Here is a 288,358-nt window from a genome sequence, read left to right as displayed (position 1 = left end):
AATGACCACTGCAAGCAGTGCTCTAACTGTTTGCTATTTTCCTGACCTTGAAACTTGTTTTGCGCATCTGTGTGGTATTTTGGTGAGCAGAGCACACATTGCACAGGTGGGAGGAGAGGTGCAGACAGGTGGGAGGTTCATTCAAATGAAGCAGCACCAAGACAATTGTGTTTTGGTTGAAATTTGGTCCTAGACTTTGACCTGAAAACAGACGTCTCAGAATCATGTCTGTTTCTTGTGCAATGTCAAGCTGCTGCTGCTCTGCTGCGATTTTATCAACAAGATCAAACTAAATACTTGCTGCAACAACAGATTAATGCTTGAAATATAAATAATTTATTTCAATTAAACACTCTGCAACCAAAAATCTCAAAAAATGACACCACCTGAAAATGACGCCAGGCTGCTACAGAATAACCTTACACACTTCTACACACATTAGACTGGTCGGTTGTAACTCAATATTCTGCTTTTTTATGAGGGAGACGTCGGATTAAAGGGGCTCATCGCAGCCTCTTTTCCAACTTTCTTTTTTAGCAAAAGTAGCATCTCGTTTTATTCTTGAAACAAATTGCAGTGCAAATGCTGTTGTGTAAGACTATTTACTAAACTATGTGGCAATTTACGAGGTGAGATACATTAGAATTATTGCTGAAATAGCATCAGTCCAGTATAAACACAGCTATGAGAACAGTGATGTAATTGGCTGAGGAAGTATTTGATAACTTATGATCTATATTCACCTTCATCCAGCCCTTTTTTTTGACATAAACATGATAAACTAACTGCCATGGCAGAATATGGAAGAAATACTGTTGGCAGTAGACCTTAAATGGAGCAGAAGGACCAGTAAAGATAAAAATTATGACAAAATGTTAGTTTACCAGTGGGTATGCCAATAAAATATCAAAACCTGCTGGCTAACTCATCACCAAACTCCTTTGAAATAAACTATATCAAATGGGCTATAGTATGTTATACCATAAATAATGCAGTAATAATTGCATCTCTGCCTCCTCTAGATCCAAACCAGTACAGCTGGGGTGAGAATTATGCAGGAAGCTCGGGCCTGATGAGCGTTTCTCCAGATATGAATCCCATGCAACGTGCACGTAGTGGAACGGTGAGTCTACAGGAATCAAAGAGTGATCAGAAGGCGCAACTTCAAACCTCATGACCTATTTTCCCTCTGTTAACTGTTCGCTGGTTTCTTCTCCTCCCACTTTCAAATATCTCAGACTTTTACTTTTGAGCTTTATTTGATATTTTTATGCCTCCGTGCTGGTGACAGCCATGGCCAGAGGCATTATGTTTCTGGGTTGTCTGTTTGTCCAGTTATCCTTCCATCTGTCCATCCGTCCATCCGTTCCACTCTTGTGAACGCAATATCTCAGTAACGCCTTGAGGGAATTTCTTCAAATTTGGCACAAACGTCCACTTGGACTCGAAGATGAACTGATTAGATTTTCGGTGGTCAAAGGTCAAGGTCACTGTGACCTCACAAAACCTGTTTTTGGCCATGACTCAAGAATTAATACACAAAAGATTTTGGTGGTCAAAGTCATAGCACCTTAAGTTCATCTCATTCTCTCATGAATGCGATATCTCAGGAAAACCTTGAGGGAATTTCTTCAAATTTGGCCCAAACGTTCACTTGGACTCAAGGATGAACTGATTAGATTTTGGTGGTCAAAGGTCAAGGTCTCTGTGACCTCACGTCTGTCCCATTTTCATATATGCGATATCTCAGGAACGCCTGGAGGGAATTTCATTACATCTGGCGCCAATGTCCACTTGGACTCAAGGATGAACTGCTTAAAGTTTGGTGGTCAAAGGTTAAACTTAATACCTTTTTATTAAATTCCTTCAAAGTCTTCACCACAAATATTGTGAGTCTGGACAGACGTGGATGTAAACTACAACTTGACTGGTCGGTGGAGGCATACAACCGCGAGGCAGTATTTCTAGTTTATTTTTGATCTCTTTTACGGAAATGTCAATCACCACTGTCCTTTCTGAATCCATAAACATCATACAAAGACATTCATTAATCTCTGTCTTTTCATTTCCCTTCCACACATTCTTCTGTCTAACCTCTCCTTCAGTTTCCCGTAAGTACCTAAACCTGCTTTACTTGTGTGCGCTGGTTTGATGACATGACGCTCCTGCTCATGATGCCTTGTTCTGTAGTTCTAAACACTCAACTGAGCATTTAGTTATGAGAGGCATTCACATGTGTGTTCACTTGCGTAAGGGCAACCTGCTGTGGAATTTTCTCCAGCTTTTTTTGAGAGCAGGATTTTCAGCACAGCTTTCATTTTGCAAGAGATTGTGCTATTGTTTTGTCTGGAATAATTTCACATGATATGATGATGGAAGATGACAGGATTTGATGCTCATGACAGCCAATAATAGTGTGAACTTTGCTTTTTGATTCTTTTGTGTGACAGTTTGAGCATGCGGGCCTCTGTACAACATCCAGAGCTGTTAACCTACAGCATTAGTTGTCCTGGGATCCATCTTACCACCGAAAGTCCCTGCTCCCCCTGCTTTGAGAAACTAGTTTTCAGTAGTGCCCAATGGCAAAGTGTGACACAGGACTCAAAACACTGACTGTATATAAATATGGACGACGCATCAATTGCTACGCAAAAGTGAAGCTAAAATATCTCCTCTGTGGGAGCTGCCATCTTGCTGGTGTGTTGTCATTTGGAGCCATAGTCTGTGCAGTAGAGTCAGGCGGGATGGCGACCTTTGGGACACACCCTCTCAGCCGTCCTGCCACCTGACTGAGGTTTCACATCGGCTGTCACAACTATCAATAATGACGTCACACCCCCTTTTTATATATTCAAACAACTAATTAAAAACAAACTTATCAGAAAAATGAGCACTTGGAAAAACATCAGCGTGATAAGAACTACCTAAAGTGACAGAAACCATCTATGGGAAAAATTTATTTGACATGAACTTTGATTTTTTTAGTATGGCTCATGTCCCATCTGTTAACATGGAGGCAGCGGGACTTATGAGCTATACTGCAGCCAGCCACCAGGGGGCGATCGAGATGTTTTGGCGTCACTTTTGGGGAGCTGTCATGACGTCCATATTTATATAAATTCGGTGACTTAAAATAGATATTAGGTCATTCTTGTTGACATACCGCTCAAGAAACCTCTATAGATGCAATTTGTTCTTTTAAAACAAATGACTTCCTCTAATGCACTATTGATCGTGCCCCTAATTAATGAATCCACTTGCTCCCACTGGCTTTTAGGATTAATCTTGTTTCTTCCTTGCTGTGTCTCCCTCTCAGCTTTCTTGTTATCTAAAGAAAAAATACTAACAAGAGTAAAGCCTCTCACGTTATTGCTAAGACAGAAGTGGTTTAGTAAATAGAAATAATATGGAGTGGACTCTGCAAGCTGGAAGAAGCGAGTTTATGGACAAGACAGACAGTATGTATCTTCTCTCTCTTTGTTGCATCTAGTTTGACATGCTGGAGATGGACCGTCTGGAGAGGCAGCTGGTGAACCTGCCCCTGCTGCAGGACCCTTCCTCTTACATTCCCGACACCGTGGACCTGACAGAGGACGCTCTGGCCCGTGAATACTGGCTGTATTGCTTCGAGGAGGCCCTGGACGGGGTAAGACACCAGATTATGTTTTAGATGGAAAACTTTGTTAAAACTGAGTAAAATTACAAAAAAAGCTTTTTCTCCAGTTCATAAGTTTAAATCAAAATCTGCACTGCAAAATTTTGTCTTTGTGTGTTGTAAAACTGTTTACCTCTGCCTCCTCTACTACTAGATTTTTGTCTATGTGATTGTTGAAATTTTATGGTTTGGTTTATGGTTGTAGATGTTTTTTTTATGCTGTTTTAGAAGTTTTGCAATCAAGCCTCATTGCATTTGCACTGGAACAAATCACAATATGTAGTGGTGACCAGGTGCTCTGATACCTCATATGGTAAATTATAGTAGTAATTTATTCATATGATTGGTGCATCATATAGTATGTTAAATGAATAATTGCACACTTATGCATTGGTTTTGAATTCTTTATTGAACATTTTAAGCATTCTTGGTACTGTTTGGAGATTTGCAGAGGGGGACAGGCCATCCTGCCTGTGTGAAAAGAAACCTCAATCAGTAGTATTCAGAATTTAAATGTAGTATTTTGTGTTGTGGACTACAGTCTATTTTTTCTGCAATGTTGCCAACAGTTAACATAAGTGTGTTAAGCTAATGAAAATCAAATATAGTGTACGTATGAATGAAAGCGCTTGGATAAAAGTGCCAAAATAGGCCCAGAAATCCGCAATACATTTGGCCTACCTGGTCCGCTTTACATGTGAGATGCATTGGTTTGATTTTTGGAAACTCAGTGCTGGTGAGCCACAAAGGTTATGAACATGGCTGATTACTGTTCTTGTTTCCTTGAGCAGGTGGTTAAGAGAGCCGTAGCGAGTCAGCCTGACATGCCGGAGGCAGCCGAGCGAGCGGAGAAGTTCCGTCAGAAATACAGACACAAGCTTCAGACCCTCCGTCACCAACCTTTGTAAGTAACTGTCTCTGCTTTCGCACTCATCTGCCTTTTAGTGGACTAAAACTCAACTCTCTTCTTCATCGTCTGCATTAGTTTCACATCTTCATGCCTACTCTAACTGCCTACATGTGTTGTTAATGAAAAAGGGAAATCTTGATGTTAATTCTCATGACTGTTTCAGTTTTTAGGAATGGGGTGCATTGCGTAAGTGTGTATCAGCTGTATTGGTTGTGTTAATGACTGAGCAGAATGAACTGTGCTGATATCAGAATGATGATGGACATGATGTGAGATATTTTTGCAAAAAAAAAAAAAAAACCCTAAATGCCAGATTTTTAAAAACCAGGAAAACTGTCACACATTTCAATAATTATGAGTCTTGAAATGTTCAGTTTGGCATAGTTTTGATACAGTTATGTCAGGCTACGATACAGTCTCTTCCAACACAGAGCAAAAACATGAAAGCATCAACCGCCCCAGCCCCGTTGTGTGTGTGTGCGCGCGCGCGTGTGTGTGTGTGTGTGTGTGTGTGTGTGTGTGTGTGTGTGTGTGTGTGTGTTTTTCTCTCTGGCTAATGTAGAGTGCTTCTCTTCTCACCTAGTGCTTATGGATCCCTCACTGTCAGAAGTCTGTTAGACACGAGGGAACACTGTTTAAACGAGTTCAACTTTCCTGATCCCTACTCTAAGGTCTGAGTGAAATCTATCAACCTATTTTGTTTTCTGTTTGTGTTCTTTTTGTGTGCTACACAGCTGGTTTGGCCCTCTCTGATCGGTTTTATGAATTTTATACCATTTATGTTTTCATACAGTCTCATGGTGTTACACAGGTGATTTCTTTCCACCCACTATACAATTTAGTCTCTACATGAGTAACTTGTTACCTATTTTTTTTTATTTATGAATGCAGCTAGATAAACAATTTTTTATTCCATTTGAACTGGAAACTGTATCATATCTCTGTTGTGTTGCAGATTAAACAGAGGGAGAATGACATCGCTCTCAAATACTATCAGAAGGCAGTGAAGTCCCTGGAGGAGCTGAGCTGGGAGGAGAGACAGTTTGCCCTGGTCAGGGGCGTCCTGGCTGGTAATGTCTTCGACTGGGGAGCCAAAGCCGTTTCAGAGTGAGTGGAGTTAACAGCTTTTAAAGCCTCTGAGCTGCAAGGTTGATGGGTTGCTCTGTTCTGGCTGATTATGGGTTGTGGCAGAGGAGGGTAGTCCATGAATATACAGATTTGAATAGGCAAACAGGCAGTTTTTTTCCTGCTTTGGTGAAGTGCCTTTGTGTTACATTGCTTTGATAAGTTAAGCTACCCAGAGTTAGCCAGCCTGTAAACAGTTGGCAGCATGGATAGAAAATAAATTTCATATAAATCAGTTAAATAATTACTTAAGCACTTACCATAGATTTTTATGCCTCCATGCCAGCGACAGCCGTGGCCGGAGGCATCGTGTTTTCAGGTTGTACATCTGTCCATCCATCCCATTCTTGTGAACGTGATATCTCAGGAACGCCTTGAGGGAATTTCTTCAAATTTGGCACAAACATCCACTTGGACTCAAAGATGAACTGATTAGAATTTGGTGGTCAAAGGTCAAGGTCACTGTGACCTCACAAAAGACGTTATTGGCCATAACTCGAGAATTCATAAGATAATTATGACAAAGTTTCACATATATGTCTAATAGGATAAAATGATAAAGTGATGACATTTTATATCCAAAAGGTCAAAGGTCACCTTCACTGTGACATCATAATGTTCTGCATAAACACTTTTCTGGACATAACTCAATGCCATAACTCAGGAACAGAAGGGGAGATTGTGACCATATTTCACATTTGGTCTGATACTGAATTGGTGACGCTAATCTCGGTTCCCACCTTGAAACTGTGGTGATTGTATAGATCTTCTGTGCTGCCGGGTTGAAGATGTGCGTGAAACATCCAAGTTTTAGAATTTGTAGCTTCGCTGCATTTTGCTTTCCCAAGGTATTTGTATGAATCCACCCTCTTCATTTCCTCTTCCTGGATGACCACCAGGACAGGGGTCCTCCTGTTCCTCTGGTAGCCCACCACGACCTCATTGGTTTTACTGATATTGAGCTTTAGGTGATTATCTTTGCACCATGTGATGAAGCTCTTTATCATTCCTCTGTACTCCTCTGTAAAAATAGTCTAAGTGTAGACAGCACATTTCTCACTGGAGTCATGCATGTCAATATAGTGATACCTCCCAATTCCGCAAAAAATACACTTAATACCTTTTTATTAAATCCCTTCAAAGTCTTCACTACAAATATTATGATTCTGGATAGACATGGAAGTAAACTGCAACTCGGCTGTTTGGTGGAGGCATACAACTGCAAGGTGTTATTTCTAGTTTAAATATGTGTTGCCTTTTGAAGCTTTGAGTGATCACAGGGAATTACAGTAATCCTCCCTTTTTGACAGCTATAGCCAACTTTTCTTGGTTATATCTGTCAACAGAGTTTTTCACTGTTTAAAAAAGAATTGATTGAATTCATATTGTTGATCATATTGCTCAGCCTGAGAACATATTATTAGTGATGCTTTGAGGACAGACAGCAGCCTTTTTTTGTTTGCTGGCCAGGCTGCAGTGGCTGCTAAACTCTTTCATTTTATCTCAAGGTTTGGAACGTGTGGTTTCTCTGTTTTGCAAACTGTGACTCAGATATCTGCCTTATAATTGCACTGTTGCATATTTTGTCTTGATGTCATGCAGTGTCCTGGAATCTGATCCTGAGTTTGGGTTTGAGGAAGCTAAACGACAGTTGGAAGGTATCAGAGCTTATTTTTACACCAGTTTACCTTCTAATTTCTGCAATCAAGCCATTTGACAAACTCTCTCCATTTACACTAAAAAACACACGCTAATGCAAGATGTAAATGCACACAGAACACATTGTGATTGAGACCACACCAGACCACATCCAGAGCTCAGCCAATCACATATTAATAGCTATCACTATCACACCTTCTTCATTCTTTTCACATTTCTTAATTACTTTTTTAAGCAAAATTAGTTACAGAAAAATTGTGAAATTGAGGGATATTTAGAATAACTCTTGGTTTTTGTGTTTTTCTTTTTCCCATCAGAGCGGCCATGGCTTGTTGATTCATTTGACCAGTGGCTCGAGAGACAAAAGGTCAGGCTCTTTCTCTGCTTTTTTATTTCAAAACCAATTTTAGCATTTTTGGTGGGAGGTTAGAGGTTTTATCAGAGGCGCTACACTGTCAGTACCAGGCACTACCGTGTTTTGACTTAGCACCAAGTGGAAACAGATAACAGCGCTCATTAGTAATATTTCACATACTTGTGATAGTGTTTCTGTGTTGTGTGCTCCTGATGATTAGTGCTTGAATACAATCCATCCTGGTTTTCTCTTGCAGGGTCCTCCTCATAAGTGTGCCTTGTTTTTCGTAGATAATAGCGGAGTAGACATCATTCTAGGAGTGATGCCTTTTGTCAGAGAGCTTCTCTCTCGAGGAACAGAGGTAAGAGACCCCAACAACATAATTAAAAGGCACTTTATTTGATAAAATCTTACCACAACTCTTCTATCCGTCCGCCTTTAGGTTGTGTTGGCCAGCAACTCAGGCCCAGCTTTAAATGACGTAACAAACGGTGAACTGCAAATACTGACCGAAAGAATCGCTGCCATGGATTCAGTGATTCAGTGAGTATTGATGAAGGTTTTTGAAAACAATGAATACAATCTTTTTACCGAACAAGACAGACAGAAAAATTGTTCCAAGTTTAAAAAAATGCAAAATATATACACTGCAGCTATTGATCTGTTATTTACACAGATAACAATAAAGAGCCAACTGACACTGCTTCCTTTTACATAGTAAAACGTATGAGTAACATCTAGGTAGGCCATGAGATTTGGCTGAAAGCTGTGGAAACAAGAATTTTTCTATCAAAGTAATTCTCAGTGTCTGATCTTGCAATATCATACCCAAAAAGATTTTTAGATAATTGAGCAACACCAGCTGTGAACTTTGATCTCTTTGATGCGCAGGGCTGGACTGAGGGAGGACAGATTGATGTTGATCCAGAGCGGTTCCAGTTCTCCCTGCTTGGATCTGAGGTTGGTTATTTGGCATTTTTACATCTGACATTTTTAATGCGTTGGCTGTTAGGCCGGCCAAGATAACCATATTATCACAATACTGTGGTAATATGACACATATAACACGGTTCAGCTCTTTACCACCACCTTTTTATTCTTTACACAGGCATCTGGTTCTGCTATTATATACATATATAGAAATACTGTATATCATGGTACAAATTTACAGATTTTTGTAATAATAGCATATTTCTCCTTCCAGTTTCTCAAATGTGAATATTTTCTGGTTTCTTCAGTCCTCTTTGAGAAACAATGATCAACATTTTTCACCATTTTCTGACATTTTATAGACAACTTATAGATTCATCGAGAAAATAATCAACAGATTAATCAATGAAAATAATCATTAGTTGCAGCTATAGCAGAGTACAGGCTGGACCTGCTGTAGAAACCATTAGATGTACTGTATTATGGTTACCTACTATAATACAGTACATCAGATAAAATGTTAACGTGATCTAAAGTGTTTGATACTGGGACATCTTGAAAACAAGATGGTACCTCTCAAGAAGTTTATATATGATATATAATAAATTCAAACAAATTCTCCGTCTCCCCAGCCGTCTGGACAAAGTGTTGGCCTCGGTGGTGCGGGAGCGGCAAACCGACCTGGTGATCATCGAGGGCATGGGCCGAGCCATCCACACCAACTACTACGCCATGCTCAGCTGCGAGAGTCTCAAGATGGCCGTCATCAAGAACTCGTGGCTGGCAGACCGGCTGGGAGGGAAGCTGTTCAGCGTGGTCTTCAAGTACGAGGTACCGACCGGAAAACCCAGCCAGGACTCTGCAGCGCCGACACCCTCATGAGCGCAGCAAACGTCACGTTCGAGCGGGACAGAACGTCGAAATCAAGCCGGAGCTCCGAATGTAAGGATGGAGATCGTACACTGCCACCGAGTGAATGACTGACTGTAAAAGCTGATTGTAAAAATTTAGGCGGGATTTAAAGGTGATCATTAACAGATTTATTTTAAAACATTATTGATTTTCGTGCTGGTTTCAAAAAGATGATTTGCATCGCTTTTATGCAGGTCTCCGTTCGATATCCTGTACAATCACTTAGTTCGCTGCCGTCATTACTGTTGATTTCATGCAGCACCTGGAGTATGTTTTCATGTGAAGGGAAGTCATCACTGTCTGTGTTCGGTAAACACGCTGTTATGACAGATGAGATCTTCAGCTTGTAGAAAAATGAAAAGTTTTTATTTTAAAAGTCATTGACATGCTGCCAACGACGCACAACAACCATGTACCCAAACGGGGAAAATGAGATTCTTTGGCTGGTGTTTGTGTGTGTTAGAGAGAGACAGACATAAGGGTAATTACAGCTTTCAGCGGTAACACTTTTCACAGAAAAAGTGTATTTAATGTGCCTTGAGGCTGATGTGATAAAAGCATCATTCGCTCTGAATTCAACTAGATTGCTTTTAATTCCTGTTGAAAGCTACAAACACTATACAAATATCTGCTTTTTTTCTCCTCTGCAATCTCTCACTGTTAACTAGGAAGAATCCATTTCCTGTTTTTCATTACTGCCAGTAGATGAATTGAGATTAAGAAATGAATCGTTGTCACTTTGTGTAGCTGTTAAAGTGGCATCAGGGAAAATGTCTGACCAGAGAGAGAGAATCATCACTTTATCATTAGAGTGAAGAAATTGGGGCGTGTTTCCTCCACAAGGTGGCAGTATTCTACTGTGAAGTAGGTTTTTTTTATAATTTCTCAAATCTTTCCCAAGGTGCTTGGTGTCAAAATTAACACTGCATATTCAGGTTCAAATATTCAGTCTCTTATAACGGTTTCTGATCAAAGCATCACATGGAACTTTTTGTCATCGAGCTGGCCGTGGCATGAGTCCATGGATTCACTGTAATTTAACTGGCATGTGTAAGTTTGAGCTGTGATCCATCCCTGATTACAAATTACAAAAAAAATGCAATCGTTTGAAGGCAATAATACTGCAGCACCTAGTTGTAACAAACATCAAAACACTGTGTGATTGTGAAGTGGCTGACTGTATTGGTGACTTCATCCCTAAATATCTGAATTCAAGGCAGGATCAGATTTGTATCGGTGTGAAAACATTTCCCAAAGTTACAGTTGCTTGACATGTGGACTCACATTGCAATATTGTATTTGACATTTGTACATATATGTGATATACAAGTGTGTATGTATATACATTTCATTTGCATCATTTCAGTTAAGCACACCAAGCACAATTTTATGTATTATTCTCCTGACAATCAATTTTAATTAAATGGTGAAAAACCTTTTATTTTATTCCTCTTTATGTGCATGTTTCTTTCTCTTTCTTGATGTGTCGGGAGAGGTTGACTGCATGCGGTTGAGAGTTGAGAGTTGCCCCATATTAAAAAACTGATCCCGCCCCTGGCGGTAGAGAAGCTTGACACCCTGGTATGTACTGGGTGATGCCTGCTGGGAAGCTGTGAGCTGATAATGTATGAGGAGGCCTGGCAGGGGGTCCTCCTGCTTTTCCTCTCGCTCATCACTCCTTTACCCCCCCTCCAAACACACACACACACCAGTTCTGCAAGACAGTGACATCTAAGGTCTTCTCTGTTGTGTTTTACTTACAGTTTTGCTTTTTCTTAAAATACAATATCAAGTATCGACAGCAATGTTTTCCTGCAGGCGCACTCTGAGATGGATTATGAGACAATGGGCTGCTGGGCATACATGTAAGTGGACCCCAACTCCTCCTCCTACATGGGAGCGAGACCCTCAGACAGCATCATCTGTAGTCATTTTGCATCTGAGTCTGATATTCTGCAGGTGAACCGGAACTCTCAGGTGCTGCTGCTGCTGCTGCTGGTTCAAAAACTGCAGCTGAATTTTAGTATTTAGTTCACACTGGAGATAAAGAGAGGCTGTCTGACTCCCACCCGGAGCTTCCTGCCACAGCAGATTCACACCCTCCGCACAGATGTACGAAATTCTATTTAAATTCTACATATATAAAAATATTAAAGGAAACCATTAAAGAAAGTCTGAAATATTATATTTTATTAAAATAAGAGCTGAAGCTGCTGTTCTGCTGTTGTGATTTAAATTGCTTTACTATTTTAAAATAGATAACGGTTATAATTTTCAAGGCGACATCTTCAAATGTCTTGTTTGGTCTGCCCAAACATAATCAGTTTACCATTGTGTATGGCAAAAAAAGCATCACATCCTCACATTTGAGAGGCTGAAACAGGCAAATATTTGGCATTCTTGCTTAAAAAAATGAATCAAACTATCAAAATAGTTGCCAACTAATCGATCAACTAATCGATTAATCGAGTAATCGCTGCAGCTCTAAAAATAAGTCATTTTAAGTAATCCAAAATATAATAACAAGGCTCTCAGGTCAAAGTTGTTCTGTCAGAAGGTAAACTGACATTGAAAAATTTCACATAATAGAATAAAACAGTTATATATAACAGTTGGCATGGACAGTATTTTATTTTTTGAAAGCACCAAGTACATTTTCAATCGAAGTGTTTCTGCAGCTGCTTTTTCCACTGTGTAACTTTCCATTTATAGGCAAGGCTCATAACACACACAGGCCTTGAGAAAAAAAGGGCCGTATTGACTGCAACTGTTTGCATAACACTAATTAATGTAGTTACAGTAAACAGAGATTTCAATAGAAGTATTTTCTTGAGCTTTGAATTCAACACACTGCAGCTGTAGCTTTTGTGGCGTTTGAGGAACAATAACATCAATTTGGTCTGGTGACCTGAAACGTACAACAAACTAACAAACAGTTAGTTTGTCTTGTGTCTCCTGAGTAATTTGTTATAACTTTTCTTCTTACAGATCTTTGGTTAAATGTTATTTTCAAGTGATACCGTGATTTAGGGAGAGCCTTGTTGTACCAGGACATTCAAATAATGTCATAAACAAATACTCAACCACCTATCAAAGGTGTTCATTTGAATCAATTTTAAACTTGTTAACATTATAAGCTAAAGTTCATAGTTATACAGTGATAAAGACACAGGGAATTGTTGATGTTTAATGGCTTAATTTCTTATGTAAAGCTGCACATTATAACCATTAATCCATTATTTTATTGCTGTCTCAGTCTCATCATGTGATGTTCAGGTGCTACAACTGACTCAGCTCAGTGTCGTGTGCAGTTGAGCTGGTCGTAGCTGGTAATTTATTGGTTATTGTGACAATAAAGATCAGCCTCATATCAAGATGTAATCCTTACTGTGTGTTTATTTTCCTCCCGAACACAGATAATATGTGGATTTATTGCTTTTTTTAATAATTTAAAGTTTTTCAAATGAGCCGAGCGGATCCACAATCTTTCCACGTACCCTTTCGCAACTCCGAAAGTACACCCTGTGGCACAAGTACCACCCCTGAATGGGAATGACTGATCTATTATAACCAACTCTACCCGTCAGCATTTCCAGTGGAGAAAACCTGGATTGCCAGCAATTTCTGTATACCTGACAGTTTGGAACAAAGTTTTGATCCTGGTATGTGTGCTACTGACATTGACTCCCATTATGATCTCTAAAAAAGCTTTTCCGGTGTAACAGAAGTCATGCAGAAGCTACAGGGGTCCCATTCAAACACCATCCGGTACTTGCACTTTACAGCACTGCTGATATATTGCTCAAAGACGCCCGACACAGACTGAGAGCATGAAGCAATATGTGGAAATCTCAATTTAAGATGGAAGGCAAAAAAAAAAAAAAAACCCAACTAGTTAATATGTTTTAATTTAGGATCAGTGTGAAAACTAGTGTCCTTAGAGGTGTTTTATCCAGTAAACAGACTATAGACACATAAGTAAAAATGCATCAAATACATATAAACCCGTAGACTAGTGTCATAATTGGACCCTTTACAAAGTAAGATGTTTGAGCTCTTAATACATATTTCTAAAGGCATTTTGAATTTCAGTCTGTTATCTTCCTTCAGCAGACTCAGTCCCACCGTATTACACTCACACTCCACTAAGTGGCTTGTCAGCATTGTTTGCATTCAAACTAAATAAGAATAAAGCTTGTTCATTGGTTTCAATAATACTAACAAGCAATTTTTCAGGCGGACAGACAAAACAAAATAAAATTTGAAATGTCAACCAATTCCCCCGAGTGATTTATACATAATCATTCTCCAAATATACAGCATTAAATCTGCCTCCACACAACAGGCTCACAGTGTAGAGTCTTGCTGGCACTCTGCAGTCAACTGACTTAGTAAGATTGAGGATGAACAATGTATGAAAAATTCAGTAACAGGGATTCACAGAGGATATCCATATAAAAATTAAACTCACTGCTAGTTAGTGAAGGTGTTACTGGAGGTTTCTTAAGCAAGAAAATATATAATTTAATGCATGATGCAGTTGTCTGTTTTGCATACATCGAGCCATAAACACTCTGGTACATTTATTATTCCTCTCAAAGGGCAAAGAATTGATTTAGATTTCAGAAATGAAACCCTTCAGTTCTGGTCTGACATGATACACTGCATGGCCAAAAGTATGTGGACATCCATTACATTAGTATGTGTACATACTCATTCCAAAACCATCAGCATCGATATAACAGCCTTTACTCTTCTTTTAACCCTTTCCACCAGATGCTGGAGCCTGGAGAAGTCCAACACTGATGTTGGGCAATGAGGTCTGACTGAGGACACTTATTTCTTGATTTTGTGAATTTTGTTGCAACCTGGATTTTTTTTCCTGGTAATGTGGAGAAGGCTTTTAAACACAATTCAGACAGAATTCAGAAAAAAAAAACTTACAGAAAGTAACAGAAAATATTGAGGGGGAAAAAAAAGAAAATACAAATGCAAGTAATTCAGTGACCTTCTTGATTTTTGGTCAGAATCTTTTGAGTGTGTGAGAGTGGGGTTTGGGAGCACATGACCTCAGTCCAGTATTTCTAAAATCCTTCCTATGGCCAGTTTGATTGGGTTGAGGTCAGGGCATCGGTTGCCCAGATTCGGCGAAGCCATTTCTCAGTTAATCACATTCATGAATTATTATAATGTTGAAAAAGGAAAGGGCCTTCCTCAAATTGTCACACATTACATACACACTACTGTCTAAAATATTATTGTATACTGAAACAAAGGACCAAACCACAAGAAACGCCCCCAGATTAAATCTACATAAAAGTATGTGGAGTTTGTCCATTGAGGGTATTTTGGAGCAAATCATTTATGATTTGAAACACATTTTGTAAAGTTCAACTTGAGGAGTTTTTGGACTTTCAAACACTGTGGATGTCTGAGGTGACAATCACGAGGAACACTTTTTAAGCTGTGAAAAAAGTAAAACCTTATGATGAAAAATCTCTTATCTCGGTCTGACTGTCAAGAAAATGGCAAACGCGCTGATACTAATGTCAATACTACTGTCGATACTTTCTCCCTCTGTCCTTGTCTCACCTGCTGGCCCCGCCGACAGACCACCAGGCAGCCAGACTGACGCGGACGCGCACTCGGGAGCGCGCAGCCGGAGCCGGTGACTCTCCTCCTCATAAGAAGCAGAAGACAGTCCGGATGCACGGCACATCCCGGGGTGCACGGAGAGCGGACTACAGAGGTGCTGCTGCCGCTGCTGTTGCTGCTGCTGCTGCTGCGCTGTGTTTCGGTCCTGTCCGCTGTCAGCCTGCAGCCATATGACTGAGCTGTTACTCAAACCTTAAACAACATCAAAGGAAAACAACAACAACCACAAACAAACGCGGGTATGGCTTTCTCTTTATCTACTAATTGGATTATTCTCAAGTGATTGGTTCTGTGGGTTTCTTCTTAATTCACAACGGAAAATGCTGCACAAATCACTTTACAGTGACTTTATCTTGTTGTGCGGTATTTTATACCCCCCGTGTGCCGCAGGCTATTTTAATGCTATCAATAGACTACAATAGATTATCTATAGTTCTCAGTTCTGTAGCTGTAATTGACTAGAATCATTATTTAAAAAAATGTAGGTTTACTACAAATAATTCAATTAGCCTCCTGTTACATCTGATTATCCACCTGTGCGGAAAAATGCACCGCTGTTTCATCCTAATAATGTTCCAAAAGTTAATAACTTAATTAATGCAGATGTATCCTTCCCTATTTCTCTGATAAAAAAAAATGCCATTTGACTTGCAGAGAGATAGTGTCGCTCAACACAGATGGCTGATAGCAACGAGGACTGTTTGCAAACAGCAAATTAGATTTGGTTTGAACCGGAAAAACAGATTTAACCCCGATAATCAATTTAACTTTTGTGATGGCGGTGTCTCCTGCTGTCATGCTCTGAAATCAGATCGACATCACAAAGGAATGTATCGGATGAATGGTGAGGAGAATCAGAAATGATTGCAGCGATTATCTCTTCTTGACAGCACATTGTTGCCCACTGCACAACAAAGGGGGAGCGAACGCGCGCGCGTGCGTGCGTGTGTGTATGCGTGTGGTTGTGTGTGTGTGTGTGTGTGTGTGTGTGAGAGAGAGAGAGAGAGAGAGGGAGAGAGAGAGAGAGAGATAAAGGTAGGGAGGCAGGAGATTAAAGTTGGGATTCTCAGTGTGACACCATGCAATTAAAAGTGAAACACACTGCAAAGGAGCAATATTTGTGGACTCACATTAACGAGCTGATGTTAATTAATTGCAAGTCAATCAGCAGGGAGGCATTAGACGTGATCAGAAGGAGTGGGGAGATACCCCACAGTGAGTAGACCTCAGGCCAAAACAAAGCTCAGATTCACTAATAAGTGAATCATATGAAAATAAAAAGATAACCTAAGGACACGCTGACATCATTTGATGTTCACAGGGAAATAGTATTCTCCAAAAAAACCTCAAACTATCAATTTTGTAGGGAAATCTTCTGAATTTTCATCATTCATCTCAAAGATACAGAGGATCCAGTCTAAAAATGGCCCAAAAAAGAGGATTTAAACAATCTTGAAAGTGCCACAATTTTGTCCTTTCAGTCATTACACATGCAAGTCTCTTTATTTCTTTTGCCCAGATTTTGATTTTCAGCCAAAAAAAAGGGCTACATTGCTAAACATCCATCCAGTCTCCTCACCACGGTGTGAAACTCGCCTTGAACGTCACTGCCAAGCGTGGCTGCATCTGTTTGATCAAGTCTCTTTCAACATTGGCAGGCAGTCAACGCCATCCGTTTCTATCAAAAGGAGGGAGAAACTTTGGGGGTTCATATAATGCGTTTGCATGCTTCACTTGATCATTTCTAAACAGGAGCACTTCCCCCCCGCTGACCGGTCAAACTGTTCCCAGGCGGAACGTCCAGATACAGACCCAGGTGTCCAGATTTCACGGGTTAGCAACGTTTAGCAAGTTTTGTTGTCGCTTTCAAAAGCCAAACGCTTTTGTCATTTTCTGTGTTAGAGGGGATTCAGATGGTGTCCTTATCTGCCACGAAATGAAAGATGCCACCGACACTTTGTTCTAATTAAGACAGGATAAATCCTCCCTCTGTTTTCCTCTCTCTCCTGCTTTGATTTCAGTTTCTCTCCTCTCCTCTCCTCTCCCTCCCTCACATCTCACTCCTTTCTTTCCCTCCCTCTCCTCTCCTCTCTCACAGAATTACATCTTATTTTCTCCTTTCCTCTCAGTTTCTCCCCCCTTCCTCCTCCTCACTCCTCCTCCTCCTCCTCCTCCTCCCTTTTGTCTCTCTCATTCTCTTTCCTCTCTGTGGGATGCCTCTTGCTGTGCTTCTGGTGCTGTTTGTGTCTCACAGCATTTTTGGAACATGCCTCTATGTGGGTGTCTGGAGGAGGTTCCCCCCCGCTGTGAGTGTGTATTTGTGTGCGTGCGTTGATTGTTATAGAGGGAAAGTCTATGAGAGTGTGGATGTGTGTGTGTGTGTGTATGTGTGTGAGCGCATTCAAAAGGGAGATAAGGACCACGTCGCAGGATGATGCTGATGTTACCATGCATCAGTGACAATGTTCTGGTCTCACCCCACATCTGTTGGTACCTGCGACCAAATTACCACTGAATCATTTTGTGTCTCCCCGCTCTCTGCTCCGGCTCACTTGCTGACAGATGGACCTTCCTTATGGCTCTTGTTTTTTATCACCCTGTGTTGCTTCCAGGGGCCTTCACCATCCAATACACACCTAAAAGCTGCAAAAAACCTCCCAGTCGATGTGTGAATCCCACTGATATTGTCTGCGGCGGATTTTGGGAGACAAAGCAATTTTTATATTGCTGAAGTCAGTAGTATTGGCCCTCAAGGAAATGAAGTTTTACGGTGTTAACTGCGTCTTGGCAGAGGTGTTTATTATGCAGAGGCATTAACTGGAGCTGTAATTTGGGTGCCTGTTATTAAGCTGATTTTTATGATGATTTGGTGCTGTAAATTAGACTTATTTTTACCAGAGATGAGAGATATAAAAGTAAGTGTTCATGCATCAAATATTCTGCATTATTACTTGACGACAAAGAGGACTGGCTCTGTTTCAAGCAAAGCTGAATTGTATCTGTGCCAGACGAAAAAAAGATACCGTTTATTTCTCTTTGTCATATATCATATTTAATCATGCATTTTTCTTATTATCTGCCATGCTTGTTTAAGGCAGATACTTACTCTGCTGCTCAGTGAGCCATGCAACTAAAAGGACAGATTTAGCTTATTCCTGCGCAGCCACACGCTACTACAGTAACCTGTAGGTCCTGTTTGACAGCTTATAGTAAATGTGCAAATTTAGTATGTGCTCATAAGCCTTGATTAATACGTAGTTGACGACTCTCTGCTCCAGTAGATAACATCTCCTCTGATCTCTGTATGTGGCCAGGAGAAGAGAGGAGTCTTGAAGGTGGCCTCTGGCTGACATGACAGCCCTGCTTCAACAGCCTGTTTCTGGAGTCTTTGTTTGCTGGATCCTTATGGCCCCGCTGGTTGCTATGAAAGATAAAACAACAGGAGCAGATGGCTCCTGGAGGTTTGGTGTCACAGCAGGTGAAGCTTAAAGATACAGCAGTTTAATAGCAGTGTTTTTCCTGCTCACCTTCCTCATCTCTGCTACAGATCCGGATGCGCTCGCTGTTAAGTATATTTTTATAATAAGTGTGTTGCAGAAGCGCTGCCATGCTTAAGGGACTGACCAGTGGATCGCAGACCGGAGAGAGGTCTCTGATCTCATCAGAGCTTAATCATCCAGCCCTTCAGTAGTGCCCCCCTTTGTAATTTCTTGCAAGATTACCTATCACTTCATACTTATCTCACTCTCTTTATGATTCATGTCTCCCTGGTGGCCGTCTCACAGCGTAAGGTTATAAAAGCTTCTGGCACACACATTTATTGTGTTTTCAACGAAATGTAAACCGTTTTAGCTTCCCTGCTCTGGCTTCCTAAAAATATAGGATTGATTTTATGATTTCATTATATTTTATACCGCAGTAGATGCTATCTCTGCTGAGTTTAGATATCCATCAACTTAACAATACAACCTCAAGATCTGAGGTTCGGAACAAAAACGCAGACCAAGGTCAAAAGTCAGATATAAAGGTGTCCACGATGTGTAATGCGTCTTTTAAAAAGTTGTAATTGTTGGTTTTTAGGCAGTTATACTTTTGCACTGTAAATTCCTCTCCACTTCATAGAGGATGTCCTGATTCAAGACACACCTAAACAGCCAACTGTAAAAGTGTGTATGCTGAACTTGTGTTAGTGCAACGACACATACAGACCATGTGACACACACATATTTTTTTATTGAATAGTGCTGTATTCAATTCTGTTAACAACATTACCACCATTTTTTTGGCTGCTTCCTTTCTCCTGTTGCTCTATTTGGTTGTAAGTAGCTTTGATCATTGGTGCTATTTTAAAGTTGTGAATGGAGTTAAATAATTACATAACAACATACTAGGACTAGGACAAACTAGGAGCAACAAAGTCATTTTAAAAGCTGAAGCACATTATTATTCGATAAAGAAAATGAAATCTGTTGTCAAGTTGGAGAATGTTTTCATAAAAACATTATCATTAGCTGCAAGTGTCCAGTTTTTGAAGTTATTTCAAACTTGTTTCAGTATGTGGATTTTAAAGAATTAAAGAATAGGTTAAATTGAAAAGGGACCCTCAGAGTGCATCACATGATCCAGTGCTCTGCAGTCTTTGCAATTATAGTAAATTCCTTTCCTTGAAGTCCAACATTCATATTTGAAAAGGCTCTGTATTGATTTTTTTGGAAGGTAAAACAATGTGTGAACTTTGCTGGTCAGTGCGTCAAAAGGAAAAGGATCCAATGTTCAGTATGTTGTTAAACTTACTTCTGACTTTCAGGGAGCATTTCCACATGCATTAAACTCAAGTTTTGGAACTTTGACCATGTTCTCATCTGACATCATAACAGTATATAAATAATATAAAACCAGAATAAGCATTAAATGTCCCCTTTAAGAGTTTAACACACACACAAAAAAATGAAGCTAATCTTCTTCTTGAGAACTGTGTTGGTGTACTTTTATCACATTTAAATGACAACATTAGTCAAACTCCACGGCTGTCACCAAATTTTGATTAAAAATATTGATAAATCAAAATCTGATTCTGCACGGAAATATGCCCATATCACATTTTACTAACAGAGCCTCACCCTTTTTGGACCAGTGAGAAAGATTTCAGATAAAAACAGCACAGACAGAAATATCCTCTGTGTCAGAAAATGTCGCAATCATTTAAGACACCATCAAAATATGTTTTCAGGGTCTTTAACATGTTTTTATTCTGTAAATTAAGAACTATTCCGACACCCTTAAAGCTTAAGTCTGAACGTAATTTGTTTCAGCTCTGCCGTACAGTATCAGTCTGTTTAAATTTGCTGTTCAGTGGTGGATTATCTCATTTGAGAATGAAACTCGTCAGTTCCAGGCCACTCGTTTGGCCTCCCATCGCCTCAGTAGCAGATGCTCACCCTGCTGTGCCCTACCTACAACACACAGCCATGTATAATACAGGCTCTGGCAGGAGGCTGTGTTGTTTGCGGAGATTGTTTATCACACATGAGAGACTGTGCTTAAAACCCAGAATGCCACCCAGAGTGCTCCATTATCGCCCCCATCCTATGTTCCTCAAAGGACCACCTGTTAGCGGCACATGAAAGTCTGCGAGAGGAAAACAGGGTACTGCTGTGAGGAGATACTTAGTCCCCCTCCATCACCGCTTGCCTTGACAGGTCTATTCAGGCCTGAGGTTTGATGGGGTTGATGCAGGGTGCATTCTGTTTCTAAGGAGGCGTCACAGCTTTCTTTTAAGTTGCGGAAATTAATTTTTTGTAGGGTCATATCACTTTGGCGTTTTCAGCTCCTGCTATCATCTTGGTTCTTTTTCTGTACACATTTGGAATATTAATCCTAAATGAGATAAGCAGTTATAGACAAGGAATGAATGGATCAACCATTTGAATCACTATCACTGAAGAAAAAAAATCTCCTGAATCTTGTTCTACATCAAAGGAGTTGGAAATCTATATTATTAATATCTAATATTTGAAAGAAACCCAGTTTTTACTTATTCATTGTAAAAAAAGCTATAAAAAGTGTAAAAATTACACATTTACATAAAATAATCTGCTGATGAATCAACAATGAATTGTTAGTTGCAGCTTTAGACACATTGTAGTTTTAACAAGATCAAAGGAAATGACTGTGCCAGGAAATAGTCATGCACTTAACCAACGGTAAACTTGTCATTTTCACATTTCTGTTTTTTGTTCAGGTTAAATTGACGATTTATAATCTATTAATTAGTGAGCTTCAGAGGTGCTGGTTAGCAAATTTTATTACATTCGGACAGAGCTTGTTTCCAGTCTTTGTGCTAAGCTAAGCTAACCAGCTGCTGTCTGTTGTCTCATAATTAAAGTTCCTCTCTAGTTAAAAATGTGTTTTTCTACTTATTCCTTCAGTTGGATGTTCGAACTTCACTGTTTTCACATTCATCTGCTGAAAGTGGAAAGTTCAGCAGATGAGCTCATTGAAAATCCAATTTTAAGGAGTGGACCTATGAGCATGATTTGTGACATCACAAGTAGTTTGGAGCTAATCCTGGACCAATATGCAATTTAAACAAGTGTGATGTGGAAACCCGAAGCCTCCAGTGCACAGACGCTGAGAACAGACTTTACAGTGAAGCAGGAGACGTCTTGTGTCTTTTTAAATGAAAAATATTTACACGTTCATAGATTCTGGATTTTTATTGAGGAAGAAGGTGTAATTTTAATCATTTCTATATAGGTAATTGTACTTTTTTGTGGAAAACCATACTATTCAAAGTATTTTTATATGTCTCATAAGAGTGGTGTCTTCTCATCTAAATCTCAGCCAGAAAGTGACTGAGCATATTTCCCAACATGTCAAGCTATTCCTGTAATATACTGTACAATATATTGAGGACTCTGGAGATGTGATCACGCAGACTGTCCTCCATAAGTTTGAATGTTTTCTTTCTAAATCACCCTTTTGGCTGCACAGTGTCCAGGCCGCTTGACACCAGCAGCACCTCATGTGTCAAACAGACAGAGTGTAATCCCAGCTAAACACTTTGTGCGTGACACGGCCGACTGCCCTCCCCCCCTGACACCCTGAAGGCCTGTGTGGAGATAAAGGTCTCACCTCAGCAGCCATCCTCACGCTCTCTTGTTTGCAAACTGCACAGCTGGTCGAACTCCCAGAGGCCAACCGACGCAGTCTGCCTCTAAATCCTCCAGGGAGCTGCCCGCACTAGCACTGTAAATTTCCCCTGACATCGCCAGCATCCTCTCCATGCCACACACACACACACACACACACACATATACACACAACCTGCCACCTCTGTCCCATTCTTAGAAATAACTAAATAACCCACTGTAAACCCATGGGTGTGTGTTTTCAACTTGGTGTATATCAGTGTGATGAAAGAGCAGAGACCTTATCAACCCCCCTGACTCTACCTCCTCACAGATGTGTACACATGAGCACACACACACAAACACACACACACAAACCATCACCAGCAGCTCAATACTTCTCCCTCATTGATTTTCTGTATGCCCAGCACCGCCGTTTGTCTTTTAACACAAAGGAGTCGCCTGCCACAGCACCATAATGGCTTTGTGTGTCTCTGGCAATGGATTGTCTCAGCCTATTAAAGTGGCCTTATCATATTAAGAAACAACCATCTTCCTGTCATCTTACATGAAAAGACAGAGTTTTTAAAATGAGAAGAACTGGTGTTGCCTTATCTGATATTATGAATTAAAAAAAGGCAGAAAATTGGGTAGAAAATTGGACAGAAAATTGGACATGGCAGTAATTAAATATTTTCTAACTTTGAGGACACACGCACAGCGAGACCAGTGCGGCTTCAATGCAAATTAAAAAACATGTCACACAACTCCTCTTCAGTACACTCTGCTTTATTCATGTCACCAAACATTTTTGCAATATAACATCAGTGCTGTGCGACAGTAAAATTATGCAGTCTATCTCAAACCAGAGCATCCCCTTCCCATCCCACCCGAATGGAAAACAAGAAGAGTCCACCAACATATAAAGTGGCTCGCTTACAAATAAGCAAAGGAGAAAATACAATTCTGAACAAATAAAAAAATAAATAAATTCTTCCTCCATCCTTTCATATGCAGCCACCTTTCCTAACTCAGTCACCCTGTCCTTAAAAGGAGGCGCTAATATGGTATTTTGTTTTTAAAAGATGATGATATTGTTGTTTTGTACATTATGGTGCTCTACAAGTCACATGATTGCTCAGTGGATTGTATATAAGGAAACCAGAGACCACCTCAGACACCTTGATGAAGGCTGAGGTGAATAAAGCATAGTGGTGTATATATAAAATATAGAGATTTAGTGGAAAAGTATTATATCGATATAATCATCATATCATGGTATCATCTATCAGTTAAATTTGGATATTTTCTTACTATATCTCCCTTTTGAGCATATAAAATTACTTAACTTACTATTTCTGTATGAATGATTTCTTAATATAAATGATTTCAAGCAAATTAGAATAAAAAAACACAAAAATAGTTATTTAGGTTTTTGTTTAACATGAGTCTTGTTAATGTAATGCACAACAAGTTCACTGCATTAAACATCAATTTTTTATACATTTTACATATTGTGACATTAGAAAAATAGTCTCATACTGTAAATACTGTAGTATTTCAAATAACATTTGTATCACCCATGCAAGATATATAACTTTCTGTGCTTTCCTCATGTCAACATAACTCAAAATACAAGGAAATGTCATTATGAAAGTAAATAAACTACAATTTAAACAGGACCAGGGCTACCATGCGATTCGGTATGGTGGTCGATTGAGCTGAGAATAAAAAAGAAAAAATTCCTTCCTCCCCAGCGCCTTGGTTTTCGGATTCACCGCTATCATTTTATTCATGTTTGGACAAGGCGCGGGGCTTTTAATGCAGATATACTGAACCTCATATTTCAGTTCAGTCACACCTTGCAGATATGTTGACTTTTGTAATGAAAGGAACGGTTGGAGGGCCTTTGAATAGGCAGTGATGAAAGATGTGCACGGTGCAGTATCTCATTGTGAGTAAGGCGTGAAGGTACAGGAATGATAGCTCGGAAGTCATTTCTAGAAAGACGCACAAGTGTTTGTCCATCTCTTATCACCTCCTCAAACCTACCAAGTCCAGATAAATGGGCTCGCTCAAGAGGCCGAGAGATGCAATCTGAAATGGAAGGATGGGGTTGTAGAAGAATGAATACAGAAGAGTAGAGAACACATCTACAGTACAATACTCGGTACTACTACAATACATTAGTGGTTTCAGATAGACGTTCTGCATAAAACAGCTTTGAAGCTAACTGAGGGTTGTCTCCTAGAGGGAGGTTACATCAATTTATGTGACTTATTTTTACAGAAGAAATGTCATGTATTTATTTTTTATTACTACTTCAATGTTATTATTTAATTCAGGGGAGAGACAGATAATCACAAGCTAATTTGTAGTTCTAATTTGTTGTTAATCTGTGGGCCAAAATACCCCAAAGCTGTAGTAGAGAAGCTAACACTAATACTGGACTCCTAAGTAGTGGCAATTCACTCCATAGCCATCAATACTGCCTTGAAGGAATACTCCGCTAAAAATATATTGTTTGAGTATCAAACCTCTGAAAAGTTTGTAGTTTTCTTGGATTTAATAAACTATAGCTGCTAGCTGTTAGCCTAATGGACCTCAAAATTCACAGCAAGAAAAAAAAAACGTTTCAAAATGTCCATAAAGCTTTCTCAGACAGCTCCTGCAATGTAATCCAATTCTCTACCATTGATAAGATAAAGATGTTCAATATGTCCCAACGAATTGTTTTCTTTCTTGTTTTCACCAATAGCCAATGTTACTTCTGCATGTTACTACTGCAGGAAATTAGGGAGTACTTTAATACTCAAAAAAACAGATTTTTTAGTGGAGTCTATCTTTCTTTTTAAGAGAGCAACAGAAGGTTTTAACCATAGATTTTACCAAAAGTAAATTCTGCTTGTTGTGTCTGTGATGATGTGTTGTAAAATTCCTATACTGTACATGAACTTCAACAAGTCATCGGATGTACTAGATATAATCCTTCTAAACTAGTTTGCTCAGGAGAAACTTACCAGAGTTTTCTAAATAATCACCATTGCTGATGAAATCTATCTTTTGTTTCAGTACCTGTTATCTGAATCTAATTACACAGTACATATGTGCAGTATTAAGATGCATTTTCTCTTCCCAGCAGGTGGCGTTGTACTTTACAAACAATGGCTCTCTCCTGGAGTCTGTTCCTGGTGTTCCTGTTTGCCATCCTGGCACCATCACACAGCGCTGAGCCCGGAGCTCCTCACAGCAAGAGGAGACAGGCGCAGACCTCAGCAGGTGGCAGCAATGCCCTACAGCACCCTCTGCAAGGTCTACAGGCCCACGGTTACAGCAGGGGCCGTGGAGGGCACGGGAGCCAGGGGACACGCGGTGCCCAGGGCGGAGCCGGGCTGCTCTCTCACAGGCCCCTGCATCCCCTGGCCAGGCCTGAGGATGATGGGACAGGCCTGGAGGGTCTGAGCCCAGTGAGACTGGAGATGGGCCCAGGCAGGGACAGAGACAGAGTTCGCATGGGCATGAAGACTCCATCGCAGGCCCGGGATAACCAACTTCTGGGGACACGCAAGGGGAGGGGGCATGGACATGGGTCTGGACATGGACACCACTTTGAGCACAGGAGACAAGGGAGTCGACGTGACAAGGGGCGACATGGAAAAGGTGAGCTGTCAGCAGATCCAGACATACAAAAAGTAGATCCTCTCTCTAACAAATTCTCCACAGCTGCTTCCAGTGTTGGACAAACAAGAGGGAGCTGTAGGTATTTTTCACAGAGGACATTTTGACCTGTCACAGTAGGAAAACCACAGGTGTAAATAATCAATTTCAGGGTCCGGGTTTGTGTATGCCAGTGTGTCAGATACTGTCATGGCTTACTGGGACACTTGAATCCGAACGTTAATGTTATTAGTAACACCTGTGCTTTTCCTACTATGACAAGTCAAAATGTCTGCTGTTGAAAAAAGTAAGACAAACAGGGATGGACCCAGATTAGTTTCAAAAAAGGCATTTTCTAACTCGACTTAATACAACTGAGGTGAATTGAATTGTATTTGTGGTGCACAGACTTTACTGTGAACAGTTGTTTTGGGACTACTTTCTACAGAATTTATAGTTTCAGTGAAAACTGTTGACAGCAAGGCCATGGATTATCCAGGATAACAGGGACACTGTTTCTTTGCTTCTGCTTTTTTTTTTAATGTGACTTTTCAGTCCTGTGAGGATCACAAATGTAATTCTATTGATCTCCGCTGTATTGTGGTGGTGGCAGAAAACTCAGAGACAGATACCTCAAAACATGGCCAAATACAAAGCAAAAGTTCATTCTAGCCCTTGGAAACAGCAGCTTTAGCTTCTGTCAGCGGGTGAAACTTGACCGCTTTTCAAAGGAAATGTTGAAACTTCCTCCGAGCACTTTAAATACTAATTGTCCATGTCGGACAATAGAGGTTTCAATGGAATTTTGAACATCTACAATTCTGTGAAACCTGGTCTGCTGAGGTAGATTGTGTGATACAAGCAAAAGCTCCAGAGCAGCAACTGAATGGACTTTGTGTTGAGATTGTTTGCAGGGAGAATACATGTTTTTTGTAATTTGGGTGAATTGACCCAATAAGTCATTTAGGAATGATAGACCATATACATCTTCCAATATTTAGACTGGACACATCATTGCCTTTATTAACTAAGTAAAGATTTTTGAGGTTTGGAAACATTTACCCCCCCCCCCAAAATTTTGTGGTTATTTTAGGTGCAATATTTTCTCTTTCCCCCCGTCCAGGGTTTCTTCCGGAGCCTGAGCTGAGCTCCGCGTTGAAGGACAGAGATCTGTTCGACGAGCCTCTCTCCACCTCCTCTGCCGCCTCCTCCGCCGCCTCCCCCTCCCTCATTGTGACCCCGCCCAGTGACTCCCCCTCCCCCATCGCCGCCGTCTTTGGCTCCGGCTCCTCTATGGTTACCACGGTGATGAACGAGCATCCCCCAACGCTGCCCCCGGCCTCCACCAAACCCCAGGTAACCCCAGTGAAACCCAAATGCTTATTAAAGGCTGCGTCTGTTCTGCCTCAGTGTGATTCCAGTGTGCAGGGGAAATAGAGTGAAAATGGGCCCCATTACTGCCGTTATGCCGCCGCAAACCTCATAGCTCATCTTGGAAATGACACTCTCTACAGTGAGAACCTGAGAGTGCTGCTTATGAAAAATATCCTCAAGCAGGCCAAACTCGCTGGCTCTTGGTCACCGTGATAGATATGACCGTGTTCTGTATAATAAAACGATGCCTTTGGGATCAAAATCACACAGTTGAGTCTAGCAGCACAATTTCTATAACCACCTTCCTGTTCCTGTATTAGAAACCATGGCAGGACGAAATGCATGTGTTGAACACACAGCTCCGAGTCCTTTTTGTGTCCGACTGTGGGCACACGCACAGAAAAATCTGCACGGGGCACCACTCGCCACCTGTCACATTCACCCAGCACGATGCTTATGTGTGGGGGGAAAAATCACACGTTTTCTTGTGGCTTCTTCAAGTTGGAACTGTCACAAATGAGACTCTTTAAGACAAGAAGATACCTCATGTCAACAGATACTGAACCAGTGCCCACGTCAGGAAAGCTTTTATATTTGTCACAGCTGCTGTGAAAAACACCCAACAGCTTGTAGAGCGTTCTTAGAGAAAATCTGCCATAGTTACAGAATTGCCAATACGGTCTGATTGACAGTTGTTTTGTTGAGGAGTGGTCTTCAAGAAAACACACTTCTAAAGATGTTTCTGGAAACAGGAGATGTTTATCCAGTGGAAGCAGACTGAGGAGAGTTTGTCTGAAGACAGCTGGGCTGGAGTTTTGATTGAAGATTGTTTGCTCCTTTAGAAGAATTCATACCTCGCTATTTATCTTTATAAAATGACTTCACCCACCACTAGCACAGGTCCACCTATTACTAAAACCAGTATTATTTCTACAACTGTTAAAGCTGAAGAAACTCTAGAAAAACACTGAAACGTCTTCAATCAACACTCCAGTCCAGTGATTCAGAATCAGCTTTTTAGACATCATACCACCTGGATGACTGAGATGAGCCTTCACAGACTTAAAGCTGGTGTTTTTCTTAACTCTTACATGCTGTTCAGGTCAAATTTGACCCATATTTATGTTTGAGAGCAGTAAAAACATCCTAAACACCATTTAACCTGGTGTTTTCCTAAAGTGACCCAGAATACACAAAAAAGGAAATATTTCAAAAATGTGTGCAGATGATACACATTTATGCAGATAGCGGGTGTTAATTAAAACATCATCATTCAGAAATGGTGTTGCATTCTTCACATACACTAACATTCATTTAAAACATGATGGCTGTCTCCTGTTTTATGTAACATAGAATAATAACATAACATAAAAAACTAAAGAATACACTCTCTTTGTTCTCTGAAAGCTTGATTAAGAATTAATCATCCATTTATTAATGACTGATGAGGCATTTATTAAATGAAAAATAGATTTGTAGTTCAGAAGTTCGGTACAGAGACTAATTATGAGGGGAGACTGTGAAGGGTCAGGATATGAACAATATGTAATTAATCCTGTAGTGATGTGCAATGATGGTACAGCAAGAGTAAAGATATGAATTATGATCCTTATGATTCCAGGAGCCCTTCCTGCCCTACTCTGAAAAATATGTTTAAAAACTTTAAACTCACCTTTAAACATTATATTTAATGTAGTGTTGGATTTAATGTTGGGCGCTGCTAGGCACTGCCTGTCATAACTACATCCACCAGTTGTCCAATTAGGGGAACAGTTTTTTTTAAACATCTTATAGTTACTTAATCCTCATTTTCAGCAAGTTTTATTGATTTTCACTTTTGCTGATTTCATTCAATTAAACTGTAAACTAAGTCTGAATCTAGACCTTTAAACATTCAGAAAGTATGTACCCCTACCTGCTCAGGACTACAATCCACCACAAAATAATGGACTATTTTAACATTCAGCAAGATAGTGAGTGAGTGATATTTAACATATAACACTCAAATTTGAAGCCCTTGGTCGAGACATTACAAACTGAGTCTTAGTAAGTCTGTGTGACTTCCCTGGTCAGTCAACATGTTTGATGACTGTAGACTGGACTGTTTGTCTGCTTGGTTTCCAAAACATCTGAGAGCCCAGGAGACTGTTTCATGTCTTTACAGTGAAATAATTCAAGTATTATTGGACTGGTGCAGAAGAAAAAATTCCTTTCCTGCCTTTCCTGAACCGAGGTTCAGTGGCACGAGCGCTCAGCAAGCCTTCGTAATTAATGTTCGATCTTCTGTTGATGGTTTAATGAGCAGCTGAACACTAGCTGGTTGGCCTCTGCAATTAATCTAATTGATATCTCCATACAGGGCTATATCCTAAGGGTGAAAGGAAACAAGTATGGATCTCTTTTCATGAAGAGCGTATTTTATGATGGATGTCTTTCAGGAACCAAATATTCCCCATGAAACTGACTTAATTATACTGTCTAACATTTCTACTTAGTTTCCTCTCTATGAGGGAAATGACAGTGTAACTTGTTTATGGCTTCTATTGCAGAAGCTTAAGGCAGAGCGATACACAAAAGTGTTTTGTTTTACAGCAATGTCATCAGACAGTCATCTGAATAATAATATTTTAGTGAGGTAGAATATTTGAAATTATGACACTTCATCCTTTATGTGGATTTATGTCTGAGTCCAACTTCAACTTCAAGGAGAAAGCATCCATTTTTCCATCCATGTAGTATTTGAAAACTACACACAGGAAAACTGCATCTTGAAATGTAAAACAACACATAAAAATATGTAAATAATAGTATGACTACTACAAAATGACATGGGGTGATTACACATCAGTGCTGGGTGTTTAGGTGTTAGAGCAGTTAGATTATTTTAAGACCTTCTAAAATGTATTAGTCAAGTTTGTTGTTCCATATTTCTTTATGACGTATTAAAGTCTAAAACCTGGACCCTGGACTGTAATTTTTATTATATGAAACAGGATGAAAGTGGAGAAAGTTGGAGAGAAAGTCCTGTACTGATGGCAGAATTACAACCATATTTGAAGAACAGCGTCTGGAGAAATCATTATTGTTGGGATTTTCATAGCGACAATACCCATAGATAAAGAGATCTTCCTCATTGAACTTTCGTCAAAGCTTCATTAGACAAAACTAAATGTAAATAGGTTAGATTAAAATGAGATTAATTCACTGTTAAGTAAATGGAGCAACTGTCTTACATTGCCTTCCTATATTCCTGGCACCATCAGTGAATAATGGACAAAATCCTCAGAGACTCCTCACAAAGACTACATTAACTGTCTGAACTACTTTCTTTTAGAAAAGACTAAAGTCACAAATTAAAGTAAAGTTCCCTAAAAACACTACAAATGCAGTAGCAGGTGTTAGCAAAATATTAGTGGGACTGTATGAGCGATGTATTTGTATGATTTACAAAACTAAAATCATTAAAATCATACAATACAGGAACAAAAAGCTTAATGTCAACGTCTACCTCAGGTCTGCTGATCACCTGCAGGCTGCATTATTTGCCAGCTGCCCTCATCAACAAGAAATACAGCCTGCAGTTGTGTGTAATGACCCGTATGTTTCAATCAATATTTCTGTATACTGTATATGTATTAACAATACAAATGCTGTAATATATTTGTATTCCTCGCTGCGGGCAGTCATATTCTCTGTTACCAATCGATTGGTTTTTTAGCTCTCTGCTTTCTCTTGTTGTCTCAGTGAGAGCGTTTTACGAATCAATGAAGCATCGCTGCTGCTCATCGCAATGTGTTTCATAAAGAAAACACCCCGAACATGTTTACCTGCAATACAAATGGAAAACACAGTCAGCAAATCAAACCATAGCCATCCACTGCTGCTGTGGTTTAATTGAAGTAACTCAACATTCATCTGAGAAGACTGAATTGATCTCTCCAATGAATTCCCTACAGTGGCTCATATGCTGGATAGTGTCAAATTTAGGATTAGTTTTTAATGCATATCTTCATATTCTGATCACAATTGTCTTTGAATACATAAATAAATAAGATATTTTAAATGTTACCATGGAGGCAGAACTTACGCAGCACGCTAAAACTAATTGAAGATGGGATTAGGTGTTTGTTTGAGCTGTCCTGTGTGGATTTATCATACAGAACAAGAGTGTAATTTGCCTCAATGCAAATGTCCCCATAACAGTTATGAAGCGTAAGGTGTTTCCTTTTTCAGAGGTCTGGACGAGGAAAAGGGCAAGGAGAGGTGATGCCAACGTTGGACATGGCGCTCTTTGATTGGACAGACTATGAGGACATGAAACCTGTGGATACCTGGCCGTCTTCCAGGAAGAAAGGTCTGTATCTAGCCTTAACTGTGAAGGTGGCGTCATAAAAGGTCCAGGATTAGTGGAAATAAGACGACTCAAATTATTCTTATTATAACTGATTATTTTATATATGGAAGTAAAATATTACATTATTGATAATTTGTTCAACCAAAACCCAGATGTCATGGTTTTGTAATAGCACTTTAATATCACTTTGTGGCATGCAAAGTAGCCAGTAACCACTAGCGACTACCACTTTCCTCTTGCACGGTTTCATAATTTCATTTCACCAATTTCTCAAAGCAAATGAAACACTCAATATATTTAGTGTTCACTTCTCCTTAACACTTGGCCAATTTTTCCAATTAGCTCTTTGATCATTTTAACTACGTAGTTTTGTAATGCAGGATTAGGCTATTTAGCTAGGTTGCTGCACAAGCTTAGAAGTCCTTATTCTCATGAGATTTTCAAAGTTTATATCTTTATTTAGTTTTCTAAATAAATACAGAGATACATTTTTAAAATAACACTTTAATTTAGTTTTTTTTCTTCACAGAAATGAATTCAATACTGAGACATGTATCAAAAAAAAAAGTTTTCTCACAGCCCTTAAAATCAAAAAGGCCTCGTGATCCCCTGTGACGCTTTGGTGACCCCTAATGTGGGGACTTAACTGTGTGACCAGTTTGAGTTATAGGAAATTAAACTCTGTCCCTGAAATGTTTAATCCATACTACTTTACATGTGAAACATTAATTCTGTTTTACTTTTTGGGGATAACAACAGATATATGTGATCTGAACTGTGATAAACATGTGTTTACCAGAATTATGCAAAAAGTATTTGACTGTGGCTTAAATATAAACAGCTTCCTCTTTCAAACATGAGTTTAGATGACTTTACACGTCTTCACAAATGATGTCATCCACTTAAAACATTATCTCAGCTCACACCAAAAATAGCAGAATGTCTCTTTCTTGCTGCAGACAAGAGGCGGAGTAAGAATCTCAGCAGTGGAAATGTGACTGCAGACGCTGATGCGATCGAGCCATGTGACCACCACCTGGACTGCCTCCCAGGTCAGTCTGCATCACACATGTCGTTCTTGATCACAGAAAAAACTCTGTGATGCTCCAAATAAAGATTGAAAATCTGGATTTTGGTAAATTATTTTTAATTATTTTTTTTAAATGTTGTAGCTGCACTGGGTAACTTTGCAAATCCACAAATAGCAGCAACTTCAACATGCAGAAATCGTGTAATGGCATCAGTGAATCATTCTCTATACAAATGAAACAAAGAAAACAAAAACATATTCATTTATTCACAGCTAAGTGTCCATACTTGGGCAGAATATACTGTCCTTGAGGGTTTGCAGTTGTCTTTGTGATTTTAGATAATAAGAAGAATGGGTTTTTCAGTGTTTAATATGAATTTTGTACATGAGAATGTCACGTGTTCGGTTGTAACGATGTTATTTGTTGTTCCATTGAAGGCTCTTGTTGTGACCTGAGACAACATGAGTGTAAACCTCACAACAGAGGCCTCAACAACAAGTGCTATGATGACTGCATGTGTGAGGAAGGTGAGTGAGGGGAACGTGGTCATAGTCATGTGATGTTTTAACAGTGTCATGTGAAACAAGCCACCGCTAGTTCTCATATTGGTAGAAGGTTTAGCAAGAAAAATAATTCTTTTCACGTGCAGTTGTGCATTTCAATCATTCTCCCAAGTCTCATTGTTTATTATTAAGATTTTAAAAAGTGATGATGAGCAGAGGTCCCCCTAGTGACCTAAATTAGTGGCTAAGTGATGTAGTGGTACACAGAAAATGTCCTAGTGTAGCTGATATCACTCTGGGGTCAGGCTTCATCAATATTTAAAGGTGGTTGATTAACTCAGATGGGTTTATATCACTGCAGATTCTGCTGTTTATGTGAACTGAAACAGGAAATATTTTACTCAAGGAAAGTGTTTGCGCTTCTACATTTAAAGCACCTATAATCGATTTTTTTTTATAAGAACAGTCAAATGACAGTGTGTAATGCCAGAGGCGTCGCTTGTAGTGATTAACCTAGAGAATTATCAGTGATTCTGCAGCTCCCCTCGGCTTTATGGAGCTTTATAGTGAGTTTTAGCCCATTGTTTAGCTATCCGGCTGCAACTTTACTGTTTTGATTCACTCTCACTGCTCTCATAGCGTTGTTTTTGGCTGCGGCAGGCAGCTGTTTTTAGAGAAAAAGCTCTAAAAACTCACTGTACACTACCTGCTCAGCACCAAACGGCAAACAGACAAAGTTAGCAACTAGCTGGTGAACATAGTGGAGCATTTTGCAGCTAAAGAGCCAGATATTTCCCTCAGGAGTTGGTAGAGATGCTGCTGGGTGTGTAAATAAGCAACTGTTTGCTATTAAGTTCAACATATCAACTTAAAAGTTGATCATATGTCAGTGTTGTGTTTACAACCTGTTTTCACTGCCCCCAAGTGGCCAAAAAGTCACTTAATGCAGGTTTGAAGCCCTGCGGTTCATCCGATGTATTCATGTTAACTTCCAGTACAGCAAATCCATCTGTTTAATCTATTCAGGTAACATGTTATTTATGATCTTTCAGGGTTTCGTTGTTATGCTAAATTCCACCGTAAGCGGCGTGTGACCAGGAGGAGGGGTCGCTGTGTGGTGCCAGAGTCGGTCAGCAGTGACCAAGGAGGCTTCATCACCATCTGAGGAAGAGGTGGGAGACAAGAATGAGAAGCTTCAAGGAGGAGGAACGGGAAAAATGGCCCTATTACCACAGAAGACAGAGCAGCCAACACACATCACACAACACTGCTAACGGACCAAGTGCTTAAAGGTGACGGCTTGCTGGTTTTTCAAATCGATCCCATAATGTAAAGCCTCCAAATGCCATAAAATAGAAATGCTGTCAACAGGTAAGATTGTGGGATGAGTCACACATCCTAATCCAACAAGTCGCCATCTTTAAGCGTTTTATTTTTTTCATTTAGAATCCATAAATCAGTTTTAATTTGTTTTTTTTCACTGAAAAAAAACATTGTGTACACGTGTTGAAGTAAAACAGAAAGAGGGGCTTTCCAAAACTCACTCAGTCCATATTAACCTTCTTTTTTTTTGCAATTTTGTTTGTTTTTTAATTTTAAATTGGTAGAAAAGATTCACTTGGCTGGTGACACATCACTGAGTAAAATTTGTAAACAACACCTTGTTAATACATGTATTAATACTCACTGCAACTATGGTTAGTATGGATTTTGTTTCATTTTGAGCACTCCGTGTGTGTGAGGTTTGGAAAACTTTTCTTCAAATGTCTCTCACAGTCTCTCCTGCATCTAAGTGTCTCTGTCTTGCTGACCTGAATCAAACAATGTTTGCAAAGGTTTTTTAGTATTGGTTCAATGTGCTCGGAGTCCCAGACAGGTGACGTTTACTGCTTCAGGATTATTCAGATTGAGTGAAGTAAGTCGTCACTCACAGAAATGACATAAAAATACTTTCTGTGACTGTATGAACCTTTCTGCTGTGTTTTGTTTCCTAGCACCCTGTTCATCGGGCTCTCTAAACAAATGCTAAAAACCGTCTGTGAATGCAGTTTGAACCAGTCTGCTCTCCTCATTTGTAAATATGAATGTGTTTAAATTGCCAACAGCTTTTTTAAAAAATTGATACCACTACTCTTCAAAATGTACTTAACAGTAGTATGATAAACAAAGATGCTTGTTTGACCGTCCTTTTACATGTCTTAATATATGTTTTATTTATACTGTACTTAAACACATGTTTGTCTATATATTGTGTTTTTCTGCCTTTTTTCGTTTTCATGATTAAACACTTACTAGGATAAACATTTTGCTGTGTAAACCTGCCTATATTTGTAACACTGACCTTCATCTTTATTAGGCATTAGCATGAATTACATACAATACATTACAATTACATCGCACTATATATACATTTTTGTCCCAAAAGCTCATGTTCAGCCCTTAAAAAGGCCACTTTCACAGATGTCATTGCATCAGAAGAATATATTATATGTCAATATAGTATATTGACAAATTATCACACTATTGTAATATATAATAGTAATGAGGACATGACTTTGGTGGGGAGTAAACCTGCAACTTTATTTTGTCCCGTCATCACTGTGTAGTCTGAAGGCTGTGTTGTGAGCCTTCATGCAGCATGTCAGATTGGACAGATCTTGCAAGATTTGGCTAAAACAAATTTGTCACTGTCATTTTGTTTTGTTTGAGCTGTCTGATGGGATCACAGCCTAGCTCAGGGACATGACCATTTGAAGGCAGTGTCGGAAGAGGTATTCAGATCCTTTACTTAAGTAAAAATATACCAGTACAACCATGTAAAAATACTCCATTACAAGTGCAGCATTCCAAATCCTAAGTAATCCTACTTAAGTAAAAGCATTACCAGCAAAATGTACCAAAAGTGTTAAAATTACAAGCAGACATTGTACAAAGAAAATGATTGATTGCTTCTGTTATGAAATACCTATTTCGGCCTGAACAGAACACAGAGCATGTGGCTGGAGGTAAATGAGCTGCTGTTTTGACGAAGGGCAAGCGCTTTAATGGCTTGTTTCACACATCTGTTAAAATGTCCCTGCCTTCGTTATCTTACAATTCAGTTGATGTTTTGGGGAAGAGAGAAATTCTTCAGAATGATGCAAAGAAATACAAATTATGATATTGGTATTAGAAAGATCCATGTGACCTTTTCTCAGAACTGATTTTGTCACATAAACCTTTTCAGTTGTCTAAGGCGCCATCTGTCTCCATGAAATGGACGCTGCAAATTTGAAGCTTATTATCTCCCGACTGATCTGAACTGTGTGAGAACCTTTTAATGCAAAGCTTACGACACATTAGAGTAAGTGCAAGCAATAACATTCACCGTGTCTATGATCCGAACACACGAGCCTCTGAAAATCTATCCATATCAATATTTGATTAGCTGGAGAAAGTACCACTCATTTTTCTTCCCTAACCAGCAGCTCAGTTGGACTGTGATTGTGCCATCCTGATTTACGGCCGCAGAATAAAAGCAGCAGTGATGTATTTTTAATACTTACCTCTGACAGAGTGCTCTAGTGGAGTACCCTGTTGGCCAGCAGCCAGCAGAGTGATAGATTACGCGCAGCCACATCCCGGCAGAGCTGCAGCTTCACATCAACAGCACCATGAAGGCACTTCTACCTTTCTTGTGGCCTCCTTTAAGTAATTAATTACCAAAGTTTCTATCCTAACTTTTTAAGATTAGGGCACTCTCTAAAGGACACAGGTACAACAGTGAGAACAATTTACATACGAGTGAACAAAGCTGAGAGAAATGCTGCAGTCTCTTTACAGTGTCAGAGACAATAAAAATAAACCCATAAACCATTTAATGAGAAGGAAATTGGGTATTGAAAATAGATACAATGTGTACAAATGACGTGTGGAAGATGGATATTGAACACAATCTGTGTAGCATTACATTTATGAGTCTGCCAGTCACTTGTGACATCTGTCACTGCAGGTTAGGACATAAAAAGGATCATTTATTTGCAATTACATTAGTTGCTCCTGGAATTGCTTTTCCTCCGGTGGTTAAAGACATTACAACTCAAATTAAATAATGTCCATCTGTCACACCACAATCTCATTTTGAAACACATACATACAAACACAGAATATTAAGGCTGCTAAATTAATCTCTGATGTGTTTGAAAGGATAAATACTTCAGAGAGAGAGAGAAAGGTCTTGAATCATGGGCTGTCACGGGGATCAGAGGTCACCAGGAGGTCAGGGTTCACATCAGCTATGTGAGTGTAAGAGCCATCTGCCATGCTTGAGGCATACATACAATGGATCATCTCCTTTAAGAAATAAGTGGACAGAAAGTGCAAAGGGATGAATCAGAGTGTGTCTGATTGTAGAGAGAAAAAAATCACCAAGGGTGCATTTCACATTAGCATTTTAAAGACGTGGTTGTTGCCCGTTTCCACGGTGACTTACAGTGAGTTCAAGAGCTAAATGTGCTTAAATCTCATGACTGACACCATTTTGAATAAGCAATCGTGAGGAGGGCAAATGTCATTCACAGTACTCAGAAGTGACTAATATTTCATGATTTTGTGCATTTAGCAAAGTGAGCTGTGAAGCCCCAAAACAAAGAGAAAGTAGGAAAATTATACAATATTGGGCAAAAGTTTTAGGCACGTTATATGTTTAGATTCCTATCCATTATGCAATACCATGAAGGAGGCATCTGATTGGCAGGGGTGTGCCCAAATACAAATATATTTTTTGGCAAAGCACAAATAGTGTTTTGTTTTGGGTTTTTTTTACGAATATTTGTTTCATACAAATATTTTAAAAATGATTTGTTTTCAGGATGAAATACCAGATCGCATGTCGGTTACATCGCTATGTCAGTCTCTCTCCTCTGCTCTGTTGTTACGTCGATCAGCAGGTCTCAACGAGGGGAGTCACATCCACCTGCTACATGACGCTCATTTCCTAATATGGACATCACTCCCAGAGTTGGGGGTGTTCAACGGTGATAAAGCTGAGCTACTGACATACACGAAATGCTCCCAAGGGTCTCTCCATAACCTGTTGTTCCCCTTCTCCTTTCCACAAAGTTAGGTTGTAAAAATAGGCAATACATGAAAAGTGCAAAGCAATAATCGCCTCAAAATGACAGTGCAATAAAAACAAAAACAGGATTTTTAAGCCTCTTTCCACTTTTATTCGAATACAAATACAAATACAAATAATTTTGTTGCCTCAACAAATACAGATACAAATACAAATACTGGGCTTTCTGCACATCCCTACTGATTGTGTAACAGTTGGTATGGCCCCCACAGAGCCCTGATCTCAACATCATGCAGTCAGTCTCTGTTACATGAAGAGACAGAAGCAACTGAGACACCTAAATCCACAGAAGAACTATGGCAAATTCTCCAAAATGCTTGGAAAAACCTACCTACCAAGTACGAAAAACTGTGTGCAAGTATACTTAGGAGAACTGGTGCTGTTTTAAAGGTAAAGCATGGTTACAGCAAATATTTATTTCTGTTTTTGTTTATTGCAATTTGAAAGCATCCTCACTTTACTTTTAGTGCCTAAAACCTTGGCACAGTACTGTATATAGATATAAAGGTATAGGTATAGTATATATAGAGACATATCTGTATAGTATATGTTAACATAAACAGGAGTATGAACATTGATTCTTCACCTTGGGAATAGAAGTTTTACATACAGTATAATCATAATTCAAGGTCCACCTACTAGCTTTTTCCAGTGCTCTCAACCAGGAGTTTGTTTAGTTGTCAAGGAGATGATTCAGTTGCTAAGATGTGACCTTAGGAAAAACTTTGGCCATATGATAACAGGTGGGAGTATAATCAGGTGAGAGGAAGATGGAGTGATACACTGAGTTTTCAGATCATTTTTATTTTATTTGTATTTATTTATTATTTATTTCATTTTATTTCATATTTCATAAGGTGAAGTATTTACTCTCTCTGCACTATTGGAAAGGAGTGAATAAGTGTGTTTTGAAATCTGGAGGGGGAACAATGAAGGTGAAAATCCCATATCCACCAGCCCTGAGCCTTTTCAAACATAAAAAAGGATTGCAAGTCTGTGAACACTTGCCATACAATTTCTATTAAAAGATAATTCTGTTTCATTACAACTTAGATCTTATTTTTATAGTTTTGAGGTGCTGAGATCTGTCTGATTGTCTAACTGAATTGTTACAATGTTGCTGTGTTTCCAGATCCAAGCAATTTCTTTGGTGAGTGCAATGTTATCATATCCAATAGAAATGATAGCTGATACCATAAAAATAAGACCCAAGTTGTTACAAACTGGAATCGTGTGTTAATGGGCATCTATCACACAACTCTTATTGATTTCTTCCTCTTGTAAGTGTGCTGCTGCAGTTGTATGTCTTCCTTAGAAAAGAGATAATGATTCTAACGAGATACAATGAGATAAGATAAAACACACTCCCCAGGAGGAGAGTGACTGTTAAAGGTAAAACAATAATGCATTTGATTGATCACTAGAAATCAATAGGAGTCATCCTCTGACGACCATGAATCCATACTAAATTTCATGGTAATCTGAGCTGTGGTTGTTGAAATACAGTATATTGCATGAAATAAACAAAGCATTGAAATGTTGAGAAAATCTTCAGTCTTTGAAAAACTTTACCAGCCAAAGCCAACAAAATGCGCCATCAGCCTGAAAATGGTAAGATTTGGTTTGAAATCTGAGTCAGTCACATGTCAATCTGTATGTGTTACCAACCAATTTACTAACCTTAACCTAAACTAGCCTTAATGTTGCTCAAAATAGACCAACTTCTTCTCCAGAAACACTCATCTGTCCAGGAAAGGCTGCAGTCCATGTATGTTGAGGCTGCTGTTGGCGGAGATATTTTAATCGATTTGGTATCTGGTCGGTTAGTCTGTTGATTGGTGCGACACTTTGGTCCAGGCCGAAATATCTCAACAACTATTAGATGGATTGTCATGAAATTTTACAGATCCCCAGAGAATGAATCCTACTTACTGTGGTGATCCTCTGACTTTTTATTTAGCATCACCATGAGGTTGACATTTGTGGATTTGAGAGATATGTCTTGATAGTTATTAGTTACCATTAAAATTTAGCACAGACATTCATGTTCACTTCAAGATTAATTTAAAAACTTTGGTGATTCCAACTTTTCATCTAGCGCAGGTTAATATTTTTATTTGTCCAATACTTTTATAGTTTATGGCACGACATTCCCGTCAGCCACAGCTGCACTTTGTGTTTAGCACTACTTTGCAAATGTTAGCATGCTAATATGCTAAAGAACATGGTAAACATTATACCTGCTAAACATCAACATGTTAGTATTGTCATTGTGAGCATGTTGCATGCTGAGATTAGGATAAGTTCAAAGCACCGCTGTGCCTGAGTACAGCCTTACAGTGCTGCTAGTCGCTGCTGATGAAAACATGATGTCTGTGTTTAAAATCTAAAATGTTTTAGGGTTTAAGTTTTCCTTTATGGAGCTGGTTACCATTTTGATTAGTATTAGAGATGGAGTGCTGCTAGAAATGATTCTGACTGAAATTGTTCAAAAACTACAGCCTACATCATTAATTTAAACATATTGGTGCTTGTGTCAAACTTCAAAAGCCTCTTCTAGTGAAATTCTTCTCTTCAGTCACATTTTAAATCAATCTGCTGCAGGCACAAAGCTACGGCCATTACAACCGTCACAAAATGTGTTGCATGCCATGTTATTTTATTTGAGTGACAAGTAAAAATAGTAATAGTAAAATACTGAATTTAAATCATATGAATATCTTTTTTACATTTTATATGTTTTTTTTTATTATTTTATCTGTGAGTTTAACTGAGCAGATTTTTATCTTTTAATGTTCAATCAGACATGCTACATTCCTGATCATTCATAGTGAACCACTGGAGGGACACCGCACTCACTGAACGCTGCAAATTAAAAAAAAAAAAAAAAGAAACTGTGACCAATGTTGATGCTCATGTGGTTTCCTTTTTCTGAGGGGGTGAAGGCATGGGTGGAGGGTGGAGGGTGGGGGTTGGGGGGGAGGGAGGGAGGGAGAGGTGAGGGTAGGAGTCACATGGGAAAGAGTCAGGCTGCTGTCACATGGTTTGTGTTTGCAGGCTGAGCTCTGAGGGGAGGAGGAGTCTTGCAGAGAAGTTTGTGCAAGAGAAAACCTACAGTGTTTGTTCATGTGGCCCTCAACAAGTTGAAGCACTGAATCGGATCAAGGTAGAGCTGCTTTGACCAAACAGCCTTATTATGGAAATCCCTGCCATAAATCTAAAGGTGAGGTTGCTGTTTACTTCATTTTAATGCTGGAAGTCTTTATGATAGCCTGTTTTTGTAAAGTGTTTAACAAAGACTGGTGTTAACATTGATGTTGATGTAAACTTTGTTGCTCAATTCTCCTTGGAATTTCTTCTGTGAGTAATACCTACCTCAGCTTGAGACACACATGACATCTGTGCTTGTGTTTTTGTTAAGTGGTAAAAAAGTTATTCAGGGAAGTGTGAAACTGTACAGACTTTTTTTCGGCGATTTCAGCAGAACTGTGGACAGAGTGTAACATTGTGAGAAACAGCAACATAGTGATGAATCTGCTATAAGAAATTAATTATGAAACAAAAACTGATATAGAGTCTACTCGGTGCTAGAAGCGGAAAGAAGTGGCTCTATTACTCATTACATTACCCAATATCTTGTCAGTTATTGACAATTGCGTCACTTGTTATGTTTAGGCATACAAGGGTGAATTGATGCCTTTAATGAATGATTCTCACGCACGTCATGTTGCAACCATTAAAGGAAACATCATTTAATTAAATAATGCAATTTGTTGCTACTTTTAAAGACAATTGAAATTGTTCAAAACCACTTGTATTCAAAACTTAAACTTGTGATTTTAAAAGAAGAAAAGGAAGAAATGTAAATGTACCTCAGGCTGTGATATTCTGTGCAAGATGGTGCAATTTCTAATTCATAATTTGGGTACAAAAAATTCAAACCAGCAATCTGTGGAGCCATGATATCAGCCATCCTGATGCAGCTTTATATTTTATATCAGATGAAAATTAATCATTAACGCTTCATGAGGTTTCTTGATTTGTCATTTGAGGATGTAACTATTGATTATTGACATTATTTCCCAGAATGATGTGTGACAGATTCAAATGTGTTGTTTTGTCCAACCAACTTCCAAAACTCAGAAGACATTCAATTAACAATGATATAAAACAGAGAAAAGCAGGAAATCTGCACAGTGAAGAAGCTGGAACCAGGGAATGTTTGGAGTTTTTGGTCTGCAAATGATTATTTTTCTGTCAATTGAATAATCATCCCAGCTTAAAAGGTCCTTAACGATTCTCAATGTCTTTTCAACACTTGTCTTTTGTTCTCTGTCATAGGCCATAGTACTGGTACACTGGCTGCTTACAGTATGGTGAGTGTGAGTGCAAGCACATCTCTTTTTCTTCACAAACTTGAGGAATTTCTCTCCTCTTCTGGCACCTTACACACAAACACATGCTCACACAGAGACTGACTCACAATTTTGATTCAGGCCTACAGTACTTTTTAACATCCACTTCCTGTACTTCATGTAATCAAACATTATTCCTGGAGTGTGTAAAGTATATGTTTGCTGCAGGGGATGCATGGCGTGGCTGCCCAGCTCCTTCGCTTGGGGGAACTTCAGTGTTTTTGCCATCGGGGTCTGGGCGATCGCACAGAGGGACTCGATCGACGCCGTGCTCATGGTGAGTCCTTGCCTTTATTCCTTCACACATGCTGTAATCTTACCATCATGTGACACGTACAGGAGTCTAAATCACAGCACTGCGTATCCGTGCTAAACTATTTGTCTGTGGAATCTAGGCCAATCTGTGAGCATCGCTTTGAGAAAGATAGCCCTCTCTTAATTCAGCACAGAGTACAGTAGCTGTGCCTTTCAGAGTGTGTCAGATCGCCACACTGGCTGTGAAGGCGTGTCACATGCCAGACAAATGCACCACAGTGAGAGTTTGGAGTGAGGACATAGCCACAGTTTCTTGCTCAATGACACATTTGACATTAATAGATTTGGAGTGTCACTGGATTGAAGCTATGACACCTATTGCCATCAGGAAGCCTTTTGCCTTTTGTGATTTAAAGTCCAGTGTTACTTTTTCTTACAGCCAAGGTCCCCGAGGGAAGATTCTTGTGGACTGAGTTGGCAATAAAGAGAAAAGAAAATTGACAAAATAACTAATAAACAGGGTTCTTTGTGGTTCATAATGCATCCATCTTCAAAGTCAAATCATCCATTCTCTCATTCACTGGATCTGGGAGATAGTCCTGCTTCTTCATGTGCTGTGAAACCTACTGCATGTGTTTTTTGTCTTTTTTTAGCATTAACTCCAATATCTGTAAAGTGTTTAAAGTGAGTTCAGTGTATCTTTTCAAGTGTCAACTAGTCACATATTTAAGTTACATTTCTGGCTTTTGAAGAATTATTTCTGATGCTAATGACTGTCCTAGATGATATGATAATGATGATGATACACATACAGTACACTTCAAAGAGTTGATCTTCATCAAAAAGCCAAAGGTGTTTTCTATTCCTTCTTTCTTCTTCACTGCCTGCAATCGTCAGTATGACATTCTGGCATCACTACAGTGTGTGTACAGTTAGATTTTTCTCTCTTTTCCCCTCACAAAGCTGTTTTCTTCAGCATTAGAGTTACTTTATTTTCCACACATAGTACTGTATGTTGCAAGGAATCTTTTCCATGCAGCATAATGTTCCATCGCTGACATATACAATAAGTCGAAAAAACTGATATACCATGTGTGTCCATTAAAACAAGACATCTGTCTCTGTCTTTTGTCCTTTCCTCTTGCAGTTTCTGATGGGGATGACCGTGACGATATTGACTGACATCATCCATTTTGGGATCTATTACCCATTGAATGACTTCGCTGCAGAAAGGGGACGTGACGTGTTTCGCTTCAGCGCAGGGATGGCCATCCTCAGTCTGCTACTCAAACCTGCGTCCTGCTTCTTCGTCTACCAAATGTACCGGGAACGTGGAGGAGATTACAACGTCAACTTTGGTGAGTGGCCCCAGATGTTTCTCACTCATTCAAGTATAGTAACATAAGGAGATTCTGGGCCTCTGAAGATGTTGTCATGTGCCACTGAGGATGGTTATGAAGAAGAGTTCATGCAATGCAGATTTTAGCTCTGGCTGCTTCCAAAAATTAGATTTTTACAGTGGAAAATGATTGTATCTTCCAATAATTTGGAAATCAACTGAGCATGATCTAATTCCATTTCCAGAAGCAGATGACCCAAAAAAAAATGACTGAACTCAGGGTTTCATCTTGCAAGATCACAGTCTAGTTTAATTTGGAACCAGTGAAGAAAATAATCTAAAATATCTCAGGTTTCCCACTCCATACAAAATAAACATGAGTATGACCAAAGCTGGAGGTACAGTGTGATGCATGTGTCCAGGGGGTGCTTTGAGATTCCCCTCCATGTTGTTTTATGCTGTTTGTCATGAAAGGCTTGCCAAGTGCAGCACAAACTGGGAAGACTCTGTGCTAAACCACTGGCAGATGATTCCACAGTCAAAGTAATTAGTTACAGTCACAAGACTTTAAATGCAGTGAAATATCTGAGCTGCAGTTTGGCCGGGGCAAGGAAATCATTTATCCACGAGTTGTTTATAACATTTATGTCCCATCCCGGCCACCAATTTGACTCAGGTTTATTCTGCATGAAGGAACATTATAGATCCATGCAATGTGAAAAACTTATGATCTGGCATGAGAGCAAAATAGCTCAGAAGTGATGTGAAAATAGACACAGATAGAATTTGTACTGGAGCAACATGTTTGTCCACAGAAATAGAGATTTTGTGATGTTATTGACCGTTGAGTGTATAGCTCTCTCCTTGTGGGCAAACAGATGATAAATACACTTCTTCCATTGACTAGTCAGGAGATACTGAAGATGTGTTCTTTGATTAGCCGTGTGTGGTCATTGATTTGTGGACTTGGACTCACTACGCTGAGAGCGGCTCCATCAGAAATCCCACCGAGCTGTGACGTCTGCTGGACTCGTAAATCCTACGAAATGTTACTCATCTATTTGGATTAAACAGAGGTGGTTGTATTCATCGTTTGTTGTGTTTGATTTGATGGTAGCAGTGAGGAGAATGGCTCCACGTAGGGACAGTCAGTTTTTCTTGTCCTCTTGCCCAGATGTGCTCAGTGTTTGGCTTTGCAAAAGGTGCACCAAATAGAATGATGAAAGCAAACATGGAGATGGGGGGTATAATGCTAAAAAGACTTATTTTTAGCTTTCAGCTTAAATAGTAATTTACACACTGGGGAAAGTAATGCAATTTCTCCTGCACTGCCATGAAGCACTGCCGTTGACAAAATCTCGTGATTTGTATGTTTGAGAGTAATTGAATATTGATGAATCGTCACATACACACAGCAGGTGTATCCATTAGACTGTGTAGCGACGTGTAGTGACAGATGAATGTAGCTAATGTTGATTTCACACAATGCTTGTTTTAATTGCTGTCTGATTGCGTAGCTGGCATTAACATGGTTCCCTGCTGCACTCAGCACTCTGGGAAGCAGAGGCAATCAGGTGCATCTGAGTGAATTGTTGATTCAGGTATTCAGGGCTCCCTGTGTTTTAATTGCCGGCCCTGTTCTGTCATTTAAATCATTTTGTGGTTGTGTATTTGGTTTTACTCGTATGTTTGCTTGATACAATAAAGGCTGCAAGACCGAGAAATCGCATATTTTAGTAATCGTAACTAGGCGTGGCAGTTTCTGTCAAGCGTTGGATTTCGCAGCATGCTGAAGCAGTGAGCATGGGGCTGTAGTGAGAACGATAGTCGATATACAAGTTTAAGGTTCTTTTGTCTTTTTGAGGCTTTTAGCAAAAAACACAACAGCAGAACTGTGAGGAATGGATTAAACTGTGTGTTTGTCTGCTGTACAAGAAGCAGCAAACTAGCTTACTACCTCCAGTGGCAACATGAACCACTTCTAAAGCTAAGATTTAGCTTATCTAGGGTTGCAACTAATGATTATTTTCATTATCAATTAATCTGTCAGTTATTTTGTCGATTAATTGGTTGGTCATATGGTCTATAAAATGTCAGAAAATGATGAAAATTGTCAATCGTTTTCAATACCCAAGATGAAATCTCAAATGTCTTGTTTTGTCCCAACAGCCAACAACCCAAAGATATTTAGTTTATTATCATAGAAGACTAATTAAACCAGGAAATATTCACATCTAAGAAGCTGGAATAAGAGATTTTTAGTATTTGTTTTCTTTAAAAATGGCTCAAACCCATAAATCAATTATCAAAATAGTTAATCGACTAATTGTTGCAACTCTTAGCTTATCATCATCAAACTACAAACAAGTGACATTAGGAAAAGCTCTGTTCATGACTGTCACATCCACTGTGAGATGCTAAAATCTGCCAGCGATGGTTGTTATTTCAGCAAAATCAACAGTCACCAGCCATGAATGAGAAGTCTGATTTTTGTCTCCTTCTGCCTGAAATGGTGCACCCCATTGTTTCAAGAATTACCACTAATTTCGAGTGCCCTAATCTTCCACCATTATCACTGTAAACACAAACATGAAATGTGCTACATCAGAAAGCTTGATATGCATAGCAACAGTAACTAAGGGGGGGCGGGCCTTAGCAATTGAACATTCTCAGTCAATTATTGTGAAATTCTCATGTGTAAGAATTTATCAAAATTTAATAAATTTCGCTGTTCTTTTCTTGCATGCCATTATCTGTAACAGTCTGTCCTGCTGTTTGTCACACTGAACTGTCATGTTTTTTCTAAGTGAACTCTCGTGATGTCTTGTTATTCCTGTCATGATTTCATCATTTGTCTCTTTTCTTTTCTTTTCTTTTCTTTTCTTTTCTTTTCTTTTCTTTTCTCTTCTTCTTCTTCTTCTTCTTCTTCTTCTTCTTCTTCTTCTTCTTCTTCTTCTTCTTCTTCTTCTTCCTCTTCTTCCTCTTCTTCTTCTTCCTCTTCTTCTTCTTCTTCTTCTTCTTCTTCTTCTTCTTATCTGCTGCCCTCTCAGACCTAGAGACATCTGTGGACAGTCGATGCACTACGGATAGTGCTGACAGTGCCTTTATTGGCCGCCGCTATTGATTCCTGGCCTCTTCCTTTTTACCGTTTCTGTCCTCCAATCATCCTCTTCCATCCTCTTCCATCCTCTTCCATGCAGGAAGTAAGATTACCAATCAGGCTGCAGGACAAAAAGACTTTTTTTTTCTTGACATTTCTTTCCCAATTGTTATTTTGTTCATGTGTTTTTGTCCATCTTCCTTTTTGTATTTATGTATGTGCATCTTTCTTCTCATCCGTCTGTTGCATCAGTCCTTATTACCTTCCAATATCTACCTGCATAGATCTGTTTGTCAGCACTGTCTGTTTGTATTCATATCTATTGTATTATATGTGTTTATATGTTTTTGCAAGTTTGCATCTATGTATTATTCATATCTTTACTCTCCAGACACCTCATTTGTGCTTGTGTCTTCTTGTTTGCATATATTTAAGGAAGAGCTGCCTGATAGTGCACATCCTCAAATGAGCCTAATTAAAGTCAACATAATGTTGACTCATAATAGACAATGATTGTAACATGTTTGTTTGCTTAGGCTGCATTTTATACATAGGAAAAAGACATGTGATTTAAGATTTGTTGAGCTCAGCATAATGCAGTCCTTTAGAGTTATTTGTATATTTTTATGCTTTAAAATAAAATGTCATAAAGATCACACTTGCATGAGTAAAAATAATATATTTCTTTCAAATAATCAAAACCCTCCGCAATGAGATTAGCAACATTACTTAACATAACATGTTTATCACAATAATGGGACTCTGGACCATGCAGAGGTAAGAGTGTGTGCCATTTGTATTCTGGCCATGACAGAGTTGGGGCTGTTTGCTGTAGAGCATCATGGGGAGTCCTATAAGACATTTCAGATGGATTATGTCAGTATACTGCCTTCATAGAATTAACTATAATGTAAATGTGAAGTATAATGCACCCAGGAACTTGTATGAACAGGTTTTCAGTGTAAACAGTTCCAAAGATTATGGATTACTTGTTTGTTTAAACTCACATCAGGGTCACACTCCAATCTCAAATCATGCATGATGGTCTGTTCCTGGGGTCAAACTGTCCTCAAAGTAGCCACAGTACAATCAGTTCATCAGACTTCACTGTCAGAATGATGAAATGGGAGGAATTTCAGCACCACTCAGAGAGCCGGCTTGAACGTAATTTTCTGTTTTCTCAGTCCAGCATTCATCAGAGGCAGTGTGTCCTTTACTTAATATGGGCAAAGACAGTTTCCAAAAGTATAATCATTATTTATCCAGAGGGGGCCGGATGCTTGAGTCAAGATAACAAATCTGCTCAAATGTGTCATAAATTTATGTAGGAGAGTGTGAAAACAGTGTGAAAACCATTTGAGGAAGGTTTTTAGAAGCTTCTTAAGTATTACTTCTTTGCATGAGCAAGTTTAATATGTATATCAACAATAGTTGGTACTTCAAAACAGGGGCCCTGATTAGATATGATTATAAATCATACATTTGCATGGCAGGGGTTGTGTTTGTTGAAGACTTCTGGCTTGTCTCTGCAGGTTTCCCCTCTGTATCACGAAACAGAGATGCCTACCAGTCCATTGATCAACAGGATGAGTCTTCCAGCCCAGCAAATCCCTTCAACCAGGCCCAGGACAGCAAACCAGCCCGCACATACTGAGAGAGCCAGGCGGTGAAAAATGCAGTGTTTTCCTCTGACTTTTTATGCAGCAGTACAGTGCTTAGGGGCAATTTTAAAATCAATTCCACATCGCTCCCTGTGTTTTGTACAGTTGGTCTGCTGCAGATTGCAGCACTGAAAACAAATTGAATACTATTATAATGGTAAATCAAGAACTCTGTTTGGGATTTTAGAGTGAAATGTGGTGTAATCAAATCCATTTTAATGTCATATTTGCTCCAAAGGTGGTAATGTTTTTTTTGCTGAGCAGGCACATCACTGCTGAATAAATACAGAGGAAATACTGTTCTACCACTCCATGCTGTGTTACTGTTGTTGCCTCCTACTATTTTTAGTAGAGAGGTGTTGAATGGAACTGTTGTTTGTACGACAGTTTTGTCAGTTTGTATTTTTCCAAGTAAGTCATTTTTACAAATGTGGCACTTACAGACATTAAGAGTCTTGTCTGTTTCTCTTCGTGTTCTGTAAAACTACTTGCTCCTTGTATGTAATTATTAGTTTTCAATTAGTTTTTGCTGTATGGCACCGTAATGGTTAAAGCACAGGTCAGTTTTTTACGCAAGAGAACTGAGATGAATGTCAGTGTCATGCTGTACATGCTACTTTGTGCCTTTGTACTTTTTCATCTTATTAGAGCTGTGAAATCTTTTGACTGAGTTGAAAAGATGATGACCAAAATCGAGCAAGACCTTCATGGGACCTTGTAGCTTGATGTTGATCAATGCAAAGTCATGATTAAGACTACTGTCACATCTAGCACTGTTACTATAAAATACAAATACAAACATGAGGATTTTTGAAAAAAAAAAAAAAAATTGTACTGATCAAGAGCAATCCACTGTATAGATAAAGTTTTCTCTCAATTAAAACCATTTTAAATTGGTCATTTTTATACTTATTTTCAATACAAGTGAAGGGCCTCTAGGCTGTCATAAATACTCTTTTGCCTACTGTAAAACCTCTGTTTAAATAAAATACAGACCACATGCTGTAGCTGTTGATCTGCTCCTACTGTATAAAGCCAGGAGACATAAGCATGGCAGTTTTTTCACATAAAAAATGTTAAATGAAGGATTTTAAACCCTGAAATGTTCTTATTTCATATTAGCAGCAACACATTGTTCATTCAGATCTGAAGGAAGTATGAACTTTCAGTTTTAATGTGCAAATTACGTAACCGTTATAGTGGTTAAAGTGCAAGGAAAGAGGATGTTGTACCTGCAGACTTATTATTGCATCATTTGGATCTTTTACAGTCAGTTCTCTTTTGAAAATGTTACAAGTTTGAAGTTCCTGTTTTGATATCACAGTGACCAACGTGACAAATGGGAGGTGTGGTAACTACGTAGGTCACATGATGGTTATGTGAAATGATCACCATTGTAGTACCTTGGTTCTTTAGTCATATAGATCATACGAGGCACCTTATTTGCTTATATACCTCATGTATTTTTACTTCATTCAGTTAATGCACATGAGACACAGTAGTCAAGAGGACGTAACACTTCTAGCTCCACACCCAGTCAGCCTTCAAGAGCCCCCTGCTAAATCACTGCAATATCACATAATGTCCATTTAACATTATGTCAATTTAATTGATAGAAGGGTCAGAATTCGCAACTGCAGTTTGTTGCACTTTGTATGACATTAGACAATAACCAAGCATGTGCTGCTTGTTGTTTGCAGATTATTGTGAATTGAAAAATACCTGCAAAAAGGTAACAAATTTGTTTTGTTAATGGAAAATAATGGTAACACGCACAGGTCCCCTAATTTTCTACTTATCTCCTGGAAATTTTCAGAGCAGTTTGCAGGTACTTAATGGTTAATTTTAAGGACATTTTACAGAAAGGGTGGTGCAATTTGGTACAAATTATGAAAAGGGGAAAAAAGGTTACTTTAGTTGAGTTGTAGTTTCATATGTAGTTTTCAAAATTTTTTCAACAATTCCTAAAAGTCATTTCTGTGTAACTGTCCATTCTTATGTAATTTGGGAAATACGGTCATTGAGGAGTTTCTAAGAAAGAATCTAATGTAACAATACTAACACAAACTAAGTATTTTCAGTCATTTATTAAAAAATTGTGCAAATTAACAACTAGGAACCTAAATATAATAAGTTTGTACTTATCAACTAAACCAACCTAACACTTTTTAACATTTTTTCTCATAATTTGTACCAAATTGCACCACCTTTTCAGTAAAATGTCCTACAAATTCTGTTAAATACCTGCAAATTACATAAAATTCCAGGAATCTGTTATAAAATTAAAGGACCTGTAAAATAAAGCATTACTAAAATAATTTTTTAAAAAATAAAATTTTGCACTAGGAACACTGTAGGTATGAATAGGCAATTCACAGGGGTCTAATTAAGCTAAATGATGTCCTGTAATAGACTACTACAAAATAACACTGTACTGTGAAAAGTCATCATGTAGAGTTTAAACAAGTCTTATTATCTTGATATCTGTATTAAATATTATTTTTCTTGGAAACTGTAAAAATATCTACTAACGTGACAAGAAAATGTATCTCTTTTCTCATATTGTTCAACAATCCTCGTCATGAGGTGGGCATATCCTAAAATAAGACAGACATTGTAGCTGTAGTTGCTTCAGTTAAATGTTATTTATGCTCTGAGAACACAGCACAAGGCGAAATGATTTCTGAAAGATATTAACACTGTTACGACTACTATTGAAATCCAGTTTTCACTGAGTCAAGACTGTAAAAGAAAAATGAAAGATGTGGGCTGCATGTTTTCATGCTCTGCCTTTTTGGTTCTGATTTTTCAAAATTTTCTTTTTTCAGACTGATCATATTTGTCACAATTTGTTTTGGTTGTTGTGAGGCTTTTTCTTTTCAAGGTTGCTTCTGATTTGGAATTTTATGAGGCAAGTTTTACCTCTTCAAAATAAAGAAAAATGATGAAGAACATTTGTTGAATGAAACTTTATAGCTATAAAACCATATGCACAGCTTTACATTAAAACAGCATCTGAATGCTTGGTAATATGAAACATTTTGAGACTGACATGTCACACTCTGGTCCATGCAAGCTGCCATACAGTATTTTTCTTTCCCTATTCTTTTATGTATTTTTTCTTCTTTTTCTGCCACACACTCCTCTTGCCCTGCTTTGAAATGTCCTCTTGCCCTGCTTTTATTCATCTAACCAGACAAGACATTTATCTTCTTGCTTTTCTCACCCTCTACCTTATTTTGCAACCCACTGCTCATATTCCCACAGACATTTCACCTTCAGTTTGAACGCATTTTCAATGAGTCCTAAAATTTGTCAAAACTCAGTTTAACCAGTAGGTACAATTCACACCACAACTGCACCTGTGTACTTGATTTAAAATGTTAAAAATATGGAAAAAAGTCTCATAAAAGTGAAAGATTTATATTCTGTCTGCTGCCTCCCGCATTGCAAATATAACAAGAGTAATTAGAGTGATAATAATGTATGCACCTGGAATAAAACACACCTGATTTTCATATTTCATCCATACCCCGGGTGAGAACAAGTGCTCCCCAATAAATTATATAAAATATCAAAGTAGTACACACAGCTTGTGAATTTGCAGTCAAGGTCTCTGTCCCTGATGGCTTTCATTATTGCAAGGTGGTAACTCTGGTTGGTTTGAATGGTTTATTGTCCTCGAGTGTGTTGGGCTGTGGAGCTGTAAGCCCTTGAGGCAAGAGCCTTGTCATCTGTTTGTACAGTATATCGTGCCCCTTGGGCCTCTTAAAAAAACATAAATGGAAATTCTATTACTGCAATAGCAACAACAATCTCGTACACATCCATAAGCATAAACACATACTAACATTTCCCTGTACCAGGAAGACTGCACAGCAGAAACCAGTCATTTTAACTTATTTAAATTTTAGCAGCTTTTGAATTTTAGTTTTGACATCAGTCCCTTTGGATTAAAAAAAAAAACAAGGAAAAAAGGTACACATCCACCTTTTCTGTAAGCAACAAGTGTATGCTTATTGTCTGGCAGGCTGTCAAAAAGTGTTGAAGGAAAAACAGTTATAATTATAATAAAGTGGATGCATATTAATGTACTTCTTTTTTTTTTAAAAAATGTTTCAGATGTAGGCTGCAGAGGCGTTGAGATAAAACTTAATTTGTCAAAAACTATTTCATTAAAAACTGGAATGCATCACAAACTGACTCAATATACTTTCATTTAAAGATAATGTTTTATTTTAGGGGTCCGTAATTACAGAATAATATCCTAACTTTACTAGGAAGTTTAAAAGAAGTAATTATAGGAAAAACAGAGACAGTGTTCAATTAGTACACTTATAATTAATTAATTCTGATTAATTACTAGCTTAAACTCTTTTTGTCAGTGTGCAGCAGGTCAGCTGAACATGCAAAAAATGTCTAAAATGTATGAAAGCATATACTTCAATTTTATATGGAAAATAAAATATAATTAGCATCAAATACATAGTACTACCCAGGAAAATTATAGAAAATTATTTGTAAATTATTCAAAAATTACAGACCCAAATAAATTGTTACCCTGTAATAATCAGACTTTATATAAGTTATAGTGAACAGTAGCACTAAACATAACTAAACTAACTTTTGTCAGCTATAAAATATAGTTGACAGTGTTGAATTATCCACTTGACTCCTCTCTTTAAAAGAAATAATTCCAGTAAGTAACAATAAGAAAGATACAGTAACTCTTGCATCCATAAATAACTTAACACAAGCAAACTCCAGGCCATAAAAAAGAACACAGAGCCTCTAGAGCCAGTTTGCATTGATGTTTGCACATTTACAGTATATTGGTTTTCATACTGTGGGTCAGCCAATAAACCTGCAAGGCAATGCACAGACCTGCAAAAAACAAGATGTAAAAGGAGAAACACATTTATTGGTCAAAATCTTAAAGATGACCTATTATGCTCATTATGCTTATTTTTGGACTCCACTACAGTAACTTTGCATGATTCATAGTTTAAAAAAAACTCCATATTTATCTTGTACTGGCCCTTTATGTAGCCCTCAGTTCAGCCTCTGTCTCTAACACACAAGGCCCCCCTCCCAATGAACCCACTCTGTTCTGATTGGCCAGGTTTCTGGAAACTGCCGAGGGGCAGTATGTATCAGACTTGTGTTAAGTTACTACTGATGCAGACCCAACATTTCCTGCTCTAATACTTCAAATTAAAGCTTTCAAATGACTAAATAACCAAAGACTTTTATTGTGAAGAATTTACAGGAAGTGAAACATGTAATTCACTGAATTAGTAGAGCTTCATCGAAACAACAACATATGGACATATTTGGAGCTATTTGTTCAGCAGATCAGTTAAAATAATGCAGGGAGGACTAGTACAAGCAAAAACAGCCACAGTGATGATGATGTCTGATGAAGAGCTGCAGACGACCAGCACACATCCAACAGATAAACAACTTATTTTACTTTGCCGGGCTGCCATAATGTTGGCGGAGTGGAGCAGTGAACTTGTGCACTGTGCATGGAGCGGATAACCATGTAAAGAAATCCTTCACGAGTTGACGTCAAGCTGAAAGTAGAAAAAAACTTTGGAAACCAAGCCTTCAGAGCAGTCTGAAGCCGGTGTTTTTTAATCACAGGGATTACTTCTACATTTACTTCATTATCTGACATGTAGGCCACTTTTAACATGAATATCCAACATTGTAACATCATATATATATACATATATATATATGTATATATATATATATATGACTGAAAATAAGGAAAAACATAATAGTTCCCCTTTAAGCGGGTTTTGCATAACTGGAATTTAAGTTAAGACTCTGACTAGGCAAGACATTTCAGGCATTTGAAAAGCAGGAACAGTATTATATGTTAAAAATGTTGACAATAATCAATGTGTAGTCTTATTTTTCCGCAATTTTCTTTTAACATCCTTTTGTGTTTTGTGCCTTTCTTTACACTTGAGAAAGCATCTCAGAGAGGTCTTAATTAACAGAGTAGGTAACCTGTTAATGATTAATTTGTGCCGAGCTTCTGTCTGACCAGCATGGAACGCTGTGGCTGTAAAAAAAAAAAAAAAAAAAAAGGAAGGAAAAAGGAAGAGGATGAGGAGGAGGGGAGTAGAGATGGAGGAAGAGGATGGTGGGGGTGAAGGTGGATTGGGAAAAGAAAGAAGGAGATGGGGGAGGAGAGGAACAGGAGTACATGGCCAGCAGCCCAACAAGCTGTTGATTAATAAGGAGCTGCTGGGCTGCCTCTCCTGAGTCTTGCATGCATGCAGGTTTGACACATCCTCAGATTCACACCTGTGATTCCTCCGAGTCAAGGACACACTTGCTCGCTGCCATTGTTGTTCGATGCAATAAAAGGAACTCAATTTGTCAGCTCTGTTATTGCATTAGTGACAATCCCTGGAGAGGTTTTGAAGGAATGAATGTGTGCAGCTTCAGGACTGCAGACGTCCAACACAATAAGAAATGTTTTATTTACAGCATCTTGAGGAGACCAATATTTCTGAGATAAAATTGGCCAATAGATTTTTTTAAAAGGAATTCATGTTGTTTACTCTTGACACAGTGAAACTATCAATTTTTACTTCTTTATAATTGTGATATAGAAAATTCACCGCACATATGACAAGTGTCCGAGGTGCCTGAAATAAATCATTTAGCTGCAGGTTTCTTGTAATATTCTGCCACTTTATCAAGTCATGATCAAAATCATTATCACACTCATATCCCCACAACTTTAATTCCTAATATTTATTGAACAAAGACTATTATACTTATAGTTACAGAGGATTTATGTATACCTTTTGTCTTATTTTTTTCTAAGTGCTGTCTGCTATTTCTCCCCCATCTCCTCTCATAAATCCTTTCTGTTTCCCTTTTTGATTCTCAGAAAACAAGACCTCAGTGTAAACTAAATTGTCAGACTGAGCTCAGCCTCCTAAGATATAATATTCAAATGTTTTTAAATAAATAAATGCAAAGAAAATGCAAATATCCTGTTTTCTCCTTGACACACTTCACCAAGAGGATGGGAGGAAAAATATGACCCTCAGAGCTGTTGGGGTTAAATTGAAACCCTTGGCTATGACTCCTGGGTTAATTATACAGCACGGTAGCAGTGAGTGATAAAGAATATTGACATGCTTGACCTACATGTCTCTAATTGAGTTTAGGTGCACAGAGGAGAGAATCAGAGAGGTTTTCAGCAGGAATCCCTAGATGGGAAGATCTCTGTGGAAAAAGTAATCGTCTCCATATCTTGAACATCTTGCTGAACCTTCCCCTGCTGTCTGGAGCTGCTCAGTACCCAGCGGTAAGAAAACTACAACAGTCATGCTCAAAACACCTCAGAGATTAAACCAGTGTTCACATGTGGAATTGATTCAGGGATGACATTTTTATGCCTCAAGCATCTAAAGTCTCTTGGGAGGGCTCTCTCAACCCTTGACCTTTTCACACTGCGGCCTTGTGCATCTGTCACCGGCGATAACGCCATCAAAATTGATTCCAATTACCCTCTAGTCCACAGCAGCCAGTGGAGAAGGGGGCCAACAAATCCCCCACCATTAGGCGAGGGACAGATTTTTTTGTACAAAATGAAACGAAATAACCTCTAAAAAGTGCTTGTTGCTTTCAGGAAGGCATTTCTGAAAGGAGGTTAAGAAAAGCTGGACTTTGCTAGAGTTTAAATCATTCCACAAAAACAATTTAGAGCTTATCAGGTAGATTAAAACAATGAGTGTATCCACATGTGCATGATTTTAAACCACAGACCTCAGTGTCAAGCACAGATCACAGCGATTTGTAATGAAGAAGATGAATATTTGAAGAGTCATATAAAACATATGGTATGAAGACTGAACATTTTGTAAAGAAAACAGCAGAAAACATCACCACAAACTTAACCAAAAATAATATTATTATATTCCAGATGCAACAGTGTACTCTAAACTAAGCTAATATCTAATCTAATCATCATTGGTTCAAGAGGAACTCTTAGCAACGCTCCATATGGCAATCTCAACAACTATGATATGAAGTGTCATAAATGTTATACCGAGGTTCATAGTTGGTAGACGATGTGTCTTAATGGCATCAGTGATCCCCTGAGCCTGACCTCCAGGGTTGACATTATGAGGTTGACACAGAGGTTGATACATTCTATTCATCAATTTTTTGCAGGTGCTGGGCAACAAAAATCTGCACAAAAGAAAAAAAATATTGTCTCATTTAATTCCACATGGACATGACAATGTTTTGACCACTGTAGGTCTGGGCTTTGGGTATCTCTGAGTGGCCTCTACCACGTCTACTACTACTGTACATCTCCTTAAAATATTTTGTACATTTCTTTATAAAAAAATTAAGTGTGTTTTTGAAATGTACGTCCTTTTAATGATAGCGCATCTGAACATATATTTTGCATTTTAATTTTCTCAATGAACATAGCATTCTAAGAAATATTTCCACATATATCCTATAAACATATACACACAGATATCTTCCTGTTTTGTGTGAGCATGTATGGATGTAATCTAGTACTTGAAATGCAATCTTGATATGAGTATTGTGTGACCACCTAGTAATGTAATGTATGTCTTTTTTTATGATAATGCATCTGAATATATATTTAGCACTTTTGCTTGATTTAGCATTTATTTTCTTATTGAGCATCCTAAGAAATATTTGTATATAACCTTTTTTTATTTGAGTGTGTATGCATTTAATATTATTGAAATATTATTGTCCTCACATGTGTATTCTTAATTATTCAGTTTACAAATGACATATGATATGTCTTCATTATCTCATCTACAAGTGTGTTCACACCCTCAGCCTTACCTGAAGTCATGTATAGGTTGTCACAGCCATGTGGAGTTAAACATCTGGGAATAATATAGCTGTGCGCAGGTACTCTTTTACACACATTTTATTCCCCCCAGGGTGAATTATTATGACTTTGGAGATTCCCTTGATTTTACCTCCAGCACCACCATCAGGTCAAAGTTTAAATGGTCCTATATTTAGGTTTATGACCAAATACTTGAAAAACATTCCCATCATCCTCAGCTGTACTTTGTCTTAAGTGCTAACTAGCAAATGTTAGCATGCTAACACACCACACCAAGATGTGACCAACATGGTAAAAGCAAGTTTGTCATTGTGATCATATTAGCATGCTTCACAGAGCTCCTAGTGTTGCTGTGAAGTCCTTGTGTTATATATCACAAGTGATAAAAATAACACTGCAGGTATATGACTCATTCGTTTGCCAAATAGTTATTTTCTAGAAACTAAAAAGAAATGCCTCTCAAACATGGTTGAGAGATGGAGCCTGAAAACTGTCCAGGGACCAGGTGTTAAGATCAAGTTAACCTGCAATATAGAAAGTCTGGACTACTCCCTTATGCTCTCATCGGGTTTTAAAAGCACGATCAATAATCCCAATATAAAAATCTATAAAAATATATGAACCTGTAAATCTGTTTTAGGTCATTAAGAATTTTTAGGGCCGTTTGGAGTTCTGTATCATTACTGCACACAACGACTGAAGGTCTATATGTAACATTTTCATCCTCATTATACCATTTGTGGGTTTTTGTTTTTTTACTTCATCTGCTGTATTTGCTCTAATTGTATTCTTTTAAATGAAAATCTTCTTTTATTTTTTCAGTGACCCAATTTTTCCATGGAGATCATTAAACTTTCATTTTATCTTATCTTTCTCTTTCTCTTCTATCTTTAATGGTATTTTTCTCAATTATGTGATGAAGACTTAAGAGTTTAAAAAAAATGGAGCCTTGGAGGCAGCATTCTTCCTTCAGTGTCGACTCTGGCACCTGCTCTAAAGTGAATGGAGCAAAGATGTATCCTGTCTTAATTGTTAAAGAAATGAGAGCCATATCTCTGTGAACTTTACCTCCGATTGTGCCATGAATGCCTCTAAAAAAGAACTTTTATTTCTTGGAGTGAAATAACCTTCTGAGTTTTATTTTCCCCCCCTCAGGCAATAGGTGAGGGAGCACAGTAGAGGCTGAGAGAGAGAGAATAATGAACAGTGGTGGTTCGATGAGTGCAGATGATGAATGACCACGGGGAGGGAGTACAGGACCAGAGCAGAGGCACAGCCATTTGTTACTCTGCTGTCACAAATGTATTTTTAATGAATCTGCACCTCTGACTCCTCTGCAGAGCAGGACTGTTCCTTAAGGCCAACATGACCCCAATATTTTCTGTGCAGCGGTGTCTCTGAACAAACCCACTTTAGCTCCGTCTATATAATGTAAATAACCTTCTCCTTCTGTTTGCCGAAGCCATCAGTCTAGGTCCTCATTATTATCCGTAGCTGTGCCAAGAATTTGGGCCGTCCCTGTCTGTGTGCTGGTAGCAGGTGGGGAGGTTTCACCTTGAATCACTCCAGTGTGTTTCTCAAAAATGTTGTTTTTCTCAGCAGCATAAAAAGTCCTTCAAAAAAAAGCTTTTACTCGTAGCAACACTATCTCCTGAAATCAATTCAAATTCAATTTTTTTCTGGTGATACATGGCAGCTCCTCCAGATCAGCCTGCCTTTGCAGCAGTAGGGTAAATGCCTCTACGTTCCGCTTCTTGTCAGTTTCAACATGGGATCTGTTTAAAATACCAACCAGATTAATTAAGCAGAATATACTGTATAAGGGTAGGAGAAAGTAAGAGAGGTGGACAGTTACCTGCTGATTTTCATGCAAGGCAAACTCCTTAAAGCATGCTGCTGACACCGACGTGATGAAGTCGAGGGGCAGACTAAGAGGAATATATTTCTTACAGCAGTACACTGTGCCTTGGTAGGCTGGCATATTGAGTATGAGTGTGGAGTCTGAAAAACTATCAGGAGATCAGGGTTAAGGCGAGGCCATTTACATTCACACACCTCTGTAATTCCAGCTTTTGCACTTTTTGCATGTAGATGTAGAAACTGCAGGAAACTGCAGACTCCTGTAAAAGACTGCCTCATTTTGAAGGGGGCTGATGCATGGGGCTGATACACATGACACACACAACATGTGACCTACACTGACAACCAGAATGACACACACATCATTGCATTTGCTGTGTTCCATCTGTGCTGTCACACCGGTTCAACAATCTTCTAGGGAATCGGACCTGGGCAGTCATCCATCATAAGCCCCTAGCCTCCAAAAAATGTTTTATGCAAAGAATAGATACTGCAAAAAGCAATTCCAGCAGACACACTGTAGAAAAAAAAAAAAAAAAAAAGACACAGCGATAAGTCACACTCCTAGCATATTTATCATTTTAACAGCCAAAGCACAAACAGAACAACAAAAAGACAAATATATTCACTCCACTCCATATCTCTCATTAAGGCAGTTCATGGCTCTTAAATAATAACAAAGCAATTCTTTATGGTGTCGGTATCTTGAACAATGAAGCTGTCGTATGTCTGTGACCTCCATGTATCCATGTCTAGTTAGTGCTGGCAGAGTCTGTCAAAGGTTTCCACCTTGGAGCTGTTGACAGGTCCCTGCTGCTGAGAAGATGTTATGTACAGTATCTGGACAGACGGCGAAGCCACATACCATCCTGGGCTTGTTATAGTTGAATTAAGGCATTGTAGCACAGAGGCAAAGAGGGGAGAGGGGGACAGAAATCAAATGACAGGTGTTTATGAAGGCATCTCATTGAGGCTGGACGTCTCCGCGGGGCCCCTCTGCCTGCCTGACCGATTGGTCTTGACAGAGCTCTCCCCCGCCTCGAGAAGCAGCGTGCGGTTGTTCTTGTCTCTGTCTTGGTCTGTGACACAGGTCTGGTTGTCACTGTCAAGCAAAATAAATTAGGTGCTTCACTTCAAAATCCACCACGTAGACACATAGTCAATAAATGTTACTATTTTAAAGAGTTTAGTTATACACTGTTACTGTTATTAAACCTAGGCCTATTGCTCCATGTAACATTTTGGGTGTTTACAAGATGATTGGTTGATTATTTTTTTCTGTCATTCATACAAGGTTGTTCAGCCCACATGGGTTCATAAGATTGCAGACATATAATGCAATGTTTAAATAGTCATATAAAGTCATACAAACAATGTGAAATATTAAAATTGACACTTTTCAGTCTTTCCTGCACTGGGGCAGCTTTTAAACCTACCTGTTTCTATGGCTGAATGTATGGCTGGATGTTTCTATACCTAAATGTAATGGAGCTGCGTGTGCAACTAGAAATCTTTTACTTTTTGTTAAATTTTGCATTACACGAGGCTTTACATGTAGAAAAACTACAGTTGTGCTCAATAAAAGTTCATACCTGTCTTGACTTTCTTTGGTCATCGTGCTGTCTTCATAGATTTTCAGCATTGTTTCTGTGCGGTCATCATGGTGCTCTTTAGGCTCCTGAAACCTAGAAAATACATTTTGAAATATGATAATTTTTTAGAGGACAAAGCTAGGGTTATTCTATATTTTTCTTACTGTCAACAAAACCCATTAAAATAACAAACCAACAATGTAACCATCTCTCAGTAATCTCCTAAAACAGCTGTCCACTGTAGTAATTACTTACTCAAACAGGAGTTATTAGTGCATTTGTGCACTATTTTCTGCTGTGGATTAATATAAAATTGGAGCTATAGTGAGTTTACACTACCAGGACAGTGTATGTGGGATTTACAAGTATATAATACAGTGCACATCTTCATGGTGAAGGAATAAATGAACATCCATGGCTCAGAGAAATAGCCTACACACAGAGAAAATGTGTTAAAAGGTACAACTCACTGTTGGTTTTTCATGAGGTTTGTTGACATTAAGACCAACATAGAATATCACAGATTCATCATTAAACTCCGCTTAAAAGAAAAGCTGACAACAGAAAACACAACTACAACTGTTTACAAGACAAACTAGGATTTTTGTCATAATTTTCTTTATCCATCCCAATACATAGCCCCTCCCCATGCTGCAAGCAGTGGTACTTTATATCAAAGCCCCTTCGGAGGCATGAAGAGTTTCCATTTGCTCCCATTCACTGTCATCAGTCAAATAATATGGCAGCAGATGGAGTACAGTATGAAGGTAATACATCCTCTGAATACAACACCTGGGCTCGAGCCTCTCTTTGACCTTAGCGATGGACAGGATGTAGGGGCTGATCTGCCTGGCGATAGTGGTTAGGTAAGAGTTCTCCTGCTTCAACTGCATCAGATCATGAAGCTGGGCTAAAAGCAATAAACAAAGAAAATGTGAGTAAAATAAGAGTAAAAAGTTTGAGCAATAAATTAAAATTTTTGCTGTCACTGTTGAAGACGAACCCTCATAGATCTCCTGCTCGTTAGTGACCCTCTGAAAAGTCTCATCCCACATCTGTGAAGAAAATGAGATAAGTAGGCTCATTCTCATGAAGTAAAATATTAAGGTAACTGCAGTCAGTTGACTCAGGGGATAACTTGACATTTGCTACTTTTCTTTTCCCTCTGTTTGCATTCCTAGCAGTCTCAATTCATGACAATGTTTAACAATGACTTTTTAGTATGCAGCTAGGGGCACTGACTGAGGACAAATGTAGAAACCTTTTTTTTTTTCAGAAGATCCCTGGCAAAGACCAGTATATATTATAAAGGTCAAAACATCAAGGTATCACTCGGCGTACCTCTTCAAACATGACTCTCATAGTTTCCACAGTGGAGTACTGGGAAGCTATCTGGCTGTCAATGTGCAGCGATCTGTCCAGGATCTCGCCCATTTGATCTGTGTTGATGATGGAGTGGTGCTTGGTCAGGTCTCGGTGCAGCTCCTGCACCTGGTCCTTCAGATTCTGAACCTCTGTCTGGAGAGTCTAGAAACACCAGATACAGTATACGACATGACACTTGTGTTACAATGTCTTTAAAACAGCAGAGATTTGATGGGTGTATAGATGCCAGGTGAAGTGCATCTGAGCGTGAAAACCTTTCTTCCCCACTCGACAGGTCGAGGATGAGTTCCCAGAGGAATTTATGCTGCTGACTTTTCACCGCTTTGCTTTGAGGATCAGAGATGTCTCCTCAGGAAGAAATATTGCTGCAATTGTACTAAATAACCTGAATCCAAATTGATTTATAAACTAGCTATGGACTCATCTTTTAAAATATAAAGCACTTCTAGTCAACTCTTCCCAATGAATGTCTGTTCTACTGTCTCCATTTGGTCACAGTAACAAAATGTCCTAATCTGTGACTTTGCTCTGAGGCAAAGATTCTACAATAACAGGGAAATAAAGATTTTTGCATACTTAACTACACTTGCAATCAATTTTAAATGTTCTGGATAAAAGCATCAGGTAATTGCCAAAAAATGTTAATGTACAAATACAGCACTCACCCTGTAGGTGTTCTCATAGTTGTGGCAGTGCTCGGTGAAGGGCGTCTCCCTCCCCTCAGCCAGGAGGACCTTGGTGCAGATGTTGCGGTGAGACGTGGGCCTTCGCCCGAACACAGAACCCAGCGGCATCTCACTGAGAGACGGAGAGTGGCAAGACATGGAGAGAGGGGACTGGAGCCTGAGGTGAGGTGAAAATAAATATTATAACTGCCTTTTTTTCTCTCTTTAAATAGCTGTAATAACATTAATAACTGTGACATCATTCTCCATCAATCCTTTATAGAAACAAAACATTACCTCTATCTGATATCTGTCTCTTAAACACAGGAGGGTTAAATTCATGTTCAATAAATTGAACCCCGTTATTGACCATATTGGTCAATACACTGGCTCTGTTCTTACACTTAGCTCTGTTCCCACTGTACAGATATTACTGTATATAATTACAGTAAAGCTTTGCTCAAATCACCCAGAACACAATGCAATTTTCTTATTATCTTGAACCTTTTCTCTTTTTTCAGTTTATGGCTCCCAGAGCTTTCTGTCACTGCTATTATTTGGGAATTGTGTGCATACTGTACGTAAAACATGCTGATCCTGAATTACTGTTTTACATTATTTTTATTACATTTTACTGTATAAATGACTAATATATACCTTTTTATAATTTGCATATCAAATCTTGATTTTTGTGTTTACCGTGTTTAATATAAACCCAAAAAAGCAACTTCTGATTGTTTCCTCAGTCAACAAAACTGCTGATATGGTACTTCTTCTACCTGACCCATTGCTGCAGCTCCACTACAGCAAAGTGCTTCATTCAAGCAGTTTCCATCTCTCTATCAAAAGGTGGATAAACAGATAAAATGTTTGCACTTCACAAAATGAAAATTTTCTGTCAAATGAAATAAACATTCACTTATCGCCTTTGAGTGTTGCGTTCTGCCTCACAATAAATACACTGTTCATGTTTCAAACTAACCACACAAAGCAAATCAATCGGTTCTGAAACACAGTAAACACACAAAGACACCGCTCAGTCCCTGCTCTTTGTATCATGTGTCTGAAGTGAATCAACACACTTGACAGTGAGGAGACCTTGTGCTGTCACTCATAGCACTCAAATCTCTTCACCATCACCTTCACCAAGAGTCCTGGCTTCATGCCTCACACAGCATAAATGCCCTGAAGCCATTCTGCAATAGCCTAGGTGTGAATACATCCCTCTCACGTTGCCATACAAATATTGTCCTCTGAGCTTCCAAACTATGTCCCTACACAACCAATTAAAGAGTTTGCCAGTATTAAAGCAGCAGTATCAGTTGCATGAAAGAACATGGCTGTACTTGCTCTGTTCTGTGAAATTATGATAAAAATAGGGCCAGCTGGCCATCCACCAATCCCTTCCCGGGTTTGCATCCTGCATTATCGGCTGACTAGTGGGGTAAGGCACTCTCAGACTGCAATTCAGGATGTATCAGACACAACAACACAACAGACATACTGAGCAACAGGCTACACAGTGTGGGTGGCATTCTGAAGTACCATATGGTAAGCAAAAGCCCATTTCCTCCTCCGTCTGTGAAGCGAAGTATGGAGTGGACAAGTCAAGCACCTTGTGTTACCACTGCCATCTTCTCATCAACAGCATCAACAGAAATTCACAAAAGAGAGTAGAAAGCCCGGCAGATCTGAGATCTCTTGGTTTATAAAACAAATTCACTTGAATCTCCACTACAGTCATAACTATTCAAAGATGTACTTCTGGAAAAGACAAATGCATCGGGAGATTACACCGCGAGTTAAGATGCACATCACATACTCATGATATGTTTGAATCAGACACATGCATGTTTCTGGTCTGCTCTATACAGGAGAACAAAACTTCAATGACTCAAAAATGATAAAATATACAGAAATTTACCTGGAGTCTGTAGGCTCTTACTCCTGACTTCTTCCCTAGAGTGAATGCATCAGAAGATCTGTCTAAAGCATGTATCCTTCTCTCTCTGCCATACACATGTCATCCTCTGCACATCTAGCCTCTGTCCTCCCACCAGTAGTGACGCCAATTAAAGACTTTGCACGTGCTAAAGCAGTGACATCAGTGGCCAAGAACAAAGCGGACCGGCCGCTCCTGTGTGCCAACTTCCAGATGAATCCCGGAGAGTTCTGTGAAATTACGATAAAAATAGTGCCAGTCGGCCGGCCACCAATCCCTGCCCACTTTGCATCTTGCACTGGCAAGGCACTGAACAAGTTGGAAAGCAGAGTTGTCAGTATGTTGGCATTAGTGGGTGGGCTTAAGGACCTGTGAACAGTTGGGAGACACTGATGTGGAAAAAAATCGGATGGGGTGTTTGTGTGTGTATGTGGACAAGATGGTGTTGTCATATAGCTAGTTCTTTCTTTGCATTGTTGAAGAATTCTCTCTTTTTTTGTGGTATTCAGCTAAATCTAATCTAAGTTAACATCTGACCTCTAAGAAAAACAAAACATCACACTGGAAAAACTGATATGTACGGTGACCGTGAAGCACAACACTCATCCATCCATCTCCTGAATGTTATCTGGTATGTTTTATGGCCTGGCCACAGCAGGAGCAGAGCTTTCTAAAACAGGACCAGCACCCATGTAACAAGGTGAGTTACGTAAAACATATCAGTGTACAGAGCTTACAGACAGAATAATTGCCATAGCGGGACTCAGCATGGCGCCTCCTTTCCTCTCCCTGCAGTCATCGCTGTCTACCATCTGTACTTGGAAACCATTGGGGATTTTGAGTTTGGATTCCTCACAAGTGTGAAATTTTCTGCCTAGACTTTTTGCTTTCTTGGAAGGATCCAAAAGATGCCATGGTGATATTCAGACAACAAAAGCACATTGCTAACTAAAACCTTACAGGAAGTGATCATTTAATGATTACACTTAAAAGATATTTGGCTGCAGGGACACTGATATTGAAAGAGATGATCTTACCTCGTTCCAACACTTGTGGATCCGATGACAGAAGGAGGGCAGCGCTGTCCTAGCAGCAGTAGGGGTTCTAGACAGCGAGCAAACTCACTGCGGTAGTCTGTGTTGATCTAATGCATCACAGAGAGATTTAATCTTACAATGGGAGAAAAGAGAGTGCTAAAAAGACACCTTTTCCAATGCGAATAAATATATTAAAGTCTCCCTCTACTCATGAAATACGTTTTTATTGTTCCTAAGGTTGAATGAGCAGAATGATGTATATGTGCAGAGTTTGATACTAGAAGGCTGTTTTCACATCCATCTGCTGAAGAAGGAAAGTTTCTATGTGCTCATATCTGATTTAAAGGGGCGGGCCTACGAGCATTATTTTGACTGGGCCAATATTCAACTCACACTAGTGTGATGTGGAAACTTGAAGCCTCCAGTGCACAAACACTGGGAACGGACTTTATGAAGTAGGAGACGTGTTGTGTCCAACAGTTGAAATATATTTGCATATTCATAGATTGTGGAATTTTTAATAAGGGAGAGGGAGCAGATGCCATTTTAAATATTTTAACAACATAATTGAACTTTTTGGTGGAAAAACCATATCAGACACAAATGATATTCAGAGTAGCGTACTTTATATACATCTCCAGGCATGTCTGGAGGGGATCTTTTTTTTGTTAGATCAAGTTGTACCCTAAAGGATTTGGCTGGTGATTTGCAGTGCAGAGCCAAACCAACAATGAACTCCTCCTACTCATAAGTATTGTGAGTGTATCCAAAGTCTGATATCTTATTTCCTCCTTTATGCTACACTGTACATTGTAAATTTCTCAACTTCAGTACAAAGTAAAGAGATCGTGATATGTAGCACAACAAGCTGGCGAAGCTCTGTAAACAGAGCCTCTTTCCCCCCACGCAGGTGCATTGGCATCTGCCTTACACAGAACTATTCTTCAGAGACTGAAAATGTGATTGCTGTTATTAGTCCAGTTCTAAACAAACTACCCTTCTTCATGGTGAAGGAATATGTCACCCAGTGCAACGGTGTGGCTCACTGACGTGTATTTAATCGTTTTTGGACAACAACGGAGGTCTAAAGCACAGAGGAATATGATATATGATATATCAGGCTTTGGATATATACTCAAGATATTGCTGGTTTGGCTCTGATTTGTTGACAATAAGAAACAAATAGAAAATCGCAGGCTATATCCCTCAATAGTAGCAAAATGTCAATTCAGTGTATCAGTATATTCTGACTAAATCTGTGACATTTTCATCACAAACAGGTGTCAAATTAATCAGGTGTCAGTTTAATGATTATGAAGATTATATGAATCATATTAATTGGATTGCACAGTCACTATATCTCAAACCAAAGACCTATAGGATGGGAGATTTTGGAGGTAAGTGTCAGACAACACTTTCAACCACCATCATCAAAACACCAAATGAGGAAAAAAATCTTTAGTGACTTGTAGGGTTTTGCCAAGGAGGATGGAAGCTTCTCTGGTGGCTCGTGGTGGTCTAACACCTCAATAACTGACACTTTTTGTGTGTTTTTCCTTTAACTTGTCACCAACCTGCATGTTTCTGCTTCACCACTGTTTATCACTGATAAAATAATAGTAATAAGTACTGATTCAACTTATAGCTTTGCAGATCATGAAATCTTTTACATTCACTAAATTTGGTGTTATCAGCAGCAGCAACACTGCAGCAGTCCACACTCAGCACCAGAAATACATTGCCATATTTTTTAAAATAAAATATTGGTAACTCAAGGCCCAATTACTATCTTTCTGCTGGAGATTGAACTGTGAACCATCATAACTCAAAAATAAACATTTGTAAAACCATTGTGTCATTTTTTTCATTACATTTTGCTGGCTGTTTTGGATTTTTGTCCCATTAGAACTCACTGCACTCATTTATCTTTAAAGAAAAGTTGACACTAGGCTTTAAGGCCATAAAAGAGGTGAAACTGCATTATTTTTCAAGAGAAACACTTTAAACATAACCTTTTCCATCTCTGCATCAGGACCGTTCATACTCACTTTGCTGCTCTGCACTGGTCTCAGTCGATGAGGGAGCTTTACAATCCTCTTCAGCCTCTCCATGAGTTGCTGTGTAAGCAAGAACATCCTGGTGTGATTCAGTGACCTGTTTCAACCTCACTGAGACATTATAGACATCCTCCATTTAAAGCCCAATTCAGTCCTGCTAATACTGTAACTTCTTTCTTGCCAGACAACTTCTTTCTTGCCAAGACAACTTCCTCATAATAAACGTAGAGTTCTTTTTGACTTACGGTTGGTACTGATAATTAAAAGTGTCATCCATAGTCTTTAAATCAAAGTATACACAGTATGTCATCACTATTTTCTCACTTTTTTTTTTTAATCCAACTGATAACAGCATGCTTATATTTTATGTTTTATATTTTCACATGTCCTCTTCCCTACCCACCCCATCTCTTTTACCAACTTGTATTGCAGTGCTGTGACGCCGTATTAATATTTCATAAAATACTCATGAAATGCAATAATATTGGAAAAATAGTTCACAGTTTATGTGCTCCGTTTGAGACTGTACTCACGTAGCCCATATCCAAAAACTCAAACTTGTTGGCTGAGCTGAGGAAGGCTGAACAGGTGACGAGATGTACCTAAAAACATCAGAGGTTAAAGGTGACTGAATGTCATTTAAATGGCATTAAATGAATCCCACAACCAACTATAAAAGTATAGAAGTATCGGTGGAAGCATTACAATGGTTTGTGACTAGAAATATATCATTATTATTTATTATCAGGTATCTATTGTGTCCTACAGTACCTGGAGGGTTGGGAGGAGAGCAGTAAGGTGTGAAAGTTGTTCCTTTAGTGCCTTCTCCTTCTCCTCATGTTGACTGCAAACACACACACACAAACATGTAACATTACACCTTCAAATCTATGCCTGGCAAGATACACAGAGGATTCAGCTTAGGGAGGTGCAACCACAAACAACATACTCCATATTTCCAGAAGCTAATCTATCTGTCTTCTCCTGTAACAACACACAGGCGCAGGACACACAAAGCCTGACATAAATAGCCTTTAACACCTTTCCGGGAAGCCAGCCACTGGATGGCTTCCAGGCAAAGGAGAAAGACAGAGAGAGAGAGAGAGAGAGAGGGAGATGGAGGACACTGGGCACAAAAAATATCATTAAAGATCCCCACAGAGTGCAACCTGATAGACTCACTCACATACACAAAATTGTTCTTATTCAATTGTGCACACGTATACATAGAGCATACACTCAAAAAGGAAATGGTTCTCATTCAGATTCTTTTTGCATCTTGAATTGTTGCTGAGTCTGTTTGTCTTCAGATAATATACATTTCACAGATTAGTCATCAATCTTTAGTGTAATTTAACTGATGTGCAATAATTGTTTTTGAGACTAATTAGTGAGAAAACCTCAAGTGACATTAAATCAAACTTAAATGATTCCTGTACGGATGTTGTAAGATTATTAATTATTAATTATTTCATTAATGTAGAGGAAGTTTTGTACAGGCATGTGGGGATACTTGTGCATTAATGCTAAATTAGTGGTTTGGGAGGTCAACATTAGCATGTTATTGCAAAATAATTTGTTATTTTTTTAAAATCTCTTTACAGTCTTGTGTCTGCACACAAGCAGCTACCTAGTGAGTAACTGAGTGGCAGGCTGCTATCAATGGAAAAGGAAAGTTCAGATCTTATTCTCAGGACAGTATACTGTGCTGAAAACAGCTTCACGCGACATTAATGGTGCATTAGGCCCTATAGTAGGTGCTAAATGTGCTTCAATTGAAAGTGGAGGAAATCAGCAGACTGCATCCAGGCTTTCCTGCAGCAGCTGCCATTGTTTATTATGGACTTGAAAAAGTATATAATTTACATACTGTATGTTTGCATACCGATACTTTTCAGTTGGCTTCATTTTCATTGATTGGATCCAGGCACAAGCTGCAGCCACTGGCTGCGATCTGTAATCCTACTGAAGTGGTTTTAATTCAGTATACCATGCTTTGTTAAAATGAAAATCACCCAAGAAAATGTGTTTGGTGAGGAGAGAGATTATTCCAGAGCAAACAGGGCGCTGCTATTCATCACCCAGAGTACAATGCAGCATGATACAATGGAAAAAAACGTATCAAATGACCTAGTGACAGCAGCATAATAACATTCAGTTTGGTAAATAATGTGACGTGAGCTTTATGGCAACACAGGAGCATTTTTATATAAGAACTGTAAATCTTTATTTTATTTTACCTCTGAGCTGCTTTCAGCAGAATCTTCTTCCTCTCTGCTAGTTTTTCCTGTCAGATGAGAACAGATGAAAACAGCCCCCTTTTATTCCTTACACTACTGTGAAAATGGCCTTAAGCTCTTTAATACCTAATGAATTTTCAAGATTGTGGAAAGAAATTGGTGTTAATTCCACATTGTGGAGTCTGTTCCTTTGGATTACTCATTATGCAAAGAGAACACAGTCTTTTCTCACAATTAGATCAACAGAGACATCCAGTGGCCAGGCAATGCTAATGGAGTCAGATGGAGGGGATGGTAATTTACTGTGAATACTACTTCAGAGAAAATATTTTTGAATATTATATTTAACTAGAATTACACAGTGAACACTAGAATGCTCTGACAATCAAAGAGAAGTAAAAACTGAAAACTGAAAGTCATTTTTGTCCACTTTGGTTAAATTTTCTGCAGGTGACAATTTAATTTAACTCTTTATAAACAGACTTAATGTGTTTTAATCCACCTGGCGTGCAAAGGGACAGTCAGAACAAAGTGATAATGTTATTTATTATAACATTATAAAGCAACAGTTGAGAGATATATACCACATCAGTATCATTATACAACCTGCAAACTGTTGAACAGGGTACAGATTGCACTCTCCTCTTCTTCCACATTCAGACACACTTCCCCTATCATTGCTCTCAGCAGAACGATTGCCTCTCGAGTTGAAGTTTGCAGCTCCTTCACCACCTGAAAGGCCACTGTGGGTTACTAAACTGACATTAACTTATCATTAGAAGTTTTATCAGAAGTTAATGATCAGAGAATGATGAAATATAATCATAGTTGAGGCTACTCTTCTGTACAACTATACCAGTTAACATGCTTTGATGCAGTGCTGCCTATTTACTTGTTAAATGTTTTTGTATGGTTTTAAGCAGAGTACTCTTTGTACATTTAGATACAGGCGTTGTCCAAGGACCAAAACTAACACAAGCACTGAATTTTAAGTAAGTTTGATCCTACTTCATTTAGAAACGTTCAAAATATTGTTTAGTTATTTATATGTTTATGTATTCAAGGTCCATTGTAATTAGCTAAACAAATTTCAAGCATACCTGCGCTGCATCTCACAATATCATCACCACTGCTGAGTGCTTGAATTATTTATAATGCCACTTTTTTTTTTTTTTTTTGTCATGAATGTCATAAATATGTAGAGGAACAGACAGGATTCTCTCACCAGCACAGCCTGGTCCAACATCTCACATCCTTGCACATAAGCTGTTTCGATATCAATGCAGTGCGTACGACTCTCCCTGTGGTAAACAAACAACACCTAATTTAAGAGGAGAAGAGAAGAGAAGAGAAGAGAAGAGAAGAGAAGAGAAGAGAAGAGAAGAGAAGAGAAGAGAAGAGAAGAGAAGAGAAGAGAAGAACTTCTGACAGTCATAAATTTTGTTGTGGATTCACTCACACTTGCATGTCTCTGAAGCACCTGATGCAAAGCATCGACTTATTCTCTGTTGAGAACAGGATGTAGGGCTCCTCATGAAGAGCTGCGGAGACACAGACACCTTTTAACTTCAGCCCACAGGAACATCAGAGGATTCTGTTATTCTATTGAGCAGATTTGTCACAAACAGACTTTAAAGAAGCTTCAGAATACAAAAATAGGTTCACTCACATTGGTCAAAATTTACCACCAAGTATTAATATCATGCTTTTCATGCTACTTTCCATATTTACTTCTAGTTTGAGAATTTGATTAATATGTAGCCCAAGAGGTTCAAGCAGAGCACAGGAGGGATTTCACCTCTCATGTGCAACACACTATTTCTCTGCTGTAATATGTCTGGAGTGAGTAAAGTACAGGTGGCACTCACAGCACTTCCTGTGTTTGGCTTTGGTGCGTTTGGCCAGGGATACGATCTCATGATGGGAAAACATTCTGGCCTTGTGTGTCAGCTCCCTGCAGGCGCCACACAGTGGCTGGCTACAAGTGTTACAGTAGTACATCACCCCAGTGTCCTATACAAAAAACAAACAAACAAACACACAAACAAACAAAAACTATTTAAAGACAAAGTGAAGATATAGTTTTGGCATTTTTCATTGCTTAAAGCCAGAGACTATATTTGATGAAAAATACACCTGTGTTAAAGCTACTATGTGTTTAATTTTTAAAATTCTGACTTTGGCGCACCCTACTGGTACTATAAAAAAGGTGCAACTTGCAGAAATTGAAATAGATTAATTAATAAACTGCACCAATTTCCACCAGGATATTTCTACAAACAAAACCTTATGCCATCATAATACTTTGAATGCTGCTATTCTTGACATATTGGCTTTAATATCCTAAATTACAAAACTGAGTTGCAAAAGTCACTGCCCTTTAAAGTCACCGTTGCACACTTCACTGCCTAAAGTGGAAAAATGGAGAGTCAAATACAAAGTCTGTCTACAATAATAAGGGAGCATTCTGCCAACAAAAAAACATGGACTCGTTGAACGTTTTGTTTATCTTCTATATCTTTTGGCATTAAGCAGTTAATGAACCATATTTTTTGCAATACTTTTGTCTGGTTTTCAATGATTTTTGGGACTTGAAGTTCAATACTTGAGTCATAACATTTCCTGGAGAAAACCTCATATGAGATATGGATTGATGTGAGTTTGTCTGTCACTTTGTACCTTTTTGTTACTTTCCTGGTCACAGTTGGCACACTGCACTATCTCCTCAGCTTCTGCATTGTTGTCGACCAGGAACTTCAGCAAACGGTCCTCTGGTGGGAGGGCATTACTCCCTTTAACTATGGATGGGTATCTGTGGGAAAAGCTCAGACAGGTTGAGTGATATGTTAACAGAAAATTATGACATTTATCTTCAGATTAGTAATATTGGCAATTGTCTGTTTATTAATTAAAATAGTCTGATTTAATCAAATTAAGTGAAGTGAAAAGAAGAACAGATACATATTTTTTCTTTCTCCATGTGTCAAGAACTGCAACATCACAAGTAGATAGCAGCATGTGCACACACAAAAAAAGACATTGTAGACCACCCTAAAAGATATTATAATAACAATACAATAAGAAAAAAAAAATAAAACAAGGGAGTAACACATCACCAACATACATCTAGTCCACTAAAAAAAACAATCGTAAGCCCTCCAGACTTGATATACTTAAATTTTACTACGTTTAGGCCAACAAAAAATAACTTAATAAATAACTAGGACTGGGTATCAACATTAGCGCCAAACGAAACCTTACTTTGGGGGATGTAGTCATGTGTTGACCCCTTTTTTTAATTTAATAAAATCAAAATGCTCAATGCTAAATAAAAACCTGAACCTAAGTTAAATAAAATATTGTTCAAAGTTAGAAAAGTTTCATGATTTAAATCAGGAAATATCTAATCAAATCATATGTAAAAAAGTCCTATGATTCTGACTAAGCATGCACTACTTCAATAAATTGTACAGTCAATTACTAGACCACCTGATCCTCTTGTACTACTGCACTCTGTCTATTCTGTATTTCTGTATTGTAGAACATTAGATATATACTTATATCTTTCTGCACAATCCATTTTCATGAACATAATTTTTTTTCAATGCCTGTACCAACTCAACCTTGCTCACTATATCCCTTATATTCTCTACATTCTCCATTCTTTATTCTCATTTCTTCATAGCAACTGAAACTGAAAAGTATAAATGTAACTGTGGTGAGATGATAATAAAGGTCCTTGAATCCTTGAACAAAAACCAAGCCAACTGAATCAGAATCATCTTTATTGGCCAAGTATGTTACCATATGTACCATATTTCAATGTACTTACACAAAAATAACAACTTAAAAATCTTCAGAAATAAGTAAAACGAAATGAAGTATAATTTTTTAACTAATGTATATATGTATATATATACATTAATTAAAAAATTATAATTAATCTTATTAATATTATAATTAATATAATATCATTAATGTAAAATTGTATAAATCTACAAGTCCTCACAGCTGAAACATTTCTAAATATGAAAAAAGGCCCAAAATGTTTTTAAAAAATTACTATTAAACAGTTTTAAACCTGTACCATGTTTTTGGTGCAGTACCATAGATAACCTGTGGGGGGCAGCAGTGACGTCAGGACGCCGCCGCCGTAGAAGAAGAGGGTGCGGAAGAGGATGCGGAAGAGGATGCGGAAGAGGCTGTAAGACACGCTGAAACAGACGTGTGCTGCGGGAGCAGGTTCGACGGGCTGTAATCTAGAAAGTTCCAGTAAGTCACTGAAGGAGCAGCGACAGTGTATGTAAACAGTTTGTCCATAAAGGGAAACATATTCGACGTGGGAACATGTCGGTCATCTCTGAGGACAATGTGCGCGGTGGGAGCGTTTTCAAGGATATCAGCGCCGACGACGAGGACTGGCAGCCCACTGAGATAGAGAGCCTGTGTATGAACTGCTACCAAAACGGTATGACACGTTTGCTTCTCACCAGAATACCTTTCTTCAAGGAAATCATCGTCAGCTCTTTCAGCTGCGGCAACTGCAGCTGGTCAAACACTGAAATCCAGTCAGCCGGCCGGATTCAGGAGCAAGGCGTTTGTTACACATTGAAAGTCAAAACAAAACAAGACTTGAACCGGGAGGTGGTGAAAGCAGACAGTGCGACCACCAGGATCCCTGAGCTGGATTTTGAAATCCCTCCCTTCACCCAGAAAGGCTCCCTTTCTACCATTGAGGGCCTTTTAGATCGAGCAGTTGCGGGGTTGGAGCAGGATCAAGCTGTCAGACGGGCAACTCACCCTGAGGTGGCCGAGAAGATAGACGAATTCATCCAGAAGCTGAGAAAGCTAAAAGAGGTCGAGAATGAGTTCACTCTTGTGATTGAGGATCCATCTGGCAACAGTTTTGTGGAAAATCCACTTGCCCCTCAGAAAGATGAGGCTCTCACTGTGTCTTCGTTCAAGCGGACCGCACAGCAGGACATGCAGCTGGGAATAAGAGCTGATGATGACTTGGATGAGGAGGAGCCGCCCAGCAACGACCTGGAGGCCATGAGAAATGAGGTTTTAGTATTCAACACCAACTGCCCAGAATGCAACGCTCCAGCCTCGACCAACATGAAGCTCGTCCAGATCCCTCACTTCAAGGAAGTCATCATCATGGCCACAAACTGCGACAGCTGTGGCCATCGGACCAATGAGGTGAAATCAGGTGGAGCCACAGAGGAGCTGGGCACCAAGATCACCCTGCACATCACAGACCCGTCAGACATGACCCGAGACGTGCTTAAGTCGGAGACGTGTTCCGTCCTCATCCCCGAGCTGGAGTTTGAGCTGGGGATGGCGGCTCTGGGTGGAAAGTTCACCACCCTGGAGGGGCTGCTGAAAGACATCAAAGACCTGATCGTCTCCAAAAACCCCTTCATCTGCGGCGACAGCAGCACCACAGATCGGGTGCAGAAGCTGAATGAGTTCGGAGAGAAGTTGGAAAAGATTATCACCGGAGAGTTGGACGTCCACATCATCCTGGATGACCCAGCAGGGAACAGCTATCTGCAGAACGTGTACGCCCCGGAGCCAGATCCTGAGATGACTGTTGAGAAATACACCCGCTCGGTGGAGCAGAACGATGACCTCGGTCTGAATGACATGAAGACTGAGGGATATCAGGAGGAAGATTGATCTGCCAGCACCAGCTCAAAGGACTATATACATATATATATATATAATAATGTCATAAACCAGTGTAATTATATCACTCTGTTTTCTGCCATTTTCATACATTTTGAGTTAAACACTGGCTGAATGTTGGTTTCCATCAGTATGTTGATCAGCGAAATAAATTCTAAGTTGTCTAAATTTACAGTGAGGAAAAAAACTAAACATAAAAACACAGAAGTAACCTAATTTGTATCATGCAAGGATGCTGCCATGATTAAAGTTAAACCCTTGAACTCTGTGTTGACTGTATTCTTGTGACATCCCAGAAGATGGCGCTCTGTTAAAAGAAATATTTCTCTCAGAGGACCACAAACAGTGTTACAAATTAATCTTTTTATACACCTGTAAGCGTGACATCATCTAAAGTCATATCTAAATTGAAACTTTGGCTGTGCTCTCTTATTTGGAAGATGTTAAAAGACAGCATGTAATGTTTGCTGTTGTATTGTAGATTCAAACACTAATTTTCTGCGCTAATCTGCATAATTAGTCTTGAGGAACAGGCAGAATTTATACTGTAGTACGAGCACGTATGTGTTGATTAAGATGCTTCTAAAGTCAAGGTGCTTTTTAACACAACTACACGACAGTTTCTACAGGATAATTGTGTTTTAATTAAATATTAGACCTGCCACTAACAATTATTTCCAATATCAAACTGTCACTTACTTTCTCAATCAATCATTTTGTCAACAAAATGTAAGAAAATTGTGATGAATGCCCATTATAATTTGGGATTTTCATGTGTTATTTTATCCAACCGTCTGTCCGAAGAAAATCTGCATATCTTCACATTTGAGCGACTAGAACCAGAGAATGTTTGGCTTTTTTGCTTGAAACTCGAACTGCTTGACTGAAATAATTAAGCGATTAATCGAAATGAAAATATGTGGTGATTCATTTTCTGTTCATCAACTAATAATTTCACCTCTGTTAAATATCGGATTAAAGAAAAACTGACTTATTTATAGAGTTGAACAATCATGCACAACAAACATTTAATCTCAGGTAGAAAAATGGATACACCACATTCTCACAGGCCTGTTTGATTTAAACATGCTGTTTGCTTCAATTTGAGTCATTTGCACTGATGCGAATGTTCCTCCCCTTCTGCTGTGCGTGTTTTATCTAGTTTTCATAGCAACAGGGATCTATTGTGTTCCACTAATAGCAGAGAAGTGAATTCCTAGATTACATGGTTCTTGAGTGAGCAGCTGTTAGCAGGCTGCTGCTTCTGGAAATAGTAGCTGCCAGGCAGCAGGCCCCTGTAGCCTGAGCCCAGACAGCAGAGCACAGCGGCTCTGTGCCCACTGGGTTATTTCCACAGAAAACCAATGATTGTCTGGATTTTTTTCTTCTCTCATTTCTCAGTACTGTGTGCCATGAATAAAATCACAACTGTTGGTTTTACTCTGATTTATAATGCTGACTAGCATACATGAATTACAGGTGAAACATCAAATAGCTGTAAGGTAAGATAACTATGGAAGTCTCCTGAGGTTCAGCCATAGTTTGTCTAAATCATTTTATTATAACTAAATCACAATACTTACCTCACAGTATAGTGTGGACACATGGAAAGAATCAGGGTTATTGTGATTTCAAATATATCTATATCTAATGTAGTCAAAACTCAATATCAATATTGTATTTCCTGATCGCTTCATCCACACAAAAGATGAATGAAACATTTAGATCAAATTGTTTCTGACAATGTAGGACAGACTCATGTTATAATTACCATACAATCCTTTTCTATCCATCCATGTGTCCTTTGATGAGGGAAACCAACACTGCAGACCTGAAGGTCACTGTAAACCACGAGTCATTCCTTAATAGGGGATGAAATGGATTGCTATCATGTGACTGCTTTTGATTGCTGTAAGCTACTGGCTCCGGTGCCAAATGCCACTATGCTTTGTTTGCTGTGTGACTGATCTTAGCGGAACTTGCCGGCCCCGCTGACTGTTGTGGCCAAGGGCTAAATCAGAGACTGGGATGACCCTGCAGCTGCTCCAGCCACTCAGGCCTGCCCTACCCCACACCGGGCCAGCAATGGGTCACTGAGCAGCTCCCTAAACAAAACAGAGAGACTGCTCTCTAAAACCAATAGGATTCTCCTCAATATTCCTGCAGGAACCAAACCAATCTACTAATCGACTTATGTGGAACGAATCCCTTTCAGCAACGCTGCCCGAAAATGGGGCCTGTGGGAAAAATTTGGCACTTCACACAAAATCCTCTGAGGGGTTTCAAGAAGCAACATGATATTTCACTCCAAGCTTAATCATATTTGAGCAGTTTGAGATCACCTGCTCATTACATAGTATTATCAATTGTTATTATGATACAAGCTGTGAGAGGTTGTAATTCAAATTGAATGTATGTGTAATCCACCAAAACAGTCCTTGACCTTTGGCCTTCTATATTTTCTGTTTGTTTGGGGATTTATGGCACAATAGGTGTGAAATCCAGCCTCTAATATCTAATGCAGACACCAAAACATTGTGTTCAACATTTATTTCTAGTTCAAATACAAAAGAACTCGAGGGTTTATTTCCATTATTATGAACCCATAAGAAAACATCTTCCTGTGCTAGGGCTGAACCTAATGATTACTCTCATTATCGATTAATCTGATGATTATTTCCTCAATTAATCAATTATTCTAAAAATTGTCTGAAAACAATCAAAAATGCCGACTATAATTTCCCACAGCTCAAGGAGAACGTCTTGTCAACCTCAAACTCAAATATATACAGTTAACCATCATATACGAAAAAGAAAATGAGCAAATTCTCATATTTGAGTCATATTTGGGCATTTTGCTTGAAAAGTGACTTAAACAATGAATCAATTATCAGAATAGTTGCAGATTAATTTTCTATTGATCAACTAATCGTTGCAAAGCGCAGAGTGTCAGTGCAGAGTGTCAGTGTCTGTAATGCAGTTTGCATGTGGAAATAAAGAACATAAACTACTTGCTTGTGTTCATATTGTTCAGAAATTACAGACATTTCCAGTGCCAACACAACATTGATAACGTAGATGCAACCCAATTTGTTCCAGATCAACCTCACAGTGCTATCTCTTACCCACAGAGGGGGCAGTTGAGACGGCTGTCGTTGGTCCGGCCTCGTAAGCAGCGGGCACAGAAGATGTGGTAACAGTCCAACAGACATGGGGACTGGTACTGCTCATGGCACAGGTGACACACCAGGGGGTGGACATTGGTACAATCCACATTGCATATGTTGTCCAAATTGGTGAAGATTACTCCTGCCATCTGTAAACAGAGCGTGTGAATAATGACGAGCATGTCAGTGTATAACTGGAGTAAAACTTATTAAAATGTTACATCATCGCATTGTCAGCACACAAACAAATAAGCTGTGGCATGTGTTATAGTAAAGGATTACAGTACAAATGCTCTGGTCTCCGTAAGGCTGGCTGATAGATGACAGATATGAATCACTTCATTTAATACTGATATGAATCAAAGTAAACAAAGTGAACTTTTTCTCTTACCTTGTCAGGCATGTAATAACTACCCGGAGCATCAGTGACAACAAACAATCCACAGATGTCAAATAAACAATACCAGAGACAGTGTCAAGACCAACATTATATTCATCTAACAAAACCTACTGTAAATGCAGCAGGCCAGCCTACAGAGAGCACAGACAGCCACTGTCTTACCTTTCAGTGCTGCTATCAGCTACCCCCAGCTGGAATGACAACAATGCAGAAACTCTTCAATAGTAGGCCGGCGGGGTCCCTCCGCCAGGCAGCTGACAGCATACACCTCATGCACGCCCCCAAGTGTTGCCAGAGTGCAAAAGGGACATTCAATATTGCTGTCCAACACAGATTAAAATACAGTTGTCCTATCTCTAATGTCATATTGCAATGTGTCTCGGACCCCGAGCCAGGGTGAGTGGAGGGAATGGTGTGAAAATGACAGGATTGCAAATCTTCCATAACACTTTAAGAGGAATACTTCCAACTTGTCATACAAAACATTGTTTTTTAAAGCGTTCTAGGCCTTTTGTAAACTCTGGTTTTTAGAAAAGTGGTACATAAATTAAACTTGATAATGTACTTAACAAATAATTGCAATATGATAAAAAAATAGAGGTGTTATATCCTCCTAATACAGTGAAAGGTTTACATGTAGTGTTGGTTTGATTCATTTGACAACATGATAGTGTCTGAAGGTCCACTTACTTCCAACCATCATAAAGTCTTGTGATTTTTCTCAGTTGCCATGGAGATTTCTCAGTTGTTTAATATGTAGTATATTATCTGTTTGTTTGATACAGGGTCTCTGTTCTGACAGTTTCAATATTTCTACTTAAAGGATAGGTTCACAATTTTTCAAGTCTGTCTTAAAACAACAGTCAGGTGTCCAAATGAACATTGAGAGAGGTTTTCCTCGCTGTAATCATTCCTCCTGTTCATACTGGCTATTAAAAGATTCCTTTCAAATGTGCTTTCAATATAAGCGATTGGAGCCAAAACAGTGTTTCCACACAGTCATATTGTGCAAAAATGCATTTAAAAGTGTATCTGAAGCTTATATGAGGCTTCAGCAGTCTGAGGTAGTCATATCAAGTGGATATCTGCCACATTTACAGTCTTTTTAGCATCAAATTCCCTCTTTGTGTTTCCTCAGTGTTTCCCTGTTGAGCTGCAGTGGGAGTATAGTAACAAAGAGAGGGACCTTGGCACTAAAAAGACTGTAACAATGAAAGATAACTTGATTTGACTCATTTGCATGGCTGAAGCTTCATATTAGCTTCACATAAACTTTTTAATACATTTTTGCACAGAAGGAGGACCGTGGATTTTGGCCCCCATCATTTACATTTAAGTGCATTATGATTATATTATGGCCAGTATGAACAGGAGGAATAATTACAGCAAGAAAAACCTATCTCAATGTTCATTTGGGCACCTGACTGTTGTTTTAAGACAGACTTGAAAAATTGTGAACCTGACCTTTAAAAAACTAGCTACACATTTGCTAATTATTGTTCACAGAGCAGCTAATTTTTGTGAAAGAGACAAATTAGCACACTGATTGGACTATTATCTGAACTCTTCTAATAGATGTTTTCCCATTTAAACTGATGTTAGTAGTTTAACAAAAAAGATATCTGGTTGCACGTAGGCTAATTAGCGTTAAAGAAGCTAATTTTTTTATAAATGAGTTTGAAAGCCACTCTTTGCTTAATCAACTCCAGATAAATCGATGCGATCGATTGCGCAGCCAGGTATTATACTTCCTGCGCAGCCGTCCCTCCTTCCTTTTTGCTGAGTGTGTCAGCCATGGCCCCGATTGTGAGTAGTAAAATCATCAAATAAACTGCATATAGACTATATATTTTAGCTTGTCTTCTTCACGAGCAGAAGTGTATATTATCAGTGTACGTTAGTAAATGTGATACGAACGTTTTGAGCCTTTTCTTTGGCTTAATTTACTGTGTCGGCTGAAACCACGTTGGGCTAATCTGTTATTGCTAACGCTAGCTAGCAGCAGTTAACGTGACATCGGTAGCAAAGTTTTATGGATGATAAAAAGATGATTTTTTTTTTTTACTGAACACGATGGCTGTCAGTGTAGCTGTCGACATCAACATCTGAACGCTTTTTTTTTTTTACTTTATTGTCTTAAATTTACAAATGCATGTGTAATCGCGTGAGTTTGAGTAACCTTTTCAATATCTCTGCCAGAAGAAGCAGGTGGTCAGGAAACAAGGTGGGAAGAGGAAGAAGCAGATCCTGAAGTTCACCCTGGACTGCACTCACCCTGTTGAAGATGGGATCATGGATGCTGCCAACTTTGTGAGTGTAACAGTCCATCTGTTAGCTCAGTGACATATGCAGTGTTGCAGCAGCTGTCAAACAAGACCCCTGAGTGTTTTAAATACTGCTGTCATATCAGAGGGATCAATCCTTAGTCATTGGATATGATAGTTACAGACAGGCCACTATAATCCAGTGTGGTTTTGAATGGAAACTAACAAGATGTCAACCACAATATGTCTCCTGTCATTGCTTGTAAGAAACTCTTATCTGTGTATCGCTGACCTGACACGCCAGATGGTTTGTTACACAGAGAGAAATTGAGAAATTGTCCTTGGAAATTGTTTGGAAAGGGCAGACACATTCGAAAATGACTTGGCAGGTGATTGGTCGAACCATCTGTCTACAACCGTCTATCACTGTCTTACCTTGCGAGGCAGCTGGGTTTTGCGAGATCAGGTGAGAATCCTCATAGGACGCTGATTGGTCTGAAACACTAGTGGTTCAGGCACAAGTGCATAACTTGGAGCCTGACGAGATGGATTCTTGCATGATCTCACAAATCCAGCTGCCTTGCAAGATAAGTGCATCACACCGTCTGATGTAAAATTTCTTAATCCAGCAGCTTGTCTCTTTTCAGGGTTATGCGTACCAACCCTTTGCTGTGTGTGACTTTTTGTGTGTTCTCCACACTTACAGGAGCAGTTCCTGCAGGAGCGCATCAAGGTCAACGGCAAAGCTGGAAACCTTGGTGGTGGAGTGGTGTCCATCGAGAGGAGCAAGAGCAAAATCGCAGTGAACTCTGAAGTTCCCTTCTCAAAGAGGTAAATTCGATGCAACTCATATCAGTCATGTTTTATCTGTTGACTGGAGTTTGTGTATTTGCATCTCATGAAATGCCAGTGATTTTCAACAACTGATCTGGACGGTGCTTGCTGTAGGGTCGCAAAGACACTGTGTGACAAATGTGACATGTCTAATTTGAAAAGGTGTTTGTACAACCGTCTATGAACTTGCTAACAGCAGTAACTTAGTGTGGAATGTAATATGTAGGGATTTTTTTTTATTGGAGTTGAAATAAGGAGTTCTTGTAAATTTAGAGACACCAAACAAATCTAGCTTCACTTGGTGCTCAAAGAGTAGAAATGTGGATGTGAAAGGTTTGTAGTTTACTACTTCACAGAAAATCGAGGAGGTGTTCAGCTATTTTCTCGATCAACATGCACCACTTGCATGACCTTGTCTAGCTGGTGTGTTAGCACCTTTTGTTTGCTTAGCTAATAGCATATGTTTTTTGGGTTGTTGTTTTTTTTCGGCCGTGTTCCACCAGCAGGTTTCATGCAGGTTTAGGAATCAATGGTTTTGGATGATTGGCCTCCTTGGAGTTTGTTGCTTTTGCACTTGTGTGTGAGAATTTGAGAATTAAGCCTTAAATGTTTGACTAAAAAAAGAATACTATTCACAACTGAGTGTGTTACGGTTTTGCTTTTACCACAAATGTGAATAAGATGAAAAGAACCAGAGCGTAAGTCAGCTTGAAGTGCTTCAAGGTTTGTCCATAAAACCAGTGAGCACCAATTATAAACAATATTGTTAGAGTATTACAAATGATGGAATAAATGTGGTTTTGACTGAATCTTTGTATATGTTAGAGCTGTGAAGTAAGAACATCCCAAAACTGAAGCACGTAGTTGTAAACAGACTGATGTGGTCAACAGCATGAGTAAACGGAAGAATCAGGCCAGTGTTGTATTTTCATGTAGTACTTGTAGTTATTCACAAATTTTCACAACATAATGAGATTACATTAATTGGTTGGGTGGAAAGTATTTCAAAGATTTTCAATAACATCTTTGTCAATAAACCTTTTACATTTAGCCTTTTTGAAAATAGGAAGTTAAAGGTCAGTTCAACCAAATCACAAAACAATAATTTCCCCACTTACCATCATAGTGGTATCTAACCATGAGGTAAGCTGTGACAATGTGATGGTGAGCCAGTATGCAGAAAACCAGGATTCTGAAACCAAAGTAAAATAAAAATGTGATGTTGCAAATTTATCTTCTGTGGAAAAAGGCCTGTTTGCAGCAAAGTCTGTGGATTGTTTTGAGTTATCTGGACATTTTTGGTGGAAAGACATGTTTCTGTTGAGCAACTTTTTCAATGTTTGGAATGCCTCAAACATAATTCCTTTAAACTCTTGACTGCAATTAAGTTTGGTTTTTTTGTACCTAATGATCATCTCAGTTTCTGCTACTTTGACAGTCAACTATTTTCTGGGTAAATGACATGATGCTTTAATACAGCGGGGGTAGACAAACTCTGGTATGATGGAGGTCACCAAAATAACTTAAACTCAATTCAAAGACTGGAAGTATAAACAGTTGCATGCAACAACTGCATGAAGATTTCAAGCTACGTATTCGGTCTCAGTTGGGAACACCACCAGCAGAGGGTGACTCTTGGAGAATTTGATGTAACCAGTGGAAATAGTCACTGGCAGATGTTGGTATTAACCTCGGTGTAAGTGCGATCTGTCATCAAATTGCTAATATTTTGTGACCTACAATATGTTTATCTGTGGGTCAAAACATTTTTTTTTTAATTACCTTATTTGAGATCAACATAGTTTAACTGGATTAAATTGTCATGTTTGTCATTTACTACACCTGACTGTTTATTTAAGCATATTTAAAAGGAACGGTGAGATTGAGCAGGTTGAATAGATTTATGAAAATCACATATTGATATTTTCACTAAAAAAAAGTTTATGATTTTCCCTTCCACTCACCTCTTCCAGGTACTTGAAGTATCTCACCAAGAAGTATCTGAAAAAGAACAACCTCAGGGACTGGTTGAGGGTGGTGGCCAACACCAAGGAGAGCTACGAGCTCCGCTACTTCCAGATCAACCAGGACGAAGAGGAGGAAGAGGACGAAGATTAAAGCCGACACCACTTTTAATAAAATTTCAAAAGAGAGAGGAAAGAAAAAACCTGTGTTGTTGTTTTTTTTTTTGTTTGTTTGTTTTTTTAATTTAGTTTTATAATCTTCTGGTATCACACACAGCACATCTGCTTAACTACGCACCACAGCTATGAACATAACACACATGCTTTTCTCTGTTGTAATTGTAATTTTGAATGCTTATTACTTAGATAAAGAATTAAAATAATCCAAAGGAGCAATTCTTCTACTAGTACATTTAAACAAGATATCTTTGGAATATTTCTTTTTCTTCTTTGGTACCTTTTTAGTCATTATTTTAAAACTTTTAATAGAAATTTCCAATGAGAAAACTCTTAACGCCTTAGCCTTGCTTGTTCAAGATGATAAGAGTTAAAAGTAGATAAGTGAATTTTGTAAATGGACTGCAATGCATAAAATGTGCACAACTGCAATTTATAAACAGAACACTAAAAACTCAGCATGTGCAGCCAGGACAGTTCCAGCTCTTGATTTATGTGTTTTGATAGATTAAGTGAAGTTGAACCTCATGTGCTCTCTCTGGTGAGCTCTGTGGGGCATCCTGTGTTACAGCTGTGGTAACCTTGACAACAGTTAGACCACTGGCGGTCAGGACTCCTCTCACAGCATGCAGCCATCAGGCTCCACTTTAGTGCATTGGCTTTGTCAGGGGGAGAGAGAGAAAAAAAAAAAAAAACTGTGAAAGTTGGCAAAATGAAGAAACTGATTTTGAGTCGTGTTATGTCCACCTGAGGGTTTTGGGCGTGAATAAAAAAAAACTGCAAATTAGATAAAAGAATGTTAATTGGCATAAACATCTTGCCCTCAGAGGCTATAATTGCGTTTGTCCCCCCCCCCCCAGCAGTCTGACTTTATATCTAGAGGAAAGGTTGTGTGTGTGTGTGGATCGTGAGGCAGCTGTGCGAGAAAGAGAAGTTTCTGTGTCAATTCTCCGGACTTCCAAAAGGAAATGGGCAGGCGACAGGCGCGGGGAGTGTATCCTCCTATTAGTGGCACACGGCGTTGTCGCACGCTGTGTTTTTTTTGCACACTACTAGTTCAAGTGGTAACTAGGAGAGCATGACTAACTAGTTGTGGGTGAAATTATGGGATGCATCGTCATGGCAACAGACCAGACGTCACAATCTGGGCATGTGTGTTCCATTTTTGTCTTTCTTATTTTTCAGACTGGAAGACCTGGATAGAGATCAGTGGAAAAAAAAATGTAAATGTTTTTTTTTTTAATTTTTATTTTTTTAATCCTGGAGAGAAAAGCCCCCAGATCCACTGCAAAAAAAAAAAATTAAAATAAAAAAAAAAATTAACTGAGCGACGAATAGATTTCTTTTGGGTGAAGAAAGAAACGGGGCTGCGGCGTCTGGAGGGTTAACTTTCTGTATTCTCAACCTAAAAGGGGTTTGGGGGCTATGAGATAAAGATGCCGGGGTCGCTGAGTAATGAAGACGAGGGACAAGACGACATGGATTTTGAAGACGATATGCCAGGTGAGGGAAAGGGGGGAGGCGGGGTGTCCTTCAGATTATTTTGCGCCGCTACGCCTTGAATGCGGGGAAAAGGGCTTGTCCTGCGTTCCTGAGACCAGAGAGGAGGAGGAGGGGTGGGGTGCAATAAGCAGAGTCATGCTATTATTTTTTGCACGACCTAGTGTCTTAAAGGTGGGAACGTGTTTTTTTTTTTCCTTGTATTTGCCCGGCTGTCCTGACATCCAAGCCTGATTTTTTGGCGAATGATGAAAAGCCTGCTGCATGGTTTCTGAAGGCTGATTTTTCTTTCACAGGCTGCATGCGTGTACGAGCTTTACCTTGCGAGCAAGTCCTAAAAACACCAAGTTTGTTTCAGAGAGCTGTTTAAAAACCATGGCAGTTTAATTCGGTGCAGTGTCAGTGTGTGCTGTGATGATTGCTGTCCTTCTCAGTTAATGTGTGCATATGCTTTTAAGTAGAAATGGGCTACAGTGACAGCATCCGTGTTCATTTTGTTATAGGCTGGAAGATGCGCTGCTGTTTCCACTTGTGATCAGGAGGCTGCTCCAACTTTAATTTTTTTTTTTTTCCCCTTGCACTGCATGGCCGCAGAGGTGTGAAAGCCACGTGTAGGCTACAGTAAACAGTGCTTATCTAATGTGCTCTTTTCTGTCAAACCTGTGCCCTGTTGATGACCGTGGTCAGGCCATCCACAACCCCTTCAGCTGTAGCTTGAGCACCAACTCAAATTAACTGTAACCCACATTCTCGACATGCAGCTCATTCAGTTTACATGGTGGCTTTGTGGCTGGGAAATTAATCTGTCAACCACTCTGGCGATGAACCAACTGTACCACACATGCCATTTTTTTTCTCTCCTTAAAAGTGACCTTAATCAACTTAATCAACACCAACATCAACATAAGAATCCATTTTCCAAATTATGGCCACTTTCTTTTCTTTCGGTAAGTTTGTCTACCACCAACCTTTCTGGTGACTGTCTGTGCGACTCTGTGAAAATAGATGACACATCCAATCAGTTGGGGATGTCCCAGTCATAGTGTTGAGTTAAAATGATGCTTTGTTGATAGTATGAAATTAAAAATTTCCTTTGACTTCTGTGATTAGTAAACCAGCTGTGGGATGTCTTAGCTATAGGCTATGCAGCTATGCCTATTAATTATTATAATAATGATAATAAACTTTATTTATATAGCAGTTTTCAAAACAAGGGTACAAAAGTAGTCAGGTTAAATAATTCAGAATAACTTATAGTACAAAAAACAAACAACCAAACAAACATCATTTTAATGTAGATTCATTAAAATCTCCATCAGACTCAGTTAAACCAGGTCTGTTTCCTGGTTCCAGTGTGTCAGGGGCTGCTCCACTGTTGCATCCTACTGGGCGCAAAAGCAAGGCAATATTTATGCCATGGTGTCAGTTTAACCACTGCAGTCAACAGATTCACAGATATTCATCTTTTTTTTCTTCCTCCAGTTTGCTCTGAGCATCAGATGATTTGATGGTATAATGTCAAGGGCACGACTTAAAAGATGCTGCCTCTGCTTGCCTTTCACGTCACGATGTGGAAAACTTTCCTGGTTATAACAATAGATTGTGTATAAAAGAAAGGTTGAGAGTGTTAAAAACCAATATAATGTTGTCTCCAGCAGTAGGCCTACCTCTATGCAATATACAGTATATACTGTATTTCGTAAGTGTTGCTTATAGATACTGTGTTACACAGACACATTAGAGAGAAAGTGGTCTTGATTTTTCTCAAAATGAAGGTGTGTTTGTGACAAAATGATGAAAAATCCTGTACTGGCATTGGTTTGGTTTTGTCATATGGTGGCTTGGCATTGTTGTTTAACTGTCCCAAAATGTAATGAGTGATTGTCACACAACTGAGTTGCCATGGTGCGATTTTTGCTCATTTTGCATGTGTTTTATAAAGGTCTTGAACCTCTAAAGCTGGTATATTTTGTACCACTGTCACAAAAAAGGGGTTATGTTAATTGCAGTATAGCCTATATAATTGCTAAATCATTATTTACCATTTCATAAATGTGATTTCTATCCAGAGACTGCTTTTAGAAATTACCTAAGCATTATTCTCGACAATACCATGCATATAAACCAGCACAGCATTTTGCTCTTCTGTGAGGATAACATATGGAATATTTTTGATGAGCCACATTAATACCAGCAGGTGTGCATGTGAGGGTTTGCAATATGGAGAGAAAAAGACAGAGACAGAGAGAAGGAAGGTAGGAAACAGAGAAGAGCGTTGAGCGGTTGAGGCATCATCTATGACTGCCAGCCGTAGCCTGAGGGAGAACACAAGCACTGATGCGTGTCCCCAATAACCCAGTAGTTGGTTAAACATGCATGAGAGAGGAAAGGTGCAATTGATAATGGCAGGCGAGTGAAGATATGTGGGTAATCCAGTTTGAAAAGTCAAAACATTTTCATGTGTGAGTTTAAACTGCTTTATGTCTGCCTCAATATGATTTTGCTTTTTTGTGTTGTTGGCTATAAAGGGACTCTATAACTCTGCACTGCTTTAAGATGACACCCTTATAACAGATACGCTGTAGAGAAAGGTAAACATGTTGAAAATCAGTTGACCTACCTTTCTGAAACTACCATAAGGCAATAAAGAGCAGCTGTTTTGACATTATGATTGGTTTTTTAGTAACAATGGTTAATATCTTTGCTATCTTCTGTTTTTCCTTTCTTCTCATCACATCACTGACCACATATAAAGTGTTGCAAATCCATTGTTATGCTGCTGATATAGAAGTAGTTTTCAGACAGTTTTACAATCTCCGTCAACAGGCATCAAAGTGACAGTCAAGGTCAGGAATCCAGGTCAGATTTTTCCCTTCATCAAGATGCGTGCATGCAATTAAGACACAACAATGTCAAAGTACATCCTAGGGGAACTTTAGACCCCCAAAAGCTGTCCAATCATAGCCTTTATTTGTTGTGGCATATAAAGTGTCCTAATTCCCTTTGTTTCACTCTGGGTTCTTACATTGTCACAGATTGTTCCATTGTGTTTTCTGTTTTAATTGTTTTGTTCTTCCCTAAAATTGAAAGATTATCACAGGCTTTTGTGTGCCTACAAATGTTATCCCCAATTGGAAAGGGGTCTATTTTTGGATCCCTCACTGTGAAAGTTGACACCATTTTATTCCTGCTGCGCGTGCATGTTGCCTGTGCATGAACGATGCTTTTTTAATGTGTATTTGCAGTTGAGTTGTGCTGCGTTCCAGAGTGTTTTATATCTGCATAATATTGCGCATATAATGATCTTGTGCATAACATTGTCTATAATGGATATGATTTCAATGGTGATGTTTGGGCTTTATTCTTTCAGCACTTTGATGATTGCATTTTCTAATAATAGTCTGTGGATGTCTTTGTCTTAAGGAGTTTGAGCTGTAAGCACTTAATCAATGAAGAGGAGAAAACCTTTGGCTCTTTCTTTCCCCTCCTCGTTCATGGCAAACAATGCAGGGCAACATTAAGTGGGTATTTCCACATAGCGGCCAACAGAGAAACGGCTAATGTGTTTTCCAGTAAACTCAAGCCTCCGCGCTTGGGAGTCGCTCATGAATCTCCCTCATAATGGGTCAGTCCGGTGGCCAAGCCCTTGCAGGAAGGTCAGGACTGTGTCTCTGCCATCCGTCTGCACTTTACACAAGGCTTGTGTGCCAAGTGGCGCTTTGGTCCTTTTTCTAACAGAATCTGGTGCCAGACCTCCCTTTGCCACATGACTGGGCGACCTCCCCCTCTCCTGGCACAGCCTGGTCCACTCACCAAGAAGAAAGATTATCATTCCCCTGATGGCATTCCCTCTGGGGAATTCACAAGCCATTTACTGTAGGAAGGGTTCAGATTATAAAGCAATGCAGGTGTTAAAGACAGACATCTTTTATTTGTTGTTTCTTCAATGAATGAATTTCATTGCTGTCATCTCTGCCTATAAATGAGATACATCACTGAGAGACCATTTGTTTTGCAGGTATTTGGTCATAAGCCAAAGTATTTGACATATTAAAGATCTGATTGGATGATGGTGCTGACGTTAAAGTCAGGGGACCACCAGAGTCATTACAATTCATCCTCTGGAGGAAATTAATGTCTGTACCAAATTTCATGGCAATCCATCTGCTGGTATTTCACTCAAAACTACAAATTTCAGTCTGGTGATGGCACTAGCGGGAAGTCAGGGGATATTCAAAGTCATTAGGATACATCATCTGGGAACCACGATCTATTTACGATTTTGTGCCAATCCATCTTGTAGATGTTGAGATATTTTCACAAGATAAGTGAAAACTTTGACCAGCTGATAGTGCTAGAAATGTCAGACAATCACCTAAATCAGTAGGATTAATCCTCTGGGGATCACGGATGTCTGTACAAAATTTCATGGCAATCCATCATATAGCTGTTAAGATATTTCAGTCTGGACCAAAGTGGTAGTTGACAGGCCGACAGATTGACATTGCATCCCTAGAGCCACACTGCTACCATATGACCAAATGAATCAAACTTTTAAACCCTACATCAGTAACACTGCACCACCGCTACGAAGTTTGAGCGATTTATTGTACAGAAAGGGACACACACTTTGGCATCATCTGGTGTATCTAATCAGTGATGTGTGGTCAACCTGTAAGTCATAGTTTGCTCGTGAAAAAAAAAGAGGTGTGGAGTGATGGACTGTGTGTGCTTTGTCTAATCCAGGCTCATCTCCATCTGCATCTGATCCATGTCATCATCTGTGTGTCTAAGAGAGATGTAAGGCTTGCTGTGCTCCCATCATGACATACAGCAGCTAACATACATCTGAGACATAAAAGAGCTCCCTGTTTAAGATGGTGAATACATAAACTGAAGGCTTTATTTAGAAAGAGAGACATAAATTGGAGAGAAATATGTGATTCTGTGATTGAGGGAAAAATAAAGGATGTGTTGACAGACAGACAGACAGACAGACAGATAGAAAGATAGATGGATAGATAGATAGATAAACTACCTGCATTTTAACATAACCATTGTCAAATTTTAAGGTAATATCAGTAAAAAAAATGTCATCAGTAAGCAGATTCACTACAAAAATAATGGGCACATAAGGCACGTTACCCCCAATTAACACTAAAGTAGGGGTGACACAGTTCATCTGGTGGTCAGAAGAAACACAATGAGCCTGTCATTGCCTCTGATTAAAGCTTCCAAGCCACTGGTGTGCATGTGTGTGCGTGTGGGGGGTACCTCCCGCTAGCTTTGCTAAATAGAAGATAAGTGGTTGGTGAGGTTTGTGTGTCTACTACACAGGAATCCCTCCTCCCCAATCTCTCACTCCTGCTACCCAGGGGAGTGGTAGACTGCGGGGCTAGTGTTGGCTGATTGACTCTGATACATGTGCTGCATATTTCATGCCCTTCAGTCTGTCTGCGTGAGACGCAGAGAGCAAGGGAAACACGCAGATGGATAGACTGAAAGAGACAGAAAGACAGTCGGAGACATGGAGGGAGAAGGAGAAGGGGTTCAGCCTTTTACAGGGCGGTTTCATCCTGTGTGTATTTCTCTGTGTGTCTCCTTATAGTGATGTATTGTTTGGGACTGTCTCTCTCCCTTACTTACTCTTCTGTGACCCACTATGGCATCACTGAAGTCTGCTGCGCTCAGCAGTCAGCACGTTTGTACACAGCAGCTTTGAGACAGTACAGCTGACAACCAGCAGCAGGTCGCTTTAGTCCCGGCAAGCATTAAAGGCAGAAGATATGCTCAGTATACCTCAGTGGTCCTCAGGGAGTTCCCATTTAGCGGCAGGGCAGACACTCCATCTATTTGTGCTTTGACGGGTAAAGTTGATCCACACTCAATGATGTGCGATTATGAGGTTTATTTTGTCAAGTGCTCCTGCTGCTCTGACACTGATTGACTTTTCACTTTGTTATATTTTCACAGTGTACCAGGTCTGCAACTAATGCTTAATCTCTTTTGATCTTTGTTCATAAAATGTCAGAAAATAGCCGTAGTCAAAAATTGCGATCAAAATTTCTTGGAGCCCAAGGTGATGTCTTCAAATCAACGTGTTGTCCAACCAACAGTCCAGATGATATTCAATTTACAGTGATATAAAACAGAAACAAAGCAACGAACCTCATATTTGATAAGCAGAGACCAGAAAATGTTTGGCATTTTTTACTCAATCAATAACTTACATGATTAATCGATCATCAGAATTCTCGTCAATTAATTTTCTGTTAATCAATTGCATTTGCATTTAATCAAATTGCATGCTCCGCCTCCTTAAAAGCCAGATTGGCTATGGACTAAACAAACTCAACGGCAGCCAGCCTCTCTAGACTCTTTGCTGTGAGTGTTAATTTCTCATCTTACTTTGGGTTTCTAAGCTGATAATGTTTTGTCTCTGTGTGTCCAGACGAGGATGACGAAGGTGAACGCAACACCGTTCCCCTCACACCGCTCGACAGCTTCTTCTCTGATGATGAGTCCCTCAAACAACAAAAGAAGAAGAAGCCCAAAAAGATGAAAGAAGGGAAAATGCCCAAAGTTAAGAAGAGGAAAAAGGAGGTAAGGTGTAATTCACACTCAATATCATCTGACATGACCCCGGACACAACAGCTTGGCAGGCCTCTTTGGCTCAAGCTGTACCCTGCATTCTCTATTTCTCAAGCCATCGCTCTTTTGATGTCTCTGCAATTGGATCAAAGGTGTGTTTTGGCTGCTGGACTGCTTCTGTAATCTAAATGAGAGGCAGTGGACTGTCTCAGGCTTAGGGAGGTTGGCAGCATTGTCACCGTCATTGCCAGTGTAAGCTGTGGACACCAAGTGCCAGTTTAGACTGTAGATTTGTGCCTGTGGTGTTGATGCTGATGGCAGGGACTGCAGGTCAGAAGTACAGTGTCTGTGCCAAGCTAGCAGTGGGAGTCAGAGCTGTGACAGAGTTGTTTTGACAACCTAGCTTTTCTAGCCTTTATTTTCCAACATTTATACAACAGGTCGGCGGTTTGAACTGCTTCCAGCATTAATAGTTGTGTTTTTTAAAACCAGTTATGTTACGATTAGTGTTGCTTGCCTTTAAACCGAGCATACTTTTGCCACTGTGGCCACAAGTGATGAATACAGAATGATGGAAATGCTAAGTAGAGAAGACTCATCACTGACCCAGTAATGTGTTCTACAGGAATAGCTATCTAAACGTTGCCAACATTAGCTAACATTAGCTAAAAGTAGCTTACGTTACCAGCAAGCAGCAACCTCTGGGGCAAAAAAAAATGAAGCCAACATGTAAATGCCAAAAAGTGCAGTTCCACAAATGGCCACTTGCAGTTGGCTCCAAAAGTGAGTCAATCCCCATAGACCCCCTGTTAAAATGCCCAAATTAGCAGAAATAAATGTTTACAGCCTTTTACAAAAAAACAGTTTTGGTTTATATAGCTAATTTCCCCGTTCATGCAACTGTATGGGGGGTGAATTTTTATATAACGCACCCATTTAAATTTTATTAAGGCTGAAAGTTATTCATAACTAAGGGCGTGGCTGCTTTGACTGACATGTGGGTTCTGTCACGGGCAAGTCGCTACCACAGAGACAACATTGGTTAGGTAACATAACCATGGCGTAACCCCAGATTCAGAGTATAGGCATAGCTGTAGTCGTTGCTGTATCAGTGTGTTTTCAGTACATGAAAGTTAATTGTAACATTTTGGTCACCTAAAAATCGTGTTCAGCATTTGATGTACTAAAAGACCGTCTAAAGAGTCGGGTGTTCAGTATTTTACATTAAGTACATTTTGTTTTAATGGTTTCAAGTCTGTTTTTCTTTAGTGAAAATTAGCATTAGCATTAACTTTATTACAGTTAACTATAGCCTGTAAATTCACTGTGCTAACCCAGCTAGCGGCTAGCGTTAAGGTCAGCTCCATCCTTGTTCAAATATGGTCACTTCTGGCACCAAAATCCAAGGTGGTGATGATCAAAATGCAAATTTGAGGCTTCAAAACAGGAGTCCACAAACCAATGGGTGACGTCATGGTGGCTATGTCCATTATTTTTTAGTCTATCGTTACCAGTCAAAGAAGGCAAAGGCCATTGCAGTAAAAACTCCAAAGTGCATTGAATTGCGCAAGGGTGTGTTTTATTGCTTATGAATTATTTTTTTATTCATAAGAGGCAGTTATTTCTCCTTTCAAATAATTTTCTATAGTCTTTAAAGCTACATTAATTTATTTTTGGCCATTCGGGGGCAGTAGATCAAGCAGAAAACACAACATCTGAAATATTATCACCTTACAAAGTTGTTATGGCAACCATGTTAGCAATTATGCATAAAACAAAGTTAGCATTCGGCAAAATTAGCATTCCATTGGAGTCGTATTTCTGGCCACTTAACCAATGTAAGTCCAGCGTTAGCAGCTAAATATAAGTCTCTTTAGCGGCTAAATGCTCCCCTATGTTCATCAGCTAGTCACTAACTTTGGATGTCTGCCATTTGGTGCTGGACAGGTAGCGCACAGCGGATTTATCAGAGCTTTTTCACTGAAAACAGTTGACTGCTGCAACTGGAAATTACGCTGATGAGAGCTTTTTCAGTCTTTTCTTGTCTTTAAATCTTGTCCCCGTCTGTTTTTCATCATACCCTCATCTGAACTCAACCCTAACCGTAATCAGGCATCTCTGAAATGCCTAACCATAAACTAAATGAGGTTCTCACTCCAAGGGGAACTGGACTTCTACACAAAACATCTTGAAGACTACATTTCTTAATTAGGTCACAGAATCTGACAAGTTACAGAATACAACCAAAAAAATCTAAAAAATTAACTAAAAGAGGATTCATAGACCTGAGGTGAACTACAGTCAGGTGATAATTAGGCTACATGTGAGTTTGTCACTATGAACAACACCTTTAACATAACACACAGTCCTTTGTTGCACTGAATAGACAGAATAGAAGCCAACTCTCAAGCCTCATCCATTTCTACTTTTCCTGGAAATTTAGCCAAACCTAGAAGCTATAATAATTTTTTATTCGATGATTACAGGAATTCACTGAACTGTATTCCCAGTGTGATTCCCGCCTGTGTTGGCAATGGCTTTAACAGTGTCAGTGACATAGCCAGGATGTTCCCCTCTGCTGGCTAGAGATGCCAGCAGTGCTGTGAGGAGCTTGGCTGGCCAGGCTGCCACCCGGCCCTTTGGCTGCTTGTGGTAAACACTGAGCTCTGGGTCTCACCGAGCTAATGAGGGGGGGGACTCCCTCTGACACTCTCCTCTCCCCTCTCCCACACAGACTCTGCTCTGTATTCTCCTCTCCCTTCCCTCTCTCCTCTTGTCTCTTACACGCATCACCTCACTTTGCCTTGATCGTGATGCCGCTGCTTTTGTTACTGCCTTTGCGTCATAGGAATTGCAGTTCTCTTTCTTTCTTTCTTTTTCTTTCTTTCTTTCTTACTTTCTTTTTTCTTTCTTTCTTTCTTGCGTATTTTGTTCTCTCTTGCCCTCCCACTGAGGAAACACTGCTGCTGTAATTCACTTCCAATCACTCCCCAAAGGTTGGTGTCAGACAAGGGCCAAAAGTCAATTGGGGTCAGAGACTGTCAGTGGCACATCCCAGTCTTAGGTCAGAGCTGCTGGTGGGAAGAATGGTAGCCAGGGAGAGACTGCCTTTTTCTTTCTCTCATCTGCAGCGAAACAAAGGAGCTATGTAGACATGAACAGATATCCTGTGTCCTTTTTGAGAAAAAAAAAATCTACTAAATCAACGGAATTTGAGTTTATAGAAAGCAGTTAATTTTATTGGGAAAAGACGACGCTGTGGTTTCGCCACAATAAAACCTCTATGAAGCTGTGAAGAGCTGCTCGTAGCTTTAGCAGCTTGCTGAAATACAGTCAGGCTGGGATGAGCCTGTATCTTGTTTTTATAAGTTCAATATCCTCTCTGGGATTGTGAGTCAACAAAGAGCTGTTGCTGATTTCTGGGAAAAAGAAGAGGCAATTGTTTAGGAGCCATAGTGTTTTTACAGCAGTATTTTTAGTGAACTACATTTTATTGAATATCCACGTCTTGGCTCATTTGATATTTTCTGTGGCATGCTCTGCAATCTCCCTAAGGCAGAGCCATTATGAGGAAGAATCTAATTTGATTGCATTATCAGCACTTATCTGATTTTCTTCCCTCTGAAAGTAGAAGCACCCTCTTTGTTGCTGCCAGTGTCCTCTTTGGCCCTATGTTGTGTGTGTAACATTGAACTCTGGGCCACGGTGAGGTTGTTGCACAGTTCCACCTTGTCTATGCAGTTGCTCTCAAGTCAACAGTGGTTCTGCTTCCTTGCTTCTCCCTCCTCCATCCCCACCCCCACTCCCATCCCCCATCCACAATCTTCAATTTACTCTCTCTCTCTCCTCTTCTTCTTATGCATAAATGAGATTTGTCTAGACGGGTGCTAGAGCACCGGCTCTGCAACCACAGGCCTCTGCATAACAAGCTCGTTATGCAAACGTGTCTGATTGGATGGCGCCGTTCCATTGGCTGCCACTGTTATAGAGTGTGTGTGCATGGAAGGGGGGGGGAGTGAGGGTGGGGGGGGCTGAGTTGCAGGATAGAAAGAAAGAGTGAGAGAGAAAAAGAAAGGGGGGGCTGTTGAGAGAGAGAGAGAGTGAGAGAGAAAATAATGTGAGGGGGGGCTATGAGTTGTGAAGGAGAGAAAGTGAGAGAAAATGAAGGCGTGCGGGGGGGGGGGGGGTGAGCTATGAGAAAGAGAGAGAAAACTAGGAAGACAGAGAGAGAGAGAGAGAGCGAGAGAGAGAGCTAGAGCCAGACACTGCTCAAATTTGGTCGCCATGGCAACACAGCCAGGCTGCTGGTAGGGTTGGCGGGCGCTGCGGCAACGTGAGCCTTTCCACTGCGCTACAGAGCAAAACGCCTGCAAGTCTCTCCATGGATCCACACAGGCCTGCTGAGCAACAGGCAGCGAGCAGAGCACAAAGCCGCTGTGCACTAATTCACTCCGTAGCATGTGCAAAAACATGCACACTCACGGATACGTACGTACTGTATATAAACATACACAAAGACACGCAAACACACATGTGGAAAGAAAATGAGAGATTATAAAATAACCAAAACACACACACACACACACACCCAGACACGCATGCATGCAAACAAAAAATGCATTCGTAGATTAAAGGAAAAGAAACACGAATTCAGAAATACACAAATAAATACGCTCACAAACAAATACGAACATGCACGCTTGCACACACGCACGCAAGCACACAAGTAATTAGGCGAGAGGTGCGTAACGAAAGATACACCAGATACTTCTTCCTCTCTCTCTCTCTCACACACACACACACACACACACTATCATGAGCACGCACCAGTGAATTTGCTCATATGCAACTCTCTTGATCACACAAACAACACCTGTTAACCGTTAAATCCATATAGCCCTCCAGATGTCTCATATTAAACAGGCAGGATGCAGCTCAGGCTACAGATCAACTCTGTGCTGTGATTGGCTACGCCGCCTGAGGTGTACTGTTTCTCGGTTTAGTTTGTTGTCGAAGCACGTGTAAAAGGTGAACGTGTCTCTGACTTGACTCCTCATCACTTTCGCCTCTGACAATACGTAACAGCAATAATATCTATATTTTCTCACAGGAAGAAGAATTATCATATTAGTTAGGCAGTGACACTTTGGAATGATGTAATTTAATTTATGCAAATGCCGTCGAGTAGGAGCTTTTATCCAAAGTGCTTTATAGTACGGCAGCATATGTTTTTAGCGTGGGTGGGCTCTGCGGGAGCTCTAATCCCTAACCCTGGCAAAATTAATGCCATGCTTATTTGCCCTATCATTGAGTTTCATATTTTAATTATTCCCCTCTTTTTATCGCTAGATTTGAAATTCTGTCTCCGAAGATATCTCCTAAATGGAGACAGATTGCCTCTATCGTGCCAATAATAAAATTCAGACTTGAAATTCAGTTGTGACGCTGGAATCTGGCTTTGATGCTAGCTTTTGTCAGTCACAGTCATGTCCTGAGGTGGAGAGCGAAAGGAAGATTCAAATCCAGATTCTGCCTGTTTACATTTATAAATAATAGCTGTTTGGCAGCAGCTGTTGACTAAATCAAAGCCAGACTGCTTAGGTGACTGCTTCATTCAACAAAAACATAGTCGGAGTTTTTGCGAAGATGTAAGTTAGACACATACGGTGTTTATGTGCTGGAGACTGAGAAAGATCAGGGAATGAAGCATGAACCTGACACATGCTCATGCCCTGCCACTGCTTATACCAACTATAGCAACAGCGGGCATTTATTTGTACATGTGCATGTTGTTTGTGTGTCCCTATGCACGTGCCTCAGGGAGGAATCCAGGCAAGAATCGACAGCGACCTGGAGGAGACCTCAGAGGTGGAAGAGGAACGGGAACATCCAGAAATAGGCTCCGAGAGCGAGAGTAGCATGTACGGCCCCACCAAGAAGAAGAAGAAGAAACCGAAGGAGAAGAAAGAGAAAAAACCCCGGAAGAAGAAGAGAGACGAGGAAGATGATGACGACGACGATGATGATGGGAACATGAAAGTAAGTCTGTGATTTAAAGCGCTTTTCACACACAGCAAAGTGACAAAAGAAACTAAATTTATATAAAGCTGGGCTAAAAAAGACGAAAAGTCTTCAGTGTAGATTAAAAAAAGATGGACTCTGCATTGCAGATTGAGGCAGTGAGGGGGATCCAGTGGGTAGAGGCAGCAAATTTTTTATTCACATCTTTTCAGATTTAATGCAGTTTTTTTTGACTTAACCTTTTACCACTGACTGTCCTGCCCACAAGACTCTAACATCCATGAACACAAGCATACAACTGAAACCTTAAAATACTGTGTTTCCCTACCTCCTAAGCATCATGGCAGTCAAACAGTGTCATCAATCCTTGAAACTTTTATTTCAGAATGTATTGCAAGGATCTAACAATTACAATTTGTGCATTTCTTTTATTAATTAGGCCGACTGTCAGGTTTCTTATTTATTTAACATCAATATTTTATTTATTAAACATATGTAGATAAACATATGAATGTTGATCTCTCTCTCATCTGTATTTCCTGAGGAACCCAAATCATCCAGCCAGTTGATGCAAGAGTGGGGTCTCGAAGACGTCCAGTATGGCTTCACCGAGGACGACTATAAAACCATCACCAACTACAAGGCTTTCAGCCAGTTCCTCAGGCAAGCATCTAATTTCTTGTCTGGATTATCATCTTATGTTAAACTCCTCTGTTCTGTCTCTGTTTCTGCGGATTGTCAGAGTCCCTCACTGAGAGGCTTCCAACAAAAACTCCACAGTAGAGAGTAGAGTGTGGTGTGACGGGCAAACACTGCTCTTTTTGTTTGAGCTAGAAAGCTCGGGTGTTGGTATAAAGAGTCTGTCTCACCTGGGGCTGTCTGGCTCGGCTAAGCCTCTGCTCCGACAAAGTGGAGCATGAGCTCCTGCAGTGCCCCCTGTGAGTAGTCAGCTGCTTACTGGATGCCTGTGACAGCCGGGAGGCTCTGGGACTCGGTGCTCTGACCCACTGTCTTTCACAGGCCAATGTGCCAAACCTCAAGCTGTTGCCTGACAAATCACAAACATGACATATACACAGCAAAGCAGGGAGAACAAAACTTAAGGGCCAGCGGGGTGTCAGCAAATCAAGACCCAGATCCCTCCAGTGCTGAGGGAAGTAGAAATTACATCAACGGGAATGAAGTGTGAAATATTAAAGCTGCTGCTGTTGTCTCCTCTCCCTCTGGTTTTACTCAGGCCTCTCATTGCCAAGAAGAACCCGAAAATTCCCATGTCAAAGATGATGACAGTGTTAGGGGCCAAGTGGCGAGAGTTTAGTGCCAACAACCCGTTCAAAGGCGCATCTGCAACCGCTGTGGCCGCCGCTGTGGCTGCCGCTGTGGAAACGGTTACCGTGGCACAGCCAACGTCTGTCAGCAGCAGCCAGCCGGGCTCTCAGCTGGGGCCAATCAAAAAAGCCAAAACCAAAGAGGGAAAGGGTAAGGCCTAGTGAACTGTGACAGGACGCATATTTTTAGAAATAATAGTAGAATACCACTCAGTTAACCCATCTGTGGCCTAAATCTGTGTGTCTCAGGACCAGGAGTTAGAAAGAGAAGCAAGAGTGTAAAAGAGGTAAAGAAGAAACCGAAGCCGAAGAAGACCAAATCAAAGTCGGGCCAAAGTGGGAAGAAGAAGAAAGCGTCTTCGGTATGTCTTGTTTTTTTTGCAGCAACACTTTCAGCTCATTCTTCCTCTCAGTTTCTCTACTACTATATATTTTCAATGACATCAAAGTGGCCGCAGACTGTTTACAGTGCTTACTGTGAAAGTCGTTTTTTTCGTGTATCTTTCAGCTCTTTGGTTTCTGTGTATGCTTTTCCAGAGCGAGGAGGACTTCCTGGAGGAGTCAGACTTTGATGACATCAGCATCCACAGTGCCTCTGTGCTTTCTGATACCTCGGGGGCCGCCACCAAGAAAAGGGCCCGACGTGGGCGGAAAAAAAGGAAAAGTATGTTTACTCTCTACAATCACCATGCTCTGTGGTGTTTTTTCCCTCCAAAATCCCATTGAAAGACCTTCAGAACCAGACTGTTTGGTTTGATTATGAGTAATGGAATTAAAATGTATTTCCTAAGCTTTACTTATTATGGTAATGTTTTCTGAAGGCACATCACCCTCACACTATCATCGCAATGTGTAGTTGAAATACTGTATTTGGAAATTGCCCATGTTTGCCTCTTCCTTTTCCCTTCTCCAGAGGAGGATGGGGATGGCTATGAGACAGACCACCAGGACTACTGTGAGGTTTGCCAGCAAGGTGGAGAGATCATCCTGTGTGACACCTGTCCCAGAGCGTACCACCTGGTCTGCCTGGACCCTGAGCTGGAGAAGGCCCCTGAGGGCAAATGGAGCTGTCCACACTGTGTGAGTTGATTAATTTAATCAGATACTGTATATTTATGAAGTTTTATGGAGTTGTCATGTTACAAGACGCACTTAAGTGGTGTTTCATGGGACAGTGCAGCTGGTACATCGAGTGGGGAGAATCTGTATGTGTTCATTGACTTCCATTAGCATGAACATAGGGTTTTAACTTAAACATTTTAGATCCTATAGTAGTTATTTCATAAATGTGTTTCTTGTAAATATGCTGAAGCTACTATACGGACAAGCCTGGTTCTAAACTGCCATAACACAAGATATCTTCCCTCATGTATGTCAGTGTCTTCCAATCTGTGCAGGTTTGATTTCTGTGGTAACTACTTCTGAATGCACAGCACATGCACAGAGATATTTTGGAGCGAAATGTAAAGAGTAAGACCTTCTGACAACCCCACATAACAGATTATATTGTATGTCTACCAATTTTGAACTATTGAGCCAAAGAGTGATTTTACTCGTCTCGGATTCTTTCATTTAATATATTTTAAAGGCCTTTAAAGGAGATAAAATGATTCCGTATTTCACAGGAAAAAAGCACAGATTTGAGCAGAAACGTTTTTTTTTCTCCTTGGATTTACTGATCAAGGATATTGTTTGCATAAAGCTGTGGTTAATGCTGTTTGTGAAGATGGACTCTGTGTTGTGAAAAAAACAGCCATCATTATGTATAAATGGAAATCAGTCATGTATGTTCTTCAAAGTTAGTTGTATTTTTTTTTACATAAATCATAAATAAAAATAATCATAAAACATATACACATCCTTGAAAGAATGTCAGGTCAAAAAAGTGGATGAACTTCATTTAGCAATTTTCTTACCCTCTGCTGCACACCTGATCATATTTATTTAACTGTGTCTCTCAGGAGAAGGAGGGAATCCAGTGGGAGGCCAAAGACGAGGAGGAGGAAGAGGAGGAGGCAGCAGGTGAGGAAGAGGATGACCATATGGAGTTTTGCAGAGTGTGTAAAGATGGAGGAGAGCTGCTGTGTTGTGACACCTGCCCATCTTCCTACCACATCCACTGTCTCAACCCACCTCTGCCCGAGATACCCAACGGGGAGTGGTTGTGTCCACGCTGCATGGTGAGCTGACTTTTCAATCCAAAATCCTGAATTACAAATTTAATACAGTCTATCAGTTTGCATTTGGTGTTTTTTTTAAAAAAAAGTTTTAAAATACTGTATGTAACAGAAACATAATACACATAACGTTTTCACTGAGTAATTGTATGTGAATTTTATATATATTTTCACCAATATCTAAGCTAGTTTGTGCATCGTTGCTGTGACATAATGTATAGATAACTGCATGCATGATATCACACCTCTCTTTTTTCTCTTAGTGCCCTCCTCTAAAAGGCAAAGTACAAAAGATTCTGCACTGGACATGGGGAGAACCGCCGCTGCCAGCTGAACTGCCTGCAGGCCCTGATGGCAAACCAACAGACCCACTGACCAAGCCTCCGCTCAAGGGCCACCCAGAGAGGGAGTTCTTCGTAAAGTGGGCTGGCCTTTCGTACTGGCATTGCTCCTGGGTCAGCGAGCTGCAGGTGAGATACCAGAAGTAGGTCCAATCTCAAATTAACATTTCTGCTCTCTTTGGCCACAGGAACTATGTGTTCTCTCTGCAAGATTTTGGAACACACAGAACGAGCCAAGAGACTGAGATTTTTAATGAATCATCTTTTGCGGTTTAATGTACAATGTTAGCTGTTTTGCTGTCGGTCTTTTAATAAGTATACACATAAGTTCTCATTGTTTCATTTGTCAAACCGTCCAAACTACAATCACAATTAGTAGGGAATTCAGAGTACTCAAACCGAGGTGACATTTAATTTAGTGATGAAAAAAAACCAATTGGTTGTTTTCAGACTTGGTCCTGCAGACGTTTCGCCTCCTTTCTCGAGAGACAAGATAGCTTCCTTAATTTATTTTGTAGCCGTCTTCCCCTCATTAAATCCATTCTGGAACTTTGAGTAGCTAATCAAATTAGTCTCAATCCTGTGAATAGATTATACATTGCATTCTTTGCCAGAGGTGATGCTGAATGGTACTAAGCAGAATCTGTTGTTGGGGTTTTTGTCTGCGGTTGTGCAGTTGGAGCTGTACCACACTGTCATGTATCGGAACTACCAGCGTAAGAACGACATGGACGAGCCTCCGCCATATGACTACGGCTCCGGAGAGGAGGAGCTCAACAACGAGAAGAGGAAGAGCAAAGACCCCCAGTATGCTGTGATGGAGGAGCGCTTCTACCGCTATGGCATTAAACCAGAGTGGATGGTCATCCACCGGATACTCAACCACAGGTGGCTGCACACAGTTACACAAATTCTCATATTGGGGTTCCTACACTGCTTCATTTTTAGGAGTCTACGCCTGCTTTTTAAATTATTATTATTAATTGGTATTTAATGTCATTTAGAGATAGTGACAGTAGAGAGATGACAGGAAAAGAGGTCCTGGCTGGATACAAACGGGGGAAAGTTGCATGGCATGGCCAGTCCTAAAGTTCTTGATGTGAAAATGCAGTTCTGTGTTCAGTTTGCTAGCTGTCATTTGCAATACAATTTTATAGATGACAGAGGACATTTTCTACAGCAAATTTCAGAGTATGCTAAAGATGCTAGGTTTTCAAAACCACAGAGAATGCACATTTGTTACATATCCAAATGAACCCCGGTATTATCTTTCCACATTTTTCCAGACGTCCCAGCCCTGTTTTGGAGCCTGTAACTTCAGGATCAGATGTACTGACATGCATTTTTATATGAATTTGGTTTTACTTTAGTAGATTTGCTCTTGAGTTAAATGATATATCTAAAAGTATTCCTCGACACATCTGCCTCCAGCTGTAAGAACATGTCATGTGATTTTGAACATGCTGGTGTTAAATGCCGTTAACAAACACCAATTAATTAAAAAAAAATCTTAATTCCCCAATAGAGACATCCCTCTAAAAACCATGAGCTTGATGGTTTTGTTTATGTTTGTCCTTCCCTGTAGTTTTGATAAGGATGGGGATGTGCATTACCTGATCAAGTGGAGAGACCTGCCCTACGACCAGTGCACCTGGGAGGTGGACGATTTCGACGTCCCCGAATATGACAGCCATAAAGCTTGTTACTGGGACCACAGGTAGGTTAACAACATCTTACAAATTATTTAAACCTTACTCCATGCCTGTTTGCATAGCTTACAATAGGTCCCTGGCACACAGAAATAAACAAAGGAATTTGCCCACATCTGCTGTTGTTTCTCTTCTGCCCTGCCCTCTATCTGTGATGCCCCCTTTTTTAGTTGTTGGGCTCATCATGTAAATGTGTTGCTGCAATTATTTGCCAGGGAGCAAATTCTAGGGGAGGACCAACGCCCCCTGGTGGTGAGGAAAGGAAAAAAACTCAAAGATGACCATCAAAAGAGGGAGGTCCCTCCTGATGCTCCCATCATAGATGTAAGTTGGGATATTTAGATGCACTTGGGTCACATCACAGGAAACATTGTTTTGAGCAACAGAGCTCTAGAAAACTTGTTTCTTTTTTTTATTGAGAATTGAGAATTATGTTGTGATTTAGCCTGATAAAGGTATGTAGTTCTTCTACAAGATACTTCTGTGTTCTCATTTCACCAGCCAACAATCAAGTTTGAGCACCAGCCGTGGTACATTAATGCCACTGGAGGAACGCTGCACCCATACCAGCTGGAGGGCCTGAACTGGTTGAGGTTCTCCTGGGCTCAGGGCACAGACACCATCCTGGCTGATGAGATGGGCCTAGGAAAGACGGTGCAGACAATAGTGTTTCTGTACTCCCTTTATAAGGAGGTGAGGGTGGAAGAATGTTTTATTATGTCCATATTACATAGCATACTGAATATCACAGTGTGGTGTAAAAAGCATGCTCTATTAATACAAATTCTAATCATATAAATCTTGTAATAAATCATATAGTGTATCTTCTAGGGATGTAAGAGTCTGTACTTTTCTCTCTCTCTCTCTCAGGGTCATTCTAAGGGGCCCTTCTTGGTGAGTGCGCCCCTCTCCACTATCATCAACTGGGAGAGGGAATTTGAGATGTGGGCTCCAGATTTTTATGTGGTTACATACACTGGAGACAAAGACAGCAGGGCGATCATCAGGGAGAATGAGTTCACCTTTGAAGACAGCGCAGTAAAATCAGGACGAAAAGTGTTCCGCATGAAGGTACTTCATGTTCATCCACACAACACCCGGGTCTGGTTTTCAGATACTTTGCTTTGGTTTGTTTGAACCTCTTCAGCTTCCAGATGTGGTTCGGGGTGGTTGACATCCTATGTGACACTAATATTTGAATTTTCAGTTGTAGAGTTTTTTTTACTGAGCATAAAGAATTAGTAAACCTTAGTAAATAATGCAGTAGACAGAGAAATAAATCATTTCCTTCCACTATATGATTCCACACCAAATTGGTCAACATTAGATATATTTTGTTCACGTTTTTCCCCTTTCCCCTTTCAGAAGGACACTCCTATCAAGTTCCATGTGCTGCTGACATCGTATGAGCTGATCACAATAGATCAAGCCATTCTGGGGTCCATCACCTGGGCCTGTCTGGTGGTAGATGAGGCCCACAGACTGAAGAACAACCAATCAAAGGTAAAACAGCATCTCTGGCAATGGTTGCAGCCTGTTCCGGAAACAGCATGGATGTTATCAGAAAAAGAAAAAAAAAATCAGGAAAATAACAGGAAAACACAAAGATATGAGAAGGAAATGTTTGTCCACAAACATTATCCGAGAAAAAAATTCTGGTAGAACATGAGTTTTGGTTGGAGTTTACATCCGGGACGTTTTACATGTATCATATCTCATAAAAATGTGTCCTATCCAGTTTTTCAGAATTCTCAACGGGTATAAGATCTACTACAAGCTGCTGCTGACTGGGACTCCTCTTCAGAACAACCTGGAAGAGCTGTTCCACCTGCTTAACTTCCTCACCCCAGAGCGTTTCAAGTAAGTTTCCCCTCTCTTCATTCTATCTTTTTCATGCCCCTGCTTTTCTATCCCTCTCCATCTCGCCTGTAGCTTCTAGTTGCCGCATCAGATAGATTGATTGATCCTTTATTAGACAGACAGATGGATGCATCGATAGACAATTAGATAGTCATATAATTATTTTATTGTTTATGTGTGATCTGTAATCTGTGCAGTAACCTGGAAGGCTTTCTGGAGGAGTTTGCTGATATATCTAAAGAGGACCAGATCAAGAAACTCCACGACCTGCTCGGGCCTCACATGCTCAGGAGGCTGAAAGCTGACGTCTTCAAGAACATGCCTGCAAAGACAGAGCTGATTGTCAGAGTGGAGCTCAGCCCCATGCAGAAGTATGCCCTGGGATAAAAGAAATGTTAATGGGAGGATAGCTGTAGTAGACATCGATAGTGTGTACAGCTGGCTAGCTCCTACATACAGTATATTTTAAGTTACATGGTGGGGGTTTCAAGTGTCCAGATGGCACTTACTGAAGACGATAGAACTAAGATTTCAGAGCTAACAAGAAAATGGAAAAAAAAGCTAAAATATTTGTCTGGTTTGGAGAAGCTGATATCAGTAGATGTGACAGCAGGTGTTAGTGACATTTTGGCAAATAATATTTTAAATCTGTTTACGATTGCACAGTGTGAACGCCAGTTGTCTTGCGACTTAATATGTGATATGGTGCATAAACAATGAGTTTTTAATTTATGCTAAAATAGATTGTTGTCTCCGCTCTCCAAGATCATGTTTTTAGCCTAAGGGATGATGTGTTTATTTTAATAAGTGGAAGTAAATGAGAATGATGTGAATTTGTGCCTCATTTTTTTCGCTCCTCCTGATTCAGAACCATTTGTGTCCCCTGACCTGTAGAAAATATTACAAGTTTATCTTGACGCGAAATTTTGAGGCTCTGAACTCCAAGGGCGGAGGGAACCAAGTGTCCCTGCTCAACATTATGATGGACCTGAAGAAGTGCTGCAACCACCCCTACCTGTTCCCCGTGGCTGCTGTGGTAAGACAGCAAATCTATTTGTATACGAACATTGTTTCTTAATACTGAGTCAAATTTTGTCTAATGAAATCAAATGTTGCATGAAAGGAATGCCTGTGCAGAGCTGATGTAACTCTTGTCTGCCGATTGGGAAATATGTGTCCTAAATTGTCCTTCAAAACAACAGTCTTAAAGCAACACAACACATTATTTTTTATCATTAGTATTCAGGTATTTCTCCAGTTGATGTCTGGAATTGATTTTTGTTTTTGCAGGAGGCTCCTGTATTGCCCAACGGTTCTTATGACGGCAACCTACTGGTGAAGTCCTCAGGAAAACTGACTCTGCTTCAGAAAATGCTGAAGAAACTCAAAGATGAAGGACACAGGGTTCTCATTTTCTCTCAGGTAACAGTTGAATAAATGTTGTGTCTGGGCTGGAATCCATAGCTTTCATTGATCGGTGGCCGTGAAATCCTGAAAATCCAGCCATCCACATCTAGGCCGTTCCGCTACCAATGTCAGTTATTTGTGGTAAATCAGCTGATATTCTGGATATCTTATTAAATATCATTTTGAGTGGAGATGCAGTTTTACTAATTTAATAATGTCAACTCCAATTAATTACTTAATCTTGTAATATCATTATTTTTTATAGATGACAAAGATGCTGGATCTGCTTGAGGATTTTCTTGAGTATGAGGGTTATAAATATGAACGTATTGATGGAGGGATTACTGGAGGCCTAAGGCAGGAAGCCATTGACCGTTTCAATGGTGAGTTTGTTAATCCACAATCTATCTGGGTGTGTTCGTGTGGATGCACACCTGGCTTTCACTCTTTTCACATGCTCTGACACACTCTGCTTTGGTTTCTGTCACAGCGCCGGGCGCTCAGCAGTTCTGCTTCTTGCTTTCCACACGAGCCGGAGGTCTCGGCATCAACCTGGCGAGTGCAGACACTGTCATTATCTACGACTCTGACTGGAATCCTCACAATGACATCCAAGTAATGATTTCTTACCTAATCTCTGATGGACATGCATGCTTTTGTTGTAGCTTTTAACCAGCAGATCTTTGTATTATATGGCTTGTGAGAATGCTTTAATAATCTTCTTATACTGTTATTTTCAGCTATTCGCTTCTTTGCCGTCTCCTGTAACTACCTCTTTCTTCTCTCCTCTTTTTGATTCTCCCAGGCTTTTAGCAGAGCTCACCGCATAGGCCAAAACAGGAAGGTGATGATCTATCGCTTTGTGACAAGAGGCTCAGTGGAGGAGCGGATCACTCAGGTGGCAAAAAGGAAGATGATGCTGACCCATCTGGTGGTGCGGCCTGGCCTGGGCTCCAAAACCGGCTCCATGTCCAAACAAGAACTGGATGACATCCTCAAGTTTGGCACAGAGGAGCTTTTCAAGGATGAAATGGAAGCAGCACGAACCATGGGTATGTCTTCGCACCAGGAAACAGTATAGATTCTGGTCTGTTTACAGCCCTTGACATATTTTGGTTGTTTTCATAATTCCACACATAATGCAGAAAGATGTTTTTGCACTTACACTTGATCTTCAAAGTGTTATAGCATTATTAAACATCACAATTAACTGATGATATTTTAAACAAACGAGACCTTGGAGAAACCTTGTTATTCTTGCTTTTCTCATCAATGACTTTCCGTTCACCACGCCACTTTCTAAAGTAAAAAGCACATTTCTGCTTGCTCTGTTTATGCTGAAATTGGTGGAAGAAGAACGGCTTCTTTTTTTAAACAGCACTCTCCTTTTATGCTGCGAAGTAGTCCTGCAGATCCACATTTCCACAAAAGTCAGTGACTCACAAAGCAAACCTCAGTGTGGAGACCGGTCAAAGATGCTAGTCATAGAAAAGGCATCGAAGGGTTTGAAAACAAGAGACAAAAATCCAAAATACCAGTGTATCCACATAACTCTGAGTTAGTCTAGTCATTCAAAAGTTCTTTTCTTAGGTTCTGAACCGCTTTTTGTAGGCCAAAGCTTTACACATGAACAAAGTGCTTCTCATCAACAGGTGACAACAAGGATGGTGAGGAGGGCAATGTGATTCACTATGACGATGACGCCATCTCTAAGCTGTTAGACCGCAGCCAGGATGCCACTGAAGACACAGAGATTCAGAACATGAACGAGTACCTGAGCTCCTTCAAGGTGGCTCAGTATGTGGTGAAAGAAGAGGACGGAGAGGTGAGTATATACCCATGTTCCTCTGTCTGAGAGTTAGAGTATTTGACTCTGCGCTAGATTCTACTTCAAAGAACAAAATAACACAACTTAAAATCAGCATTTCTGTAAAGATACCCTGTGGCGGACTTGTGGTGCTAAAGAGTAATGTTTTGATGAGTAGACCCTATATTGTTTTTGGCGGATTCATGAGGATACACAGGGGTGATGTGATACACATTTTTGCTGATTGTAGAGGGTCGTGACATTGTTGAAGGTTGTTAGTGCATTAGTAAAAGAATAAGCTTTTGGCAAACCTTTAAAAAAAAACATTTTCTTTAATGAGAAATGCTTTCAACATGTTTATAAGGCCTTAAGGATACACAAATTGTGTTTAATGTTGAATGTGAAAAACAGTTTACAATGAAAAAACTCACAGTGTCCATTTAACGTTAAAGTTCAGAAGTCCAATTTTATCCACTAGGAATTTGAGACACACAGAGAAATTCAACATTTATCTACTGAAGGGGAATTGTTTGAAGCATCAGCGTAATAACAGATATGCATAGCACAACCAATGTGAAATCAGTAGTTTACATAGTATCTTTCTTCATTTGTGTGTGTGTCTGTTTATGTGCAGGAGGAGGTGGAGCGGGAGATAATCAAGCAGGAGGAGAATGTGGACCCTGACTACTGGGAAAAACTCCTCCGCCACCACTATGAGCAGCAGCAAGAGGATCTGGCTCGCAACCTAGGCAAGGGCAAACGCATCCGAAAGCAGGTCAACTACAACGATACGACCCAGGAGGACCAAGGTAGGCCCATCCAACAGACACACTGCTCTTTTCTCAGGACACACATGCCAGACTTTCTATTATGTCCTCACCAAGAGATTATTATACAAAAATAATCATAGTAACATCGATGATCTATAATTGCAACTCTAGTTTTAAATGTTGGTGCCAGGGTTTGGCATTCCTGGCTTATATTTACATATGAGTAGAAATACATAACACACACACACACAGAATGCACAATATAGAAAAGAAGAGGTTTCCGGTTGACTACCTGGCTTGTAGACAGGATACAGAAACGTCAGTAGCATTTTTGAAAGTAATAAGAGGCAATGGTTTCTCCTCTGTTCTATTATCTTCAAAAGGAAACACTCAATGTGCCCTGATTTGACGTTTATTATACGGATTAGTCTCTTGTCTTCTTCAAAATGATTTTCCAGCAGTTTAGTTGCTGCATGGTGTATTACTGCCTCCAACAGTCAATACTAAATGTTTTGTTTTGAATAGCATTCTGGGAGCTGTTGCCCAATTACCACCAAACAGATCATTTTAAAGATTAACACTTCATTTGTTCTATTTAGGATATTTCTCTGAGCCGAACATGAAAGTAAACCTGCGTAATATTTTGAGCAGTTTGGGTTTTAAAGTGAGACATTTGTATTGAAGTTTTGGATAATATGATACAATATTGTATAGACCAGCGTAACACTCTCTCTCTCTGCTGGTTTTAGTGCAAGTAAACAGCTCTAAACCTTTTGATATCTAGCTGATGACCCAATGACAGAACATTGCTACTCAAGCTGCTGCCTGCTTGGCTTCATCACTGACTTAACAAGGTGACATTATCTTAACACAGAATAATTTGGATCTATCACTTCAGGCAAGAACAGCACAGAAATTAATCACCATGTTTATTGAATCCTCTTAGGTTATAAGTCTCAACAGGAGTTTTTGACCTCCATTCAATCCGCCACAGAGGGTGTTATACTGGTCTTGGATCTCATGCGTTTATAAAGTCTCTCTCAATGGGGGTTTTAAAGCACCTCTTTTTAATAGTGCATAGTGCAGTTACTGTGGCTATTGCAGTTATATATCCTGTAGTTGTACTTTAAAGAGTGGCCTCAAGGTTCCGATTGGCACGGTTCAACAGCAGTTGAATGTTAGAGTATAAAGATTTCAAAGCCCATCACAGCTTAGAGTACTCTCTAAGTTTAAAGTGATTGTCTGCCAGAGTAGTCAACTCTCACCTCACTTCCAGAGGACAGGAGTGCTTGTGTGCATGCCCAGCAGTAGTGGTCTGTAGTAATCTGCAGTGCCATGGCGCCCTCAGGTGGCCACCAACAGAAGCGACCGCAATGTACTGTTTCTCTTTGATGTGTGGCTCAGAATGGCAGGATGATCTTTCAGACAATCAGTCGGAGTACTCCGTGGGGTCCGAGGACGAGGACGAAGATTTCGAGGAGAGGCCTGAAGGTAGGCAGCAAAAATACATCATTATATTTATACAACTTTACACAACATTCAGTGGTAACACTACACCAGACAAATGATTCCATAAAAAATATTCATTACATCATTGTGCTCATAGGGAGACAATAAAGAGAGATCCCTCTAATATCAGAATTGTTTCATTTTCGTAGGTGGGCGCAGACAGTCTCGTCGACAGCTGAAGAGTGAGAAAGACAAACCTCTGCCTCCCCTGCTGGCACGTGTTGGGGGCAGTATTGAGGTATGAATGACAGTAGATTTTTTTAGTCTCCTGTACAGGATATTCATATGCATCTTAAAGTGGATGTTTATACCCTGTCTGCAGCAGCTTTCAGCCTTTTTGACATCATGGCATACTGTTGTTAGCAAGAGATCGTTGGGGCCACCGTTAGGCCAATAACAAACTCAGGGAGTGTATCTTTAGGCCCAAAATGTCTGCAAGCATCAGCTGATTATTTGCCCTGCCTAACTACTCTGTGGGATCAGGGGTAAACAAGGACAACAGTAGAATTGCCATTACACCAATAGATAACAAAAAGCTGAAAGTCCTGTACCATATTACATTGTGTTTTAATGTATTTATGAGTGAGTATAACCCACCAGAATGTGTGTTTGTCAACCTGTACAAGCTGCTCAGTTTGTTATTTTTTTTCTGCTCATTTCTGACTTTTTGACTTTACAGAGTACATTTCTATTTCCTCTCATTACAAGGTCCTGGGCTTCAACGCTCGCCAGAGGAAAGCCTTTCTCAATGCCATCATGCGTTGGGGCATGCCTCCTCAGGACGCTTTCAACTCACATTGGCTGGTGAGGGACTTGAGAGGGAAGAGTGAGCGTGAGTTCAGGTAAATGCCCCCGTTTATTTATTTATACTTTAACTCGGATATACCAAGTCATGGTATTTGATGAAACTATAATTCGGTTTTCACGAAGTACATTTGTAGTCAAACACTGCCCACCATTAAGTAAAGAGGTAGCTCTGGGCTATTTTACTCACTCCTCACATGTCATCGGTTTGCCCAAGGCAAAGCTGCACGGTGCTCATGTCAACTTTGCAAAGGTTGGCCTTGCCAATTTCAGGGTTATCCCCACTTTAGAACGTTACATAAATACCCTACATAAATATTCAGAATGCAAGTAGCCCAGAGGTGTGTTTGTGATTTCTTTACTTTTCAAGTGCACTCAATTACTGTCACTATGACACTACTACCACTGCAATTACCACAGCGATTGCTCCTATGACTATTAGTGCCAATATTACAAATACAACTGATACTACCACTGGTGCCACTTCTACTACTTCGACTGCTACGACCATTGTTATAGACGGGAGTTTAGGGAGTTTTTTATTCTATTTATTCAGTTTAACTGAATTAAATTAAATTCTGTAAAATTGTATGTTCAGTCAATTTTATTCCCCAACATGAAGGTCTTGATTTTGTTTCAAATTCAACTTCAGTCTGTTAGGAAAAAAATTGATACAAAATATTATGTTGGACTGAAAGTGGTTAAATTTCAATATATCAAAATAACCCATCATGTGGAATTGACCATTGCCTACTAATACTACTACTATTACTTCACTTGAAAATTTAAAACTACCAATACTATAGTACAACAATTACTATTGCCAACAACACCCCTGCAACTCATACTAGTGTTACTGTTATAGCGTTTACCAGTATTACTGCCTCTCCAGTTGCTCACAGCAGTTTGAAATAGTAATAGGAATCTCTTGTCACATGTACTATTGTTTTTTTTTTTTTTTCATCAGGGCCTATGTGTCTCTGTTCATGAGACATCTATGTGAGCCGGGGGCAGATGGAGCAGAGACCTTTGCTGATGGAGTCCCACGTGAGGGACTATCTCGTCAGCATGTTCTCACCCGGATCGGAGTCATGTCCCTTGTCAGGAAAAAGGTACAGGGTATTCAACCAAAGACATCTTTAACACAGAATACCAAATGTTCTGCGGGAACACTGTGAGATAAGACAAAGTAGGTCACACTGTCTAGCGGAGGCAAATGCAGACGAGAGGAGAAGCACTCTTCTTTTCATTATTCAAGACATCATACAAACCAGCTTTTAGATGATACATGTTTTGTTGGCTTTGTTATGTATACACCCGCTGAAGACTTTTTTTTTTATTATATTGTAATTTAACTTTTTTTGTAGGTTCAAGAGTTCGAGCATGTAAATGGAAAGCTCAGTTCTCCAGATCTGATTCCCATTGGAATGGAGTTAAAGAAACTGACTGAGAGCGTGTCTTCTGATCCCAACACCCCTGTGCCAGCCAGCCCCATCGCTACACAGCCCGGCACCCCCATCCCTCCAGGTCAGAACAAAGTGTCTGCATGGATCAGGATTTATTTTCCTATAAGTGCAAAGAAAAGTTCATGCTCAGAAAAAAAGTCTTTGAAAAAGTTTGACTTGTTGTTTTTGTGTTCTTGACTGTAGAGAAGACCGAAGTTCTCTTGTGTACCGCTGAGGACAAGGAGACCTCGGAGCAAGATAGCAAGAAACTGTCAGAACAGGAAGTGAGTCCTTTTTAATTCCATTACCGATCACTTTCATTCTATTCTCTTTTATTGTCTTGTCCATCATCTTATGGACACCTTTTATCTTGTCTCTCTGCCCTCTACCAAATCTCTTCTTTCTCCTCCTGTTCTCTCTATTTTTCCCTCCCTCTGCAGACTTCCAGTGCAGAGGCAGCATCTGTATCTGAGAAGGCAGCTGACAGTGAAGAGAGCAAGGCCAGCTCAGAGGAGAAAACTGGAGATGAGAGGGACAGAACTGAGTCACCCTCCAAAAAGACAGAGCCATCTGCCAACCCAAAAGAGCTTGCTTTGAAACAGACAGAGCTTTCATCCAGTCAAACCTCACCTAAAGGTGAGCGGTGAATGACTCATGTTGAAAATTTAACTTTTCTGCAGGGTTGTTCTTTGTTTAATTTGATCTTTTTTGTTCCTGTTGCTCTCAGTGGAGCACTGCAAAGAAACAGAGAAGTCTTCAGACAAAGGAGATACCGATTTTCCTCCGGCAAAAACTGAGGACAAGGAAAATAAACCAGGTATACATGCTTTGAATCTTTTAATGAAACCAATATGAATGGTACAATAACTGTGGTTTTTAAGGGAAAACAATCAACAATCTTTAGTCCTTTATTATTATGTATTTTTTTTATTTCTCAAAGATATTTCTTTAAAGAGATCTTACTGTTGTTGATTTAGCTGTTGCAGATGATGTGAAAAATGAAGATGCATTAGAGGGACGATTAAATGGAGACAAAGACACTCTGGATGAGATGGATGAGAGCAGGAAGGAGGACAAAAATGGATTCAAAGCCAAGTTCATGTTTAATATCGCTGATGGCGGTTTTACAGGTAAGAACAAAGCTAATTTCGCTGAAAGCACTGACAAAAAAAACCTTTAACTTGCAGTAACATAGTGAGTGTGTGTATGGGGGTTCAAAAGGTCACTTAATGGCATATCAAAAGAGGTTGAGTGATATCTAAAATGAGTACTCCAAAGGCAGAGAAGTTTCAAAGTTTTCATAGGCAATCCAAGCACATTATGTCACAGTCAATGAACACTATAGAGCTACAGTATGTGTCTTATTTTTTGTTTTAAAACTGATACATTTAGAAACAAACTTGAATCTAGCGTATTGTTTTTTGTCAGCAGAATACATTTTCAGACCAAAAGACTTATTTCTATAAAACATCACCACTCATTTCCATAATATTGGTCTGTAATATCATGCAGCTCATTTTTAATTGTTGAATTTGAATTCTTTTATTAAACTGAAAAGCAGAGAGACGAGACTGTCGTGATGTTATCTAGAGACAATGAATAGACAGCGAGTAATGAAAGAACTGCCAGGACAGTGTGACGGCACATGTGATGATTTGACGGGGAAAAAAATTGGTATATTTTTGTCTCACAGCGAGAAGCCCTACATTTAACTTTCAAATGTCATGAGTTTAACGAGTCACTACATAAGTGATTACGTCATGAAGTGATTTTTTTTTGTTTCTGCTTGTCGAATGCCCAAATTAATTTGAATAAATAATGGACACTGTAGAACTCACTCACATCTGCATGTTTTATGACTGTTTACCCTCCTTCTTTAATACATTGTTAGGTAAACTACCTACTTATACCTCCAGCCTTTTATCCTATCATAAAAGCAACTATAGCACTAGATCTACTAATTGGCTTCTTTTAAAGAGGTCATATTATGCCCCTTTCCCAGTTTAATATTTTAATTTTCGTGGTCTATTTACAAACATTTGCATGTTTTTATGACCAAAAAGCACCTAATTACAGCTAGGCATGGATGCAGCGCCTCTGTCTCGCTCAGCCTGAAATGGGTCTTTTTGTGTGTGCTCAATGCCCCCCTTTTCTGATTGGCTTACTGTTTTCTGACTAACTCACACCCAGGCCAACCACAGGTAATGGCTCGTAGCCTACTGTAGCTAGGAAAAACCAGGGATCAGGGTAAAACTCATCAGTAAATTGTGATGGCCAGCGATGAGGATAATGTTATTCAACCTTTGGGAGGCTGTACAACGACAAATTTGCTTCCTGACATCCAACAACTGCGCAGCTTTTCCTCCACTACTGTCACTACACTACTGTAAGGCAGTAGAGACTCCAAACAGCTTGTTTAAAGGACCAGTGTGTAGGATTTAGTGGCATCTAGTGGTGAGGTTGCAGAATGCAGCCAAGTGTAGAAACATGGCGGTGCCACATGGCAGGCTCCATGGAAGGTGACCCGCTCCTTATGGATACATAAAGGGCTCATTCTAATCTTATTTTCAGGTGATAATACACTAATTAAAACATATTTGTGAATATTATATTCCATTTCTGCCGAGTCCATTCTGCTAGATGCCTATAAAATCTACTCACTGCACCTTTAAAAGGCACAGTTTCTTAATATGGGCTGTCTGTATTTCTCTGTGGACTGAGCGTTTTGATACTTTCACAGTATTTATATAGCACCTAGACCTGCTTTACAATCAAAAAAGAAATGGTGTTTCCATTTCTACAATATGTCTCCCCTGAAGGAAACATGTTGCTGTTTTATATAACCTTGACTTGAGGTGGACTGTGTTATGGATATCGATGGTATGGCCTGTATGCCTCTTTTACTCTGTCCCTTGTGTAGCTTTTATGTTTTGTATGTGTTCTATAATGTGAAATTGTTTTTTTTTTTTTACATGAAACAGCTTTCATGTCAAGTTCTCCATGGAAGAAGAGATCCTGTATTTCTGGCTGGCTGCTGAATGAATGAATGAATGAATGAATACATAAATAAATACACCCCAACTTTGTGATCCAGTGTCTTACTTAAGGTTGTCTATTTCAGGTGCTAATGAAATTGCTTTGTTTTGTAATTAATCTTCTATGTATTTTGTTAATGAGCCGTTATTTGTCTTTGCATGCCGGAAATATCTTGAAATATTACTTTGTATTTTTGTAAAAACTGTCTGTCTTTATCACCCCGTCAGAGTTGCACACCCTTTGGCAAACTGAAGAGCGAGCAGCACTGTCTTCTGGAAAGATGCATGACATCTGGCATCGTCGCCATGACTACTGGCTGTTGGCTGGCATCGTAACGTATCCTTTCCCAGATGTAGGAGCGAGAAGCTCAGCATCTGGCAAACTAAAGTAATCACTTATGACCGGGGGGAGCTGCAGTCTAGACTGATATTTAGAAAATGTGAGGAGTGATATAAAATGATGCTTTCCACAAACCTATCTTGCTGTTTAATTTGAATAATTTTATGAAGTTGTGTGCTTCCATTTGTTTTCCTTGACTGGGACTCTATCTCAGACACGGCTATGCTCGCTGGCAGGACATTCAGAATGACCCACGTTACGCTATTCTGAACGAGCCCTTTAAGACGGAGATGCATAAGGGCAACTACCTAGAGATGAAGAACAAGTTCCTGGCTCGCCGGTTTAAGGCAATTGTGAAGTTTTTATAATTAAAAGTAACAGCTGAAGGCTGAAATAATTCAAGGATTAACGGATTTGTTATATCTGAATGAACTGAAACAAATTGTCTCTCAAACTGTGTCTTTCTCCGCCTGTCATATCTGTGTTTCATTCTGTTGCTTTCCTTTCCCTCTTGGTTACTTTCTCTTTCTCTCTCTCTGTCTCTGCAGTTGTTGGAGCAGGCTCTGGTGATTGAGGAACAGCTGAGGCGGGCAGCTTACCTGAATATGACCCAGGACCCCAGTCACCCAGCCATGGCTCTCAACACACGCTTCGCTGAGGTGGAATGTCTGGCAGAGTCCCACCAGCACCTGTCCAAAGAGTCTCTGGCAGGGAACAAGCCTGCCAATGCCGTGCTGCACAAAGGTCTGCGGTCCAATTTCAAAAATAGCCACAGTTGTAATTGTCATTATTTCTGCCTCACCTGCCAAAGGCTGGTAAATAAGAGAAATAAACCTCCTCAAAGGGCAAAATTACTGGTATATATTTCTCTTAAGACATCTGTCAGCCTACAGGAAATTTGTATTGTGTTTTTTTTTAATCATCTGTGAATTGTGAGACATGGGACACATAATATTTACTATTTTTTATTTTTTTATTTTAATGTATTTTATTGAATAATTGATAATTTCCCGTATTCCCTTTTCACATTCTGCATTTTCAGCTGGTGCTAGAAGATACACCATGTAGAAATTCCTTAAAAATTATTTCAACTGGAAACAGACTGGTCCATCCATCTAAACAGTGAATTGAGTGCAGAAATGTATACAGACCACTGATATTTCTAGGGCGTCTGGCAGGCAGGCACTTAAGATCCTGTTTGACACAGCGGCTTCATTTTGAGTTAATTTGACTCACAATCAAAACATGCTTACAGTGATTAGTAGGATGAAGGTTTGGGAAGAGGCCAAGACCAATGAAGTATTAAACTGAGAAATATTAGCATTTCAAAATGTTGTTCCCTGTGACCCTTATTGATTTATCTTCCAGTGAAAAAATTCATGGCATTTAGTTCTTGGCAGTCGTTAATTTCAGGCCCTGGATCACACAATTAATGAGCTTTTTTAAAAATGATTTGTGGTTACTCACATTCATTTTTAATAGGATTTTTCAAAACTTCTCCATGCATTTGCCCTGCTTTTTTATCTCACTGGCATTTGCCTCACTAATTGATACTTCAGTATTCGTGTGGGCTTCAAATGACAAGTAAAATCCTTCTGTCTGATATATTGAGTGTGTGTTTTCGTAACCTGTACACAGTGCTGAACCAGCTGGAGGAACTTCTGAGTGACATGAAAGCAGATGTGACACGACTGCCCAACATGCTGTCCAGGATCCCGCCGGTGTCGGCTCGCCTACAGATGTCTGAGAGGAGCATCCTGAGCCGCCTCACCAGCCGAGGCAGCGAACCTCCACCGCAACAGGTGAGAGGAGACGGGGTCAGACGGCATTAGCAAACCCTCGAGTCACATACAAGCTGGCCTTCTGTTTGATTCCTTTTATGAAAAAGTGAAACGATCTGAAGTAATTTATTTTAAAACAGACTATAAGATGGAGATTTTATGTTTTTGCACTGGTGGCTTGCTAAGAATAACTTCACTCTTTCCATAATGGTTTGGACTCCGCTGGTTGTTACTAGGCAATGAAGGCTGGTGAGTCATCATAGTGAGGAAACAAAGCTCACTAAAATATGCTGCATGGCTCAGTGAATTTGAGAAATAAAAAAGCAAAAGCCATTAAATAGCCGCAAAACTTTGAAGTACTCTGTAGATTATAGTCATGACTCAGCAACCACATTATTCCTTCAAAAACCTGTGGAGACTCAAACTCACTATCCCCCATGGAAGAGTTTCCCCAGGTGTAAAGAAAAAAAGGATGTCCCTTAAGCTGTTTACTTTCACCAATGAGCTCCACATTTTATTCCCAAAGGATTTAACAAAGACTGTATTAATAATTTCTTTCATCTCTGCTGCACCTGTTCACCAGCGCTGTGAACGTGTGTGTTTTATTCCATTATACAACAGATCGTGTCAGCCGAGCAGTGTGATTGATCATGAGCTCTGACTGCTTTTTTGTTGCTATGCCAACTCGTCGTAACCAGGGAGACAGTTAGCAATCCGACTTGCTTTCCATAACGTTCTATAAAAGCAACATTGCTGTTTGGATCAACTTCTCTTTAATTATGAATAATATTTTCTCTGTGTTCCTCAGCCTTTTAGCCAGGGTGGGTTTGGCTGCTCCCAGATGTACAGCAGCAGCTTTGGTGGAGGATTCAGAGGGCCAGGTGGACAGCCGATGGTCAACTACAGCCAGATGCCTCTGGGACCCTACGTTAGTGGTACGGATCAACTCTGTCTGTTTAACATTTACAGTAGATCATATATATGTAAAACAGGTGATACCAAAGGTTTTTTATATGTCTGTGATTGTACAAATTGATGGCTGAATTTCAGCTGTCAGTAGTTAGAGTTGATGTTCATATTCTGACCCTTCATAGTATGGAAGGGAAATTTGAGCCGGGTCATTTTTTATAATTAGTCCCTATACCAAATTTTGAACCACAAATGTATTTTGCATCCATGTATATCTTATCAGTCATTAATAAATGGGTGATTTATCCTTCGTTAATGTTTCAGAGAGCAGAGAGAGTGTTTTCTTTAGGTTTGACACCGTTCGTTTATAGAGAGAATACATTCATCATCACACTATATTATGATCTCATGTTATCTAAATCAGGAGAACAAACAAGCCATAATTATTTCTATGAATGTTATTGAAAGTGAAGGATGCAACAACATTTTTTAATGGTAGGTTTCATTATAACCATTAAAACCATCAATCAACACTTTTCTGTCAATTATACTTAATCAACTTTGCATTGAGTGTATTAGTCATAAAACAAAACAAACAAACAAACTGGTTTGTTCAAAAAATTGTTAGTTTGAAATCAAAATTTCAAACTAACAAAACTGCAAAAACATTACTTTTGCAGTCCTTTTTTGTTGTGCAGAAGTTGCATTTCCCTCTCTTTTGTCCCCCCTTGGCAATTGACTGTGGGACTGCAGGCTGATCAGGGCAAGATTTTTACTACTGTACTGCTGCGGCTGGCATGTGGGGAAGGTGGCGTCGCCTTTGCATGAGAGAAGTCACAAAGACCTTTCCTCCATTTTCTCTATGTTGTCCTCATCTTCTAATACTTTTTCTTCAACTCACTGTCTCCTTCCACTCCACCAAATCAGTAATCAGGGGCTCAGGTACTTTTTATAGTCCTATGAAAGCCGCCCTCCACTACAGGGAGGTGTATGTTGGGCAAACACTATGTTGGTTGCCTGGGAATTGATGGGTTTGATTTGTTACTTTGTATAGGCTTGTTTGCGGGTCCAGATACCCACCTGGGTGGGAACCCTTGCAAATGTAGCAATATGGTGGGAACACAGGTAGTTTTCATGACAGTATCAAGGTCCCTCTTGAGCTCTGTCCCCACTGTCCCAATGACAAAAATACACAGATATGCCAATTTATGGTTTCACTGTTTCAAGATTCTACATAACTACCCCTCACTTTGATTCGACCCGCTTTAGTGACTTTAAAATCCCTTTGAATAAATACGGATCAAATTTGACCCAGATATTTATACCAGCTGCACAAAAATACATAATTTTGAGACATTTTTGTATATTCTGGGCCACTTTAGGGAAAGTCATAAAATTTCAGCTCACAGAATGTCTTTTTGGGTATTTTTACTGCTTTCATGTCAAAATGGGTCAAATTTGACCTGAGCAGTATGTAAGGGCTAAAGGGGCACTCCAGCGATTTAATATTGCACTTCAGTTAAGTTGAGGGACTTAAAAATGAAATAGAGTCTTCAAAACTGAAGCAGCACAGCTTGAGATATCCTGAATTTCAGTCTCAGGTATAGGTCAAGCCCCAAAAACAATGTATTCTGCTTCCCCGTAATGCAAGTCTTTATAATCTTCATTAAATGTAATAATATTTGGTGCAAAAGATTTTGGATTGATGTTTCGTAGGATGGATGTGAAGTGCTAGGTAATGTATAAAGAACTTTTTTAACAGTTGTGTCAGGTAACCTGGTGAATAAGGTGAAGAATAAGCTGAATGGCAATGAAATGCTTGGTCTAGTTCCCACTCTAGTATGTTGGTAAAAATTAGATATGTTTTGTTAAAATTAACCACTAAAATATTACATCCTTTCCCTCTTTAGTGTCTTCTAATGGCCCCCCACCCCCCACAAGCCATTTGGACAAGAAGTCACTTGACTCCTTGAGAGACGTGGCCACTCCTGACCTCAAGTCAGGAAAACCTAGTGATGTCATCTGCATTGAGGACTAGACCAGCTCTGTAACACTGACCTGAGGTCAGCAACTCCCAGGGATGGAATCTGCACAGATGACAGCTGCCCATCTATTCCGCCACATCCCCCTCTTTCTCCTGCTCCTTCCTGACTTCAAATCTACAAAATCAAGCTCTCTGTCTACAGACAAGGCGATTAACTTTTTGATTAATGCAGATGTATCTATCTTAACAATTGCACTTTTATCTTTCAAGGATCCCATAGAAGTATTTCAGTAGATATTTTGCTTTTGTTAACCTGTGCTAGAGAGCTGAAGACTAAGAGGAAAAATGGAGCAGCTTTTCTGAAAGAGGATTTTTTTTCTTTTTCAGCCCTGCATTACAAGGCGAAACTCCCAACACGTTGGCAGTACTGAGTTTCTGATGCTCTTGATTGGGGCTCATTCTAATCTTGGAATGTGTGTTTTGTTTGTGCCAGCCTCGACTTTTTTCATTCTGCGTGCACCCTGTTGCTTTATCCATCTGCCTATTCGCTGTACACTGTGACTGTGCCCTACTGGAGCTTGTTCCCTGTGAAGAGGAGTTAAGGATGTCTTCAGTCATAGTTTGACTGGAGATTGTTTTTCTGAGGGCCAATATTGTTACTTTAAATGAAAATGTGTTTTGTCATTCATGTAGTAAACAGTGGATAAAATATTTATTTGAAAGCATCAAAAACTATTATCATGTATGCAGTAGCTGGACACAGTCTGTCTGAATCCTCTAAAGACTGCCCCCCGCTGGTCCTTTGGAGAAAGTAATCTCTTCTCAAACTGCAGATACACATAACTGCAGTACCAGTAACCTGCAAGGGTTGGCTTCTTGTACTGTATATACTCAGAGACTGCTGTTTATTTTACCTCACATAGGTTTAATCATAGTGAAAATATGTATACATACATGGGTGAAATCAGAAGCCTGGCTTGGTATCGTACATGAAGATTGCAGAAGAAACTTTGGGAGTGGCAAAAATGATTTTTATTGCATTTCAGAGAAGACTGAGTATTTCTGTGTATGGTACAATATTTGTGATTCTTTCTATATTTGAATGTTAGTAGTGGCTGTAGAGCTGCGCTACGTATAAACAGGAATTCATGTCGTCGACATCCACATACAGGGCTTTAATGTTCAAGCCTAACTGAGAACAGAGTCCTGAGTGGAGAGTTTAGGAGGGCTTTTTTTCCTCTTACATCCCAGGGACTTTCCCAGTTCCCTTTCATTGTTAGAACTGAATAAGAACATATGTGCTTACGGCGCAATGTCACCTCAAGTCTAGTATTCGTCGCAAAATGAGCTTTTGTTCGCTTATCTTTATGTTAAGGTAAAATTAGATGTATTTGGTCATTTGGTGCCATTAAAGGGGCTCTGCCCAACCTGGAGATGATCCAGTATCATTTGTTCTTTGATGCAGTGTATTTCCTCCACAGAGGTAAAGACTGTAATTGGTAATGTCACAGTCTTAAGCCGAAATTTGAAGGAATATTCTCTGTATATCAGCTTTTAAGGACCAATGTTGCACAGCATTACTCTTTCGATAATGTCTTCTCTTCCAGCTTCCTCGGTTACATTTTGGTTCTTTCGAGAGTGTTTGTTATCGAATATTGCTCTATCTAGTGTGAAGACATGTTAGCATGGTATAGCTACATACCCTGTTCATTCCATCTACTACTATTATGTGCTAAAGTGACTGTCCACTCTGTAAAACAATCTTTTATAAATTCAAGCTTACTATATTTCCTGTTCCTTGAAGGCAATGCTCGAATGTTTGGACTCAAAGTGCAAATTATTATTGACATATTTGTCTTTTTTTTTCTTTTTCCAAAGACCAGTGGCATTAACCTGTTTGTATTATTATTGCCATTGCCACAGCACTTATTTGAAATTGTTGGGATGACGATTGTGATTGGACTCGTCTAAACTGAAGAGGTAGAGTTGTACAGAGTTGGTGAGCGTATTTTCTTACTCTCCTTTTGCCAATTCAAATGATTGTCCTGAGGTGCTCTCTTCTGACCCCCTTTTCACCTACCCAAGGTTTTTGTCACCGCAACCTCTAAAACTCAGTTTCAAAACATTACTGGACTCATTTCGAAAACCACCATGAGATGAACCTTGAACAGCATCATATCAGTTTTTGCGCTATTCTTTGTTAGTGTTTATCAGTGCTGTTTTGTTCGTTGTGTTTTTGTTCATGCCATCAATTACTTGACTATGACATGTATTAGGTTGCTTGACAGATAGAACCTCAGAAACATGTAAATACTTGAAAATTTTTTCAGAAATAAGTCCATCTCATATAGATTTATGTATCAAACTGAAAAAAAGATGAATGTCTGCTGGATGGTGTTGCCATAGAACTGCAGTGTGCAACGTATGTGCTCATCAATCAAAATCCTGTCTTTTTCCCTCTGGAGTGATGACCATGAGATGACGTCAAAAACACGATACTCCAATGAAATGCAATCAAACTGAAGTCAGTATGAATGTAATGTCTGTTAGAAAAAAAAGGCTTCAGTCTAATATTATAAATATGTTAACAATGTATGTACATGCTTATTAACATGGCTTCAAAAGCTACCAAAAGACCCTGATAAAAGGCACCTTTGTTGCAGTGAATGCACAGCATGTGAAGCGTTTTATATGACGGTTCACTTTGGGGAGGTGGTAGTGTATCTAGCATTTACAGACAATGAGCTCCAAGCAGTGTATGGTTCTGATATTTGTGCTGTATAGCAATTGAATGAAAAAGTGAATTGTCATCTTTTTATTTGTATTCTGTGTATTTGTTCAATGTGTTTTAATAAATCTTCTGGACAACAGTAACACTGTGATTTGTTTTTGTTTTTTTGTTGTTTTTTTTTTTGGTTGTCAGTCTACAGAGGAATGAAGAGAAATGATCATGAATAATTGAGCCGAGATGAAGAGTACTCCAGATTTAATTAAGGCAGTTGACTTTCTTGAGTTTACCTCCCAGGTTACCTCGTGTTTATTATGAAGTGTCCTCCCGCGCTGCACGTCACAATCTGCATGAGCCTGCAGTGCTGTAAATGTGATTAGAGGCAGAAATAGAAACACCGGTGTAGTCACTCAGTGATAATAATAGCAGTCAGACGCCATTCACAGAGTAGTAACAGACACTAGTTCAAAGAAAAAAAACATATTGAATAGAAAACTGAGAACATGGAATGCATTTTTTTAGAATATTGCATGAAAATCACTCAAACTTGATTATGACGCCATGCTGGTATCAACATTTGCTTGAGATATGTGTAATTAGTGTAACACACAGGAAACAGGTAACTACTGTATATCTGAATAATTGACTCAACCAGAAATACAATAACACTCTGAAACTTGACTAGTGTACGTGAGGATTTAAGGGTTAAAACAGACCCTTTGAGCCAGTTAAACAGACAAAACAGAGATTTTCTCCAACCTTCAGTATCTTTTAGGGAGTAGAGGAAAACTTCTCAACTTTTTCTGCAAGTTTGCATCATTATGTTAAAGTAAATAAAATCCAGTCTTTATGTTTCTTTTCAAGATGGGCAACGATGATGGCATGATGGCATATTCTGAGGTTTCATTTGTTATTCTCAAACTTTCATTCCAAATTCTCAGACTTCTTCTCAAATTTCTCAATATTCTCATGTTATGTCCTAAATAATATGATATAAGAAAATATATAAAATAATACTGGATGTAAGATAATATATAATGAATGAAATTTATTTTTTTTTTACAAAAACTTCCTGGTTAAATAAAGGTTAAATGAAAAAAATAAAAACTCTAAAGCTGCTGATGGCTTTCTCATATGCTGACTAAAACATTTTCATTAAAGCTATACTTACAACAGTCTTACACAAAATGTGAATTATTATTTTGCATGTGCAAAGTATTATTTTGTTTGTGAAAATCTATTTAAATGTATTGCATTTATTGATCTAATGCATTTGGCTGCTCACTTCAAATCTCTTTTGTGTTGCTCATAAGAAATCAGTCACCACCTTCTCTTTTCAAATCTCAGGCATTGTTGAGAGATTCAAACAATTGTCCCATGAACAGTGTGAACAGACAACTCCGGTCCCACACGGAAGTGCTGAGAGACAACATTGCCCTTAATTCTTTTGGTCCAGCCCACTTGCTCTGAAAATCTCCTGTGATTGGTGCAAATGCCGCCCCCTAGGATTTTCATTGGCCGCATGCTTGACTTTGTCACTCTGCCATTGGCCGGTTGTGTGTGAGAGCCCTCACCCTGCTTTGTGCTGCTGTCTGGGCAGCAGCAGGGGTCTGGAGAGTGGGAGGAGGGAGTAAACCAAAGAAAGGACAGAATGAGACTGGAGGGGCAGATGGGGGGAAAGGACCCATCTAAAAAAGAGAGGGACAGAGAGGGGAGATAGGGTGGAACAGAACCAGAAAAACCGAGAGAGGCAGAGAGAGAAAGGGGAGGGAGCAAACGGGGGGTTACCTCATCTAGAGCAGCTAGTGCACACGGAGCAGGGGAGAACTTGTGGCAAAGTAAACAGCACAGGAGAATTCCAATCTGTGTTCAGCCACTTGCAGCCCTCGCAGGAGACCATAAAGATGAGTGTGCTGGACCCGGCAGTGTGGTAAAAACTGGGAGTTTATGGGAGGTTACCAGGATTAAAGGGTGACCAGGGAGTGCCTGAAGCTTCTCGGAGGACATACTACTGAGGACAAGGAGGTGAGAGGTGTATGTATTTATTGTCCTCCAAACAATTTCCCTCTATCTTTGTTCTATCTCTCCTCTTTCTCCCTCCTCACTCTCAGCATGGTTAGCATGTTGCAAAGACAGCAGCTTTGTCTAAGGGGGCCATCGATGGAGTGGAGTTGGGGGTGGGTGTGCTGGTCTGTGCCTCTCTGTCTCTCAGTCCGACAGCTATAGGGCAGCTGAGAGGACAGGGGTAAGTGGAGGAGGAGAGGATGGAAATGGCAGAAACCCGTGTGGCCCTTTGCTAGAGTACACACCATCATGGACGATTAAACCTGAGCCTGCCTCCGAGAGCCAGCAGTGCTACAGAGGGTGAGGCCTTGTTATGATAGCAGCAGTTCCTGAGACGGTCACCAGGAAGGATGAGTGAGAGATTGGTGGCTCATCCCAGACCCACACCTCTGTCTGGCTCTTTTACAGCAGTGCTGCACAGCTCTTCCACTGCCTCAGGCTATAAAAAGAGATTCCCTGGCCTGGCCTGGCCTTAACCATTCTAATTTGACGGTTACTTCCCAGAGTACAATAGCCCCTCCCAGGATGGATTTCACACTGCCTCTATATTCTGGGCAGAAAAGAGAGGGGAGACCGGGAGGAGAGGGGTGAGCTAAGGGACCTTTGACCAAGTAATTTGCATTTTGAGCAAGGGCACTGTTTCTGCCTCACTTGCCGGATGTCCAAGTGCCTTTTTTTTTTTTTTCTTTAAAGAAACTCCATTGACTCACTGTATCAGATTTTTTTCTCCTTAGTCACAGTCCAGCACTTCTAACAGACATTAACAATCCATGCATGCATGGCCTGAAGCTGCCACAAAGACTTCACTATCAATGGGAAGCCTCTTGGTTTTGCCACACATTCACCCATAAAAAACTTGCACTCACGCAATCATATGTGCAACATGCAAGGCCTTGGTGCCCAAGTACACAGTCATTTGACAGCGGTGACACGCCTGCTGAATGTTTACTGCTATACTGTGTTACACACAAACTACATTCCTCTGAGACTGTTAGGCAATTACCCAGTAGGAAGAATTCAGGGACGTTTGCAAGTTGAAACTTATCTGCTTTGCTGTCATACTCCCACCATGTCACCCAAACATGACTTGTCTTATTGCCTGTAAACTCTTGTGACGACAGACTCCAGGCACAGAGCAACACTGGTTTGGACCCATAATTGTGATATCTTAAACTTGATCTTACATTGTGTAAGTGTACAAAGATTGAATCTGGCCAATATTAAAAGCACAGCATGACACTTCCTGAATACATTGAGCGTTGTAACTTCTATTCAGGAGTGTGTATTCATAAGTGAGTTGACCGGCACATCATAGGAGCAGCATTCCCTCTTTTGGACAAGTATTGCTTCCTGAAGCTGCACAATAGCTAACATCAAACAAACACAATGACAATAGGCAACATCTAACTGTGGGAATCCAAGAGTTTGGTCACTACACCTGCCAGAAACATAATTGTTAGTGACTGTTTGTATCACACGTTCTACATCTAGAAGAATACTGTTTTTACCATGTTCTGTGGTTTCAGCTGCAGCTTGTGTTGTGACACTTGTGTCTTTCAGCAAGATCTGGCTAAATTTGGTAAAGGAGGTGGCTGATGTCTACTCATCACTCAAAGAAAACTTCATTGATTTGGAATGGGGAATGGATTCAGTTTGAACACTTCAATTTTAGTCTTTATTCTTTTTTTTATATGCACGAGACACAAAACAATAAACCTGATGCTAGTTAGATTAAGACAACTCACTTTAAAAAGAAGCATTTTAGGAAATATTTGATCTTACAGGTGACAAAATCTTAAGTCACTGACAACACTGACTTTTTGATAAATTGGCCTGTTTGACAGCTTATCATTATAGCAGAAAACAGCACTATCTTTGGATTACTACTAGTAGTATATTAAAGGGAAATTACACCAATTTTATGCATGAAGACTTGACTTCCTGTGACTTAACGTGTCACAGGGAGTACTACTCAGTCAGCAAAAACAGTTGTTTGTCGTGGGTGGCCTTGAAGAAGCTGTGTGTTAGGTCTGAGTATATAACCTTGATGATTGTCCTGTAGTTTCACTGTGCTACAAGGGGTGTGGATGTTGAAATACGTGAGCATTTACCAGGCAGCTCGGATCTAACAAATAGATGCTGTTGAGTTCCATTATGGGAAATGTAGGATGCCCAGAGTTTTGGAGTTTGATCAATACTAGTGAGAGACTACAAGTCAGGGTTCTCTGTCTCTGCAGAATTGATTCTGACCATTCTTTTATTTGTATCTGTCTCCTGTGAGTCTTTATGAAAGCACAATACTAAATTGTTTAAGTGCACAGGACAGAAACATCTATCTGAGACAACATAGATTACTTTGGTGGCCCCATTTCTATACAACATGTCCTCCAAATCAAATTTGTACTGTGCACTCCAGAACGACCCATAGGAACATTTTCTAACGTGACGCCTCTATCGGCAGTATTTGTCTGTGCTTTCCGAAATGTTACAAATCACTGTTAAAAAATAATCATGTTTTATGGTGTGACAACGCTGTGATTCAGGTCTGGTTAGGTTTAGGCACAGAAATCACTTGGTTAGAGTTAGAGAAAGATGGTTTGGGTTAAAATGATCACTTGAAATGTGGTGAGAGTTAAAGTTATTACTTGCTCAAAGTTAGGCAACCTTTGTCGTCATTGCAACAGTAAACACCACAACAATCATAGTTACAGTGGTCTCCTGCAGTAAAATCCACTAAGTCCACTTTTTGCAAGTTGGGATCTATCCATCCACCCATCCGCCCAAAATAGAAATTTGTCACCTTATATTCAGTGCTCCAGACTAACATTTTTTACCACCGTCCCGGAATCGTCCAGAAAAACAATTTTAACCATCCTGAAGTGAATGTAAACCTTCCCAAAATCACAATGCTGTTTCTTTACTTTGTACCGGGGGCCCCTCAAATCACTAAATCCGCCCCTGTTGAGGTGATTTCTTTAACAATTTAGGCTACTTTAAAGATTAGAGATGCTGCTTTCAGTAATTGTAAGTGTTTCCATCGTGAAGTGTGGCTTTGCAATACAGTTTCATATTTATGCACTATGTATTCTCCCTGCTGTGGTTTCTGCTCCTGATAACCCACGTGGTCTGGAAAGATTGCAGCATGCTGAGTGCACTAATTTCTCCAGCAATCTCTCTTGTATGATTGTAGAAATAATTGTTATTAATGTCTGTATATTTCTTAGTATTCCCCATTGTTAGTGTGCTCAGCTGTGAGTCAGTAATTCATGCCTGACGAAAACTGAAGCTGTCTGCTGCAGAGCAGCAATGGACTGCAGCTCTGCAGCTCTGCTCTCTGCTATGTTCACATTTTAGAGCATGTAGTTAATATTTTCCTCACTAATGCTGTATCATTTCACCACTCGTGACCCATCCTCTATTAATCAGAATATGAATTTTTATGACCCGATCCACAGATCAACCGCAGTGCCTGCGGATATAACTGCAATCCATGCAATGGCGTGCATCACTACTGTCCATGTACAAGCTATGTTTGAAGTGTTTAAGACTTAGATTATAGCAAAAAAGACCAAAATAATATATTGAAATTGTCCAGATGTATGCTTTAGCTAAAATACTCGCACAGCCAGGGTAGCGCTGTGTTCTGTTTAACCAGTGCAACATATTTGTGAAGTCCTGCCAGTAAGCTGTTTGTGACTGAGGAGATAGATGGACCAGTACCGCGGGAACATTTCAGGTCTGGCGCCGAGTAGCCAGCCAGTGATAGTAACTATAGTAACAGCATGAGAAGACACGCTTGTTGTAGTCAGTGCTCAGCTCAGTTTGTCATTTGCTAAGTGACAGTTTAAAATAAGTAAATAAATAGGCCTAAATAAAAAAAATTATATATAAAACACCTTTCATCCTGGAGGTGTCCTGGGGAAGAACTCTGTTCTACCGCTCCCGGGACGACGCCCTGTATATAGACGTCATCTGAACTTTGTCACTCCTCCAGGTCATAATTACTATGGCTGCTAGATGACGTCTCTCACTCAAATGTAACTATAGGTGACTGCATTTACGACCTATAGTGTTGTTTTTCTTGGCAGGAAAGGCTCCTTTTATAACATGAAGAACAGAAGGTCCTGCAACAACAAATGTCAAACTTATCTCTTCTTCTCTGTTTCTGTCACAGCCTCCACCCAGTATGATTGTGTCATAGATTATCAAGATAGCTATTAAGAATAATACTGTTACCAGATGTTTGGAATTACCTAAATAAATTGTAAAATACTGTAATACTGTAGTAAAATAGTTTTGCACAGTTGGAGATTGGGTTTTGACATTTTTGAAATCCAAAAACACTGCCCAATAGAAACCTTTTTGTTGCAGGATTTATCAGCCATCAACATATATTATGCTGAACAAATGTGTGTTACAATTATTCAAAAAAAAGACTTTTCAAAGTCTAACCTGGACAGATATTTATTTTATCACTTTCAAAGGTATTTTTCCTGATAAATAAAAGCATTGTGTGGTCAATACATTCAGGACGCTCTTATCTCTGCTCGCTATTTGTACAATACAGCACACACATGAGTCCAGTACACTATTGTGCTGTGAGCATAAATGGCAGATGGGAGGTGGAGGGTACTCCCACTGTGTCCTTGACTAATGTGACATGACCAGCACATCACTGCTGTTGTGGACTGACATTATTTGAGCAGCTCTGCACAGCAAAGGGCATATGAAGGCCAGACTGTCTCCTGAATGAATAATGTATCCCATGTCTTAACAGCGGCAATATGACGACAAACCTGGGGGAAGTAGGAATAAACTATCTAAACTATGCATAGATTAGTGGCTCTCAACCTGGGGTCTGGGGATCTCCAGGGGTCATTGAGGGAGTTCCAGGGGTATCCAGAAAAATGGGATATCTTTTAATTTCACTATTATTTCATTGACTAGAAGTCAGCCCAGTGAGAGAATGTATAAGAAAGACTATTCTGTTCACTGTATAGACACTAATGAATATAACTAAGTCTTATCAGATGGGGATCCCTGAGACTACATCTCTCTAATATGGGTCCACGGCCTGATGTGTATCAATTTGGGCATCCTTGACACCAAAAAGGTTGAGAACCACTGGCATAGATGACCCTCGTATCATGTTGTGTTTACACTGTGATGTGATATTCCACATGGCCTTTGGCACACAGTCGTCAGAAATTCATTTAAAGTGAAATTCTAAATATTCATAACATCATAATATATACTGCAATAGGCTTAGCTTCTTCTGTGTTCTCAAATCTTAGGGCAATGTTGTGTTTAAGCGAATCCATGAAATCCGCAAATGCCTGTGAACAGCCTCCCACTCAGATTGTTATGCCTTTTGACAGGCAGAGAAAGACATATTCCGTCTGTTCTCAAGGAGCTGTTAGCAGTTCCTAAATTGGCCGAGCCACATTCTTATCTCTTGATAGGAAGTCCTTAGCGAAGCTGAAGAAGGAAGGAGTGCCAGAGGCAGAATCGTCTCCGCCTGGCACTGTTTGTTGTTGTCAATGGTCTGTTGGTCTCTCATTGTCTGCAGAGTGTTTGTTACATTTTCTATTAAGGAATAGCCTAAAGTAGCGGTGCTCTCAGTGACTTTCTGTTAGATTTCCAATGCTGTTTATTCAGTCGTCACCAGCTGCTGTTCTCTGCCATTGTCTATTGATATACCCGACTGCCACTGACCAATGGCTGTGAGGTTTGTCTGCCGTTAGTCAAACACAGCACTCAGTGGCTAGAACTAAATATGCAGCCCAACGGATTTGCTGAATCTCAACTGAAAGCTTTAAATACAGTTACTGTTTTTGAAACACTGTTTTCTTCTTCCTCTCTTTAAATCTTGTCATTTCATTTTGTTTTTAAAGCAAAATACATATCTTTACCCCTTTTTGTGAAATAAATTATAGTACAACGGGAAGATGAGAGACATGAAGATCGAATCAGGCATGCACAAACATAAATCAAATCCCAAGTATCACAAAATCCAACTCCGGTTTGAATGGAAGCAAACTAAAGCAGAAAAAAATAAATGAAAACATCACCAATAAATATACAAATCTAAGAATAGCTACATTTAAAACAAGACAGTGAAATGATTTGCAATTTTCAGTCAGGAAGTACACTGCAAATGTGTGACCTGCTGTGCCACGGAGCGCTCACACTTACAACATCCCTCCACTCATTACCACATTTGGTACACAGTGCATGGGAGAGTTTTCAGAGCTCTATGTAGGTCAGGGACAGGGTGTGTAGGAGTTGGTTTCATCTCTATTCTGTGATGTATCCTATTTTCCCCCCTCAAGAATAGCTTTCACACAGCACACTCCCGGGGCTCTTTATTTTTCTAAGCTTGCAGTCTGTTTGATGACTTGTCCAAATGCCTTTCGCTTAAAGAAACTTGCTCAGAATACCTGTCATTTTGATTTCTGAGGAGAGTATTTTAAGTGGAAAACTTTTGAGTTCCAGTTTTGTATTCGTATCATCAAGCTGAACTTTTATTCAAGGCGCTAGCTGCCTTTTTTGATTTGTAATAATGTGAAAATATCAATTACATCTCAAAGACATCAGGGGGCTCTTATGCTTGCTTGATCCAATTCACTCCAGTGAGCAAATATATATACTGTGGAAGTACAGCGGCCTTACGCTGTAGGTCATAACATCCTTTCAAAGAGAAAAAATCATCCATTCTTTCAGATTGAGTCTGTTCGAATTATACCGTAGCCCGTACAGCCATGACCCAAATGACCTGTGAGCTAATGAGTACTGCAGTGACGAATGTAGAAACAATGCTTTCTGAGGCTGAACAGAAGTTTTCCCTCCACAAAAGAGTCATTGTTGATTTGACCAATGAGTGGGCCGGCTGGAGAAACTGTGTCTGTGATACAGTACAGAGGAGGTGGCTGTGTCCAAATGCTGCAGTGGTATCTTGTAGTTGTAAACAGGCAGTGCACTGACTTCTAAATAAAGTAGCACTCTTTGCTTTATATAACTTTTATTTCTAACTATAACTGATAGACTTTTTATACACATGTGCTGGTAATTCAGGATACAAAACTATCACTATCCCTGCACTTCCTGAACAGTGCTAACAAACATCATGTCCAAATGTAGCTGTCAGCAAGCAGTATTAAAAAAATAATGAGAACCATAACTGAGATCACGACAGCACTTGTATCCAGGTTAAACAATAAGCGCTGACAATGATTTTTACAATCCACAAGCATGGTGTGTCAGGGCTGTTTTTCCCGCGCAGCAGGCCCCGTGTTCAGCCGCCTCCGCTCCATGCTGTCATTTCCCAAAGGAGCCCCGACAAACTGCCATATCAGGCCCAAGAATGTTTCAGCGCTGCGCTAATCAAAATGCAAAGCAGATGCTGGGATCGGGAGTGGCACACTCACATGTACAAAAACACGACACAAAAAGAATCTGTCTGTCATAGAAAATCCCCCACTTTGTGAAATAATGAAACAATTACTGTGAGCAGCAGAGTAATACCTGAGGGAACGTGTGTCATGGAACATTGCTAATTTATTTATTTATTTTTTTTGAAAATATGCTAACAACAAATTTAATTTCCTTGATTACAGCTGACAATCTACATACACAGCTATTTGTTTTTGGAAGTAATATGACATGTAAAACATTATTATGTGTACTGTATGGCTGTATTGATAAATGTTAATTTGTTTTCTAATTAGTTCCTTGAATGTTTAGGCTGCTGTCCTACCTGTTTTCATCGATAAGACTATATAAAATGAGCCTCCTAGATAATTGGTAATGTTAGGGCACATGTTTTCATCAGTGGGTGTGGGGATATCTTAATTAATCTGCCACTAAGCCTCCTCAGACTTTTTGATTTAGCTAACAGTTTTTCCAACCGCCATATGTCATGTTTATATAGTGCTGGGATTATATTCTGTTTGTCTCCCCGTGCGCCTGATATGTGGAGTTGTTTTATGTGTGCATAAACTCAGTTTTATTTCATTGAAGCAGTCAAACTGACTGAAAAAAGTCATTTAATTTAGGGAGCTTTTATGCGCTTCAAGAGAAATACCCTGTGTGGAAAGACCAATGAAGTCTTTTCCACAGAAGTCTGAAAATTTCAGTCTTAACTTTTCATTGTTTATTTCATCTGTACTGTTATTTAGTACAACATTGATTTTTATCACAAAGGCATTCATACGCTTCTGTTTTTGTTAAGCAGCTTTGCTGTGTTTATAAAGACCAGAGAACATTCCGATCCTCAAAAACCATTTACCTTTTTGCCTCTATCCAAGTAACTCCTATCATGCGGAGGGTGGAAGTTAAGACAACGACTTTAAGGTCTGGAAAAAAGCACGTTAAGGTTCAAGCAATAACTCTTAGGTTCATGTCAAGTGCAGCTTATCAGATGTGGGGGAAGAGACTAGTCACAACATGTTGCTATGTTTTTTTTCTGTGCTACTGATTTGAACGATATTTTAACGGTTGTAAATCCCTGAAGAAAGAATATTAACTTCATTATTCAGTATCTCTAATATTGAGGATTGATGTTTCCATTTTATCATTCAAAGCCTTCAGTAACTTTATATCTATTTTAATTCCAAATTCTTTTTTTCATCATAGCTGTCACTTTTTAACTTAAATGGCGGACATCTAATATAGCTTAACTATCTATTTACATTTACGTTTGCTGTGTTTTTCAGGTATCATGTCTAATGTGATGTCTCAGCAACCACCAAAGGAGGATGAAGAGGAGGAGGATGAGGAGCAAGGGGAAGAATTTGTCTTTGAAGACAGCGCAGATGAGGAGAAACTTCAGGAGGACAGTAAGGGTGTCGGCCCAGACTCTGCAAGACCTGTCCAGTTGTCGAAAAAAGAAGGCAGTGTGACATCAGACGGTGTATCACAAACAGTCACAGACAGCACACAACAACTTCCTGGATCTTTGCCTCCCGCTGGAAAAGAGGAAATTCCTACCAAGGATGTAACTTCCACTGCAGGTACGTTTGCATATTGGAGCATTGGTTGTTCACTGGTATAATAGAGCTCTGTGTCAGTTATTTAAAACAATCCAAAAGTGATGACGGACAGTGGTAGAAGTGCTTAAAACCTTCAGTAAAAGTAACAATGTCTAGATGTAATTCAAAACTTTACTCAAGTAAAAGTACGGTTGTATTAGCATCAAGATGTACTCAAGTATTTCACTTTCATACAATTTCGAGGTACTATTTACTTTGCAGATTAAGATTATACATAAAAACCCACTGTATGAGTTTGTAAAATATGATGCATTTCTTAAACTACCCACCAGTATATTAAAGGCCCTGCACCCCCTCACAGGTGTTTCACTTACTCCTGATGATCAGTGTAGCTCAGTGTAAAGGTGGGCAAAGCTTTGCTGTGAATTATGAGATGTCAGCAATGATAATGGTAGAAATTGTCCCACCCAACTGGTGCAGTCAGTCTGGATTCCACTTCCCGTTCATTTCTATGTGGAATGGGGTTAAATCTGATTGAACTTTCACATGCAAAATCTTAAGGCTCTCCACTGCCCAGCCTGTTTGAGAGAGGAGGTGGGATTGACCTCTCATTTCAAGAATTATTGTTTATATTCTTGTTTCATAACTGCACAGTGAAATGAGGAAAACAGCAGAGTAGAAGAGATGCTGCTGGCTGGATTAAGCTCCTATGGGGCCCTGGGACAAAAGTTTGTTATTGGGCCCCTATTGACCCCCACTACACATGGTTGTACTCCAGAGCTGAGATGATTAAATGATTGATCAATTGATAGAAAATTAGTTGGCAACAATTTTGCTGACTGATTGTCATTTTTTAACACAAAAATGCCCCAAATTATCTGATACCAACTTCTTAAAAGTAAATATTTTCTAGTTTTCACAGTTTTTCATGATAGTAAACTCAACATCTTTGGGTTTTTGACAGTTGGTCAGACAAAACAAGTCATCTAAACATCTTAAATTGGTCTTCAGGGAATATTGATTAGCATTTTTCAGTATTTTCTGTTGTTTTCCATACTGAAAAACAATTATTAAAGAAAATAATTGTCAGACCTATTGATAATGAAAGTAATTGTTGGTTGCAGGCTTACAGTACTCCTATTATGGAGTACTACCTCACTATAAACTAATACAATTAATGTGTTAAAGCTAGATTTTGACAGAGTCCGTCTTCAAGACCACAAGATGGAGGACGTCACGTAGTTGATATTGTACTTCATTGGTGCAAATTTCTAACTTATTTTTCATTAATCAAATTATGCAAACTCAAATGATATGGAATAAACCTGGGCTTTTGGGACCCCTGGGGGTCTAGGTCCTCTGGCAGTCGCCCACTTTGCCCGGTTGATAATTCAGCCTTGGCCACAGTAAGTGCAAGGATAGAGAGAGAGGTTATTGGCAGTAAAATGTTTGATAAAACGCTGTATAATTTACAACTTTGTGGACTGCTGCTGTTTTCCTGCTACCCGTGCTAGTTCCTGCAGTTTCTGTTTACAGCCCTACCAACTCTACTTCCTGTCACCTCCTGCTTTTAGCCACACCATGACAGTAGATTTTGCCAGGTGAATTTCGCAGCTTAACAGGATAACAAAGGATATGTCAATCATGCACAGCCTAGACGCATCCAGGCAGTCATGAGTGGAGGCCTAATCAGGCACAATGAATGAAAACACCTGTGTGGGAGAACTGTGGGTGGACTGCAGGGCCTTTAATTAAAATTAGCTCTACCAGCCACAGTATTAAAATAATGCTTACACACAATAGTTGGTTCTTGGACAAAAGATGTTTGCACATTGTTCTCTAACTCTGGGTTTGGTGAGGCTTATTTTTAATAATGAAAAGCTCAACATTAGTTTGAGCAAAGAATCTGGGTTTGCTCAGAGTAAAGGGCAGTGGACTGATGATAAAGGCAGTGATCCGAAACTGTGGATAATTAGAAATTGAATATAATACTGAGAATAACATTTTACATAATCTCTCTATGTGCCCAGCTGAGATCTGGTATTTTACCTTGAAACTGGACGGTATTCCATTTTGTTTGCTACCGTCCTTTTTACTGGGATCTGCGCAAAACTTTCTTTTTAGTAAGACTGAAACAGATATTTGTAAATATGGATGATGTACAAAGACAAAGAAACATAGCCTGGAAGCAGTTACTTGGAGAAAGCCTGGGAGAAGAGAAAGAAAGCAGGATAAGATGTAGATGTGTAACAGGAATTTTCTTTGTTTTCTTTTCTTTCTCTACATGCCTTTGTTTATGAATTACCGGAAGTTGCATGTTATGTAAAATCCCATGTGGGATAGGCCAGATGTTTAGCATGACAGTGAAATAAAAATGTAACATTAGCTTATCAGCAATACAAATCCAATATTATATTATACAATAATATATATAACTTGATACTTAAAGCCTACAATTTACTTTAAAGACATTTTAATATTTCCACCGTGGCACTGAAAGAGTCAGCCCAGTTTCATCATAGGTTCCTTCCAACAACTCCAAAGTTGTCATGCCCAGACATTACAACCTCTTTATTTAACATGTGTAGGAGTATAAAATGAGACATTTTGGTTTAACAGGCAGCCAGACTGTGGTTTAGCTTAGCCTCTGACTGCCCGCAGCTCCCCAGACATCAGTGTTCACACTTACTTAAACTCTGAACAAACACAGGTGGCTTGCTAGTAAGCTAATAAGACACAAAACTTAAATACAACAATTTTGTAGTTACTGCTAAGGATATTCACCCTCTTTTGGTGGAGGCTACCAGCTGCTTTCTCCACACCTTAAGCCAGTTCTGCAACAAGCTAACGTTAGCAAGTCTGAACCATTGTAGTGTCAGCTGAATGGAAAGATATGAAATAATATCAACCTTTTCCATCCAACTCCTGGTAAGACAGCAAAACAGCTGACTCCCCAGAATGTAAAAAAAAGTTTTTAACTATAATGTAGTTAATAAATTTTGAATTGTGATTCCTTCCACTATGTCACTATACTAAGAAAAATAATGCTAATCACATTACTGCAATGTGTTACTCCCAAGCGGATGCGTACACTGTCAGCTGTGGACACCACAGACGCATAGTAATTCTGTTTATACTACTTTCTGCAGTCCGCTTGGAGGACACATTCCACTATTTCAAAGTACTCGATTAGTTGCCAACTATTAAATTAATAGCCAATTATTTTTACTTATATTTTTTAAGAAAAAAATATCCAAATTCTCTGGTTCCAGCTTCTCAAATGTAAACATGATATAGTGTCTATGATAGTTGATTGGTTGTTGGTTGATTGTTGGTTGGGACAAAACAAAGCAAATGTAGAAAATGAATAATTTAAGTACTGAAATTTAGTGGAGTAAAAATATAAAGTGACATAAAATGAAAATACTGGAGTCATCGACTAACCAGGATGTTGCATTAAACCAGAGTTGATAAATGTACTTTCAGTTACAGACTTTTGGTTGCAGATGTCAGCACTGTCTGGCTTGACAATTTTGTTATTGTAGAGATAATTTAGGGTTTCAGGGTTTCTGTCATGTAACCAGAAGCTCTACATGTACCACTATACCCTCTTACTCAATGCACAGCGTTGCCTTTGATAAGCTGGCTCTAAGATGTAAGTTTTACGTTTTTTCAGTAGTTAATGTAATCTGATCAGCTTCTCATAGCCACGCGCTGTGTGAGTTACTTCAGCCAGTTGTGTGTGGTTTTAATCTCTACTTTACAGGATTTAATTATTGCCTCAGGCACAAAGGCAGTAAGGGAGCAGAGTTAACTTTCCCTTTAATTGGATGAAGTTATGTAGATATAAGTATGATATATTTACTACCTGGCTAATGTTGCCAAACAGGCCCTGGTAATTACATACCCAGATTAAGAGGGAGATTTAGGTCTTGGAGAAGTTCTATTGGACAAAGTGAAGTGATTAGTGTTAAATTAAAAGGCTTTTTTACCAAGTCTATGTGTGGTAATCCGTTAAGTGGGCTGTGAAGATGCGTAGGGGAATTCTGGACGTTGATAATAGTGTGTAGTGGAGCTCCGTTATGTAATCGAGGGTTGAGAACAGCCGACAAAGAGAGCAGGGAATTCAGATCCTTCCCTCACCAGATGACAAGTGTTTACATGGTGGGATGCAAGGGAAATTGATCGTGGCATTTGTTTGACAGCACCTTGCTTGGGTATACATGGTTGTCAAATACAGTATAACCACTGAAAATCAGTGTAAGGAAAAACCTTACACCTGCCTAATTATCTCAGATTTAATTATGCTTGTTCAGCTCTTGTAGATATAATCTTAACACATATGTATCAGTGTAAGCAAGCGTGATTCAGTTTTAGACTTTATATTATTTTTTTTTATTTTTTGAAAAGTTTTATCATATACAAGTATGATAGAATAAATAATCACGGTCTTTGAAACTGTAATTTTTTAAATATGTGTGTCCTTTGCTTTGGAATTGTTTGTCTCATGGTTGCTATTTTCCTCATTTTGACAGATGTTCCAGTTAGTGAGTCACCCAGCTGGTAAGTTGCCTCTGATTCCTATTACAGTATGGGGAAAATAACTGTAGGGCAATGGAGAAAGTTAACTCAACACCACATCATATCAGTGTTATGTCATTATGTCTGAGATAACATCAAGCTTACACTCCATCCAAACACACCACAGTGGCTTTGAGATACTGTAATGTTATGCTGCATCTATTTGTACAACATTTAGATGCCAGATGGCATGTCACACCCATAGTGACAAGTGGGAATGTCAAGAATAAAGTGATGTTGATGATACAATCCAAGAGGGAAATCACAGGATTGCCTAATCCATGATGATGCATACAGTATAATATGATGAGTCTTGTTTATACTCCATCACAGTGTTGAGATGAATTTCATTTAAAACAGTCACTTCACCCAATCATAAAAAACACATTTTCTTATGTAATCCTAGTGGTATGTAGTCATGCAAATAGTGTTGGCTTGAATGGAAAATCATTTGTGATGCACAAAGCACTGAAAAATGACAAAAACTCAACAGGAATCTCACCTCACAGAAACAACAAACCTTTTTTTGTACAGTGCCAGTGATCAGGAAAGCCACTCTGATCAAGCAGGACGCCTCTCACCCTCTCCACCAGTCCTTCCAGTTACTGCCATTAGGTCAATGCTAGAACGTCCCACTGGCCAGGAAAAACATCTACAAAAAATCATTTATTCCGTCCGTGATCATCACCCTGAAAAAACTAAAATAGGCACCGTACTCTGTCCTGTTTAACATTGTCCTTGTCAGTGTACAGTTTTAACTGTATGTGTGTGTTTTTGAATGTGTTTTAAATGTGTATTCTGAGCCTTGTTAGAGGAAAATGTCTGTTACTTTGTGACAGACAATAATGTTATCTTATTCTATCTTTTCGCAGACATTGAATTGTCATTGCAGGAAGAAGACAGGTGTAATAATAACATTAACGGCTTAGTTCCATTACTGTAGGGATTATAAAGGAAAGAACAATTGGAAGTGTGTAATAATATTTATTGAGATTAGCAACACAGAAAGATTTTTGGTGATTAGACTCCGCTGATGTGAAGCATCTTCACTGAGCGCCATATGAAGAGAAGTGATATGACAGGATCCCCCTAATCTCTATAAACAGACATCCGTATATGAATGCAGAATCTGTAGGCAACGGGACAAGATTTTGTTTTCGTTCTGGTTTCCTTTTGCAGTTCATTTGTAGTTCAAGTAGTATTGACCAATCACATTTGAGTGGGCTTTGGTTGCATGCAGTTAAACAGTCTGTGTGAAGGGCAAAAAAAAGGGCAGAACTCATTGGTCGAAATGCAATCTCAGAACCCATCAGCTATTGTCTGATGACGATTTAGCTTTTTATTAGCTTTTTTTTAAAAAATTATCTGCATTCGTATGCATATATCTGTTTATAGAGATTAGCTGAAATGTTGTCTGGGCTGACTAAAGTTGCTAATAGGACTGTAAACAACAATCGGCACACGGAAGAGGAAGTCTTGGCCCAGATGTCCATTATCCGGATATCCATTGGCTACATTGGAACCCCTGAAATATTGGTTGTTGGCCCCCCAAGAGGCTAAATGGTTGTTAGGGAGATAGCCGATGGGTTCCAAGTTTTGGATATCCCCAGAGTTTAGACACTGGTAGTGATGGAGTGGAGCCACCAGGTGGTTGATGGAAACTTTCAGTTGAGTCTATCTGGATGGGGAGGATGCGTCTTGTACAATAGTAGGTCTGAAAGACAGAATGACAGAACTGCAGTGATATTTAACAATCAGCAGCCAGGGACTGATTGGTTTGATCATTGGTCAGGTATAGTGATGTTAGAATTGTGAATGAAGGGATTTTGACAGCGTGCGAAAGCCGAAGTGACGGAAAAAAATAGAACAGGAGGAAATAGTGACATTCACCCATAGATGAATAAAGGCAGGGTGTGAGGGAATAGATCTTCCTCGTTGAACTTTTTCCAAAACTTCATGACAACTAAATAAAATACAGTCATAGTTAAAATTAGGAATTACATCTGTGTTGTCCTGGGGTGAAATGTCAAAATGTCTGTCTTGCAAAAGGCCTACGGCACAAATTTCTACAGGCAAATAGTTCAAATGTAAACTGATGACAGTAAATTGTGTGTGGGTTATCAACTGGGAAAACTGGGAAAGGCATGTTGCAGTTGTAGAGTGTTATGAGCAGCACAAATTAAATTCCATTCACCTGCATTATTTTTTTTGGGGGGGTGACACAAATTTAAAGCCCCTGCACATTTATAGAACATCCACACAGGTGATTATAATTATTTTGTCGAAGTGGACCTCTTCTCAGGACTGTGTTGTTGTGTACAGACTGTGCTTGACTGACAACTTCTTCATTCACCTGTTAGCTATGGTGCATATGTTAGAGGGGCAGAAACTACACTGTTATCATTCTTATTGGAGTGGAGTCCAGTGACCTCACATAACCCCCAGCATATTCAGGTCATGGAAAACACCTGTGTGAGTGTGCAGGAAGTTTTTAAGAGGTGGATATCTCAAAATATTGCCACACAAAACTAAATTTGCATCGTTCAGTAACAGGAATAAGACTTTGCTTTACTATGTAGGAGCTAGAAACTTCCAAGGAAGGGATGCGATGTAAACTTAAGTCTCAATATACTGTATATTTTTGGCTGAGTATGTATTTGAGTGAAATGACCCCGAACGTGGTGCAGTCTGACAGCATCATTCACACAATCAAGAGGACAGTTTGCTTGAAGGCCTCAGCTCTGTAAGTGATAGTTTATTGATTCCTCCTGGGCTTCTCTTTTTGCCCGCCACCCTCCATAGGGAGGTCATCAGTCAAAGTCATCTACAGAACAGCAGCCCCAAAGCTGAGAGGAAGTTGGAGCTTTTCTCATGGATACTTCAGCTCGCTAACAGTGAGCTTGAACCCAGGGCCTCCATTTAAATGACTCAAACAATCAGAATCTCAGCAGTGTCACTACAAAACAAAATGAAATAAAAAGTGAAATATAGTTTCTAGCTGTAAATTGCACACCACTTTCATGCAGGAGGTGTGCATTTAGCATCTGTTTAAATTGCTAGTCATCAGATAGTGGTAGTCAAATGAAAACAGTTCAGAGACTGTCACACAAAAAATACAATATACTGTTTTGTACATAGCCATGTCCATTTAAGGCAGCCCTGTGGCCAGCATGATGTAGCCATGCGGGGCCCCTGACTTTGCTCAGGGCCCCCCACCTGGGCTACTAGGAAGTGTGCTGAGAAACCTCTACTGATAGTGGACTTTAGGGTTTGGATTCCTGTGGGCTTTCCTGTGCCGGAAAGAGGGCCTGTATTTGTGCACAGGTGTGAGTGCGTGTGTGTGTGTGTATATACGTTTCTGCTGCGTGCACATGTGAGCATTTGTGCGTGAATTACTGCATACGTGTGTGCTTATGTGCATGTGTGTGTGTGTTTGTGTTGAGCGCGACAGAGTCACAGCGAGGTCTTGGCAATTTCTCATGCAGAGAGATTTCTGCTGAGTGCACATTTCCACTTTGGTTTAGTCAATAGTCTGCCTTTTAAAGCAGAGCTATCAATAGCACTTTCCACGATCAAGGTGTTAAGACTGTCAGCACATCCACCAGATCTGTCAGCAGTTTTAGAATAATGCTAAAATTACTTTGAAATTGTTATTGTAGAAATATGGGTTTTTCTTAGCACTGCAATGACAGCACATCAGCTCGTTACAGCTATTAGGCTCAAGGCAGCATTTCTCTCCTGTGAGTTTTATGTGCGTTCCAGTGTTTGATGCCAACATTTACTTCTGACTTCACTTTTTATCCGTTGACAGATAGTTTTCATTAAACACGTTGAACAGAAGCTCAGCAATGAAAAGATCCGCACAAAAGATACCATGACAACGTGGCATGTATGCGTCTGTTTTATACACACAGAGCTCTGAAGAGAGTATAACTTCAACTTAAGCTGTTTTCTTTTTGTCTTTTTTATTTGACTTCACCTTTTCACCCCTTTGCTGCCTTGCAGGACTTTATACTTTTGCCCTTCTGAAAAAAAAAATCATCTAATGTTGCTTACAGAACACATTTATTTTTCAGAGCCACTTTTTTTTAAGACCCCTCACCTTGTTGTACTCGCCTCGGTTGGATGTGCTCTGAAAGCAAAAAGAGAAGGTTGATACTGTACGTAAAAGCATTGAACACAAACTTGTATACGAATATAATGATAAGCCATGAACCAAAGACTTTGAGTGCTATCTAATTGGAGTCCTGTGTGGAACAACTTTGGACACCGGGTGCATCGTGGGAATGGTTCAACGTAAGGAGTTGGCAATTGTTTATGGAGGAGATTTATGACCTGAGGACAAACACAGCTCCATCAGTATGGTCAGCACAATGCTTGTGCAGTTAGAGAGAACAGCTATACCCAGGAGAGACCAGGGGGCAAAACAGGTAGAGCTATGGCAGGCTGCTCTGGCACAGTACTGTAGCTGAAGGGAATAGAAACAGATGGAAGTGTGAGATTTGCATTCAAGCAGCTTCTACTTTAGCCCGCGCTCTGCCCCAGGCTATGTCATTTGCATTGAAAAATGATTCCTGCTTCTCTCCTTGAGCTATATGACTCACCAGGGCTTATAGGCACAGATAAGTTGTGAAGGGGTGCACAAAGATATGTCTGGATCGATAGCTACACTGCTCAAATCACTCACACCTGACACCAATGCATACAGTCAGGCAGACAAGCCCTACATCGCTACTGTTCTGCCTCCACACTTTTACCACACTGGCAATTTTAATGACAAGAGATCATTTAATTGTAAGAAATGGGTCAACAAATTCTTCTTTATTTTGTTTTAATGTGGGTTGAGATCATTTTTGTTCTTTAGATTTAGATGAATGATCCAACATCATAGAGAATGTGAGTAATACTTCGAAGTCTTTTGCAATTTGACACCACTGTAAAACAAAAAAGGCTATCAGTAGCTTCTAATATGATATGTTGGCAGTGCATTACATCTACTTCCAGATATGTGGTGGGATTTATTGCATAACAGAGAGAGCATGGCACAAACACAACCAGAAGTAGGTTATATTAAGTAGTAAGTAGTGTTATATTTGCATTTATTGACATATAACACTTGAATACTGTGTACTTGATTTTGGACCAGATTGGAGTACCAGCTTATTGGGGTTTGCTGAAATAGCTAAGGAAAGTCTAAGTCAATAAAGACAGAGTTTTTGGTGATAAAATCTAATTTATTCACATGTCTTACCTTTCAATATTCTGTGTTGGGTAACAGAGATGCTACAAACCACCTACTGTTATTTTTTTATCCTTGTCTGCTCTGTGCATGCTTTTCTTTCTTCCTTCTTCATAATACCTACTTTACCTTGTGCAGTGCCCCACAAGGAAAGTTAATGGTTTGCAAGAGCGTTGAATACAGATAGCGTAATTCCTTTGCTACTTCAGTGTGTGGTTAGAGTCTGCGAGGCTGCCTCCCCAACGGTTCCAAATTATGGCATTTTGTGCACATTATTTTCTTGGCATGTCTTGTTTGTCTGCGAGATGCCCATCACTCTGAGTGGCTGCCGCTGCTGCTGGCATTGCAAACGTTGCTGAGGTGTTTAAGCGGTGGGACAGATTTAATTAGTGTAGATGGGACTCTCCTACACGCTGGATCCTGTCATATTATCAGTCATGTGGGGGAAGACAATCCCTCACTCGCAGCATCAACACAGAACATGTGATCGCTGTGTCAACAACATTTTCCCCTGTGATGTCATAGTGTGTTTTTAATAGCTGGTTCAGGGCAAGCTTTTTGTTCAAAATACCAGCTGTGATTCCAGTAAGCCGCAGGCATGACAGATAATTTGAAAGTGCTCAGGGGCAAGTTAAGTAACTCAAGCAACAAGCAGTAGGTGTGATTCTACTTTTTTTTTCATATGTGACCTTACAAAAGTTATTCTGAATAAACAGATCAGCACAAGTTATCCTACACGCAGCTTAAGTTGTCACTTTTAACGCAACTTAGTGGGAAACAATAGCAGAGCTTTGTCATAAATACTAATATAAAAGAATCCATACACTGTAATATTTTACAGTTTTTACTGTTTCAGTGAAGGTCCTGAGTAAGTGGAAAAGTTTCATGACCAAAGGGCCTTGAAAGCTTACTTAGAAAGAATAATTGAACCACTCAGGGTCCACATATCTTCACAAAGGCTGAACAACCCTCTAAATTTGTTCCTTTCTCTAAATCCTTGAGAAATGGTCTATTAGTTTCTCATTCAAGAAACTGCAGTACATAATGAGAAAATAGCCAAAATGTAAAAAAAAAGGGCTATATGACAATGTTGAATGTTGAGTGGTGGACCCACGCTTGAATACGGGTGTGTTCTGTGGCCCATGCTCTAACGCTCCACCAAGTTTTATTGAAATCTGTCAACTGGTATTTGATATATCTCTGTTTACTATCAAATAAATACACCAACAAAAGGGACGGAAAAACACAGCATCCTTGGTAGAGATAATCACTGGTGTTCCTTGAAACATGAAGTCCAAAACATAATAATTTGACAGCAGCAGTATGTGTTCTGTCAGACTTTAGGGAATGTGCATTTGCATGCTTGGATAGCAAAGAACTATTTCGACCCCCACCTCAAGCCACTGTGCCTCCCCTTCCTCTCACTGAAATTAACTTGTAATGAGGCACACAGCACTCAGTGTTAGTTTAACTGTGCTAATGTTTGGGTACCTTCCAGGGCCTCAGCAGCAGCCGAGCCCAGTACCTCAGCTCCGTGTGTGGGAGAGGAGCTTCCGAGGCTTCCTGTGGCGCCATCAGCTGTGGAGGCTCGGGCTGATTCAGGAGACTACGGCAAGGAAACCATCAAGGAAAGCTCCGGCTCGAGGGACATCTCTGAAGGTACAGAACTAAATTACATTGACAGGGAAGTGATGCACCTTATATTGTAGATCAAGGGTTCAATTTCAGACCAAAAAGATTAAACCTAAGCTTGCCTTGGGATTCAGGCTCATTCCACCTATGTATTATAGTGTTCACATCACGGACAGATCAGATAGAAAACCAATTGGGCTACCAGAGTTGCGTAAACAGCACCGTGGACACCACTATAATGACAATGGCAATATAAATTGTGTACTAGTATTTTGTTAGTACTACACATTGCATTTCTTGACCTTGATCAAAGGTGGCAAGAACACCATATTACATACCTACGGTCATCTTACGGTTCATTGATTTCTAAGGAGAAAGAAGCCAGATACACACGTATGTATAGTCTCACGCATGTGCACAAACACACACACACATGCAGTCCATTTGAACACATACCAGCACAATACACACTCGCTCACGCACACGTTTTTCTGCCATGATTTGATTTCTACACAGACATGACATGAATCCAATTAATTCAGGATGAGGATCAATAGAGAACCATTTCCATGAAGGAAAATTGCTTTTGGATTTTGACTCAGTCAGCAGTGCTGCTGTTATTTGAAGGTGGCTCAGAAATGAGAGATGTAAAGGAGCCCTGCAATGCTGCATGACATTTTTTATGCCCCACTCTTCTGATGTATTTTCACACACAGGCCCCTGCTGTCATTTTGAACGTGTACAGTTTATTTAAACCGAGCGAATAATAAAATTGTATTAAAGCTCTCTTCCGTATATCTGAAATTACAATAGAGAAAGTGGGAAAAGCAAGCTAACGCCAGACAAAATAAATGACTACTTCTGTACTGATCTTAATGAGAAATCTATTACTGTGCTGCATTTGTGTTTTTACATTTGATACTTTTTACATTTAGTTTTTGAAAACCAGACACAAGGAAACATTTTGTGTGCGTTTTAACCTGCTTTGAGGGCAGACTTGTTTATTGTAGTTTGACCAAATGAACTTTATATGGATCATTATGAATAATGGAGTATTTCCTGTTTGTCAAAGCAACACTCCTCAGTTGTGGTCATGGAAAATTGTGATGTAATTATCTGACAGTGTTTTGCAAAGGCTTTACTGTGTTTTATAAATTTGTAACAATTAAGACTTACTCATTACGACTGTGTATTTTTCTGTTTCCTCCGGTGACATTGTGACCTATGAATGTGTTTGTTGGTCTGTCATTGTGTCTCTGTAGAGAAAAAAGTTAAATAAAAGTAAGAAAACACAGGGAATAACTTCTGGTTTACCATGTTTGAAAATAAAAAGCCATTTTCCCAAGAGGCCCAGTCACTTTGCAGATATGCTGATAGTCAGGCTGATAGCTCAAATCCAGTCGTTTTCTTCTCTATTCTGAGTCTTTTCTGAATGCACAAGCGTAGGAAAGTGAGTGAGATAGAAAAAAAAAAACATTTGTGTAATCCTCTTTTGTAGAAAAAAAAACAACAAAAAAACATTTGCTCTTTGTTCATCTCCTGGATTGTGTCCAAGGTTATTTCGAATTTTAGACTGAACTCTGCTGAATAATCCATGACTGAATACACATCTCCAATCAGATTAATTGAAAACAGTGATTGTTGCTGTTCAAGGCTTAGGAGAAAGTGTTGCAGACAAATCGCAGTTTAAAACCAAATCAATAAAGCTCACTGAGCTAAATTAGGCTGAAACACTCTCAAAGCAGTTAATGACAAATCCTGCCGAGCGTGGAGATAGAATGGGTCAATAGCTCAAACAAGCTGGATACAATCCTGTTGCGTCACATGGACAAAGCCATTATGGCAACATGTATAAGAGATGTGCCAGATCTCCCCGAGGAACAAGACCTTTAAATGCAAATGATATAATAAGTATGTAAATATTCAAAAGCTGTGTAAATTCCTAACCAGAGGCGAGAAGATCCAGTGTCTTTTATCTTGCCAGGCAATGTAGTTCGGAGCTGTGTGTGCATGTCTGTGAACGTGTTTTGTTTTTTTGGGGGGAAGAAATGTAAAAGAATCATGCAACAACAGGAGGTGCACCTATCAAACAGAAAGGGAGATAAAAAAAAAAAAAAGATAGAAGATAGGCACCACTCTTTTTCCATTTAAAACAATGTTTGTTTACTTTGATGCTGCTGGTTTTCTCGGCTTTCATTATGTGCGGCTGAAGCTGAGCCACAGACGGCGGAGGCTTTAGAGGTGATCTATGATGACGTTCCAAGTGAAGACCCCCTCTCTCCCGATGAAGGTTAGTATCAGGGACACAAACGTGTTTGTTTAGGATGAATTTATCCATTTATAATCTCGGTGTGGACCTTCTTGACGTGTAATATTTATGTGCGTTTGACAGATATGATCTATGAAGATGTTCAGAGAGACAGTGGTCCTCAGGATGCAGACAACGGGTGGAGCTCCAGTGAGTTTGAGAGCTATGACGAGCACTCTGATAACGAGAGCAAACTACCGACACGGAGCAAGGTAGTGTTGGTGTGTGTGTGTGTGTGTGTGGATGCATGTTTCATATGTGTATTTATCTCACACAGATCATCCTCTGTGTTTATTTTAAATGGCATCATGACCAGTCAGGTTGTTTTGGTTGGTTTCTTTCCAGCACTTAAAAAAAAAAATAATCAAGGAGAATATTTCATCTCCTGCTCCTCTACCGTAGTTGGCTTTATTAATTTATAGAACTGGAAGGAAACTATAAAGAACATGAAAAATATATAGCAGGCTGTCCAGGGTTTATACTTTGGTTGTGGGGATGAAAATAAACAAGAAGCATCTCTGTTTGAAAAGCCTCAGATCTCCTCGCCTCCTCTTTGCCAGCGATGCTGTTCATCAGTGTTGTGCAGCATGGCTTACAGGGTGTCAGTCTTCCACATGATGGCACTGTGTGCACATTCACATCGGGCTGCATTTCCCTTAATGCTTCACCAGCCTTTAACGTGCATGCACCGTTGCAGTTGAAGTCATGCTAATATAAAAGTATTTTGCTGAGTTGAATCTTTATCAACGTATAGATTTATACCTAGCTTTACATATTTTTACATATTGAAGGTGTTTGTGGAGAATATCACCCCATTGTAATCCAAGAAAATCCCAAATTAAATCCATGCTTTCAGAAAGGGAGGGAGACCAAAGAGTGAAAAAAAAAAAAAAAAAAAATTTTGACGTATTGGGACAGAAAATGAGTTGCTCAGGTAATTACAGGAAGGTGTGGTGTGAAAAATCCTCCCGCAGTTCTCTCGCCATGCCTGTCCCAGGCCACTGAACAAAAGGAAGAATTTAGCCTCACTGGTTGAACAATTAATGAAGAAACCTCGACTGTTAGGCCCCGGCAACACTTTTCGGCTTGAACAGCCCTCTTCAAAAACACATTGCTTTTAATTAGTCTCGCCCGATTAATTTTTCACCAAGTGTACCTGAATTTCTCCTCTCGTTCAGTTCACTGCTTAATTTGAGCAGCCTGGGAAAGCTGCGACAGAGTTTGCTTCTATAATATTTGCCTTAAACCGCCTGCACTCCTCCCCCCCCCCCCCCCCACATCCTTCTCTACAAATCAGCAGCCATTAGCTTTATATAGCATAACTCCTCTGACCAAAGCATTGCTCCGAGCTTTCACTCTCTGTGCTTGTGATTAACTCCCGATGTTGCGTAGCTTTTTTTTTTTTTTTTCTTTTGCCTTGATCACTTTCCCTCCATTTCCTTTTTCTATTTCCTCTCCCCCCTACTTTTTCTTCCTCCCTTTGCCTCTTGTGGCTAAACGCACAACCTGCGCCCAATGACCCACCCTCCCCCTGTCCAACACCTGTAGCTCTCTCCTGAAGTGCGTCGGCTGAGGGAACGATGTGCCAGGACCAAACGTGAATTGGCCATGAGGCTGGCTGGCAAGCACAACTATGACATCAAGGTATCTCACCGGCAGCAAGAGAACACAGCTATATCACTTTTTTTTTTTTTTTTTCCTTTGCAGAGCTCAAATCACTCTGCTAGATGTTTGCCAATAGGATTGATGATCACCCAGAGCTGATATATGCTGTGTTGTATGCACAGCTGACTCAAAGGCTTAACTGACTATCTGCACCATCCTTTCCAGCTTTCCTTTGGACTGTGACTTTCCTTTGAGACTCTCTTTCGGTCTCTCTCTCTTTCCCTGTCTTATTTAATATCAAGACACATTTATGGGACACATTAATTATTAAATGATATTCTGCGCATTTAGTTACATAAACACCAGTGCAACTTACCCCCCAAATAATGACCTACTTTCCTGAAGTATCATCATTTAAAAATACTACCAACCTTGTGTGTATTCTTGGTCTGTGGAGTCTGGTTGCAGAGCCTGTGTGATGCTCTGAGTGGAGTTTGTGGTCAGCTGAATTCTCCCACACTAAGCAACGCAGGCTCTGTTACTCTGATGTGGAGCTCACTCCGTTACCATAATCTCTCCATGATATGCTCATAGACTTTCTGATTAGAGGCTCTACAACGACCCACAGGGAGTCGCAGATGGTGAGAGATTCGTGATGAGCCCACTGAGCGCCACTTCTTTCCATCTCTCTCTAGAGGAGCACTATAGGTTATCAAGTCTCCACAGCATGGCACTCTCCTCGTGCTCTCACGCTCCTTCTTCGGTGTCTGTCTACTTCTCCCAACCAGGTTCAGCAGCTCATGAAGGCGGCGAGGAGCGGAACGAAGGATGGGCTTGAAAAGACCAAAATAGCCGTCATGCGGAAAGTTTCCTTCCTTCACAGAAAAGATCCACTGGGTAATGCAGAGAAGTATGAAAACTTGTAAATGTTGGTCAGCTGGCTTTTTTTTTTTTTGGATGAAAGTTATATTATTTTAAGAATGGCTATTGGTTGAAATGGCTAAGTTTGTGTTTTGTAACTCCTTACAGTTGACTCTTTGGCAGTTGCTTATGTGTAAAGCTTGCCAAGCCAAAGTTGTGTTTGAGGCAGATAGAGTTGAAAGTCTTACTTTTTCTTTATACAAATCCCTTCAGGGAGAAATGAGAGCACTGTGAAAAAAGAAAGATCTCACTGATTATAACCATAATAAATAAAACAGACAGGCTTTCTCAGTTTTTAAGACAGACAATGTGGTCGAATAAAGTTTTTGATGTGTGAAAAAGAGACGGATAGAGCAACTCACACGGCACAATATATAGGTTGTGTTATAGGAAGCGTGGCCTGACAATAGAGGGAGATTAGCATCCATTAATGGAGTATTGAACAGCTCCCTAAACCATAGATACCAGACCCACGCCTGAAACAAATCTCCGAGCCATCACAAAGAGGTAAAGAGGCCAGTGCTGCTATTTTTAGGTGTTGATCGAGGGGAATCTGCACGGCATTATATTTCTTTTCCACCAATCCTCTGTTATCGTTCCAAAGTCTTTAATTGGAACGGTGAAAGCTTCTGGTATCTATGTCTTTATGGTTAAGGGTGAAGTGGGGATTTTTTTTTTTTTTTTTTCTTTTTTTGAATGTCGAATGTCTTTGTGCCAATGCAGAGAAGAGAGTGTGTCGGATCGTGTTTTGCAGATGCACTTCTGTGTGCCTCCTTTACTCCTACAGAGATACAGTAATGTTTTGAAAGTTTTTTTTTTCTTTTATTTCCCTAAGGCCTCTCTGCCTCTCTCTCTCTCTCTCTCTCTCTCTCTCTCTCTGTCTTTCTTTCTCTCTTTCTCCTCTCTCTGTTTCTGTCTCTTATTCAGAGAGTACAGAAGTCTCTTCATATTTTAGAGGTAATAAACTTAGTGTGTCGCAGTGTGTCTCCAGCTGCAGTGAGATCTGAAGGCTGCCTTTCTGTTGTTCCCTCTCTCTCTGTCTCATTCTCTGTCACACACACACACACACACACACACGCACACACTCTCTTTTTAACCTCTCTGTTTCTTTCTCCTTCTTCATTTCTGAACGTCTGCAGAAGAGGAGGATGATGCAGGATACCTGGATGTGGCTGTATCAGAAGTGAAGCATCCTCCCCCACAGCTGAGCCCCATGCCAGAAGGGCTGACCAGCCACCAGGTGCACCTGACAGGATTATTTCTTCTTACTTGTCCTAAATAAATACACCCACTATATGCTCAAACATGTACTCCAGCATTTTTGTGAACATATGCTCTACCCAGTAGCTTAGAGATAAGGCTCTAGGCTATCATGTTAAAAATGTTCACTTGTTATTTCTGTATTTTTACATACATATACGCTCCATTCTCTTTATCCTGTTTGGAAAAGCAGTGTGTTTTATAACAACTAGAACAGCTGCTGTAATGTAAAAGAAATCATCGACGGACACCTACTTCTCTTTTGACTCTTTTTTTCCTCCTGTGACAAACACATGATTATAGTGCTCTCCATCAACCAGCGCCATGCTTAAGTGAAAGCATACCGCACACTGCAGTCCCATCATGTCCTCTTAGTGCTAGATTTCCTGACTGGTCTGTTGTCTACGCAGGTTGTCAGACGCCATATCCTCGGCTCCATCATTCAGAGCGAGCGCAGCTACCTGGAGTCTCTCAGGAGAATCCTGCAGGTGAGCTGTTAAGTCCCAGTGGTCCTCCTCTGCCACATGCAATATCTTCAGCATTTAGCTATTATGAATTACACTGAAAAGAGAAGCGGTGATATCCATCAAATTACCGTGGTGTCTCAGCATAAATAATCCTGATAAAACAGCCGTCCGTGTTTTCGTGGCGGCGTGCTGATGCTAAGAGAGAGAGACTGTCAGGCTTGCGCTGGATGGGGCGCAGCCTCTCCTCTTTAATCTCTCTTTTTAGTGGGGAAAAGGAGACTTGTTATCTCCTCATCATGGAAAAACAAGAGGAGCATGCACTGGAATGGAATCAGCAGCGATCAATGGCCGCCTTATGCACTGCAAAATCTCTCACTGTCAAGATACAATGCCCTACCTTTGTTGTCGAGTGACATGATTGTGTGTGATGCTTTGTGAGGTTTAGCTCTTTTGAAATATCTTTTGTTATTTGGAGAGTCCAGCCAAGTGGTAAATGCAGTGTCTTCAGACAGATAACATAAAAAGATGAAAGGCCACAAGCACAATTAGACATTGAGAGTTGTAACTTTCTTTATTGCTGTAAGACAGATTGCACAATCGCTCATGTTGTGCTGCCTGCTCATGTTCCTTCTGAAGATTATTCATTTGGTGTGGATGGATTTACGGAGATAAAAACATCAACAAAAAAAAAAAATACCATCACTGATTCTTGGATAGATCCATTTTTTTGGTGTTAAAGTGTGTTTTTATCTTACATGTTTGGCTCGCTCACATAATTATTTATACTTCAGCATGTTCAGACTCAAAGAAGTCATGAATTGCCTTGCCATTCACAAAGAGCCTGTCAAACTCATTTCTTTAGGCTATGTTAATATCCCCATGAGTGCTGACTGAAGAATCAATCAATGGCCCTTTCACCATGTTGCTTTTGCATCTGTAACTCTGCTGGGAGCTGCTTTTTTTTTGCCACTATTATTCTGGCTTTTATGATTACAAGTCACCTTGAGTTTTTAACATGTTTGCTTCTGGCAAATGCTCTTTTATGGGTGAATCATTTGGATTTATGTGCTTCCAGGCGTCATGACTACATTTCCTCATTTTTCTCAATTCAAAGGATCTTTGTCAGTTATCCCTCAGTTGTCTATTTATGCTGCTGAAAAGAAGAGATGCTTAAGGAAGGTGGACTGCTGATTCATCTTAAGCACCCACCCAAACACACACACACACACACACATTTCATATAACAACAACAGCAATAAAAACTCAATTTTCTCTTACAATCTCTCCAGGAATACCACAGACCATTGATGGAAGCTGATCCTCGCATCTTGAGTCCACGGAAGATCCGGCCTATATTTTACCGAATCAGGGAGATTACGCAGTGCCACTCCATGTTTCAAATTGCACTGGCATCACGTGTGGCTGAGTGGGACACCAGTGAGAAAATCGGAGACTTATTTGTTGCTTCGGTTAGTGTGCGTGCATGCGCATGTTTAGTATGTATCTTCATATATGTCAGTGTGAGGCTTATTTGCTTTGTGTGTGTGTCGGTGTGCATTCTTTATGTGTGTCTGTCTAAAATGCAATCAAAGACTTGGATTCTGCGTAAAAGCTTTTTTTTTGTCGCATTTCTGTCTAACTTTATAACACAATCACTGCTACCAGAGTTTTAATGAGCTACAGGTTTTAGTTTGGCAAACAGGGACAGTTTACCCCAAACACAGAATCAATTACAGTTGTGATGAATATCTCCACTGCATCCAATACTCTTTGGGATATGTGTTTACAGATTCTGGCACTGGAATAATAGTGTTCAGTGTGAGTTTTCTTTGTCTTTGCATTGTGCTCATCCATAAGGTCCGCTCATTATTCGCCTCTCCACTGGCCATTATAGTGCTGTTCCATTGATATCCTAAGACCCACCACCAAATGAGGCCACACTAGAAAATGAAAGTGCTGGAATTGTGTACTCCTCATTGAGTTGCCCCCTTTTCATGTGGCAATATATCTGTACCTGCAGGGCTTGTAGTAATATCTTAGAGGCAGGATCCTGAAAGAGGGTGTGAGCAAAGAGGGTTAATTCCTTCATGTTATTTGCTAATTCCCCACCACTCCTCACACTGCCATTATCAGCTGCCTGGTGTGGGTTTAATTGAGGAGAGAGAATAAATGTCTACCTCACAACAGACACACCCCCTCCCACACACACACACACACTCTCTCTCACACTCTGCCACCTCATCCCTCTTTGCCCAACCTCTTAAATGGCTCGTGAAGGGTGTTGCAGCAAGCGAGATGGTAAACAAACCAATTTTTTAAAGTACTATACTTAAGTGGCCATTTTCCAGCCTCTCTTTGCATTGAAATTACCTATGGGTCACCCGGCAAAACAGGATGGTTAGCCAGACATTCAAGATGTCAGAGGAAATTACATGACTTTGTTTGTGGATGCCGGTGTAAAGACAAAATAATCAAACATGACAGTGCACTAGACCCTCTTATTGTTGGTCTGTTGTTACAAATTCAGATGATTATGCCTCTTTCTGTTTCCACAGTTTTCCAAGTCCATGGTGCTGGATGTATACAGTGATTACGTGAACAACTTCACCAACGCCATGGCTCTCATTAAAAAGGCGTGCATGTCTAAACCAGCTTTTCTGGAATTCTTAAAGGTGAGCTTTAGCCCAAGAGCACAACATATTTTTTTATGTTTGTTTTCTTATTTTTTCAAATCAAAGTTAAAAAATAGCTTTTTAGCTCTTCTCCTTGTTTTCCTCTGTAGTGTTCAGCAGACGCTGAATCGAGCAGAGCAAAAGGCTTCAATAATTTATACTTCCCAGGTTTCTAAGGAGACAGAAAAAATATAGTTAATTACACAAAATACAAAGTAGTTGTTTACACTGGGTTGATGGATGGTATTAAAGTGTGTCCTGATTTTGTGAAAGTGTGTTGTTTACAATTTAGTATGCATTAAGAGCAATCAGATTTAAACATTGTTTACCTTTGCCTGTTCTAACACTGGAAACGTCCAAGATTGTCTAGAAAATGAATATGTCCTGTATTCACATCGTAATCGCATGATTATTCTCAGGATCTGACAGTAGCTGGTGTGAATTTGTATGCTTATTTCTCACATGCACTTGAATTTTTTTTTAGTATATTTTGAAAAGCTCCCATGAGGTTTATAATGGAACATGTTGAAATCTGCAAATGGATGATTACCAAATACCTTAACTAGAATAAAAGCTGATTTACCAAAAAAAAAAAAAAAAAAAGAAGAAGCAACATTTCTTGTTAATCTATATTTAAGACAGAAGGAGGAAATTTGACAGCTTTCCACAACCAGACAATCAAGATGCGTTATACTGTTTATTTGTCATTAATTAGGGATCATGAACAAGGAAAAAAAAAATGTGCCAGAGTGCATGGAGGGTGCCAAGAAATTATTTGGATGTGCTGAGTTTAACAATTCCCCTGTGTGCCCAGCATTCATGCATGAGTATGACCTGGATCATTGAGCTGTAATGCTGATTTACAGAACCAGATCACACAGCTGACAGTCATGCATGTTATTCCAGATAACATGCGTCCTTTCCTTTCTGCTGAAAGGCTCCTCTGTCTCTCCCACTGTCTGCTACAGCTTTCACTGGCAATGTGAGGGCAAACCATGTAACAAATTGGCTAGACACAAACTGGAAAAAACATTAAATCGATGACAAATTTCATTATGTAGCTTTTAAAATATTGTGGAGGCATTAACTACATGCGCATGACCATAAGCACACAAGGAAAATGTACTGCAACTATTAAATACAATGTTTGAATAAAATTTGCAGACATTATGATGCAATATGAGACCTACATTCACAGAATATATATATATATATATATGTATGTGTGTGTGTGTGTGTGTGTGTATATATATATATATATATATATATATATATATATATATATATATATACACACATATATATATATAGTCAGAAATATATCTTACACAACTGTAAGTATACTATAAATAGTAACTCTCAATTCCACTTTTCAGTTTTGAGAAACAAAAATCACAGCCTGCTCTATTTCACACAGGTTTTGTCCACTAATGGGATCTAAAAGCTTGACCATTCTCCTCTGCAGAGCAGCACACTGAAATTTGCAGCTACTTGCTCAGCTAGTCAGGTCTAATCTTTTCCAGTGGTACAAGAATCCACTTTCGTTCAGTAACGGAAAGAAAAACGTGACATTGAGATTAGGGATGCATGATATTATCGGCAGGTCATCGGTATCGGCCGATATAAGCTCTAAAATGAAACATCGGCATCGGCCGAAATGAACATTTTCTGCCGATTATGAGAGGCCAATTTGTTGCCTTCTCCTCCACCATATGACTGTGCTTCCCTCCACGGATTGTTTCGCCCTGACGGTCACGGTGCTTCCTCTGCAGGCTCCACTTCACTCAGCTGCCCGTCAGACCAGCTGCTTCTTCTAGCAGAGGCTAGCTGGCTGTGCTTCACTCCGGCCATGCTGCTAACGCTCCGCTAGCCTCTCAGCTAATGTTAGCCCCAGCTCTCCGTGTGGATCCAACCAGAGCATCAAGCCGCGGTTTGTTGTTCAGGTTAAAGTGGGAAGAAGCAGCGGGTCTGACGGGCAGCTTGAGTGAAGTGGAGCCTGCGGAGGAAGCACCGGGACCGTCAGGGTAAAATAGTCCATGGAGGAGCTGCTATGTTCGGCTGCACAGATAGGAAACACCGCCACCTTCTGCTCCAGAGTGTTGACCAAAGATTAATCCCACACATTAATCCTGTCTGTCTAATAAACTCAAAGAAAACTCTACTGCTCCACCCACTTGGCAGGTTCATAAAAGTTTAAATACTGAGCTCCTGTACTCCAGTCTTCCTAAATTCTTCCTTCATATATTGTCTTTCTTGATCATACTTAGTACAATCTATGATTGCATGTGTAATAGTCTCCTCAGCCAGCTGGAAAAAAATATGTGCATATATCGGCATTGGCAATCGGCCACAATGAGTTGGAAATATCAGCATATCGGATATTGGCAAAAAATCCAATATCGTGCATCCCTAATTGAGATGATTACCTTTGGTCAAGGAAAACTCCCTCTTCTCCTTGTGCGTTTTAGTTCTGCCCCACCTGTGTGTGTGTGACTGATCCTCATTCCGAGCAGTGTCCAGGAGGCTTTTGGTTGTTTGGACTGTAGTTTACTTGCTTAGGGTTAGACAGTGATGAGGATGACAATAGCACAGACCTTCTTGCTTCAGGTTATGCTGTTTCTGCAAGCTAACTCCAGCATAATCTCCAGCTGTGCTGAGGATGGAGCCTATCCTCTCAGGAGAGATCCACATCAGAGGTATTCATGGCCCCAAAAATTTTGGCCTGGTTTCAAACAAATCCTTGGAAAGCCTACCTGAACCTGTTGTGCATAAATTAACATTAAAATTAAAAAAAAACAGACTCAAATTAAAAGGGATCTGATTACTAGGAACTGAGTGGACTTGTGAAGACTTCTTTGCAGAAGAGTCTCCTAAGCTCTCAATGCAAGCAGCCTTGCTTGTGGTTGTTAATGCCACCTTTGCCGTTCCACCTCCATCACTAACCCCAAGCTGTTGGGCACACCTGCCAGTATTTACAGCTTGTAGTTCCCAATACATTAGGGAAAGGGTCTTGTCTCCACTCCCTTCTCCACTGCGTTTCAGCTGCCTACTTCCTTTAGTTAGTGGGGAAGCAGGTGTCTTACACCTCTACCCTAAAGGGGACATATTATGCACATTTAAAGGTCTATATTTTTATTTTGGGGCTCTACTGGAATATATTTGCATGATTCACAGTTCCAAAAACTCCTTATTTATCTTATACTGACCCTTTACACACCCCCTCCTTTATCTGATAGAGGCCGTTTTAGCTCCTGTCTCTTTAAGCGCCCCCTCCTGAGTAATCCACTCTGTTCTGATTGGCCAGCTCTTGGAAGCTGCCCCTAGGCAGACATCCGCAGGCTGTGGAGGCTATGCCAACAAACCATCCAACAAACTATAGTAGTAGGATTTCACTACTTTTTCTCATTTTTTACTCAAGATGTCAACTTCTCAAATGCATCTGTACATTTTCGAGCCAGAATGCAATCTGAAATATGAGAGTGGACAACACAAACAACACATGGAAAAACCTTAGCAACAACCTTAGCAACCAAGGCTACAGAACATTCATAAACGTAAATGGGCCATAAATGAGCATGTGTGACGATCTGACATCCTGACAACTCGTCAGGAAGAAAACGAGAAGGAAAAAACTGTCACAAATGAAGCATTCAGAGCACGTTGAAGTCTGGGCTTTTGACTTGCAGGGAGCATTTCTAACTACATTAACCTCAAGCTTTGGAACTTTAACCATGTTCAGCATAGATATCTGACATCATAACAGTTAATGAATAGCAGAAAACCAGAAAAAGCATAATATATCCCCTTTAAGAAGACAAAGAAATGGTGGGATATATACAAATGATCCTGCTGTCGGTCCAGCTTCCCGTGGCTGGTGGAAACTTGACTCTATTTGATATTTCCTATGGGTGATTACTACAGGCAGGACCTATCTATCAGCTGCGGAAATTCAGGTCATGTCCTCACAGTGATCAGTCAGGTGAACTATATTGCCCTCTGCACTGATATCGTCTCAGGTAGTCTTAGGGTTTTAGCCACCTTCTCTGTTAGACATGTTGGCCTGAACATGACTGCCCTCCTAAACAGAGATACAGGTGTTCTCCTCAAAACCTCTCTCACCATCTGTGTACCTGACACCGCTCAAGCATTTTCAGTGCATGAAGCAAGAAAGATTCTCCGTCTCCAATGACATCTTGACCTAGTCAGGTGTGGTGGAAAAATTCTATTTGTAGCTTCTCAAACTTTTCATGGTATCCACTCAGGGGTCACCTTTGATTCTGTGTAGAGATATGTCTCTGTACATTCACTGAACATTAATTCTGGCAGATTACAGAAGGAGGTATAGGGTGTTACTGACTGCACCGTTGGCTGTTGTGAAAGGATTGGGATGCTGCTAACCATTGTGGGATTGTGTCTCTTCTTATTGAGTGCGTATTAAGATAAATTGGTGTTTGGAGCCTCAACACCCTTGATTACGTCTATTGACTAGTGGGAATGTTTCTGGTCAGGTCAATGAAGTCAATCAGGCTGTTCTATAGCCTCTATGTGGTGGGGATCCCAAATTGTGTGCCACTTCATTGCCGCTCATTGTCGAAATGTTGGCCTTTGTCCTACTAAGCTTAAATATAGAACCACTTAGATGCTCATGAAAAATAATAGTCATGCATTGCAACCTTAGACCTGTAAATACAAGTTGAGCACTCTAATCTCTGTACGTTGCTGCTCCACAAGTGGGCTTCATGGATGCAAAGCTGGGTTTCGGTGCTCATGCTATAGGGCCAGTACCATGGGACAATATTAGATGCCATGTGATTGCCTGAGTGAGTTTATCTGAACAAAGTTAAGTTTGCTCCACCCTTTGTTTATAGAAGATTTGGGCCACCATGTCTGTTAGGAGGATAACGGTTTCAAAAAATCGTTATATTAATTAGTCTCTCAGGAATTGGAAATCTTTCCGACAAAGGGACCTCTGTCTTCTGCTTTAAAGAACACACACAGACAACTTCTTGCTGATAAATGAAGCTACATGTCTACCAATGACTGAATGAATGAAGCATTAACAAGGAGTACATAATGAAGAAAAGAATCAAACACATGAAACAAGGACCTGACAGCAGGGCCTACCAGCCTGTCCGGTGGATTCACTCCAGGCTGATACGTTGCTGCCCCGGTTCTCCGAGGCAATCAGATGTGTCCCAGCGATACAGTGTCTGTTGAGTCCTTGTGATTTTATGGCTGAATGTCGCATAGAACAAAGAAACTGTTCCTTCAGTTTGATACTGAGGTGCACGGAGACTTGTTTTAGAAAAAAGGTTAAAATGCGCACATATCCTAGGCGAGGAAACGAAAAATAAAGACGACGCTCCTTGGTGGAGTGCAGATGAGGACCAGCCTGCCTAAAGGAGGTTGGTCAGGCTCTTTTATCAGCTCGCAAAACATTAATATCAATCCAATATATGTTATTATATGACGTATCAATCAAATTGATTCAGCTCATTTTCACACAAAGGAAAAATAAGTATATGTCAAGTAAAGTAAAAATAAGACAAATTAAATATTAGCTACGACACTCAGATAGTAGATGATCTTGGATCTGTTATGTTTCTGCAACAAACATTTTATTTTTCCTTGTTTTATTTCTGCCTCACAGTTGATCTTGTGTCGTACCACCTATTAAATGTGTGCAATTGTTTGCCTTTTCCTACTGATGGTGTCATCGTGGCACAGACTTGACACTGCACTGGAACTATATCTGCTCCTGATCTACGCCCACAGTAATATATTAGACATAACACTCTCAAAAAATCTCCTCTTTCATACTCTCATATGACTAACTGGCCCTGATTTTCATACCTTATTCACCCACTCGCACGCCTACACATGATCTACAGAGGATTCTGTCAAGTTCCTCTTGAAGTAGGAATGGAATTGTTAAAGCTATTTCTAGCAAGCTCTTATAATCTCCTACTGTTTTCAATTATTTCAACGTAAATAGGTTGGCAGCACCTATTGGTAGTAACCAAGTGCTAAGCATCACCTGACATCACAACTCAGGAACCTCTTAATGAAGGCAAGTCTGCTGAAATTGGTGGACTGTGGAAGATACCACAGAGATACAGTCTTCAACACCACATGTTTTGGTTGTTTTTGGTGAATTTGTTTTGCCCCGTTGATTTTGATTTATTTGAAAATGCCAGTTTATTTTTTGGGAATGTTTCTTTGGGGTTTTGATTTCGTTTATGACACAACATTCAGCCAAAGCAGTTTCTAGTCTAACCCAACAACTCTCAGCACCCATTCAAACCCCTTGACTACCTGAACCATCGTAGATCATCAAACAGTGGGCGACTAACTAACAGTTTAATCAAAATACAGCGCATCGATCATGTCATGGCATGTGTGGGTGGCTATTTTGAACGTTCCCATTAAGCGTAGAAGCCGTAATAAGAATTGTTTTCTCTTAATGGCCTTCCTGTGGGGGTAGAGAATATTTTTCCAACTGAATGTTCTGTTTCCTTTGTATTCAATTCCTGACCCTGCTGTATTATCCCTCATTTTTTCCCTCCAGAAGAAGCAGGCGTCCAGTGTTGACCGGATCACCCTGTACGGCCTGATGGTTAAGCCCATTCAACGATTCCCTCAGTTCATATTGCTCCTGCAGGTAAAAAATGTTCTTTGTCGAGGACCAGTCATTTCATTTGTCATAATAAAGTGAATCTCTCCAAGTCTTACAAACTAAAATACTCCCAATATGAGAAACTTTGAGTTAATTTAAAAATTCTGCAGCACATAGACTAATAAAGATGCAAAGTTGCAAGGCCACGGAATCGATTATGGATTATAACTTATTAAGTACAAGGTATCATACCTCACATATTTTTTCACTGAGGTTAGCCAGAGCTTGAAAAGTAGCTAGCCACATCAGTTTTTCTTATATTGCTGGCTTTACATCTTGATTCTTCCACTTTCTATTCTGAGCAAAGATTTGAATTTGAGCTTGACTTGCTGGATCTGCAGTAGCTCATTTCATCCCTCAGTAGGCATTGATTATCCATGAATTCAAAAGATAAGTTATGAATGTGAATCAGGCATTTTCTTCTTGCCTAAATGCAGTACTCCAAAGAGGAAGTCTATGTATTAAATCATACATTACAGGGAACTAGAGCTGAGTTACATCTGAGACGCGTATCAAGACAACACCAAGCTTTCATAGACACAGGACAAAGGCATGAAAGCCATGAAGCCTACAGGCAGACAGATTTTGATCATTTTGTGTTTTCAAATGTACTTTTATTGATTTGTTTTGACCAACACTGCTGAGAAATTGGTATGAAGTGCAACACAATGATCTTTATAGAGTTAACTTAACTGATGGAGAGTCAGTGTGGCATACAGTTACCTACATCCTCTGGAAACTGTATCACTTACACACCTAAACTCAAAGAGAGTATTTGATCAAGATTGAAACTTTTCAAGGCAAAGACAACAACCCCAAAGAGAGCACTCTATTTAGTTAAAATTAAGTATATCGTAGCATACAGAGGCAAGTATTAAATCTGGTTTAGATTATTTTTAACTTGTTTTTACTTAAAACTTTCCCTGTGACCTTTTCTAGGACATGCTTAAGAATACACCAAAGGGCCACGTGGATCGTCTGCCTCTGCAGCTTGCTCTGACAGAGCTGGAGATGCTGGCAGAGAAGCTGAATGAACAGAAACGAGTAGCTGACCAGATTGCAGAGACTCAACAACTAGCCCGCAGCGTCAGTGATCGCCTGCTCAGTAAGGTGACTGGATACGCATGCACTCCCTCTTGCACATGTACAGACATTTGCACACACGCATATGCCCCAATCAAATCAAATGTGAGCCTTTTAACTCCTCTGCAGCCTTATCACTGTGAGCCAAACACCTATAAATTAAACTAGTATATAGCAATCGCTTATATCACTTCCCCACACATTAATCTAGGGAGGCATTTTTATTTAGAGAAATTATCTCCCAGAAATGATGCCCATTATCATCCCTAAACAGTACCAAATGCAATGGCAGAGGCGTTGCCTCTCCATTACCACACTGAAATTACAGTCCTGCCGCTGCATATCTGAACAAATGCTGCTCTGAATAAGAAGAATTAGGGGGTAAATGAGACATTTAATTGGAAAATGTAAGAGAGCTATCTCTTTCACACTGTTGCTCTGCCTCCTCCTCCTCTCTCTCCCCACTTTACCTTCCCTCTATTCCCCTCTTGCACTCTCTTGCTTACACTCTTGCTTACTTTCTCACTCCACTTATACTCTCTTCTTCTCTTTCTCTAGTGTGACTGCATATTCCTCTGTCTTCCTCTCTCTCTCTCTCACCTACCCCCCTTTCTCTTTATTTCTCTCTATCAGTCCTTGCTTTCCAGGACTCTGAGATGAGCTGATTCGGCCAATCTCCTCCACTCCACACAGAATTCCATTTGCTGCGGTGACACTGCAGAATTCCAATAGGAAACAGTCTCCTCTATTGCCCCCATAACCATCCAATGAAATATTCATTCTTTGTCTCAAAGTATCTAAGTCACCGGAATAGGACAGATAACAATGTGAGTGAGAATGGGTTTTGCACACACTCACACACACGCATGCACTCCCACTCACTCATGCACACGTGAATGGTGCAATGCCCTCTGTGCTTACTGATGCTTGAAGATTTTAAGGGTGTATTCTTATGGCAAACCACCTCTTGAGGGAGTGGTACAGTTTTGTGGCTATCAAACAGCAGTCTCAGTCAGACTAATGACTCATTTTGTGTGCAATCTGAGCCACAACCAAAAGCAGCTACAGATTGCCTGCAGATCTGACATCTTCTATGAAATGTGGTCAGATGTGTTACTGCACTGCAGGTCGTAGAACGGACACAGCAGAGATTTATTATTCGCTAAAATTGGTGCCTTTTGAACAAACAGAAACATCAGAGTATCAGGATGCAAACTTGGTATTTGGACTTTACCTACTGCTTGCAGTATAGTGGTTTCACTTAAATTCTGATGAGTCCGGCTTAGATTGGCGCAGTATGCATAAATTGAAAGTATTGATTTAGGCAGTCATAAAAGAAGCTGGACCAAAGTGATACAAAAAGCTTGCTGTTGCTATTTCCTCTTGCCAAACATATGGATGACTGGAAAGCACAGCATGAGCCAACATACTGTAGCATAAATTGCATCTGTTATCGGATTCTTTAACTGTGTCTGTGTGTGTGTGTGTGCAAAGGTGTGCATTTTGCAAAGTGTTTATGCATTTGTGTCCATGTGTAGTTGCCTCATTGTGGTGGAAAGGATTGTGTGTCCCAGTGCTCATAAGTTAAGCCAGTTTGGACTCTGTGGTAGTGGTATGGTGGATAGCAAAGTACAGACAAAAAGACAAAGAATGATCTGGAAGCATTTAATTAAAAAAATAAATCCTGTAGCCCCACTCAGTTGAAGGTTGTCTTCCAGCTCTCATCACTGTAAACATGAAAGCAAGGTGAAGATAGCGAAAGAACATGTGCCTTGTTGTGTCTTTCATTAAGTCTGCTGAATGAACCGGCTAGAGATGCGACTGTGTACGTGCCTCGTGCATGTATACGTATACACACATTAAATGACCTTCAGCAGCATGAGTGTGTTGTTAATCCCTGATGAGACATCTGTTCCTCCAAGCCAGACTTGTGTGTCCTCCAGGCATTGAACTCTGGAGGACTGGCCCTTTGTGATGCTGTCTCCTATGCCTCTGATCTGATTGCTGTGTCCCTTTTAGCAACTGAACTCGGAGCAGGGGTCACTGGTCCTTTGTGAGACGCTTATAGAGACTGTGTATGGCGAACGGGGACAAGTCCTGAAGTCGAAGGAGAGAAAGGTCTTCCTCTTTGATGATGTACTCGTCTGTGCCAACATAAATGTCAAGTAAGTCCCTCTTGTAAAGCAAGTTGAGCTCAAATTCCCTTGCATTCATAAATACTTTGTTAATGCGTTTATAAGGCGTAGCTCTAGCATGAAGTTGTGTGTAAGTTTTGAAGGGAGAGTCTGCTAAACTGCACTGTTAGGAGAAATATCTATTAGGTGGCACAGGGCTCTAATGTGATACCCTAAGTTTTGCAAGGATATTTTGGCGAACTGCATAGTGAAGAGAAATAGCTGCTAGGGGTTTTGAGCGCTATCTGGAGTTGCAGGAGTTTTATCAGCTTTAAACAAATGGTAGAATGCCTAACTACAGCTACAGGAGTCCTAGATTACTGACATAAAACATTTTTTGGTTTCTTTCCAATTTATCTTCTGTGACAGCACCATTGATCACATCTCTCTCTTTCCCTCTCTCTCTCTCTCTCTCTCTCTCTCTCTCTCTCTCTCTCTCTCTCTCTCTCTCTCTCTCTCTCTCGAGAAGTAAACAGGAAAGGGATTTCGTATATTTTTGCAAAGCTCCTGTCAAAGATGTCGCTTAAAGCTCTCTTGTTCAGCCTTCAAAGTAATTATGACTCCACGTCTCATTCAACTCAAGTGTCCCAAAGTTGACTTTGTCTGCCCTCTAGGATCTTGACAAACCGATCACAATGTTGATTATCTGCGTGATTACAGGAATACATGAATAGCAATGAGCTCCTCGTCACAGCCAGGGGTACAATTTTGGCGGGGAACATGGGTGATCATAAAGATTCTAATTCCCACTCCCAAGTCTTCTCCATGACATTTCAAAGAGTGCCTCCTCCTATGGAGTGCCGTTAGGAGGATGTGGAATGGGAGGGACTATATCTCAGGCTGTTTTTCGTCTAATTTGCCTCCTCTCTTTTTTTCATATCTCCAACAGGGGACCTCCGGATATCAGCAGCCTGGTCCCTGTCGGCCCCAAGTACACAATGAAGTGGAGCGCCCCCTTGCAGCAGGTGCAAGTAGTAGAGGTGGGGCAGGAGGGCTCTCAAAGCAAAGACACCATCTTCCAACAGAGCGGGGCCAAGCGGCAGACTGGTGCCGCTGCTTCAGGTGAAATAAACAAAACAAACCAGTTCTATCTCATTCCTTTCCCACATCTGTCATTTTGTAGTTAATCTCATCACTCGGACTGACTTTTAGTCTCAGGCCCTTTCTCTGACTCAGCAAAGCTAATCTGTTTCTGTTCTCAAGTGTCCCGCGGAGGGCTGGAGATGCGTCCATGCTGCTTGTCACTCTGATTGAGGATGTGTTTGTGAGGAGGATAGTGATGACGGTCACACTTGTTCCCATCTGCCTGGGGTGTTTTATCTTGGAGAGAGATGTGGGGGTAGAGAGCCCCCTGCTGCAGGATCCCCACAGTCTCATTTCACTCTCTGATAGACCACAAACACATCTAGAGTGGAGTCATCAATCTGCAGAGATTATTCCCTCCCTTTCCAGGCCCAATTAGAGAGCCAGTAGCAGTAGATAGGAATCGGTGGTTGAAACACTAGTTCTCCCACCACCCCTCACAAAACTCTGGTGTATACAGAGCTTGACGAGATCCCTGATAAATGTGCCATGGGAAAAGGGAGATACAAAGCCTTATCAGGATGTAATGGTACAGGCTTTTTAAAGTTGCTGCTCCATGACTTAAATATTAATGGTGCCTTCTGCAGAGCTACCCGTGTCATGCACAGCAAACATCTACTGTTTTGAGAGCTGGTTCAGATTCTCACTGGATTAAGTTTTTCGCTGTTGTTCAGGTAGTGTATACTCCAAACTTTGCAAGGTTTTTGGGATCATTTAAGGTTAACTCTCAGTGCAGCTGTCTTTCTTCCTTTACCTGTGTCTAACTCTGCGAATGCTATGCCCCGCAGAGGGCGCTGGATTTCTGACTCTGACATTCTCTTGTCTTTTTTTTCGACACGGTGCGGTCACCTTAATCATGTCTATCCAGAAACCTCCCCGAACATCTGCGGGGCCGTTCCCCAAATTTTCATTCTGACAGGCTGTCCCATCTATTTATATTTCCATCCCCTGTGATGTCATTCAGTGGGGTGTCGAGTCTAAATCCTGCAGTCCCGCGGCATGACTCAAAATTGAGTCATTTTTCATCTTCTGCAGGTCCCTGTGCCCTTCTTTATTGAAGAAAGCTGGCCTTTTGGGAAACGCAGGCCTGTCTTCTTTACTCTTCCCCTTTGTCTTTGCTTATATCTCTGTTGGACAGTCTCTCTGTCTGTTCTTGCCAACACACTGAAGGCCCACCAATCTATGTGCTCTTTTCCTAAAAGCTGACTGTGCCAGATGTTTAGTCTCACGCTGTTTTACCTTCATTCTGCCCCCATTATACCTCCCTCATTGCTGCTTCTCTCTTGACCTGCTGTTCGGAGCACTTTTTTTGTTAGAAATATACCAGTGGGCTTTGGCTGCGGATCAGACAAAGGTTTTGATGCAGGTATTGAAGCTGCATTGTCTTTAAATCCACTGGCTACCATCACTGGCACAGCAGCTGAGTGCTAGATTGCTGACTTATTCCAGGGAAAGCAGGGATGGACCCCTCTGGGCTCTGGCCTTCCACAGTGGAGAGCTACGTGCCTGGCGGCCGGTGTGGATAGCCATGTCTGAGTGTGAAAACCATATCCTGCCTCAACAACGGGATTATGCTGGATTACAACTCAGCACATTCACCTCTCGGGCCGCAGCCAACAGCAGGCCCCCAGAGGACTCGCGAACCTGTGCAGAGGTTCAGGCAATCCCTTCGGAGAGGACAGGAAGACATTGTTCTTGCAGCTCGCAGCACACCCCGTTATATTCAGATGTTTCACCTATTGATTTTCTTGCACAAGATGACAGATGTCACTGGCTGCCTGTGTCAAAGATCCCATTAAACCCCAAAAGCTGCAATGGAGCTCTTTAAATGAACAATACAAGCCCACCCCTCTCTTTTTCTCACTCCCTTCCCTCTTACGGCTTTCCTCTCACTCCATTTATGCAAGTGAATAGACAAAAGGCGGCAGGTCCCCTCGGAGGAACATGCCTCACTACGTCCGCCTACCGGCACAGCTCTTCCACTACTTCATTATGTGGCAACAGTGACAGTGCAGGACAGCTCTGGAGCAAAATCTACCTGCAGAATTTAATTAGGCAGTTCTCCTGGAGCCTGCTGCTAGGGAGATGTGGGCCAGGGGAGCTAGGACGGAGGATAGCAGACAGGCGGAGACACAGATATCGATTCGTGGCAGTAGGAGAGAGAGACTTTGAAGGTAGTGGGCCTCAATCGATGCTGAATTTTGCGTCTAATGAGACACCTGCATTCCTTTTGGCCAGCAAAAGGGCATCATAGCTCCAAATAACAGTTTCTCCATCTGATTTTTTTAGTTATAAATTCACTCTCAATCCACAAATAATGAAGATCGATCCATCTACACATCGCAACTCTTTTATTTGTGCCATTGGAGTTTAGGCAAAAGCAACTTTTCTTTCTGCACTTCCACTAGTTCTCAGAGGCAGTGTCATTGTTGTCTCCATATACCATGTTTATTAAGTGAAAGTCCACAACCATGTTTATCATTTTTAGTGCTGAAACAGTGAACCCTTTACATGATTAGTCAATTGACAGAAAATGTTAATTAAAAGATAGGATCACAGTTTTTCAAGTCTATCTTAAAACAACAGTCAGGGATCCATATGAACATTTCAACAGGTACTGCTTGCTGTAGTCGTTCCTCCTATTCACACCGGCTGTGTGCTCAGCTGCTCCCAAAGAGATTCCAATATAAGTGATGGATGACAAAATCCACAGTCCTCGTTTTGTGCAAAAATGCATGTATCTAAGTCGAGATAATATGAGGCTTTCAGTCTGAATCAGTCAAATCTAGTGGATATCTTACAAAGTCTTTTTAGTACAAAGTTCAAAACATTTTGTGAACATTGTTGGCTAATTTAGACCGTTGAAGCCTCATATAAACTGTAAGATGTATTTTTACACTGTACAGGGTGTAAAATTGGAAGTGCATTAGGAAGGAATCTCTTAATGGCCAGAGTAAACTGGAGGAATGATTAAATGATTAAGGAATGATTTAAGACAGACAACCTGTCTCTCAAGTCATATATCAAGGGAAAAATACTTTCCCACTAAATGGTTTCACTTTCTCAAAAATAATAATTATTTTATGTCACCTTGAGCTTCGTGAACCATTTTTTTGTTATTTTCTGACATTTTATAGATCACCTATTAGTTGCAGCACTGATCAATTATTACCGAATAATAATAATTGCTAATACCTCTTCTGTATAATATAATAATATGATAAATGATGTGAATATGATGAAAAAAGGTCAATGCACTTAACCTTCCTGTCTTTGTATTTTATCTGTGCGTGCTATGTGCTTGTCAGTATACTGTATGTATATATGTAAGTGTAGTGACAGTGTCAGTGACATCACAAACTCTTAAGCTTCGTGTCGCCCACCTCTTAGGTAAAGCAATCCTGGGTCCTCCACGTCTCTACCAGGAGCTGCAGGAACTTCAACATGACCTTTCTGTCGTGGAGGAGGTCACTCTCCTTGTGGGCACACTGCAGGGAACGTACCAGGTACATGCTGCTTCATGTTATAATTTCACTGTGGCCGGCTAAATTGGCCTCTTAAAAAATACTCCCACAGCCTGACCTTCACATGTACTATTCTCTCCTCTAAAAACAGTCTTCAGTATTACAAATTATATATAAGCATGTTATTTGTTAATATATGAAATATGGAATGTATTCTGTAAACTGCAACTTACCTTATAATACCTCCTAAACCCTGAGAACACAATGAAGAATCACAGAGGCAGCAAAGACACAATTGAAGTATGCACAGTTAATTTAAATTGCTGGATTCCATGCAAATGTATGATATCAAGTTTGGATAGTACAAAGATAATCATTCGGGGAAATATCTGCCATTCCTCTTAAAGAAATTACAAAAGCATGCAAGATGTTTAAAATGTGATCAAAGAGTGGTCTCATATGCTTCTTGAGTCATCAGTTTCTAAAAGCATGAAGTCTCCTATCTATCTCCTCATCATCAACAGTGTCACAATGGTGAGAATGAGATGTTCCCTCTGATATACTTGATAGAAGTTTCAGATTTGCTTTGTTGCAAAAGAATCCGGCAGTGCCTTCCTGTAGTTTTCAAATCAGGACACTTCCCAGTGGTCTGCCACTAACACATTAACAGTATCATACACTACATAACACAGCCAGGGGGGTATACTCCAGCAATCACCAAAGAGCCTCTCAGGCTAATAGTAGCACCTTTGCCTCCATGCACCTAATGAGCACAGTGTCCTCAGGAGGAGAGATATTGGCCTGGTCCTAAATCAGTGATTTTCACGTTCCACCCGGTTATAATGTTGTCCACTGAACAAATAGACGAAATACTTCTGCACAGCTCATTGACTTCTGAAAATTGATTTGATACTATTTGACTTGAGGGACTAGGTTTTACTATAAAATGAATGCTGGTGTTGAAGTGAATTCAACATTATTTTTGAGGGGATAAAAACGCCACAAGGATTCAAATTATATACCTTTTTATGTGACTGGATTTGAAGTTGTTTCTCAGTTTGTGTGTTAGTATATCAATACGTTAATACATCTACAGTATACTACTGTGCTCAGTGTGCACATAATGTTCTTGTACGTGTGCTAGACAACATACTGTATGCCTCAGCTGTGAAACAAGTTTTAACTGTGTGTGTTTTTCCATCAAAGAATCTGAACACCACCGTTGCCCAGGACTGGTGTCTAGCTCTGCAGAGGCTTATTCGGATCAAAGAAGAACAGATCCAGAGTGCTAACAAATGTCGCTTACGCCTGCAGGTGCCCGGCAGGCCAGACAAGTGAGTAGTTTCACAAATACAGATGTGGCTCTAAGTAAATCTATTGTGTAGCCTATTTTGGGATGTGAGTGCACACATGCATAAGAGTAACAAAAAAGACATGATTAACAATAACACCAACGCTAAAGGTTTCTTTCATATTGTTAAATGATTTTACAAGTTCCAAAATATAAAAGTACTCACTTTATACAGCGGAGTTGATGAAATAAGCATAAAAACATAGACAGAACCAGACTATCATAAACCACAACAAGGATTATGATAATGAAGAATCTTGACATTTTGTGTTTATCTTGAATCACTCAAAGCACATTCAAGGTTTATTCTCCCAGAGTTCAGCGCCTACTCCCTTTGCAACAACTTTATAAACAATTTTATAATTTTTTATTCTTATTTATTTCCATTTTACTTGGTCTACAAAATGAGAGTGGCACAAAATATATAATATAAGAGGAAAGAGAGGAAAATCCAGGATGTTGCAGTTACATATATGCACTTAGATCACCAGGCCAATAGGACACCCTAACCTTTTGCAAATTAGAGGCGCGAACAGTTTATTCTGTCGTGAGTGGGTAATTACCTGACTCAAATAATTCATTTCTTTTAGTGCTCGGATGGAATAATGAATAGCCTCCACAAAATATTCGTTTTTCAGATTTGAATTGAGACACTGTTTGCTTTCCTGGATTCTGTTATGTATCAGCCTCTACCGAAGATCGGACTTTGGTACATAACCTTCTGAACAACTCAATTAAAATGTATATTATTTTATGTTTACAGCATCTGTGAAGAAAGACGAATATTGAGCACTTGATAAAGTAGAATATTTTTCTACACTACAATGCTATCATTCATCTCCCAGCTGTAGGATTTATATTAGATTTGATTTTACAAGAGATTTTACAAAAGTAAACAAGATAAGTAAGTTAATGAGCCATATAGTTTAGAGGGAAAATTATTTCCTCGAGTCCCTTGATGTTTTTGTATATTTATGGCTTCCAAGTAGATAACTGGCAATGTAGAAAATGACCCCTAGTATTTTTTTTGCTGGACTGCCGGCCCTACACATGCGGCCAAGTGTTGGAGTTTCCCGGTGCGAACGGTTTTCTATTTACGTCGTCAGGGGCTGGTTATAGCGCTTCCACTCATAGCCCTGTTTCCACAGGACTAGTATTACCTCATGTGATTTAGAAATTACCCTACACCCCCCCCCCCCCCCCATGTTTGTGTTTCATACTGTATCTGTATTTTACTCTAATTTACTGACATTACCCCCCTGGATATGTGAGACAACATGACAGGCTGCAAATTTTTACAGTCTTGTCTATAAATGACCTAAACACATAACTGTAATGGAAACAGAGGACAGCGCCTTTCCTGCTCCGAGCTCTCAGCTCCGGTATTAAATGCAGAAAGGTCGGCTAAACTCCTATTTAAACAGACATATACCAGCGTCTCTACCATCTCCTCCGTCCAGTGAGATCGACTCTCCGGCTGGAACGGCTGTCAGCAGGCGGCAGGAGAGATGCTCCGTGGTGCGTTTGGATTTTATAGCTGAACTAAATACCAGAACGCAAAACTTTTTATTTCTTTTGACATTTTCACATCACAAACAACGAACAAAAGCATTAAAATACAAGTCTTGCAGGTAAAACATGAGACTCAGGTAGCCTGTTATATCAGTTTAGTATAGGTGCGCTTGCTGTAACTGCAGTAACCGGGTGGAGATAAGCCTCCTGAATTTGCAGCCAATGCTGTCAAAACTTTCATTTATAATTTACCACAGCCTGCAGATGAACATTTAATATCCAGGAATTCACATTAAGGACATTAAGGACCCTACCAGTGACTATCCCTGTAACAAATTGGCTACAATTTTGCACACTCAAACACAAAACAGCAGCAGTTGCAGTTTTGTTCTCAGTATATACACTTATATGCAATCCTTAGCAGGTTACCTTGTCATACATAGGATGTTAAAGTGGTTGTCTTAACATGTTGAAGTGGATCCTGGTGGGTGGAGTGACTACTGAATGACTGAACGCCTACTTAGAGAAAAACAAAGATAGCAAGGAGAGAGCATATGAGTAGCTTAGACTATAGCGCAGGAACTGGGAATAGCAAATAATGGCAGATTATAATGGATCCCATTTCATGGCTTCTGGTGGGGATAGGATAAGAAAGAGGCAGGGGAGGACAAAAAGGGAAAGATTGTGATAGAGAAGCCAGAGCCCTGCTGAGAGAGACTAAGCAGGAGAAGGAGAGGAAGAAAGAAAGAGTGAGAGTGATGATCGACCTCCCCTATGAAAGACTTGGCTTGGTGCCGGCAGGGCAGTGGCAGTCAGAAGAGTGGGTCTAATGCTACAGAGCCAGGGAGAATCTAACTGTGCCAAGCCGAGCTAAAGTGACAGCTTGAGAAGCAGAGCTGTGCAGATCAGTTCTCCCACATCTCCCAGCTTCCTCGTCGGCTGTCACACCAGGCCTGCAGGGCCAATCTGCTTACTCAGATGTTTGGTGGAGCCAGATGTCATGCTTACAAGAGAGTCCCCGAATTCCCCTTCAAGGGGTACCCTATTTGCTGAGTTCCTCTGATAATGTCATTAGCAACTGCACTGACAAGGAGATTTCCCACCCCTACATATGTCCAAGATGTAGATTTGTATTTAACACTTAAATAATGTAGAGCGAGCCCTCTGCTCAAATCATACTTGGAGATGGCCACAGAGTTTATGTGGAGAGGCAAAAGATAACAATGCACAGCTGAAAGAGAGGAATCTCCTGTCGGGAAAAAGATCCAATCCTAGTTGTGTGATAGCAATCTAATTGAGGCTGGGCCTCAGAGTCGGGTGGCTGGACTGGCAGTGAGCCTCGGGGCTGGGGGTGACAGGTGGCACAGCGGGTACCCAAACCATTCTGACACTACCCAGGGTGCAGCAGTGGCAGATTGTAGGGGAGAGCAGCGGGCAGACTGGCTCTGTCTCTCTCACGAACACAAACACACCCACACTATTGCACACACACAAACCGTGGTTTTCCCTCGCTGTTCATCTTCGTTTTGTTACTAATCTGAGTAACAATCTACAGGGCACAACGGTGTTCCTGAGTCTGTATGTGCATTCAGCATTCACACATGCTACTGGCAAATACACCTGCGCACGAGCAAGCATGCATCTCAGACAAAGAAGCACACACATAGAGGGACGGAAACACACATACACACACTTGCGCACACAGTCGAGCCTTTGCTCTGCTGGTGAGAGAGTGGGACCACAGCAGGGACCCCCTGTACTGAGTTGGTCCCCTCCTGTCTGGCCGCAAGCGACTCTCTGCAGTCAGGCAGCACATCACAGCCTCCACACTGCAAACAGACTGAGTACGTGGAGAGAATCCTGACTGCTGCCTCAAAGGCAGCAGCCTACGTGTGACAGCAGTTCATTAACATCCTCTTTTACTGCGTCTGCTGGAGCAACCACAGGCACAGATACATGGGCCTTACTGGCAAGTGATAGATACAGAGTTCAAATTTCATAGTTTAACCAAATGTGTTTGTTGCTTCATCCCCCCGTTAGCACAGCATACATGAAGGAACAGTATTGTAAGCCTAAAGCCTCTTTTTTTATCATTGGCCCTTTTATGGAGGCTGTACAGGCTACCTGCAAGGCGGATGACAGACCTTATATTCACAGTCATGAGACTCATTCAGGCTTCATTTTCTCTAGTTCATTCTGGCTGAGAGTCTTATCCAAACAGACATGCTCCCAAAGAGACTCTGGAGAATCTTTATGACCTTATCTTAGTGTCTGGACAGCAGAGGAGTTTGTCTTATTGCTCCATGTGTCTGAAGAGAGGTGCGCTATAGATAGATGCATGGCGGGATCCCACTTACAGGGTTGGTTCTCACAATTACACATAATTAATCAAGATCATTTCTCTTAGCATTGCAGATTGTTTTGATTTTATTTGTCCAGATCTTGACATATCCATCCATCATTTTTTTTCTTTCACCCCAATTAATGGAATTTCTTTTTTTAGGTCCTCACAGCACTGAGAAATGACATGTGACAAATGACAAATGTCTGTGCAGAATGAGCGTCCCTGTTACATTCATACACCTCTTACATGTGACTCCTCAAGATGGTGGAGTGTTCCTTTAGCATCTGTCACGTCCTTGTGCATTAGTGTATAATGGAGTGGGAATAGCTCCACCCTTGCACTCACCCCCACCTTTCGCTCTACAGTTTTCAGCATTATTTGTCCAGAGACTGCTTGCTGGGTTTTTTTTTTCTTCTTCTTTTCTTCGCATTCACACATGCAAGAATAACCACAGTTCACTTTGTTGGAGCTAAAGGGCACCCACGGAACATTTTCTATCGTCAACTGTTGTGGAAAAGTTTGTGTTGCCGTTCGAATAGTCAAAACAAATTGAGGAAATTAGCTCCTTAGATCATTTAGTGAAGAGGTGTTTTATCTAATCTTCACACACTGTTTGCCCTAGATTAATTTTTATATGGAAGCTTTCAAAGAATGATTTATCTCTGGTTACTAAGCTTATACCTGCTGTACATTATGAGGTGATGTTGGTTCGACCCATCCAACAAACTGCTAACAAGACCCCAACCTGGAGTTTTATGTTGTCATAATGAAGTAATTTGATAATTATTAAAAATATAAACTGTCCAAATAAAGCTGAAGAAGTAAATGCTCCTGTATAATCACGATGGGGTGACTATAACCCCAAATAGATAATGTGGTGTGACGTTTAACCCTTGCAAAGATTATTTTAAGAATAATTCAGAAAATAATTCAGGAAAAGTAACACCAGGTCACCACCTTCTGGCAGCCTTCTTTAGTATAAACACTGCAAGCATTTAAAATGAACTTAAACTTATCAACCTTGTTTAGCACACAGATTTAAACAAGGTCTGGTATAATTCTGTGGTTCAGCAGAGATGTGTACAATCCAAAAGGTGCCGACCTGGGTCGTATAAATTTTGACAGCCAGGTATTTACTGGTAATAAACAGTATGAAAGGTCATACCAGAGTGAATACATGTTCATTATCGTGCTTCATACACAAGAATAGCGTGTTAAAGTGCTATTTATGATTCAATCAATTGCAGCACATTCTTAATTGTCAAGAGAGGGGAGGGCTGACTTGATAGGACTATTTGGTGCCGGAATTTCAATAGGAGCCTTTAAGTCACAAGACGACTACTCTACCTTTCAAGGAATGGCAGTCTAAACATGTGAATTCCTGTCAACGTTATTAATGCAAATACGACACACATGCAAGGACGTAGGTTTGGTTTTAACTTTGGTTGGAACATTTTTTTGTCAGACGGCCAAAATAATTGTATATGTGTACTGGCTCTCTATCACTCTTTTCTCTTTCATAGGCACATGTATGCACACACATACGCATGTAAAGAGCCTGACTCTGCAAAATGTTTACTTGACTGAATATGCATTTGCTGACTTGCCTGAAACCGGACTTGGATCATGATTTTTTTCTCTGATTTTTACATTTTATTTTATTGATGGACTACTCAACTATAGATCTAAGACCAAAATTAATATTTAAAAATAACATCATAGCTAACTAATATCATAGGCTGTCACAATAAATGTTACAATAAAATAAATGTATAGAAACCTATCTTTGAGTCATCTCAAAAACTTCTATTTGTATAATTTTTCATTCAACTCCTGAACTTAATGGCTAGATCTTTCACTGTGACATCAGAGCTCACCTAAGAGGCTGCGGCTCACCTGTCTATGTGTCTCTGTGCTGCTCAGGCTGTTAATGACAGCAGCATTTTCGCAAATAAATTGATGCCTGACAGTCACAAACACATCAGTTGGACAAGCTGTGGTTAATTTAGCTTATAAATAATGTTCATGTCTAATGACACATATACAATAATAACTCTGCTCTTGATCCATTCATGGAAAATGGGGAGGATTGATCACAGAACATTCTTCTTAACTAAGCTCAGCTGTTACTGACACTTTGGTTCTTCTTTAAAAAGGACCAGATGTCTTAATTTGCTTTTTGGTGAATTCTCACCAGCAGTAATAAAGCTGTTTAATTAAAAAGCATGTCTGAGCAACATTCACAAATTAGCTAACACCTAACACCTGAAATTAAATATAATATCAAATGATCTTAGTTTTGTCCTGTGAAGTCGTTTTCAATTCTGTGACATTTGGAACGTTTAAACTATAAATACTAACCTCTTCAGATTCTCCGACTCACCGACTCCACTAATGCTGCTGCTGCTGGGCTGCTGCTAGTCAACAACGTGTACCGCTTGAAGTTGAGGGTTGCCAGATCATCAGCTTGAATATCCCCCATATCCTGTTCTTTCACTCTTTATCATAATAGCGCACCTTTTTGCAGAAAACACACAAAGCTGGCAACTCTGCAGTGATGTTACCGTTAACATTACGTGAAGTTAAAGTAGCTAGATTGTTTGAGATCGGTAAAAATATCGGTAGGGATATGTCCCCAGCGTCCATACCCAAAAATCTATGCCCATGCTCACATGTCACAAATAACCAGTGTACTGACTGTACAGACATCAGATGTGTGTGTGTGTATGTGATCGACTGATCTGAGATATTTGTTCTTTCTGTTATTTTTTGCCTCATTTCACACCACCTACAGTGAGCCCTGTGTTTATCTGTGTCCACCTGTGTCCTTTGTTATGATCTGGCTCAAGTGGCCACAACAAAAGGGAGACACACCAGTCGTCACACCTTATATTGACTTTGTATCCAACCGTGTCACCTCTATAATTCACACTCAGTCTGACCACGCCTTAAGTCTATCTCTAGTAATATTTTTCAGACTGATTGTCAGGTCCGTCTAGAACTAGATCAACAAACCCTTGTAGGGACACTGAACCATCTCCTTTTACTCATTTCACTATTTGCACAGCAAACTTAGTCTCTTTCTCTCCTGTTTGTTTCTGTGGAGGTGAACTGAAGGATGGGTGCATGACAGGCTGCCACTCAGCACTCACTCCTACATCTGTCCTGTCCTTGTGCATTAGTGTCACACGTGTGCTTCGGCACTGACCTGCTCCCATAAATCAGCTGGGCCGGCTCCTCGCTTCGCTCCCTCGCCCTGCTCTGCCCTCTCTCCCCTCCCCTCCCTTTCTGACTCTCCTTACCTCTCAGCTCTCCTCATCTCCCCTCTGCCAGCATGCCTGAGTCTAGTTCTCCATTCTGGCAGTGCACCACACCTGCACTGCGGCTGTCAATCAGCGGGCAGGAGGGAGGAATCAGAGACTGTGCTTAGTTTAGCATGTTTGAGGCCGTGTGGGTATGAAGTGTTGCGCAAGGAATCCAACCAAGTGAGTAGTTGTATTCTCATCACACCCTGTCTCCCCTTCTGTCTTCGGCAAATTGCCTCTGCTATATTTAAGCAGCGCATTGTATGAATTACACTTCTTTGTGAAAGCTCCACTTTTTCAACATGTCAGGGAAGTTTGAGATCTTACTTTATTCTGTTCTTGTCTGCAGTCTCTTTCTCTCTCTGTATGTGTGTGTGTCTCTCTCTGCCTTTTTCTTCCATGCTCTGTGAAATGAAAATGAATTTGCAGCGGGCAGCAGCAGGTATGACAGAAGCTGAATTTCAGGCTATGCTCTGTTCTCCACTTAATTACCCTCTAATGATGTCTGAATGTAAAATTGTCCTGCATATGTGTGCCTGGAACCCCCCCTCCCCCCCACCACCACACTCTTCCTGTCTTTCTTTCATCACCTCAGAATCACTATGAAATGGTTGTACAGGTGATGGAGAAAGGATCATTATTTTGAAAAGCTGCTTAGTGCTTTAAAAAGACATCTCATCCTTGGCCAGCTCACTTGTAGTTCCAATAAAGCCTGATCAATCCAGACAACAGAGTGCTCCTGTCAATGTATACACATCGGCTAAGTCATTGCAAACTCAGGGCCGATGCTGCCAGTCTCACTTTATACTGCTCAGAATTAAGCAGTTATTTTACTTTAGTTGACAGGAGAGACCACCAAATATTTAAACTTAGTGTTTAAACTAACAAACTGTGACCGTGAACTAAATGTTAAGGTAGAAATCTATAGCTTTATATTGCCTCTTTTTGCTCTCTGTCTTTGTTTTCTTCTCCTGCGGACCAGAGTCTGTTTGACTGGTGTCCGAAACAGATGGACGTTTGTTTAGTTTTAGCAATTTCTCCATATTGCTAATGCTATAGTGAAAAACATTTCTTCTTCTTTGTTTTTTCGTTTGTAGCTAACCTTGCAAGACAATGAGTTTTCCACAACCGTTTCTACAAACACAGTTAAAAGCTTGTTAAGAAATGAAGAGTTTCTATGCACTGAAATGCTAGAGGGCTTTTAATTTGAACCAAATACAGGAAGTGTTGAGTTTGTATTAACAGCATAATGCAGTAATTTTAAGAGGGCAAATGGGAGCAGATCAAAACAAGGCTATGTACTAAAATATGACCTATCATACTAATCAAACAGAGGGAATTAGAAATAAGGGCCTGCCTCTAATACAAGTCTGCTTCAAATAAAGGCCTGTAACCTTCTGCAGTTGAGGTAAATGAAGGCCCTGGTCACTATTTAAAGTAATACAGTATGGCTGTAAAGGTCATAAGATCTTTTTAAAATATATATTTCACAGACCCCTTGCAATTACACCGTGGACCACTAGGGGTCCGCGGACCCCCGGTTGAGAAAGAATGCTCTACCTAATCGTAACACTTAACACAACCTGTGCTTATCAAAAGCCATTTGATGGTCGTCCTGGATAGAAGAATTTTAACTCCTGGCTCTCAGTTGAGCTTAAAGAGAACTCTTTGGTATTGACTTTGGGTGTGCTATAGGTGTGAAAACTCACTTAAATCAGACACATAGCATACACAGTTATCTTTTGGTAATTTCCATGGAAACAAGATATTTTAGGAATGCCTTGGTATTCAAGTAGAGTGGCCATGATTTGTTGAGAGCTTGTTTGTCACTGGGGTTATGGATTTGTCTCTTGATCTCAATGAATTATACCCATTGTGGTTCATCACATGTTATAGTCTGTTATATTCAACAACAGATCTTTCTTTTAATAGCTCTCTGGAGAGCTTGGATGGCCTTCCTGTCCTTTCCTGCCAAATACAGTAAGAGCAGAGCAGCTTGACCAGTGCACAGTTGTTGTGGCCACAAAACCAAATGAGAAACTTTGTGACAAGAATCAGCTGTAATAAATTATGATAATAATCATCCAAAAGGTCATCTTTGTATATACAAATACTTGGTAGCTCATGACATGCTACTACAAATAGCAAGTAGCTCACAGCATGCTACAGAAGTCCAGCCCGTTTGACAGTAGTAGTAGTTTGGCATGGAGGAAGACATGAACCAAACAGTGTCAGGTACCTGAGTACCCTTAAGGTCAGGCATCCATGAAGGATCAGGCAATGAAAACATTTTGGCTCATGCTTATTTGTTTACTTCACCTTCTCTTGTATTTTGTAGTGCAGTACTAGTAGCTGGACCCAATTTGTAGCTCTTTGAACTCATGAAGAGAGAAAGACACGGAGGGATAAAACAAACATCACCCAGTGGTTTGTGGTAGGCTAAATGAGAATGTTAAAGGGGATTTATCATTCATTTTGTGATTTTCTGTTATATATATACTGATATGATGTCGGATATCTATACTAAACATGGTCAAAGTTCCAAAACTTGAGATTAACATATGTAGAAATGCTCTCTGCAAAGTCAAAAGCCCAGGCTTCAACCTGCTCTGAATGCTTTGTTTGCAACATTTTTACCTACCTTGCCTGTCACACATACCCATAAATGGCCATCCATTCCGTAGTCTTTGTTGCTAAGGTTTTTCCATGTGTTGTTTGTTTTAATATTTCGGATTGGATTTTGGCTCGAACATGTACAGATGTATTTGAGAAATTGACATATCGAGTAAAGAAGAAAAAAAAAGAAGTGAAATCCTACTACTATGGTTTGTTATGGAAGATTTTGAACTGTAAATCATGTAAATATTTGTATATATATGATCTTTATATAAAAAGCAGTTTAATAGTAATCACCTTAAATTGAAACCATTCAATTAAATAAAAAAAAAATCATTGTTTAAAAAAAGGGCAATTTATTGCATAATTTTTTCTAATTCAGCGGTTCAGTATGAGAGGATTAAAATGAAGGGGACCTATTATGCTTTTTCTATTGTCAGTCATATATACCGTGTAATGTTACAATGTCGGATGTTTATGTTAAATGTGGGCAACGTGTCAGATAATGAGGTGAAGGTATGTAGAAGTAATTCCTGTGAGCAAAAAGCACTGGCTTCAGACTGCTTTGAATGCTCGTTTTCCAACGTTTTTTCTACTTTCAGCCCGAGCTGACGTCAGCTTGTGACGTTTCTTTATATGGGCATCTGCTACACGTACAGCGCCTCAGTTTACTGCGCCACTATGCTAAAATTATGACCTTTTTCCATTGTTTTGGAGGTAGTCATGCTGAACCATGACTTAAGTCAAGCTGGCATGCTGAGTGTTTTTTCATTACAAAGTAAAATAAGTTGTTTATCTGTTGGAGGTGTGCTGGTCGTCTACAGCTCTTCATCAAACATCATCATCACTGTTGCTGTTTCTGCTTCTACTGTTCCTCCCTGCATTAACTCTAACTGATCCACTGAACAAAGAGCTCCAAATATCTCCATATCTTGTTGTGTCAACTGGTTTTTAGCGCCGCTAACAAAGCTCTGCTAATTTGGCGTGGAACATGTTTAATTTCAAGTAAATTCTTCACAATAAAAGTCTCCAGTTATTTAGTCATTTAAAAGCTTTTAATTTGAAGCAGTAAAGCAGGAAGTGTTGGGTTTGCATCGACGGTAACTTTACATGTCTATAATATGGCTGCCCCACAGCAGGCTTCTGGAAAGCTGGCCAATCAGAACAGAGTGGACTTTTAAGTTTATTGTATGCACTACAAATATAGTTTCTGCTGAACCAATCTCTTTCAGTGGTTCACTTCCTAAATGCAAATAGTATAACCCAGAAATGGGTTATATATTGCTGTAAGTTGTTCTGTACAGAAAAACACATTCACAATGGTATAAGGATTGTTTTCAATTATTTTTGCATTACCATCTGTGAATCTTCAATCTTTAATTTTCCTTCTTTTTTTTGTCAGAAATGAATTAAAGTTAGTGACTTGTTTTGTTTTTCGATGGGATTTATATTAAATAATCTACACCTTCCCAGTTTTACATGGGAACCACTAGGGGATATGTGCTTACTCATACCTGTAATGTGTGTGGTAAACGTGGAGATTGACAACATATTTACCACTTGCCAAAAGCATCTAAATTACCATAAAGAGACAGGGGCGAAATGCAAATTCCAGCATAAATATGTGTGATCTGGCATGTTACAAGGCCTTAAGCAAACTATATTTGCATGATTTACTTTGAAGAGGAAGACAAGACATTTTTCAACTCTGTTAAACTTTAAATTATGGTTTCATAATGGGAATAGTACATACATAGATTAGTCAGTGTTGTGCATGAGACACGACATCCATCTCTTGAGAACTTTTGTTAAATGATTCGTTTTTTTTTTTTGGAACACCATCAATTCTCAATCAAGTTTGTTCTGGTTTACCAGGATATTGTGTATTAAGAGCTTAAAGGGATACCAAAAACCTTTGTTTTGAGTATCAAACACTCCTGCAGGGTTTAAAGGTGTCTCTGAAAAGTTTTAAGCTCACTTCTTTGCAGAGGATGGAAGATATAGTTGGTTCAGTGGATTGCAACGGCAACCCAGTTTTGAGGAAAAAAAGTTTAACAGGAACTTTCTATACCACTCCTGCAGCATATTCATATCCATTGGTGTGTTTGGTATTCTTGCCTTTTTTCTTTACTTATCCAGGCAAAATCTTATTGCGATTTAAATCTCTTCTTCTAGAAAGGCCAATAAAACTGTCATACACCACATCATGTGTTCTTAATGCACAAAATTGTGAAGTATTTCTGTGATTATATAACCTGTACACTCACATTGTCACTGTTTTCTCTCTTTCTTTTTCTCTCTGTCACGATCCAGTGTCCAACTGTGTCTGAGCTTGAATTGGCACCAAAAAGTCCGTACTGGCTGTCCCTTATCCCAGCAGAGCCCACATATTAGTAGCATTTTGAGACCCACCTATTACCGATTTACTGTGACCGGGCTGTGTGATCATCACAACCTGCCCTCAATATTGACGTGCAGCCTGAATCATAAAGCCTCAGCTTACTAGACTGAACCGTTATAAAACTACAAGCATACAAGCAGCTATTCAGACAGAAAAAAAGTCTTGTTTATTAAACTTAAAGTCTCACGAAATGAAAAAAATGTCCTTGTTGGTCCTTTGTTTCTCTGACTGTATTGTTTTGCTTGTGTTTGCATATAGCACACCCACAAAATATGTCATGAAATGCACATTTGCCTTTTTTTTTTCATCAAAATCCTACTCTGCACTCCTCTGTTGTCAAATGCCCCCCTGTAAATTCAGCCTGTATAAAGTAAGAGGTGATAGAGAACTGTCAGTGCCCATGTTTCGAGTGCCTACTTTTGAACTCTAAAGTCTCACCCAGTGATGAGTCTCACAGTACCATTTGGAAACAGGCCACATCATTGAAACACATTACGATCTCTAACTGATTACCTGGGATATTTAAAGTTCACATGCATCAGGATTGAATATGTGACCTCAGCATTATTTGAGTTTAAGTCTGCTAAATTGGAATTTCTCACCATAACTGTTTTAAAATATGGAACCAGATAAATAATCAGATTTTTTGACTATTGTTTAAAACACCAAATAGTCCAATCTTTTCTTTACTGGCATATACTCTTATAAGTTACCAGCTGTATGGGAATGCTTGGCCATAAGTTTTTAGTGTTCATCTGAACTCCCTATTGCTTGTGGTGGCATGGAAAGAAAATCCATTGCGTGTACCAGTAAGGTTAGGGCTGCCTTCTGCATTCAAAGTTCTACCTGTTGAAATTCCTCTCCGCTGTCTTGTTTTGGAGATAAAGGTTTAATTGTCTGTCCAAGCCACCTGAACAGCCAGCGCATTTATTTTTGTTTACAGGTTTGTAAACAGGTTTGTGCTTTATTGACATTAACACCAACAAATTTTTGCCACTAAGGTGACCTGTAAGCAGGAATGTAATTGGAAGAAACAGCGGGAAACTGAAAATTGATCCAGTTTAATTACTGTAATAACAGCATTTCAAGGTCATACAGTAACATTACTGCTGTTTCATGTGGCTCTGTGTCAGTACATATAGTGTACTATACCTAAGCAAAATGTCACCTGTGTGCACAGAGACACAACCACACATGCAAAAAAATGATGGGTTCCTGCAGTTATTTCTCCCAGTAAAGGGAGTACATTTTGTTTTCAAGGTTTATGGTTCAGCCAAGTGCTTGCTCATGGGGGAATGTTGGGTCTTTGTAAATTAAAGAGTACGGTCTAGACCTCTTCTATGTGAAAAGTGCCTTGAGATAACTTCTGTTGTAATCTGGCACTATATAAATAAAATTGAATTGAATTGAACTGAGCTTCGCTATCATTACACAATACAGGATTGCACAATGAAATCCAGTTGTAGCCCCTGGTGTAAAATTCCAGTAAATTCCCACAATATCACACAATATAGACTGTCGGACCTGCTGAGATGATGAAATGAAAAATGAGACCATCGAGCACAAGTGTTTATATCCTGTGTTGTTTTGCACTTTGTGACAAACATGTTAAAAATTCAGTATCAATACATCTGATGTGTTCACGCATCTGAACTTGTACCTGTGTGTTTCTGTGTGTTCTCCTCCAGGTCAGGACGTCCTGTTAGTTTCATGGTGGTCTTCAACACTCCCAACCCCCTTAGTAAGATCTCCTGGGTCAACCGTCTGCACTTGGCCAAGATTGCGCAACGTAAGCACACACGCGCACACCATTTCACTCATAGAGGCATACAGACGCGCAGATGGGATTACTATGTCATTTTTATTTAAACAGTATGATGTAATGCAATGAAATGCAATAACAATGTTTTTAGTCAGAGGCTCAGACACATCATCAGTGTTTGCTTCACTCTCTATTGGCTAAAACTGGTGTTAAGACTTATATAATCAGAGAAAAACCAAGACACTCAACTGGGTCATCAGAAGTTTATGTGCTATGGAAAGAGGCAAACTGTTTGAACAATGTTAAATTAATAACCTCTGTTCCAAGATGTCATCTATCTTTGTGAAACCAAATATTACTTGTCATTCAGGATGTGGGCTACTTGATGTGCTTGAAAAAGCATTAGAAACACTTTAAATTCTCTACTATCAATCATTTGTACTGCTAAGTCTCCCTTTTTACATTTTGTTGGACATGTCATTGTGGAGACTCAGCAATGGTCAACAGTCATTCAACAGTGAACTAATAAATGACCAGACCCTGCCCAGCAGGGAGCAGCACAGTTCTTTTTTTTATCTTCCTAACCTCTTTCCTCCAACCATTGCTTTGCACTGCCCAGGCCGAAGCATACTATGTAGTCTGACCGTACTGTATTACAGGATGTCTTCCTCTCTGGGGTTCATCAATGCATGCTGTCATCCAGTGGCAAAAACAGAGACGGGACTACTGAGGACATTAATCTGCTTATTTGGCCATGATGGCATGCATATTCAACCCACTCACTACCACAGTCCCCTTTCCCCATCCTTTGCTACTCCCTGTGTCGCCTTGAGCATTTCTTCCTTGTCACACACACTTTATTCTGGATTTGTTGTGCATGCAGTATGCCTGCACTAGTGTGTAGCTCCAATCATATTGTTGTGGCTTCTTATATCCCAGAGGCCATTGCTGTGAGTGCTTGCGCAGAAACATTCAAGGATTTAAAGGAAGTTATAAAAAGTAGGTTAAAGGATACTCAATTAAACATATTCTGTATTTGAGTGGCTCAAGATGTGTTGCCATTGTTTTTGATACTCAAGCATAGCCCTGAGAAGATCAATGAGCTCTAGTTTGGCAAAGGTCAAGAGGAAGGCTGAAGTGTTTTGTGCTTTACAGAAGAGACTGTGCTTCTGGTATATCTTGAGTTCTCCATCCTTGTAAATTACAACAAAAAGAGAACACACAACACTGGAATGTTCCCCTGTGCTGCTTGCTCACCTTTCACAGCAGGGGTATAGAGGTGTATGAAGAATACAATATATCTGTAGACTCTCCAGTAGAGCTTGCTGTATATGGTTTGTGTCAGTGTGGCATCAAAAACATCAGGCTGAGTGCATAGGATGCTGTGGCTGCAGTGAAGCACACGATCCCCAGCCTTTCCTTGTTGCTCACACCTTTATCAGCAACACACCAGGCGTACTGATGAGGATACTGGCATTGTTATAACATGCAGCTGTTCTGGCTGCTGCGTGGACATGGGTGATATTCAAAGCCAAATCATGCATGTTATCCATAGCTGTCATATGGATGTGGAACCTCATACTATATAATGTTTATGGAGACCATGAATTGAAGTCTCTATCAAACTCAAACATGAATTGAAGAGAATAAAATGAACAGAGTATCAAAATGTGTCATTCTAACTCCTTCTGCTTAAATTAATTCAATAAACAGAGTTTATTTTGCATTAACTTGGAAACAAAACACTAAATAAATGTTTTTACACCTGTGAAAAAACACTTCAAAACTAAAGACAGGGGATAAAATGCTATCAAAATGTAAATATTGCACATTATTTTTACTCTCTTATTGATTGACTCTATAATGGCACAACTGTCAACACCGATCTGTCTTTGTCAGGCTATCCTACTACCTTGTAGCCTCAAGCACTTGTCACAGACATTTTACTCCTGTGTGTAAAGACAAACCTGAAATCTTTGCTTTTTTTGTGGCTTTAAAAAGTTTCAGATGAATCAACTGATCAGGCGAAATCAGGTTTTATATTTTAGGCCTTTTGCCGACACTGCTATCCAAAGCAAATGACAGTGCCATGAGGAAGTAAAATAAGCTCCAATTCCTCTATCACCAACATGACAAGCAGCCAAGTGTAAGGAGAACAAGCTTTGAGGTTCAATGAAAAGCAATAGAATAACAGTGCAAGGGCAAGAAATGAAATAAGAGCTAGAGAGAAATACAGAAGATGAGCTTTAGGACAAGTAGACCTAAAAGAGGGGAGGAGATATACTGCAGAGATGATTTCAATATATCAAGCTCAAGACACATATTCAGGCAGTGGGGCTGCAGAGAGAATAAAGACCATCTTTCAGCCAGAAGAAATGTTTGACTCAGATATTGATTCACTCATCTCTTGTTAAAATGATTGACAGCATGTATTTAAACTTGAGTTCAATTTGAACATGTTTCCGTAACATCTGAATTACTTGGAAACATTCACCCTAAAGGAATCAGTATTTTGTTTGAGAGTAACAACATGCATTTAAAAAGAACTGAATTTTTAACAGTGTGTTTTTGTGGAGCCAGAATAGTGACAGTAACATTTTGGCATCGAAAATAAAATTGGGCAATGAAAACAAAACCTGAACTGAAAAAAAGGAAATAATGGCATTGAAACACTTGTATTGGAAAAAGTTGTATTGGCACTGAAACAAGTATTGGCACTGAAAAAAGATCCACTGAAAAATAAAACACAGACATTAAAAAACTTACAATTTTTCAATATTTTCTGCATTATGATGTGTTTTTCAATATTGGTATTTTTGTCAATCACATTTTTTCTTCATGTCCGTCTTTTCCACACCTGCCAACACTCCCGATTTACGCGGGAGTCCCCCTGTTTTTAACCCTTCCTCCTGCTGTGCTCCCGATTGATAATGAATCCCGTTAATCTACCAATTTCATAGTTTTTTCCTTTTGTTATCACAACCTGTTTCTGGCACTGTACAGCATGTGTGCGCAGCTGCTCTCTGCATAGGCAGTCCTTCATCCTGTCCTCTGTCCTTTGCTGTTGATGTGATTGACTGCCTGCAGGTGCCGCTAGTATAGAGAGAGGAAGTACTGGTTTGTCTCAGCCAGTAACTAAATGTACATGAATTCATCCCCAGCCCCACCCGCCATGTTTTTATGCTGTCAGTGACTGGTTTTCAGTTTCAACTTTCTGTCACTGTTTTGGAGTAGAGAGGTAGATATTTTTTCAAGCGAGAAAGTAACCATGTAGATTCCCAATATTTGGTCAGTTTATCCAAATAAACGTCTGTTTGTAAATCAGCTGCGATGTTTTCAGAGATGTGAGGAGCTGCTGGTCATGACATGCTGGTCATCTCAGCTGCTGGTAGCCCGAGTCCTGCGTCACCATCCCGGGAGAGAACATGATCCAGTGAACTGATCTATGCAGTTCTTTGGTGATTTACCGCTGGTTCTAAAGTCTCTGCAGCATTTTGATATATGATATAATTCCTTGCAGGTGTTATTTGGATACACTGACCACATATTGGGAATCTACTTTCTTGCCTGAACAATATTAAATCTTAATAAAGTGATATGTTAACAATCCTATAGTGAAAATTACAGCAGTCTGGCTCAAAATCTCTGCCATGATGCCATCGCCCTTGGATATCCAATCTTCATCAGAAAGTTGAAAAACAGAAAGGTGAAACTGAAAAAGAGAAAGTTGAAACTGAAAACCAGTGACAATGAAAAAATACTGACAGCGTAAAAAAAAAAGTCACTGAAAAAAGACAGATATGAAGAAAAAATCTGAAGATTGACATTGAAATACACATCATAATGCAAAAAAATATCAAAATAAAATAAGATTGTAATAGCCAATAATCAAGTTAAAAAGGACAAGGATTTACAATGAAAAGAAAAATGAAGTAAGTAGATAAAGAGTCAATGAATAAAAATAAAGTTAGAATACAATCACAAACATAAAACAGCATACAGCACACATTCCTCACAATATATAAGTTATTTTCACCATAACTTCATACTTCCAATGCCTCTTCAATGTCACCATTTTTAGCAAAATAAAAAAACATCTCCCAGATGTTGTAAAATTCAGAAGCTTTCTTCCTATCTGCATAAGTGAGTTTCTCAAGAGCCAAAGCTGATGTTAAGTTTTTCAACCAGTGGCTGAGAGAGAGGCAACTAACACTTTAGCTAACATGGGCTCATAGTTGAACTAAGGGTGCTTATCTCTGGTGTTATTTTAATATCCAGATAGTTAAAACTTTCTATGGCATTTACAAATGGGTGCGCATCAATGGTTTTCTTCTCTCTTGTTCATTTAGGAACATAACAGATGATTTATATTTATCTTTGTTTACCTTAAAACCAGGGAAGCTACCAAATTGACTGATCAACTTTAAGAGGGATGATACTGACTTTCCAGGACTTGATAGAAACATGATGGTATCATCTGCATACAATGCAACATGATGTTCAAGGTCCCCTGTTCTAATACCACAAATTGAAGGGTGTAATCTTATTGCTATTGCCAACGGTTGCCAATGGCTATTACAAAAAGTAAAGGTGAAAGCTGCAAATCTTGTCTCAAGCTGCAAAAGAGCTTAAACAGTTGTGAAATCAAATTATATGCAGATACTTCTGCAGATGAATCAACAAACAGAATTTCAACCCAGGCATGACCCTCTCAAGTTTCATAGCCAAGGCTTTAGCAATGATCTTTGCATCAGAGTTAAAAAGTGAGATTGGTCTGTGGGAGCCACATTCTGTTGGCGGCTTGTCTGGCTTTAGAATAAGAGTGATCAGGGCACTTCGTAGTGAAGGGGGAAGGTAACGCTGTTTGAAGGACTTTGAAGGCAGCGGGTCTAACAATGGGGCTATGAGTTTTTCTTTAAATAATTTATAAATGTCTATTGGGAGCCCATCAGGTCCAGGCACTTTACCACCTTTCATGTTAAGAATGGCATTGGAAACATCCTCTAAATCTAGTTCCTTATCCAGCTCAAGTTTTGTATCTTCAGAGATACAGGGGATATCTAGTCTTTCTAGAAAAAATGATCTGGTTTACTAAATTTGTTGGATAGTCCATCTGATAAAGGGCCTTACTGACGGAAACGGAAGCATGGTCAATTTTCAGTGGATCTGGAATTATTTCCCCCTGTTCATTCCTAATTGCATTTGTGGTTCTTTCTGAGTTATTTAAGCCTTATTAGACAGTTTTTAGCTTTTAGTGTGTAAAGCTGCTCATATTCAGCTTTAAGGTCAAATTGGTTTTTTTTGTTTGTTTTTATTGAATTATCAAAGCTTGCCACTCTTTCCAACTCTCTGATTTCAGATTCCAACTCGTTCATTTTCTGTTTGAAATGATCAAATTTGGAGCTAGTGAAACAAATCATTTGTCTTCTAATAGTCCATATTTATTGCAAAATAAACATCTTTATGCTCCCCCACAAATTTTATGAAATCAGAATCCTGTAACCATTTAGGGTATAAGAGACAAAGTGGAACCTTTGATTAACTGCAAATCATTGGAAAAATAGTGAGGTGGGGGAATGATCTGACAAAACAATGCTATCATACTGGCAGCTAGCTATATTAAGTTGCAGAGAAGTGGAAATTAAAAAATAATCTACATGAGAATAGGTTTTAAATGATGATGAATAACATGAATATTCCTCTTAATTGGGTTTTGCATCCTCCATGGGTCGCAAATGTTCACTTCCTTCATGAACTGTTGTATTTTCTCTCTACTTTCAGAATGAGAGGCGTCAGCCTTGATGAATGATCAGGCAGCGGGTCTAGAGTGCAGTGAAAATCGCCTGCTATCATTATTGTTCCTGGAAGGGAGGCAATGAGTAAAAATAGATTCTCAAAAAATGAGGGATTGTCATCATTTGGGCCATAGACATTAACCAAATTCATAATTTCACTCTTTCAAAAGAGTGCCCTGTACTACTAAATATCTGCCAGCTGTATCAGAAATAGTATATTTCGCTTGGAATGGCACAGACTTGTGAACCAACACCAAAACCCTCTAGAGTGAGAAGAGATGATGCCAGTTCCTGGCCTGGCCATCTTCATCGTACCTTCAGTAATTCGTCCCTAAGTAAGTGAGTCTCTTGGATAAAAACAATCGAGGAATCAAGCTAATGTTAAACCAGATTGTACAGCATATCATCACCTCACCTCACCTCGTCACCTTAAAAGTGTGCCATCATATGGAGTTATATTGTGAGGAATAAAGACAAACATAAAATAAAGAAAATCTGCCATAAACAAATCCCCTTAGCTGTCATCCTAAATAAGACATCCTCTCGTACCCTCCCACCCTCTCCCTCACCTTGGGGTATAGTTAAGTGCACAAACTGATCCAGTGTAAGCAAGGGTGCAGTGTAGTAATACACAAAAGTAAACACCCCCCCCCCCCCTCCCCCACCACCAAAACAAAAAAAAGAAAAAAAGAGACATTTGTGTCTCCTGATAACAGTTTGACATTTTCACAGACAAGTATTTATGAAATAATCTGAGTAGTCTCTCTTACAGTATAGGAACACTCCAGGGACACCAGCCATACAGATTGCCTGTCCATTTCTCATAAAGACTATAGGTAACAGTTATTGGAGTGAACAGCGAAATGCACACTTCTCTGCTAATCTAAATGAAAATATCAGCCGTCATACGATAAGCTAACACCATAATAACTCGATATAAATAGAAAATAGGAAAACAACAATAAATAGGTGAAAATGTTACCCTTAGTATTTATAGGTTCACCTATTAGTCAACAGGCCAAACAGTGTAATTTCTTACATGGCGCAGGAGATTAGTGATATTCTCCACAGATCCAATTTAGTTCCTCTGTGCGTCTTCTGTGTGTTGTATGTCCTGAACAAACTTCTCAGCCTCTGCTGGGGATTCAAACTCACATCTTTGTCCATCAGTTGTCAGACAAAGCATGACTGGGTAAACTATTCCATAGCGTATGTTCAGGGATCTCAGTTGTTGTTTTACCCCAAACAAAATGCCTACTCTGCTGGTGCAGCTCTGCTGATAGGTCTGGGAATAACATGACCTCCTGTTCACCACACAGTACCTTGCCTTTGGACCTGGCTGCTCGCATTACTCGGACTGTATCTTGGAAATTCAAAAACTTCATAATGAGGACTCTTGGTGAGGAGATTTGGTTGGATTGTGCCTGACTGGGGAGCCTGTGTGCTCTCTCAATGATAGCTGGTGTAGGAAAGGTTGCGGGGCCCAGTGCTTCATGTAGCCATTTCTTGAGGAAAGCGACTCCGTGAGTCTTTTCCACTTTTTTGGGCAAGTTAACCAGTCTAACGTTGGATCTCCATGAGTGGTTTTTGAGCTTGTCAAGCTTGTATATGAGGAGAGCGACTTGTTTAACTAGCGCTTCCGTTTTGCCTTTCTCCAAGTAAATTGTGTCCTTGAAATTGCTAATACACTCTTCTGCCTCATCCATGCGACCAGAGAAGTCTCACACGTCCCTCTTAACATCTTGAATTGCATTTATGACTCTGTCAAACTTTGTGGCAAGGTCATTTCTAATTCTCATTATCAGTTTTTGAACAACATCCAAGTTTTGAACTGTTTCAGTAGCCGCTATTTCTGACTGGATGGTAGTGCTAGTGTTACTTGTTTAGCTAGCAAGACTGCTAGCATCCCACTCGTCATCTTCCTCTATTTCTGTTCTTTGCCTTTTTTGATGGCATATTAATGATTGTGTAGACTGCAGAATTATTACATTGGCATTGTCCATACTTTTACAGAATATGTACAGGAATTTAATCAAATTTTGCCAGGAGCTCACAGAAAGACGTGGGCCTAGTTCAGAGCCATAACCACACCCTCCTTGTAATCATATTTTTTAAATCACATTAGAACCCCATTGATATTTTGTGTATAGTCATACTAGGTTTTTATGATATATGGTGTATATTTGATTAAAAAAATATTTTAGTTAAAGGTTAGAGTTAGGGTTAGGACACTTAAACTTTGGTTAAGAGAAGTTTCATTCATGCTGAGAAAAATTGCTTGTTTGTATAAAAACCCTATTTGCTGTAGAACAAGGTTGGGAATTGAATACAGGTTGTCAGATGAGTCAGATGTGTGTAACATCCACCACCCCTCTGTGCTTTACACTTTTTAATCATACTTCCTTCAGGGAGATAAGTAGTTCACATGGTTCAGTGAGGTCTATTCATGTTTTTGTTCCCACCTGATGTAACAAATTAAATTAGATGTTTTTGTATTTCTTTGATTGAAAAGAAGTATTATTAACACAGAATTACATGATTGAACTTAATTGTAATGTGTTTGACTTCCCTGCAAATGTCTAGTTCTAAAATATTTTGTATCAAGATTTTCATTTATTAAGTTATTTTATAATTAAAAAAATATTTTACCCCCAAATAATAATAAGGAATACAATGATATTGCAATATGAATATGCAAATAAGTCCATTGTTATTTAAAAAAAGGTCAGAAAGAATCATAATTCAAAGTTGATTCTAGTAGCAACTAGATCACATACAGTACAAGTTGGCTCACACATACACAGCAACACTGTTACAAACTGGTCCTCATCAAATCATTCATTTGAAAACAAATGGTAGACAAGAGGGCGGGGTGATGGTTTTCATTGAATCCCTTGGGGAAATAGATCAGCACCAACCTGGTCAGGATGACAATTACATGTTAATTGTATTACACCCACACTTTGCCTTCCCATTTAACCAAATGTAATTACAATAAGGGAGTTGTTGATTTAATTTCACGGATGGTGTACTGTCACTGAGGCTTCCTCGTCATTGCAGGCAGAGGCAGGCCTGCCCTGTGCTCAAGAGAGACAGTTGAATCAGCATTTCAAACGCACCGAACCATGGGCTTGTTTAGTTTGAAATGGGTGCCCCGCTCCGAAATGTCCCTGAATGGTGTACACCACAAATAGCTAATGTTCTCATGCATGATTTAGTGAGTGATTAGACATCACAAAACTCAGTTTTCCAGACCCATCCTCACACTAGTGTTTATCCTGTTACCTCCATTTACAGGAAACACAGCGGTATTGTGGTATTCTCTGTGTCATATGTGTGAATATCAGTGGCTTTTAGTGACATTCTTGCATGCTGTATTAAAGTCCTATCCCATCAATGAATTGCCCATTAACAATGCCTTGTTAATTCTGTGAGCTTTTCTGTGAACTCTTTGCACCTTGAGCATTTCCATAACATTTTGCAGCCTGTGGTTTGTGGTGGTTTTAAAAAAGTTTAACTGGAGATTGTTGTACTTTAGCAGAATGCTGAAGCTGCTCCGGTAGTCAGGCTTTACATTATATAATATGGCAGCCAAGCCCGATAAGACACGTTTCCAATAAACAGCATTTGTCACTTTGTGAGTGCATGGGGTGTAGTTATGAGGCCTTTAAATAGAAAGTGAGAATTACCCCACAGTGGTGCTTCGCCAGGAGCCCTGGGGTCCATTAATAACCTGGTGTGCCACTGCATCTTTTATGCCTCTCCAAGTAGCCCTACTGTTTCTGATGTGTCTTCGTGAAATAGCCAGAAGCATTGCCTAATTAATGGACTTTCTCACTGCAGAATTAATTGCTTCCTACCATGCAGTCCCAGCCCTTTCAGACAGGGTTAAGGCTTCAGACTTTGATGGCCCTCACAAGAAGAGGCCGTCAAATCATGAGAGATTGCTGCCGAGACGTTGGAGACAGAAGCGGAGGAATGAATGAGGGAAAAGCAAGAGAGATGTAGAGGGTGTGTGGGAGTATGTGTTTATGTGTGTGTGTGTGTATGTGTGTGTGGAATGGAAGGGGAGGGGTGTGAAAGGATGATTGAGACAAGCAATCAGTCCCACTGCAGGGAACAGAGGGCAGGCAGGGGGCTGTTGCCTGCGGTTACACTGCTAAGTGTGCTGGTCTCTCGCTTTTTCCCTTGCATGTGGATCAATAGATGAGTGGAGTGCGGCTAGGAGGTTCTGGCACACACTCTGACACGCCTTCTTAATCCACTGTGTGATAACCTGTGCCATGCCGATGTATACCGCACAGGAGACAAGAGAGGGGGGAGAATGCAAAATCAACCATACCACATGGGCTTTAGGGAAGACTGCGAGGGCTTTACTTTCATTAGTCCAAGGACTCAGATTGCTTGGTTGCCATGGTGACTGATTTTATGCATTTGTTCAAATAACATTAGCTCAACATTATGAGCAACTGTTATCTTTTTGTTTTGTGCTGTTAAATTATGTCTACTCAATGCATTGGCTGAAAAGATTTCCTTTGATAATAGTTCTTATAGAAACATTCAACAGAAGCCTCCCCCTCAAAAAAAAAAAAAAAATTTACTCTGTATGTGCTGGCAGGATTTTTCCTTAGCCCTAAAATTAATCTGTCAGAGAGCGAAGATTATCTTCCTATCTCTCTGTGCTCAAACATGGGAAATGTTTATGATGAGTAAACATTATCACGGATTTAATTAACAGATCCCACACTTGCATTGATCCATGGGAAATATCAATTGCACTGGTGTATTTAATTAGTCTATATCTTTGCCCTTTGTGTCACTAGGGTTGATAGAGCGCCATGCTCTGCAAATTAATCTTCATCAGCAAAAGACTTGAAACAAAAGCATGATTGGAATAAAGAAACTGAGAAACTAAATCTCCCTACTTAGTATTCCAACCCTACATATCCACAAATTATGTTATACATAGTTATTGTACAGTAGTTGGGATTGAGTACACAGTAGATGACCTTAACCTTTAGCTTGGGGAATAACATCAGTCATATAGTTTGTCTTTAATTAACACTGTAGATAAATAAACTGCAACATAGCATAATAATTTCTTCTTCAACACATAAAAAAGAAAAAATCGTTTCAGAGCAATTAGTTTTGAATATGAACACACCTTGCTTTTGAAATAACATTTTTAGCTGTATTTTACAGACTTAAAGACTTTAATTTGCAGTGGACATTGATGGGACTGTGTATAGAATTATATTACTGTAATATTACTGTAGTAATATTATGATAATTTACAATATATTATTAAGAGTGATTACATTTTGCAAATCTAGTTTTATGAATACTGGCCCTATAATCCAGTGGTTTTGTTTATCTGATGTACCCCTTCACAGACTCTACCCATCATATATTAATAAAAACAGGTGTATAGGTGTTACAGATTTTTTTGTCATTCAAGACAAAGTAATTTTGGAATTGTTGATGTTAAGGTTTTTTTGTTTTGTTTTTTTTTTCCAGAAGATTTGGTCAAATTTGTATTATTACTAGTACCACAAGGACTGAAAGAAGCCAGAAATTTCAACCATTTATTCAGCACTTACAGTCGTCCATTTCGACCTCTCTGCTCACTTGATAACTAGTGTTCATACACTCAAAATCAGAAGGTGATGTCCAGGCATTACAGCTGACTCAGGTTGGTGGAAAACATGCTGTTGGTTTATTGCAGCTGGTAGTTTATTGATTAGTATGAAATAAATGTACCAAAGATCAGCCTCACACCAGTCTGTAATGCTACTGGTGTTTTTATTTTCCTCCAAAACCCCCATTATTTAGGTAAAACAAATCAACAAACAAATCATGATTTCCATTTTTTAAACTAGCTGAACTACTCCATAGTCTTTCCACGTACCCCCTGGCTACTGCAGAAGTTCCCCCAGGGGTACAAGTACCTCTGGTTGGGAATCACTACACAGATCTGTCAGCAGTCAATACGTCCATGCAGCAACTGTGGATCAAGGATCGATTTGATATTCCGATTTTACTAGGCGCCAGAAATAGAAGTCAGTTGTATCTCCAGTTGTATGAATATGAGCACTGCTCTGTGATGGACTTTCACTGCCCAAAAGGCAGCTGCACTTAGAGAACCATGATTATACTAATTGAAGTAGTACATCCACATAAGTTTTATGTCATATGTTCATGTACTGCTCCTTGACAAACTGCCCAGATGAATTTATGGTCAAGCCAAACTGATGGTGTTTGACCTTTGACAGTGAAATGACAGCTACATCTCTAACACCTGGACCTTTGTTGAAACACCGTTATTCTCTTCTTCTTTTGTATCTATTTATGTTTTCAGGGGTTTTTATTAAGAATTTGCTACAGTCCATGTGCTGTAGTGGATAGTAGCACATTAGTGGCAGAAAAAAAAACCTCATTTGGAATAAGTTTTACAGTACACTGCATGTGGGATCCGTATTCAAAGCTTTCACATTTAACTAATTGACCACCTGCATGCAAAATAACTAGTTCATTGTATTAGTTGTAATATATAACTATGGTTTTGATTTTTATTATATCGGACTGCTGACATTAGTGGCTTTGCTGCAGTTTGCTGCCTGTGTCGACACACTTCCGCAATTTGACACTAATTGGTATATACTGGAAACCACAGTAAGTCGCATGTCCCAGGCCCCTACTTGTAATTACCATTAGGAGGTTGACATGAATGTTTTTTTTTTTTCCCAGTCGGTAAGTGCTATTTATGGTAAATCCAACATGATGTGAATTTGATATGAGGCATAATTCAAAAGGCAATGTTGTGGGGGAAACATAGAATACATGGAACAAAATGTATGAAACAGTTTTTTTTGATTATGTCTTCATTTTTTACAGTCATTTTACTACATTATCAAAATTATAGATTGATTTTGTGAGAGATTTAAATAGCAGTGAGTGTTTGATGTACTTTTTGTGTATATTATATATTTGACAAATATTATTCTCAAACTAAGTGATCAGTGTTAAGTCTGTCATTCAACATCTGCTCTACATCATCAACATACTGTGTCTATTTTAAATTTAGCTCCTTGCTGTGTAAAATGGGACAGTTGCCTGCATGTAAGTTATTTAGCCTTTGTTTAACAGTTAGTTTATGTTGTTGTACTTTTGTCTGAGCCTGTGATAAGACAAATCATAGTTATGTAGATTTCTATGTCTCTTTAATGTGTTTTTATCTGACAACCATTCAGAGGACGGTGTTGTTTGTTCTTCAGTTAAACGTGACAGCGATGTCACTTTGTCATCAGATGCCGCTTCGGTCCACACTTGCGTGCCGTTATTATGGCAAACATGGTTCTGAAGAAATCTTACTCCTAGTCTAGTTGAACTCTTGATCCTTGTTTCTATCTGAGTGTTGGTTACTAACCTTTAGGGTTAGCTATGGATATTTTTGATTCTGTACAGAAGAACTGGCTGACTGCCAAACTCGCCAGAGAGAGAAAAGGTAATTCTATGTGGTGTACTCTCTCTCTCAGAGATATAATACATTATACTTCTGATTGTATTATTTGATTTCATTATTTCAAAACCTGACAGTGATGTATTTATATGTTTATTGAGTGATCAAGCAATTCTCCACTGCAGTGTACTCAGGTAGTAGTTTACATGTAGTGGCTACTAAACATACTCAATATAAAGTAAGTTATTTTTATCTTTATTTCCTATAATTTTAATCTACATAACAAAAAATCTGACTTTACTTTAAAAGTAATGTACCCACAGATAAATAACTTCTGAACTAAAGGATAACAGCTCTTGATTGTTATGTTTTCCTGTGTTTAGAGGTTCAACTGATGAAAATTAATGTGTATATGATAAAGTGTAGCTGTGTGTGTGTGTGTGTGTGTGTGTGTGTGTGTGAGAGAGAGAGAGAGTGCGCGTGTTGAGGTGAGTGGCCTGCGTGTTCCTATTTAATGCCGTTTTCAATTTAGGTCTGTGCTTATCATTTGTTCACTGTTATTCATCATCATTACTACATGGCAAAGACTGAAGGTTAAGGATAATTTGCGCTCTCTCACAACCGCTTTCTCTCTCTGTCCGTTTCTGTGTATCACAGTCTCTCTCTCTCTATCTTTCTATCTTTCTGTGTATCTATCTCTCTCTTAAATCGGTAACCAGATCCATTTTTACTGACAGACGAATTCAGTAAGAGAAGTCAGCATACACAAATGGAGCATTATTTATGCTAATGTATTAATTAGCTGAAGAAAGTTGATAATTAACTCAGAGGTCAAGGAAATCACTGGACCTGCTGCCCCACCTGCAGCAATCTGCCTTCAATTGAAGTCTTTGAATAAGTGACCTCACGCAGAGGCAGAGGCTCAGTCACGGATAGTCAGCCCAGAGGCCAACTCCGCCCCTAAAAAAAATGAATTATTAAAGAACACTTGAGATGACTGTAAATATAAATGATTAAATGATTTAAAACTCATAATTATCTATCCCATTCTTCACAGTAACCTTGCTTATAGCAGAGCTGATTTTTCACTGTGTTATGAGAGAGATGAAGTACTTAAATGGATATACTGCACTTAAATTGTGCAAGATCTTTGTGTGGACTGTTTGTCTTATATGCCTCTTCAATGAATGTATTGTGTAAATGTAAATCAACACTTTATTATGGCTTGAAAAAATAATTTGACATACATAATTTGCTCTTTACTTTCAGTGTGATTAAAGTGATTGAAAGAAATGAAAAGTCACAACACAAAACAAAAAAATCGATAAGAATCTTGATTCTTATCTCCTACGATTCTGAATCCATTCACAAATGTCAAAAATTGATTTTCTAAATATTAGTTAATAATGTGATGTTGTCGGAATGAAAAAAGCGGAACACAACTACGAGGGCGGTGACGCACCCCAGACAGTCTACAGCATGCACACACTAGTTATCTTGTAGTTCTTTGAAAAAAGGCAGCGGTTGCAAGCATTTTCAAACTGATTAGAATTTGGTGGTCAGAGGTCAAAGGTCAAGGTCACTGTGACCTCACAAAACACGTTTTTGGCCATAACTCAAGAATTCATACGCTAATTATGACAATGTTTCACACAAATGTCTGATAGGATAAAATGAAGTGATGACATTTTATATTCAAAAGGTCAATAGTCAACTTCACTGTGACATCATAATGTTCTGCAAAAACACTTTTCTGGAAAACTCAGGAACAGATGAGGAGATTCTGACCATATTACACATTTGGCCTCATACTGAATTGGTGACGCTAATCTTCGGTGCCCACTTTGAACCTGTGGTGATTGTATAGATCTTCTGTGCTGCCTGGTTAAAGATGTGTGTGAAGTATCCAAGTTTTAGGATTTGTACATCCATTGTAACATCCATATCTGAAGCTTTGTCTCCTGTCATGGCTACAACTTTATCTTCTATCAGAATCAGCTTTATTGGCCAAGTATGTGAACATATACAAGAAAAACACACCTAATACCTTTTATTAAATTCCTTCAATGTCACTACAAATATTATATCAACTGCAACTTGACTGGTTGGTGGACTGCGAGGCGGTATGTCAAGTTTGATTTAATGACTAGATAATTACCTTTGTGAGACAAACGTGAAGTACTGTATATTGTGAAAACTCCACAATATTCGCCGCCACCCAGAGACTAACGTTAGCGGAGCGGAGCAGCAAACTCAAGCAGTAACAAACAAGACTGGCTGACAAACACACACTGCAGCATTAAACAACTTAAACCGTCTCTGAGGTGAGGAAAGGACCCTGACGCTCAGCCTGTTTCACCTCAACAACCTTACGCCTGCTCAGCGTATCGGACGGCGATGGCTTTCCCACGGAGGCTGCTCTCCACTTCTGGAGATATAGATTAGATTAGATTCAACTTTGTTATTGTTGCACAGTAGCACAAGTACTGAGATAACGAAATGCAGTTTAGCATCTAACAGGAAGTGCAAAAGAAGCAGTAAAGTGCAGTGCGGTGTAATGTACATATGTATAATATATAAATAGAATAAACAGTAAGGGTAAATATAAACAGCTCAAGCTATGATAGGAATATGATGTAAACTTGTAGATCTATCACTGTGGTGCAGAGTTCAGCAAGGTAACAGCTGAGGGGAAGAGGCTGTTCCTGAACCTGCTGGTCCTGGAACAGAAATTCCTGTAGCGCTAGGTGTCCCTGGCAATGCTGCGCGCCCTCTGTTAAAGGCATACTATGAAGGATTTTCCTAAAAAAACAATGTAGACTCATAAAAAAATAATCCCTCTCTTTCATCACTTATGACCCACTAGAAGTGTGTGGTGGTTTATGTATCTACAGAGACCCTGCCCTCTGCCTGTATTTTCTTATTATTTTGCTGTGTTCCAGACAGGGTGTCAACGTTTGGGCAGTGGGTGTGTAGACCCCAGCCAATAACAGCGTGCAGGGTGTGAGGCTGGACTCTATAAAAATGTAGCAACCAGGTTACATCGCCGTCTCTCTCCTCTGCTCTCTGTCTGTGTCATGGATGTATAAAGAGTCCAGGTCTGTGTCTGTTTGACCGACGGTGGGGCTGAGCTCCCCGAACATACACGCAGAGCAGAGAGGCCGCAGCCAACAGGGTTGTGTGGAGGTGTGGGCGTGTTTATTTGTGCTTTAGAATGTAACTGCTGTGAAACAATCAGAAAAAAATAGCGTTTTATTTATCTGATTCACTGCTTTGTTCTCGCTACCGCCGCTCTCTCTTTCTCTCTCGCTCGTGCTCTCAGCTCGCTCTGGTGTGATTGAGCCGGGAAGGAGGGGCCAACTTTGGATGTCGTGTTTACAAACAGCAACTGACAAATCCCACATAGTATGCTTTTAACGTTAATACTAACACAGCGAAGCACTCTGCCTCCCCCTCATTTTGTTATTCTCATACAGGCAGGAGACTGTAAGATGCTTTCAAATTAATTTATTCATTAATTAATGAGGTTAACTTTTTGAAATAAAAAGGCTGCGGACCATTTATTTTAATTGCCAGTTATGTTTCATATTGTATTTCAGTGGAATAAGGACACCAGTGAATGGTTTGGCACACAGTATACCGGAGCAAGAGACTGAAAATAGAGCCCCCTTTTCATTCAATCGAGAATTGATTCTGCATCAAATCGAACACCCATAATCGAATTGAATAGTGAGATTCCCAAAGATTCACATTCCTAACACTCACCCAGTGTTGTTCATTCCTGTCCTTGATCATTCTTGTTATTTCTCGCTCAGTATAAACATGTTTTGTCATTTATTCATATGTACTCCAGCTTTGAATGTGGCAAGGATTTTGCTCCTCTGTGATCCCCTGCTTGCAAACTGTCAAGTCAGGAGAGTGATGTTATATTAATCTCAGCTCAGTCATTTCATTAGCAAGTTAAAAGAGTAAAGTACACATTTTTAAATATAAAATATTAGATTACCGAAAACATATATTTTTTAATTGTTGTTATAAGCATTCATATTAATCCAAATACCAGTGATGTCACATATCTGTGTGGCAAAAACAGATAAATGCAAATTTACAACCACTGGTGCTGTCTGTCAGTGCAAGCTAATCTAACTGGCCTTTACGTGTACTACTTACCAATCTACCACAAAAAGAGTGAGAAACAATGCTCTTATTAAATTAACTCTGCTATTTACTTTTAAAACTACTGTAAATGACTTTAATGCATCTGTGATCATGCCTTCAAGGCAAATTATAGGTAAAGTGTAGCTTTTTCCAAAGTAACCTATGCAAACAAACCAGCAAGCAAATTTTAGCAAGCTGTTAAATTTCATGCACAATTTAGTTTCTGTAAATTGAAATTGATGATTACAAAATTACATAATGAGAGTACTTTGGCAGATTTGCCCAGCACCTTGTCAAGGGTGCACCTGTAGCTCAGAGCTATGAGCGCTGAGATGGCACACACACCAGGCAAATCCATTATTATAACTCGAATACTGCAGTTGCATTTTTCCTGCTGGGACTAACTCACTGTTGATTAAGTACAGGTTTAATCACTGTTGAGGCCCTGTGTTGGCAGTACCTGGCCTTGCCTCCTACAGCAGGGAATAAACCTCTGGCTGATTATAACTTTTGCATGCTAATAACACCATTCATATTACATATCGGAGGTAGGGCAATGTCTTTCTGATTATTTTGCGTGGTTTCGACATAGCTCGGAGGATAATTTTACAGCTTGGCTCAACTGTGGGGGTGACATGTATGCTGTCAATAAGTACAACAACAAAACAAGTTGGTAAAGTACAACAACATCAAGTCGATACCACCTCGGTGAGAAGGAAAATAATACTTTTTTTTCTTTTTATTTTCAGGAGAGGAGAATTCACCAGGCTGGTTATGTGGAGAGGATGAAGGGAAGACCATGGCCCCATTTTGGTATCCGCTGCTTGCCTCTCACATGCCTGTCTTCGCTACAAAGTCACCAGAGAGAAAGGTGAGTCCACTGCTGCCAAAACAAGGCAAAAAATCTCTTCTTAAAGAGAGGACGGTTACCATATGTTCTGAAGTTTAAAACTGTTTAAATCCGATTAACGCAGTAAGTGCATATTTTAAAAGAAAGAAAATTGAATTTCATAGTCTTTTCATATCTGCATGTCATGTGTGTTAATAACATCAGTGTAGCACTTACAAAGCACACACTTCTTTGTTTATCTAGGAGCTCGGGGGCACACAGGGGAAATAAATAAATGATAAAAATGAATACATTAAAAAAAAAATACACTGATTTGTGCAGATTGCAGAGGCAGAAACACCCTCTATGTTTTCAGGGAATTATGTTTCCACCTGCTCATACCAACTTATTGGCAAAGACCACACTCAAAGCAAAGTCCTGCTTATTTTACACACACCATGGATAACTTCATTAATTGTTTAAAGCTACCAACATGACAGCGAGATTTAATGGTAATAAAACTTGTGCACTTTTCTAAACACTAACTAGAACATTTTAAAACTAGAAAATCTGTTTATTTTTTAAAGATATATGGATTTTTTTCCCCCTGTTGGATAAATAAGGACTGTCTTATGTTGACTAGAGATTGAATAAATAAATGAGGCTTTTCAAATATGCTGAAGAGGAGCAGGAAGGTACCAATAAACATCAAAATGATGTTATCATACCACTGATAACATATTTTGGTTGATGCACATTAATAGTTGGGGCGTTTTGTGTTTGTGTCGATGAACTCTTTTGCTCTGTCTCAGACACCCGAGCGTCTCTCACCTCTTAGCCTCTCCTCACCTGTTGCTGCTTTTAAGGGGTTGAGAGGTGCTCTTATGATAGACCATTACTGAAGCTCAGCCAGCTCCACCTGCTTATTCCGAGTTTCTCCTATTAATAATATATTAAGTTGCAATGAGCTGTGCCTGGTTTTAGTCGATGCCTGCGGTCATCAAAATGATCAAAAATGTACTGGTCAAGCCCGTGTGTGTTTGCACCTGGAGATTTAGCTTGCATTTGTGTTTTCGCCCTATTTCAGAAAAATAAAGCAGCCTTACTCATTAATTTGCAGTATTACCTATGATAGTCTAATACAACCACATTTAATAAAGGGATGGCTCCCTTGGTATAAAGGGAATGGTAAAATATTTGATGGTTGACAAATTTATAACTTCTGCACAACAACGTCTGGACTTGGATAAAAAAAAACAACAACTTTATCACAATCACAATTTACATTTACAATATAACAAATGATATTCAAAACCAAACCAAATACTTCCACTTAAGTTTATACATATAAACTAAAATGAATATATAAAAATATGACATGAAAAAGCCTCCCTATGGATGAAGCACATACTGTAGCATACTGTAAGAAGGAATTATTATGTACTTTCATTTGGATGCACAAAATAATACTAAAGCTGATCATGACTAATGAAATATTTAAGACTAAACAATGGAATGGATGGCATCGATTGTGCTTTAGCTGCAAAGATTTTTATGTGTTTAATGTTTCTAAACTGGCAGTGTTTATACTTAGGAAGAAAAAGGCCTCCATTACAATCAATCTGTCAAAGCAGTTTGACTTTCACTGATGCTAACTTCTCCTCTTAAGTAGCCATTAGCCCATAGTGGCCATGCAATCTTTATTTTAATAATGGTTTTGTCGAAAGAGATCTTAGTGCCATTTAACACAGTCATTTTCCATTGAATGTAATCAAAGTGCACTTGCCTTGCCCTAGCAGATAAAAATACATTGTCTCGGAGATGAGCTCACTCAAAAATACCTAGACTATTGGAATTACAAGGTGACATGAGAGCATCTCCTCAAGATGCTGAAGAATTTCAATCAATACAAGCTGTTAAGACCTAGAAGCCTCCAACAGATCAAATGGTCAGCACAGGTGAAAGATAGACTAAAAGGGTGTTAGAAGTCAGTGGAAATGGTATGAAATCAATTTGCAGGGACTGAAAGATGATATTTCCAACCACATTTTCAATTGCAATAATGTGGTTACGGGTCTTACTGAGCAAGGTGGGTGGTTGGGGGGAGCCAAATTACCTTGGCCACCAGGGGAGGATGTTATAAAGTGATCATGCAATTATCTTAATGGCTGTGGGACACCCAAGCATAAATCAATGTTCCAACATTAGATTAAGACCTATACGCCAACCCATAGTCTGCTAGCCATGCGGACGAGAGAGGAAGGTTAGGTGAAACTGCAGCTGAAAGTGCAGAAAGTGTAGCTCTGACATGGTAGCGGGGGATTTCCCAAAAGATTTCGCAGACGTTCCAGAGTATTCTGCAAAAGTGTGTTACATCTGGCTGGAAGTGGAGCCAAGTCAATTAATATGTTTTGAGCCAGTGGGACCCCCTGAGTCTCTGAGGATCTGCTCATATTCTCCACTTCCTGCACAAACAAATGAAGCACCTGATCACACCAGTAAAGGGCATAGTGTCCATGTCAGTCACATATGTGGTTTACCATGAAATTATTTCACATGGCTTTATTTTTTTTCTGAGACGCATTCAATTCAGCATGTATGTAGGGCTGTAATGTCAAACATGTATGCTTGCACTGCTGAGTATGCAAGTATATGTGCATGTATGTTTCTCTTTTCGACTATATACTGTAGCTATGCACTTTTACACATCACAAGAATGAGTATGTGATAAGAATGGAGGCCTAGGTATCAGAAAGCTGAAGAGGTAAGCAGTAGTATTTCTTTCCCTTTTTTGACTAAAGAGAAGGTAGCATTAAATGGAGTGACTTTAAGTCCTTCATGCAGAGCAGACTGTGATTAGGGGCTTAACTCAGCAGCAGCCCCCCTCTCTGTCTCCATCTGTGCCTCAGCCACTGCCTCTGGGACACACACGCCTCTCTGTGCCAAAGCTCCGCAGCATCTCTTTCTCCAGCTCTTGCAGCTTCTCTTGGCAGTCTGAGTTACAGTGAGTAGAAAGGATGAAGAAAAGGAGGCAAAAAAAAGAAATCCCAGATTAAAAGAGATGTGGCCGAAGGGGCCGAAGCCATTTCCTACAGAAAATAAAGTTCTAAAGCAGCGTAGCATGAACAACACGCACAGGTCACCTAAGGGAGCTCAACCCACTGCTGGCTGTGTGCTGCTCAGCACACCCTGGTCCACACGGTGGGAGCTGGAGAGGGCTACTGGGTGAACTCGTTAGGCACCGGAGATAAACCTTATCACAAGTCTGCTGAGTGAGAACAGCGGGGGCAGACTGACTCCTCTCAATTTATCTCTTTCATTTTCTCCCTGTCTCTCTCGCCCTCTCTCTCTCTCTCTCTCTCTCTCTCTCTCTCTCACACACACACACACACACTTACACACACCTAGAGAATCAGACGTTATCGTGGCTAATAGACAAACCACATTCTGATGGGTCCTTGTTGTTTAAAGAGTCAGTGCACGCTCTGTTTCGCTGCCCTCTCTGCCATTTTGAAAGATGATACAGAGCAGGTTTGGCAGTTGGCCCAAAGGGAGGGTGTGAGGTGTTTGGGTTAAGGGATTAAGAGGAGATAGTGTAGCAGAAAGGGTAACAGCTGAACCAGTTTTCTATATAGGAGAACCAGCTGTTAAATGGAACAATTAATATAATTTTCTGAACAACTATTAAGTTGATGTCAATTTTAACAGGATTGATGCCTTTAGAAATGACAGATAAATAGATTACATTTGAATGGGCTGTTCTGCAGAACTGTGAGATCACATTTTGTCATTGCTATTATTTGTAAGTCATTTGCCAAACATTAGTGGCTCCTGCTTCCCAAAATGTGAAGATTTACTGATTGTTTTCTGTCTTATGCCATGTAAATAGAATGCTTTTGGGTTATGAACCACAAACTGTCACTGTATCCTGTTCAACAGTTTTTTAAAAACCTTAACAGATGCCTTTTGTTGGCATCAATTGTAATATTTGTTTGTATTTAGTATCTGGAACTTAGACTGGATGACAACAACCGTTCCCTTTCGCTTCCCCGTTTGACTATATGAACCTTTCATCAGCCGTTTCTTTCAGTTCTGTCCAGCAAGCTATGTTAGCCTGAAGCATGGAGGCCAATAATGGATGCATTTATGAAGCCCAATAATCTGACAGCTCGGCAATCTGTATAACAAGTGGCATACGATGGCGTCACACAGTGCATTGGGAACTGAATGGCTTAAATTATGTGCCTGTCTCTATCTAGGACACATATATTTCCTTGTGCACTGTATTTCTGTACAAATGCTCTTTCAGCAAAGCTCTGAAGAAGATCGATGCCTGGTTTCTCCTGATCTAACCGTTTTCAAAGTGGTCCATGTGCATTCTGTGTGTGCACTATTTTACGGTGAGGGGACAGGAATCCCTTGGCCGCATAATGATCCTCAAACTCCTCATATATCCTCCAGTAGGAAAGCACCTCTTCCTCTGCAACTCTAAAAGGTTCTTAAAGATCCAAAGCTACAAAGACTTTCGAAATAGTAAAGGGACATGTTTCCAGACTCCGTTTATGAGGCATTAGGCTAGGACAGGGCTGAGGATGGCTGCTATGCCAGAGCTCTTATAATACCTTGGGGGATTTCATCATGTATGCTTTGAAGTGCGGAATGACAAACTGGAAAAGGGTTTGGGCTGCATCAGGGTTAGCTTCCTTTCTCTTTTTCTGAGAGGATTAGCTTCTGTGTCTCAGCTCAGAAAACCGCAAAGCCTGCTCACATCTCACCCCTAATACACTTCACTAGTTTACATAGATCACACATTTTGTGATTTTTGGATGGAGCGTGATTCAGTCTGGAAATCCATTAAACATGTTATAGGTGATTTCTGTCATTGTCATTTGTGCAATCACACTGTACCAGGTCACGGGGGTCTGTACTTGTTTACTAGACTAGCTGGTGCTTTCGGGGCATGTTGTGCATGTCCCTCTTACTCGCTGTGTCATCCATCTTCCCTGTTGATGGAACGATAAGAGAGCAGCACTGTGCATTCAGCTAGCCACATGAAAGTGACTGCATGTACAGAAAATGAGCTTGTTGAGCGGCAAATACACTGTTCATGGCTATGTTTATAGCATTGTCTGGCGAATGACTGATTTACGGACATAATGACTCAAAGCTCTTAGAGCCAAGATGAAGGAATGGGTTCAATGGTGTATCAACCCCAGATGAGATACTATGTTATGAAATATGGATTAAAAAGGAGAAGGACAGTGTGAAAAGGTGGCCTTTCCCTGATGCAATGCCTCTCTGATGATTAATTTCCTCTCCCCCCTCGAGCCTGTTTTTATTATAATTTTTTTTAAGGTAAAGTCATCAAGTTGACACCTTATGCAATGCTTCTCCCTCTGTTTTTTCTTGAAGGTCGTTTGCTACCTTTCAGAGTAGAGGATATCAGCCACCTCTCTTATTTGTCGAGAACAGACACCACAACGTGGATTAAAAGCTCATTCTAACCACAGATCCACCAGAGTGTAACAGCTCCCTTTCTAACTGTAGTAATATCCTCCTGGTAAACAGAAAAATACAAACAACACGATCTGCAAGTGCTTGAGACTCGTTGGAGAGCACATACCATTCCTTCTTGGAACTCAGTTTTCTTTTTCTCTGTGTATTGCTTCTTAGAAATGTATAATAATCTAAAGCATGTAGGCATTTTTTTCAGGGTCAAATGAATTGTGAAAATGACCAACAATTCTGACTGTACTGTGCTCTATACCTCCTTTTAGGTTGTTTTAGCTGCATCATCATTTCTACATGATTTTAAATCTCTCACTGTATGTCAGCAGTGGCTACCCACCAGTTTCTTAATTTAGGGGACTTGCTAAGATGTGTTTTCTACTTCTAATTCAAACCCACAAAGCAATATGTATTCATGAACCAAACATGAATTTCTGCATGATGTTTGATTTGTATTTCTGAGTTTTTTTTTTGAGACTACATTTTCATTCCACTAGATACTCACCAAGTATCATGCTGATGTTGTCAGGGCATGAAGCAGAACCTAATGTGACATCTACTCCTAAAATCAACAGGTGCTGACTGCAGTATTAAATGCAAAGATACTCCCATATTTCCAAGTTTGTTAAAATAGTTCTGAAGGTTTTTTAGCAAGGATCACTCTGATCTTTGAGAGAAATATATTTACTATGAAATTCAGAATAACATCTGCTGATCAATTTTATTTAATGATCTATGTGTGTTAAAATGCACTGAAAAGCACATTTACAGAAAAGTAAAGTAAATTTTGTAGCCACTCTTCGATGAAGAAGCTCCCGTAAAAAACGGACCACAGTTCTCTTCACAAAAACAGATCACTGCTGCTCATCCTCTAAGTTCAAAGGGGGCAGATAAGCTTTTGGCATGCAGAATATGAGAATACAGAAGAAAGTGTCAATCTAATTTCTCTGTGTGAAGCCAGATCACAGCAGACTTGTCGCTGAAGCTGATATGGCTTGGCCCTTCTGGTCAGCGTGGCTCGGCTCAGGAAAACCCAAATCCAAACACACCAAACGTGTCACTGTCACAAATACAGGGGGCAGTGACAGCGCACAAGCTCTGACTGCTTAACACTCCCGATCAAAGAGGACCTCTCATTGAGGTCAGAGCAGAAGTCAAACTTTGGCATTCACAGAGAACAACTCTGACGGAGTTGTGACAGTTCCCAACATCTTGGCTAATGCACCAGGAGTGTGCAGAGGTCAGACTTTCTTCTTTGTAGATCTAGATCTCTCTGCCAGGGCTAAGCAGCATCAGCAGTCAAGTTTATTGAACTTAAGTAATGGTTAGAAGATACTTTCAAGCTAAAAGCAGCAAGTGCAAGCTGTACTGCCTCCCTTTGCAATAACTTTACGTCCTATTTAACAGCAAACAAAGTTGCAAGAACCACAGAAGCAGAAATGAAACTGTGGTGGGTGGGCGCTCTTGCCATAAATCTTGACTGACAGGTTCAAATTTACTAACAGGAGATGGCTCTGAAGGTGTGATTTTCAGAAATGTAGTGAGCACCTGTGAAATAAATGAAGAAGACTAGAAAATTCACATAGAGATGCAAAGTGTTCAAAGCTTACTAGAATTTTCAAATTGTCCAGATTAATTTTTTACCATACCAAATGTTCTGATGAAAGGAGGTTTTTATAGTAGATGATTTTACTAACAACATGAGAGCATAGAAGAGTTATATTATGAATGGCTGCCATGCTTGCCAACAGTGCAGCCTTACTGGTTTTGCTGCCAGGGTAGGTCGCAAAGTTGCTGCTGTGTGTGTGTTGAAAAGAACGGAGGAGTATTGAAATAAATAGTACAAATACCCAAGAGGCAGTGTTAGTGCCAGCATGCTAATATAGTCATGCCATCATTACATCGGTCATTATCACAGCGGTCTACATCCCTCCATAGGCAAGTACAGAGGTTTCCGTGTCGGATCTTTGCAAAGACTTGAACTGTTCAGAGACCAGTAATCCTGATGCTGTGCTCATTGTTGCTGGAGACTTCAATCAGGTTAACCTTAAGATGGTTATGCCTCACTTCCATCAACATATTGACTGCACCACAAGGGGAATAAACCTGTTGGTTCACTGCTGCACGCTATTCAAAAACAGCTACAGAGCAGAATCACTACCCATGCTCGGGAAGAGCGACCATGTGACCATCTCGTTGAGGTTAAAGTATGTAAACAAGCTATGATGCATGCCCCAATGACATGAGAGGTCAGGAAATGGTCAGGTCAATCAGAGGCTGCCCTACAGTCTGCACTACATGACACATTCTGGAGCATGTTCCGGGGCACCACCATCGACATCATCAATGACGTCAATGGATTCACTCAGTCTGTGGTGGATTTAAACTGTACCAACTGTACCCTTAACTACAATTAAATCATTCCACAACCAGAAACCATGGATCACCAGAACCATCCGGGATGCCATAAACACATGCACTGCAGCCTTAGGTCTGCAGCCTGGGAACATGGAAAATTATGAAGCAGCAGCCTACAATATAAGAAGAGCAGTAAAGGAAGCAAAAAGGGACTAACTACAATTCCAAGAGGGCAATTCCAGAAGCATGTGGCAAAGTCTAAGAACTATGACAGATTACAAGACCCCCCACCCCGGTGAAGTTCTGATACGTCACTACCAAGTGAGCTAAACAACCTTTATGCTCGCCTTGAGGCCATCAGCTGCCATCAAGCAAAAACAGCTGAAGCAGAGGTTAATGGATGGGCAGGTACACTTCTCACATCTATCACCCTTTCTGAGCATGTGAACACAAAGACAACAGCAGGACCAGACGGTATCAGTGGGTGGGTCCTCAAACTATGTGCTAGCACCGGTGTTCACAATGATATTCAACCTGTCCCTGGCTCAGTCTGTCATAACCATGTGCTTCAAGAAGTCCACCATCATCACTGTGCCCAAGAAAACAAGATCAGCCTGCCTGAATGACTACCTCTGTCTACATGTATACCCAGCACACTGGACCCACTACAGTTTTCCTACTAATCAATGGAAGACACCATAGCACATATCCTCCACACCACCCTATCTCACCTGGACAAGAAAGGGATCTATATGAGATTACTGTGCATTGACTACAGTTCTGTGTTTAACACAGTAATTCCCTCCAGGCATCACAAAGCGCAAGGACCTGGGGTTGAACAACTCACTGTGCATGTGGATCCTTGGCAGGTGGTAAGGGTAGGTGGACACACCTCTTCTACCCTAATCCTTAACACTGGAGCATCCCAGGGGTGTGTTTTGAGCCCCATGCTGTACTCCCTGTACACACATGACTGTGTAGCCACTTTCGACTCCAACACCATCATCGACTTGGCTGATTCACTGTGATTGTACCTTATATGATGACATGTGACAAATAAACTTGGTGGATTGATTGATTGAACAAGCTTTTAATTAATTTACTAAACAGCTGGAAGAGAGATTGTGAAAAGGACATGGGATTTTTAGTTTGCGGTTGTAATGACAGGAGGTTTACACAAGGTGTTTTTTGTAACTGTTGAGTTGGGCTTTCACAGTTAGTGTGTACTAAAGAGATTAATTTACTGGATGTATGCATAGTTGTCTTATTATAATTTACATGGTAATTGCATCGTACACACTTTGCATTACATGCAAACTTACATGCTTTGTGTTGCTTGAACTGTTCACACTGTTATCACTGTACCACAACACATAATCCTGGTTTCTGAACTGATTTCCCTTTATTACTCTCCTTGTCAGTAGAGGGCAGTGTAGTGTCTGCATATATATCAACAGAGTAGACACACCCACCGCTTGACAGCGAGGTCATCTGCGTAAGGTCTGATCTGTTACTGTGACAGTTAACATACTAATTACAGGGAATCATAGACACTCTCTAGCAATGCCTCAGAGTAGAGTCCTTCTCTGGCCCAGGGTTTCTGCTCACTCTGTACTTGTCAAGATAGCATGCACGAACAAATTATGCTCCCAGAAGGGAAATCCTGCAGATCTGCTAAATGTGGTAATTCGGTCACATTCTTCCACTGTGATTATACATCAATGCAGAGAGGACGATAGGCAAAAACTGCATCAATTCAAAAGGAAAGGGAAGAAAGCCCTCTCTCCTCTTTGGTTTCCTATTGTGCCAAACCAGTCCTGTCTGTTGCAGTGACATGTTCTCTCCTTATTCTCTTCTCAGCTAATTAGTCTTCCTGCTACTGTTGCACGGACTACTACCACTCTGGATGCTGCTTAATTTATTGCTGTTGTCCAGTGTTAAGATATTTAAGGTCATGTCTTTACCTTCTGGTCTCTCTTAGCTGCAAATGTGAACTTTCCATTTAGCTTTTATGTGATTTGGAAAGTGTTTTCATTCACTTTGACTGCAGTATGTTGAAACTAATAAGTTAACTCCCGTTTCAGTTTTGTCATCAAAACAAACTCCTGAGTTGATTGGGATAAGACGGTTAGAAAATAAAGACAACAATAACAACAACACAAAGAATGTTTTAAAAATATCATATTATAGGCTGGAAACAAAGGGCCTAAAGTGAAGTGGATTAGTATTTGTGAAACAGTTGTGATTTGTGTTTGTCTCATGTTATGCCAAACAGGCCATAGAATTAGAATCCAAGGATTGTAGGGGCAGACTCAAATTCGGGAGGTACTCCTTGATGTGCAGAGCTTCCTTGGCAAAAGTAGTGTCAACCGCCACATGGCTAGAACTGAGCTGGCACCAGAGCCCCCTTTGTTCTGTGTTTCCTGCCATCTGATATTAAGGATTATGGAAAGCCTTATCCACTCTTGTGCCCAGGGTTTCATCTTGGACCCCATGTTGACAAACAGTTGTGTCAGTTTCTTTCTTTGAGGTGGGTAAAGATCGCTCATCCAAAGCTTGTCTGGGCTCTGTTCGGATGTCTCCTGTCTCTGGCAGAAGGGTAAGGAAGATGGAGGAAGTGATTGACTACACAGAGAAGTTTTGGCCTGTAGTCCTCTTTTGAACCCATTAATGCAGGGGCAGTACACTGCTTTCATCCAGAGTTGGAACTGCCATGGCCGCAGGAGTCAGCAGTGTGGGTGTGTGGAGTTGTGTGTGTGTGTGTGAAGAGGGGGCATAGCGACACAACGAATTTGCATCACATTTGTTGGGCGTGTTGCAATCGTTCAGCTAGGAGCAGTGAAGGACACGAGGAAGAAATCTCAGTCGAGTCATGAATATGAGTTTGTGATGTCCTACCAATGTCAGGCTGTGGCTCTGAGCAGCGATATGCAAAACCACTCTCCAACTTCATTCCACTTATTGCTGATATGATCTGTGGCATAGCCAGGGGAGACAGGGAATCGGTACTGTACAGACAGTGGTTATTAAATTGAAGGAAATGTCCTGAGCTGGTTTTAATAATAAGCTGATAGCCACATGGTTTTGCCGCAAGTCCTAACCACCTCTAAAGGACCTGATACAGGCCTATTAAGAGTTAAAAATCAGGCTGTCTACTCAGCCCTCTCATGCAGATGGTTTAATCTTATTGTCTTCAAATGACTTTGAATATTCTGAGCGTAACGCAGGCCTGCAAGCACAGCAGGTGGTTGGCCCTTTGATCTCTGCTTGGAGATGCTGGTGGAATTTAAATCACGGTGTGACATCTAGCTCATGAAATCATAACATGAACAGCAAGTTCCAACTTTGATCCTGTTGTCCTTTTGTATTAGGTTCATTAGAGAGTATGATGTATTGGAAAACAGATAATGAGCAAACAACATTTTGCTGTCCCGGTATGGTTGTGTCATGAGAGTATACATGTCCATATACTGTATGTGAGTATAACAGCTTATGTAGCCAACTGTGTACTGTTAATATATCTTGAGGATGTGCCATGCCACTTGGAATATCATTCTACACACTAAAATCTGTGAAAAAACCTTTAAGTTGTGATGAAGATCTATTTTAATTTAATTTAATTTAATTTAATTTAATTTAATTTAATTTAATTTAATTTAATTTAATTTAATTTAATTACTGTAGGTAATTAAATTAAATTAAATTAAAATAGATCTGTTTCTATTAGTTAAAACATTTGTTTCCACCATTTTTAAAGCCAAATAATGTTCAAACGAGCTAAAGTTACCATAAGATATGAGATGTAGGTTAGTACACATTTGTCAGTGTCATCTCATCTCATTCATAGGCTGTATCCAAAATCATTCCCTATTTGCTACATATTTCCACGCTTAGATATAGAACACTAGAAGCGACATCATGGGATAACTGTCCACCATCTTACCTGGGTAGTGTTTACAATAGTCATCTATTGAGAGCAACTATGGTTGTCAGCTGTGCAGCACCTAATTGCTTTACCAAAACGACCAAAAAGACCATAGGTCTAAATAGGCCAGCTGAGTTCTAAGTCAAAGTTACAGCTGATTACTAGCTCTCAACAGCATTGATCTGTTAGTTATACTTAGAGAATAAAGTTAATGTTTAGTAACATTATAACAAAGTTATTAATATTGCCTTAACATCTGACCGCTAAACAGCTGTCAAACAAGTGTAATACATAAAACATGTTAACGACAGGGAGAAGTGCTCATCTTCACTCTTAAGTCCCATTTCATAACATCTCAAGACAAATCCAGTAAGCCAGCTATACAAAAAGTTAAGCCCAGGCAAATCAACATAACAGTAATGTTAGCCACAGCAACACAGAACACTAACCAACCGTACAGTCAGCCAACATATTGCTTTAGCTGCCTTGATCCCTGCAATCAGTTATCATATATTAACATCACTTGTTGTCAGCTTACCTCATGCCTCCTTTCAGTAAAGCAAATAAAAAACAATCCATGTCTTGATCAGTTAAAGTAATCCAGTTGGAGAAAGGAGATTTGTACTTCAGCAGTTCAGGTCAAGCTTGCAATTTTGCAAATTTCTTTAGAGAAAGAGAAATATCTTGTGGTATGTACAATTTATGACATTAATAAATACATTAATATTTTATAGCAGGTGTGTTTCTGATTGTAATTACCTGCCATAATATTGAATCTATTTAAGATTTCTACATAAAAGATATTGCTTAATGTAGTATATTAGCCATTCAGAGCACCAAAGACAGTTCTTACATATTAAGTTCAGGTAAAATCATTGTCTGCAATATAAATGCACAATTATGAGATTATCTTCATGAGTGAAAGCACCATTTGTACTCTTAGAGCTTTAATGATCAAAATTTTAACAGAATCTTTGTTTTTTGGTTCGTTCTAGACAGGCACAGTTGTCTTTACATTGAATAAAAAACAGTACGGATGTATTGGTAGAAAAATACAAGGATTATAAATACAACATAAGCCTCTTTCACCATAGGTTCCATTTACAGCAAGTTTAAAACTAGACTCAGGTAAGATGGCTGCCACATGGCTCCATCCCAGAATGGCAAGTCATTATGATACATTGCATCTAGTGTTTTATATCCATGTTTCCACATTCTATATTTGAGCGTCTGAGCCCTTGTCTTTATGTTATTTTATCACTCTTTGTCCTCACTGTGTAGAACAGTAATAAACCTGCTGGAAAACAATTTCTAAACTGAGTCAGTCCCACAGCAGCTGATAATGTTTTACAATGCCTTTCATTGTTTTTCTGACTAAAAAATGAAAATGAAAATGAGAAATGAAAATGATTTCTTTTTTTTCCATTGTTGTATTTGAATAATTTTAAGGTTTGAATAGCTATTATCCAGTAATTCATTAGACAAAAACGTACATTTGAGAAAAATATAATAAAATAGACATATTTAAGTATCAGAAATATGTCTTTCTGATTTATTTTCCCATTAACCAACTCAGGAACCCCTCAAATTTATCTAGTGATCCCTTTGTCTGGCTCGACCCTTAGGTTGGAAAGTGTGTTTATTATATAGGGAATAGTCATAGTAAAGGAACAGTGATAGTAGTGAAGGGAGTGAGTTCAGACACAGCCTTAGTCATGTCAATTTACTTGGTCTCATTTTTAGGGTAGTTACCTTTTGTATTTTCAGAATCAGTTGTATTGACCCAGTAATCTCGATAATTTTACTTTGAAAAATAGATGGTCCTCCCCCCCCTGAGTCATACTCACAGTGAACAGTCGCCTTCTCTCTTGTTCAGTTCAGATCTCACCATCTGTTTTTCACTTTTCCTACAGTTCACTTGTGTTTTTTTCCAGTTGCCCTGATTTTTCATTCAACATTTGTCTCATTCTGCATTACTTTTAGCAACAGCATAACTGTGTCAGATTTTTTATTTTATTTTATTTTTTGGTTGCTTATGTAGCTCATATTGACTCAAAAGGTCATATTGAAACCAAACATGAATAACACAGCTTCCATTTATATTTTAGCAATGAAATAGTGCCACTCTTCATCGGGGCTTGCCTTCTTGATAACCCAAGCAGCAACTTGGCAAAATCTCTCATGTTAGTAGCTTCTTTAGTGTGCATTACCTGTAGCAGTGCTCTGGATGTAAGTAATTTCAGGTTGACTGGTGATTCATTCTGCGGCCTTCCTGCCCGTAGCCTTAGGCAGTGGGGTTGCAGTAGGGAGAGAGCGCCAGCACCAGTCAATTACCAGTTAATAAACAGTGGAAGTTTTCTATTAGTGCTTGTTAGTGCGTGTAAAAGATTGTTGGTATGTGGAATTGGGAGAAGGCACTGTGACTATGGAATTAGAAAAAAAAAAAATACAGGCATATTTTCTTTCCCTGGGTCTAATATACAGCACCCAGTTCTCTGTATGCCTGCCTTTCATGGAGATAATATTTGTTATTTGATTTTCAGCAGGCTATACAGTAGTTTTTTCCTTTTGAATGGTCCAGAAATGTTTGCTCAGGAGTTTAGCTAAATGCAGTGTTTCATAAGTGACTATTGAGCATTCTTTCCAATAAAGAGGATCCATTACATAAGCACGACGGAGGCCAAACAATGCAGTGCTGGCTGCAGTGTGTCTTGTCACTGATAACATTATGGGCCCGACGAATATGATGCATGGACCCCTTTTGGATAGAAATTCTATCAAACCTGATGTGTGGTAAATCCTCCACATATCTGAGTGTAGATTTCACAGTGCTTACAGAGGAATATTGCTGTAAGCAAAAACAGTGCACCTGCATAGCCTTGGAAAGTAAAACAACATTAACTGCTTTTGGGGGAATACATTCTTACCAAGGGGACACTGCTCTGACAGTCTGACAGCCAAGAGCATGAATCATTAAAATCCTACCCTGACATGTTAGACCACTACCAATAACCACCACTACTTAAATTTGTTGACATATAGAGCCAAGAGTAGCATTGTGTAACTCGGCAAAAATGTTCACAGTAAAGACAGTTACTATAAATGATCCTATCCATTTATCCCCATGTAAGGGTGTAATTATACACATTTTATATTTATCTTACAGAAAAGCAGTGGATGCTTCTCTGCTAACTATTGCCACCTGGAACTAGCATATGGGCTGGCGCCCTCTTGGGGTAATGGGTGGGGCGGACTTTCTGTCGACCATTGGGTCATTGGTAACCAGCAGCTGGGAGGCCGCCCTCTCATCACATCAACAAATCTCACTTTAATTAGCTCACCTGCCCGTTTCCTCCCTTTTCCTCCCCACGCTCCCTGAAGTCCTCCATCAAACCTCCCTCAACCAGCTTACAGGCTCACCTTCCTCTCTCATCCTGCCTCCACACCTGGGAATTGCTTCAGCTTCTCAACTTCACACCTACAGCTCTGCAGACACACATACACACACACACACACTTTTCTATAAACGAGACTGACAATTGACTTTGAGAAAGCTTGGATCGCATTGATTTTTAAATGGTGCCTCACTCATACCTTATTAGCATTGGGATCGCCACTGATATGGTCATTGCTGAAGACACCCATTTCCTTTGTGTCTGTCGATATAATTTGCACATTCACAGGTAGAAATGATCTCACAGGCTTTGTTGTTATGCTCACCCGGGCTCTTTCCATTGGCTGTTTAAAGAAGTTCAATAAGTGGACCAGTGGTTTACTGTATTGATCATAGTCACTGTCTGCACTTTAATGGGAACACAATCTATCCTCGCTGTGGTATCCTTGTGTACCCTGTGAACCATTCTCATACAAAATGTTGCTTTATGTATCAGTAGAACAGTTTAATTCCAGATTGATTTCATGAAAAATATGTCTTATGCTAATTATTTCATGATTGTATGCATTGACTGTACCTAATTGTCCCTTATGGAAGGAAGGGCAGTTTAATATTTTAAGCTTAATAGTATGACATTAGCAAATAGCTAATTACTTGTACAATATTCAGAAATTAGATTTCCTTTTTATACCCGGAATCATTTTACAAGAGTAGGCATCAAATTTCTCAAATGGTGGATATCTTATTAAGAAACAAGCCTCTTCATTTACACATCAGCTCTTTATCAGAATGATCCCAGTGCACATTCCTGCCTTTGAATACCTTATGAAGTTGCGATAGGACTGTTCTGATAGAGTGGATATATCCCACTAGTATTGTCAGACTTACTCTGGAGAGTGTTAACATACAAAGCAATCTATGCCTGTGAAGATTGGCCTACCATGCTTGCCAGTCTCAGGTGGCTGATAAAATCCACCGCCACCATACTACCAGCAGCGTCCGCTTTAGTGCTCCAGTCCCTCTGGTCCACAGCCACTCTCTCTCTCTTAACCACAGGGCTTCCATATGGGTACCTATTATGGCTGCCACTTAATTACCTATCAAAAAACATTCCTCTGCATTTGACGGGCTGGCAGAGGGGGAGAGGGAGAAAGAAAAAAAAATAGAGACAGAGGAAACAGAGCAAGCATAAAACACGAGTAAAAGATGGGGGAAAAATGGGAGAGTGGGACTGAGTGATTGATAGAGAGGACAAGCCATGCATCTGCATAGTGAATTTGAATAGATGGAGACAGACACAGGGGGGAGTGGAGGAATAGCCTTGCAGTGCAGATGGGGAGAGCAGTGGCCAGTATCTTTTTTTTTGTGTGTTTAGTGTTGACAAACACACCCAACAAGAGAGAAAAGGGGGAGGATTCTGGCCAAGGGAGGCTATAAATTACCTGTGATTGATGCTTGCCACCGTGGAGGACGACAGTTAAAGACACGCGGCAGTCATCGCTGACCCACTCTCCTCTTCCCTCCCCCCTCTCTAACCCACATCTCACCCACTCCCACCCCCCCCACCCCCCCACACACACCAGCCCGACAACACACAATTAGCTGCTCTGTCTGTCACATGGCCCACCCTCAGCAGTCAAACACCAAAATAATAATCATTCCACACTAGATAGACCGCTGGTTAGAAGAGCAGCTTTTACTGCAGAGGTTCGATGCACATCAGCTAACTATGAATGTCAACCTCCATCAATGTGTTTCAGGCAAACAAATCTGTCACATGTCGAAGGAATATGGATTCATTTCCCAATGTGTAAGACGTTGGCTCTTTTTATTGATAACTTATAGTCTGACAACTGCCTCGGCTCAGGGCTTCAATGTTCAAGCCTCTGGTGTATTCTCAGGTTTGACCAATTTCATTTCCAAAGGTAAATGTCACATTGCAGTTATACTAACCCCTTGTGTCTTTTAAGTGACTGCTCTGTGTATCTTAAAGCTTGAAAATGATTGTGGTGCAGAGATGGTCTGCACCAACCATGTAATCATTAACTCAACCTTTATGCATTTTGAAATAACCAGGAAATGGAAAGATTTTTACTGCCTATCCACCTCCTACGGACAAATTGTTATTTACTGTCTTATAAAGTTAGCCGGACAGCACATTCCATACACAGGGTAGTGAGTGGGTTAGTGAGAAGTAAGCACCAAATCTATGCATGAAAAAAAAATCAAGCATTGTGTAGAGACAGTTCAAACTGGACCAAAACTCTAATGTCTCCCTCCAATATTAACTGAAACATGAAGAATTAATTTATGATCTTGGCATTGTAGCAGAAAGCAATCTAAAATGTAAGACCTGCAGGTTATGTACAAATAGGAACAATGCAGGATAAGTCTGTTGTTTGTTTCCATTTTTTTTTTTTTAAGCATTGAACATATACCATTGCTGTTTTAGATACAAACTATTCACACATATCTTTTAAAACACATGAATTTATTGTGAGCTTATAGGAAATGAGATAAAATCTTTAAGAGAAGAGAAGAGTCCACATTTATTGTGGATAATCTGTAACTTTTTAACCACATACTGACTCCTTTTCATTAAAAAAAAATATAAGATGTGATACAACTGCATTTACATCTTATAATGTGGGTGGGAAGCTATCAACTCCCAGATGAAATAAAGTTCTTGTTGATGGCAAAGTTGAGGCACTTTGCAGGAATGTTATAAGTAACTAATTGAAAAGTGATAAGCCAGTGCCAATTTGCTATTACTACATCAAAAGAATAAAAAAGGAAGTTGGCAGGGTGGAGCCATGATCAAAATAAATTAATATTAATGTTGTCTCTTTTTTCGTAGCTTGAAGCAGCCCTCCACAATCCTGTTCACTGTGCATTGTTGGGCTTCTCTGCAGCGAGCACCTCTTTACCTCAAGGCTACCTCTGGGTAAGTAATGTGTTGCTTACACACATGAATGCATACATATACACACACCCACACACATGCCATTGAATGCCAAATGAATAAAATCAATAACAAGGCAAAATAATTCATGTTCTGTATTTGCTGATAATTTCAGCTTTTAACACAATTACCATGACCATTTAAATACCCTTTCTACATTCTGTTCTCATTTATGTATTTAAAAAAAAAAAAGAAATAAAAAAATATATCTCAAGGCTAAGATTGGGACAAGCACCATTTTTCTCTGTAAAATGTCGCTAGGAAACTGTGAATTAATACAGTATAAAGCAGGGGTCTCCAACCTTTTTTCCTCTGAGAGCTAATTTGACAAAATGAAAGTGGCCAAGAGCTGCTCATGTTATTACTAACATTTATTCACATAGTTGATCTCCACCCAAACCAGCTGAATAAGCTTCTTTTGTGTGAACAGTAACAAGATGTTGATATCCAATATATCAAAACATCTTAAATTCAGCAACATGTGCATGTTTTTTGTTTATGCATTTCTTTACGTTTTCAATGTGTCAAGCTCATACTATTAAATTCACATCATATAATGTCACTGTATCACATCACTTCCCTTCACATTCCCTTCATCATCTGTAGTTCACATGCATGTGTTACATGCATTCAGTCTTTTCTACATTGGTGAGATGATTGGCACTGCATGGAGTCAACAAGAGAGGTGTATGCTGGAGTGTATCCAATTAGGTTCTCTCTTATGAAGTCATTTAAATGTTCGTCTGTCAATCTTGTTCTGAACTTAGATTTTTATAACATTCATGTCAGAAAAACTGCTTCACAAGGTATGTAGACCCAAACAAAGCATAGCAAAACATTTTCAGAGCTGCTTAGTGAAGGTTCTTATAGTTTTATGGCTCTACTAGGTTCCAGAAATGCTGTGAATGCTGTTGAGATTTTTAGATGGACATCATTTTGGAGGTTTATAACCTCAATCTCCACAGGACTGACACAGAACAGTTCAGCCATCTGTCCTGAAATCTCACCTATGTCCACCTTCATGAAGAGGTTGGCAATAAATGTCACACAGGGCTCAAGTTTCTCAAAGTCACCAAATCTGTCTGCAAATTCGTGCCCAAGCTTGGACAGTAGGTCACAGTACTTGTGTACGTTCAAAGCGTCAACTGCCCCTGCATGGCTTTCCAATGCCCTGTCATAGCCAGCGTTCTGTCAGTTGTTACAGACACCAGCTTTTTAACAGTGATCTTTTTTTTCCCCACAAAGTAGTCCTTCACAGCATTGTAAATATCAACTCCTCTGGTTGTAGATTTAGTGGAAGTGAGGTCAAAAACTCTTCTTTTGTGGAAAAGTCATCAATCAACTGACTCATCACACTGAATCGAAAACCATTTGCACCTGTCGATGCCCAATGTCTGCATTTGCAGACAGCACAGACACTCTACTTGCCACAGTATTAGCACTAAATTGTACATTGGCAATAGCATGATTTAGCATAATTTCTTGAATAACGTTTCAGCCACTGCAGTCACTGTCTCTTTTACAATCCCACCATTGGTGAAGGGCTTTTTGTGCTTCATTAGGATGTGCGCCACTTTAAACAAAGCCTCTGTTACTGTATTTGCCGTAGGAGTATTAATACTTTATTAATGAATTACCTCATCATTAGGGCACCACCTCCTTTTTGGTTAGGATTTGTTAGTGCCAGGAGGGAGCACTAACCCTTGTTCAATTTAATCAATGAATCAGTCTCATAATCGTAAGTTCTTGTCCCAAACAGTGACCTCTGTTTACTGCAGCTCAAAGAAACAAGCAAACACTTTTAGGATAAATGAAGACATTTATTAATAGGTAAACGTCTTGAGGATACATGATAAAGCATAGATAATATAATATATATAGATAATATACAGAAAATAATAAATAAAAAGAAAGTAAAATAAATAAATAAATAAATAAATAAGGCCTAAGGATGATAAAAATTTAATGAATACAATTATTCAGCAAGAGTGGCTCGAAGTGCGTGACTCGAGGATTAACGTGTTGTATCGGGGAAAGCTAAGGGAAAAGCTAATTCAACTTCTCTAAATAAATTCTTTAATTCAGGCTTTTGGTTGGCTTGTAGTAACTTAAGTTGAGTGTCGAATAAAGTTAAGTCTGACTACGCTCAAGTCTTCAGCGGCGTCTACTTCAAAATAAAATACCGCACGTGTTTACTTCAAATTAAATTACCATACATGGAAATACAAGACTTAATGTTATTAATAAAACAAAACTTGTTGCAATAAAAGGTTAACACGGATATATTTGGTTGAAAAACGAATAAAAGAGACGTCTTAAGAGTTTTCTTGAGTTCTTGGAGGCCAGCTCAAAGAGGAATCTCTTTGAGGCTGTTTTTATAAGTTAGAATAACACAGGAGGAGTTTGGGTGTGTTCTATAGGGTTTCACGCCGAATTATTGATGAATATTCAATTTCTTTGTTGATGATATTTCTGATTAATAACGGTCCTGTCAGCTTGTATCATATTTGTAAAACCGTTCAAGAAACAGTTAAGCAGTTTACATGATTCATGATAAGTCAGTTCTTCTAATAACAAACATTAACCTTCATATTAACACTTCATGATGTCTAAGCATACAACCTTCAGTAGTTCAACTTTCTCGAACTATTTACACAACTTAAACCATTTACTGAAATAAAGTTTAAAACTATGGTGAAAGGAAATAAAGTTAGGCAATGCTTATGTGATTAGATTACTTTCAGAAACATATTTATATATAAGTTGAGATAACTTACTTTATAATATAAAAGCATTCAACTTGAATATTGTTTAACAATAAAAGAAACTTTAAACTCAAATCCTGCAAATATTATCTTTACATTCCTATTATTTTAGAAACTTCATTCTTTCAACACAACTACTTGTCTAATTTAACTACTAAAATATGATTGTTTGCCTGACTATTTTCCGCAGTCATTGTCAAAACTGGTGTGTGCTTGCTAGCCTGCTAACATTGCCTAATGTTATGGCGTCACTGACGTAACCAAACTTGACAGCCCTATAACTTGTTTAACTGACAGCTGATTGACAAATAATCATTTTGTGTCAGAAGTGGGCGGGATATCGGTGAATTTGATTGTATAGAAATTTAAACAAATTTACCAAGTGACTCAAATTTATTCACTCAGAAACGGGTAGCGAGCTAGTAGTAGCGAGCCAGTGGTAGCAAGCTAGTGGTAGCTTGCGAGCAACGTGTTGGTGACCCCCAGTATAAAGGCTAGTGCTAGGTAACAGCTGCAGAGCGTTTCTACGATGAGTGGGGAAAATTATGCCATCAGAGAATTTAGATGGATCTTGAGAGAGAAAAAAAATGATGCTGAGAATCTGCTATTAATCTTTAAGTTTCAAATTTTGTTCTCCCTCCTTTTTGGAGAAGGTGGGCAATTTATCAGGTAATCCTCTTTCGACCTAAAAGGTGACTAAATCAAGTGTAGGCCCTCCAGGAGACAGAGTACGGTTAAGTGTCTGTAAGACTTAATTGCTTTTGAGGAGCTATTCTAAAGACTACTGGATGCTCACTCAGATGGGGGAGAAGAGATATGGTGGAGCTGGCTTTTAGGGCACTGTGGTATCAGTGTTTGAATGAGCCTAGGCCACTCTGACCTTGATCTTCTTTAAGAACATGCTATTATAGATGACTTAAATGACCCCGACCCTGTCCTCCCACACCATTTAGAGGAAGAAAGTTAGGTTGCCCACATGCTGTGTGTTACATTGGTCTTGAAGGAGAATACATCTCGTAAAGTGAGTGAAGGCTAGACTGACGTGTTGCGTTAAAAGGTTTGATTTCCTTTACAACTGCATGCATTCTTGAAAAGTAAGCCATTAATGGTGGCTTCAGCAATTATCTGTAATTATAATGCTCACACATTTTTAAAGGATAACAGTAAGCCATACAACTAAGAGTCCTGCTAGCAAAGCACTTTAGTCAAACTGGAAAAAAGTCCAAGTCATGTCACAAATCTGTCAGAGAAAATCTCAAAGTCTTCAATGTGAAAATTCAAGTCTTTCAGGACTCTTAATGCTAACCATTAAAATCTACACTGCATTTGAGCATTTTCCTCTCAAAGCTGTGTCAGTGTTTTATACATAGCTAAGAGCAAGTCCTTTAAATCAATATGCCTAATAATTAAATATGTGAATTATGCAACCATGCAAGGTCTTCCTGTTAGTGCCTTATTTATTTTGTATTGGTCCGGGATATCACCAGGTTAAAACCTAAAGGTTTTTAATTCCTCAAATCAAGTCAAGTCTCACTGCGTTCAAGTCCAAGTTAAATTTCAAGGCCACATTTTTGTGACATAATCTGACTCAGGTACAAGTCTCAAGTCTACAGCTCTACCTGCAGGTAGTCTTTAATGGTGATAAGTTTCAGGAAGTTTGTTTCAAAAGAAGAAAAAGTACAGGGATTTAATGGAAGTACAATGTTAGAGGTTGACAGAGATGATGCATTGTTCGGTAAATAATGCAAAAAGCACCTATGCATTTTTGTATTTAGAGGCAGTCACATGTGATATTCTGAATAAACTGTGGTACATTTATTAATTTAAATAACCTGAAAATGTTTGCCTATGAGGACCCAAGGACTATTGGTCCTTTATTGTAACTGCTGTCTGTAAGGAAATTCTTAAATTAAATTCAGCTGAAGGAGGCCTTTCACTTAAGAGTCTGAATTTTCAGAGGACATTTTTGTTATGAATGAAATTAAAATCTTAGAAGTGAATTCCTCTGAAACCAACCTTGTAAACAAGTATTTCTTTCAGAACTGAGGACATCTGACCTTCTTCCAGTTTTGTGAATGTTACGTACTGTACCGTACTATATGTAACCAAAACAAAAAAAAGCAACTGGGATCCACTGAAAAAATAATAGAGAAGGCCTGCGGATCCAGCAAGAATAATTAGTGGCTGAGCGTTCCGCCCCCAGTTGGTTCTACCTCCCTGGCAGGCTTGTCAAATAAGGGATGACACTAATCATGTTAAAGTGAGATGGGCTATGGGGATTTCTATGTGCTTTGATCAGAGTAATGACATTGTGTCTAATCAGCCTGATACCCCAGTGTTTCCCTGTTTGCCTTCACCTTCCTTGTCCCACTTTTCCCAACATCCTACTTCACAATTTTAGATAAAGTTTGCATTTAATCTGCCTTTATGTTTCTCATTTTTTATACACCTTTATCAGGAAGTTAGGATTCATAACAAGTATCAGTGATGGGAAAGGAAATGCATCCATCTCAGACTACAACAATCTGGTGGCCCAAACTTTTGCCTTCTTAATGTAGCGAATACAAGTGAGCATTGAGTGTACCATCATGACCATTCTCCCACGCTCTCTCGCTGTGTCCAGGCCAATCTAATTAATGCTGGCTGAGCATTTACTGTTAGGGAAGTTTTTGCTTCTCCCAAGCTGAGAAGAGGAATCCGTCCAGGGCACGACTCCAGATATCTATTTCTTTAAATAAGTAGTGATGACTTTGTTTGGACACATTATTTGCACTCGATATCAGGGGGAATCGAATTGAAAAGAGTAGGCTACTGTGTTCAATGACAGGGATAGTGGTGATGGTGGTGTATGGAGGGGTTTGGGAGGTACAGATAGACACGTGAATGTATAAATTGTGGAGGAGTCTGGATGAGGAGGGGCTTTGCCTCTGGCTCTAGTTACACAGTCACTTGAAGCCGTGTTTTTTTTGGGCTCCTCGCTGCAAGATAAGTCTTCCCTATCTTCTTTTCACCCTGTGCAACAGACCATTATTTGTTCTGGCTCATTCTCAAGAGCCCACAGGATCGCTCCTGTCCAGATTCTGCACGCTGATACAAATCAAACAAATGATTGCATGCAAATAAGGGTGAGCGTGGAGGAGAACAGCTAAAGACTATATTTAGCTCATGTCACATTCACACGATGTGATTCATACAGAGAATAAATCTTCGGTGTCTAGCAGCAAGCAGCTGTGCTTCTTTTCCAAGAAGGACATTTTTTTCTGGACATCCAACTAGGCCTCAATCAGGAGTAATGAATGAAATCATATTGAAAACCCACAGCGACACTTTAATTGTTTGGGAATAGGAGCAATGCCACTTTAATTGGAAATGCATCAGAGACAGGTTGGAGGGCTCTTACAGTCTTCGTTTTCTCTGTATTGGCATTGACAGGCTTAGACAAAGGCCAATATAAATGTGGTACATAGGAAATCAAGCCTCTATTGAGATAGACACATAGCCTATGGGGTGTGGATCACCTTGGGAAGCTTGTCATGATTGGTGGACCTTTAATGCTAACATGTAAGGTTAGCTGTCTTGTTTTTTAGGGAGTTTTTTCACAACTTGTTCTCTCTTCAAAAAAAGGACAGACATCTACAGGTGTTAATTGATGGAGGACGTTCTCCTAATTGAGCCACTAAAAGTTTCCAGCTTGCAACAACTCTGCTTTTATAATTGTGTTTACTTCTTTGGGACACTCAGTACAGTATTTTGAAGTGTTCAGCACGACCTTGGACATGTTAGTATCAGATGCCAGTTTAATGAATTGAAAATGATTTCATTTTAATTTTATTATGAAGTGACTCCAGCAATAGATCAGTCACTTTATCTTGTAAATTCTAAAAAAGCCCTCAGTGTTAAGCGACTCAGAGCCTGTCTGTTCTTCTCTGATGAAAAGATTGCAGTGTTTCGAGAGTTGTTTGATGTTCTAGAGATGACACTGTGAATCCATTACATAATGTGTTTAGAAATCTAAGTGATATTCAAAAAAAAAAGTGAAGGGGGAACTAAAATGACAAGGTCTGAAAGGATAATTAATTTGAGCTTTTTTGAAATCTAAATAGCTGACAGGTAGCGAATGTTTAACCAAAGACACATTATCCTCTGGCCTCCATGATTTGATTAAGGCAGCAAATACACATCGCAAGCGTGATCTAAGAGAGACTGGTCTGGGCTCGCTGTTCCTGCTTTTTTTTTTATTGTTTCAACAGCATAGTTTATTACCTGTGGCATTATGATTCACTCCATTGGTGAATCTTAACATGTGGTCTTGAACTTTTTCAGCAAGGTTTTTTTTTTATTTCCTACAGGTGGCTGGTGGAGGAGAAGGCTGTCAGGGGCAGATAGAGATATTTTCCCTCAACAGGCCCATGCCAAGGGCTGTAAAGAGCTTGCAAACAGGCTCTGCTGTCCGATGTCTGGAATATGTGCCAGAACCTTCTCCGACTGAGGATGTGGAGACTGGAATTCACAAGGCCCCCTCAGGGATGGGAGCCAACATATGTGTTGGATTAGACGATGGACGGTGAGATGCTGCTATCACAGAGAGCAACAGATACACAAGAAAAAAAAGAGAAACAATCATTTGTGTTGATATAGAATTAGATGAAAATTTGAAAATGAAGGATAAACAAAGATAAGAGCACAAATGTTATTCTCTCAGTACACTCCACATTTTGTAAAATAATATCCTGTATTATCTGTTGTAACAGTCCCCTTAGATTTCTAGCAGTATAGATTTGCTTGTCAATATTTCATCAAAGCAAGAAATCAGAGTTGATACCCCAACACAGCATCAATACTGGCACTGCTGCTAAGATCACTGTTTCATTTTCAAATCCAATAAACCTTCTGATCCCTACTGTGTGTAATAGAGGATAGGTTTAATCTCAGTCTCCTGTCATAGTTACAGTGAATGATTTTTTTTTTTTTTCCAGAGAAAATTGTTGAATTTCAGATTCAGCCTTTACCTTGAGCCATTACCACCATTCTATACTTTTAATTCAAAGTAGTGTTTAGTTGTTTGTATAAGAACCTGAGTCAGAGGACATGTGTCAGCAGCTTGTTTATGCTGACTCACTCTCTTCCATTATAAATGTCTGTCCGGGGAAAAAGAAAAAAAAGACATACAGTAAAATGAAATACAATTTCAGCATTTTAGCACACACGAAAGACTGTCAGCTCCAATGCTGCTTAACATTTTCTTCTCAGACAAGGAGGAACCAACAGCGATGTACATTTGTCATTCTGAAGAAGACAATAAGATGCAGCAAAGTTCAGATGGCATTTCGAACATGAGAAAGACAGAGTGGTTGCACATACACAATGCTTTGCTCCAAAGTGCACTGTTAAATCAAACTGCATGAAAACGAGGCACTCTGTCATTTCAAATGATACTCATTTATCATGTCGGCTTGTGCTGCTTTTGTTCTTCTAGCATACTGGTCTACGGCAGTGTTGACACTGCAGCACAATGCCTATTGACCCTCCATAACCCAGAGGGCTGCCCCGTGCTGTGCCTGAAGCACTCCTCTCGCTTCCTGTTTGCTGGCCTGCGGAACGGGAACATGATCGTTTATGGAAGAAATAACAGTGGTAAGGTGCTTCCAAGGTTGCTTTGTTTCCAGAGTGATGGCTGTAGTTTAGTGCCTGTCACAGTGGTGCCTATTGCTACCCTCAATGTATGGTCTGTTTGGGAAGTAAGTCATTTTTTTTTCCATTTATGTAATATGTAATATGATGATATACACAGTAATTGTAACCCTTTCAGCATAGGCTCCTGGTAGGAGGAACATTTTATGTGGTACTCAATAAAGCATTAAACCCCTTTAAACTCCAATACTTGGTAAAATGGTGACAGAGACAACTCATTATATAATAAAAATGTCAAGGGTAAACTATGAATCTCACTCTAATAACTAATGTAAGGCTAAGGGAAAAAATCCTGGTTTTAATAACCCAATATAATGTCTCTAAATATATGAATTAACCTATTCATTTATACAGCATGTGATGAGAAATAACAGCACACGCACAGTATCTCAGTTTTGACCTTGTATTAACTGAATGCAGAAATTGCATATATCAAAATACAACAAAACCCAATATGAAAAATAAAACAGAAAACCATACATGAAGACCCGGATAATTTAGTCATTAGTCTGTGTTAACCTGAGTGCACTCTCTGTTTTAGTTTGTTCTTTAAGCAAGCTTGCATTAAGGTTAATTGGCATGCTTATAGTTGGAGCTCATGAGGAAGCTGAACAGAAGCGCCTCTGTGTGTAGAGTGAGAACAGCTCCTGCCGTGTCTGTAGAAATCACTCTCACCAGGCCTATCTCAGCCTGCAGCAGGACAGCAGCGATGAGCAGCAGGAACCACACCCTCGCTGATAGCAGACCATCCTCAGCGCTGTGCTAAACATCTGCGACAACCGCCCAAGCTCCTCCCCGACCGCGGTCTTGTGACCTCGTCCGTGCGAGAGAGAAGAAAATGACTGACGTCTCTCCCACGACGGTGGCGGTTTAGCTAAGCTGAACTGACTAGCTTGCTTCACAGTCACAGTCACAAGCGCATTAACCAGCAAACACTTCACAGTCCAATAAAACAAACAAAAAAAAATGCGCGATATATACTCTGTGACGTCTCTAACACGTGTGCGATTCCCTGCTCTACACCATTTTGTCTCTTTGTATCTCTGGCGTGATTACGTCAACAGGAAATCAAACTGTTCCAGTTCATTAATTCTCTAAAGTAAACAAGAATTATTATTAAGCTTTTTAGGTACTGAACAGACCTTGAAACATTTTGAAAAACTATATATATGTAAATCACTAATAGATGCACGAAACATTTCAGTAAATCTACATTAACATCAGCTGAATAGAAGTTATGCATCTTATCAATAATTGGCAATAATTCACAAATTTAAGATGAGAGAAGAAAATACAAAATAATGTAAATGAGGTTATTACATACTGAAAATATTCATCAAAATATAATGAAAAATGAAACACATTTAGTACATTTCCTTAATGCTATTTATATGAACTTGGATATCTTTTAGATACCGTAAATTAGGCCCGTCATCGCTATGGTTTGTGAATCACAACATTTTATTTTCAACCAATGCAAAATGCAATTAGACAAGCAAATGTAATAAATAAAATTTTTAAAATGTTTGTTGGTTGGTAACTAATATAAGGTTAATGGATATTTTATTTACCTTTTGCTCATTTGGATACATATCTGCATGTCCACCATTCCTGTCTATTAATGAGATATGAAATGTTTTTATTTATTTCTGGCTTATTAATCGACAAAAATACTTTTTTTTCCTACAGCGAATTAATTAGTACAAATGAGTTTTCTTGCATTATACATTTATGAAAGAGCTCTAAAGTAATTGTGTTGTATTGTGATGTAATACACGGTTTGGCCCACAGTGTAAATATTGGTGTTATGTTTCACATTTGATACATTTTTCAGTATACCCAGTTTCAGAATGAGAGTGTTTGTAACATTATGTTAATTTTAGACTACATTTCAAATGACTGCCTTAGAATCACTTTCCCTTTACGCTATACTTCCCGTTCCTAGTGATTTTCACACCGACTGTATGAAAATAACACTTCACCATGTGGTAGATGGCATGCCATGTTTAGTCATGCATCGCGGGGGGCTTAACACCATCTCAGCAGTGGTTTGCGGTCTTCACTGCCAGCGGGAGCACAATAGCTCTATCACTGGATTCCTTTTACCTGGCCAAAGTATGTCAATGTGCCTGCCTTCCTCCTGTGCTCTTCTCTCCTCCGAAGCAGAAAGGGTGATTAATTACACCAAGCTGCTGCATGCCGATTAAATATTACTATTCATGCTTTGTATATAAAAAAAAGGACAGGAGAAAAGCTCTGGAGGGTGCCGGGGAATGTTTGTGGATTCGGCACATCTGTTAAAGATTTATGCCCTTGACTAGCGTGCTACTGTCTAAAAACAAGTCTGCAGCAGCCAGGAAATGCCAAGGCTTCAGTTGAGACTTTTATCAAAAGGCGTATGAATACCCGCAGCACATTGTTGCGTAGTGAATAATACGCTTTAGCTTTCCTCACTGATATATGCACGTCAGACATCATGTCAAATAACAATGAAAATATTTTGTAAGACGAGGCAGAGTAGTTTGGTCTGTTCCCCACCCATGTTAAAGAGGGGAAAAGCGTTGGCATTGCCGGGCTTAGTGTGACGGACTGGAGGGAGATTTACAAGAGTGAATTTTTAAAAGGTGGAAAAATGACCTTTATAACATGCCAAGCAATTAACCTGTGGGAGTCAGAAGGCATTGTAAAGCTATTCTGCAATGAAAGGCAGAAATAAACAACGCAAAATGTTAATTAAATGGCTGGGTGCACTCCCTTTTCTAAATGTGCTTCATTAACGCATAGCAAAGGAAATGCTTATGTAATTCACTTTATAATGTGCTTCTGTGGTAGCTGCAACGTGTGCCCTGTGATTAAAAGTCAAAGAAAAAAGGTCTGTTTCACTTTCACACCGATGAAGCAAAAAGAGGGAGCAAGACAGTGAGAGAGAGAGAGAAGTAGTGATAAAGAAGTTGGAATATGGATTAAAGTGTACACCAGACTTATTATCATTTGGGTGGGAAGGATGCAAACATTGCGTTGCGCAGTGTGCGGCGTCTTCCATTGAAATGGAAGTCCACAGTCGTTTTATTTAGTCAACCTGTAGTTTATATTCTCACTTGTTTTTTAAAAAAAAATGTTATTAGAGTGACAGAAACAAGCCTCCGCTGTGAGCCTTTCCACTGACGCTTTAATAATTGCTCAGCACCGTTAAATAGCTTTAAGTGTATTTTTTAAAGTAAACACCAAGTTAACTTGCTGCGGTACAAGTGGGAAGAATTGAATTTAATTGCTTCGCTCAATGTGACAGTGTTCAAATAGTAGTGGAGCATGTGTGGAGTTAATTAAAGGGGAACTCCACTGATTTTTAAACAAAGTCTGTTTACAGGTCTGGGGAGTACTACTGCATATGTGGAAAAAAAAAAAAGTTGCATAAAGCCTTTTCTTGCTCCAAAGGGACCTGCAGAAAGTCTGATGAATTGTCCCTAATTGGGGCTGAAGATTACAAGTTCTGAAAATGAAAAACATTGGGGTTGTTGAGTTTTAAAGGAGTGAGGTTACCAGACCTCATCACTGCTTGAGGCTAGCAGCTCAAGGCTACATTAGCTTTTACAGTCACAACACAATTGAGTGTCTGACTAAATTGTCAGCAGTGCAATTGCTTTGTGGGAAATGTGGATGCCAGTTTTTGACAAGGAAGAAGAATGCATGAAATAAAAAGATGATATCTCTGGTTCTGCTGCGATGATTTTGATTCTTTTTTTTTTAATTGTCTATTGTGAATTCAACAATGTAATTGGGGTATAATGCATAATTGGTGGAGTACTCTTTGAATATAATTGTAGGTTATAGCTGTGATAAAAGTCTATAATATTAGGGGGTTTCTTCACATCCTAGTTGTTTATAGGTTGCAGTTTCGAATAGCATATTTAGTCCTTGTCCTTATTTTTTTCAGATGATCTTTGGGACCCTGACTCCCGCAGATGTGTGAACCTGGGCTCAGAACCAGTGCGGATGTTGTTGGTGCTGGATGACTCAGTGTGGGCAAGCTGCGGGAATTCTGTCACAGTCATGGACATCTCCAGCCTCACTACTCAGGTAACTACAAAACTATACAGTTTTTGACCTGAACAAATTCTCAGAAATGTGTTGCTGGCCTTTAAAGGGGGAAAATATAGACATTTATCTGTATATATTGAATTATGGGACACAGTGTTTACTGTTCATTTTCTGTTTGTGTATATACAACAGTAAATATTTTAAGGAAAAGTCATAAAAAATGAATTTTCTCACCTGATGGAAATCACTGAAACTCGTTTGGAATAATTCAGATTGCCATGTCTTATTGTCCACATTGCAAAATGTAAGTAAAGCACAATGGGCCTCATGCAAGAAGCACACTTAAAATACACGTATGAGTTACTCAAGAACATTTGTGGCATTCATCAATTTTCTCGTACTTAGAATTTTCTCTCGAGTACGAACAAAATTTAAGAGTGGTCCAGACCTGTCGTACATGTCATGAATAAATTATCCCTGCCTTTCTTCACTGGGTAGAAACACTTGTTTGATTTACATTTATAAAGTCCTAATCTGAATTAATTTTGAGTTTAAATATGATACTGAAATTAACAAAGAAACTTAATATATAATTAAAACAAATTTAATGCAACGTTTATATATATTTTTTTTTTAGATTTTTTGATTTGGTGCAGTAACTTCTACATTTCAGTAGTTGCTTGGAAACTTCTCTTACTCCGACAGCTGCCTCTGTGTCTCTCTGCAGGTCTCTATCCAGTATCATGTTGTGTTGCAGCTGACAGTGTCACATCACCTGCAGACTATAATATTCTCTCCTCTAATATCTCTGTGACAGTCATATCCCTTGACCACCTCCCATCACGGAGCGCTTTTGCTTTAGAAAGATGTTTTTTAGCATCTAACTTCACATCAAAGCATTCCCTCTTCATTTCTGTCACAGCGCAGAGCTGCTCTGATGACATCTTAGCTTGATTCATCTTTTCTAATTGTTCCAGATCTCCCCCCCTGTCTCTCCTAAAGTTGTTCTGCTCTTGTCTTCTGAATTCTGAAAGCAAGACTTGAAGTTGTGCAGTGTTTTTGCTCTTTTGGAAATTTTTGTGAATGAAACTCACCCATAAATGGAGCGGAACATGCAGCCTTACATTGCAGTTTTTAGGGGCATGGATTATGTTAATGATCACATCTCATGAATGTGCACCTCCTCATGAACAGGTGGCAGTTCAGGCAGTTAGAGTTGAATCCCACATAGGATTTTCTTATTTTCCTCTCATTGCTTTGTGCAAGAACAAATATAAGAGAAAAATAAGAAGACATTCATGCATGAGGCCCGTTATCCTTAAAGCATTTAGGAGCAACTTGGGAGCGAACCTATCAGTCTTAAAACATTTGGAAATTGAAACGCTTTTGTTTGAAAGAAATGTCCCAGTCAACCAATTAAATAATGAGCTTCAAGCAAATACCGCATGTAAGATTTCCGCCACTCTTATCTGCAAGGTCAACTCCACCTACCTTCCCAGCTGAAAAATATTCTCATTCTTCTCTAAAACACGGTTTGAATACTTTTATGGATGGATTCATCAGTGAAACTGCTAGACAAGGTGTTTTTTTTATTTTTTATTTTGTTGTTTTTTTTGCAGCATTTGAGGAAATTTTCCTCTCCTTTCATTTTCTGAAAAAGATTTATGCACACAGCCTCAGAGAGCCAGCATTCTAATCTGTGATGTCATCAAGATTTACTGCCTGGAGCTGCCGCATGGACAACGAATCAAACCCTTTGTAGTTGTTGGAGTTCTCACACACAAATAAGCTTCATTTTCTTGTAGCGCTCTGAGCTCTGAGTTATGGTACTTGAATGCGCACCATTATCTCGAGAAAATCAACCTGAATGTTTTCTCTGTCATGCTTTCCATTTTTGTGCAGTCATTCTCCAAGGTGTTCATCTGTACTCTGTGCCATTAGAGGTGTACAAGGGGGGGGGACTTCTCCGGCTGTGGTAGACAATAATGAATGACAGAAAACAAACTCTTCTGGGTAATGTTAATATGGTATTCAGATGCTGAACTGCAAACCATTACCATTTAATTATAGCTCCCAGATGTGAGTGTGCGTAGCTGTGTGAATGGTTAGAAGGCTTTTTGTTGGAAAGGAGCGATGTGTGCTAAGCAAACCCTCCGTGGATAAATAAAAGTTGATAACATATAAAATATGATGCTAAATTTGAACAACCAAACAAAAGCACTAACAATTAATAAAATGCATGTGTCTAATTACCCGCACCATATAAATATGTTTTCCATTTTCAATACTAAGGAGCTACATTTCCAGCAAAAATAGAATCAGGAAAAGGGCAAATGTACAACCTTCATTTAACCACTTACTCAATTTGCAACTACATATGTTTTGGTTGACCTCATGTCAAATATAGAAGCATAAACAACATGTGCAAGTAGCAAATAATTACTAAATCAAGTAAAGTACAAATTTAATATGTATTTACATTTTCTTTAGTTACAACAAATCAAAAAAAAGCAGCTGACAAATCTGGACGCTCAAATACAGAGACAGCTGCTTATTGAGTCTCAAGATCAGTAGTAATCAGTAGTGAGCCGGGCTAGGGATGTCTCCTTTTATTCCTTCACCTTTTTTCCTTAGCCCAGTCCTCCAGAGACATGGGCTTAATCAGCTGAGTGGCCACGCAGAGGAGGCACAGTTCTGGTTCACTGTATCTCCCACAGAGCTTAACAGGTCAGCTCTGGTTACCTCTTTCCTAACCTTGTCTTCCTCGCTAATGTGGACTCATGAGGGTTGACTTCACATGGGCTGTGGTGCATATCCAGGATCTGGAGAAGCAGAACTTGGCACGTGTAGTAAGCGATATGACTTGGAGAAGGGCTAGAGGGTCATGCACCCATATTCACTTCACTTTTTTCCATTGTTTTCCCCTACGGATGTTCGCCGCTTTGTCAGATATGCTGTACTTTTGAATCATTTATCCATGACTTTGCTGGACGCTATAGTCTGCCTGGTTTGACGCCACTTATTCTGGCACCCTGCTGCTTAACATGAGTCAATTTTAAAATCTTCACAGTCAATACCTTGACGACATAGCGTTATTCAAATAAAACCTTTCACAGTCCGTTTTGGATAAACATGGTTGTATACTTACAATGACGTTGAACTCACCTGCAACAGGAACCCAAGGGATCTCATCACTACTTACAAATTTGTGTGTACTCTCAGTTTTGTACGGTTTGATTATGTACACTCCACCCCAGTGGGGATACAAGAAAATATACTGCTGACAAAACCTCAGCAATACAATGGCTGAGAGCAAAGAGACAGACAAATGTGGGTCAAGGGATGTAATGATTTAGAAGCTGTTACATCTGTCTTAAGATGAAGATATCCTGTAACAAGCTCACAAAGCCTTAAAATGATACACTTGACAGTTCTGACCTCAGAGTTTTCAGACATGCCAGTGGGTCTGTGAGGATATACTGTAACACTGTTGTACTTTAACATAATGCTTACGTCGGCATGCTAACCTGCTTACAATGACAATGTCAACATGCCGATATATAGCAGGTATTACCGTATTTTTACCATGTTCAACATTTTAGTTTGCTATAATTGCTAATTAGCACTAATCACAAAGTACAGCTAATGGGAACTTTTGTAGGTTTTGGTCATAAACTGAAGTATTGGATGCATTTTTCTCTAAAATTAAAATGTCAACCTGATGGTGATACTAGAGGAAAGGTCAGGGGATCACCAAAGTCATTAGAATTCATCCTTTCAGGGCCATGAAGGTGTGTATAGAATTTCATGCAAATCCATCCATGTTTTTAAAGATATTTCACTCTGGAGCAAAGGAGTGAACCGACCATCTGAATGACACTACCATTCAGAGAGCCCCATCAGCTGGCAGGGAAGCAAAGGTCCCATCACTGCTTAGACCACTTACCTGGCCCTGGTTTGTTATTGTTAATACTTAGTCTTTTTTTCAACCATACAGGGTCAATATTTGTAAAACTTTCTCAGAGCCAAGAAACGTGATTGTATGTCCATGACACTATGTCAATGTAAGGTCTATAGGATGGCAAGTTCAGGTATTTTAATGGTATTTACAGTATTTTGAATATTCAAAGGTGAATCCACTTGCAGTCCAAACATTCTATAATTTCATCCTTAAATGTGATAGGACCTCTGACTGATCTTTACTAGATGCATGTTCTTAGCTCCCCTTACCACCAGAGGACCATGTTAACAGTAAACTGTGGTAAACGGTATCCATGTGCAGCAGGACACAGAACTTTTTAATATGTGAAAAAAGGTGAAAATCCTTTCAAATGATTCACTCCTAAAAAGTCTGGGTACATCAGTAAAAGTAAGAAATGATAAACTCTATTTTCATTCCCATCAGGCCAACTAAAGGGGCTTGGTAGCAGCAGGAATGATAAACACACAATGGGAATTTGGAGCAATGTAATTGGGAGGAAAATGAGAAAAAACTCAACCAATCAAATGTTTTATTTAGTAGATAGTCACACAGTAGGGGCTGATTTGAATGTGGAGATAATGCAGAGCTTTGTTTGTTTGATTTTTACACAAATGTCATTTGTTCACACATGCCAACATTTGTTTCTGCAGCAAATGATTTCAAACACTCTCTCTGTTATCAGCTGTGTGTGTTAATAAAAGCAGATCTCTGCATCATTACAGAGCTGCACAAACTTCAACACTCTGTAGAGGTCTGAGACCCCCCCCCCCACACACACACACACCCCAATGTAGACAAACCTTAACAAAGTAGGACATGCATGGACATACAAGCTTTGATCAATACTGACTGGCAGGCCTTGTTCCTTCCTCTTTCCATTACTATGTCTTTTTCTACCTGCTTTCTCCTATCACTCACATGTCCACTCGACTCCCTCTCCATAGCTAACAGTGGAGATGTGGACTTAGCACTCGGCAAAGGACAAAGACACCTTGTCACCTGGTGTAATGAAGGACTAATGAGCTGTTCAGACCAGCTGTAGTGTTTGTGGCTTTAGCTCTGCTGTTATTCCAACCGCTGGTGAAGGTTTATAGGATGGATGCTGCTGTTAGTGTGACACTGCCGAGTTGAGTGTAAAGGGCACATTACTGCTGTCAAGCTTCACTGACCACCTCATCTCTGAAAGCAATGCTGGATTCACCAGACTAATACCAGGTTGTTGGTTGGGGCCAACAGTTGTGACCTGTACTTATCCTGTATTTGACACAGTGCAATGGCCGTTCAACATGTTTGGTTTCTATATTGATGGTAAAATATTTGGAGAATTATATTTTGCAGTATTGGCTTAAATGTTAATTGATATTTATATGAAATCTTATCTTGTGCATCCCAGTCCAATGACACAACAGTATTGTATACATTTTGTATCACAGAATGGCTTCCAGGTGGTTTCAAACATATGGTAGGCAAGATGGCATTCAACAATTATAGGATGTCATCCAGTGATTAGCTGGAAGTTCCTTTTAGAGCCACCATACTTGATAATGATTAATGTGATAATTATGCAGCATATAGAGTACAGTAGGACTGTGCGTTTCTTTACAAACTTGTCAACTCACTTGAATTGCAATGGGTTATTGAAGGTGAAATGTGCCTTTTTTATTATGGATATCTAATTTCTGATGGCTGCACTTGAAAAACGAAGAGATGCAGTGCATATCCTTTCCCGGACAGAGCAGCACACACTGCTGAGGAGTCAATTAAAAGAGAAAATACATCAAAGGCTTGATTCCTTTTCCCTAATTTCAAACAAAGGAGGACCCACTGGCAAGGGCACACAAACAGGTGGTAATCCCTGTCCGCCGGTGTACTTGGGTTGGGGGGTGGGGGAGTTCTCATCTTCACTCATTCGCTCTCACTGACTAATTGCCTAGCTTCATGAAACTCATGCATTGACAGTGATAGGAGTTCCAAGATGATGCCCAAACCAACCCTTGTCACGCCTTGGACCGCAGGGGCGGTATGTGTCGCCATGATAAGGCTCATTGCATTTATTTCAAGCTACTCATTAAGACTGTGTGCCTGAAACTCTCTTTTTCCATTGTGCTCTTAAAAAGATAGAAACCAGGGGAATGATGCAAAAACAAGCCCTGTGTGTCAGGGACTCTGTAAATTACAAAATAAGGAGGCACAGTTAGACTTTATTTACAGAAAAGCAAGTGTGGAGCAACCGCTGCTTGCAAGATTCATGCGTCCTCTACTGACCTCATCTTGTCATGATATGGTCATGACAGTTTTCTGACAATGTTTTGATATAAATAAACACTTCAGAAAATCAACTTTGAATTGACTGTCACAACAATCGGAATACTTACTAAAAAGTTGCGTTGGCAAAGTGTGCCCTATGCTGAAAAACAGTACAGTCAGCACAGTTGTGACTTTCCTCTGTTGCACAGATTTGTACATTTTTGATACATGTATATAAAGTCAAAGCGATAACTTTCCTTCTTATACTTCACCCTTCATTCTTTTTGCTTTCTGTCGTCTGTTCTTATTTCTTTTGTTTGTGGATTCTGTGGTTTGGAAAAAAAATTTAATTATGAATGAGAGGAGCAAAATAGTTGTGATGTTGCTAAACTCCTAACAGAAAACTAGGCTAGAATGAAAAACACCATAACAATTTAAAAAAAAAAAAAGTCTACAGATTATATGGAGAAAAATCCTCCAAATAATGTCAATCTGTTTTGTTGAAAATACCAGCATAACATCCCAGAGAGAGCTAACCTTTCAGTTTTGGAAATGTTTTGTTTTTCATCATGGAAATAATGTAATTTGTTGATGATGTGGGTGATTGCAATTTTCCTCTCCTGCTGACTCTATTTATAACAGTATTGTTGTTTCTATCACAGAAATTTGAAGTTCATCCAGACCCGATGGTCAGCGTCGCACACATGGCGCGTGCCGGCGGAGGGGTGTGGATGGCGTTTTCCGAGGGTTCCTCCATTCGTCTCTTTCATACCGAAACACTGGAGCTTCTGCAGGAAATCAACATCTCGACACGGTCAACACTGCTCAACACAGGTATGCACACATCACAATTGGTTTTGACCTCCATATATAGAGATCAACCCTCATCCCGCAGTGCAGTGCAACCACTGAAACACATGGCAACTTATGCTGTACAATTGTTTTTCTTTGTGACAGGTTATTGTGTGCTGCTTCCAAATTGTACAACAAAATTTTTATTTCATTTGTATTGGTCTTACTCTTTATTGTATTAGAAAGGGCACCAGTTACACAATGATGACACTCTCCTTCCGAGAATGATATTCTTGTCTTGTCCAACTTGCTCCTTGGGTCCTGCACTTCGGGGACTGACCTGAATAAGTATCTATCTCAGGCCTTCACAAAGCCATAATAGAGCTACAGGGTGAGAGATATGGATTAATAAAAAAGAAATAAAGTCATTGAGGCAACCTTAAAGATTTCCATATTATGGGTTCCCATGGAAACACTTGTCTTTCATTAAACGTCCACGCTTCTGTTGTATCGTGCCTATTTTTCTTCTTTTTCTCTACATGTACCTATCTGTTTTCCTCCCCTTTTGAGTTAATATGTTGCTTTCTATTTGTCCCACTTTCTCCCTCTCACTCCCCGTTTCATCTCATCCACTCTGCTTTAAACCCCCCCCCCCACCCCCTCCCCACCCCCCGCCTTCACTTCTCACTGCAGTCCGTTTAGGATGCCACAGATAGCCCATTACTTCCTGTGTGCCTTCCTTCATGATGGATGAAATATTTATCAGCAAGTGTGGGTGTTTTTGCCTTTTTTGAGGGAATAACTATGGTAAACAAATTAGATGGCAGTGAAGCATACCTTAAACTATCTAATGGTGATACACGAGACTCAGTGTGAGTTTGCCTCCAACATGTTCAGGCTGCTGCACGTGGGCCATCGGCTCATTCAGTGCATGTGAAGATCATTTTGAGCTTCAGGGAGTGGTATAAATGCATCTGGATTTAGAAAATTTTGTCCTTTTCATTGAGTCACACCAGACTGTGATTGATGTATTTAGAGCAATACTCAAAGCTGTGGTAGCACTCCATCTCGTCAGAGAGAAGTAGGTTTTCGCTTGTGAGTTGAGTAAAGAGCAAAGAATAAAGAATAAAAAAACATGCATGTGTTTCAGGCACCAAACTTTTCTCTTTCAGATCAAAGTTCCTTTTTTTCCCCTTTTGTTTAAGAGGAGAGTTTAAGGAGAACAGACTCCTATGGCCATGGTATCTGGAGAAAACCAGTGACCCAGAGGTCACTTTCACCCAGCGCCAGTGCTTCCGCTTGAAATATGCAGCAGATTTGAGGGGAGGGTGGCAGACTCAAGGCTTGGCCCTGGGGGAAGTTACAGGGGTGAAAAGAAAAAAAGTAGCCAGGCTCATGTCTTCAGGGTCCACAAAAGGAAGAGGATCTTTGACTTAAGTTGTGATTTGTTGAGCTCACAAGAGAAAAGAGGATCCCCCGACACTCTATAACCACAGATACCGCTCATGAAATACTGATAGTTTCTCGCTATCAATGGACCTCTGTTTCCCTAGGTTTCTCCTTGACTTATGCTGGGACATGCAGTAATGATATACCCCATAATCCTCTCCCCTTAATGTGATTTATACTCAACAGGGAATTCCAGTTGCAGTAAACAACAGAGAAGTTTCAGAGGCAGAGGAAACTGCTGATCTCTTCTGTACTAATGCCTTTAATAGTTCTATCCTTAGGGTGAAAAAATAATATTCCAAAATAAAGTCCTCAGTGACATATCATAGGGAAACATTTATCTTTGGAGACATCATCTTTTTTAAGGCAAATACCGGCTCTCATGATAAACCCACTACACACTGCGGAGTGTGTGCATTGCTGCAAAAATTGGAGGTGCAAGATTGCTCGAGGTTAAGCTAGACCTCCTTAATCTCAAGTGCCTTTGTCATTATCCGTCTTTATCGCTGTTCTTAAAGACAATGCCCGGCGCCCACATCTTCAGACTTAACTTCAGATTTCATGGTAACCCAAGAGTGGGTGTTCATGAGCATCACTCTCTCACTTAAGCTCTCTAACCAAAGTACAAATAGTCTCTGAGGCAATATGAGCAGGTGGCAGACAGTTTCGAGATAAAGGCCTTTTTGCCAGCATCTAGCTCACTTCTGTGACCCTCCAAGGTCTTACCCTAAAGGGTTCTGCTCTCTGTTTGCTGAATGCGCTCCTATGCTCTGCCTCCACAGTATCAGCTTCCTTCTAGGGCTGATTCATCTCTGCATAGTGAAATGAATTAATTAATGACACTGTTGAGCCACTCATAATGCAAATCATAATAATCTGAGCATGATACAGAACAAACATGTAAATACAGCTACACATGTAAATTAGCATTCTCTTAGTTGTGATCACATGAGTGCTGGTGTAATTCAATTATGGTTGCCATGGATATTATGATAAATGGTTCTATAGATAACTAGGCCACAATGGGAGCCAAGAGCTGAGGGACCACAGAAGGAATGCGAAAATAAATCCGCAACAAACAATGTTTTTCACCCCTTTGTTAACTGGAAACAAAGGATATGCATGTATAATAAGAGTGTGCAATTATCCTTTCTCTGACAGTAATGCAGTGCTACAAAAACATTTCTGCAACGGAAAACTTCACAACAGAAAATGTATGGACTCTTGCATCATACTCTATCACAAGAAAGACAAAGTTAACTGTATCCAACGAAAAGTCACTAAATAATCCTCAAGGATTATCAAGACACTTCATTAGGTTGAGGAGAGTCTCTCTGAATTACTTCTGTAATCTGTCACTTTAACAGAGAGCCACAATAAAAACTAACACCAACTTGCTATATCTCATTGAATTTGATTATCTATGGATAAAAATAAACAAATCCAAACAAAAAATAAACAACTACATACAACATTATTCATGTATGTATATTATTCATATCAGCGGGTGAACCTCAAACACTAGGTAAATTCAAAATTTGCTTTGTTAGATCAGATGCACAGATCTTTTTCAATAATAAAGTCACTTACTACTATGAGTTCATGCCATTTACAGACAACACTGTAGCGCATTGTTTGAAAGATGATTCATAGACTCACAATGTGCAACTATGATGAGTTAAAGGCATTTTCTAAAATGAAATTAGACCTTAAAAATCAAAACTGAATGTTATTGTCAGTCAAGTATTTCTAAAATGTCAGAATATGTAACCTCAAGGCTACTGAACAGTTTTCTAGGTGTAAGTTTCAGAAATCTCTGTAATAGCTACTATAATAATTATACTGTATGTATATTCAAACAGTCTGAATAATATGCTTTTTTTCATTGAAAATCATTGATCTCTTTTATATCTTACAAGATTGAACATTATATTTAAAAATGAAAAAAATGTTCTTAGTATTGTAATATTCTGTCTAAACTATTTTAAGACTGTGCGCACCTTCAATTTTTGTCAGTTATTCTGGACGATTAGACCTGTTTTCAGTGTTAAAGTTAGGTTTGTTTAGTGTTTGTGTAGGACGCTGAACTCTAGCACTTAAAGGACATTTGCCACAAAAGAACCAAAGGATTAGGGAGATGTCAATTAAATACTGGCTGTATACATCCACACAGACCTGTGAAAAGGTCTGATTTAATGCACCTGTGTGAGTTCACCATGGGCATCAGGGCCTTACTCATTTGAAAGGACTATACTGTCTGTATTTAGAGTGCCTTAGGATGTCTGACATTTTACCAATAAAAGAGAACTTCCCTGCATATCAGTCTTGCTATGTGCAGTATGAGGCAGAAACTTTGAAGCTGAATATTTCAAAACCACTCAAATCTAAAACAGAAATGTGTAATACCGACTTCACAAAGTCGGGCCAACTTTGTGCTTTTATGAGTTTTCCTTTCAACTGGGTCAGTAGCAAGTAGACAAATCCAATTTTTCATAATCTTATGTAACACAGACCCCCAGGTGGCTGTGCTGTGCATGTGTTAAGCTTGTCAAATATAGATTGATCACAGAGCTTAAACCCTACCCAAAGCTAACACCGATAACCAACAATAAAAGTATTTTTACTTTTTTTGATCATGATTTGACCAGATTATTGCCAAAATACACACATTTTGGAAGAACTTCAGGTAATAATACAATCAATAGAAGTTAATATTGCTCTCTCTGAAATATAAACCATCCAGTCTGTAAAAATTGTCATCAGGGAGATATACTGTATATTATTCTTTCAAAAGGCATCATAATCTGTTGTAGTTTTGAGCTACAGTTTGTGTCGTTCTATAACAATAGACGGCGAAGAAAACTCAATTCAATTTTCTCTGAATGTTTTTCTATATTGCAGGTCAAAAGAGCATGCGAGTCACAAGTCTCCTAATTTGCCAGGGGCTGCTATGGGTTGGTACTGCCCAAGGCTTAATTATCACTCTTCCAGTCCCCAAACTGGAGGGCATCCCCAAAATAACAGGTATGGATCAGAGCGAGGTGGCTGACTGTGATTGAACAGGCTCTTGAGAGGTCAAAAGAAAAACGAAGAGGTTTTTTTTTTCATGATAGAAAATTACTCTGCTCTGCCCATTATTGAGGTCACACTTCACATTTTTCTTGGGGCTGTGGGAATCGGTGCAAATATTACAGGGCAGCCAACACACAAATCATACTGTATATATTCTTGCAGGGGTAATTTAAAAACTGCCTGACAGTGTTTTGTTTATTATGCCAAGTGAATGAGGTCGTTAGTTTCCCACTTGCACAAACCTCACTTCATAACCATCTTATTCCAGACTACTTTATTGAATAATGTGTAAATACACCACAGCATGTAGCTACAATCATTAATGATTGTAGCTACATGCTACATTGTAGCTACAGCGGTAGAATTATAATAAATAATTACAGTGAACTGAGGTGTAGTATTTATAGTCTCTCTACATTTGAATATTTTTGCTGCCTGCCTCCTACAGGAAAAGGAATGGTCTCTCTAAATGCCCACTGTGGATCTGTGGACTTCCTGGTAGCCACCACCAGCACCCTCTCTCCTGAACTCCTGAAGAGGGATTCCATCGGGGACGGCCCAGACTCTGCCTGTGGAGGCGAGGACCGCAGCGACACCTCCTCTCAGGAATCCCTGCAACAGTCCAGCTCCTACCACGGAGACGGGAGAGGCAAAGGACGCGGCGTTCTGCTACAGTACAAGCTGCGCTCCACATCAGGGCTGCCCGGACGGCCTTTAACGGCGCTGGGCGACGAGGCGTCAGACTCCTCCCTGGAGTCTTTGGAACACAGTGTGGAAGATGGATCTATATATGAGCTCAGTGATGACCCAGAAATGTGGGTTCGGGGGCGTCCTTGTGAGAGGGACGGGGGTCGCAGAGACAGGGTGATTTCTGCAGCTGTTATCTCTGGAGGCAAAGGCTTCCGTAGACTGAAGGAAGGAGCACCAGCAGGTACTAGGACAAGTGGGGAGGGTTTAGAGAATATTCTTATGGTATGGCAGCTCCCACTGACAGTGTAATATGGAAAATATATGGTAAGGTGATGCGTATTTATAGAAGTCTACCCAGCTTAGCCTTGAATCACTTGTTCCATAAATTCAAGGGATTTAAATATGTGATGAAGAAGGTGTTGCCACTATTACAGAACTTGACATCTTATGATAGCATGTGGAATAAGGAAGCTACATGCTGTTCACAAGAGGTACCGTCATCCCATAGAACACTTTGAATGTTGTGCGTCATCATCTTCCCAGCAGTGGCAGAGGCCGCCACAGATTAGTTCCTTGTGGTTGTTTTGATGTGGTTCCTCTTCCTGCCTTAGTTAAGATTAATATGCCTCAATTCAACCTCATCATTGCTGTGTGCACTCTGCCACATTTATTTTATGCGAAGGACTTCTGTGTGAGCACCCATGGACAGCATGCCTTTGAGAGGGAGCCTTTGTTGAATCCGCCATGCTCTGCAGAGTTAGAGATGGACATCTTTTATCTGATCCTGTGGGAGAGATCCCATCTGTTTAGAACTGAAAGCTGGGGACTACCACCGCATCACAAAGCACATTAACATCACTTTATTAGCTTTGCCAGCCATTCTCTCATCCCATACAATGTGAATGTAAGATACCTTCTATTGTGTCTCAAAATTGAATCTGGGCTCTCTTAAAAAAAAAAAAGAAAGAACTTCATTTTTCCTGTTTTGCCACAGCTGTTGCAAAAATGATTTTTGGTTACGAAAAAATGACTCGCTTCCAAGAGCTTAACATGGATTTGTTGAAGAGGGTCATGTTAGTACAGACTGACCGTAAAATCTTCCAAACAAACTATTTTGAAGATTTTTGCTGTTTGCAAAATAAAATGTTGGGGGAGAGAAAGTCATTGCTTTATATTACAGCATCTATATTTGCACTGCAGAAATCCTGTAATTATTATAGTTTAATTTGAGGAAAAGAAACTTCTTGGTATCACATTTTAAAGGTTTTATCATGTCCAAATACTGTAAAATGCCAGGTATCTGTCATTATTCACCATTATCTATCAGCCAGATAAGACAAATGTGTGCACAGCCTTGTTAATATACAACTCACATTAGTTGGAAGCTCCAGTTAAACGCTAAACTCTGTAAATGGATGATGAAATAAGTGCTGCAGCCATCCAAACTGCTGTTGGCTTTGTATCAACAGAGGGAACCTACCTAAAAGAAATAAGCATGTTTACATGCAAATTCATTTTTAATAATATGTAAGATGATTCTAATTAAGACAAGCCCACAATACAGTTAACATACTGCACATTGATGTATATTATCTGTGACATTAGTGAAGCCACTAAGTCATTTAAACCTTTCCCATCAACATTTGTTTTCCCTCTGTTTTCACGGTAGTATGTGGTATAAATATTTGGAGTTTAATGCAAACATTAATATTTTATGATGAGGATATGAGGATTCAAATAAACAAGTTGTCATCACTGTCGGAGGAGAACCTCACATCTCCATTTTTGTTGGTAATCATGTAGATGTAGGCCATCCAACTATGAACATGGCTTTAAGGATTTTCAATAAACCGAGCAGTTGTCAAGGTTATTATACATCATTGTCCTCCACCTCTGTCTCTACTTAGCCTTTCTACCACACATGGATTCCTCGTCTTATCCTTTCATCACAGATGAAGCATAAAGTTCATGTTTCATATTTCCCTGAGGCACATTGAGGTTTATTTACCCTTTTCTTCTCCTCCTCACTACTTTGATTCAAAGCATTTAAACGTCCTGCTGTCTGCCAGAGTCATTCAAAAAAAAATAAAAAAATAAATAAGATGATGTAAACTATCCCTGGATGCTATCATCTAAATGTAAATCTCAGTGTCAGGTCATAAATGTATACTTTAATTCATGTGAGATTTAATGCTGCTGGAGCAACAACATCCTCATGGTCACTATAGATGTTGTTCAGCCTGAACCAGAGGATGAGCTTGTATTCCTGCTTGAGTAGCCTAATGAAATATACATGATTCCTTTTACAGAAGCCACCACAGAATTTACATTGTTGAACTGTTTCCCAACCAACAGCTGAGATTTAATCTCAAAAGTATGTTGACCTTTGATGGACACTGACTCATACATTTCATTTGCTTACACTACACGTGTACTAAGTATTATCCGTGCGCAGAATATTAATACTCATGACTGGTCGTACTGTACTACTAATTAGAACTGTTACTGTACTACTGTAATTAAACCAATATCCCCTTTTGTAAAGAGGACTCTGTAACTGTTGATGTGTTAGATGAGAGTAAAACAGTTTTATGCAATTTATTTTCCTGTGATGTTAAAGGATAATGTCAGTTTATTACAAATTGGATTTTTCTTTTTTGCAGGTTCAGTCATTGTTTCTATTTGTTATGATAACATATACTCACAAAGTTAATGGCTGAGATGTGGGAAAGAAGCACAATCACTAAGACGGACGAGCAGTCAGATCATCATACAGGTTTTAAATGCACTCTCAGATTAGCCAGACTTATTTGGAAGAAACAAGCAAACAGTAAATTATTACCCAAACTGTGTTGTAAACATCCATCAGTATTAACAGACCGACTTCCATGCTCAACGCTATTGTGCTTGCTGTTTTACCACCACATAAAATGATTGATAATCTAGCTAAACAGTTGGCTTGTTTACACTTGACTAGTTTGTCTGATGACTCATGTTTCATTGTGAGACTTCATTGTAGTGATTTCACTGTGTTCCCAGATCTCAGCAATTTGAAGGAACAGTTTTGACAAAATTTAGACATTTTGAGAAATTTGCTCATTTGTTTTATATATAAAGATTGAAACCGCTCTTCATCAAGGTGAGGAAGGCAAAATAGCCATTTACATGTAGTAGAGAATAGTTGTGTGATGTGTTTTAATTATGATGGACTTGCATTGACGCTCACACAGGTCAGCACCTCGCTGTATGTGCGCTCTCAAAGTAAGAAGCCAGGGGCTCAGCTAGCACAAAGACTGGAAATGGGGGAAAAAACTTTCCTACCACGTTATATCTTGTCTGTTTAATCTGTACTAATAGAAAAGTGTAAAAACATCAAGTTTTGGTTTCATGGAGGTTTGTGTCCTTGACTATTTCTTGGCTGGAAGCAATTTCCAGGAAACCAGCAGAGCTCTGAGGAAACAAACCTAGCCAAACTGTCCAAGAAACAGTCTGGCTCCCCTTTTAAAGCCACAACTTGTTGTTTTTACTGTTTGTTTTTTTTTGTTTGGGTTAAACTATAAACTATGTATAACATGTTAATTATTGAGCTTTAGAGGTGCTAGTAGGTGGATTTTGTTTCCCTCTGTTTCCAGTCTTTGTGCTAAGCTAAGCTAACCATCTCCTAGCTGTAGCTTTGTACTTAATGGACAGATATGAGACTGGTATGAATCTTAATATCTAACTCTCAGCAATAAAGCAAATAAGTGTATTTCCCAAAATATCTAACTGTTCCTTTGACTAGGTCATAATTATCCTTTAAGCATTGATGAAGTATTACGCTCATGCCTTCGCAGGCATATGGAAACACAGTGCTTGTTTCTTTTGGTACAGTACTTTAATGTTAAATGTCTAAACATTGTCTAACAAGCTTATGCTAAATTAAAAAAAACATCTTTGAACATGAGTTTGAGTGTGATCTTTTTTATATGACTGATTTAGAATGATTTACACTGTTGATGTGAAAAGGTAGTTCACATTTAGAGATATTACAGTATATCTGGAGCAATATTATGCTAATGATTTTACACTATTTCAATATGACTCAGCAACAGAAAATCTTATTTTTGATGTATCATTTGGATTATCTTCTTACTTTTTTGGTGTTTGGTTATTCAAATTACATTTGGCTTACCTCTTCATCTGCTGGAAGTCAATGTTGAGTAAAAATACAGAGAAGGAATAGGAAGAAAAATCTGATGTAATGCGTCTACTGTATACATCACAATAAGGAAAACACAGTCCAATTTATTTGTTTCTTGTTGCTTTCTCAAAAGCATTAAAAGAAACACACATCAACCATTTTGTTAAAGTATAAAGGCAAAAACAAGGCGAGAAAGGCAAGAAAAAAGTTGCTTAAATCTCCTGAAATTGACAGTTTTTGTCAATTACAGGCAAACTGCAGTTTGCAGGAGTGCAGTTTTTTAGCAAAAGTTCTTAGTTAAATGATCACCATTGAGACTTGGTTTTGTCACATCCTTTATGCCTTCTCACCTTCATCCTTGGTGGAGTGCCAGCGGCTTATGTCGTCGCCGGCACACTGCACTTCAGGGAGACAGGCGGGATTGTTATGAGCTAGCTCAAACTGTGGCTGAAAACACACTGGGGAACCCCTACAGTACCATTTCCTATCCGCCTCTTCCACCCCTCCTCCTCATCCCCCTTTGACTTTCTTTACCTGTCTCTTTCTCTGTCTCTCTCTCTCTCCCTTGCTGTGTTTCTTTATCCTGCTCCCTTTCAACATGTGTCAAAGAAGTCCGCCAGGAATACCAATCCACTATCCATCATAGTAGGAAATGAAGCAGTGTGCTATTTCCTCATGACCAATCATCAGGTCAACGTGTGCTGTTGCCCTTTGACCTGAAAGTTACATTAATAGCCTTGTCTTCCTACTAACTCCACATGGAGCAGTCAGGCCACATAAAGGCTCCCCTTCTGTGCTGACAATATAAGTCATAAGTCATATAAAGGGGCGCAAGGTGGGGGAGAGGGACTGAACTGAGCCTCAGCAGTTGCCTACAGGAAATTAGCAGAAAAGGTCAATGCTAAAATAAACGTTAAATGATGAGCTAATGAGAGGAGTCAGATGGAGATGCAGGTGTGTATGGCAACATTTAGATATTTACAGTACGAATAAACTGATCACAGCCAGCTGAGGCTTCAAAACATCCATGAGGTTCATTATGAAAAAACGTTACAACACATATTTTTTTTTGTCAAGCCATGTCTCCTCCAGTCATGCATTGATTCACTTCGATATTGCTTTACAGTTAAATTGGGCAGCAGGAAAAACATGTATTCGCTGCCATTAATATGCCTGCTCATCCTCTGTGGATGTGTATAATCTAGGCTTTGTTTACTTGTACTCTTTTCAGTTTTGCCGCAAGCTCTCATTTATCCAAAGTTTTTAGCTTAGATGTTATCCTGGGAGAGTACCCAATATGTAAACCAGCATCCAGAAACCCAATAAGAATCACACCACTACAGGAAGCTCCTGAAAGCGTCCATATTATTCCAGTGAGAATTGAGAATGTAATACTGATCTGATAACGCAGTGCTGAATCGCGCCTTGTATAGTACCTGGGTCAGCAGTAGAACACATCCTTGCCTAGAAGCAAAATGACAAAATGAAAGGTCGAAATGCTGCGCAAGCGTTTCATTGTCAAGTCTCAAACAGTATAAGGCATAAATATGTGTGCTTTTTCTGGTGGGACTTCACAAACCCCTTTTTCTAAACCTTTCTATAGATATTTTCTGCCAATTAACCCTGCTCCAGGAGAGATTTGCCTATCTCAAGCCCCAGCTTTGCGCCTGTGCAGCTTGCGGCGTCACTCTCTCTACGTCTCAGGTATAATTTGCATGCCTCGGTCAAGGCTAAACTGAAGCGGATGAAGCGTTGCAGTTTGAAGGTCTCCCTGCTTTATCTGCCGACTCCTAAGAGCCAGGCATATTTGCATTGCTTTTCATTTCCGCAGGCTTGGCAGTATGAATGATAAAGGAAGAAGAGCACACTGTACAAACCTTGCTTAACAAAGGAGGCAGTAGCTAATGATTTGCATACAGAGAATGCAAGGATAAGGCCCACACAGGGCTGCTTCGGGTGTTATTATCGCCCTCCATCAATGCTCGGAGCTGATGTCTGTCAACAACCAATGCACAGCCCCAAAGAGAGCGGCTGGGTCACATCTTGGTGTCAGATGTGACTGTCTCCCCTAGCAAAGTCAATCTCACATGAACCAAAAAAAAAAAAAAATCTATATTTCAATAGAGGATATTGTTTTCCAGTTCAGCAAACTTTCAGATCTGAGAACTAAACTCCCTCAATCCCTGTTCAGTGCTTCGACCCATCAAACTCTCATTGCTTTACGTGGACCTGTCTTTTACTATGCTGTCAGTGCTGCTCGCAGATATGTTTTATTTACTACCTTTTAATCATGCAAAAGATTAATGAAATTTTGATCACTGTACATTATTCAACTTGCCCCCTAGGAGCAGGGTCTGCTTAGTGGCATGACACCATGCCTGTATTGAATAGTTATCATTCCCCACAATATTTATCTTTTTGTCTATCTATCTGCATGGAGGCACTGAAAAATAAGCGTAGTACTCTGTGGTATCTCTATAATGCTTTCTTATTGCTGTGCTTTCCTTTGGCTATGACATTATCATTTATTTTTTTGCAGTCTGTAAAACCATAATAGGTGAAGTGCAGCTGAGGAGTTTTATAGGCAATTTCCTAAAAATACATTTATATAACGTCTCAAAGCGCTATAGTCGTCCTATCCTCACTTCTTATTTACTGTTATATGTATAAACATGCCAGTTTTACATGCTCTGCACTTCCTTCTGTCTTGCAGTGTTTTATTTTCTATGACTGTTTGGGCTTTTGAAGGGTGACCTTCAATTCATATATCTATTGCTATAACTCTCTGCTACTATCTCAGTGGGACCACTGTGGAGCAGATAAAATTTCTTTTTATGTCTTGCAGTGAATCAAGTCACTTTTATGCCAACATCTCTCTGACTATTCAAACAAAAATGAGAATGTTAGCATTCAGGTCCACTCTTTCTCCTTCCGCATCCCTGTTGAATTTGGATGTCAGCCAGAGAACATTTCAGAGGTAAATAACATGTTGAATGTGATGGTAACCTGGCTGTATTTCACCAGAAGAGCAAAAAATACGACTTGAATCATTTTCAGCATCAAAAACAACATCTCATCTTCGTCTTCACATTCTGTCTGTGTCACATGCAATACTTGCATCACCTGGATCTGGGGATTCACATGAATGCTGAACAATATTCATTATTGGCCTGTTTGTTTTTAATGATAGCTGTGTCTCCTACCAGGTGTCAGGTGTTTGTTTTTTTTTTGTTGTTTTTTTTTCTTCCATGCTTTCACTCTACTTTTCCGACTTACACTTCACTCACGCCTCAACAACACCCTCCTCTCTATCTCTTTCCCGCCTCACTCCTGCCTCTTTCCATCCCTGGGGGAAGAGATGTACAGTACCTTTTAGTGCTGTTCTCTCCAGCATGACAGATGGAGGCTATTAAAACGCATTTTCATTGTATTATGGTAAATAACACAGCCACATTTTGTATAATATTACTGTTCCCAAGACAATGCTAGGATACAAGAGGAAGTCGTATAACCATCCTGTCATGGGTTTACTATGCATCTACTATATCTCGGATTGTGTTATGGGGGGGTTTTCACTGAGCTATAGAGTCAATTGTTGTTTTGATTGCATTAGTCAGTCCAGAGTGAAGTATAAAAAAAGCTCTGACACCAGCTCATCAAGCCTGATTTCTCATCTTTAAAAAAAAAGGCAGCGTGAATGAGTAATGGACTTTTTCCACAGGGCATCAGTGCTGACAGCCACATGCAAGGTGCAGTTAAGATTCTTAGTTTTTCAAAGGCATAGAAAATCAATATCAGTGGTGGCAGGTATGATATTTATTCAAAATGCACTCCCTCTCTTGATAAAAAGAGGAGAGGGTGTTTGGCTTTGCAGGAAGCTTGGCAGCTTAGTAGCTGTCTGTTTTATAGGGTGGACATTCACAGTAACCGACGATGACAGTTTCTATTTTTAAACCCCTCACTCCTCTGAGAGAGATCCTCAAATCTAACACTGTCACAATGGTTGGCTGGCACAGAGAGAATTAAACGATATATTTGGACATTAGCAAAAGGTCTTAATCATCTGTAACTGTTCAAGCAAGATGTAATGAGGGATGACAGTTTAATATGATTTACACTGTAGTGCTGATAAATGAGTAAAACTATAAGCAAAGGTTCTCCAACTATAAGGTGGTAAAAGGAGAAGTGGATAATGGACCATATTCTTAAAACATGTTAGCTACTTAGATGATGTCTTTAAGCTGTCAAATAATGTCCACCACATATGGTATAATTTAGAATTTCTACTAGAAATGTTTGACCTTAGAGTATGTGAGTATCGGTCTTGTGCAAACAATAAAGAAACATTAAAAAATAACTGTACACAATTGTTCATGGCATACTGTATCTGATATAAACAATATAATCTCATTAAGATATGGGGAAATAAGTACAAATATGAAATACAGATTAAGTGTTGTGGTTAAGAATGATGTAAAATTGTGTTCTTCCTCTGTGGTGGTTTATGTGCCAAAAGCATGACTTGGACATGCAAAGTTTTAACATGTATGTAATGTGAAAATATTATCTGATGGCTAGCTTCAGAGTTACATGATATTCAGGTGCCCAAATGAACACTGAAACAGATTTTTCATGCTGTAATCATTCCTTCTGTTAATCCATCATGGCTTCCGTGAGTTGGACGGACTACCCTGAATCACAGAATCAGTGTCCAATAATGTTAATAGTTGCTGTTATTGCGGACTGCTGACTAGCCCTGCATGAAAAAAATGCAGCCCTCTCATTTATATGAATGAGGCTGCTCCGGCAAAGCAGCAGGGTTGCCAAGGCAGAAGGCACCAGCAAAAAACTGCAGGGTCCTCTGGCAAAAACAGTGAACCTGTCTCAACTCTTGCTGGACCAGGGGGTTCCAGTCATATGATCAATGGCGGTGGCAGCGTGAAACTCTATGCCCTCAAAACCCCAAATTTTTGGCAAATAAGTTATTAAATATGTTTAATTAAAAGCAAAGAAAACATGCAGTTAACAAAACTTGCAGTGGATGACTATGAGAGCGAAGAAGCGTCAGGAAAGAGAAAACAAGACAAAAGAAAACAAATCTGATTTGAACGAAACTTTGGTCTCAACATTACAGGCACTAACAATGACAGATACCTGTGAGATAAAACAATTAATTGAGGAACTGAAGGACTCCATCTCTGGAGAAATTAAAGACTTTAGGGTGGAATTCAAAGACTCCCGAGCTCACACTGAGTGCAATATTAAGAATATAATGACATAATGCAGCAAACGATAGATTTACGAAAAGATGTGGAGACAATTTACACAAGAGTATCAGAACTGGAGACCAGGGTGAGTGAACTGTAATACAAAAAACTTAAGCACCAGAAAACAATAAAATACCTAAACAGTTGCATCATTAAGGTGGGAGATCAGATGGACTATGCTGAAAACAATTCCAGACAAAATAATATATGTATTTACAACATAGTTGAACATATTGAAGGGAACGACATGACTGCATTCATCCAGAAATTGTTTAAAGATGTTCTGCTGATGGAAAATGAACCCCAAATTACTCAAATACATAGAATAGGCATATTATAGGAAGAGGCTTTGGTTCACGAGACCAATCTTTACTAACGGACACACTGTTGAACTGTAAGTGCTGAAATAATCTGCTTGATGGACTGAAAGTAGGATAACTTTATCTATGGACTAATGGATTAGGCCTAGCTACTGTGATGCTCTCTCTCTCACCCTCTCTCTATTCTCTTTCTCTCTCTGTGTGTTCATGTGTGTATATGTGTGTGTGCATGTATGCATTCTTGTGAGTGGTTTTTGGGTGTGTGTGTGTGTGTGTGTGTGTGTGTGTGTGTGTGTGTGTGTGTGTGTGTGTGTGTGTTTGGACAGAAGATAATCTTCTGTCTAAAAGGAGAAAGATATGTATTTTGAGTTTCATGGCCAGTTTTGTATTGTATGTCATGTGTATGTGTATTTGTGTGCCTATATGTGTTGTATATGTACACACTGTGTGTGTGTGGATATGTATGCATGTGTGTATATGATGTATAGACATGTATACCTTCTTACAGAATAGCCTAAGCAAATATAAAAGTACTGACACTAAAGGTTTATATACTGTGAAATAATCAATAAAATAATTTATATTGGAAGAAGTGTGTTTATGAGTTAAATATAAAGTACGTTTGCAAAATATATAAATGTTTAAATAGACCATGAAAGAGTAAAACCTTAATAAATAAGGTGTTTTCTTGGTTTATTTGTCTTTTTCTCCTCTCACAATGTAAAGGTTTAATAAATGGGGTTAGAGGAACATAGTATTGCTGTCACTGATAAATGGAAGAATTTTGTTTGTACATACTTTTTGAGGTGACTCGTTGTACGCCTATACAACCATAAGAGTAGAAATGGTTGAAGGAAACCAAACTTTTGGAACTGACACACTTTTTTCTTTCTTTTTCTTTTCTTTTTTATTATTTTAGGTTCATTTTACTCTTTATATTTTTCCCCCTCTCTACCCCTACCCTCCTCCATACATGTCCACACACCTTACATTCTCCCTGTCTACAACAGATAAGTTAAGGCAGACAACATAAAATTTAGAGTTGCAAAATGATTGCAGCACGTCCATGGACTTCTCAATTGCTTCATGAGTGACTTAAACATAATATCATTGAATGTTAATGGACTGAATAATGTAGTAAGGAAGAAAAAGATCGTGCTTCAGATGGAGAGAGAAAAAAGGGGATGTAATATTCCTTACAGGAAACACATTAGAGAAGACAGGAACATGAAAAACTAAAGAAAACAACCAACAGCCGGTTACACTATGGCTCATGTGGCTCAGCTTGGAGAGAAGTAGCTATAATAATTAAATCCCCAAAAGAAAATTGTAGATATGTTTTTGTAGTTGGTAAAATAGAGAGTACAGATATTTCTTTCCTTAATGTTTATTATCCGCCAGACACAGGACTAGAGCTTATGTCACAGCCGATAGACTTAATAACAACAGAAAGTAAGGGGGTCGTGATATTACGAGGAGATTTAAATCTAATATTGAACCCAAAGCTAGACTCCTCTAATACTAAGATACACAGAGCAGAAAAAAAATGCAAATATCTTAAGGAGAGCATGCACAGAGATTGGCCTTACAGACATATGGAGAATGTTCCACACATATAGGAAGGAATATAAATGTTACTCAGGGAGAAACTCAGTTTACAACAAATTAGATTACTTTTTTATGTTCAAAAATGATGTAACATTGGCTAGAAGCTGTACGATTGGCTCAGTAAACAACGCTGAAAACTAGTAAACATAAAACTATTTGGAGATTAAACAACTCTCCTTTACAGGTTAAGAAATTTGTAGAAAAAATTCAAAAGATACTGATTGAATATGTAGAAATGAACAATACAGAGTGTATTGCCAAAGCAGTCATGAGGGGTCATATAATATATTCATCTGTGAAAAAAAAGGCCAGAGAAACACAACAAAAACAGTTATTAGAGTAAATAAAACTAATGTAAGATAGACATAGACAGGAAGATGAGTAGCACTGAAGATGAAATTTAATGAAAGGAAAAGTGTCTTGAATTAAAATACACATATTGGAGATTAATGAGGTTTACACAACAGAAAAGTTACGATGATGAACCAAAATCTCTAAACATTTTGGCCTATAAACTTCAAAGACAAATGAAAAAAGCTTATATCACAAGATTAAAAACAGATCAGTCAGAAACAATAAGTGATAAAGAAGAGATTGCAGGAGAGTTTGCAAATTACAACGAAACTTTATACAGAAATGAAGTAAGAGTGGATAGGAAATGGAATGAAGACATATTTTAGTAACCTTAAACTACAAAGAGTGTTACAGGAAAAAAAAAACACAACATTGCAATCACTGCAGAGGAAATCAAACAACAAGCAAGGAAATATCCAGGAGATGATGGATTTACAAATGAATTTTATAATAAAAAGTAAAAAACAAAATTAGAAGCCAGATAACTCCCTTACTATTAAAGGCATACAGTTATGCATTAAATACAGGAAAATGGACACAAACATGCCAATCTGCCATAATAAATCTTATTTATGAATAAGGGAAGGATGCCACAAATTGTTCCTCATACAGGCCCATATCGCTGTTCAACACAGACTATAAAATAATATCAGCAATATTAGCCAATAGATTAAAAGCCATTATCACAGATACTATTGACACAGATCAGTGTGGCTTCATTCCAGGACGGCTCTTGGCAGACAAAAAATGTAATTGATTATGCTCAAAAGCAAAATGAAGACTTTTTGCTAATAACATTAGATGCAGAGAAGCCCTTTGATTTAGTGAGTTGACCTTTTATGTTTAAGATCTTTGACAGTTTTGGCTTAAACAAGAAATTTAGTTTATGGTTACAAGCAGTTTACAGTAATCCAATTACCAGAGTAAAAATGAATGGTACACTGTCAAGAGGATTCACAATACAAAGAGGAACCAGGCAGGGAGACCCTCTCTCCCCCCTTTTATTTGCTATATCTATTGAAGTGCTGGTGGTAACAGTTAGACAAAATGTAGACATAAAGGAATACAGTTAGGAGAAGAAATGCATAAATTAGCACTTAGTGCTGATGATATAATAGTTTATCTTACATCACAAGAGGAATCAGTGCATTCATTAATGAAAACAATTGAAGAATATAGTAAAGTCTTGGGATATAAGTTAAATGAGAACAAATGTAAATCATTAACAATAGGAAAACAAGTTAGCCAAGCTTCGAAAGATTGCTATAAACTTGAATGAGACACAAAGAAAATAAAATACTTCAGTATTAGTAAGAACTTAGATAAACTATATGAGAATAATTACTGTGTTTTGGAAAGTAAAATAACACAAGATTTGAACAGATGGAGATTAATACCCGATGGAATACTTAGCAAAGTAGAAATAATAAAAATGATGGTCCTCCCACAATTTTTGATTTTATTCCAAGCATTACCTGTGCCAATAACAGGACTATATTTTAATATATGGAATATAATGATTTCGAATTTTATTTGGAATAACAAAAGACAGAGAATCAAATTTAAAGCATTATTACAACAGAGAGAAGAAGGAGTTTTAAGTGTTCCAAATTTACAGAATAATTTTCGTGCAACACAAATTCTCACAATAATGAAGTGGATGAAAGAGAAAACAGAGGCCAAATGGATCAATATAGAAAAAGATAGTGGTTACCATTTATAGGAAAAGTAGCATGGAGATACATACAGGGCAGAGCCGATGTATTTCAAACACTGTAACGAATTGGAAACGTATATGCACAACATATATAGTAAAAATAAAATATAAATAGTGAATGTATATATCTCTCTCTATACAACTCTAACTTTATTCCAAACAGATCTGATAAAATCTTAGATTGCTGGGCTAGTAAGGGGTTCGTAACATACTCTTGATTAATTATGAAACACACAATAAATTCATTTGAAATGATAGCCTCCAAATATGAGTTAGACCAAAAACATTTCTTTAATTATTTACTGCTGAGAAGTTATCTCATGAAACGTTTAGAAGAGGACAAATCAAAAAATAATTTAATACAGAGTCAAAATAGAAATAAAGCTAAAGAAAATCTTTCAAATATCTATAAAATATTGCAAAAGCTCACCATTGTACATGAGAAAGTAGAACAGAAATGGGAAAAATAATTAGAAATTAATATATCAGCAGAGATTGGAAAGACTCCCTAAGTGGAAACTTTAAGACATCACAATCAAAATACTGGAGAGACTTTGCCTGGAAAGTGAGCATGAGATATTTTACTATGCCTTATAAGTATGGGGGATGTTACTCCTTTGCAGGGACTAGTTGCTGCAGAGGATGTGGGGAACAAGTAGCAAATTATACACACACATTCTTTTTGTGTGCATTATTAATACCCTTGCAGGAAGAGGTTGGGAGAAACTTAAAGTATATTTTTGACTTAACAGAACCACTGAAACTAGAAAATATTTTGGGTATTAATTTACTAAGAAAGATAAAAATTGGCTGATATGTATCTCTTTAACATATTGTGTGTAATGGCCCGGAAACAGGTGACAAGGACACGGAAACAGCCAAAACTAAATGCATGGCAAACAACAATAGAACAAATTTTGGCAATGGAAAGATTAACCTTTACAATTAGAGATCACAATCAAATGGAGTAAGATTTACCCCAAAGATAGATTCCATAAAAAAACATCATTTCAATCTAACCCAAGATATGCAAACAGCCACCCCTCCCCCGTCTGAATCCCAATGCCCCCTCTCCTACCTCACACCATCCGTCCTTTTTTTTTGGTTTGGTTGTGTTCATGTCTCTTGATCATTTTCTGTTATTTATATGTTAACTGAGCTCATATAAATAGTTAATTTAAATTACTACTATGAATAGTATTATAATGTGCAAATGTCAGAAATGGGTGTTGCACAGCCATGTTTGTGCATCAGGCCCCAGTGTGCTGATGCATCAGCTGTCAGCAAAAATGAAACTACTGGACTTCTGAAGTCACAGGTCATTAGCAAGATTAGTACATGTGGCTTAAACTGGCAGCGGAAATAAATTGAGGACACAACAATCACATCACCTTTTAAGCTGAACTTGTCGGCAAACAGTTGCTTATTTACAAATCCAGCGAATACGGAGCAACATTATCATTCATTTGGAGTCGTGTTCCTGTCCACCTGGTGAATGTAAGTCCACTATTCTCTCTCTTTTCACTCTGTTTTTGTCTCTACCTACTCCTGAGGGAAATATCTGGCTCTTTCTCTGCTAAATGGTCCACTATGTTCACCAGCTAGTCACTCCTGTGGACAGATGCACAACAACTACAAAGACTAAAGACAGCACATCTGGTGCCTGTGCATAACTGTATGTTGCAGTTCCAATGCTATTGTTATGTCCATGTCAAATAACTAAACTAAACTGAACTAAACTAAACTTTTAACTGTATTGTTCCTGAGCAGGTAGTGAAAGTGAACCGAAACAGTGAAGTTGTGGACTGGACAGCTAAACAATGAAACTATAAAGGTTCATAAAACCGACGGGTATCTGCAGACTTGGGTGATAATTGTCTGTAGGTTCATAATTACTTGTGATGCACCTCATTCAAAAACCAATTCAAAAATCCACACACCAAATAGAGTAACTGCCTCACTGCCCTGTAATGGCATGACAAGATTAGAATGTCTAAATGGAGTAGCTTAAAATAGCTAAAAACAAACTTATACAAACCGTCAGGTGTCCAAACTTTTGACTGGTACTGTACATCAAACCAAGCTTCGAAAGTGGATAATTGCTGCAAAGGAGCCTAATTTGTAATTTAATTTAATTCGTAAAAAATCTTCATTCTCTTTTTTTTCTTGAGAAGTGACATCTATCGAATCAGTAAGAGGCACTGAACAATTCACTCCTACTCTGCTGAACCTCTGATAGTCCTCGCCCATTATGCACTGTGAACACTTGGAAAAGAAGGTCACGCTTGGCATATACAAGCATGAATTTAGTTAGCTCTCTGAATTCATGAACAGTCAACTAAACTGTAGTTTGTTGCCAGAGTTTAAACTGATGCTCACGATGCCAGTTTACTGACAAGCCCTTCATTTGGACACTTTGCATAATGGGATAGGTATGAAAACAAATTATTAATGTCAGAGCAATTTTCCACAAAATACAAACATTTCTTCCATTTTTTTGTTTTGGAGACATTAACACAATAAATGCAGAAAGCAATAATATCCGAGACACTCTTTGATACTCTTGTTTTGAAACAGATGGGACTGACTGGTACTTTCTCACCGCTTGAGGTAGTTGTCACAGACTACATCAAAACGGGCCATGCAGACAAATAAACCAATGGTTATTGATGTGATTATGTTGCTGTCATAGTCTGAAGTGTTTCTGTATTTGCCAGACTCTGTGGGATATATTTTTTTTTGTCTCATCATTAATACATGATTACCCTGTTGGCATATGCAGCAAGTTTAACTAAACAGTTTACTGTGCTAGTGCCTCTGAATTACTATACAGCCACAGGGATCCCAGCACATATTTAAGAAATTAGGTGGCAAAATAGAATAAACTCCATACCCTGAGAGGCTTTTATTGTGATATCAACAAACCAGGTGGCAGAAGGTAGAAGGTAATCTTACACAGTATAAATGCCGGAGACAGAATGTGTACACACCTCAAATTGGTTGGCGTGTAGAAGATTTAATCCTCATACAAGATGAAAAGCTCAGTGAGAGGTTGTCAGGGACAGTTAGAGCATTTCAAAAACATTATTTAAGGCTCTCCATGGACAAGAAGCCAATAGTATTGATATGAATTTCACATGCTGAACAAGCTAGAGTAAGACCAATATCTCAGATTTCTTTTGATGGTGAGATTAAGGTTAAGAAAAACATCTCAAGTATCAGCATTTATTATAAAAATTTGGATACTGTCTGCTCTTGTTTTATAAAGTAACAGCAACGGGCATTAACAAAGTGCTGAATCAAATGCCATATTAGCCACGCTGGCAGACTTCTACATTACAAGATGAAATACGTTGTTTACAACTGGCCATTCGGACAACACATAAGGGTTTTCTGATCTGACGCTCCTATCGGCAGGAAGACAAATCTCTGTTAAAAAATAAATACGTTTCATGATGTGAATGCTATGTTCAATGTTTGATTAGGTTTATGTACCAAAACAACTTGGTTAGAGTTAGGGAAAGTGCCCCAAAACGACATACAGTATGTTTACGTTCAAGAGATAGAAGCCCTCTAGCGGCAGTAGTAATTATGATAGTAGCAAATGAGGAAACAAGGTGACGTTATCAGCGCGACCAAGTCTGTAATGGGAGGAGGTTGAGGTGAATGGATGGGTCAGCAAAACATTGGACTTGAACATGGGAGATCAGTGTTTGTTTCCCATTTCTGACAGTGAGTCAATTCTGACTTTTGAAAGTCATGACCAGGAGCTTAACCACACTGTTATTATTGTAATCATGAAAACTAAGATCTCCTCATCTTCAGAAAGGGTTAGTAGGGGTAGTAATTTTAACCCACTAATGCTGTTATTAATGATGATGTAATGTTTCCCTGACCAACAAGGTATTTATTTTAAAGTCAAATCATAATCTTTTTCTACAGTAAACCTAACCAGATCTTTACCATATTGCGTTGTCACATTATAAAACATATTTATTTTTCAACAATGATTTATAACGGTTGGAAGACACAGCCAATTTATGTCCTCCTGCCAACTGAGGCATCAGAAAACATCTGTATGTGTCATTCTGGAGTGCATTGATTAATTGCCAAACTTATTGTTAGGGAAAGATCATGGTTCGGGTTAAAATAAGTACCTGGTTAATGTTAGGAAAATATAGTGGTTTGAGTTATAATTACTTTGTTAAGGTTACCTTTATTGTCAACAATAACACTAATTTCCCTTACTGTATTTTTTATTTTATCAAACATTCATATTTGTACCACTTTAACAGCCTCTAAATAAGTTATTTAACCATATATACACCCTATTAATTAACCACACCATTTAACACAACTATTACCACCACGCCAGTGCAATTGTTGTTCTTTGTGCAGCTTTTGTGCTCTCAGAGTGGAACACAGTTTCACATCCAGGTTATGCCACAAATTATTAACTTGTGGATGAGACTACCATGTGTCCAAGAAAAAGGAAATAGGCTATTACCCTGCAGGCCGTTCTGGCTCGAAGACTGCTGATTTACTAGAAGCAATATTTTATGTTAGATATCACATACTCATTGTGGTACAACTGCAGGCTGTAGACCTTTAACATTAATAGCCCTTGGAGGGTGAATTATTCACCATGAAAATAGAGCATTTCTTGTCTGTGCTTTTGTTCTGTAATTGAAATAAGAAAACTTTACCCTAAAACTAAGAAGTCCTTGAAATGTCATCGCACTCTGTATTGTAAATAGAAATTACACTTGATCATAGTTGCCTGTAACAACCAGTCATGTGAAAGAGCACATATGAGGCTAATGTGCATATTACACATCACTTAAATGACCATTATGAGAATAATACGGTTGACCTTTAATTAGTCCATGCAGAAGGGATTTTATCTGCTATCAGTCACAGTGGAAGAAAAGTGTATTTGAAGGTGCTGTTTTATGGCTGTAAATGTCTTAACATAATTGGTGTAAAAAAAAAAAAACTTAATTTGAAAATAATGATCATGATCAGTTTTTTTTGCTTCATATATGTAGCTGTTGTGTCTTGCTGCCTTTTCATCCTTTAAAATTGTGTTTTTGTCATACAGATGAGCACATAACAAAGCTGAGGTACATCTCTCTATAACTTGAATTACTTCAGCTTAGACATCAAGACAAAAAAAAAAAACATTGTTGCTTTTTTCAAAAGACACTTTTACCACCTGTTTTGCAATAATCCAGCAATAATCAATTTTTCAATATAAATATTGATTAACTCATAAGTAAACAAATAACAAACACAATTTCCGCCGTGATACTGATCCCTCATCTTCACACTACAGACAGAAAACAAATATAACTGGAACTTTTACATAACAATGCACTGACCAGAATCTATAATCCAAATTTGCATTGCCCCTTATTCCAAAAACAAACAAAAAAGCACTATTGGCTTAATATGACCACTGCAATTTCTCAGAAATTTACTGTATTCTCAGTATGTGTATGGAATATGCACACACACACATAAAAAAACCTTGTCAGACTCGTCCTCACCACCCATGGAGCTGTCTATGGAACTGTATTCCTGCTCTCCCTATGACTACAGTATGATATGCATTACTGCTGAAATATTATTGCAAGGCTGCACTTATCTCACACTGTCTGTCAGCACAGGTTTTTGCACACTATCATGCTTTTCAGCCCCAGGAATTATGTCCATGTTCAACAATCTTCCTAATCTGTTTCTCATTTTGCTCAATATAAACCCGTCACTGTAAACTGTCTGGTTGACTACACGCTAACCACACCTTGTTACACAACCGTGATCACTTTATATTCCAAGCTGCCTCAGTATGTAAAGTGACTGAATGTTCAGGGGATGATATATATAGTTCCGACAACCGTATGTGCCTTGTAGTGTTCCTTTCACTCTATAAGAGGGTGTGTTGTCCATATAATGTGTTAGCATGTCATTTTACTTACAGTACATTTCCCTGCAACTGTGATAAAAAGGGATCATACATATTTGAACAGGGTAAATAAAGAAGTTCTGGTGCTTTCTAAACAGGGTAACAGGGCCCACTATAAAAGCTGTTGCCCTTTAATGACACACTGTGTCTTTGAAAGGCAAATAAAGTACACTGGAATCTTCACAGTAGGTGCTTTAACCTTGTTATTTTGCAGTATTAGAGTGCTATGATATATCTCTTTGTTGTCTGCATTTTCTGAAGTTTACAAGGTGAAGTTGGTTGAGATAGCAAGATTTATCTGTTGTCTTAATTTCCCTTCATCTCAAGGTTCAGACTTAATACATGCTAATAATTCTTCACTGACCCTACCTTGCACTACGTTTGTTGTTGATCTTAGATTTTTGATTTCAAGTGATTGTTAGCCAACTCGACATGTATTCCTGCTTGTTTGATGTTAAGCAACCCCATGAAAGATATTCCATGCTGCCCCAGCACACATAGTATATTCACTATATGTTTGGATGATATATAGTTCTGTCGATTGTACTGTATGTGCCTTGAATTGTTTCTTTTCCTGTGTAAGATATTGCATGTAATGTGTTAGCATGCCAGTTTATTTACAGCACATCTCCCCATGCATATATATTTCATGCCTGTGTAAGTTGATGTAAGTCACTGTAAGGAATTTGAACTCTAATAGTTTTATGATTTTAAGGGGAAAGTATGAATTATTATTACTCAAATTATTTGTCCAGTGACATAACTCATATTAGAGGAGGTTTTAGGATTGTTATTAATCTTAATTATGATTGTGAGAGGTCTTTTAAGGTTAAGTGACTGAGATGCAAGCACAATAAAACACCAACAAATTCTCTTTGAGTTACACACACATTTATTACCAACGCTAAAGCTACAATCACTAAACAGAACAATTACAACAGATTACAAACACAACACAAGAGGGAAAAAGGGAAATGGTACACAAGGTTAGTATTAGTTAATGATTGAAATGAATAATGCAGAGTTATCTATTGTCTAGTTTGTATGAGAGACCTGATAAACATGAGATGACTGTTACCGAAGAACCAGCGAGTCAAATCAACAGTACAACAGCTTATTTCTGAATTGCCAATTGAAGTTACCAATTATGAAAGCACCAGGGTTTAAGCAAGTTAATGAAGATTTTGTTGAAATACTTACTTGCTCCCTGGGGTGGCTTCTTGTGGAGAATGGAGTTAGATGTGCTGTGGTGAGAAGCTGTCGGGAGTCGGGATTTTGAAATGATGAGTAAGTCGGCCGGTCCGGATTTGAAATATTCCCATTGGAGGAGAGATCCTGGTTTAGGCTCTCCTAGTTTCGATTCTTAACCCATGACTTTAGATTTTGAGGTTTCACCTCCCATTGTGTAGAATTACATCTTGAGACTAGCAAAAAGCAAGCATTCAACCAGCATGGCAAAAAGGCAGCCTAAAAGCATGGATTCTCAGATAAAAAGTTTTGGTCTGCAGAGTTCTGGGGTCCATGGACAAGCGGGTTAAACTCCTGAATGCTGTTACTCTTTTTATCAAAATTGGTAACAATTATTTATTATAATTATTATATATACACTTATAACAATTACTTGATTTCTAATTTTGCATTTTGGATAGTAGCTTCAGTGTTTTTCGATTGAAACAAGCAGAATGGTACTAAGCATTACCTTAGTGTTATAATAGATGATAGGACTGTGTTAGTGATTGGCTTAAAGGTGGTGGAATAAAAGTATAATGAAAGCAGACATATTAGGTGATATACACATACATACTTACATTTAAGAGACATAATCTAAAACTACATTTTAAAGTCCATGGGTTTTACAGTCCTTTATTCGCTTTAATCTGACTGAAAATGGCAGGGCTCCAGGCCATGTGCTACATTTGTGTGAGTTATAACAGCAAGTGGTGGGGTGATGTGTATCCAAGTTGTGCTATCAGCTCACACCGAAGTGTGAATTGGTCTTTCCATGTTGCTGGCTCTTTAGGGCTTGAAGGGTCAAAGGTAGCAGGGTCAGTATTCTGGTTTAGTGGCCATGCGGGAGATGAGGAGTTTTGTTATCTCGATCGTTGCTGTTTGCAGGATGCTGTTTATGGTCTGGTGAGTGAGAAGTTTGGAAATCTCACTGATGTGTTGTGGGCCAGTATGCCTTGGGGGTTGAAGAAAGAGCTGGTCCTGTTGTTTGTTGGATGTACCATCTGCATTCAAAACATGAACAGACTTTCCCTTACATCACCACTGAAACTAGCTGGTTAGGCAACCTCTTGACTCTTTGATGTGACATGCTTGGTGGATGAATGATGGACAGGAAGCTTGTGTCTATTTCTGTGCCACCGTTTCTTGTCTGGATAGAAACAGAATCTATATATTGATCAGTCATACCGGTTGGTTTGCTACAATTGGCTTACTGCACTCATGCAGATCTCTCATAAACTAGTCAATAGCATAGCCAATATACATTGTTATGGTGGGCTTTGCACATAATTGGGAGTGGCACAAGAATAACTTAAACATATAAGTCTGAAATAAGCCTTGAGGAGGCAAGCTGTCATCTCTGTGCTATTAATAAACCCAATAAAATAGCAGGTTTTATTGTGTCCAAATGCTTTACACCAGTTACCATGAGCATGATTTTAGATGGCAATCTCTCACAAAATTGTACTTTAATTTCTGAGAATTTAATTTTGTAATGTCACTGCGGTATGAACAGCGATGCGTTCACTTACTGATGAACTGCAAAACGATCTCTAAAGTGAAAAGTGAACAAACTAAATAAACAGTAACTACAAATCTGGGAACTGAAATCAGTTCAGAAAACAGTTCAAATCAGCAAAGTGATTTGAGACTTCCACCTCTAGTGCAGCTCTCATTAACTGGCAAACTTCCAAAGCTACCAGCAGCATTTACCTCCAGACAGAGTGGGCTTGTGAGCCTCCAAACCTACACCCTTGAATATATGGTGTGTATGTGGAATCACACACTTGGCAAATAAAGTGATTTATTTTGGTTCTAATTTAATAAATTATTCCACATTTAAATAGGATGAAAGGCCGTGCAGAAAAAGCTGTTGCAGCTCACAGTGCCCCTGACAGGAAAATGTAATACTAAAATATACTACTATGGCATCTTCACATTAGCTGTTACCTTGTTATTTTGCGAGTGCTAGATGATACATCTCTTTGTTCTTTGCATTTCCCGAAGCTTATGAGGTAAAGTCGGTTGAGGTTGGAAGATTGATATGCTATCTAAATTTCCCTTCATCTCAAGGTTCAGACTTAGTACACCCTAATAATTCTTCACTGACCTTGCCTTGCACTACAGTGTGTTTGCTGATCTTTTTGATTTCAAGTGATTGCTCGCCAACTCCACACATACAGTATTTCTGCCTGTTTGATGTTATGCAATCCCATGAAAGTTATCAGCATACATGGGTAATTAATTTCCATGCCTCATCTTGTGACTACATTAAATTGTCAATTTATGTTCTCGTGCTCACGTCCTTGCTGTCATTATCATTTACAATAATATCTGTTCACTAATTAAAACACAGCAGGCCTACAGTGTATAGTTCACTTAGAGTGTCATATCTCTGATGCCTAAACCATATAGGCTGAAGATTAAAATGAAGCGTAGCCTACTATAAGAGCACATTTACAACAATTACACAAGCATACAGAAATTTGTCTTTGGAGCATTGTGTGCATAAAAGACATCGAGCATTATGTATTCACCACAAACAGTCCCAGTTCAGAACTATGTATGAGAATGGAGGGAAGAACAAGGCTGGGAACTATGGCATTGGACAGGAGGCAGATTGGAACCAGGAGTGAGGTTTGGCAGGTGTGGGGGAATGGCATGTGTGAACCTAGATTTAGACCTGTCCTTGATTTAGATTCAGCAGGGGTGTCCCTATCAGACTTGGCTTCCTCCTTATCACTCTTAGGCTCCTCGGGTGACTAATACACTGATTATTGGTCAAAAAAGAGGTAATTATTTTATGAAAAAAACACTGCAAAAATTATATTAAACTACTGCATTTTGACTTAGTGGTATTTGGTCTCAGTGGTTTCTCAGTACATATTGCCAGCCCATACCATCATGAAACTACACGCCTCAGTAACAGAAAAAGTGCATTTCATATATAATCTAGGGCTGCAATGATTAGTTGAATAATCAATTAGTCAATCGGGAGAAAATTAATCTTGATAATCGATTAATCATAGCACATTCTTTGGTTTCAGCTCCTTTAATGAAGATTTGCTGCTTTTCTTTGTCATATAAGGTAGTAATATGAATACTATTGGGTTTAGGATTGTTGGTTGGAAAAAACAAGGAATTTGAAGATGGCATCTTGGACTCGGCAAATTAATGGTAAATTATAAAGGGCATTTTTAGATATTTTCTGTTATTTTAAAGACAAAAACAATTAATTGAGAACGTAATCAGTAGATTAATTGATAATGAAAATAATTGTTAGTTGCAGCCCTAATATAATCACCTCCATATACAGTAACAATATGAGGAAGCAATGTATAGGTATCACAGAGGGAATACATAATAAAAGACTTGCTTACTATCTATACAGGTAGGAGACATTGGAGAAAACTGCTGTACCCTTCTCCTGCAGGGATGTACAAGAGAGACAAATTAAAGATAAATGGAATCTGAATCTGACTTGTATTTATGTTTCAGACTGGGTAGTGGGTAATAAGTTACTTTGACACCAGAGATGCCGTCTTGATACAGTACATACAACAAAAAAACACGTTGTGTACATTTTATGTCTCACACTAAAAATATTAAAATTCCTAGAATATGAATGCTGTATAAAAAGCTCGGTTTCAATTCAGTTGTTCCAGTCCCTTTCCATGACATCAGAGAAAACAGATTAAAAGCTTACTGTAAGTGTTTGTAAGTGCTTTACAAACACTCTGTGAATACTTTCGCAACAACACATATATTGTTGTGAGTGCATTCATTTTCACCAATGTTTCACCCTATAGATCACCCTTGAAAGGTAAGCAGCTGACACTCAACATCCTAATGGCACATTAGACAGTAAGCGTATTTTTAATTTCATGGAAAATTGTAGCTTTTGTGTCTGCACCTGTTCAGGAACTGTGTGAGCAATCAAAGAGCATTCAAAACATCCTTTTGATTTATGAGATGGCTCAGAGGACTTCAGAGTCAGTTCCCCACAGGCAGAGTGAAGCACCTTTGAGCCCTAATGATGTAAACTAGTGGAAAAGAGTACAGTCTGCAGTGGCATCGTGACTTAATTGCTCTTTCAATGAGACTGAGTGTAAAGCCGTTTTTTTTTTTTTTGTTCCAGGACTTAATGAGAGAGCTACCAATGTACCGCAGTCAACTCACCTCTCCATGTGTTACGGTGATGATAATTAGAAATCACTTGGGTGCGCACTGGTATGGAGTAGGTCCCAATCAAACCAACAGATCAACGTCTGTGCATGCAATGTTTGTGGTTATACTGGTACCAGCAATGAAGCGTGAAGAGAGAAGAGCCTGTGGTGATGTAGGCAAAATTATTGATTGCACTCTCTTCCATAACATATGCCAGCATGCACCTGTGCACCGCTGATATATTCATTCTTTTTTTTGCTGAATCTCTCACCCTCTTTCTTATACACGCACAAATACACACATACACAATGAGCACACATCCTAATACTGGTTGTAGCATTTATTTATCTACAAATCCTGTCACAGTAACAAAATGCATACTTAGGTGAGGGAAATTCAGTTCAATTCAATTTAGACTTCTGTCTAAACAATCAGTAGATAACAAGTCTAAACAAGCCAGATTTAACCAATAAGGACATACAAAGAGGCTAAGGGTATTTTTAGATGTTTGCTACTTTTGGAAATAGTAGTTCTCTATACTGAAGAATTGCATCAATTGCATCTGAATTACTTTCAGGTAATTATCTGATTTTTGTGCTATTTGATTGACTTTAATAATTGACTGTGTACACTTGTGTCAAGTTGTACTAAAAAGTAAATGATTTGTATTCAGAGTAAAAGCCACATGCTAATTCAAAGAGCAAATAATTTTTGATCTGTTTCTCTGTTTTAATAAATATGAGGACCCGGAGAAAGGTGATGATCTCTTGTCCATGTAATTATCATCGGTTTAAATGGAAAACAAATGAAAAACTAGTCATTAAAACATAATCAAAGAACTGGAAAAAGAATTGTAACATCTCCCTGATTTCATTAATGAAGACATGATCAAAACAATATCGCCCTGTGAATGCTGGGTTTTATTTGGAGGACTTGTTGGGAATTTTGCATGCCACTGAGCTTTATCTTCACAATCCTACACTCTATAGCTGCCTGTAGCCTTCATATGAGCATTACCTTTTGTTTTTCCTTCTCTGAATCAGGGGTCTAAAGATAGAGAGTGCTGCATGTTGCTCAGATCATAAAGCCTGCTGAGACTAATTTGGGATTTTTGGCTATATAAATACATTTGTTTTTTTTCCTTTACTCCCCCTCTCTTTTGTAATAACCTGGACAGACAGTCCTAATGGTACTACTTTGTGTGTATGAACACGTGTGTGTGTGAAGTAAATAAGCTGCAAACTACAGTGCTATAAGCAGCAGTACAGTTTCAAGTGTGTATTGAAAAATCATATAGTTAATTGAGGTTAAATGGAGATAAGCTTTTTAAATGTAATTGATTGACATAAACAACACTTGTTACTGTTATTGTTTTATGTTGTGTACTATTGTCTTGCACCCATCATCACCTCAGCAACTGCCGGTGGATTATGTTTGAATCCAGCAGCTGAGATAATTGGGGATCACTGTAACTGGTAGTTGGTAGTCCATGATCCAAAGCCACTAGTGCAATTTCCCCGTCTCATTGTGATCACATTATCAGTGAATGAAATTTCATTATGTGTTGATCTGATCACTCAGAGAAGGACCAAATTGGAAACAAAGCATCCCCAATCATTTATCCTTCAGAACATCAAGCCTTTTCAGTGGAGCTGTTAACACTGAAGTGTTTCATGTCTCAGCTCTCTGCAGATTGGTATGAACCCACTCCATCTGACGATGTACTGTCAAAATACAGTCACTTCACTGATGTGCTTCGTGGATTTACACTCGAGAATTTATCACCTGACTAGCTAGCTTTGCATTATTCATTGAGCAGGGAGAGTGAGACTGCAATCTGAATGCAGACAGCGTTGTATTCACACTCAGAGCCATATGACAGCATTGTCTTCACAACGCCCTTGTTAAAACTCTGCTTTGGGTAACAGGAGGCAAAGACAACCCGCAGCCTCATTACAGTCCTTGCTGAATCTGTTGAACAATAACACCGGAGAAAAATGTGAACTGTCATTTTAATGCCCTTTGCAAGAGTTTCTCATTCGTTTACAATGAGTAGTCAGTCACATAAAACTTCAACCTAACACCCATTGGATCAATGATAACATGTTCCACTGAGATAAGTATGTAAACAGTACCTGTACACTAACTCCAAATTAGATTTTTAAGTCAAAATATTCCCATTTAGTTATCACACTATATATCATATATTAATGTATATGAGTAAGTCACAGCTGATAGGATAACAGGTGCAAGTAAATGCAGTTAAAACAGCCCAGGAAACAATTTGAGTGGACATAATACATCACATATATCAAAAAAGTGCTTGCATAAAAAAGGAGAGGAAAATAAGCAGGCAATAATTCTTAATAATTCAGGAACCAGCTGTGACCTGAGCAGTGTTCTAATCAACCAGAATAACCAGAATTTAAAATAGCTTCTGCCCAGGTGTAGTAACTTTCTTTGTCATGACAAAGCCTCTGTTTGGATTCATGCTGTAATGAAGTGAAAATGTTTATTTTTGTCTATATATTTGAAATCAGCTATGGTGATTTTTTGAGATATATAGAGACATCATCTTTTCAAGGTTTTCAGAAGTGTTTGATCCTTCACATATCTAATACATTTTTTAATGTATACAGTATATTAGGTATTAGCTGTCACTCTGATTTCAGAGTCACATCCATTTTACTTGTATAACCAAATTATTCTGATGGTAGAAGTTTTATTTATTGAAACATTACATGTGTATGACCAGCTGCATTCTGTATGATTCTTCCTCTTTTGCTTGCATTTTGTCTTTTTGCTTGCTCTTTGTTTCGGCCACCGTTTATTTTAGCTGTATAATGGCAACAAAAACATGGCTGATATTAACTTTTTGGTGCATTATGTTACCGATGTAATTCCAAAGTCATCCTGCAATCATGCCTTTAAGGGACAGTATAATTGTGATGGATTTAGAACAATCCTTATGCATCTTTATGCACATTCACATGCCCTAATATTCATCACCATCACGCTGAGAAACAGATCACGATCATATCATGGACAAATTAAAGTTATCAGACAAGATAAGTCATCACGTTTTATCAGCAGTGACAGTCTGTGTAACGAGTGGCTGGCAGGACTTATCTTGTCTGAATAACTGGCTCGTTAAAGGCCTACCTTTCCAGTCTTCCCAGGGGATTCAAGGCTATAGACCTGTATACATCAATGAAGTATCAGCAGTCTAGAGCAGTCTTGTTAAAATATAATTGGCTATTCTTGTAAGCTCTATTCATACACTGGCTCGTACCACCACCGTACCAACTGCCCTCCCAGAATGCCTGACACACTAACCTTTTCATAGCTGTCTCTAAATGGCAAAAGATCAAAAAATAGAAGGAGTCACTGAGCTATCTACCTCTGGGTCTGATTTATATATTCTTGTACCAAATAGGTGACCTGTAACCAATAGCTTCCTCTTAGGCCAGTCAGGACTTGGGGGTTTAATATTTCTCTCTTAAACAGAACCTTGACTAAATGCTGGAAACTACTACAAACCCATTTAACTGTAATTGAAAAAAGGTGATAGACCCAATGGACCAGTATTGTTTGTAATGAATAATTGTCAAGAACCCACCTTAGGGAAATATGGTCGTTAATGATTTTAGCAGTGCAATTTATTATAGCAAACTGTTTTTGACATTTTATTCCTTTTGTTTGGCAGCACTTTTTACATACAGAAAAGAGTGATTACAGTACTAAAATTATACTATATTTGTGTCCAAGTAAATTTTAGGCCAGAAGGACAACATAAGACTAAGACCACAACATGTGGAGCTCCAGAACTAAGACTATGCAAATAAACTCAACAAAAAACACCATATTTTTAATAATTTTCTGTGGTAGAAAATGTAAAAAAAAAAAAATTCTTTAGGAATGACTCAAGGGTTGTTGGAAATGTAAATCTGCTGTATCTGCATACATGGTCATTTATACCCTTGAACATCCAGCTAATCAATGCCAAGGAGTGAACTAATCAGTGCAGAGGCATTGTCAGGGTTGTAGATTCAATTCCTTAAATTGTTTGTTGTGTAACACTAATCATCAACATCATCATCGTAATAAACAGAGGTAGGGAAGTAACAGTAAACAGTAAAGACACTACGGAGAAAGAAGCCATTTTCTGTATCTGTTCTATATCAGTTGAAAAAAGACAAGCTGACTACTGTTTCAAGAACACCCATAGTTTCAGTCAGGCTAAGAGAAGATCACCAGATTGTTCTTTTCTATCGTTGGATCATTATGACAGCTGTGGTCCCAGGCTGTTCATGGCAAAGCTGACTGACAGGCTGAGTGCTATGGAGCTGACAGGCTTAGCACGTCCATTGGCAGATACAGATGTCACATGCATCACAGGTCCATCTTGCAGCTGGGAATGGAGAACAAGACGGTCATCACCAGAGGGCCGGGTTAGACACAGGGCAGCCTCACAAAAATACAGACTACTCAGTGACTTGAAAGGCTTAACACTCTGAATCACCAAGTGGGTCATAATTGAATCAAAACACAAAAAGTTTTAACTATGCTGCTGGCATTCTGCTGAAAAGCATGTTGCATATGTCACATGCTAAACAAGCCCACACCTGTTTGGTTTAATGTACATGCTGTACCATGCTGTCATACCGACAATGTGTCCATGCTGGAAATGTATAGAGACGTTGATTAAATCTAAGAAGGGGCCACCAATTATCAGGCGTGTAATGGAGAAGTTGTAAAAGCTGTCTCAGTGTAGCTGACTCGTGCAACCTAATTAGATGTGACAAAGTTCAGCATCTCTCGGGGATAGGATTAAGAACACATTGTGGAATGCAGACCGTTTGGACAAAATCGATTATGACACTAATCCTTGATGAATAATGAATATGGTCATTTACCAAGAACGCTGCAGGGGGAAGTCCATTGTGTGATGATAAAACATTGCTTGAAGAGGTAGGCTAGAATGGACCATTTACTAATACATGGTGGTAATGATAGAGACCTTCTCTGTGATGATAATGTGCTGGGCCCAGAGGCACCTACTAGAGACCTTTTCAACCCATGGGTGAAAAGGCCAATCCAGAGAACCCATTTAACTAATACGGTTGAATCTGTGTGAAATACCTCATGCGAAATACTCAGTGACACAGGTAAGTTACCCGTTCCTCTGGGGGGATATAAACTCACTTCCCTCAAGCTGCAGTGCTTAAATAATTTAACACATAAAAGACTACGTGAGGGATGTGTTGACTGAAAATCAATTGGATGCCCACAGCCTCATATGTCTCTTTCGCAGCTTTGGCACCAGCACTTCTTTAAAAGGTGCAATAGGTTTTCCCTGCAGGGGCTCTACTCTCAAAGTACTTCAGGAATCCAGTGCATGACAACAGTATACTTCCCCTCAAAATGTAAAAACATTTCAGAGACATCCCGGCATCACTGAAGCTAGATATGCCGTTCTGTTACACTAATCATTAAAATTTTATCCCCGACTGTGGAAAACAGAGGCACCAAACAGACTCCCGTGTGTCTAACCATGATCTAGCAGTGAATGTTTCTAAAAAAAAATTAAATTTCAAGAAGTGAGCCCTAAACTTTTGTTTTGTACAATGTCGGGTAATCCTGCAGGATAGTAATTATGGAATAGAAATTTGCTTGAGAACGATGCTATTTTGGATCTTTTCAATCCTCAGACTCATTATATTCCTAAAAGTCATAGAAGGTTTGCAGTTGAGACACCAATTTCCAAGCAAAACAGAAAGAAGTAGCCATACCTTCATAACTCTGACACAGAAAAGTCTTTCTCATATTTATAGTTATGTAGTTTGTCATGAATTATTTAGTTAAAGAATTGAAAGAAATGCAATAAGTATAACATATTTTTTATTAAATACAATGGGAGTTCTTAAAATATAGATTACAAGAGGATTTAATGATTCGTTACAGCTTTTGAGTCTTCACAAAGTTCATTGTGAATTTGATGGTCATCTGTGTGTGTTCCTGTACAAAAAAGATTACCTCATGTCCTAGTTCAAGGCTCAAAATTCATCATCCTAGTTAATGCTATGTCACAAAATGTTACCATTTGAAAACCATTTAGAGACCAGGCTGTTGGAAACTTTGTAGGAAAGCTTTCTGTGTTTGAGTATAAAACCTGTTTCACTCCATGTCTAGGGAAACTGATGTGGAATAATGACATGGAAATAATGTAGGCTTTGCTGTTTGTGTTTTCCCTCTCTTCCCATACATTCAACTCAGAAGATTCATGGATACGGCAGCATTTGCTAGATCACTCAATTTGTAATAGCACCAGAGCTGAACTTCTGATTTATGAACAGTCAAGGGTCTACAAGAGGCCATTAACTATAGGGAACATGGAGGGATGAGATGTACTGTATATAAATTAAATTAAAATCCAGGATTATAACTCTCTGTAATTTCTAGGTTCTCTGTCAAGAAGCTTTTGCTGGTATGAGAAATATTCAAGGCTTGAAATAATCTGAATTCCAGGGCATGCACATGGATATTGCAAGGTCATTATTTTATATGAAATGTAAAATGTGTCTAAATGCACCATTGTCATTGCGTATTGATGTTAACAACATAAATTAAGTCATTCTTGCAGCATCCAGCATGTGTGCTGATCACATGAGTGTCATTGTGTTTCAGAGGGAGGGAATGCAAAGAAGGCTTATGCGTGTGTACAGTATTTGTGTACAATACAGTCTGTGAGTGTTTATGAAATACAGCCAGGCTCAACTTCCGTTTGTTGATTTTGATCCAGTTCCAACAGTTAGGACAGAGACATTTCACAGAGCATAATTCTGTTTTGCAAAGACACCAAAACTCAGCGAGGCATACTTTCAGGGCCTTGGAAGTTCCACAACGTCAAAGCGCTGATCCAAGCATTTCCATCTCAACAATGGTTGTAGTAATTTAAATGATTTGACAGGTACATCCTCGCTCTTGACAGAGGCAGGCTATTACAAAGAGTCTGTGATTCACATATGGGCTGAGTTGAGACAGCTTTACCAGGTACAGAAGCACACAATCCTTTTCATTCAGGCTTATTTCCCTGAATCTGCAATTGAAGCCCCAATGTAAATTTGGTGCATATGAGGGGAAGCACTGACAGCACAACAGATGCTCAAACAAATATGCTACTTCCTGGTTCACCCAGCTGCTTAATGAAAATACCATGTTGGCCTACAGATTCACACACCATATTGCAGTTGTCAGGTGAAAATCTGACGTCTCAAATATACAAGCTGGTGAGAAAATATTGCAGTTCCTGTTAACACCACCAGAATGCACTCTGTGTGTCTCTTTTGTGACCCTGAACTGCAGGATGGGGAACAGCATAACTGGGAAACAGGAAGCCATTTTGTTCTCTCTAACACTGACGATCACATTGATAGTTGGTAAAATACTGGACATTTGGACACATATCATGTTAAAGTTGGGGTTTGGTCCGACATATCAAGTGAAGTATACTGAAAAAAGATGTGTAAGATACTGCCTGCTGATGTTTGAGCATGTGATGCATGTTTGCAGAATACCCTGCAGGACCTATGGCCAAGTCTTACTGAAAACCTATTATAATGCAGGTTAACTTCTAATATTGATTTTATCTACACTTGTGGCATGGCTGTAGAGGTGGTATTGTTGGCCTGTCCAACAATACCAGATGCAAGGGACATGGACATAGTGCAAGGGAATAAAAAAAAACAAGTTATAGGGCCTTCTCCACTACCTGTTGTTCACCTTTTCAGGAAAGCTAGGTTCCTCACTGGTCAAGAGAAATCACAATCAAAGGTGAAAGTGACAGCTCAAAGCCACTCAAGAGATTTTTTTTAATGGGCAGAGTATTGATCGTAAGAAGGATGAAGTTGAAGTGGGTAGAGGTAAGGCTTATACTGTGTTGGATACTGGTAGCTCTTTGAGTTATTCTTCTGGCAATGCTTAGTCTGAGAAAATGTAGACATAGCATGTACACGCAAATGATGACTAATTACAGCCAATTCACTGACCATTGATACAATTGGTCATGTTAATTGGAATGTGCAGGGCATGAGGTCACCTATACCCAAGTATGTGTTTTTAGTTGTCAAGGATCTTGCCGCAGGACAGCCATGGTCAGAAAACACTGTGATAGTCTAGAGGAGAACAGAACAGTAGAGGAGGATCCACATCAGCATAATCATGAGAAATATCATTGGCCAGAAGGACCTCCCCTGTTACTTTGCACAAATGTCATTAAGAAAGTGCATTGAGTTGGCTACAGTATAGCCACTTTTGACACAATTGCAAGGTGAAGAGCTGCACTCAGATTGAAAAGAAGCTTTTCAGCAAGAGCAAACATATCAAGTGGTAGAGAAGACTTCAGGTAGAATGGTTGGTATAAATAAGTGCATGTGCCATCAGCTTCGATTTCTACAGTGTACGTTAGAGGTCTAAAGAAACTCTCAGAAAACCAGGTTCTGAGGCATCATCACTCAGTGGTCTCCTTGTAGTTCCTGCTGTATGTTGGTGAAATCCACCAGCATGCATTCCCATGGAGTCTAGTGAGCAAGAGAACCTCACTTGCTGTGCTTAGCTTTGCCTTAGCTAAGTTGTATTTAGTTTATACAACATAGCCAGGTTGAGCATGTTTAAGAGACAATTTTCAAACACATCTCTGATGAACATAAAAGGGTATCAAACAGTGAGCTGCAGTCTTAAGGTTTGTCTATATAGGAGGCATTTTAGTCACGCTCTTCTGAGGGAACAGATACACTAATTTAATCAATACAGTTGTCTACATAGGCCGCTTGTGCTATACACAACTAAATGTAACTGTGACACTTAATTTTACTCTTCAAGTGTATGTTCTGTTGTTTTATGGGCGTAACAGCAGAAACTGTGCATCGGGCTCTGAGTGCTGGGAAAATGCAAGTGATCTACACTCAATACTGTACCTGAATGCATATAGACACTGACAGAGGTCTGAAGGTGCTGCTCTGTTAACATTCTGCTTTCACCACACAGCCTGTGTAGACATTGTATTACAGGACTTGAATTATCTGTACCTTGGCAGAGGAAGGGGCTGAGTTAGCTGTACTTTTGGCTCATTATGCAGATGAATTTGCTTTTATGGATGAGGAAGTAGGATTTCTAGATAAGGTTACCTCATGTTAAGTATGGTTGACAATGACTCCATCATTCAACCTTACTGACCTATACCTCCCACACAGTGCAAATAGGTTAGCATGATGTCTGAAGAGGAGTATCATCAAAGAGCAGCTTAAGGCTCAATGAAGAGACCTTGTATGTGCTCAAGTAGTCTTTCTGAATCTTGAGACGACAGGGTTAAAGATCAAGGTAGACTAATGTCATTCCCTCCACTCTCCACTGTGTTTTCTTGGTCAGCAGATCTCAGCTGAAAGAACAAGTACAGACCTGGATAGCTGCGGTTAAAGGCTTGGGATCTTTTTTTGGATTTTGCAGATACATCAAGGGTTATGTTCAGCTTGCAGGTGTCTTACATGATGTGGCCCAGAAAGCTGTTTTATAAAACTTCTGGACATTGCAATGTCAGGGGTCATTTGACCAACTGAAAGAGAACATGCCTTACAACTGGACTATAATGATTTGTCTCTTCTTTTTTTTTGTTTTTGCTGAGATAGATGATAGCAGTCTACCTTACTGTTAGGGGGCAAAAACATGGGATGGAGTATTCCTTTAGACTCAGACAGAGAAAAATGACAGAAATAATAGCAGCCTGAAACTGGAGCCCCTTGCTCTCATGTGGACTGTCTTGGAAGAGGGGATGTGTGACCAGGCTACTGGTATAAGAGACAACAATCCCTTGTTTCACCTTAACTAGGGGCATTTGAACATCACTATGTTGCCTAGCAAGCTGCATTTGCCTTTGATATGTGATATTGCCCAGGGTAAAGTAACACTGCAGCTCACACTGTCTCTAAGCAGCTGAGAATCACCAGGAGTTTGATGGGTGTATATCCATCTGTAATGTCATCAAGAGTGGAATGGCCATGTGGCTGAGCAGAATGCTGATTCAGTGATCTGAGACCTAAACATGAGACATTCAGGCAGATTTAGGATCAGAAGAAAAGGCTCACCTGTAAGAGGAGAAAAAAGTTTGGGCAAATCTGTCATTGCTTTACTCAGAGAGTGGCCAAGAGTTAAAAATGTACACATGTACTATACCATATTATTACAGTAAATATGTGCATGCAGTACATGAGACTGTGCATAGCCACATGGCGCATGAACAGAGCACATTCAAAATCCACTGAGACAGTGGGGAACATGGGGGAACAGTGGGGTAAATCATAATATCTAAAGGGGACTTTCTCTTCTCATCAACACAGAATATTACAGAATAGACAAACAGACAGACAGACAGATATCTATAGAAAAATAAACACAAATGAAATGAAATTAAAACAGCTCAATACAAGAATATAAGAAAAATCTTAGCATACACTCTAAATGTAATAAAATATAAATATAGGATAACATACTATATACATTAGACAAGTGTGCAAAGTTGTTCAAGTTTTAAAAATGCAGTGAGGTAGAGTAGGAGTATAAAGATGTGCAAATTCACCATGAGCAAGTTATTGAAGGAGCAAAACAGAGTGGAGTTTGGCTGAGACAGAAACTTCTGAGAGGTCTCTGTTAGACAGAGGTGAGGTGTTATAGAGAGTTATTGCTTTGGGCAGGAAAGATTTCCTGTATCAGTCCTTGTGATAGCGAAGCTGAACCAGTCTGTTGGAGAAACTGCTCTGCTGTCTGTCCGGTAGGTGGTGGAGAGGGTGGTCAGGATTATCCATAATGGATAACACTTTGTTCAGCGTCCTCCTCTCCACCACAGCTTCAAAGTGTCTGGTTTGCAGCCAATTATAGAGCTGGCCTTCTTAATCAGTTTATTAAGTCTGTTGCTGTCGCCGGCTCCAATACTGCTCCCCCAACAAACTACAGCAAAGGACAGTGCACTGGCCACAACAGACTGATAGAAGATTTCCAAAATCTTGCTGCACACATTAAAAGGATCTCCGCTTCCTCAGGAAATAGAGTCTGCTCATCCCCTTCTCATATACAGCTTTGATGTTGGTCTTCCAGTTCAGTCTGGTATCGATGTGGAAACCCAGACACTTGTAGTAATATTTGTAGTAGACTGTGGAGACAGGTCAAGTAGTCTACCCTGAACAGTAGCCACAGGGTAGAAATAAGTTCCAAGATACTTTAGGTAGTACTACTTACAGGGTAGTTGAGTTGCAGGAGCACACACACAGTCAGTCCAAGGTGCTCCTACAAGAGGGTCCATAGAGTTGATCGTAGGTTTTGTATGTAGTCCTGCATGTTCTTGATCCCAGGAGAGCAAGATAAAGTGCCCCTAATTTGACACCAGTCTCTCCTCCTTCTGAAGTTACACCAGAGGACCCAGATTTAGATCCAGAGTATGTAGTACTTGAAGAATTTACATACGCAAGTCTAGACCAGAGGGAAGAAGACATTATAGATGGACTCTCTGATCATGATTCAAAGCTAAATCCCTTGATGTGAGTTGAGTTTAAATGTCCTGATGTATGTCGTACTCAGATGGAGGTATTTGGATGAATCGCACCAGCAGATTTATCATCTTGTTGGTGACGTTGTAGATAAATGATGACAAAATGATCAAGACATGAGGGGGCCTTTTTCATTTCATTTCTTTTGAGGAAACAAACATTATGATGTACTGTCTCAGATGATGCCCACTATGGGTGCTGAATTCGTAAAGGGGACCCATTATGCTTTTCCTTATTTTCAGTCATATGTATAGTGTTACAATGTCAGATATTCATGTTAAAAGTGGCCGATGTGTCAAATAATGAGGTATAGGTGTAGAATTAAGGGGCTGCATAAAAGGCCAGTATAAGATAAATAAGAAGTTTTTCAACTGTGAATCATGCAAAGCTACTCTAGTGGAGTCCAAAAATAAAAATTTAGAGCTGGAAATGAGCATAATAGGTCCTCTTTAAGAGAGACCATGAATGAAGATAAAATTATGAGCGACGTCATTTTAATTAGGGTCGACGTCCTTGTAATTTCTGTTTCCGGTCTTCAATATCATATCAACAACAAATAATTTTCTTTATGAATATGCACAAAACAGTCTTCTCATGTTTGGGATAATATGCATATCTCATGGGGCAATTATCATTTTGTTCTCACGTTGTGTTACATTTGCATCATCAGCGACAAAGGTACTATTATTCTCTTGATGGTGCTGCAAAGGAGTGGGTTGTGTGATGAAAGGTATTGTCCCTCTTTACCACACATTGTTTTGTCAAAATAGTTGTTCCTTCTTCCAAATAGCTCAACAAGAACATGCTTCACATATTTACAAGATACAAGAAAAGTCTCATGGTATTCATTATTGAACAGAAAACATAATACTGTAAATGTCAAGTGTGAGTGGTGATTATTGATTCTGCAATGTAATTTGACAGATTATAAACACATATCACTACCGTAGGTGCAAATTAATATCTTCAGTTTTACTCAAATGAGAAGTAGTACACAACTCACTTGAGATATTGTCCAATGTCTATTGCCAATCTACTAATTTAATTGTGTGTGTGTGTGTGTGTGTGTGCGTGTGTTTGTGTTTGTGTGTCAACAGCTGTTTGAGCTGATAAGCATTAAGCTTTTACAAGGTATCAATTACCACCACAACAGATCTATGGATATAAAAAAGTTATGTTGCTAAGTCATGACATTTATTGAACTGATTTCACCTCTTGGAGATGTAAACTGATCTATAAATGTACCAGCTAAAACAACCTATGAATATTTCAAATATTGTAGCATGTAGAGTCATGGAATGAGGCATATGGTTAAATTATGCATCCTTGAGTGGTGAGCTCATTAGCCCCCAGGAGGTCCCTCTAAATAGACCACAGGCCTCATCTAGGCCTCCATTTAGAGACTATAGAAAGAAAATAGCTTTTGAAACCATGCTAATGGTTCACAACTGACGAAAGCGACCTGATAATGGCACAATAGTCACATAATGAAATCAAATTAGATGCCTCCATCTCATATTGTACTGTCCATTTCTAACTGCAGGCTAAGCATCCATCTGTAAATGATTCATAACAGCTCTTTATGAGTCATCCCCCCAAAGATTGTGTGTAATAAAGACTGCTGAGGAGAATAAAAGTGTTTGATCACGCATCAGTCCGGTGGCATGACAGCCTAATCCAATAACAGCTCCTTAAGGAGGTCACGCTGAAAACTTCAGGCTAGTCGCAGACAACACAGAAAAAATTATGGATGGTTATTTCCCTCATTCACCATCACAGTTATGACTACTGCTATAGTGAGGCAAATATGTCATTCCATAACTGCTAAGAAATTTCATTTCTAGACACACAGTGTGACCTGCCTTTGGGGGGCTGCTGACATGAACAATCTGTATGATGTAATAAGCAGCAAGAATCCTCAAGTCTACCTCAGTAAATACTAATTCCCATTGTAGACTATTGTATAACAACAATCCCAGTGCTTCCTGTAGCTACTGCCAGGAAAGACTTTGCGGACATCCTAAGTGAAAGAGACTTGCACTCAGTGGAGGTGTAGAGTCCCTCTGGGAGCCCCATTACTCTGTAACAATGCAACAATCCCTGTGTCTCACTACTCAGAGGGCGGACGCCTGGTGTGATATACACCTTCACATTAGCCCCTGACAAGAAAGGGTTGTTTTTGATGAAGTGCAGTGCTTTGGTGACAGCCTCCTCTCTCATGAAGAATATTTACACAGCCACAAGTGGAGGGCTGTAAATAAATTGCCTTGTGGTGAACCACAAAGTCACCAGGCCCTTTCCTGCAGAGGAGGCAGAGATCAGGGGAGATGACAATCTTTCCATCTTACAATAATTGTAGCCATGGATCAATTACAATCAATGTCCTGAATAAAAGAAATGGCAGTTTAGCATACTTATGGCTTGTTCAGTTTGTCCCTTTACTTGTTGAGAGTTCAGATTACTACAACAAAATAACATACTGTATGATGAGTTGCCAACTCTTTTCCTAACAAAGTTACTGTGGCTGCTTAGAAAGTTTCTCGAGCTTGTCAGATGTCAAATTCAACATGCTGTTTAGTAATATGAAGGGAGGAGCCCATGTGTATGAGGGGTGCTGTGATCATTAGACATCTTTAGATAAGATGGGCAAGCAGTGCGAGTAGCCATGAGTTGTGATGATAGATGCTTGTTGAATTTTTGAAATTTAAGTCACAGAACTCTGCATGGACTATTTAAAGTTGTTAGATATAGGTACAAAGTTGCTATGTTGTCAAGATTACCATGCTCTACAAGAATGAAGTACAAGTGAAGTTGACACACTTAACTTATCTCGCTCTCTCTCTCAGACTTGTGGTCTCAGACTTTTGTATATATATCTATATATATGTATAAATATATACTAAAGTATCCCAAAGATCCCAAATCCTATGGCTAGTCAGGCAAACAATTATGTCATGTTGTTGCTGATCAACAATCAGTGTCATTATATAGACAAAATTAAAGAAATAGGGGTTGATGATTGTTCTTTCAGTCTGCCTCCATCAAAGTGGATGAATGACCCCACACAGTGGCCGCAGGTGTCATATTCTGACATATGGTATACAACTACTTCATTGAATCTTGACGTAAGGTGTTTCTGACATCTGTCACTTTTTTTCCATAGGTAGAGGGCTTCGCCTGTGCTTATAGAACTAGGGTTACAATATTTTAACCTTTGTTCTATTTCATACAGGCTGATGAATATTCGTCCTGACGCAACATGTCATCAGACTGCCTCACTGAGCTCAACCGGCTATAGGTTAGTCGGTGGGGCCCTTCTTCTACTTTATAATCCCAGCTGCTTAAGCGGAGCAGTAGGGAGCCCAAGCCAGCCCAGTAACATGAACATGAACTGGGTGAAACCACGGCCTAACCTTGAAGGGGTGATCGGTCAAACAACAGACACCGTGCACACCCCACTCCCCGAGTCATCTTGGATCACAGGAGAATGCAGACGTATAATTACCAATATTCATCTTATTTTATTCTATCTTAAGAAAACAAATGTAACACTCACATCTAGGGATTTACACAGCAAGTCAAGTGAAGAACTACAAATCCCCAGAGGCACATAAGTTGTGGCTGGGTGGATGTGGTACTGCACCACAAACCCTCTGCTGACATTACCGTTTTCAAGACCCAGGTCAAGCCATCGTGGAGGGTCACCAATAAATCCCATAACACTTGGGTTACTGCTAAGAGGACTGGAGAGGTTAAAGTTGCTCACTGTGATTGCATGGCAGGGTAAGCTGACCACATAACATTAAAGTCCCCCTCCACTCAAAAATATGTTTTTCTTCTTGTTCCTTTCAGTTGGATGCTTGGTCTTCACTGTGCAGAATGATGTATGTGCAGACTTTGACACTAGACATTCATCTGCTGAAAGTGGAAAGTTTCTCTGCAGTCATTGAAAATTCAAAGTCAAGGGACGGGCCTACATGCATGATTTGTGACATCAC

General features: G+C 39.4%; 8 protein-coding genes across 24 annotated transcripts in view; 7 read left to right on the top strand and 1 right to left on the bottom strand.

Moving 5' to 3' along the window:
• pank4 (pantothenate kinase 4 (inactive)) overlaps positions 1-10,992 on the top strand; it is a 16,983-nt gene extending 5,991 nt beyond the window's left edge. Inside the window, exons 9-19 of the mRNA XM_042406834.1 lie at positions 1,023-1,123; positions 3,491-3,646; positions 4,447-4,559; positions 5,149-5,236; positions 5,521-5,672; positions 7,293-7,348; positions 7,667-7,716; positions 7,961-8,065; positions 8,147-8,247; positions 8,596-8,664; positions 9,267-10,992. Of these exons, the coding sequence (XP_042262768.1) occupies positions 1,023-1,123; positions 3,491-3,646; positions 4,447-4,559; positions 5,149-5,236; positions 5,521-5,672; positions 7,293-7,348; positions 7,667-7,716; positions 7,961-8,065; positions 8,147-8,247; positions 8,596-8,664; positions 9,267-9,516 (1,241 nt within the window). The 3' untranslated portion in view covers positions 9,517-10,992. The remainder of the gene's footprint in view (positions 1-1,022; positions 1,124-3,490; positions 3,647-4,446; positions 4,560-5,148; positions 5,237-5,520; positions 5,673-7,292; positions 7,349-7,666; positions 7,717-7,960; positions 8,066-8,146; positions 8,248-8,595; positions 8,665-9,266) is intronic.
• Positions 10,993-15,250: 4,258 nt separating this feature from the next.
• On the top strand, positions 15,251-35,565 carry draxina (dorsal inhibitory axon guidance protein a). 2 transcript variants are annotated; one of them, XM_042402048.1, is made up of 7 exons: positions 15,251-15,440; positions 25,474-25,991; positions 27,112-27,344; positions 31,596-31,716; positions 32,676-32,768; positions 33,185-33,274; positions 34,303-35,565. In XM_042402048.1, exons 2-7 carry the CDS (start codon positions 25,496-25,498, stop codon positions 34,413-34,415), a joined length of 1,146 nt encoding a protein of 381 aa, XP_042257982.1. In that variant the 5' UTR covers positions 15,251-15,440; positions 25,474-25,495; the 3' UTR covers positions 34,416-35,565. The 2 variants fall into 2 exon arrangements, with proteins under 2 accessions (XP_042257982.1, XP_042257983.1); XM_042402049.1 differs by having other exon boundaries at positions 25,471-25,991.
• Positions 35,566-41,423: 5,858 nt separating this feature from the next.
• LOC121894083 (angiotensin II receptor-associated protein) lies at positions 41,424-51,027 on the top strand. Of its 2 annotated transcripts, none has more exons than XM_042406418.1 (5): positions 41,424-41,589; positions 42,708-42,742; positions 42,950-43,058; positions 44,184-44,394; positions 49,008-51,027. In XM_042406418.1, exons 1-5 carry the CDS (start codon positions 41,563-41,565, stop codon positions 49,127-49,129), a joined length of 504 nt encoding a protein of 167 aa, XP_042262352.1. In that variant the 5' UTR covers positions 41,424-41,562; the 3' UTR covers positions 49,130-51,027. The 2 variants fall into 2 exon arrangements, with proteins under 2 accessions (XP_042262352.1, XP_042262353.1); XM_042406419.1 differs by lacking the exon at positions 49,008-51,027 and adding an exon at positions 47,426-48,068.
• An 8,087-nt stretch (positions 51,028-59,114) lies between these two features.
• On the bottom strand, positions 59,115-82,295 carry rnf207a (ring finger protein 207a). 11 transcript variants are annotated; one of them, XR_006095460.1, is made up of 20 exons: positions 79,610-80,927; positions 73,473-73,605; positions 72,662-72,806; positions 72,253-72,334; positions 72,019-72,094; positions 71,400-71,525; positions 70,794-70,840; positions 69,325-69,397; positions 69,087-69,155; positions 68,545-68,613; positions 66,497-66,603; positions 63,518-63,695; positions 62,808-62,993; positions 62,470-62,521; positions 62,259-62,376; positions 61,467-61,559; positions 60,740-60,976; positions 60,070-60,391; positions 59,870-59,942; positions 59,116-59,789 (listed from the first exon to the last, which is right to left on the bottom strand). XR_006095460.1 is itself a non-coding variant. In XM_042406255.1 (19 exons), exons 3-19 carry the CDS (start codon positions 79,798-79,800, stop codon positions 60,826-60,828), a joined length of 1,896 nt encoding a protein of 631 aa, XP_042262189.1. In that variant the 5' UTR covers positions 80,214-80,242; positions 82,231-82,288; the 3' UTR covers positions 60,427-60,825. The 11 variants fall into 11 exon arrangements, 9 of the variants coding, with proteins under 9 accessions (XP_042262189.1, XP_042262191.1, XP_042262184.1 ...); XR_006095459.1 differs by having other exon boundaries at positions 59,115-59,789; positions 59,870-60,391; XM_042406255.1 differs by lacking the exons at positions 59,116-59,789; positions 59,870-59,942; positions 60,070-60,391 and adding an exon at positions 82,231-82,288 and having other exon boundaries at positions 60,427-60,976; positions 79,610-79,800; positions 80,214-80,242.
• zpr1 (ZPR1 zinc finger) lies at positions 74,962-76,747 on the top strand. The gene has a single exon (XM_042406259.1). The coding sequence runs from the start codon at positions 75,141-75,143 to the stop codon at positions 76,473-76,475; it is 1,335 nt and encodes a 444-aa protein (XP_042262193.1). The 5' UTR covers positions 74,962-75,140; the 3' UTR covers positions 76,476-76,747.
• On the top strand, positions 81,752-85,302 carry rpl22 (ribosomal protein L22). The gene is made up of 4 exons (XM_042406260.1): positions 81,752-81,857; positions 82,251-82,361; positions 83,022-83,146; positions 85,123-85,302. The coding sequence occupies exons 1-4, from the start codon at positions 81,846-81,848 to the stop codon at positions 85,265-85,267; spliced, it is 393 nt and encodes a 130-aa protein (XP_042262194.1). The 5' UTR covers positions 81,752-81,845; the 3' UTR covers positions 85,268-85,302.
• Positions 85,303-86,504: 1,202 nt separating this feature from the next.
• Positions 86,505-125,483, top strand: chd5 (chromodomain helicase DNA binding protein 5). Of its 2 annotated transcripts, none has more exons than XM_042406664.1 (40): positions 86,505-86,793; positions 93,242-93,393; positions 99,203-99,421; positions 99,948-100,066; positions 100,641-100,882; positions 100,981-101,093; positions 101,269-101,395; positions 101,645-101,811; positions 102,693-102,911; positions 103,172-103,378; positions 103,926-104,137; positions 104,835-104,966; positions 105,174-105,282; positions 105,460-105,651; positions 105,829-106,029; positions 106,324-106,461; positions 106,697-106,818; positions 107,016-107,189; positions 107,713-107,854; positions 108,109-108,240; positions 108,491-108,608; positions 108,716-108,840; positions 109,031-109,277; positions 109,878-110,050; positions 110,667-110,841; positions 112,228-112,293; positions 112,461-112,549; positions 113,020-113,153; positions 114,083-114,227; positions 114,483-114,642; positions 114,765-114,844; positions 115,001-115,196; positions 115,288-115,377; positions 115,538-115,690; positions 117,824-117,932; positions 118,150-118,282; positions 118,484-118,679; positions 119,574-119,737; positions 120,525-120,651; positions 122,536-125,483. In XM_042406664.1, exons 1-40 carry the CDS (start codon positions 86,727-86,729, stop codon positions 122,661-122,663), a joined length of 5,994 nt encoding a protein of 1,997 aa, XP_042262598.1. In that variant the 5' UTR covers positions 86,505-86,726; the 3' UTR covers positions 122,664-125,483. The 2 variants fall into 2 exon arrangements, with proteins under 2 accessions (XP_042262598.1, XP_042262597.1); XM_042406663.1 differs by having other exon boundaries at positions 112,207-112,293.
• Positions 125,484-126,975: 1,492 nt separating this feature from the next.
• Positions 126,976-251,546, top strand: arhgef10la (Rho guanine nucleotide exchange factor (GEF) 10-like a). Of its 4 annotated transcripts, none has more exons than XM_042406798.1 (27): positions 126,976-127,362; positions 136,116-136,412; positions 140,927-140,954; positions 147,710-147,870; positions 150,056-150,133; positions 150,236-150,363; positions 151,700-151,795; positions 152,545-152,653; positions 153,817-153,917; positions 154,348-154,425; positions 155,694-155,873; positions 156,960-157,076; positions 163,645-163,737; positions 164,692-164,862; positions 166,855-167,000; positions 167,899-168,071; positions 171,483-171,598; positions 172,763-172,890; positions 186,774-186,874; positions 205,009-205,130; positions 223,131-223,217; positions 230,350-230,564; positions 231,477-231,634; positions 235,626-235,768; positions 242,621-242,792; positions 247,101-247,223; positions 247,720-251,546. In XM_042406798.1, the coding sequence occupies exons 2-27, from the start codon at positions 136,121-136,123 to the stop codon at positions 248,268-248,270; spliced, it is 3,867 nt and encodes a 1,288-aa protein (XP_042262732.1). In that variant the 5' UTR covers positions 126,976-127,362; positions 136,116-136,120; the 3' UTR covers positions 248,271-251,546. The 4 variants fall into 4 exon arrangements, with proteins under 4 accessions (XP_042262732.1, XP_042262733.1, XP_042262734.1 ...); XM_042406799.1 differs by having other exon boundaries at positions 126,976-127,371; XM_042406800.1 differs by lacking the exon at positions 151,700-151,795.
• Positions 251,547-288,358: the final 36,812 nt, after the last annotated feature.

Source organism: Thunnus maccoyii, chromosome 3 (assembly GCF_910596095.1).
Source record: "Thunnus maccoyii chromosome 3, fThuMac1.1, whole genome shotgun sequence".
Lineage (NCBI taxonomy): Eukaryota > Metazoa > Chordata > Actinopteri > Scombriformes > Scombridae > Thunnus > Thunnus maccoyii.
Note: the sequence above shows the minus strand (reverse complement) of the source record. Positions and strands in the feature narration are given on the sequence as shown.

Bases quoted from the DNA above. Each gene is read 5' to 3' on its own strand.
- draxina (XM_042402048.1), top strand. From the start codon at position 25,496: ATGGCTCTCTCCTGGAGTCTGTTCCTGGTGTTCCTGTTTGCCATCCTG. The intron at 31,717-32,675 runs GTCTGTATCTAG...TTCTTGCTGCAG, and splicing joins GCCGTCTTCCAGGAAGAAAG to ACAAGAGGCGGAGTAAGAAT. The intron at 33,275-34,302 runs GTGAGTGAGGGG...ATGATCTTTCAG, and splicing joins TGACTGCATGTGTGAGGAAG to GGTTTCGTTGTTATGCTAAA.
- LOC121894083 (XM_042406418.1), top strand. From the start codon at position 41,563: ATGGAAATCCCTGCCATAAATCTAAAG. The intron at 42,743-42,949 runs GTGAGTGTGAGT...TGTTTGCTGCAG, and splicing joins CACTGGCTGCTTACAGTATG to GGGATGCATGGCGTGGCTGC. The intron at 44,395-49,007 runs GTGAGTGGCCCC...TTGTCTCTGCAG, and splicing joins AGATTACAACGTCAACTTTG to GTTTCCCCTCTGTATCACGA.
- zpr1 (XM_042406259.1), top strand. From the start codon at position 75,141: ATGTCGGTCATCTCTGAGGACAATGTGCGCGGTGGGAGCGTTTTCAAG.
- rnf207a (XM_042406250.1), bottom strand. From the start codon at position 79,833: ATGCTCGTCATTATTCACACGCTCTGTTTACAGATGGCAGGAGTAATC. The intron at 66,604-68,544 runs GTGAGTATGAAC...GTGATGCATTAG, and splicing joins GACCAGTGCAGAGCAGCAAA to ATCAACACAGACTACCGCAG. The intron at 62,522-62,807 runs GTACGCCGAGTG...TTTTCTTCACAG, and splicing joins TGAGAGTCATGTTTGAAGAG to ATGTGGGATGAGACTTTTCA.
- rpl22 (XM_042406260.1), top strand. The intron at 82,362-83,021 runs GTGAGTGTAACA...CCACACTTACAG, and splicing joins TCATGGATGCTGCCAACTTT to GAGCAGTTCCTGCAGGAGCG. The intron at 83,147-85,122 runs GTAAATTCGATG...CACCTCTTCCAG, and splicing joins GAAGTTCCCTTCTCAAAGAG to GTACTTGAAGTATCTCACCA.
- chd5 (XM_042406663.1), top strand. From the start codon at position 86,727: ATGCCGGGGTCGCTGAGTAATGAAGACGAGGGACAAGACGACATGGAT. The intron at 104,967-105,173 runs GTAGGTTAACAA...ATTATTTGCCAG, and splicing joins GCTTGTTACTGGGACCACAG to GGAGCAAATTCTAGGGGAGG. The intron at 107,855-108,108 runs GTAAGACAGCAA...TTGTTTTTGCAG, and splicing joins TGTTCCCCGTGGCTGCTGTG to GAGGCTCCTGTATTGCCCAA.
- arhgef10la (XM_042406798.1), top strand. From the start codon at position 136,121: ATGTCTAATGTGATGTCTCAGCAACCACCAAAGGAGGATGAAGAGGAG. The intron at 171,599-172,762 runs GTACATGCTGCT...TTTCCATCAAAG, and splicing joins CACTGCAGGGAACGTACCAG to AATCTGAACACCACCGTTGC. The intron at 235,769-242,620 runs GTAACTACAAAA...TTTCTATCACAG, and splicing joins TCTCCAGCCTCACTACTCAG to AAATTTGAAGTTCATCCAGA.